At 41.0% G+C, this 284,355-nt stretch overlaps 3 protein-coding genes across 8 annotated transcripts; all 3 read right to left on the reverse strand.

Moving 5' to 3' along the window:
• Nucleotides 1-5,231: 5,231 nt before the first annotated feature.
• On the reverse strand, nt 5,232-26,717 carry tapt1a (transmembrane anterior posterior transformation 1a). 2 transcript variants are annotated; one of them, XM_079557278.1, is made up of 15 exons: nt 26,503-26,717; nt 23,950-24,080; nt 21,022-21,140; nt 20,208-20,243; nt 17,356-17,518; nt 17,036-17,171; nt 15,308-15,405; nt 15,146-15,215; nt 14,803-14,883; nt 14,608-14,717; nt 13,176-13,235; nt 13,018-13,086; nt 12,880-12,956; nt 8,730-8,902; nt 5,232-6,011 (listed from the first exon to the last, which is right to left on the reverse strand). In XM_079557278.1, exons 1-15 carry the CDS (start codon nt 26,696-26,698, stop codon nt 5,674-5,676), a joined length of 1,857 nt encoding a protein of 618 aa, XP_079413404.1. In that variant the 5' UTR covers nt 26,699-26,717; the 3' UTR covers nt 5,232-5,673. The 2 variants fall into 2 exon arrangements, with proteins under 2 accessions (XP_079413404.1, XP_079413405.1); XM_079557279.1 differs by lacking the exon at nt 20,208-20,243.
• Nucleotides 26,718-29,952: 3,235 nt separating this feature from the next.
• ldb2a (LIM domain binding 2a) lies at nt 29,953-171,754 on the reverse strand. Of its 5 annotated transcripts, none has more exons than XM_079557295.1 (10): nt 171,078-171,754; nt 136,506-136,608; nt 91,650-91,822; nt 74,061-74,183; nt 67,106-67,189; nt 56,709-56,832; nt 53,194-53,247; nt 51,003-51,139; nt 31,134-31,663; nt 29,953-31,101 (listed from the first exon to the last, which is right to left on the reverse strand). In XM_079557295.1, the coding sequence occupies exons 1-9, from the start codon at nt 171,207-171,209 to the stop codon at nt 31,433-31,435; spliced, it is 1,161 nt and encodes a 386-aa protein (XP_079413421.1). In that variant the 5' UTR covers nt 171,210-171,754; the 3' UTR covers nt 29,953-31,101; nt 31,134-31,432. The 5 variants fall into 5 exon arrangements, with proteins under 5 accessions (XP_079413421.1, XP_079413422.1, XP_079413420.1 ...); XM_079557296.1 differs by having other exon boundaries at nt 51,009-51,139; nt 171,078-171,753; XM_079557294.1 differs by having other exon boundaries at nt 51,009-51,149; nt 53,192-53,247; nt 171,078-171,751.
• A 66,470-nt stretch (nt 171,755-238,224) lies between these two features.
• qdpra (quinoid dihydropteridine reductase a) lies at nt 238,225-248,825 on the reverse strand. Its single transcript, XM_079557314.1, has 7 exons — nt 248,598-248,825; nt 248,403-248,495; nt 247,789-247,885; nt 246,495-246,635; nt 241,383-241,491; nt 239,266-239,349; nt 238,225-239,012 (listed from the first exon to the last, which is right to left on the reverse strand). The coding sequence occupies exons 1-7, from the start codon at nt 248,679-248,681 to the stop codon at nt 238,910-238,912; spliced, it is 711 nt and encodes a 236-aa protein (XP_079413440.1). The 5' UTR covers nt 248,682-248,825; the 3' UTR covers nt 238,225-238,909.
• Nucleotides 248,826-284,355: the final 35,530 nt, after the last annotated feature.

Raw genomic sequence — 284,355 nt, forward strand, 5'->3', positions numbered from 1 at the left:
TGCAGGTGTAGTAGCAAGTTACGATTTTTTAACTTATTAATTGTCTTGGAGAGTAAATACTACACTGACAGAAAAGGCGAAGGGAGAGAGGGATACTGTGCATCCAATTATACAATGGAAATATTTTTTTTCACTCAAACTTGGCTGTAAATACTGTTTAAAGTGACGTTAGCCCGCAGTTAGCTTTGCCCGTTAGCATGTTAGCTTCTTCTTCGTGATTCCATTAGTGTGAATTGCTTACTCCGGACCGGTGGCAGTCAAGTTGCAAACATGGTTTTCTGGCCAGAGACACCAGGGGGAGATGAAAGACCCTCCAATCATCCCATAAACACTTGTATGACCCCCACAGGGACTACGAAAAGGATTTATTAAGGTAAACACGTTACTTAGTACTGCTTTAAAGTTGTGGAACGTGAAGAATTGAGCAGAAATGTGTGAAGAAATATTTGAATGGATTTCACTCACAGTTTGAACTTTTACTCCTTATGTCATTGTTGAGAACAAAAATACTTTCAACGGCTATAACTTCATCAACTAAACTAAATGTAGTTCATTTCAGCTCTACCAAATGGTCATAATTAACCACATATCATTGAATAGGACACTGTTACATCCCCCACAAGTGCCATTGGTTATTCATTTGGTGTAAATTCACTTAATCTCACTGACTTCCAAACCAGTCATTACCTAACCCCCCCCCCAGCGAGAGTGTAACAGGTACAACTCTGTCCTCACGATCTTCGACTTCGGTTCAGACCCCAGGGCAGATGGGCTGCAGCTCGGGTATCCTTAACGGAGCGCTCTGATTGGCCGAGCAGCGGTCAGGTGGGCAGCCTACACTCTGGTACTGTACAAAGGGCTGTTGTATGGTATGGGGCAGATGGGGGACCCTGGCTTCTGTACACAGGGGCCCATTATTATGCGGGGCTTTGATCAGTCACTGCACAAGACCTCTGCTTTGGTAGCTGACCCGCTCTGATGGGACGTCCCGGTTTATACGTGACATTTATTTGTGAAGGGAAGATGAAATGACACACAGCTTTTTGTAAGCTGTGTGTGGTTCTGCAGTGTCTGGGGTTTTTGTTTTCTCTTTAAATCAGTCCTTGGACCAGGGGCGGACTGGGACTGAAAAACGGCCCTGGACTCTGGACCAGACTGGCCCAAACTAGCGTGATTGCAACACGTCCACAAATACATGTTTATCCCTTAACCGCGTGCATTTTCTCCAGTTCGGCTTTACCCAAATCTAAAAGCTACAGAGCAACAGTGTAATGCCTGATTTGAAAGCTAAGACTTACAAAAGCGATGGAAACTTTTTGTCACGTTGTCGCCACATTTTTGTCATGTTTTTGTTGCTTTTTCGTCACTTTTTTGTTGTGTATTCGTTGAGTTTTCGCCACTTTTGTGTCACTTTCGTATTGTGTTTTTGTGGCTTTTTTTCATTGCTTTTTTCCATTGCTTTGTTGTGTTTTCGTCTCTTTTTTCCGTTTTCATCTTCATCTTTTCGTCGCTATTTTGATTCTTTTCTTTTAAGCTTTTAGATTTAGGTAAAGCTCGGTTAAGGCGGGGGGGGGGTAAGAGGAGATAATGGAAAGGCCAGACCGGTGGCCCAAGAGCCAGTGGGCCTTCTGTGCTCTTCCAGAATGGACATATGGCCAGTCCGCCCCTGCCTTGGACTAACACTAAATTTTAAATATACCTTGAGTGAGAGCTTAACAGAAGGGTGAATGGAACTTGTGTTGATGTGAAGTGAACAGTTTTGTACATTGTATGTCAGCAGTGCCTCTTGGCAAAGATTTCCCTTCAGTCCATCTTGGCCGCCTGAGAAACGCACCAAGAGTGTTATAGTAGGACAGCAGTAGCCTTTGCAAACAACAATGTGTACAGAGGCGTACAGTATGATTAAAACAATGCCGTTTTCACATTGTCCATACATGATCCATATTTGCCCTCCAGCATAGAAGAAAGAAAAGGCCCCATCTGCTTAAGACAACATGATCCAGACAGACTGAACTCTCTCCTAATAATAACACTGGCGAGGACTTTCTCTCGTGGCCCCGATCTGTAGCCGTCTCCACAGTGCCTGTCTGGATGATAAGGAGCTTACGCGTCTAAGAATGTGTGGATATTCCGAGTTCTCTGGGACAGGTGAGTCAGAGCTGGCGTCTAAACCCGATGGGATTAACCGCGCACGCCCCATACAACGCAAACTTATCAGCGTCATTCGGCTATTGATACAGTTTTTGGCTGCAATTATCCTCACGCCCCGAAGACAAAACCAGAGCGGCGTTAGCAAACCAGTTTTAATTCATTCAAAACAAGAAAGAACAAAAAAAAGAATATTTACACAATGTTACTGCTTTGAAAGTAAATATGCTGTAAACCGTGAGAGAAAGCAGGCAGTGTGGACCCTCAAAGAGCACTTCTAATGTCACCCCCGCAGAACATATCGGATTCTGAAAATGCAACAAAATCATATATAGTTTTATATTATCTTTTCACATCAAAGGTTCCGAAAACAGAACCATCTCTCATATCAATAACTATAATTGCAAATCTGGTACAATTATTAACAACAATATTTACACAGTCTGACACTTAAACAATACAAAGAAAAAATAAATTAGATTTTAAATAACACAAATGTACCATTGAATATAATTAATGTGCTAATACAATACAGCACCAAAAGAAAATGTAATTTCACCTATAGAAGATGTCAATTTGTCACATGGCACAGTCGATTTAAAGTGATAGTCTGTAAGCTAAAATGTTTTACAAATTTAATATGTTGCTTATAATTGACCACCTGGGACTGAAATGAATCTAAGTAATATTCTACAATAATGTTATTTTTTTGTCTGAAGCCCCTCCCTTTGTGGATCTCAGCCACCACTTTGACCAATGAGACGAGCTTTCCAGCACAGGGAACAAGGAGGGTTTGAGTATCTGCCGATATCAGATATTAACCGATACCAAGAGACTTTCTTAAAAGCGGCAGCTGTGAGTGAAAAAAGTGAATGGTCTCTTTTCTCCAGTGTCACATCAAAAAGTCAAATCTTTTCTTGCAAATGAGCCAATCCAGCAGTGGCTGATTTTATTTTATGAAGTGATCCAATCATAATTTATGTCTCAGCTTTGATTAGTTGATGTTAGCATTAGGATGCTGCCGCTAGCATTAGCATACTGTTGCTAGCCAAGCCATGGCGATCAAAAATATGCTTTAAAATTAACTCAAATGCCCATATTCACTGACATTTAGTTGTGGTTCAGTATCGAATATTTGTAGCCTATACCCGATATTGTATTTTGTCCAGTATCGGCGCCAATATCCCATACCAGTATCGGATCGGTGCATCGCTGGCTTTCAGGCCCAATCAGGAGGGAAAGGTGAGGGAGCTTGACAGTTGCTTTAAAACTTCTCATTTTGCAATCTTTCAGACCATCACTAGAAATTCTGAATACAGAATGTTTCACCCTCAAAAGGATGTTCTCTCTTTTTTGTCTGAGCAAGCAAAAAACAAAAAAACAAAAAGGCAAATATCTTAAGGTTCAAGTGTGGAATTGTTAATTTATGCACTAAATTCCCAAATCAAAATTCTATGTTTCTATGTTCTATGTCGGTTTAACATAATCATTTTGCTGATTCAGTCCGATATTTCAATAACAATCGTATGTTGCATATGGAGTCTATCGTTGTGGCTTTGCTAAATATTTGGCGTTTTAGAACCCACGTAGGTCGGACTATGATGTGATGGTTGGCAAAGTGCTCTTGTAAACATTTTCTTCTTTTAAATATCAGGTATGATGTGTCGATCATATTAGAAAGGCAATCGTGAAGATAGATATATTGCTTCTATAGTAGTCTAAAGTTGTAAACACTGAATGGTGAAATGGTGGTGTGAGACAGTGTGGTCCTTCTTCAGTGCAGTCTGGCAGGTAAATCTAATGATGATGGAATACGAACACAGCCTCCGTAACAAAGGTTGCCAGAAGCTCCTGTTTTCTTATCACGTTCCACAAAAGCTGCGAGCGTTTATCTGTGAAATGGTCCTTTCTGTAAACAATATCTGCAACAGCTCAAAGCACTAAGCGGCTTTATCTGTTGGCTGCGCAAACCACCGAGGCTTCCTCACGACTCAAAATGTCATGTTCACAAAACCTGTGGTGAAAGCAGAGAATACCGCCTTATTTAAGCTTTTAATTTGTGGAGATGAATAAAGCTCATTGTGCGAATGCGCTCTTTTCTTCTCACAATAACAACTGGATACAGTTTTTACTGAATGCGATGGCACTTCTGTATAATCGCCAAAAACGTAGCATAGGGTGAATTGCTTAATATCTGTCCGATGAGAATCTTAACAGGCTAATATGTGGTTATCTAAGCTAGTACATCAAGCCAGCCATGTTTTCAGAGAATAAATTGACTTCTATCATAGACTTGCTGTGAATCTCCATTACACAGATCCAGAGCATTTGGCTTTTAATAACTTTGACTTGCAAATGCCAGTGCTCCTGCTATTGCGCTCACTCTTGTAAACAAGGGCTTTTAATCTTGCAGATGAGCTGAGATAGTTTCACTCTAAATGGCCTACAGTTTAAAACTACCGCTGTATCAAAATGTCTTTTAGTTTATGGTTAACATTTCTATAAATACTGGGTTAATCCACATGAAACGGCAACTGGCAAAATGCGGAAGTCATGTGATGCCAGTGATACCAAAGCTTTGGTTAGTTGCAATGGATTATCAAACTAAAGCATTTGGCAGAGGATGCCCTGTGCCAAATGGGCCAAAGCTTACCGCTACTAGCTACTCCTGACACCCATCTCGGTTTTTGTTCTCCATTTCTAGAACACGAGCCCAATACGACACAATCTTGCAGAAAAGTTGTCAGGTGGCACATTTTAATTGGCAGGAGCAGACGTTTTGCGGCCGCTTGACTAATAATGTTTCTGGTCCCGAGCGCATTTACGAACGGAAGAGCTTGTGTGCTCTCTCCATCTCACGCCACTCAAACATTGTGGCATATTTATGTTTCTAAACTTGAACTCTTTTTTTTTTTCTGTTTGGATTGGGGAAGTCGTGTTGTTCCACCAGTAAATTGAGAAGTAACTGAAGTGCATATAAGATGACATGAACAAAGGGTACACTAATCTGGGTACCATTTTTAAAACCAAAAATATATTAATAACAATTAGTTAATAAATGAATTAGCATGTCCTTTTTTTCCCCCAGTCCAGATATGTACGCATGACACTGCACTTCAGGCCAAGGGGCGAGAGCTGCCTTAACCAGGACCATGGCAAACGCTAAGTCCTATTATATATTAGCTGCTCACTTTTATGCATTGTCAGAAGGCTTAAGAGACAATAGGCAGATCTTTGTCTTGTGACGTAGCATAAAAGCTAACTGAAATGTACGAATGGTCCAATAAATTCACAGGAAAGCCCATTTAAGATAATGCTGGTCCAAATCCAAACTTTTGTCAACATTAACATTTCCACATCGTTCAATCCAAAACCCACACTTCTGTCCCAATGCGGTTAGTTCAAATTCGACAGCAGAATCGTCAAAATAAGTTAACAACATAGCAAATAATAAATACTGTTTGGATGCTGCTGGCTGGGCGTTCTTCCTGAGTGGTTTCACAGCTTGCATTAGTAAGTTTTAGTTCAATCAATGCGGCCGTCACAGTCGGTGTAGCGGTCCAACTCTAACAGCTCTTTCTTGGGAGTCCTGTGTTTGAGCTCGGAGTTGGCGCCCGGCTCACCCTCCTCCTCTTTGGACAGGGAGGGGATGGGCTGCTCGGGCTCCGGTGGTGGGGTGGTCGGCCGGTCCTGGGAGGTGGAGGCAGCGGAGGCGGTGGGGGCGGTGGCAGCGGCGGAGCACACCTCGATAGGGATGGGGGCGGAGGGGAACAGGACAGTCCTGGCGGTGGGCTGGGTGGAGATGGGGATGGGAGGCTGTGGGCGGCACGGCGTGGCTGGGATCCGCTCCTCCATGGATTCGGCTGAGGAGAGGAGACAAGACGAGGTTGACAATACAAAAAAGTCCCATATTGTGAATTTCTGCGACTTTATGGGAACATAGTTGGACAGTGTTGTCAACCTGTGACCCGGGGGCCGTCTCTGACACGCAAAACAATAACACCTGCCCCTCATCTTTCTATAAGCAGCAATTTCAGGATATCGATCAGCCAGTTCAAAGTCAAGCTGCTCAAACATTCCTGCCATTTGTCTAGTCTCCATTTCTGATGAGACCCACCACTCTTCTGTCATCCGCAAACTCGGCGAACATGGGTCAGCTGAGTAAAAAGAACAGGACTCAGCACACAACCTTGGAGGACTCCTATGTTCAGTGTGACGATTCTGGAGATGTTTCTACCAACGCATACTGACCGTGCTCTTTCAGAAGTAAAGTCCAGGAACTAGTAGCACAGTGGCCACCTGGGTGAACACAAACTATGCCTTTAAAGTCTGCACCACATCTTTACATTTGAAGGAAACACCAATCATGTTGCACATTGTTGCAGTGAATACAAAACTCGGTGAAACATGTTTAATCCTTAATATAACATGTTTTCCATATGGCTGTACTCATAACTCCTGTCTGTCCTCGGGATAAAAGATGGCGTACAGGCAGATGGTACGTCTACTGTTATGGGAGTGCACAGTGTTGTAAAGCCAGACAAATGACTGTGCTTTCACTGAGCAGCTGCGTAAATCTACAGTGCTGATCTGTGGTTAATGTGGAAGTTTATTAACAGCATTGGCAGGGTGTTCACTGTGGGGTTCTAATAAAGGCACTTCTGCACAGCATTGTCAATAGTCACACTTGTCATTTTTATGCTCACTACTGCCACCTCAAGGTCATACGTGTAACTGCAGGTTCTATATGAAGCTGCGCATCATGGCACTTCAGACCCGAATAACACGTTTTTGAGGCAGTTGTGGTGAATAGGTCTGTGCTCATTCTACACATTAAGACATTGCTGGCACATGTAGGGGGAGGGAATTACATAATTTCAATAACAGAGTTTGGATCTGACAAATAGCATGGAATAGCTTTGATCAGAAGCAGGTAGTAGCCTACTCAGCTACTTTTACTTAAATCACTTTTTGTAGTAATATTAATTCATACTATAGAGGTACTTGCAAATCTGTGAACACTTAACTACTATTTGAGTGTGTGTATATAAGTTATGTGGTTATCTTATTGTTATGTCTGCTACACTGTTCCATTTTATATTGTATTTTACTGTAGTATGTGATTTTTTAATTACTCTTTCTAGGTTGCCTTATGAGATCTGGCAGGGGGACTACTGGTGAAAACTAGCCTTTTGGCTAATTCGGGTACATTTACATTGTCCTAATGTGCATTAATGTACATTGTCCCACTTAAAACTAAATAAATAAATAAAATACTTGAGTAATAGTATTTTGGAGTGACAATACCTTACTTAAAAAAAAATATATATATATATCTTCTTTATAAGTGACAACAATTTGAGTTGGCATAAGAAATAATGTAAATTATGTCTGATGTGTCCATTATTTTGTGTTTTCATAGTTTGAATAGGTCACTACTGAAACACACGCCATTACACATTATCCCTCTTATTGTCCCCGTTATCATTCAACATTTGACATGACTAAAAAGCAATAAAACCACTGAAAATGACAATACCAATAGCCTTGCCCAATCTCAGAGCCTATTATTAGTTACTGTGCTGAAGCGTGTTGCCTTCAGCCGTATGGGCGCCTGTCTCTTTGTGAGGAGGAGGCAGGCTCATTTGAAATGGGCCTTGGTGCAGCTTTGATGTTTGATGCGACACGATACGGTGGCACACCATCGGAATCTCATGGTTTGCCTGTTCCTGCCTCAGTGCAGCGCGCTCCCACTGAGAACACAGCTGTGGGGATATGCATGACAAGAAAGCCCCTCTGCGCCTCTATGGATGTGCGGAATAGAATCGCTGCAGTGCTTGCGGAAATGTGAATGCGATTATACATGTAGCAACAGCAGTGCAAGGTTTTATAAAGCGGGAGTCTGCAAACAGGACCTCGGGAGATTCAAGTCTCTTTCCAAAGATTTCACCATGCACTTGAGTCAATATTGATTACTGTCTTGGCAAAATAACTTATGTATCAAGTCATATTTTTAGTTGCATCTTCTCTATAATAACACTCCAATAAATTATTACTTAAAGAGAAACTAAAGGCCAAAACACCTTTTTTTTCTGCTGATAAACTGTACATTTCATGATTTTTAGTAGTATTATCTGCTGCTCCCACTCATTACATGGCTTCATACATAGGCTTAAACCGTCTATAACAGTGTGTGTACTGCACAATACATCCCCAAGGCAGCAGGTGTGCGTGTCAGCTACTCAGCCACGCAGTGTGAGAATTTTCCGTGTTTATTTGACGTTGTTTGCGACGGTTCCCTTGGCGCCCCTCTCGCTTCCCCCCCATGGTCCACCAAGCCATAGAGGTCACTTGATGGGTGATTTGGCACGCAAACCTTTTTTTTTTCACTTTTAGGGCCTAAGAAATGCAGTGGTTGAAAGTTCAAAGTATAATATTTATCTTTGAAATGTAGTTCTCAACAAAATCTCAAAAAGTAACGCACAGATTTTTAAAAAACTCTACTGAAGTGCAGTACTGATGTCAGTTTACTGTCGATTCTAAAAGGCCACGGTTTCGGCCGCTGTGTGCGCTGTGATTACCCGTGGGAGTAGAGTAGGGCGCCTGCTCAGTTTGGCTTGAAGTCTCTTTAGTGCTTCCCGCTGTTTCAGTGGAAGGTTGCTCGTACAGCTTGTCCTCCATGTTGGCTCTCTTTATAAGAACGCAGGACTTCCCCAGCAGCATGATGCTGTTCAACACCTTGAGAGTCAGGAGCCTATAAAGACACAAAACAACAAGTTTAATGTATGATGCACAATTTAGGCTTTCTAAAATACTTCAAATGGAATGAAGGGACTTCTAAATCCAATATTATTATTTTAAGCTTCTCTCTTCCAAATAACTATTGTCTTTTTGCACCAAGCGTTTGAGAGAGTAACCTTTATCTGTTTGTATAGACGATAGCAAAGCTGACTGAGCTCAACAACAGGCATCCAAATGTTACATCTTGCTCCTCCTTTATTTCTAATATGCTCTAGTAATATATTCCCCTCATTATGCAAACCGTATATCACCCCATTTTAATTGCAAGACTCACATAACATTTTAATTTGTTCTGATGCAACTGGAACAAACCGGAATGATTATTTTTCATCAACATCACGCTGAAAGGAAATGGTAATGTGTTTTAAGTTACATAAGACAAATAATCCTCATCTCATCAGCATGTTTTCAGGGCTTTAGATATAAAAATCTTCTTTCTTGTGTCGTGCTTGTGGCATAAGAACAGATTGCAACTACCACATCTGCGAATCGCAAAAGGTGCGACAAGTGAGTTTTGCACACTGTTCCACAAGTTTTACCGTATCCTACGTTAATGCAGTACTAAGTAACTCATGTCCCTAGAGGCCATAAGCAGCACTGCAGGTGTCGCAGCATGTTGCGTTGAATTGTCCGTGGGAGTAAACACTATGGAAAAGACAAAGGGAGAGAGGGATATTGTACATCCAATTACACAACTGAGATCATTTTTATCAGCTTCTTCTTCATGATTCCATTAGTGTGCATTGGGGCCTCCGACCCGGTTGCAGCAAAGTTGCAATTACGGTTTTCTGGCCAGAGACACCAGGGGGAAATTCAAACTGTCAAAATGCTTAAAAAATACTTTTTGTTGCATAAACAATTGATGAACAATTAGCTGCAGCTGTTTTTGAACCATAAAAAATGCATTTGAGTGATGTCACACCCCCGACACATAGAAGTGTGTGGCCCATATTGTCATTGTCAAAAACACAAGACAATTTTCCTAAACCTACATTCTGCCTAATTCTTTCTCTAATGAGTGGTGGGACAAACGGCAACGTTTTATACAATGATTTTGTTTTATCACACTGTGATTGGTTAAATTCCCTTGTCAATAACTCTGATCATGACAGACGCTGACCAATACAGTACGAGGAGTGGGCGGGGCCTTTTGAAACAATATGATATGACATTGCCGTATCCATGTATCCATGTAGCGAAATCCCAATTAGATCCTTTCCCCTGCTCCTCACTGCTCCAGTACAGGATACTGATGCGCCTGTGACTTCTGCTTCAGCGGCGAGTGACGAGAAGCAGGCAGACACTTTTGGGTCTGTGGTCCACTGCTCGCTGTGTGGCGGGGTGTTATGGCGAGAGAGCGCGTCAACACTGCACACAGTCTATTTTTAAAATCACGGCGGCGCGAGGTACAGCCTGGAGATTGCACTGGAAAGATGACAAGTTTGTGTGCTCTGCCCCCCTCAGGGAAACTTCAAAGGTGCAAACCCAATGGAATATGGCAAATGAGTGTAGTTGTAGGGAGAAGGATACTGCTAATGCTTATGAGCGTGAAGCGAGGGGGGGCGGGGGGTGTTCAAGTGAAAAAAAGTAATAACATGACATTTAAAGCATGAATAAATAAAAGCCTGTCGTAATGAGAAATAATCTGATTGGAACTAAATCATTCAATGCATGTCATCAAATCATTTATTAAAGATGACAAATATATTTTGCATGCATGAGCTTTGATTTGACCAATGCAGAGCAAGTCCCTCACACCCCACATGCAGTAGCTTTGTAAGTATCACTCCTACTAAGTATTTCTCCCTTAAGTTTGTTAATTTACGTATTACGTATTTTCCGTCCATCTATTTTCTTCAGCTTTATATGGGGCCAGGTTGTGGAGGCAGCAGTCTCAGCAGAGATGCCCAGACTTCCCGATCCACGCACACCTCCTCCAGCTGTTCTGGGGGGACCCCGAGGCGACACCAGGCCAGCTCAGAGACATAGTCCTGGGCCTTCCACGAGGCCTCCTCCCAAAAGGACATACCTGGAAGGGAGGCGATCAAGAGGCATCCAGAACAGATGCCTGAGCCACCTCAGCTGGCTCCTTTAAAAAAATGAAGGAGCAGCGACTCTACTCCGAGCTCCTCCCGGGTAACTGAGCTCCTCACCCTACATCGAAGGTTGCGCCCAGCCACTCTGCGAAGGAAACTCATTTCGGCCACTTGTATCAGCGATCTTGTTCTTTCGATCATTACCCAAATCTCATGACCATAGGAGGGTGGGAACATAGATTGATCGGTAAATCGAGTGGTTTTCTCCGATTGGTTAATTTGCTTCTCCGCACCATCACTGTAGTTGTATGGTTTTGTATGACGCACATCAGAGGTTATTTATCCCTCTTCATTTGGATGCATAGCCAAACTTGATCAGACAAGCACAATATCTTACAGGGCAGAAGGTGGTCAAATTTAATACCTTTTAATGCCGTTTTTAATGCCCATATCTTATATATCTTTTAAGGCCACAAATGCAGAGAAAAAAACACATACTTCATTTATGAAGATGTGCAAACATTTCACTAAACAGAGGAATGAGAGGACCATAATTTTGATACATTCGATGAACTTATACAGTAAAACTTGATAAGCGATGTCAGATTTAATGCCAGTTTGAATCCAATTGTATGCTTTTCAATTACATTTAAGGCCTTGATTTTGGCGCAGTTCATTTAATGACTTTTACTGCTTTTTAATGCTCTACAGAAACCCTGGTCTCCCGGTCTCATGGTAAATACACTTTTCCTGCATAAGGCATCGAGTCTCCTGCCCATTTTTCATCTATTCTCTAGGACAGTGGTTCCCAACCTTTTTTGTCCCACGTACCCCTGAATCAAGGACAGTGCGTGTCATTAATCATATTACACTGGAACAAGCCAGGCTGGATTGTAGCCCTTTATTGTTCCGTGCTTGCATTTACAAACCCTTCCATTCACATCAGCGCACACAGATATATCTCTATATCATTTCATCTGTGGGACACTCCTGCATGCGCTTCCCACAATCCACGGCACCCCGACATATTTTGCAGTATCTGCACTTTAACCTTATGTCTTATGTGATAATGTGTCTCACATGAAAAGAGCTGTTTTAGTTCAGGAACAATGATAGGATAATACGGGTTATATTGGCCACAATAACATCGTTTAAAAGTCCTTATTTAATAATCCATATAAACTGCAGCTGCTTCATTCTAGTCCAGTGCCAGATTCCCTTGGATCCTCGTTTCAGCCATGGCTCCAGGCTGGTGAAGAAGCACCAATGGCCTAATTTGTACTATTTTGACTACTAGTAAATATATCTATTCCCAACATAAAACAATAAAATAAAATATAATAATTATCTGTATCTTGCAGAAAAGTGCAAAACAGACCAATGTCATGCTCTCTCCTCTGCCTGCTTCCTCCTCTCCATGTGCATATAACTCTTGCTCCTCCTCTCTCCTCTCAGGACAGGCACAAACATTATAGAAAGAGGCAAAATACCTAAATGCCTCCTTTTCAAGTCAAATTTCAAGGAAAACTTTGTTGACACCTTTTGAAACACCACGTGCACTGTTGTGTGCGCATTTGATGATGTATCTCATGGGCAAGTTTTAGCCAAATAAAAAAGTGTCGGCTCTCTAGAGCTGTTCGCTGCGTAATGCCACACCCCTTCAGACAAAATGCTTTATTACAAAATGAATCTTATATATTTTTTTATTCATGGCGAAACCCCCACAATATTTTTTCATAATTTAGCCCCATTTGGATTTGTCAAATAAATCATACATTTTCCCACGGCACCCCTGGACTTGTTATGAGGCACACCTGGGTTTCCCCCGGTTGAGAACCGCTGCTCTATATCATCTCTATTGATCCAATACTGTAATCATGAAGAAAATACTCACCCCAGATATAAAAGGAGCACACAGGTGTACGCCAGCGCTCCTTGCACTTTGACTGAACTCATGACCACCCGGATAAGCTGTGGGATCACAAATGTTACACAAAGTCCAGTGAGTAATCGCTCATGTGTTGTGTCCTACCAAAATGGCTGAGGGCAGGGGAATGAAGCCCATCCTGCGGGCCACTGTGTCGCTGTAGTCCGTATAGGCCTAAACACACGTGGGAAGAGAGAGAACAGAGTGATTACCCATAAGGCTGTGTGGGCTTATTGTGGTTTACGTAAAAGCCATTATCGTACATTTTTCTGCCGACTGCTGAGGAGCTCGAAGGCCAAGTCCGTTCGGTATTCGCTGTAAACCTGGGAAAAGACAAGAAAGGCGCCATGGAAACAAGTCTCTTACTGCTGTGTGTCGCTTTATTGGAAAAATCGGACTGTTCGTAAACTGTTCCATCATCGAAAATGTGTATTGTCAAAGAGTTCTTGCGAATGATGGGTGTTGGCTGGGTGTTACGGAGCAGTGGCACGAAAGCAGCATTTACCCAGCAGAGGGTAAATGCAATCACTCTGGAGCCTCACAGCGCTTTCTATGCAGCAGCCCATTTTACATCCATCAAGAAAAGTCCTGCATACTGTTTTGGCGTTATGGCCATCATCAGGCAAATGACTGAAGAGCTCTTTTGTCATTTGTCTGATGAAAGCCATAGCGCCAAAACATTGACTTAAATTCCTTAAAAAATTAAATATATTTTTGCAAGTTTTGGCAGTGTGTGGATTCTTCCTGATCAATGCTGGACAAACAAAAACTATCCTGGAGTGAGTTTTCAGTATTTTCTAATGAAGATCAGGAGCGTTTTTCGTCGTCTAAGTTGGTCGATAGCACTGTTGCAGCAAAGACAGTGCATTGATGTTTAGGCTCATCTAGGATACATTTTTTTTGTCCTAGACCAGTGCTTCTCAAACTTTTCAGCTCTACATGTGCTTCTCCGAGTCTGCGGCACCCCAGCCTACATATTGTTTTTGTTATATCTGTGCTATATCATGTCTTATGTGATCATGTGTCTCACAGGTGTTTAATACTATTGCATTGATAGGATGACACAGGTTGTTTAATAATCCATGTAAGGCTTTATTCTTAAGTGCCAGATTCGATTCCTTTAGGCTCCTTATTTTAGCCCAGGCTGGTGATGCCTAAACTGCACTGTTTTAACTTGGATTAGTAAAAAAAAAAAACCTAGCCTACTACCAACATAAATAAACATATCCTGCTTGAAGTCAATACAATGATTATCAGTTTGTTGCTGCACATGCAGAAAAGCGTAAAGCAGAAAGACCAATGTCAATCTCCTTCTCTTCTCTCTGCTGTCACAGCTCCAACTCCTCCTCACTCAGCACAGGCACAAATGTTATGGGGAGAGGCTAAACGTCGAAATACCTCCTTTTCAAGTCACATTTCAAGGAAGACATTATTGGCACGTTTGAATTTGTCATATAATATAAATCATACATTTTCCCATGGCTTCCCTAGACTTACCCCTGGCCTAAACGAAACTGCGACTGATGGGTTATTCTATTCTTCGCTTCTATCCCCTCCGCCAACAGTCACATGACCACAGTTGTGCATGCAATAACATGCCAGTCACCAACTACTTTGAGAAAAGCTGAGGCTTTGATAAAACTGAAAGTGCCTTATTATAACGTAGCTGGAGACGGAAGGCCAGAGGACACTCACCTCTGCGCTGATGTTATTGAATTTAGTGACAAAAGCGTGTTTAATAATGTCCACAGCCACTTCAGAGACGACCACCATCACAACCACGGGGATCAGCTTCCACAGGTGGCCTGAGACGACAGAGATGATTTAGCTTCACCCAACGTAACAATCATTTGCGTATAGTCAAGTGTGTGAAAAAAAAAAGAGTGCTACCAAGGTTCCACGCAAACTGCTCCATGTTCCTCAGAACCACGATGAGGAGTAAGATGTAGCTGGTGAACCTTTCTTTAATATCTGCACCAAAAGATGACAATTTAGATTTTAAAAAAACAGCATGATCAAATTACAAGTGTCTTACAAGTGTCTTACAAGTGTCTTACAAGTGTCTTTCAAGTGTCTTTCAAGTGTCTTTCAAGTGTCTTTCAAGTGTCTTTCAAGTGTCTTACAAGTGTCTTACAAGTGTCTTACAAGTGTCTTACAAGTGTCTTACAAGTGTCTTACAAGTGTCTTACAAGTGTCTTACAAGTGTCTTACAAGTGTCTTACAAGTGTCTTACCGCTGTTTGACATTTGGAATAAATTTTCCTTCCCAATTTTCTTGAAGACGTTTCCTTTAATCTCCACAAACTGCAAGGGAAAACGAAACAGTACAAACAACAAGTCAACAGCACAGTTCTACCCATGTACTTGTTCTTGTAAAAGTTGGCGTGGATACTGACGTTGTTGGACATCATGATGGTGAGCAGGGACTTGTTGTGGGAGTTGAAGGCCACGTTGAGTGTGGAGGCTTGCACCATGATGAGGATAGTGTGGAGAACTGCATGAGCGCTCAGGAAAAAGATGACAGACCTGGACTGTTACTCTGTGTTATACAAAGCACGTCGGAGGAGAGAATGGAGGCAGACAGCAGAGCACACAATGTACAGCAGTCAATGTAATGATATAAAGTTAATGATATAAAGGCCAAGTGTTTCAATAGACTATTCTGAACAGCACAATCAAGCTGTGATTAGTTATAGATAGTTATAGCGCCCGGTGTAGCATTTATAGGTGACATTAACATTGATGTACTCCTGAGTCCTCACACTAAACCTAGCTCAACCTCTGAGGAACAGCTCTCTAGTGATGAGTTACAAAGTATCATTACTTTTGGCAGATTAATGTCAGGATTAATATCAAATGGATACAAGTCTGGTAGTAAAAGAAAAGTGTGATTTTTATGGTAAACAAATAAAAAAATACAAGGATTTATGTATGCCTCTCTTTTTATTTTAAACCCCCCACCCTCATGCTTTAGTGGAATAAAAGAGTACTCTTCGAATGTACAGTCAAATAGTTTTAAAGCTACTCTACGCGACCCCGTTTTGCCGGGCCGGCATGGTTGCATTCCCACATTGCATCGCTAAATGCATCACACTCGCAAACAGCCTTCATCACATAATCAACATGAGCCGAGCATGCAACTGAAAGTTGGCATCGCCTGCTTCCCCTGACAGGTTGTCCCTGTGCTTTAACTTTATGTGATTTGTCATGACCACCTCAGAGGTTGTGAGTGTTCAACATTTGCCTAGTGGTCCCTTTAAGGTGATGTGAGGGCGAACCTGTGTGTGTCTACTTGGGACCGCTGTTGCCTATGCTCAATGGCATAGTAGCTTTGGGGCCCCAAGCTAAATATTCACAGAAGGCCCAATATATGTAAGGGATAATACCAGACAAGGTGTCCATTATTATTCTTTTGATTTAATTGAATACATATAAAATAAATGAAAATCCATCAATAGAAAGTTGTGATGAAGGCTGTTTTTTTTTTACTTTAAGCATGTAAAAAGCATAGTTAACATTTTATTGAATTTGCTAACTTTAATACAACAGAGGTGAAGTTATATATGACCTCTGCTGAGTGGGGCACAGTTGTTTGTATATTTTTCTGTATGTGGCCCTCAGTGAAAAAATGTTGGACTCCCCTGACCTAGACCATATTGTATAATTATATCAGGGCTGCTTTTACAATCAATACTAATACCATCATCAATCAGTGATTTAGCGCACAAACACAGGATTTGAAACCTGCATATCATTTCTGCTGAATTCAAGCTAACACTTCATAGCAATTAGCATAGCATAATCTGAGAAATTACCAACCAAACTTAAAATGTGCGTTCTGCTAACAACTTTCCACTCATGACACGCAACACCATATCATAATAATATTACAAGAAACTGGTTTGTTGCCAAATAATAAATGACGATGTGATAGAATCATAACTCTGCCCAAGACTTGCCCTGCTGGGTTGTGCCTTCCCTAATGGCCATCTGCGCCCCAGCCTATGCTTCAGTTCTGCTGTTTGGATCGACCAGGGGATAATTGTTTTGTTGCTGTAGTCAGACCTTTAATCGTCTAACCCCGGATCAGGTTATGGCAGAACTGCAGCCCATTGAAAGGATACGGACATAGAAAACTGCCATGATGAAGTGGGGGATCACTCCGATATTGTCCCTCTTGCGGGCTTTGGGTTCTGTGGCCGTCCAATACAGAGCATCCAGGATGTCCTGACCGAAGGACGAGAAGAGACGGTCTGCCACCTGCGGACAAGTTAACACGTCATTATTTTCATATACAACTCATCACTGTTTAGTCAGTCGTATTGGTGAATTGAGAATTAGACCCATCTATCTGTCCAGAATAGGAGCTGTGCAGAGTCTTAGCTCCTACCACATTCTCATACACACACTCCTTCCCTTTTCCGCTCCCCACAGCGGGGCGTACCTCGAGCATGTTGAAGATGAGGTAGAGCTTGATCACGGACTGGCCCCTGATGAGGTGGTAGATCATGGCGTAGTCCAGGTAGTGCATCATGGAGTAGCAGAGCACCAGGATGAGAGCTTTGAGCACGTCACACACCTGCGCGGGCTGCAGCAGGCGCGCGTCACTGCCGGACCAGAAGGCAAGAAGAAGAAACCCTTAATATGTTTCGACTGGGGCGGGTTTTGATTGTTTGTGATTAGAAGCGGGCCCATCTCCAAGCATCAAAAGCAATCACTGGACACTTTCATAAGGCATGGAGGTCTGGATGGAACATGAAAACACTTTGACGAAATGGAAAAATAAATATAATGAACACAAACAGCATTTCTCAACAGCATTTGATTAAGTACAATCCGCTATATCAATATGTGTGAGGCAGGAAAAGGGGATTGCAGAAGTGTCTCGAATGTGGCTGGATGGACAAGAACAATGTCGGCTAATGTGCTTAATCGACTGTCTGTTCCCTGAATGAAAGCCCAGCTGATCAACACTGAGTATCAGCATCTGGGGCTCATTACGCACTGACAAAGACACAGTGATTGGCCTCAAAATGGCTCTGCGTGCTTAGACTAAATAAGCCAAGCATTTAACCATTCATCGTGAAGGAGAAGAGTTTTATATGGTATAGTATATAGCTCTAAACTGGAACGTGAAATAGTGTCACTGCAGCTGAAGAAAATGTTTGAGTTTGGCACCCCATCTAGTGGTCATGTTAAAGGAATAGGCCACCGTTTTTCCATACTGAGATATGTTCTTACGTTAGCTTTGACGAGTTCTTTAGGACCTGTCTGATCTTCACCCGTGCCTTCAGTCACGTAAACACAACACAGACGGCGTTAGCATTTAGCCTCTCCCCCTCTCCACTATAGCTCCAAAACAGGTCAAGATAGAAGCTACCAAGCTCTTCCACGTTTTCCCTATTTAAATATGGTTACGTGAAGTGTTCCACTACAAAGTATAATTACACAAAATTAAACAATGTGGATTTTCTAAGCGGATAAAAGGGGGAACTATATTGTAAGGCGTAATAATACCAGGAGTAATTTGGCATCCGCACAGTAAAGTGAAGATTACTGCGCAGTAAAGTGAAGATTACTGCGCGGATTTCAAACTACTCCTGGTATTATTACGCCTTACATTATAGTTCCCCCTTTTATCCGCTTAGAAATTCCACATTGTTTAATTTTGTGTAATTATACTTTGTAGAGGAACACTTCACGTAACCATATTTAAATAGGGAAAACATGGAAGAACTTGGTAGCTTCTATCTTGAACTGTTTTGGAGCTATAGAGGAGAGAGGGAGAGGCTAAATGCTAACGCCGTCTGCGCTGTGTTTACGTGATTGAAGGCACGGGGGAAGATCAGACAGGTCCTAAAGAACTCGTCAAAGCTAAGGTAAGAACATATCTCAGTATGTAAAAACGGTGGCCTATTCCTTTAAGAATGACCACCTTTTTTCATTGGCAACATGAAAGAGATTTTGCCTTACAATTTTGCCTCTGTGCTGTAATGTCAAATGAAGATTGCCAGGTCAACACTCAGGAGCAAATTAACCACTTCACAAATAATAAATAAATATCCCTATCCCTCCCATTTAAAACAAAATATCTGCTGACTGTAAACAGTTAGCCTTGCCCGTTATCCTGTTAGCTTCTTCTTTGCGATTCTATTAGTTTATATTGTGCCTGGGACTCAGAGGCAGGGAAGTTGCAACAGAGACACCAGGGGAGATGAAAGATCCCAGAAAGATCCCATTAACACTTGTACTACCCCCAGAGGGTCTCGAGAGCCACTGCAGATCCAGGAGCACAGATTCACGGCCGTGTATCGGACCCGATCCAGCCATCAAATCTGATCCGATACTGATCTGATCCCTATTTTCTATGTACCATTTGTTTATATCGTCAGAATTTAGCTTATTGATGCTATTCCATGTAGTGTAAATCAGTTTGTGATTTAATACTTTACACATTCTTTTGGATTTAGTGAATCCTTGTTATAAGGGGGTAACATGATATTTGACAGTGATGGTATTTACGGCTCTTTATTGGGAGCCGAGTCTCTGTTCATTTCAAAGAGCCATTCAAAAGACTGGCTCTTTTTAATATACAATTTTTAATAACGGCAGCCAGATAACTCACAATATCTAAGATGGGATCGATAAAAGGCAAACTTTTTATCATCATCTAAAATTTCAATGGTACTGACATGTTTGTGAATAAAATCTTTTGCCACAACTAACAAAAAGAGGCTACAACTATAATCTGACAAATAATTTTTACTGCATTTAGCTTTGGCTTTAGAGCAAAAGGCGTTCAGTTGTCGCCTGCTCCATTGTTGGGCTGATTCTTGTGTTCATTTCGGGTAAAATTTAAAAAACGGTCCCGCTCTCCGTTCACCTTAAAGAGCCACTCGGTCATGAATGTCAGATCAGTAATATTTGAAATGAATGTTTAACGGGGTTGCGACAAGTTTTCGTTATCCAGTATAGATAGGCAGAACAAAATATATTCCTATATGCTATATTTCTGTCCAGATTTAAAAAAAAAAAAAAAAAAAAAATGAAGGAAAATGTGTAAAATGTGTTATTATGACACAACTTTCAAAAATTAAGATCAACTCACAATATGGGGGGGGAAAGAATGGGGACTGGACTTAAGCAAACTAACGGGGCATGCGAACAGTGCTGCCTTCGGTGGAAGAAAAATAAACAGATGAGAAGGAACAATGCAGCCTTGTGAATGGAGGGGAGCAGATGTTTGGCAGCACAATACTGGAGAATGAGGATGCTCTGGGTGCTGCTGACGCCTACCTGGTCCTGTGGCAGTAGGGGCACACATGTGTGCGGCTGCAGGAGGCCAAGGAGAGAACACACACAGTGGGCACAACAAGACTACACCTTCTTGAAATGACGCTAGAGCTAAATTAGAAGTAGTTGCTGAGACTAAAACCATGACTAAAATCTCCAGATGTTTTTTGTCGACGAATACAAAGTGAATAAAAATGAAAAGAAATGACTTAAAATTTTAAACTTTCAGTGACACACAGTTTGAAAGAGCCTCATAACATTCAAAGGAACAACTAATCTGAACACGTGGTACAAGCTAAATAAAGCAGCGTAAATATAATAATACAATGTGTTAAATAATATAAATGTAAAATGACTAAATTAGCTCTTTCTGGTCTATTATCCCTCTGTACACAACCACACAAAGCAGATACTTTTACCAATTTAACCTCTTAACCTCCGCCTTAACCGAGCGCATTTCCTCCAGTTCGTCTTTACCCAAATCGAAACGCTTCTTGATGGAGCTCACAGCCTATAGGTCAGTGTAACGCCTCATTTGAAAGCTAAGACCAACAAAACTGGTCGTAACCTTTTTTATTGCGTAGTTCCCGCATTTTTTAAGCGTTTTTTGTTTTTAGTTTTTTGTCACTGTCACTGTCACTGTTTTGTTGCATTTTATCCTCATTTTTGTCGCTATTTTTAAGAAGCCTTCAGACTTGGGTAATGCCAAACTTGGTTCAGGTGGGGGTTAAGAGATTAATAGAGCTCCAACTGCTACATTATTGCTGTACAGTACTTTAGCCAGTTTATGATTGACTCATTGCAAGACAGTAGTTACCTAAAGCCGCAGCAGGGCAGGGTGAGCAGGCGCAGGGCAGCCAGCAGCACCCTGAGGGGCAGAAGGGTGAAGGCGTACAGGAAGGCGTCCATGCACAGGAAGAAGCCAAACAGCATCAGCTAAGAAACAACACACACATAACGGTCATTGCATCAGCGAGGCAAGTCAACAAGACAAGTTCACATGCGAGACCAAGTATGAAATCAGATCTCACAGTTAACGGCTGGGACTGCGCATCGTTTCTCTTTTGCTGTGGCATGTTTTTTATTTTGATGACATTTACGTGTAGGGCAGCGGTAGCTCTGATGGTCGAGCTACCATCAAATCAGAGGGTTGACGGTTTGAACGCCGGCTGCGCAGGTGCAGACTGATACGGAGTCCTTGAGCAAGACACTTCTCCCTCCCTGCCTGTGTGAATGTGATGTGTGAGTGAGAGGTTGGCTTTTGTCTGGTTATATCAAGGCAGCATAGCGACATGATGCTAACTTCTAGGGTAACGACTGTTTCCTGTCTGTAGCCGTGTGTCTTGTTAAAAAAAAAAAATATTTCGACTGTACGAGGCAGAAAAACAAGTACCTATTGGATCACTTACATTTGAAAAAAATTCAATCAGTTTTAGCCTTGATGCGGCTAATGTTCATAATGAAGCTAAAAAAATGCTAAAACAGTACTAAGTAACTCATGCCCATAGAGGCCAAAAGCGTGACTGCGGGTGTCGTAGCATGTTGCGTTTTTTTTATTCATCAATTGTCCGTGAGAGTAAATACTACGCTGAAAAGACAAAGGGAGAGGGGAATACTGTACATTCAATTACACAATGGAGTGGGCTCCGACCCGGTGCAGGCAAAGCTGCAATTGTTGTTTTATGGCCAGAGACACCAGGGGGAGATGAAAGACCCCCTAATCATCCCATCAACACTTGTATTACCCCCAGAGAGACTACGAAAAGGATTTATTAAAGGTAAAGAAGTTACTTAGTATTGCTTTAAAGGGGCATTATGCAACTTTTTATGCAGAAAAGAAAGATATTAGTGTATAATGGAAAGTAAAGGTGGCATGCTGACCACTCCATTCTTTCTCCAGTTCTCGGTCAAAAAGGTCAAAAAAAGAGCACCAAGTGATGAAAAATGAAAAAGTGACAAAAGAGTGAGAAAAACGTGACAAAAAACTGACGAATAACTGATGAAAAACTGATGAAAAAGTGACAAGAAAATTACAAAAAAGTGTCAAAAAAAAGTGTCAAAAAGCAATGAAAAAGTGGCAATAATGTGAATGCACTCAATTAAGGCGGGGATTAAGAAGTTAAAATCACAATACGAAGCAAATACATAATAATAGGTGGAAAATTATTTACTACGTTTAATTATTGTCATATTTCATAACTTATAATGACTATAATCAAAATCTAAAATGATGCTTCACCACGGCACCAGCAGGGGGCGCATGGACTGGAGTCATTAGTCATTAGCAAAACATTAAATAATCAAATCAAGACAGATGGAGGGACAGACTTTCAAAACATGGAGAAAAAGAAGCCAGAACTTACCTGAATGTTGCGCCATATTGACCAATACATGTACGATCTTTCTAATTGCTGTACTTTCTCCATACCTATACATTACTACACATTCCCTATACCCTATACATTATTTTCTGTTCACAGCTCCATATGTCGGGGAGGGGATTGTCTGCTTGCAGTTGTTGGAGGCTGTTTGGCACATGTGTATTTGCTCTATATTGTCTTGTATTGCCGTTCAGGTTTGAGTTGTTTACTCAGGAAACAAAACGCCTACTTTTTTCTGCATTTCATTTCCGACAGGGTGCATTGTAGCGTCGCTGGAATGCACAGTTTGAACTACCCTAATGTATTTTATGAGTGGATTGTAGTTACTGACGGTAATTTGATGAATAATAATAGAGGAGAGCAACCAATTTCCTGCATGGAGGCAAAGGAGACACGTGTTTCAACACTGCCATCTAGTGAGCGTTCGGGGAATGACAAAAATACTACGAGCACATAAGCACATGGTTACGTTAAAGAACTCACTTTTAGACGGTTTTACCAGTAGCAGGACTTTGCCTTTAATATAGATCATAGTTAAATTACTAAATGTCAGGCAACCAAAATAAAGAACAGGCTTAAAGTTTTTTAAATTTATGCTTGATACACTTCTATTGCACTTTTTTACATTACACTAATATCTTTCTCTCTCCATTTATTTTAGTTTATCCCACCAATGTTTCCAGTTACTATTAAGGTGCATTATGGATTTTATTTGTGCATAATTGACCTTTTTGTGACCCAATGGCTGTATGAGTGGTCAGCACTGTGCATTTACTTTCCGTCACTGTGGTCTCTATGATGCTCCAGGATCGGATCAATCCACTGTGACAGTAAGTAAAGGTATTTCACATAAAAATTCTGTGTTAATAAAAAATATACGATTATGAACATTAAGAACAATGGTTTCTGCCATTTTTATGCTTGAGAGTAACAGTTTGAATGGCCTTCAATCGTCATATAGTCCTTTGCTCAATGTTGTTATCATGACAGGTCCAGTTATGTGATTCTTTTCGGGGTCATATAGGGGGAAAACAACATTTCTGCAATACCATCATAGGGGGAAGGCAATACAATATTATCAGATTTTAATATTGTTAAATCTTAAGCTTTTATGGAGCACAACAATGAGCAGGGACTTCAGGTTTGGAGAGTAAAGTCGAGGACACGTGTGCAGTTTCGCCTAACTGTCTTATTGTCAAGATTTACTCCGTTGTTCTATTGTTCCTTTAAATGTGTAACTTCTGGGGGTACACATAGGGAAATGTACTTTCATAACCAAATACCCTACCCCTCCTTTACGCTCCATATATTGAATACATGACAGTTAGACCGGTTAGACATGTATTATGTACATTTTCTTGTACCTTCTCCAGCTCTTTGGGAATCCGCATGCATGTGTACACCTTCTCCCGCTGCTCTGTGTACTTAGCCTCATTGTGCTCCAGGAAATAGCCGCTGGTGAGTTCTGTGCAAATGAAGCGCTTCAGCGACGGATCTAGAACGAGCAGTAACAACAGTCAGTCAGACAGGCAGACGGGGAGCTTTCCACAAGGCTTTTATCTGCAACAATCACGAGTAGCAACACAGTGGACTTTGAAGTGGGCGACTTTAGCAAAAAAATGTGAGCAGAGGTAAAGCAAAATGTTACAAAAGTGCAATATATATGGATTCCCTTTGCAGATGTTCAGATGTAACAGTAGCAACAACAAACACTGCTATGCTCAGGCATGTTTAGACTGCCCCCCATACTGTCTTAAAGAGGGGGTATTATGCTTTTTTTTCAATCACATAGCACCAGTCTATAGCACACTCCAATGATGAAGAAACCTTCTGTTAGTCTGTAAATGCAGTAAATTAGAAAAACTGCCTTGTATAAAATTGCTCTCTCAAAATGGCTGTAGTGAATGTCTTGAAATAGGCCTCTGTCTCTTTAAGAACCCCTGACCCTTTCTGACATACTGTCTGTGGCATCAGTGGGGAGGGGGTTCTGCTGAGGAGCAGTGGTTGGTTACTCGGCTGGTGACGAAAGCTCGGAGGCGTCTCCAGGAGGTGGGGGCGTTCCTAGGAGGACTCAGGCAAACCTATCCCTAAAATGGCCGCCATCAGAGTTTTTACAGATTACTCAGAAATACGTGAATGTGCCAAGGCAACACTTCAGGCATGTTTTTAATGAGGGAATGACATAATAACATGATGTAAAGCTTGAAAAAGTCGATTTTGCATAATACCCCCCCTTTAAACATTTTTCCACTTTACAGAAATAGAAAAATGTCAAACATCATTATACGAACCCCAACCCGGGCCGACTGTACGGTGTTCAACAACAAGCATGCCGAAACGTATACAGCTCTTAAAGCTTGCAAGACGAGGCATTGAAGTTAATTGGATTTGAGGACAAAAAAAAAAAAAAAAATGCTCCGAGTAGAGGTTAGTAGTAAATATAGCCCTTCTCCAAGCATGGGGTCAGAAAGACAGCAGCTGCCTCCTGAACAAGAGCTATTCACGGTGGGATTTACGTCGCCATAACCGCTACATCGGTGTTGAATCTTGAGATAAAACCGCCTTGTTTACTTTAAAGCTGGGGTACCTGATTTTTTGGTTTTGGCCCAAACCTGTTTCTAGCTCTCACAGTCCCTCCTGTGTATTCAAATTGCTCGAAGAATGTGATTCCAGACGCATTTCACACCCACATACAGCATTGAGTGGTGACGAAGTGAAGCAGTTTGTATCTATCTTCTTCTTTCATCCATCGCGCAGTAAAACTTTAGGGGAAGGCAATACAACAAGGTCTGTGTTTTACTGTGTTTACAACATACTCTGAGGTGACAAAAATAAATGTATGACAACACCAAAAAAATCAGGCAACCCCGGCTTTAATGTTGTTTTGACTCATTTCTCTTTGGAGGTCACTGCCTTTCACAAACAAAAAGGCGCATCTAGCATAATGTTTAATTTAATAACAAACGTTCTCAAAACCCTGTAGTGAATATGAGCCAGAGCAATTACCAATAGAAAAAATACAAATCTACAAATGTTGAACTCGGATGTTAACGTTAATGACAAAAGCCATTACCCCACTATATTTATCCATACCACAATCTTAATTACTACTACTACTACTGTAGGCCTAAGAAGAAAGAAGAACATAGGTATCATTTTTGTATCACTTTCAGAAATAGTTAGTATTAGTCTTATCTCATGACACATCTACTATGTGTGTTAACAAACGCCCTTTACCCTGGTCGTGGTTGTGGACACAACTCACGATAATTGCTCAAAGCAGGCAACTTTTATACTACTTTAAACTGGTAACAGGTTATTGAGCACAGGCTGTCACAAATGGCAGTAATGTACACACACAACTAAGCAGTCATGGGTTTCATGTCTCAAATAGCTGATGTAGTTTTCAGTACGTTTGACAGAGTCGCCAAACAGGTTTTGAGACGGAACAGAAAAGGACCTTCTTCACAGTGTTAACTTAGGGGAGTTTGTTTACATTATTGACGCATTCAACTCGTCAAACTTGTAATAAGGCACATGCTAACTTTAACTTTTGATAATAACACTTGCTGATCGAAATCCCCATGATATCACAGCACGCATGTCATGTCATGGGTCTTATACAGTTTATTTAGAGGTACTTTAAGTTAGCAGATCTTTAATAATCGTCTGATTTCTCTTTCATTAGCCAGTTAATGTAGCTAGCGTCGCGCTGTCACAGATCAGGCACAGCTGTTGGACCAAAACATGCTGAGAGATGTTTTTAACACATCATGCAAGAGTCTCACACAAGTCTGGTCTAGCAGCAGTAGATCGATCTCATTAAACCTGGATAATCATTATAAAGTGCACAGAGATGTAGCGTGAAAACATCTTTATGTTTCATTAGCTGATTAAGATGCGCGTCCATGCCATACCTTCGGACTGCTCCTGCTGCTGTTGCCCTCTGTCATCGCTAACGTCGTAAAAGCCTAACGTTTCTGGGTGCCCTGTCGTTAGATCCATCTCCCCGGACTTGTGTGAGTCATCCCACGGCTGAGTGTGTCTCCTTCTCAGGTCAGCGCTGTCTGCATCTTTCTCCTCTGACGGCTCGCTGGCCGTCATGTCCGCCATCTTTACTTTGGAGGCTGCCGCCGCGCTGCGTCATGCTTGCTACGTCAGCGTCACCATAGTGTTAAAACTACTTCAGAAATACATATAAAAATAATATTTGTTTTATTAATATAAAATTAAACATTCTTACATGCTTTAATATTATTATTATTATTATTATTATTATTATTATTATTATTATTATTATTATTATTATTAACAACAACAACAACAACAACAACAACAACAACAACAACAACAACAACAACAACAACAACAACAACAACAACAACAACAACAACAATAATAATAATAATAATAATAATAATAATAATAATAATAATAATAATAATAATAATAACATCGTTATCAATAAAGCTGAAATGTTGATCAAAAGCGCACCTGCCCCCCCCCCCACCCGTCTCCCATTATTTATCTGATGAAATGTGCTGGTGCTATTTTGATTTCAGCTTTGTATAAATTAAATGTATTTTCTTTCTCTTGTTCATTTTGTTTGATTTCTTTGTTTAAAACAATGTTGCAAGTGGTTTTGCCTCCCATCACCTCAGGGTCCAGACTATATATTTCTATGGTCCAGACTTACATGGCAGGGAAGACATTTTAATTCAATGTTTGCACATGCTTGATGAAGATTATTGTAATCTGTTTATATGTATCTTCCCCAGTGAGCGCATGGAGATAATTTTACTCCAATGAAAAAACTACAGAACTTGTCTTGTTTTATTTTTTTCCTGCCTTACCTCATTTGTCCACTTGATGGCAGCAAAGCTCCATCAGTTTGTACAGATCTTTCAAAGTTTCCCCAACAACAACAATGATGAGATTTAACTCAACTAGGCTATTTGCTGACAGTTGTCTATGCAACGAACCAAATCACATCAACCAGTAACCAAGTAAGTGGAAGTAAAAGCAACAAAGCCCAACATATGTTTCCATAATGGTTGAAAACCCATAATGGTCTTTGTCGCAGTGCATATGACATTAGTCAGTCCATTTCATCTACACATGTAGATCACATCACAATGATGTACTGGGTATAATCCACAACATACTGATTGGGGAGAAGAAAACAAATGAAGAATAGATACTGCTCTATTTTTATTTGTGTAACAAAAAAACAAAAAAACAAGTACAGTCAGGCTTTAATTTGCTCAAATAATGTCTCTAATAAGCACCCAAGGGGCCCGACCTCAGATCGACGTTTGGCAACCAATGATTTGGAGCAGTGGAGTGGGTCTGTAGCAGTGTATGTTCTCTGAATCCGTCCGTCATGAATGTGTAGTATTCAGTATTGATTTCTTTTGCTCTTTCTGATTGCTTTATATTTTGTAAAGCAATCAGTGTGGAATAGTATCAGGGCACAACATAATAAAACATATTCAAGAGGTCTGTAAACTTTCTGGACATAAATTAATTTAAAGGTTGAGTTGTCAATAAAACTAAATGTATGCCTTGCCTTTAGTTTAGTAGTGCTATTTTCAAACAGTGAGTGTCAGTGTGCCCTATTTTCCATTCATCCATCCATCCTCTATTCTCACAGTAAGCTTCGCATGCAGATATTAAACCCAAGTAAAGTTGTAAGCACGGTTTATTGGCACACATAATGGTAAAGCATACATACCAGACATCAGAGTTGACACTGAACACCTCTGCTGTATAATGTACAAATGGTGTCTAATAATACTAGCCTTGAACATATTTAAAAATGTGTTAGTTTCCTTACAAATGCACAAATAAATACCCAGGCTCCAATTGTAAAAAGATGTCCATTGTCTGTCCTCTCTGTCCATTTTGTTTCGTAAATAACAAAAGAGATAAGGGGAAATCATCAATATAGATAAAAGAACACAAACCAGGTATCCTCGAGCATTTCTGTTGGGTGGGCGGGACTTTTGTTACAGACAAAATAAAAATGGTTTGATTATAAGTGGCTTGGGTTTTGCACTTCAGAAATAAGTTAAATAAAAAATGCACTGTTTTAAAATACCTTAGTATTGACTTAAGAAAAGGGTAAAACCATTTATGAACTTGTTAACGAGACCTGTGTGTTTTATGGTTACGAGTTATCACCTGATTAGCTGCTAATATTTTCAAATCACGTTGTTCTGATTTAAAATTTCATGCTGATACCACGACCTATGGCACTGATATACAGTCGTACCCTTTCCGATTTACCGATCCGATACCGTTCTGTATTTCATAATGGCCCACAGATGCGAACCCCGGCTGTTTTTTTTACTGTATCCAGGCTAATGCTACGCTAACGGCTTAAAGTGGACATGTCTTTCATATGGGCCGTCAAAATAGAACTTAAAAAGAGCTTTAAAAATGTGAAACAGCTTCGGGTTTTAACCATGATGCAACTCAGGAAGTACAGGACAAAGCGCTGGAGCCATGCTAGCAACAGCCACATTTATTCCTTTAAATAAATAAAAAAGTCTCTTTGATGCCTTCATTAAGTCTTTAGAGTGAAAAGACTTTGACAGAATGGAGTAGTGTGGAGCTTTGTTTATCATGAGAAATGTGGTCTGTGTTTTCAAAGGCATTGCTGTTGTTTTTATTCACATGTTGGGAATTGACAGCTACACTGAGAGCAGGTATTGGTATCGGATCGGAGTAAATGCTATTGGAAATATAGGAAATATCTGTAGAAAATTTAGGAATATTTTACAATAACTACACCTTATTTAGCCTTAATAAACGATGCCTTAAAGTGCATATGACAGGTTTTAATGCTTTTCAAAGTATGACTTGTTTAGCTGAATAACATCTGTTGTGAGTAAATAATTATCATTTTCATTTCAGTGAAGCAGCAAATTCAATGAAGAAATGTTGGGCAGAAAAGTTAATTAACTTTTTAAGCTGCTGACAGGAAGGGCTGACATGGTTGGCACGGCAACAGTTCAAAATTGTTGTCCTCTCTCTATGTCACTTCCTGTCAGTGTCCAATAAGGAAGTGAAACCATAAACATCACAAAAATGGTCAAACTGAAGAAAAGTGGGTACGATCTTTAGCAAAATCTTATATATAATTCTGTTAACTGTGTTTTTAGCAAAAATCGTGTTGAATGTGTCATATGCACTTTAACACTCAATTCAACAATCAACAATTCAGTAGTAAAGTGTGATTAACACATAGCAACATGAGGTTAAATTTTGCTTTCAGAACTAGAGTGGATATAGAGGTGGGCACACACTTAATGCCTCTATATTAGTCAGTGACGAAACAAAACAAAAATAGGAATCCCAGATAAATTGATTTAAGACACACAGAGGAACGTCTTGGAAAAGGTGAATTAAAAAAATGAGTTTAGAGATGATGTTCCTGTCCATGCCACACAACAGAAATGCGACTCCTATACAAAACTACAGCTGCCATGGCGCCAACTGGTCCTCAGTGGACAATTCATTTCTTCCACTCTATTTACAAATAGCTACAAACCTCTTTAACAGTGTTCCCAAACTGATCATAAGCTTAAAAATTCAGACTTTTTCGGGAAAAATACAGATATCAAATGAAACAAAATCATGCAGGCGTTACTATCAGTTTGGGAATAGGTCATTTTTAAAGGGAACAAATTTTCAAAGGAGGAAGAAAATAGGCAAGGATCACGAAAATTACGACATGATTGGGGGGGGTTTGTAAAGAGAAAATAGCAGTAAGACCTCAACACAATCAAAGCGGTCGGCATGAAATCACGACGTGTGACCACGCGCCGCGTTAAAACAATCTGTAAAAGCTCATTCGAAAAAAGAGTCCATAGTCGGTCGGACCGGTTGTGCGGACTTTTATTTCCCTCCTTAATTGCAAATTGAAATAAGCAGCAAGAGGCGGCCGAAAGCAAACCCGCTGGATTCGCAATAAAAACAAAATAGCCTCAAATACAATCTCTCGTTTGATGAAAGTTTTCTTTTCGCTGTTCCAAACTGCCATTTGGACACTTTGAAAAAAGACTTCAACCGATCCAACATCGATCCAACAGTTAATTTGATCTTCAATTGTCCGATGAAGACTGGGACAAAAAAAAAAGTTGTTTTTCTTTTTTTTTCTTTTTTTTTACATAATGTAGCACACCGTATGCGTCCATGTCTTTGTGGGTATTGCTGTGCCGGATTCCTCGCCAAATTTCGTAGACTCCGGAGAAAAAGTGTCTTTTTTTTTGACACCGAAAAGGAATCTGTAAAAATCAATTGCATTCTGAATATGTCTCTTGTTTTGAGTATTTTGGGACATGATTACCTGCAAGTGCGCAATGTGGTGATTCCAGACTATACTGTTGTGTCCTTGGGCGAGATCCTTCACCAAAGCTAATGAAGCACAAAGTATTTGGAGAATCTAAAAGCTACAGAAGAGTAATTGTGAGCCGAAACGTCAGAATACAGGCAGTCTTTGCTTTTTTTTCCTACAATGCCGTTTTGTCGTGTTGTAAGCAACTCCCAAATCTTATTATGGATCATTTCGCCCAGAAACTCAAAGATTGGTGGTTCTTCTGATTTGAAGCACACGGTTATTAGACTATACCTTTCTGGCATGTGTTTGTGTGACTGAGAATGACCAAACTATACGGCAACTTTGAAGGTTCAAGCCAAAATACTCAAAACAAGGCAAACATTCCGAATCCACACATATCTCTTCATCTACCAAATATCCCTTGCGTCCGACGGGTCCAAAAAGTCACATTTCTCCAGTTTAGTCAGTGTTTTAATATGTTCCGGGGGGTGTGTGTGTTTTTTTTATTGGGTGGGCTGGGGTGCTGTGCTCTCGGGTTTGCTCTCCGGACCGCTGGGGGGCTTGGTGCTCCACGGGGGGTTGTTGGCGAGCGCGGGGGAGCTGTGGAAGTCGTCGTCCTCGTCCAGCCCGTTGGTGGCGTCGTACTGCGTGTTCTCCAGACGCGTGATCAGGCGCTCGTCCTCGTCGCCGAATTCCCCGCCCATCAGCGTGGGCTCGCCGACCACCATCACGTCCTGGGGGGGGGCGAGGAGACAGAGTTTAGACAATGGGAACGTTAGGCGCACATGATCAAACTTATTAGGAAACTGAGAAAGACTGAAATTATTTAGGATGCAGTGTTGTCGGAAGAAGTTCGTATTAAATTTTTCTCTGATTTGAACAGGTACATGTGGCATCTTAGGGAACATCCCATGAATGGCAACCGCCGTGGGGGAAAGCAAAGAGGAAAAAAGAACAACTCTTTCACCTGCTAAGCAGAACTAAGTAACTCATGCCCCTAGAGGCCATAAGCACCACTGCAGGTGTCGTAGCATGTTGTATGTTTTTTACTCATTCATTGTCTGTGAGTAAATACTACGCCTGACAGAAAAGACAAAGGGAAAGAGGGATATTGTACATCAAATTACACAATGGAGATCATTTTTTTCACTCAAACGTGGCTGTAAATACTACTGTTAAAGTGGTGCTCGCCCGCAGTTAGTTTTGCCTGTTGGCAGCAAAGTTGCAAGTGTGGTTTTCTGGCCAGAGACACCAGGGGGAGGTGAAAGACCCCCCAATCATCCCATTAACACTTGTATTACCCCCAGAGGGGCAACGAAAAGGATTTATTTAGGTAAACAAGTTACTTCGTACTGCTTTAACAAGTGTGTGTATTTTCTACCAAATAAAGATAGAGACAGAGTGCTAACCATAATGCTAACGTTGCATGAATGCTAACTGCTAGCTTTGAGTACCATCTCTTTACCATATCTTTAGAATTGCCCACATTATGGTCATGTTCGACGCACCAGGGGGGCAAAACAAAGGGAGGAAAAACTTTCTCTCATTTCTTTACCATTGCTTAAATAAATTTTAAATTATGAATATATCCTTATACTAAGTAAGGATACAGAGACATGGAGAGGAGGAAAATGGTTCAACAGCCCAGAAATACTAAAAAAAACGGACAATGCTAACCAGGAAGCTACGTTAGCGTCATACCACATAAGCTAACATTAGCAATGAGTGCCACTTTTCGCTTCTTCTGAATAATTTGCTTTGAAAAAATATCTGTATGAACCAGATTTTGGCTTGACTTTATTGGTGTGTGATGAATATGTTTAAAGTCTGCCAGAAAACGGCTAAAAAGAGTGAAAAATTGTGATTCCCATGAGAGTTTTTCTTCCCCCTCGACTCGACCACGCCCCCTTGTATGATACGTTGCTGTATCTATCTGCTGTGAAAAACACTCATAATGACCGGAGTTTGACTTGGCTTTCTTTGTGTATGCTAAATAGACTCACAGTACGCCAGAAAATGTCTGAAAAGAGAGAAAAAAAAAAAAAATCACTTCAATGCTACATGCTGCCGTCTGTATCTATGTTTACAATGGAAAACTGTGAGTGAGTCTGGTTGGCCGTGCTAGTGTTAAGAAAATCGGCATAAAACCCCACTGACAATTCATCATTTGTGTGGCAAGGTACTGTATATATTTTTGAAAGTAAACAAAACAAAAAAAGTCACGCTAAAGCTACATACCAAGCAAAAAACAATTGCATTATTACGATCACATTTATTTTCTGAACTAAATATCTAGCTTTCTCGGCCTAGCTTCACGCTAATTATTTACTTGCCCTTCCTTTTTAGTGAGCAAAGATTGGCCAATATTAGTCACCAAAATTAACCTTGTTATTAAACCCACTGTACCACTTAACACTTTTGAAAAGATATTTAGAATAACATTCATTGATTTTAGGCAGCTATAATTTGTGGTTTATTTTCAGATTCAAAACACCAGTCTCCCGCAATTTCTGTGCGCTATTGCAGCGAGTCAGACTCTTTCAACCTTTGCAATTTCCAAACATTACCTCACCGACTTTCACAACTTTCAGGCTCAAAAGTCTAAACTCCCGGCCATAAGCTATGAAGCCGCAACGCCATGATTGTGAAACTGCTGTGTGTTTAGCCTTGGGGCCATTGAAAAATTAAAATATTGCCCAAATGAGTGAGAAATCAGCAGCGGAGTAATCTGTTCCATCTAATTCCAGACCAAAGCGGCTTGTGCATATCAAGTGAACGCAACGCAGCCGGGCCCAAAGACCTTCGAACGCTCACTTACTCCAGATAAATGAATATTCATGCTGCTCACTGCTCATTATGCCGTCCTCAGAAAAAGAATAGAATTTAATCAAGCGGCTTTGAAGCACAGGGCAAAATATGAACATTTACCAGAGGAGGTCTGTAGGGCTTTACAGTTAATATTTTGTGTAGTTTTGACAATATTAAACAGCTGAAGAGTTTCTTAGTTTGGTGCTGTTCATTATTTTGTATTCTGTTTGTTACTATTGATCTACAACAGCGTTTTCAAAGTTTCCCATAACATCCAGTGTGTTACACATTACAAATCGCCTGTGTCCCTTTGTAGACTGTCCCCTCTCTCCCGACCAAAACAAACACAAACAATTGCTAACCTCAAAGATATTTATTAAAACTCTAGATTGGACATGACGCTCAGTTCTCTTGTGACTGGCCGGCGAGGCTAACACCCACAGCAACCAATGCAAAACAAGGAGCAACATTTTCATTGATTCAACGACAGAATGATGAGATACACTCATTGTTTGTGATTGGTTTATTACTTCTAAGTCCAGGTATCTCCGTCAGGATCAGGTCATTTCTCTGAAATGTCAGGTTTTTTAGTTGTGTTGTTTAGCCATATTAGCAATGTTTTCTACATTCATTCCCAGGGTTCAGTGGTTAGCATTCACTGTATCACTGCGCCATGTTCAATAAATATTGGTCATGTACTGTTAAAGGAATAGTTCACCGTTTTTCCATACTGAGATATGTTCTTACCTGAGCTTAAACGAGTTGATGTGTACCTGTCTGGTCTTTGTGCGTGCCCTCAGTCACGCAAAAAGACGAAAGATGTTGTTAGCATTTGGCCTCGCCCAATGTATTCCTATAGCTCCAAACGGGGTGAAGTTAGAAGCGACCAAGCTTCTCCACGAAGACCAGACAGGTACACATCAACTCGTCTAAGCTCAGGTAAGAACATATCTCAGTGTGTAAAAACGGTGAACTATTCCTTTAAAGGGATATTTCAGGATTTTTGACTTAGGGCCTCATTACCTAGTTACCCAGAGTGTTGCTGATTTCTGGAGATATTATTTTTGTAATTCATGCAGTTCTTTTATTTGAAGAGTTTCGTGTTGCGCTGGGCTAGTGCAAGGCTAGCGCATTTCTATGGTATCAGCTAGCCTGCATTAAAAACAGTCTGACACACTCCACCTGTTACCATAGAAATGCCCTAGCCTTGCACTAGCCTAGCGCCAAGAAACTCTTCCAATAAAAGAACGGAAAAAAAAGAAAGAAAAAAGAAATCAGCAACACTCTGGATAGCTAGGTAATGAATCCTGAAATATCCCTTTAAAAAGTACAGAAATACAGTTTTAAAATAGGAAACAAATGTTATGTTTGATATAAACAGAACTAAATTATTTGTGTCTGACACTTCAAATACAAATGCAATTAAAGTCTATGCATCCCATGCAACTGAAATAAATTAGAAAAACTGCAAAAATGTTCTAAAAAATGTCATAAGGTCAGTCACAACTATCAAAGAGTCATGAAATAACAAACAATAGATTAAAAAAAGGAACAAGATGGCGGCCAGAATTGCCATTTGTCCCAACATGTTACTATGGCAATGTCCTATCTAGAGTTTAATTAAAGATCTTTGGCTAACCTGCTTTGCACTCATCCCTTATTTTGTCGGCAATCAGCAAATACAGCATTTGTTTCAAGGCATATCATGCATAAATGTGCCTTAGAAAACATTATTTTTGGAGACTTCAGCATTGGAGCATTATAAAACAGTGTAAACAAGCTTTCACTTTTAGCTAACAAATCATTGGCACCCTGATGAACTCACTGAGGACGGATATGGACAATTATACGGTCCCCTTTGATGCAATAAAATCGAGGAATTACATATCGGAGAGCTGCAGTTGGATGGATAAAGGCTCAAAAAGTCGATTTAGCATGCGTGGTAAAGTGTGCTGGACCTACCTAAACTGTGCCATACCCCCATCAAATCTACTGGTCCAGTGAACCTCATAGCTAATCCCATGTGGGCAAATGCAACCTACAGACAGACAGTGAGCGCTGTTGGGCCCACCCCCAAATCAATACTCATCATGTCTGACATATTTCAGCCAGCTGGCCCCCCTTGCTCAGGGTCACGGTGGGGAAGCACTCTGATTTATCCATTATCGGTTGCTATCGGTGGTGTTCTGAAGTGAAGGAATCTCCGCATAAAGACCTACGGGCGAGTCTTATGTATTCTTCGTTAGCGCGTAAAATTCCGTGACCTCTGGCAACCGCAGTGGCTTTTGTTAAGCTTCGGTGTAATGTGGAGATGCACATCCGAATCGATAAAGCTTGGATTGTGGATTTGTAGCCAGCTGTATGGACCAAGGTTGAGGAGCAGCTCGGTGAATCTCAGCTTTCATATAAGACTTGTAAAAAGGTAAAATCCATTAAGCTCTTAACTCTTGTAAATGGAATACATTCTTGCAACCAATCTCGTTTTCAACCCGCTCGGTTTGCATACACCAGTCTATAAATAAGAAAGAAAGAATATAAATGAAAGGCCCTATACCAATTTATTTTTAGTTTACAAACGACAAAAGCGCATGCACTTTAAACTGTTGTGGGCTAAACTCACGACTAACTTTCCTCACGCATTTCTAACATCCCAATTATTTTACAGGGATGAGTTTAGCACGTTTCAGGAACCAATACTGTCGCAGTAATGTAAACAGCAATAACAAGCCGGCTGCATCTGTATCTGTTTAATTGGCAAACTGCGTAGCGGACATCGCACCACGGTCGATCAAGCTAATTCATAATCATTCGTAATGCTTTTAGAGATTACAGCATGTTCAATACATTTCACTAAAAAATGGCTTCGAGGAAAATCTAAATTGGCACCCATGATAACTAACTGCGTGACGAGGTATGTTTAAAATGGTGGGAATAAATGTTATTGTCTGAGTTTGAATATGATAATGTGTCGATCTAATTTAAATTAAGTGTATGTGAATGACGGCGTTAATAAACTCATGGTCACGCCTCCATCTACGTTTAAAATCCACCTTGTGCAAAAACGTCAATCTGTCCAGGGACTCCAGGTGGAGATTAGCATTTTTGTTTAAATAAAACATACAATATACTTATAGACAAAAACTATTTATTGCACAACTAGAAATAATGGGTACAAGACCTTTAAAGTGATTGTCTGGAAGTCTAAATGTATAACACATTTTTTTAAAAATGTGTAAAAAATCGACATCCTGGTCCCTCCTTCCCGGATCTCTGCAACTAATCAGAGTCTAGTATCCTCCCGCGTTGACCAATGAGACTGTGAACCAACCTGTCCGGTCCAATCAGCTGGGAGGGGGAGGAGCTTGATCGTTTACTTTTGAAAATTCTGTTCCTGCTCTGGTTAAACATTGATTGTTTGCTTTGAAATTTCATCACTCTGTCTCTCCTTTCCACTTTGCAATCTTACAGACTATCACTTTAATGGGGAAAAGATAATAATGAATTACAATAAAAAATAAACATATAAAAAAACATATACTGTATACTGCAAAAAATGTATATATAAATTGATCAAATACACATTACTGCAACTGTTTTACAAAAAAATAAACAAAAAAATGCACACCTAATCAAAATTGCAATTACTTTTCCCCCAACTCAGCCTCAGCCCCTTCTAATAAAAGACTAATGCGCGGAGACAAGAATGCTGAGTCCCTAACCACCCCATCCCAGTGAAAGCCCTTTTGTGGATATAAGGATGTTTTTTTCTCTCTCTCTCTTTACCTGAACAGAGGTGTACAGTTAGCAGGAGCACATGCTTGACTGACCATGTGAGTCAGACTGCTCCCCTGCACCAGAGCCAAGGCTCCAGCAGCAGTGGGACAGATAAGCCCACAGCAATCACACACACCATATACCTGTGTGCACGCTACAGGGACATGGGTACACGGGGCGCAGAGAGGACCATAGGCCACATTAATAATGGTCGTGACGGGCTTGCTCCGCAGTCATGCCAGGTCATATAACAAGCCCATATTTGCATGCTTGCACTTTTAAGTCTGTTGTCATTTTTGAAAGGACTTTCTGCACTGTTTCCAAAATGGTGTTGGTGGAAAAAAAATAATGAATGGGAAGCACGCATTTGTAGGAACAGCCTCAGAGCTAACGGCGTTTATATGAGTTCTATGAAGGCTACAATGGAACTAAATTGGGAAAATCATCATGACTAACTGAACTTTTGCACATTTTTATAAAGTTACCAAGCCTTATTGTTTAATGCTGTAAATCGAAGTGAGATAAAAGACCTCAAACTAATGGAAACGATCGTTTGTATAACTATATTATTGTGTACGGCCCTAATATGCAAACACAAATATAGGATCTTATTAAGAGTCAAATTTACTTTACACATTTACAAAGTTGGCCAGGTTTTGAAAATTCTGCGACAGTAAGCTAATATTTATCCACTCAACCCTCTGAAAAAAACATGCCTTTAAAGAGATAGGCTGTAAGTTTGAAAAGTGAGGAGAGACAGAGTGAAAGTAAGTGAGATAGTTTGAAAGTAAGTTCTTCTTGGTTTGCAAAATGAGAACAGGAACAGAATTTTCAGAAGTAAACAATCAAGCTCCTGCCCCTCTTCCTGATTGGACCTGACAGGCCGGTTCACAGGAAAGGCTTGTCTCATTGGTCAACGTGGGAGGATACTAGATCCTGATTAGTTGCTGAGATCCGGGAAGGGGGGACTTTACAAAAAATAATATATGTATCATCACTTAGTTAACATCAAAATGCAAGACTAGGTGGTCGATTTCGCACATTTTATGAAATGTGTAAAACATCTACATTTCCAGACTGTCACTTTAAATGTATGCCTATCTCTGTCTATCAGTTGTTTATTCCCATTAGTGTAATGTGTGAAACTGTCGGTATGGAAGCACAGCGCTCACAGTAAAAGTATGCATTCTTTTTTTTTTTTACTATTTATTTTCAATTATTTATTTTTTTCTTAACAATAAACAGAAAAAAACAGAAACAAAGAAGGAGAAAACCGTGGCAAAACAGATAAATAAATAGTTAAATCAATAGCGAAAAAATTAAAAATTAAATAAAATAAAATAATAAAATAATAAAAGTCTTAATTTGTGTCAGCAGTGTGAGTTTTGCAACCTCCTGTATAAGCAGATATTACACACATATAAGTTTCTACACATATACAGTATATACACACATTCCCACTATTTCTTTTTTTTTATATACATATACACGGGTACAGTATATCTGCACATAGATTATTATTATTTTGTCAAGGTTTAAGTTTAGCGCCCTATTCCTTTAGATTAGTTTTATATGAAACTCCAGTTGATTTCATGATTTTTACTTTATTTTTTATTTTACTTTATCTCTTTATTTTATATATTAATTTAGCTTAAACTACATCAATTATCTATATTATATTATATAGTATGAGTAAGTCTAAGTCATCATCATCATCATGTACATAAAAAATAAATAAAAAAAATCATGTATAGTTGTTGAAATGTGAAAACATGTAACTAATATGACTGAAATAAAAAAAATAAAAAAATAAGTCTCAAGTATAATTATTTTTTCTTAAGTTTTTTTTTTTTTTAAAGTTTTTTTTTGTACTTGCCAAAATGAACACTGCTAAGCATCACCAACCACGTTTAAATACTTGGATTCTATGCATTCTAGTAAGATCGAATGCATTGCCCAAAGACACAACAAAAGTACTCAATAAACCGACCACCTCTTGGCCAGCAACAGCTGCTCACGGAACTCGCACACAAAGTTACATCACGGCACTTTTATGATTGCAATTTCGATTCCAAATGATAGGTATTCATCCCAATCCGAGACGCTGCTTAATCACTCGCCGCATGTCAACATACAAACACACAAAGTCAACAAGGCACTCCACGCTCTCGCACGGCGTACATTAATTATGACTTGTATTCTTTTGATGGGGAGCGCCGTCGGGGGAAGCGTGTGCGTTTATTTGTCTGCATCATCCCTAAAATCTCCCCCGGCGACCACTTGTACACCCCACTATGCCTTAATCACGGTAATTAATTTAGGTGAGCTTTTCAGCTAAATGACAATATCCACACTGATTTGTCAATTTGCATCGCTAATTAAGTCATTAGCTAAAAACGCGCTGATTGCCAACAAGCCATGCATTTGCCATCTGTTTCTGCTAGGAGGGCCTGTCAACCTACCTCTGGCCAAAAAAAAGAAAAAAAAAAGAGCTGCATACATGCTAACAGCTGGTGGCTAGTCGGGGAGCGGGGAGAACGCTAATTGAGTGCTAATTAATAGTGTCTACTCATCTCGTTAAGAGTTAGCATTGGGGCTAGCCACGCTTTATTTGCTGCTTAGCGGAATCATTAGCATATTTTTTGCGGGGATTAGCAGTCAGATGTTTGGAGGCCATTTTTTTTGTACGGCGAGGGGCTCCCAGACAACAAGTGGAACGGAGGGAGGGGAAGAGTTGCTCCGTGCGGCGAAACTCAGACGAAGGAAAAGAAACAGTTGTGGGGGCTATACGACTAATGCAATGTATTTAAACGACAGAAAATGGGTATGTTTTTTTTTTTTTCCATCTAAGTCAATAGCATTATAATGTTCTGGCGAGTGGGAGTAAGTAGTGACCCTCATCCTGACTTGAGTAAAAGTAAAACGGTTAGTGGTCTAAATCTTCAGATGAGGCTTGCGTGGAGATAAATGTTAATGCTAGCCAACTTAAAGCAGTACTAAGTAACGTGCTTACCTTAATAAATCCTTTTCGTAGTCCCTGTGGGGGTAATACAAGTGTTAATGGGATGATTGGAGGGTCTTTCATCTCCCCCTGGTGTCTCTGGCCAGAAAACCATGTTTGCAACTTGACTGCCACCGGTCCAGATAATGTAATCACGAAGAAGAAGCTAACATGCTAACGGGCAAAGCTAACTGCGGGCTAACGTCACTTTAAACAGTATTTACAGCCAAGTTTGAGTGAAAAAAATTATTTCCATTGTATAATTGGATGCACAGTAACCCTCTCTCCCTTCGCCTTTCCTGTCAGCGTAGTATTTACTCTCCAAGACAATTAAAAAGTTAAAAAATCGTAACTTGCTACGACACCTGCAGTTGCGCTTATGGCCTCTAGGGGGAAGAGTTACTTAGTACTGCTTTAACAAAAATCTAAATTAGCATGCTATATCAAGGCTACCGTTATATTAGCATATTCTACTCTCAAATGAAAAGTGCTTCCCTGTCTACATGTTTATGATACATCTGACATTAACCTTCACTGTGTCAATATGCCATACTGACAGTTCTTCAGTATTACAGTACAAGTATCAGCAATTAATATAAAGTTATAATTGCCGTTATAATCTTCGTAGTTGCTCCTGGCTTTTATCCTTCCATTGCAAGAAAAATCAAGTTGTCCTCCACAGCATTATATAAAATTCATTCCTACATACATCAATTCCACACCCCATCCAAACCACTAGAGGTCACTGTTGCTCGGCGCGTGGCCCGTCTTGCTGCCCCCCCCCCCCCTCTCCCTCTCCCTCTTATCCAAAGTCCACTCCTTATTATCATTGGGCTCACGTCGCCTCAGCCACGAACCGACAACTTCTCAGACAAAGACAGGCAGACGCACAACATATGTAGCCGGCGTGTTCTCCCGCTCTTTAGGAAGGCACGTGAACGCAACATGGTGTGTGTGTGTGTGTATTGTGTGAGGGGGAACAGTGGTGGGGGCTGTGTTGATGCGTGGGAGAAGGGCGGGTGCGAATATAGATATTGGCGATAATGAGAGCTGGCATTGGGCCAAACTGCCTTCAATACAGCGGAAACAATGTCAGTCTGTTAAGGAGCATGCGTGTGGTACAGTATGCAGAGGGAGGAGAGGAGAAAACCGTGAAATCGGGGGTTGGGGTGAGGGGGGGGGGGGGGGGGGGTGTCTTGGCAGGTGCCAGGATAAGAGCGGTTCAGCTGAATTGACAGTTGGATGTGAAAGTTTCATGCTTTGAAGAGTCAGTCGTACGTCTTCCATTGCTTTACAGGCTGGTTCATTCAGGGACTAATTCTCAATATGTGGCCACAGACTGGAGCTTTCCTATCCCGGTGAGGAGGTCCGAGGTTCAATTCCTGGACTGAGAGGGGTCTTTCTGTGTGGAGACCAAACAGCTGCTTGCTCATGGTGAGTGACAGAAAAGATTATCAGCGGGTCTTGGAGAGAAGGAAGAGGAGGGAATCGACTGCAGAAGAACCCAAGGCCTTTAAAGCAGAATAATGAAGGAAACGGGATGAACTGACCGTTTTCAGTCGAGCGTTCTCCACCTGAGATCTACAGATTCTGACTTTTTTCAAAGATCATTCACTTGGCTGGTCGGTGCGATCCAATTGAAGGGGGATATTAGTAAGCAAGATCAATCTTTTCTAGATAGCAAACAGTAGCTCTACGAAGTTGCAATATGATTCCCACGTTAAAAACAGACCTGGAGCATCGTTGAGTCATATTTAAAACTATTTCAATGCGTCGCCGGACTTCTCCTAATCAAGGAGTGTTTCAAACCGCGCACAATCACAATGGCATTCGTAAACTTAGCGAGGAAGGGTCGAAACTTAAGGTAAAGTAAGTTACAGCCAGATCTTTAAGGACTTTCAATGTCATAATGGTGAAAACTAAACACATCACATCTACACTTGAGACTTGTTCAATACATCCATACATCCACCCTCTTCCGCTTTATCCGGGGCCGAGTCGCAGAGATGCAAAAATATAGAATAACCTACCTTAAAAAATCAGATGTGAAGACAACATACTGATCTCACTCACAACTTTTTTCACTGATTTTTAATGGGCTGGGTCTGTTAGAATCTAAAGCAATGGTCAAAGTCACTCAACAGCCTATTTTGGTAATCGGGCGGGTTTCGAAGACTATCTATAGTGCATTGTTAGTTGAAGATTTAACACCATTTTCCTTTGGAGTTGGACTTTTGTTTAAATTAGCAACCCAAGCGAATATTTCGGAGGGCGGAGTTTTTGTCACGTATTACGTAAAATGCTTCTAAAAAAGACGGTAAATACATCTAATTAGGCGGCTATCCCGAAAAGACATCGCTTGCTTCCCATTCACAAAAGCTCTCGTCAAACACTACACAGCATCGACGGCTTTTACATATTATATTAACAAAACCTATTAAAAATGCATGAATGTATAATGCATCCAGTGCTGACTAACAATTTGTCGTTATATTGAAATGACTAATGGATGGTAACAATCTGGTTTTGCAGATGACGGTACATTGTATGAGTACAGCGATGTTATTCAGAGCCATCTGCTCCATGAATGCGGTCGTACACAATGGCGCAAATCTATCGAGGATTTAAAAAAACAAATACAGATAATAAGGAGTATAATTGAAATTTTATAGAGGCCTGCTTCTCGTTCAAAAATGGTTGACGCCATGTTCTGAACTTTATGGAATTCTAAACTTGAATGTTCAGACACAACGTCATGTCCTTGTCGGGCGACCATGGATGTTTACTTGCTGTGTTTGCTTTTTGTATAGCAGATCATCAAAAGAGGAAAATTATAAGTACATGTTAATTGTTCTCAGTGGTACCGTATTTGAAAATAAACTTGTTTTATTCATCACTTATTGCAGGAGACTGTAAAAGCGGATTTTGCCTTTGGGTATTTTACATCGGCCGATATCTCCGTAAAAAGTGACAGAGACTTCCTATTTTGCTTTGGAAAGAGTCTATGCCCCCATACGGCGCCCCCAACTGTCACAGTTCAACACTGAAATACTTAGAAGGATCAAACGCAGTGACCAGGGTTTGTTTTTTAATATCATCAGCGCATATCGGTGTCGGCCAATCAAAATCCCCAATAAATGCATCGGCCTTAGAAAAACACATATCGGTCAACCTCTATTCGATATGTTTCTCTCTACTGTGATTGAAATTAGAGGGTGACCCGATATATTGGGGCGATATTTGGGGATTTTACAACAAGAAAATGGTAGAGACTAAAGTCGAGGCTTTAAAATGAGGTCTCCCACAGCTCTCTCGGCCTCAGGGGAGGTGAGAAAGATAAGATAAGATAAGATAAGATGATACTTTATTGATCTCACAGATGGAGAAATTGCATAAAATTGCATAAAACATCGCAATGAAAATTGGGTAGCTATTTTGATTTAGCTATCTTGTGCTAAACACAAGTTTCACTAAACCTCCGTCAATATGGACCTGATGTCATTTTGGAGGGCAGAATCTAGAGGATTCAAACGCTGAGTTAGTTTTAACATCCACTGGTGTATTTTTGATAGCCACGCAAAATGCCACGGCTAGCAACGATATGCTAATGCTAACGGCAACTAATGAAAGCTGGGACAGAAACAATGATTGGATCACCTAAAGCAGAGGTGTCCAAAGTGCGGCCCGGGGGCCAAATGCGGCCCTCAGACCAATTTATGGTGGCCCTCGGCCTCTTGCTGTATCGGTACACATCACCAGAGATGGACCTTTTTATTGAAATGTAATAATTCTATACAATTCTAACCGAACAACTAACATTTTATTGTGAGACAGAGCTGGCATGAAGGTTTTAAGCTTAAATAGAGGTAATGGGCACAATTTAAACCTCTGCTAGTCGAAGGTTTTGCGGCACAAACTATCTACGGCCCTTCACCCCGTGTATGCTTCAATATGAGGCCCCCCATGAAAAAAGTTTGGACACCCCTGACCTAAAGTAATAAAATAACATTGGCCAGTGCTGGAGCGGCCAAGTATTTGTTTTTACAGGATTATAGACCAGATATTTGGAAAAATTGGCCACAAATATCGGCCACAAATATCGGTCAAAAATATCGGCCGAGCAAAATATCGTCATTGGCCTTAGAAAAACCCATAATGGTCGGCCTCTAATTCAAATTGGAAAAAATACTACGCAAACCCATTTCATATCGGTCGGGCCCCAATATATATATATATATATATATATATATTATTGATATATATAATATATATATATAATATATATATATATATATATATATATATATATATATATATATATATATATATATATATATATATATATTACGGCCATCTTTCACCCTTCTCGTGAACCAAGAGATGGATTTAACGGTCATCAAAAATTGCCTTGAGGAGGCTCTCTGGATGAAGGGCGAAACAGTGGCAAATCTCAACTTCACAAAATTGTATCCCACATTTCTGTGTTTATGTGGCCAGTTTTGAGCTCTTGAAAACAGGCATGAATGAAACAAAACTCCAGCTGTGTTTATTGATGAAGAAACCAAAAAATAAAACTGTTAAAAGCTTCATAAAGCTTTAGCATAATATCCGAGAACAACTTTGAAACTGACAGCTCAAATGATAAATAATAGTCAATCATTCATTTGCCATCTTTGCATTGTTTAAGAAACAAGTCAGCCATTGGAAAGGCTTACGTGCATTAAACAAATCAACCTCATCAATCCGCAACATCGTCCGCCCAAATGAGACATGCAATGTTCGCATAACCTCTACCCATAATGCATTGCTGGCCTTAAATTCCCCCCCATCACCCTGAATGAATTTTGTTTACGAGGCTCGCATTAGTGCCAAGCAGCCAGCCTTTAACATGGACAAATTCCTGCTACGTTCCGTATCAGCGGACTTTCAGCTGTACCGGAGTGACCCCCCCCCCCTCCCCCCAGCCCCAGCGGTGCATTGTGGGTAAAGAATAATGTTACAGCGGAGGGTGCCGTTTGAGTAGGTTCATAATGAGTGGAGAAAGACAGAGGAGGGGAGTACTCAGGTGTTAAGAGGCTGTTTAACCCCGAACAGTGTCAAGTGCCTTGTTATGGAGACATGGGAACCACGTTAGAGATGCATTTATGTTACGGGAAAGATGAATGTAATTTGGAAGATAGCATGCAGGATGTATGACTCTGTAACCTTGCAAATTGTTTCAACAAACGGTAAATAAACATGGATTTATGAAGTATGAGCTAGTATCTTTTCTTGGTCCTACATCCTCTGGTGTATATATGCTTTCACATGGAATTGAAAGGCACTATACCTGCTTTTTTTTCTTGTAATGGGACAAAATGTGTATTTTCCTCCTAGTATATTAGTATATTGTAAACTCAGACATTTGAAGGGGAAACACTGTCATTAGTAAGTGTTACGGCCCTAGGCCTCGAGGTTCCCTCCTTTATGCATATTTTGTTTGTGTGGCCTAAAACCTGCTTTTCCTCCATGTAAATTTGCTGCTGTGGTCCTGGGCTGCGATTGGTGGAGCGCATTGGGGTCCTGGCCGCCTGATTGGGGGAGCAGCTCAACACCTGCGGGGAGCTCGTCAAAGCCACCTGTGTCAGCCACGCCTATAAAAGGACTCCACTGTGGCTCATTCGGGGGATGCTGGTCTCTGTGTGACCAGTACGCCATTTTGTATTTGTGTTTGTGTCCCTTCGGGTCATTAATGACTGTGTTTGTCCAGGGAACACTCGTGTGTGTAGGCTGCTGGCCTTTGTGGCCAGTAAGCTAATTTGTGTTCTGTGTCTCTATGTTGTTAATGTAACTTTTGTGTATTCAGAGACACTAGTTGTGTTTAGTTGTCACTTCTTGGGATGTTCACTAAAGTAGTGACGTGGAATCAAGTGACACTCTAGTCATGACTTTGTTTGGTTTTGTTTTGTTGGACCTGATTTTGTCTGTTTAGTTTGATTAGCTTTGTTTTGGTTAACCTTTTTGTAAACACTGTAAGCAGCCTTTGTTCTTATGGTTATTTTTGTCACTCCTTCGTTTACCTTTTACACTCCTTTTATTAAACTACAACTTTATTTTACCATTTGACATCTTGGTTTTTGTTGCGTCCTATACTAGCAGAGCCGGGTCGTAACAGTAAGCATTTAGATACATTTTATGAACTTGCAGGAACTACTCTTCTAGGATTTTTGTGACAGTGACCCTGAAAAGTGGTAGTGAAGAATTGGAATGCCGCAACATATTAGAAAAGTTAGGAATGAATTTAGACCAAAACTAACACTGTTATTTAGTGGCTTCGTCTTTCATTGTTTGAAATATAAAAAAATAATAATCAGGTATAGGGCCTTGTATACTCGTCACACTCAAATAAGTCAACTTTACTCAATAACATTATTATTCATGCACATTTATGCTACTGTTTTTAAGGCAAGGCACTGCAGGGGAAATCATAGATGTTTCATGCAGTGATCAATGCTGAGATATTTTGCTACTTTTCGACCATAACATCTTAAATAAACCAAACTTTCCAATCTTGAACTTAAGAACATTTTGAAGATTCTTTGCAGAAGGATTTAAAAATATATCTTTCCTGATTTATTGAATATTATATTATATAATATAAACCCAAAAATTCAAGGCAAAATTTGAATCTTTACACAATTGTGTTGGGCAAGTTATTCAAAATGTTTTATATATTCTAGTAAATACAGCTTTAAAAATGCAATATGTTTGTGTTTCATATTACTGTTAGTTTTTTTTTAGCTGAGTTACACTATTTTGAGTTACTTTTAGCAAGATATAAACTGAAAATAGTAATAAAGCCACCGAGCAAAAGTGCAGTCAAAGATTTCCTTCTCTTTCCCCCATTCTCTCGTGTTTAGTTTTGACGACATTAACTACAGTAACTACTACAGTTTCGTCCACAGGGCCATCAGGAAGCTGAACTCCCTGCCTTCCCTCCAACCCCTCTTCCCCCTCCCCCCGCTCCACAATCAAGGATGAGAGAAACATCATTTCAAACCATTCACACGGTTTGACAAATAAAAAAATCTTGAATCTTGAAATATTATATCTATTTTTCTTCCCCTGTTCCCCTGCAGGGTCTTGCCTTAATTCACACAAAACAATTGGGTGGAAAAAGACTGCATAACATAATCTAATAGACTTCAACATTACATTTATGAGCGCATTTTAGACCCGTTATTTGGCACAGGTTGTTAGTCCGATTCCCTTTACCTCATGTGTTTACACTGTGGCCATGGCAAAGATACAGATACTCGCCCTATATTTCAACGTTGTACATCCAAAGCAACACTTAGCCAACACTGCCAGTCACTTCTCCTCAATATTCATAAACATACTCTTAATATTTTCCATTTTGATCATTTCTAAAGCCATTTGCACCCCTCTTCATGTAATCCACCTTTCTCTCCATGTTCCTGCGCACAACTCCTGTGGGCTTTCTTTGTCTCACTGCACTCCACTCTCCTCCCGCTGCTGCCGGTAATTTTGTTTTTTCATTTGTGCAAATAAATTAAAGCTAATAACCACAATACTGTTACGGATTTTCTTTTTTCGCAACCTGGAGGAATATTCCATAAGTGAGCGTCCAAACTGTTTCAAGCTCCGCCGACCAACGCTGTGGGGAAATGGGGACTTTTTCTTAACCACCTGGCCAATTAAAAACAAGGGCCAAGACCGATTTCTTGCTAAATAATAACATTGGCTGTGACTACACGCATTTCCAGTAGTTCCTAATTATTCGCGACTGAAGAAAAATGAATTCAGATGACTTGTGTTGTTGTGAGATCAAATGTTCTCAACAGCATTGTACTAAACTCTTGGTGCAGACTACATTAAGCCATAAAGCTATAAACGTGTGCTCGCGGCTGAAGCTTTGAAATTCTTAACGTGGCGTATGGGCTTGTAAGAAAACAGGAGCCATTTTGGAGTTTTGGCCACCGCCTTTTGACATCAGGAAAGTGTTTTCAGCTCTCAAGAGGAAAATGGACTGAATAGGCAAGAATTAATACACAACATGGTTAAAAGCTAATCCTCTCCTCAGAAGTTTCTATCTGACATTTGTGTCGAAATTGAGTTATTCACATATTTTGGTTCCTGAACTCATTCTGTGCACAAGATTTCGGCGCACTTTTATGAGCACAACATATCACCCATGTCATGAGTCATCAGTCAAAACTTTAAAGTGCCTATGACAGGTTTTCATGCTTTTAAAAATATGATTTATTTAGATGGATAACAGCTGTTGTAAGTCATCGTTACTGTTTTATTTCAGTGAAGTGAATTTAATGAAGCTGTTTGCATCTGAAATTTAATATAGAAAAATATATACAGTATGGTCATGTTTGAAGCAATCAGAGAAAAAAAATAACTTTCTTCCATTTAAGTGAAGTTAAATTATACTGGATTAATCTCTGTAGAGAAATCTCTGTACAGAAATCTCTGTAGAGAAATTAGTTCTCTGCATTTGACCCATCCTCAGTGTCGCAACCTGTAGGAGCAGTGAGCTGCCAGCATGGGCCGGCGCTCGGGGACCCATCTCCATGATGTGGGGCCAGGCTGGTGGTCAGAAACACCTGGCTGGAGGATTCACCTATTGCACATGTTTTTTATAACCTACCACTAACCTACGCAGACACGGGGAGAACATCCAAACTCCACACAGAAAGGCCCCGTCCAGGTGGGAATCGAACCCGGGACGTTCGAGCTGTGAGGCACGAGCACTAACCGCTGCGCCACCGTGCCTCCATCATTGCTTTAACAAATGCTGAATAATAAATACAAATACTTATAAATACTATTAAAAAAAATGGACAATGCTAACCAGGAAGCTCGCAAAGCTAACGTTAGCTTCATGCTATGTTAGCTAACGAGTGCCGTTTTCTGCTTCCACTGAACAATTTGCTGTGAAAAAACATCCACATGGCCTCGATGCTGGCTGGACTTCATTGGTGTGTGATAAATATGTGTTTAGTCCGCCAGAAAATAATAATAAAAAAGGGTACAGAATTGTGACTCTCATGAGAGGTTTTCCTTAGCTCGGCTACACCCCCTTGTCTGATGTGTTGTCGTCTGTATCTATTGCTGGGTTGCAGGTTCTAGAAAATGATAATGTCATCGGACCCAGCGGGGGGCAGGAGCCAGTTTTTCCTATTCACAGCATTGCACTTTGACAAGTCGTAGCTAAAAAGAAAATATATGAATTAAAAAATATAACATTAATATCAGTCGCTGGGTCCATAATCTCTCTGTAAAAGACCAAAAATTTCCTCAAAAACAAAATAATTTTTCCTCTATATAATAGTATAGGCCTTTAGAATGCTGTGATGTCACCTGCAACCCAGCAATAGATACAGACGGCATCTCTGGAATCTCAATCTTAACTGAAAACAGTTAAGGGGAAAACAATTTTGAAAAAATGTAAATTTTCTCTAATTATTCAAAAACTAATGTAACAAATGCTGAAATATGAATATAGTTTCTACTAAATAATGATACAAAGACATGGGGAGGAGCAAAGTGGTTCAACAGCCCATAAATACATGAATAACAGAGAATGCTAACTTGATGCTAAATGTTAGCATCGGGCTAATGCTAACGGCTAGCTAGCGCTTGCTACAACTGCTGTTTTTTCACTTCTACTGAACAATCTGCTGTGAGAAAATATCCATATGGACCCGATTTACACTGGACTTTATTTGTGTGTGATAAATAAGTTGATATTCCACCAGAAAATGGCTAAAAAGAGGGAAAATTGTGTTTCTCTAACGATTCTATTTTCCCCCTCGGCGAAGCCACGCCCCCTTCTATGACGAGATGCCGTCTGTAGTTTGACTCATTTCCCATTGACATAACATGGTCGGCGTGGCAACAGTTTCAAATTGTTTGCCTCTATCTATGTCACTTCCTGTTAGTGTCCAATAAGGAAGTCAAACTATAAACAACAATTCTCCATATAATCTCCAACCAAAGAAAGCTGGGGAAACTTTTTTTTTTTTTTTTGGGGCAAAATCTTCAATATAGCAAAAATGTGTCTAATGTGTCATATGCCCGTGAACAACTACATTCGTGGTTCCCCTGTCAAAAACATACAGTATCTGGCACCAGCAGCATAAACTGCACCTTTTTTTTTTAGACTTCCTGCATTTTATTGCTTCATAAACCTATGACCCAGGAACTTGGAACTGTCCGCCACAATTTCAAAGTCCATAAATACCAAAAGACCCAGTGTTCTGTGCATAAAATGTGTTCTTCATGGCACCATTGATTTTCTAGCAAACTGTAAAACTAAATATTCAAATCCAACACAACCCTTAAAGACACATATTAGTTATAAAACAAACCAAAATGCCCGAAAGAATGTTTACAAGCCACGAATCTGCATGATACATCCAACCAGAACATTACGGCGTCTTTCGAGTGTAATTAAGCATGAAGGAGTTGATGCTTACAGGTACCTGGCTGGAGAGGCTGAAGTTGGTGGCAGGGCTGCGTTTCTTGCCCGCCGCGGTGCCCAGGCTGCTGTTGGCGCTGCTGGCCGAGTTCTTCCGTTTCCTCCTCTTGGTGGTGGTCTGTCGGGCAGGCTCAGCTTTGGCGCGACCAGCAAACACAAACAGAGGCAACGCCAACAGCATAATGCATACTGACAGGGTAAGGCTGTCTCATAAATGATAAGGTGTGGAGGGAGATGCCAGGGCTGGGTTTAAATGGAAATGAATATATAGATTGGCATGTGTGCTGTGCATATTTATAGTCTTGATTCGTCTGTTCTTACGCTTATTCATGTCTTAAGGTGAAACACTACAGGTGGATGGGGAAACCTTTTAAATGTAGAGATATCAAGTTCAAACTTTTGCGCTAGATTACTAACATAATTATGAGAAAAAAAATGCATTGCAAGTTTTTTGTCATTTTATGGCGACTAAATTGGAATAATGGATTGAGTCAGGTTTAAAGGTGCATTATGCAAGTTTTTATGTGGAAAAGGAAGGTGATAATTGTGCGTATTTAACCTTGTAGTGACCCAGCAGCAGTATGAGTGGTCAGCATGGCTCCTTTTCTTTCCATCACAGTGGCCTCTAGGACGCTCCAGGATCAATTGTTTGGAAGGTTTTCACTTTTGACGAACCTCTCCAGAAAACCTACAAAACAATGGATCCTGGACCGTTGAAGAGACCACTGTGATGGAAAGTAAAGGCACCATGCTGATCACTCATACAGCGGATGGGTCAACTACAAGCTTAAATACGCACAAATATCAACTTCTTTTTCGCATAAAAAGTTACATAATGCAGCTTTAAATTTATAGCTGTTTTTAATTGATTTCGCCTTATTTTATTCAATAAATCATGTTAGGAATTAGATATTAAAAAATCCCTTTGACAAAAACTTCAAAAATATTGTTAAGTGTTGCTGTAAGTCAGGGGTGTCCAAAGTGCGGCCCGGGGGCCAAATGCGGCCCTCAGACCAATTTTTGGCCCTCTGCCTTCTTGCTGAATCGGGACGCATCATCAGAGATAGTCCTTTTTATTTGAAATGTTATAATTCTACACAATTCTAACCAAACAACTAACCTTGTATTGTGAGACAGAGCTGGCATGAAGGTTTTGAGCATAAATAAAGGTGTGGGGCGCAGGTTAGTCAAAGGTTTTGCTGCACTAACCACCGATCTATGGCCCTTCACCCTGTGTACGCTTCAGTATGCGGCCCCCCATGAAAAAGGTTTGGACACCCCTGCTGTAAGTGCTACTGACGCGGAGACACTGTCGCACCAATGTGATAAAAGTGCATTGTGAGAAAATTGCTCTTGAAAGTACAATGTCCCATATAAATCTATGGAGAAACATTGAATCAGTGCCGTAATTAAACATGTTATTGTGACGATTAGTGGGTTTTGTTTGTTTCCAGGTGAAACTTTACACTGTAGTGTCTCCCCTTAATAGAATACATTCAGAAAACATTCGGGATGTTGACTCTTAATCACTCCTAAACCGATAAGATCTCACACCAAACAGCCCTGGCACACTTCACTTCATATTAGATAACATGCGAGCCCACAAACATGCATGCGAGTAGACAGGAGACATACAGGTACATGAAAAGGACATTTAGCGCATGCACACAGAAGCGAACTAATCTACAATGAGGCTTCCACGCTTTGTTCTGTTCAGAGGTGATAGCGCGGCGGCGTGTACATCTCCCCAGACATGCAGTAGTAAGAAAGAGCCCCTCATTTGCATAAACGCTCAACAATGGGCCTGACGCTCGTGTAAACATGCAAATGCTAATGTTTCAAATGTGTTCCTAGAAAACATTGGCACAAGGATTGGTTACGTAGCGATAGAGTGTACACTGAAAAGGTAAAAAAAAAAAAAAGGAATATTTGCGGTTAAAAATGACTTGGATTATAATCATATTTCTGTCAATGTATTTCAAAACTAAAGATATACTGTACATATATATATTTTTTGCTTATTTTAATTCTGAATCCAAGTCATTTAAAACTGCAAAGTGAATATGCAGATCATCCTTTTAGCGTGTGCGAGCAAGTCAGGAATACATTAGTAGAGCCATTATATCGCATGCAGTTGAGCGACGAAGAAGCGAGCGGCGGAATGCCTGCAGATGTGAGAGGGAAGATACCTTTTTTGTGATTCGTGGGGAATATTTCCGTTTTGAAGTTCTGTGGGTGTCCAGCTGAAACAAGCGTGTTTGTTTAGATATTTTGTTTTGTTTTATTTGTAGGCGATTGGCTGCACAGATACTGTTATAAACATTTGGTCCACACTTGTTTTGGAGCCTCACCAAAAGGAAACCCAAAAAAAAAACCTGTAAACCTGTAAGAAAAAAAACTAAACTTTGGACTAAATTAAAGCAACAACAAAAAAGTGACAAAATATTGATTTATACCTGAAATTTCATAAAAACTTCGCAACATTCTGAAAAAGTCATCTTTGGATCAAGTGAGTCACAGTTGTTTTTTGACACACTGGTCTCAAGAATGAACCTGTCTCATTGTTTAAAAGACTCATTTAAAGTGATAGTCTGTAAGTTTGCAAAGTGAGGAGAGATAAGAGTGAAATTTGAAAGTGAACAATCAAATTTGTCCTCCCTTTAACCAGAAAGCCTGTCCTGCTGTGTCCGAATGTCCACACTATTCCCTATATGGTCACTATATAGTGGTCACGCCATTTTGTAGGGTGTCCGAATGTCCAGAGAGAAAAAAACAGTGCACTCAAAATTTCCCACAATGCCTTTTGAAAAGTAGTGAGCAGCGGTGGTAACTAAACGGGTCAATATAGACCACAATGCATTGAGAGAGTCGGAGAAGAGCCTGACAGCGACAGGTCTTTGGACTAAACAACACAACTGAATGAAAACAATTGTTTCAGTCGCGTGTTGTGTATTTCTCGCACATAAATAACTTGAATATAAACGGTTACGGTAAAAAAATGCTAACGTTAGCTGCTTGCCTATAGCTCGAGCTGAATGACCGATAGCTTCCTCTCCAATGTAAAATCCATGTTAACTATAACGTATCTGACTCGTATTTATCCATAAATAGTAGAGGGCTTCTGTCCGAATCGCCAACAGAATCAGTGGACTATATAGTCTACTATATAGACTATATAGTCTACTATATAGTGCGGGCCTCTGTAGTGAATGAGGGGTTAGGGTCTAGGGTGGACATTCAGACACAGCCCTAGTTTGCAAAATGAGAAGAGCAGGAACAGAACTTCCAAAAGTAAACGGTTAAGCTCCTCCCACTCCCTCCTGATTGGACCTGACAGGCCAGTTCACAGGAAAGCTCTTCTAATTGGTCAAAGTTGGAGCCCGGGGATTCTGATTAGTTGCTGAAATCAGCAAAGGAAGGGACTTTAGAAATAATATTGTTATTTGATATTACTTATGTTACATCAAATTTCAAGCCCAGACAGTAATTTTACACAATCTACTACTTTTGTAAAACATTTCAACTTACAGACTATCACCTTAAATTAGCAGAGTTTGCTTTGTGACTTTGTGACTCCTTGTCACTTGTGACCCCTTAAGGGCTACCTGTGACTGATGTGTATTTTCGTGGACAAAAAAATGTTAATAAAAGTATCACCGTGTAGCCAGGCTCAAGAACACAGTGCAATATGACAACATGGAGAAACGCTTCAACATCCATAAGCTTACAAAGGCTAGACCACTGGGAAACTGGTTCAAAGATGTTTATCCAATTACAGCGTTACGCGCAATTCCTCGAGGTGGAATTATGTCATAAATGCAATCATTGTTATTGGAAAGATCTAAGCGGGTTAAATGGAGATCTTAGCGTTTTTATGTATGTGCATAATTTATGGATGTTTGACACCGCTGCATCTGCCAAACGTTTGCAGGAAAACACAACTCCTTTAATCTCAAGAGATGCAGGCAAACAGTGCTGTGATGGAATCGGAACAATGAAATATATTTTGTTGCTAATCACACCGAGGGAGATGTGTTATTCAACCAACAATTTCAAAACAAACGTGAAGTAAATCAAAGCCACTCAATAGGAGCTTTTTTTCTCCACTTATCCTGTTTTCTTATTTTTTTTTTTGGACTACTAAATTTGACAGACGTGTGTGCAAAAAAAAAGAAAAAAAGCATGACTATTGTTGGAGACATCTTTTCGGTTATCCGTGTGGTTTCCTCCGGAGCAGTGACGCACTCAAAAAATCACTTCCATTTCCAGCGAGAGGACTTATCGGAGCAGAAATGCACCCGCGCGGCTTCCTCCCTGGCTCAATCCCAAACTGTTTCCAAGCAGGAGAAGAATGGCAGGAAAAGGGGAATAACATGGGCAACAACGAGGAAAAATGGCAGTTCCGGCTAAACGGGGCAAAACATCAGGTCAAATGTTGCAAAAAATAAAGAGGCGGGGCATGGAGAGTGACCCTTCGGACAAGGGGCCTGGGAGAACATTGGATTACGGGGGATAAATGCCGACTTTGAGTTTTTAGTTGGAAAGTGAAATCTTAAGAGAAACTGTCAGACTAACCAAACATGTTATTTGTTTCATGTACCATTATAAAACAAAAGAAAAATGGCATAAAATTGCGCTATTCATTTCTTAAAATTTGTTTTTCTTCCAATAACTAGCATGTTCCATTGAGCTGAATTGGGCAGCCTGATTACACACACAGTCTGAAAACGTAAAACGTATGCAGGTCGGCGTCAAAGCCTTTCTGGCTAATTTTTAAAGTCATCTCGTCATGCCTCGCTAAGCATTGCTGTAATTTGTAGCAGCTCCGACGTGTCCAAAAAGAAGAAGAAGAAGGAGGAGGAGGAGGAGGAGGAGGGGGAAGAGGAGGAGGAGGGATCCTGCTCACAACGCCAATTTGTGGCTGGTACTTTTTTAGAAACCTCCCTTAAAATATCAATCATAAAAAAAAAAAAGCTGAGGAGCCCGTAAGAAGATTGGAGCGGCTTGAGATTCACAGCCAGGAATTCTGATTAATTTCACATACCTGACAGGCAAAACACATTTAAGGGATTAAGACGTATAATGGCAATTTGGGAACATAAATGATGCAATAAAAAACAGTCAGTGGGAAGAAAATATTCCGACTCCCGCAAACCGACGGACGACACTGGATTTAGAAGAACGTTAGCGAGTTTAAAAGGAAATTTGAACACTTGTACAATCTTGGCTGCTTATTTAGTCAATTATTTTTACGTTTGTGTACTGAAATAGAAGGTCACACCTACTATGAAAGAATCATGTTAAAATATATTTAGAATGGGTGAACAATTTGTGTCAGCCAAAACGGACATCTCAGTTTTGAAACAAATACAAGCCTAGATTTAAGTTTCATGCTAATCCCAATAGCTAATGGTATGCTAATTGCTATCGGGCCCAATCCACAAGACCGGTGTTTTCCAACCGGGGACTGAGGGTGCGGAAGCATATAGCACGGGTTAAATAGTAAGATGAAAATCAATAATGTAGATTGTTATTTAACCATTTTATTTCTTCACTCGACAATTTCAAATGGTCTGCATCTCTAACGTGAAAAATCGCCCACCATTTACCCCCAAAATTCTCTGATTTGTCCAAAATTTCCAAATGGTTGTCCACATTGGATTGGCTGAAATGAGAAGTGTTAGCACTAGCACTTGGTAGTTACCTGGTGGAGCGACCATCCTCTGCCATTTCTGGAACAGGCATGTTTTCAGACAGTCTCTGGGGCTGAGGTTGTAGGTCTTGTGTCGGGACATTAGCTCCTGCATGGGCTCCAGGATGACACACAACTGCAAACACACACACAACAAAAATGACATTAGCAAAACAATAGCCAGGTCCAGATGACTACTTTTTAAAAACCTTTGCTGCTGTGGGACATGCGTGGATGTCTATAACCTCGCAGTTTGACACCAGTTCCTGCCAGTACATAATGTCTTTCTTCACTGTACCTTCAGTGTTTGTTTGACTGAGCAAGTGCAGGTGGACAGTAGTGAGGATTTAACCTCCAACCTTTTGTATTGTTGGACAGGTGTCTGTGTTGACTAAGTTAGTGTCAAGAACAAAAAAACATAGGTGAGTTTAGACCGATTAATCTGACACAAGGGCTGTAGGAATAATTTCAATCAAATCAGAATTGAAAATCTGTACCGTGAGCCCAGAAAAAAATGCAATGTGAAATGTTTCCAATTTTGTTCTGCCCTACCTGGCACTGTCCCATCCCACTGTTCCCCTTATCAACATAAAGCAAATCATTGTCTATAAAAGCACTTGCTGTCTTTGCTGAACCAATTAATCTCCCCCAGAGTGACTTTGAGTGATTAACGGTGCAGTGAATCCACTCTTTTCAACAACACCCGTAATGGGAGCCTTTAAAAGCTGATGTATTATCAGGGAGACAAGACCACAGATAAAACAGGGGCAGCTGGATATAAGGATAGAGTTTGATGTGTTCGTTTGAACTGCACACACCAACGTAAATCATGCATAGTACGACACCATATAGCACGAAGAAACAAAATATCAAAGTACATGCACAGTGGATTGATAACTGACTAAGAATAAAAATGAAAAGGTATATCAGAATATATGCCACATGAATGATATCTTTGGCATTGTTTTTAGTAGTTTTTAGCAGTATTTTCTCAAACTTTAAGGGGCAAAAAGGAAGCAAGTCAAGATTGAATAAAAGGGGTCCCAGGCTTGACCCCTGGGGAACCCCACTGGTCATGGCCATTTGGTCATAGACACAGTTACTAATTCTAACAATATGATTTTTTTTTTGCGTGTGTCTACTTACATTCTGCGATCAATTGCTAACAAATCAAAAACATCAGCAACATTTCATCTCGCTGAACGTGAACCTGGATGCAATTACCGCGCACTCGCATTTACTATGGTGTATTGAATATTCACTAGCAACCACAGCTGCCAATATCTTGCTGTAAATTTGGCCTAATGTCTTTTCAATACCACATTGTACCCAGTATTTTTTTTTATTGATAGACAAACTCACTCAACAGTCTCTCATTCCCACACTTTTCCAGCTCTTTTCCCAACTCCAAGTCTGGTCTGGGCTCCACTTTAGAACTGTAAATCTCCAGAGAGGCGCGCAGAGACTAACCAGAGGCCAGCCTGTCATCTTCAATCCATCAGACTTAGCCCGACACCACATCACAACAATCCCATATGGAGAACATTACTGTAGGTTCCCAGCCTTGCTCTGCTGAAACCACCAGCTATAAACAACACTTGGATGGAGGAATGCTGGGATTGGGCACAAGGGTGATTGGCATTTTTATTGTCCGATCACAAGGCAGTGCTGAGATCAAAGACCAGGTAAACTGATCTTTCTTATCCCGAAATGGACACTACAGTCTTCTACAAGGCGATTAATGTCTTGTCACTGATTTATTCGCAAAAATAAAAGTAACGCATGCTTTTAGACAAGGTGAAAATGGTGTCTTTGGATGGAGAATTTTTAATGATGAAAAAGTAATATTAGGGCTGCAAACCCTGTGATTTTTCAGAGAAATATTGTGATTGCGATTTTCGATTTTTATATTTGATTCATTTAAAGCAGTACTAAGTAACTCTTTCCCCTAGAGGCCATTAGTGCAACTGCAGGTGTAGTAGCAAGTTACGATTTTTTAACTTATTAATTGTCTTGGAGAGTAAATACTGCGCTGACAGGAAAGGCGAAGGGAGAGAGGGTTACTGTGCATCCAATTATACAATGGAATTTTTTTTTTTTCTCTCAAACTTTGCTGTAAATACTGTTTAAAGTGACGTTAGCCCGCAGTTAGCTTTGCCCGTTAGCATGCTAGCTTCTTCTTCGTGATTTCATTAGTGTGTATTGCTTTCTCCGGACCGGTGGCAGTGAAGTTGCAAACATGGTTTTCTGGTCAGAGACACCAGGGGGAGATGAAAGACCCTCCAATCATCCCATAAACACTTGTATTACCCCTACAGGGACTACGAAAAGGATTTATTAAGGTGAACACGTTACTTAGTACTGCTTTAAATGCATAAACTGCTAAAACAACGAATGAAAGAAGTCGTGTTATTTTTAGACTGTCAATCAACATGTTCTTGCTCAAATTGAGTTTGGCTTCCACCTCTGGGGGACAGCCACGTGACTACACTACAATAAATTTGGGATGGAATCGCATAGCATCTATCTAAACACTTTAGAATCTGCTTTTTTGGTGACTCAAATGCAAGTGACAGAAAAAAGAAAAAAAAACTCAGCTTCTTGAGGTTAGGTTATTGCAGTAGTCAAAAGCAAGATTCGATATCAACAAACCTTGCAGCCCTATCAAATATTGCCAGCTAACAATTTTATTTGATCTTGCAAGGGGAATTTCCAAAGAGGACGGATAAAACTGCTAAATCAATGCAAGAATGAAGTACTTCAGAACATGTTCTTAGAGGTCTAAACTAAAGGGTAGCAGGTGTTGAACATCACAAGATTCCCATGGAGACAGGATCTGTTTCGTTTGCAGAGAATACTGTACTGTCTACAGATAACAGCAGTCTTTGTCATTTGCTCATCAATAAGAATTTGCCACTTCTTCACATATTATTCTTCACATATTATTTCTCTTATTTTGCTGGCAATGTAGCATCAAAATATTTGGAAGTTTGCTTGTCTTACAAGCTACATGTCGTGTATTATCTTGTACACATTGCCCACCTTAGCGCTGGAAAAACTTATATTTCATAATTTAGATTCTCTGACTATTTTACAAACTAACTTCAAACATTTATATCCTGAACTAAACAAAAACAATCTCGAGTTTAGTTGCAGCGCATCTTCCAAAAGTCATTAAGGTGTCTGTAAAGAAATGGCCCGCAGCGCTTGTTTCCTCGGATGCCTTAGATTTGAGACATTCACGACGAGCGCAGACAGAAAAGTTCCACTCCGCCAGGCTCACACAGAAAAACATGTAATCACAGCTGAGGCGGACGGCCCTATAGCTTGCTTCCTATATACTCCCACTCTCTCAAGTTTGTTGTTGGAAACGTCAGGAAGAAAATAGTTATTTTTCTAGAAAGTGCTTACAATTGGTGTTATTCATCTACACATAAACATGGGCTATTTTAGCCATAAAATACAAGAGGCAACTGGTTGAAATTCACTGTCTTCTATTTGTTTGTTTGCTGTTTTTTACAGTAAGAAGCTCAGACTAGAGTTGCTGCTCCTTAGTAGGAAATTTGTGTAATTAATAGGCTCTATTTACCTTTAATTACAGAGTCTCTCTTTCCGGGGAGTCCAAGGCCCAGCCATGTACATGTTTACTGGGCCCCTGGAGAAAACATGCTATAAGGTGAAAGCGCTAACTGCTGCGCTACCATGGCTTAGTAAAGGTTAAATTTGGTGCCCTGATGGTCCATTTGAAACAAGCTAAAAACAAAGCACTTGCTCGTGATGATCAAAAAAGTTTGGCGTAGCGGCATTGTCTTTTAAAACAACAGAGGAGCTGCTGTCATGATGTTTATCGGGGTAGACATGCGGAAGAGAGAAACTGACCAATTATGCAGGATTACGGGACATGTGTGAATGAACAAAACACCGCTCCAGGTATGTTTTTGATGAAGAAAAAGCATTACATAACATGGTTAAAACTCCAAAAAATGTCAGTTACAAATAAACAATGGCCCTTTGAAAGCTTGTTTGTGTCTTCTCCATAAAGCCCTTTTATTTTGTCATTTCATTCATCAATTTCATTTCTAATTGACTCAAAAAGTCAATGTAGCGTGAATTGCAAGCAGCAAAGAGAAAAGTAATCTTATGATCTGCTCCCTTTTACAAGCAAATGTTTCCACCACTTTGCTTTGTTTACTTTAATCCTAGCTACCGTACGACTTCATTTTATAGATACGGCCTGTTGCCTAGAACTTTGGAGCATATTGCCGTACGATATACAGCCTGTCAAACGTCCCCATTGTCTCCTCTGAGTGAGGTGCAGCGCAGCGGGCCGAGGCGGCGGCAGCATGTCGATGGGGAGGGGTTCTCAACAGGTGGGCCGCGGGTTTTTTTTTAACGCAAGGTCACACGAGATCATCTGAGACAAACAGTGATGGATTAACAGCCCTTTCCAGGAACCACTGCCAAACGTGCCCTTCAGGAAGTCGGTAAACCCACGCCTCCTGTCACTGCCACACTCCCGGCTGACCCAGAGGAACATGAGTGTCGGGGATGGGAATAGACGTTGGATTCCTGCTGATTTAGGATTGCTTCAGAAAAAATTCACGCAGTTAATGTGGCAAGAGCCATTTCAGATTGTAGATGTTGAATGACTGCTGCTGTATATGCACAGAAGACCTTTACTCATACTTTTAGCCTATGTCCGAATTTCCAACCGAGCCACGAACTCCTCATTTACTACATAGCGCCGCTTTATAACGCACTCATTTCATTGGCAATTTAGACATCCAGCTCACTAGTTTCTCCTCGCCGGCGTAGAGGAATTAGCGAGCGTGTCCAAATCGCCATCCGAAAAAGAGCACTACATCTATTATAAGTTCCCTAAACTTCAGTAATAATGGATTTCTGCAATAAAGACTGACCATATCCAAGAGATAGTTTAATGTTTATGGATAAAAATTATATGGACAAATCAGTTTTATTTTCCAAGAAAATGGAAACTTGGATTGCCATTTTGCCTGACAGGGGAAGCTATAAAGGTCATTTACCAACTCGAGCTAAAGGTTAGCAGCTAACGTTAGCGACATTTCTGCTTAACGGGTTTTATTTAACACATTTTTGGAATTTAGCTGTTGAGTGCCAACAATACAGACCATTTTTTATGATATGTGTAGCACAACAGGATATTCAATGTTATAGCTATGGACACATGCAATGCTATATCGTTTGAAAGGTGAGACTCTAAGCTCTCCATAGGTGTAAACAGTTTAATTCTACGTGCCTCGTTCCTGAGAAATCCACAGCTAAACAGAGGCTAGTTTGGATGAAAATCACAGTTTTTTGTTGTTGTTTTTTTGGAGAAAATAAGTGTTTTGTGCAACACTCTCCTTTCTGATTAACTCCTCTCTCCACTCTCCTCTGGCACTAACGTTATGGGAAGAGGCAAATGCCTAAATATATTTGTTTCAAGTCAACTTTCAACGACAACATTGTTGACACTTTTTGTGACACCCATGTGCTGCCACAGATCGATCGCTTCTCAGCCGTCTTTGGACCGATATTAACCATTTAAAAACTCAGAGAAACGTTAAAATCTCAACTGTTTCGATCTTTCCATGTGAAGCCGCTCTGCTTTGTCAAACACTATGCAACACCACACCCCCTCGGACTAAAAAAAAAACAAAGAAACCATATAAAATGTCCAGACTGTGACTCTTCACAAGTTTTTGATCGTCATCTATTTCACTTATGTTCATCACAGAGCTACCAATATCAAACATAAGGTGTATTAGAGTGTCTAGTTTTGTAATTAAAAAAAAAACTTAAAAAATATATTTTTTCCAGTTTTGGCATTCAACGTGTTAAGTGATTTATTCATGAAAAATATGCACAACACGATAAAAACAGCTGCTTTCAGTTTGCTTTCTATTTAATCCAAAGACCTGTCGCTTTCGGAGGTTTCCCGCCCACTCTCGCAAGGCATTGTGGTCCATATTGAGCAGCTAGGGACCATGGCTGCTCACTGCTTTCAGAATGTGTTGCATGAACTTTTGAGTGCACTTCTTTTTCCTCTCTGGACATCCGGACACCAGGACATCATGGCCTGGTCACAATATGGGGAATGGTGTGGACATTTGGACACAGCCACAGACAGGCATTGGCTTTCACACTGTACATAACCTTAATAATATATGAAAAGCAAACTGATGTAAACAATGCACAATATAAAGATGGATTCTTTCAAGGCCATGACAATTTTAGTAATTCGTCTTTCTCTTTTCACCGACAAACAGCGCCAACAAAACCAGACCGGGTCGGCATGTTCGTACAACCATCCATCCATTTCCCCCACCAACCACTACAGCCGCGACAGTAAATAACCCTATCCTCGGCGTAATGCATGTTTGGATACCACTGTTTTCACGGCTCAGACGGCTAACATCCAAGCGCCGCTAATCCCATGTACTCCTATGATCATCCCCCCCTCCCCGCCACTCTGTAATACCAGCCAACCAGCTCTGGCTCGCTGCCCCCGAAACAACCGTTATTTTCGGAATGAATAGTAGGAAGCCCGGAGCTCCAATGCACGGAAAAGGCTTAAATAGTCAGCCAAGGGGACAAAAAATATATACAAAAATACTGGTTGCAAAAGCAGTTGTGACCTCAGTTTTGGGAAAGTGGCAGAGAGGTAGGAGCTGAGAAAAAAAGACACTAACATTTGTGGTTGAAATAGGGGGGGGAAAGGGTGCATTTTTGCCATGACAACCGGTGATAACGGACACAAGGGAAGTATTATTTGCTGTCAGCGGCATTCAAACAGTGAGGACAAGACTACAGTAAAAATATCAACCCGGTGTTTGTCTAGCCAACAAAAGTCGGACGTAACTCAAAAATATAGTCTTCAGGAGTCGATGAGGAATTGGTGCTTTTTAGGAGAAAATAGTTTGCTTTTTTTATAGACAGAGAAAAGCACTATATAAAACCAACGCATTATCATTATTCTTACTAATGGAACTTTGATTGAATTGGATAACCAGCAGTACTAAAGCAATTTTGCGCAACATGTCAGGCTACATGTTATGTTTCATAGTCAACTAAAACACAAACATCCCAGCATCACCACAGGTAGCTCCCAGTCATCCACTGACACTGACAATGCTACTGTTATGGACCTATAATGACCTATAATGCCTTGAAACCTTAATGTTTGGCAAGATACAAGCAAAGCAACAACATCTCCATGGAGACGAGCAGGTGATGCCCCATATCCGGCAAAGTTACGAGTCCGGCCTGAGGCGAACGCACTGAACATGAATGAATGAAATACATATTTGACGTATTGGGCGAAATGTTCTGTACTGTGGCTTTAAAGCAGTACTAAGTAACGTGTTTACCTTAATAAATCCTTTTCGTAGTCCCTGTGGGGGTAATACAAGTGTTTATGGGATGATTGGAGTTTCATCTCCCCGTGGTGTCTCTGGACAGAAAACCATGTTTGCAACTTGACTGCCACCAGTCCGGAGAAAGCAATACACACTAATGGAATCACGAAGAAGAAGCTAACATGCTAACGGGCAAAGCTAACTGCGGGCTAACGTCACTTTAAACAGTATTTACAGCCAAGTTTGAGTGAAAAAAAATATTTCCATTGTATAATTGGATGCACAGTAACCCTCTCTCCCTTCGCCTTTCCTGTCAGCGTCGTATTTACTCTCCAAGACAATTAATAAGTTAAAAAATCGTAACTTGCTACGACACCTGCAGTTGCGCTTATGGCCTCTAGGGGGAAGAGTTACTTAGTATTGCTTTAAAGGCCATTTGAATGAAGCTCGTTGTGAGGTGGGCACTCTCTGGAAGAAGTTGGTAACATGTTTTGATCACAGGAATTTCCCAATACTTTATAGCATAGTGACTTAAGGTGAGACACACCTGGTGAAAACAAACAACAATGTTTTTTGACACAGTGGTAATGGTTGAGATTTTTAGCAAGTTTTATTCCATAACATCTTATGTTTAATGTCAGAGTAAGATCAAGATTTCCCCAAAACAACAGCACCGGCCGGTTTCCCAGGCTTATGCATTCACAAATATAGACACATTTAGTATCTGTGTGTGACATGACAGGCAATTCAGATGACGCTATAATCCAAATATGGTAATTTCCTTTCTGGGAGACAGCAACAGCTAAAGAGGAGAGAAGTATAAATGTGCATGTGCCTATGTTACAAAACTTTAGGGCCCGTTTTGTCAAAATGAGTTTTTTTTTACACTGTTGTAACAACGTCTTCATTTTAGTAGCTCCTACAGACGCCAAACCTTTCAGTTTTGTACTTTAAGAAGAACTAAGTAACTTGTTTACCTTAATAAATCCTTTTCGTAGTCGCTCTGGGGATAATACAAGTGTAAATGGGATGATTGTGGGGTCTTTCATCTCCCCCTGGTGTCTCAGGCCAGAAAACCACAACTGAAATTTTTCCTTCCACCAAGGCGGTAGCCCAATACAGTCTAATCATGAAAAAGAAGCTAATAGGCTAACGGGCAAAGCTTTGAGTGAAAAAAATTTTCTCCATTGTGTAATTGGATGTACATTGTCTTTTCTGTCAGTGTAGTATTTACTCTCACGGACAATTAATGAGTAAAAAACGCAACATGCTACAACACCTGCAGTGGCGCTTATGGCCTCAAGGGGCATGAGTTACTTAGTTCTGCTTTAATTTTATTTTTGATGGTTGTTTTTTGATATCTAATCTCTAGCCTGATTTATTGAGCTTTAAACCAAAAGAAACAAGGCAAAATTTTATGCTTTACTGATATTTTAACTTGACAATATATCCAAAATCCAATCTGATAAAACCGTTCTACCTAATATTTTAACAACATAAAACCATACATTAAAACTGGGCTCTATCCATACTTAAGATTTCGTTGCTGAAAATGCAAAAATGTAAAACATAAATTGACTGAAAACTTACAGTTACATTTTCATGTCGATAATCTACAGCAAAAGTTTCAAATAGATATTTCTAAACCTATTTTTCCCTATTCACCTGCAGTGTCTTGAATTATGAATTCAGCTGTAATTTAGCCTCAATCAAAAATCAATTCAGCACCAAATCATAATAGCAGTCATTGTGCTCGAAAAATCACACCCGAACTTCCATATTTCAACACAATCCACTCATTACCATATTTACCCGTCATATTATTTCAGTTGGGGCTGATAAAATTCCCCAAACCAGTTTCCCGATGTGGTTATTAGACGACCATTGTGTACAAACATGCCAGAATGTCTAGCCTTCTGTTTCCTCCACAAAAGCATTGACCACCGAACAGCCCCAACAGAGCCAGTGCGCAAACACAATCCTTAGCGTGTAATTACAAATACTCGAATTATGCGCTTTATCGTTCGGCGACAACACTTTCTTTCACAAAAAAAGGAAAAAAAAACGTTGTTAGTAGAAAACAAAACCAGGCAAGCTCCCTCCCTCCCTCTCTCTCTCTCTCCCCCGCTTCTTTCTTCACTCCGTCTTATAATAAGCAGCCGAGGTTCGCGCGCCATTTCACAATTATGAGTCTCTACAGGGAGCTTTCATTAATGTTATGCTAATTTTCTGTATCCAATTAATTCCAGTGCCGGTGCCGTCTCTTCCTCTCGCGCTCTCCTTCCCCCGGTTTGAGGAAATCGGAGCTGTCAGTCAAGTGCGGCGCAGCAAAACACAAACAAAAGCCCACGGAAATAAGGTGCTGAAGCTCGAGCGTGGGGTTATGGGGGAAATATTTATGTATAGGAGACATCCTATAAATGTATAGGAGACATTGCAAAAAAAGAATGCTTTGATGCTAAAAATAAGATTTGGCCAATTAGTAAGTAAGTAAATGATAACCATGCTGCTAATTTGTCATTTCAAAACACGGCAATCCCCATATTTGCCGACAAAGTGAGCTCCAAGATGCTGACATTTACGTATAAAGCTCACATTACCTGAAGGTATACAATAAAAGAAACGGATTAATAGCATCCAAATGTATTCCAGATAATCAAACCTTTAATCTCATTGTCTCTAAAATTGACTTTGCTTTGAAGCACAGCTCAGAGTCATTTTGACAATTAGCCATGCTGCTAATTCGTCATTTCAATGTGCTTCACTCCTCACTTTTACCAGCAGAGGGCGCCACAGCTCCTCCTAATGTCCACAGTCCTCCAAAACAAGACTTTGTATGGTATATGGTGCCCTTTATCCAGCATATTATTGTCAATACTGAGAAGTTGTCATCAAACTTTCTTCAGACTTCAGTCTCCAAATTGTACTTTTTTTTTTACAAGAAAGAATTGTCAAAACAAATTGAAACCCATTGCTGATATAGACAATGACAGCCCCAGATTGCGTTCCATGCAGACGTTAGGTTCTTACCCTGAGGTAGTTGAGGGTGAAGTTGGTCAGACCCATGCGCGTGATGTTTTTGGACAGCTGCTCCAGCACCTGAGGGTCTTGTGCCTACAGACAGCCACAAAAACAGAATGAAAAACAAATCTATTAGAATGAGCATTCAACATGGAATAGAAGTGAACTGAATTAACACAGCGGTTCCGTGCAGATAGTTAGGCTTAGTTGTTTGATACCCTTTAGTCTCTTTCCACATCGCTGATATTTTGTATACTTTTTAAAATCTAATCTGAGAAATCATTGTAATTGGTAATGTATATTGACAGCAGTGACAGCATTTTTTTTAATAGTTTCTTACACCATTAAATTAGAAATATGTGACGATTCAGGCCACATGCCCTTCATTAGACAGGTTTTTAGAGATCTTTTTAATGTACATATTATTCATATTATGCATTAGCATTCATGTGCATTGAATAAGTGAATAAATTATCCCTGACTTACACAATGAAAATGGGTCTATTGACTCAATGGCATCACTTTATTTACATTTAAATAAACAAGAAACCACAGTCCTGTTTCAAAAAGAATAAATCACCCACAAATCAATCTTATTTACAATTATAAAAACTATCATTAAAAGTAATATACAGTGTCTGTGTGAGAGTGTTTGGTTCAAGTGCGTAACATTGTAGTGCTGCCCTCTACTGTTCTGACTGAATCCTTGATCATTATTAGCTTCTATTGACTGTGACAGCAGTAAAGCACTGCTACATCATTAATATGCATGACATTGTTCATTAATATGCATGGCGTCCCCAAAAGTATCGATATCGTAATGAAAAGTCAGCCTTGTATCACCCCGCAAAATATCACGATATATCACAAAATCGATATATTGTCACACCCCTAATAAACATGGCGTATACACAACTCATCCTCAAGCATTTTATAAGCCCCATGTAGGTCTGCTCCATTCATTTCACGTCAGTGAGTTCAACATTTGAATTCAATATAAAGTGATTGAGATGATGATGTAACCATTCAATATATTTTTCGGATTGTAACACAGATGATATTAGAAAAATGATTTAAAGCAACATAAATGAAATCTTAAATGGACTTGGCCTGCCATAAGCAACTATACCTTTTACCGTCCATCAAAGTTATTTGAGCAAGTTGCTAAAAACTGCCCAAGCCATATAATTTCCAAGAGAAACAGTCAGTTTTGATGTATTAGTATCTTATTGGCTGCAAAGGACTTTCTTCTTGAGAGGCCAATAATGTAATTACCAGCCAATAACATAATAACTTATTGATGAAACTGTTAAAATCTATTATGTTGCTGGCTGTTATTATGCTATTGTCCGCGTTTACGTTAGCAGTTCCTATAAGATGTTAGGAATGACTTGGAACCACAGTTAACAAATGAAACTTTACTCACTCTGTCTTTTCAGTGTTTGAAAAACAAAACCAATGTATAGCCTTTAGTGGCTCAGTAGCTTCATCTACCAGTATCTGTGTGCAATGGTTGATTTGGTAAGTTTGGGCCTTTTGGTTAATCCAGGTTGTTTTTATTGTTAATGACAGAGATACAAATATTTTCTCATGGCGTTTAATACGAGAGTCCGTGTATTATTTACCACTCTCCTTGACAGTAAAGTAGTCTCTTGATGTATGTTTTTGTTATTAGAGTTTTAAAGACGAAAAAAGGACAGCTGACAGCTAACATAGCAAGCCTTCAGACCACATCAGGAGTAAGAAAATATATATACGTCGCCATAAATAACTTGAAATGTGAAGTTCCCCTCCAGCATTACAAAGTATAGAAAGTGTACGACAAACATTAAGGCTTCAGAAGATGACAGCTGATTAAAAACTTTTACAAAGCCACATTATATTCTCCAAACTTTGAGAATGAGCAGTCAATGCAGGGAAAAAAAGTGATATTGACAGAGCAAAAACATTGGCCAGTATAAGGAGCCCTGTATTCAGCAGCTCATGAAAAATGCATTACTCTATCTGCAGCAGGATCTGTGTAGAGAGAGAGAGTCAGGAGAGAAGTCAGGCGGATGATTGACAGCCACCCTCAGCCATTCAACATTATTGGCACCACAATAGAAATAGTTTTAGTCAGGTAAGCTTTGGCTAAATGTACGGTTTTAGCGCAATAAAGGTCAGAAATTATATATAATCGTCAATTTGAAAGTGAGGATGTGAGGGCTTTAAATATGTCCAGGAATGTCAATATTTGAGAAAAGACTGGAAAGTAGTGTTTATCAGACACCATAGGATACTTTGCCATTTACAGACTGTACCTTTAAATCAGTTGGGATGAATTCTGCAGTTTGTTCTGCACTCAAACTCACAGTGCCAGTGTTAGCATGCCATTAGCCAAAAATGGAGAATGTGTACTGCTATTTCCCACGGCTGCCAGTGGAGGGAGCTCCAAGCATCATACAAAATCTGTCCTCAGTATATGTCATGCTCAGCGAGTAATTTAAACGATAACACATGAAAAAAGGTGTGTTTATGGGCCTCAATTACGCATAAAATGTCCATATTAAACCATGTTAAAAGGATGTTCCGTGAAGAATTGCTAACTGTTACTTTTGTCCCAAATTATTTTACAGTAAAAAGCCTGAATAATGCATAGGCCCTTCAATTTTGATTCTCAAATATGCCAACTCCTCTCCTTTATGACTTAAATGAATCTCCAGAACTTCTTGTACTTCTCCGGAACTTTCCTCCCTTGCCGGCTGACGTGCCGCACTCATAATTGATTCATGCGTCATTCTGGGCTTTAACTTTGTAAACTTTGAGAAATAAGTGGGAATAAGACTGAACCAGATCGTTTTCCCCCAAGCCCCCCTCCACCACCACCACCACCACCACAACCCCCCAGAGGACCACCACCACCACCACCAGCCGCACTGTAGTCCGACTCGAGCTCACTTCAAACTCTGGGCTCTCCCCCGCTCCTTGCCTGCCTGTCTGCTCCATCACGTATGCAAGATCTCCCCCTGCGCCTCGACATACGCTTTCATTAGCCTCGGCAACGATCAAAAGAAGCCCATATCTTCCCCACAATTCGCTCTCCTTTCTCTCTCTAGGAATTAGCGTGAATGCCCACAGGGGCCAATTTATGGGCCAGTGAAATTCATATGAAGATTTGGACACAGAAAGAGGAGAGAGGGAAAAAGAAGGAGCCAGTTTGTTCACAAGAGGATGCTCCGAACACACCTTTGGTCTTTGGGGTAAATACAAATGTAGAAAAATGCGATGAAATCCAAAGTCAGTGAATGCAGCATTAATCATAGAGTGGCTTTGTTAACGTCAGTTTGAGCAGGTTGTAATGTAAGTACACAGTGCTTAGGAAGAAATTGATTTTTATTAATTTATCATTGTCCTTATTAAAGCGAGACACTGCAGGTGAAAAGGGAAAATGTATTTTGAGATACCAATTTTAAACTTTTGCTGTAGATTACTGACATTAATGAGGAAAAATGTATTGCAAGTAGGGCTGTCACGATAATTACTATATCGACTTATCGTCCAATAAATAACAGATAAACGATACATTTTGGGCTCGATATTTATCGTCTATACATTAATTAGCACTTCCCCCCTATTTTTTCTTTGTAAAACTTTGACTTCTAACTGATGCAAATTGAGTTACATTATATGTCATGTTTATTGCAGCTTATTTTAGGATATGATGATGCACTTTTAGAACAAAGGCTTACTGTCATTTTTATGCCTGAGCGTTCACAGTATCTTGTATCGACAGAGTCAATAATATTGTTTATCGCGATACTGTCCTGCCTCAATATATCGAACTTCAAATTTGTTATCGTTACATTGCAAGTCCTCTGTCATTTTATGTTTACATATAAATAATGGAACATAATGAATATCAAGCGTAAATGTAGTAAATAGTTTTATTTTGTTGATATGTTAGTTACAAATACTAGTTTCAGAGATTTTGGATATCTAGCCTTTGAATTAGCTACAATATAAGTGAGAAAAAGAAGCAAGAAGTCAAATTTTGAATTGGTCAAAGCTCAATAAATAAATCAGGCAAGGATTTGGATATTAATTAATCCTTCTGAAAAAGAAAAAGTCTTTCAAATCTTGTACAAGTAAGACTGGAAAGTTGGTCTGTAGGAGTACCCGTAACTAAAGTGGATATTGTTTCAAGAGAGTAAAGAAAAACGTATTTTGAGAAAACTAAAATAATGTATATTTCCCCTGTCTTTAGTTGCAGCCAAAGCAGTCTCACCGAAAGGAAAAGACTAATTTCTAATGAGTATGAGAAAACGCAATGTTATAGTTATAGCTAGCGGAAATAATAAACAAGCTTAGTTAGTTTGTGTTCTTTTTTTTTACTCTGACACTAAAATTTGAATGTTAAAGGGATATTTCAGGATTTTTGATCCAGAGTATTGCTGATTTCTGGATATTTTTTTTTTGTAATTCAAGCAGTTCTTATATTTGAAGAGTTACGTGGTGCTAAGCTAGTGCAAGGCTAGCGCATTTCTACGATGTCAGCTAGCCTGCATTAAAAACAGTCTGACCCGCTCCACAGAGCACCTGAGGCAAATCACTTATAATGCCAGACTAACCATATAAATGTCTGTGTCGATAAAGTAATTTTAACCATTTTGCACTTAAAATACCTTATGTTTGAACAGCATCAGCTTCGTGGCGGCGGAGCGGAGTGATCTGCTAGAAAATAGTCCCTCAAAATGCGATCATTCATGTGATGCAAGGTCAGTTATATTCCAAAAATTATTCTATCGACACAGACATTTATATGGTTAGTCTGGCGTTATAAGTGATTTGCCTCAGGTGCACTGTGGAGTGCGTAAGACTGGTTTTATTGCAGTGTAGCTGATACCATAGAAATGTGCTAGCCTAGCGCCACATAACTCTTCAAATATAAGAACTGCATGAATTACAAAAAAATATACATCCAGAAATCACCAACATTCTGGATAACTAGGAAATGAGGCCCTATGTCAAAAATCCTGAAATATCCCTTTAAGGGAGAAAACTTTGACCACTGCGTGAAAAATCAATTTTTTCACTTGCCGTGTCTCGTCTTTAATCGATCGAAGTAAAACAATACATGAAGCTGTATTTTATTTTATTCTGCCAATCTGCTGTTTTTTGGGAATATAAGAATTTGCACAAGAGATGCAGATTTCGCAAGTGCATGTAATGGAAAAAGAGCTCAGAGTAGAACTGCTGCTCCTCTAAACTGATAACAAGGCTAAGTTATACTTTCTCTTTAGGACTTCAGGAACTATGCGCCACCACAGGGCAGTGCAGCGCTTGGTTTAGATAAGTCTGGTAAGAGCGTGTGCACATTTGATGGCTCCCCGGTTTACCTACCACTTCAAACGATCTAAAGGCCACAAATTGTCTGCTGCTCTGGGAACTTTTCTGCGTATACCAAGAGGAGCTGGGGAAACAATAGATTCTGCAACCCTTCTATATGTAAATGCGGCTAGTTTAGAATAGGTTTTCAGTCGAAATGCGCTCCAAACAAATCCTGCATAAATTACAGCAATAATTAGAGCTACCACAACCTTGCATTTTAGCCTAATGATTTTAACTAAACAATGCGATGCGGCACAATGAGTATTTCCTCATTGTTAGCCTTTGTGCGACTTATAAAAATAGACTTACACAGCGCCACACTGCTAGATTAAACCAACTTTCTTTTCTTTCTAAAAAATCCCGGTCCCTGCAGAGCATACCGCCTGCTACTACAACTCAGAGAGCGTCGGCGCGCCCCACAGTTCAGCCACTGTTACACTTAGCGGAATTAAGCAGATTATTCATTCGACCTTGTTTTTTTTTTTCTCTCTTTTTTGTCTCTCTTTTCTCAGATGAGGGCCTGTGTTCGGTTTTATCCTGGGTGGCCTTTGAAGTCGGGCAAATAAATTGGTTTGCAGAAATCCCTCCAGACTGCTTTGTTGGCGTTTAAATTTCATACGCTCGTGAATGGCTCGCAAAGTGGCTTGGCAGAGTGCGGGGGACCCTTGTTAGCACCGGGGGCCAGAAGCCGGACCTTGGTTAATAAGATGTTATCACAATTGTTTCATTCCACCGGATCAATATGGAGTTTAATATGCTCTCGGTATGTTAACTTAACGGTGCGTCGTGTCCCATGGGGTAAAGTGAGTAAATAAGATCAAATACAGCGCTGCGTGTTAAGTCAGTCGCCCTTTTAGACTTCTTTAGTAGCTCACAATGGGTTGGATCACTTGCTTGAGTGAAAGTAGCACATGGACTCTTCTCGTCTCTTTCATTTGTGTTCTGTTATCCACACGCAGACAGATAACTCTCTTTAATCTCTCAACTGTACTCAAAGAACTTCCTCTCTCCTCACTGTCTCCCTCCTCCCTGGAAGGTAAGAGTCTTGGGATGTTCATGAGCTGCTTTGTCCCAAGGTAACAGATCAAATGCTAACTTTAGCTATGCTGCTAGCGCTGTTGCTGTGTTAGCCTGCTTGTATATTTGTGCATAGGGTTTTTTTTTTTCAGGTGATTTATCCATCAGACTCTACTCCGCTCTCTCACGCTACAACAAGTGGCGGAAACCATCATAAAATGCGGATTTGTTGTCACCGAAGAAAGGTAAAGCGGCGGACATGTGTCTTGTTAGCATTGTTAGCACAGTGACACTTAAAATATCCATATTGAATCATATTCCTCATGTAAAGTAGTGTCTTGACTATATTGGAACAAATGTATAATATGTCATTCTTGCTGACAGAGAAGGACACTGAACCTTTTGCCAGTTTTTGTTTCATGCGGTTAGTCCCAGATAACCAGTAATCGTGACAAAACATTGACATTTGGACAATTGAAAAAGCCTGTCGCCTCCTTATTTAAAAAAAAAAAATTTACAGTCCGGGGTAGAAGATTGTGCAGGTGTAAATGTGGCGTCGCTTGTTGATGATGTCACTCACGTGCATGGCCAGGATGCTGCGGGGGATGAGTTCTCTGTACTGTCGGATGGTAAAGTGCCACGTCTTGATTCTCATCAGATCGTCGAAGGCAAACTCCACTATCAATCGGCCCTCTGTACAAACCTGGACAGAAAACATCACCAAAAAATATACATCAGAGCCGTGTTGTTTTGTGGTCTCTTACACATACAATTTGCAATTAACTATTTTACCCATAGACTGTGAAAGACATGGATGTAGCATCGCTATTTACTGCTGAAGCCTTATAGGAAATAGGGGCAGGTTCCAGCAAATCCATGCGCTAGTGGACTTTCCATTGAAAGTTTTTCTCCTCCCTTTAAGTCACTGTCATTCTTACTTCCATGTGCTTGTCTTTACACGGGCAACATCGTCCTACTTTTTTTTCTTTTTCTTTTTGCCCTTATTCTAATTAACGGAACTGGCTCCAAAAAACATGCCAAACCGCTAGCATGAATGAGCTTTAGTTAGCCCGCGTTGAACACTGTGGGTAAGTCACCCTCACTTAGTCAATATATAATTCTAAAGTCTGGTTTTACCCCATACCTTAAAATATCACTTTGCCTTAAAGATAGTTTTATTAAATATAGAGTTGGTGCGGATTGCTTTTAAAATGCTTCTGCTTCTTTTAATCACTTTTAATCAATATCAGACAGATTTCTATTTAATTTATAGATTTTGGAAACTCAACATGCACTTTGTTATATAAATAATTTGTGGTAAAATATTGCAATTTGTTATAATGAAGAATCATAAATTTTATACTTTCATACTTTTGTGCATTGGAATATAATACATCATATACGTATCAAACCGGCCCTTGGTATTGTGATACTCGGATCAAAACAAAAGTGTATCGTCCAAGACTTAATGATGAGCTCATTTAAAAGGTTTTGCATATTTCTAACCTTTTAAATTTTGGGGGGAAAACAAAACAATTTGAACTGTCATAAAAATGTGGAGACAGAAGGGGTTTTAGTTGTCGAGCCTGTTAGAGCAGTAACTTAGTAACAAAACATTTCAATTTACTCCGAAAATGACACCACTAATTGTCCTATGAATTTGATATGCCAATTTTAACTTCTTCAACCTGAGTCTGGCAGGCGGCCGTCAGCTGATTGGGACAAAAACACCAAAATGCACAATTTCCATAAAGATCCCTGCAAGCAAAAAGGGTTTCTTCACCAGTCTGGAAGTTGTTCAAGGAGCAGTCGGCGCGGATAGGCCTATTATGCTCATGATATTTACTCCTCTGTCCTTGGGCTGCTGCGCCATTCCGGCTCTTTGGTAAAAAAAATGTGAAAATAAACGTAATCTGGAGAGGCGAGTGTTTACAGCGGAGACAAAAGAACTTTAGGTCAGAGAGAGTTGCCAATTAGGAATAGGAAGGAGAGAGAGGGAGAGAAAAAAAGAAAACATTACATTTTTTCCTGTTGGCCCCTTTAGCTGAATCCAAAGACCGAACGGGCCTTATTCGGTTGCCGTGACAACCGAAATAGAGAAAGAGATATGGAGAGGGAGAGAGAGAGTGGGAAAAAAAATCAGCTGATTAGTTGGCATGGCAACGGCAGAGATGTAATCCCAGCAGACACACTCTAATCAATGCCCCCAGCGCAGATGGTCTCCTGAGGATCAACAAGAAAGAGGCTAGCGGCCATACTGAACCCCCCCAAACTGGTCATGTGACCTACCCATTAATTCCACTATCGGCTAAAGACAAATATTCCACCCCAAAAAAGCCAACTGCACTGTGCCACAGAAGTACAGCAATGTGGAGTCCATGATTTCCAATCCGCAACTGAGAATTTTTAAAATATCACCACTTTTAAATTGAAAGTGCATAAGACTTTTAGAAAAACCTTTCAAGGTTTTGCCAGCAATATTATAATTATTATTATATATTTTTTTTTTTAATTTTATTTTATTAATTATTTATTATTCCTGATATTTCTGTCCTCCCATTTTTGGAAAAAATGCTATAAGTGGAAATTACAACATGTCAACTCGGAGATGATCAGTGTGTTCCGAGTTCAGTTACGAGATGAAGACAGCAATGGCGGCCCCCAGTGGAGAAGTGCAGCTAATGATAAAACAACCTTTTGGTCACAGCTGTCAATATAACATTATGTAGCATGCGCTGAATTATATCTAGAGTGGAGAAACGTTCATAGCGTTAGCATCTTATTAGCTAACTGTTGTAGCATTAGCTGTTTTGTTCAGCTGGAACGCACTGAGGTTGAAAGTCGTAATTTTCAAGTGGGAAAAATCACAGTTACCAGCTTCCTGGAAAGCAGCATAGAATGTGGGATCGTGATGTCATATCGCAAAGCATTATGGGATATACAGCAGATTTTTCCCCCGATAACAAGGCGAAGATTTAAATTAAATTACATGAGTTATTGTTCATATCACCACATTGTTTTCCTTTTTTTTTAGCTAATGCTAATCTATGTACAACGTTCCCACAAACTTGGTGAATTTACTTGGTAACAGTGAATTTATAACATTCCAAACATGGAACTCTCCCTCTTCGACTCTTTCCCCCTTTTTTTCCTCCAAATTTGTTCATAAAATTGTCACTTCCCTGGCGCAGCATTATGAACAATACTTAAAACAGGCAATTATTACATCAAACTCAAGCCAAAATTCAAAAAACATGAAAACCTGCCAAATGCACATTAACTGAACATCAATATGTCGTTGTTTCTGCCAATATGTAGATAACTTTGCCAATTGTAGCCACTGTTTACTCTATTCTTGTTTCATTTAGCTCGAGTTACAGAGCCTTACAAAATGGCAAAAAAAAAAAAATCAATTAAAGCAGGCTATTTATTATTTAACAATAATGATGCATTAATGATGAGACTTTGCAAGCTAACAAGTTTATGAAACACATAACCTCCAAAAGGGCCTGTCCGGGTTAAGTGTGGATTAAAACAAAGCAACGTTTGGAAATAATCCCATAATGCCGACTAATGGACAAGGAAAAAAAAAAAAAAAGACTTTATTTATTTATTTAGATTGTGAATCCAACAACTGTGTGTGAGATACAGTTAGAGAAGAATATTTAATCTCCGGATGTGATACTTTGTATGTACCTCAATAGAGTGAAAGGAGCCGTTTTCACCCAGGGGAGGAAGGTAGTTGCTCCCATCTACTATAGGCGAGGTCGGAGACATGTTTTGACACAACGGCAGCATGCACCCGATGGAACGGAGAGTTGAACTGTCCCCCTTTGGATAAATGCAGGCTAATCATTTTACACTGTGTGGTTGCGGTGCGGCAGGCGGGGGAATTTTACCATTTAAATTGCGCTGACTGCCAAGATCTTTGGTCATTGCATACCCTATATCTCACTCCCCCATGACACCATATTCATTCATAAGCAAAATTCCAAAGCACCAATGTTTTGACAAGTGTTGTGTACAAAAAAAGCTGGAGAATAACTATCTACAACAGCCAGAGATCATAAAATGAGCTACAGCTTCAATTATATCAATTAAAAAAATGGCTCAGCTAATAATTAGTCCCGTCACGCAGCATAGGCATTCATTCAGCTTAATAGGTCGTCAACACATACTCTAAGGTTTTATCATAAATGGGCTCTTTTCTTTAGCCTGCTTTTTTTTTCCCAAAAACCTTTGGGGAGACTGCATTTATAAGGCAGTCCCAATCACACAACATCGACTCGCATTAAGATTCCTGAGCCGTCCCATCCCTTGGTTTTCAGCGTTGAGGTAGATTTATGATGTTTACCAGTGTCCTCTGAAGCTGTCCAGGTGCTGCAGCCTACAGTCAAAACTCTATTGATTTCCATATCGGGCCAAGTTTATCCTGACTGTACTGTTCCCTCGCTGCTTTGTCCTGCTGCATACCAAACAAACGCAGGAGAACCTGTCGCCAGAAGAAGTCTTTTTGCGTGAGGGGGAGATTTGTGGAGATGAATGATTGATTAGTTTGATGACGACCAATACTTTGGCTCCGGTATAGTCAGTGATACTGAGAAACCAGTCTGCAAGGCCGTGGGAACCCAGGGTGCTGAGGGCGCTGCAGCACCCCCTGGTGGATAGTTTGAGAACTGCAGGCAAGATATACCCCTTAACTCCCACCTGAACCGAGCACATTTTCTCCAGCTTTACCCCAGTCCAAAAGCTTCTGGAAAAAAGGTGTGAAAATAGAAACAAAACTGAGACGAAAACAATGATGGAAATGTGACAAAATAGTGAGAAAACATTGACAAAAAAGTGACGAAAAAAATGACAAAAAAAATGACAAAAAAAAGAATAAAAAATGACAAAAAATGACAAAAAATGACCAAAAAAATGACAAAAAATAACCAAAAAATTACAAAAAAATTACAAAAAATGTGACAAAAATGTGACAAAAAAAGAACAAAAAATGACAAAAAAAACAAAAAAATGACTAAAAAATGACAAAAAATGAGTTGAATACCCCCCCCCCCCCCCCAAAAAAAAAAGATGGAAAAAAATCTGATGACGTGAGGAAAAAGATCCATTTAGATGAGTTTTGTAGATCTTAGCTTTCAAATGAGGTGTTACACTGGCCTACAGGATTTGGGTAAAGCTGAACTGGAGAAAATGCTCTCTCGGTTCAGGCGGGAGTTAAGAGGTTAATAAATAGGATTCATGCACAGAAATAGTATTTTGGGGGTAAATTTTGTCCCTCAGCACCCCCTAACTAAAATATCTTCCCACGGCTCTGCCAGTCTGAGTCTGAAGTGTGAAGAAAAACAACAGCAAAGCCTGTAAAAAGCCGGCAAAGCCCCAGAGCACATGGCTCATTATGCAGGATAAACAAAGTCCGTGTGCTGTGAAGTATGCTCCTCAATTTTGCCAGGGTTCTGCTTACACTCTAAAGACTAAAGCGAGGCAAAAGTACAGCCACACAAATGTTCAGTGTGAACAATAGATGTTTCAGTGACTTCAGAGCCAGGATTTACGCTGCTGTGAGCATCAGCCACAAGTGATGCACGGGTCAGCTTTTATTCTGACCCCTCTCCAACCCGACCCGATAGATACAGACGGCATCTCGTCATAGAAGGGGGCGTGGCTTCGCCAAGGGGAAAATAGAATCTTTAGAGAAACACAATTTTCACTCTTTTTGCCATTTTCTGGTGGAATATCAACTTATTTATCACACACAAATAAAGTCAAGTGTAAATCAGGCCCATATGGATATTTTCTCACAGATTGTTTAGTTCAAGTGAAAAAACGGCAGTTGTAGCTAGCGCGAGCTAACCGTTAGCATTAGCCCGATGCTAACATGTAGCATCAAGTTAGCATTCTCCGTTATTCATGTATTTATGGGCTGTTGAACCACTTTGCTCCTCCCCATGTCTTTGTATCATTATTTAGTAGAAACTATGTTCATATTTCAGCATTTGTTACAGTAGTTTTTGAATAATTAGAGAAAATATACATTTTTTCAAAATTGTTTTCCCCCTAACTGTTTTTAAAAATGACCATATATGGGCGATTCCAGAGATGCCGTCTGTATCTATGCAAACCAAACCCAAACCATTGAAAATCCAACCCGATCCCAATCAACCAGTAAAAATGAGTCTCAATTCGCCGACCCAAACGTGACCAGTGAGTTTACAGCGAAATGGCGCTTGTTGTTTTGTTTTGCTACTGCACCTTTGAAATCGCTTATGGATCCCGAGGCTTGACTTTTACCACGTCAAGGGGAAACTCTTTCTGTCAAACTAAATGGGAGTTTGGAAGTAAAGTGGAGCAGCCTTTACCCGATGCCACGAGAAGCCGCTCTCCTCAGGTTAGTAAGGAGCAGTCGCCTTGTTATTTTTGCTGTGCCTGTCGCGCATGTGATTGGGCAAAGTCATGCAAGAGCTGTGGGCGACATGAATACTCAACACAATGAGAAAACAAAACATGACAATGATACGTTTACCCCATAAAACTGGACATTCAACAAAACATAGCCTACTTTGAGAGGCTTTTATGGATAAGAATGCACTTTATTATTATTTCAAGGGAATATTTTAGTAGACTAATAGTATTTTGATTAGGCCAAATAACAAAAGAAAGTATTCAAATATACATTAATAAAGCCAGATATTAAAAGTTTTGCATCTAAAGTTATTATAAGTGCTTATTACGTTTTACAGTGGCGGTCACGAGCTGTTGATCTTGTGATATTGGGGTTCACGGCCAAAATATTTCGGGAACCCCTGCTATATAGTATTGTATTGTATATAGTATATGTATTGTGTAAGTATTCACTGATACAGATGCCAATATGCAAAAAGTCTGTGTTATCTACCTGAAACCAACAAAGACCCCTTGTTTGTTTGTTTTTCTGCCTTTTTATTTAATTACATTTATTTTGAATTTTCCTTTATTTATTTATTTCTTCACTATACTGTATATACTGTATTTTCCACATATGGTGGAATGATCCGGAATTTCAAAGCGGTTTATTAAACAGCATACAGCCCCTCGCCACATCGATTTAAGCGCGGGCTCATAAATCTTCCACCGAATGGGGGGAAGAAAAAAAAAAAGAAAAAAAAAAGAGCGGCAGGATCTGGAGCTCCAAAGAATAACGGGGAGGAACGCTCCACACACTGTTGAACATGGCAATCAATGAAGTGTGCGGGCCGGCCGCGGTCATTACATTGATTATCATAAAATATACTGTGCAACATTCAGGGCTGACAAAAAAAATCAATCAATCAATATAATATAATATAATATAATATATAATATAATAGCAAATCTAGAAAGATTAGCTAACTAGTAGTAGGTTATATACTCAGGCTTTATTGCCGCATGAACTAACGATGTAGCTATAGCTGTACAGGCGCTACAAATATTACTCAGTCAAATGAGTACTTAAGTGAAAGTACTAAAATATTTGCCAAAGAATCATTTTAAAAACACAAAAAATCGAGCCTGAATTGACATCCCGTACGACGTGGACAAACTTTCTTCCTTGTAGTGAATTGACGGAACATCTGCACAGCGCCCTCTACTGTTCTGGAGTGGGTATGATAAGGCTTTTAAAATGAGCTAAACACATAGCCCAGTAAACTTAATATTAAGTAAACATTTTGGCCAATTTATTTTCATTTTAGAGCCTTGATGCTTAGTCCTGACTCCATCTTGATCTTGACCTGGTCATACTTGGACGCTTGAATATTTAATGAGGTAGCACTTGGTGAGTAAAGTTTGAGAACCACTGTACTGTACATACTATTTATTATTTATGTTGCAGAAAATGCAGAATAGATATACCACTCATACAGAGGTTGGGAATTGAAGGTGTTTTTTGTTTTCTTCTTCTGTGGTATATCTATAATTGTATTGATTATGATTATGTTCATAGTCCAAAAAACAAACCAAAAAAAAAAAAACAGTCCAAACCATGACATCAGTAGCATTTTGTGACTGTACATACTCACAGGGATCTCCAGCCCTTTCCAGATCTGGCATGTGCTTTCTTCATAAAAAAAAAAGGAAAAAAAAGCACACTCCAGAACAACAGGTGGCGCTGTTCATATGTACTGCCATTTCCACCGACTAACAACAAGGAAGAAAGTTTGTTGCCGCAAAGAGAGTGAATTGAGGTTATTTTTTACATGTAAAAAACAAACAAACAAAAAGGGACTCGGGTAAAGGGAATCAGGTATCAGACCATCAAAGTTACCCCTTTGATGCCTTCACTTAGTCTTTAAAGGGGAAGGAAACACTTTGAGCGAACTGAGCAGCAGAGCGAGCAGCAGACAGGCTTCCTCTGCATAATTAGCCATGTGAGCTAAGCGTCTTTACAGGCCTTGCTGTTTCTTTTTTACTTCACAGGGACATTTTGAGAGGTAAATTTAAGAAGCAAAGGTATCAGGGAGAAAATAGAAAAGGAATAACCCACTGTGGAATGAAATTGACTTGAACCACGTCACCCACTGGCCCTCCGCGCTTCGCTCTCCGCTCCCCGTGCCAGCGCTCCACACAAGGCACCGGTAACAAGAGACCGACCTGGGATCAGACTCACGCAGGGGGTGGGCAGGACTGGGTGGGGGGGGCCCCGGGTGCCAGTGGGTGGATCGTTTGGTCAAATTGGCACCCCGCGTCACCTCGTCAACACGTCTGCGGAACCAGGGAGCGCCCGCACATGACGAGCAGCAGCTATAGCACCCCGGGGAGCGCGCACACACCGGCCCTTCACACTCTCACATGAGGCCATTAAAAGGTGTTACATATCGAATAGCTGGGGATTTTCTTGTTCAATTCAATGATGTTTCAAAAGCTTACCATGCGTTTTTGTTAAAGCGTGTGTTAGCTGTGTAGATGTGTAGATAAAATAATGAAAAAGCGAATGATCTGTTCAAATAACTTGTTTGATTTAGAATTTGTTTTAAATGGCAGCTCAGACGTGGAGTTTTGCTAATTATTGTTCATTTAGGAATCTAAATTAACCTTTTTTTTTTATGACAAACACTCAATATTTGGAAATTGATTTGCAAGTTTTATTTCGAAATCACTCCCTTCAAACTTGCTTGAGTTATTTACACTCGTGGTTCCTTGACTTGGAACCCACCGTCAACCTGAAGCCCCAACCCAAGTAAAGATAAAGTTACTTTGTTAACTTAATAAAAATATATATATTTATATCTCTGCCTGACCCTGTTATATTATATCATATTGACCATCAAAAACTTTCTGAGCAAAAGTGATTTTTCACTCAAAATGTTCAGACGCACTGAAAATGGATTCACCTCTGGGTCCCGCTCTACCCACTGAGAACCTCAAATTTACACAATTATTACTACTTATAATACTACAACTTGATTCTTCATCATGATTAGACATTATTTCACCATCTGTATCCTCTGCATCCTTTATGAATTAGCCCGTATCATGTACTGGAACTAATCTTTAGTGGCTTTCAAGCTTTTTGTTGAATAGGCACACATAGCCTAATGGTACTTTTAACTGCAAATTTAATCATTCTGTATGATTATAGCCTCGAAAAACAAAACAAAAATTCAGTGAGACTGAGCTGCATTAAGCCTCCAATTCTAAATAAAGGTGTGGGACACAGTTAAAACCTCTCTTATATGCACCCAGTTGAATGTTCACTGCATTGACCACCAGTTTGTGGCCCTTGAGGGAAAAACGTTTAAACACCGGTGCTTTATGTTGAGTTTGAGTCGGTATGAACTAAACTAAACGGAAATGCTAATGGAACAAGCAGGAATCCCACTTGAAATCAGACAAATTCACTTCTATTTTTAAAAGTATGTCTTTTTCACTTGGAATGATACAAAATAATCTGAATTGCTTGTTCCATTGGCAATAGGTTGTGTTCACGTGACAAAACAATCTAAAGAGCCTATAGTTTAAAAGTGAGGTGGAGGGCAGCTGAAAATGCCATAGTGGTAACCATGATAAATGTCAAAATGCAGATTTCTAGTCTTAGTTTGGTGCTAATTTCTCTGTAATTCCTGGGCCACGGTCTCTTCCAGCACATATGAATATATGAAAGTGGAGACAATATTCAAAAACATGTGCGAGATGTTGGCCAGTAGGAAGGACTTTCAGACATAAGAAAAATGTGTCAGGTTTGTGAATCCACTATCAAATAATGACCAGGGAAAACATTTGGGCTTTTTTTTTCTATTTATTTAAAAAATGTTTTCTCTCCCAAATCTGTATAGATACAGACGGCATCGCGTCATAGAAGGGGGCGTGGCCTCGAGGGAAACACAATTTTTCACTCTTTTTTGCCGTTTTCTGGCGAAAAACACAAACATATTTATCACAAAAAAAATAAAGTCTAAATTGGGTCCATATGGATGTTTTTTCACAGCAGATTGTTCAATAGAAGCAAAAAAACGGCAGTCGTAGATTGAGCTAGCTAGTGTTAGCATGAGCACGATGTTAGCATTCTCTGCTATTTATGTTTTTATTAGCTGTTGAAACTCTTTGCTCCTCTCCATGTCTTTGTATCTTTATTTACAAGAAAACTAAATTCATAATTCAGCGTTTGTTAAAGTAGTTTTTGAATAATTCGAGAAAGTTTACATTTTTGTCCAAATTGTCTTCCCCCTTAGCTGTTTTCAAACGTGACCAAATATGGGCGATTCCAGAGATGTCGTCTGTATCTATTCACCTTATAGGTAGCGTTCACGTGACATCACAACATTCTAAAGAGCCTAAAGTTTAACATTGAGGTGGAGGACAACTGATGGTAACTGTGCAAAATGCAAATTTGTATGTCTTTGTTTTTTGGCTCATATCTCAGTCATTACTGGAGGAATCCACCGTGAAACAAAAACTGTCACAAAGTTCATTATCTCCTCTGTCAGCACATATGAACTAACGTACAATTATTTTCTCCGAAAACGTCAAAAAGTGGTGACAACATGCGAAAACATGACCGTGATGTTGTCCAACAAAAAGGACTCTCAGACATAAAAATAATATCACAGGTTTGTGAATCCAATCACGATCAAATACTGAAGAGGAAAAACATTTGTCAATTTTTGTTTTGGAGATTTCTTACAAAAACTGCATTTCTCCCATAAAGATGTAATGGCCCTGCACCCCATCTGACATTATGACATCATCACATTCTGAATCGTGAACGCCACCTATTCCGGAAGTTCGCGTGGGCGCCGCCATGAATTGTGCCCGCCCCTTTTCTCCTATCAGTTAACATGGGACTGGAGAAGTCCAGATAAAATCAGTTACTGCACGAAAACAAAGCCGTTTTTCAGCCGCGCAGAGAAACGGTGCAGAGTTGACATGTTGGTGCAAATGAACATTGGACATTTTACACAAATCAATCGACTAAACATCAGATTTTAACAGCGAACTTTCCCCACGTTTTCCGTTTAAATGAACAGGCTCGACCGGAAGTGTCAGGACAACGGAAGTGCCGAGACAAAGCAAAAAGAGGCAAAGTGGGCGGGGCGGAATAAGGTGAACATGTTTGTTAAGTGGTGATGTCACAGCTCTACTTCCGGGTCCATTAGCCAAAAGTGCTGCACCTACTGCTATAAAAGTAATATTTACCAATATCGGTAAATCTGGGTTAGCTGAGAAAATGCTATGCTAACCCCGGAAGTAGTGACTTTAGTAAATATTCCTTTTTTTAGCAGTAGTTGCGGCATTTTTGGCTAATGAGTCTGAGAAAAAAGTAGGTTCAGTAACTCTCCGTTGAGTTTCAGAAATATTGATTTTATGTTTTCTCGCATATTTGCCGGTCTGCTAGGACTGGGAAGTGGATGTCGTGACGTCACACTAAACAAACGTATTGGCACCTATTCAAAGTGAAATAGAATTCTATAACATGAACCAATAAAATGTTTCATCTTATCCAAATTGTCAAACTTTTGGTTCAGTCTCTAATTAATTAAAGTAAATTTATGTCATTTCTTCCTTACGATGATTATTCTTTTTCCAGTGTCCAGGAATAAAACTCGGGAGCTTCTGGTATTGAGGTAACTGCCCTAAGTACTGCTGTCCTTATATCTTACATTTCAGATATTTCTTTTCCTGGTTTGACATTTTTTATTATGACGTCATCATTTAAGGCGAGACACTGCAGGTGAATAGGGAAAAAATGTATATTTACAGATATCAATTTGAAACGTTTGCTGTCGATCACTGGCATAAATGTGGGAAAAAAATGCATTGCACGTTTTCTGTCATTTTATCTTTTCATATAAGAACAAGGTGTTTTATGCCTAAAAATGCCCCAAATTTCCCATCTTTTCGGCGACGAAATCTGAATAATGGATAGAGCTACATTCAAATTTGGTTTCATTTTATTGATGAATGAGTTACCAAGACTTTTTCAGAGGGGATTTTGGATTTCTTGTTTAGTTTTAAAATAAACTGTTTTTTAGTGTAAAAATGTGTAAAAATGTAATTTTCGCCTTATTTTTTGACATTCAAAACTCAATAAATGGGGCTTAGGGATTAAATTTAAAAAATCCCTCTGAAAAAATCTTCCAAATATTGTTCAGTCCAAGGCTGGAAAATTTGAAGTCTTTAGGTCCTACTGACGTGGACATAGCGTCGCCACAATGACAGAAAAATATGTTTTGAGAAAAAGGCTGTTGAAATTGTGTTCTCCCATATGGGCAAACATTGAATCAGCGCAAAATTTAAACATGTTATTGTGAAGATTAGGCATATTTTCTGTTTCCGGGTGAACACTTATATGTTCAGAGACCAATTTGGCCCAAAACCTGAAAACTGAAACAATTGAGTTTTGCCTGTAGTGTCTCCCCTTAACTTAAAAAGTCAGTTGAACAGCGTGAAATCTTGTCGTACACTGTATGCACTTTACCGAAAGTCAAGCAGGAATATTGTCATAAATAAAATACTAAACACCAAACACCGTGCTCTCGCCGGTTTATTGAAATGATTATCTCTTCCAAAGCGACTTGCAGAGGTGATTGGACCAGCCTTGTTAATTGCCTTTAGTTTTTTTCCCCCCCTCCTTACGCAGCCCCTTCCTTTTCATTCCGCCAATTATCTCAAGTCGTTTATCATCTCCAAAAAGTAAACATCCAAAAAACTAGCAACTTTTGAGACCGCGCCGACTGACTGACAGAAAGCGGGTCGACGATGCCAGGCAGCCAATTTGGTTCTAGAATAAAAACACAAAAAAAAGAAACAAAATGAGGAGCTGCAACCGGGAGAAGAGAGAAGAAGAAGATGGAGAAGGAGAAGAAGAAGAAGAAGAAGAAGAAGAGAGATCCGTACAGGCAGGAGCAGGAGGGGAGGCTGCTGCTCGGGCTGGGGGATGATTTCTCTGGGGGATGAAGGATGCTGTGGAGGGTGCGGAGGAGCGGCGAGAGACGGGTGCGGTGGTGTGTGCGTGTGGAGGAGGGGGGGGGGGGGGGGGGAGATGAGAGAGGAGCTGAGGCTGGTGGGGTGGGGGTGGTGGAGAAAGGGGGTAGGGGGAGAAGAAGAGCCGGAGCTGATTGAGATTCGGCGAGTTTGAGAGCTCCAGGCTTTTTGCTCCTACACTCCTCCTCCTCCTCCTGCTGCTGCTGCTGCTGCTGCTGCTGCTGCTGCTGCGGAGGGAAAACACGCACTTATTGGAATTTTTTTTTTTTTCTCCTTTTAACCGTCTAATGAATTAATTCTTCTCGTCCAATTTAGGTGAAGATGAAAAGGGAGCGGCGCCGCGAGCGTCAAATTTAGCGTTTTGTTGACCGCGTCCGCACGCTTCATATTGGACACTTGTAATAAAGCATAATAGGATTTTTTTTTTTTTTTTGCCTGGTGTCTGAAGAGAAGGGGAGAGTGAGTGGTGTGTTGACAAAAGGCAATGTACATGTTTTTTCTCTGAGTGTTATCGGGAAACTTTGACACATTTACTCAAGTCATTTTAAGATTCATTTATTTATCAGGGACGATGCGATAGTTACAATCTGACGCCAGGCGTAAAGAGCTGAGAGCCAGTGCTAATTTTCAATTGTTGACTCTGGTTGGGCCGTTTCAACACAACTTACAAACACTTTTTTTACGACAAAAAAACTACTTCGATCACTTGTTGAACTCTTTTCAGTCTGACACCCTAAGTCTAAAAAAAACATTCATTAGTCTAATTGGGGTACATCTTTGGTTGGCTTTTGTTTTCAGCCAAGACATCACCCTATAGATCAAATCAAAACAATTTGTTTTGATTTCGGCCATATATGGTCGTGTTTGAAGCAGTTGAGGGGGAAAAACAAAGCTGAGAAAAATCTAAACTTTCTATAATTACTCCAAAACTACTCTGACAAACGCTGAATTATGAATTTCGCTTTCTATTCAATAAAGACATGGAGAGGAGCAAAGTGGCTCAAAAGCCCATAACTACATAAATACCGGAGAATGCTAACATGATGCTTCATTTTAGCATCATGCTACAAGCTAACGCTAGGTATGACTGCGTTTTTTCCGCTTCTACTGAACAAAAAATAGAGAAAAAACATCCACATGGGCCCGATTTAGACTTGACTTTATTAGTGCGTTATAAATAAGTTTATATTCTGCCAGAAAACGTTTGTAAAAGAGTGAAAGAATTGTACTTCCCAAAACTACTTCCTTCCCCCTCAGCGAGGCCACGCAAGACATGATGCCGACTGTATAGATAGATAGAGGTAAAGGTACACGGAAGTTTGACGCATTTTCCCTTGACAGTACATGGTTGGCATGATGGTAACAATTTAAAATAGTTTGCCTCTATCTATGTCACTTCCTGTCAGTGTCCAATAAGGAAGTGAAACTATAAACGTCACAAAAATGGTCAAACTAAAGAAAGCTGGGTACAAAAAAAAATCTTAAATATAATTGTGTTAACTATGTTTCAGAAAAAATGTTGACAAATGTGTCATATGCACTTTAAACCTAAATCAAATCAAGTTGTTTTGTGTTGCCCAATATCTCATGTTCTGATATTGGACCCCACATGGCAATTGATAATAAAAATAATAACAATAGATAATAACCACACTTTATGTAAAAGACATTTTGGTGGAATTGGGTTAACATACATCCTCTTAGAGCATCTTAGTTCATAGTATTGATAATGTTGAGAAACCTAAAGACATCAATCTGACACTACCGTAGACTGCTGGCTTGAATATGAGGGGATGTTGCACTGCATGTTTTTTTCTTCTCACTTAAAAGACCACTTTAGACAAAACGTTCATGAGGACCGTAAGCATAGCTATATTTAAAGGGACTATAGGGAGTTTAAAAATGTTAAAATTATGTATTTTCCTCCCCCTACATGTTCCAGCCATGTCCTAATGTGTGAATGAGCTCAGACCTGTTCACCACAAAAAAAATCTAAAATCTAAATCTAAAATCCTGCACTATCACTTAAAAAGGTGTCACTTCGGTCCGAATTGCCGTCATGCACGAGCTTAATATAGAAGGTGCAGTTACACATATGGCCTGAGAAGGGCAGTAGTGAGTATAAAATGGCCAACTTGCATTCAGCCCCTTTAAGATTCCAATGTTTTCCCCTTTAATAATCAATAATCTTCAATATTCAAGAACTATGCAATAGTTAATATACTGTTCTATTGTTCCATGTCCTACCCCATGTGTATTGTACTGTGTTACTTTGTACTGTCAAAAAATGAAGAAAAACAAAAAAAAGGAGTTGTTTTTTGTGTGTAATATATGCGATTTATAAAATATAAACAAAAAAACAACAACCAAATCCCCCTCTCCTAAACAGCGCCACTTCCATATTCCCACCTCTCTTTACCTGGGCCACAACACACGCAGCGCACACATACCCAATCATCTCCGGTGGCAGAGCGCACAAAGTGACGTGACCTCCGAGACCTCTGGTGCACGGAGCCATTCAAGCATGGAAATGTACCATACACCCCCTCACCCCCCCCCCCTCTCACCCCCTCCCAGCCGCCAGCATTTGTACCATCCGGGAGGCGGCTCCCACTGCTGAATACATCATGTGCCTGGCAACCATTGAAAGTTCCCCATCATTTGTACTAAGACCAGTGCATAAAAATGAATGAACGGCGAATTAAAACTAAATAAAATACTCAAATGAGCTGATACAAAGTGTAGAATATTTGCATCGTTTCGGTGATGTGGAGAAGAGACACCCCTTATACTTTTAACTGTGTCTTGTCAACTTTGGACCACTAGAGGTCCCCATGTACATGCAAGCTTCATTTTATACAGCATGCTATATGATGACAAAAATCAATGAGGGTTTGTTTGTATAGTATAAACTCCTATGACCTTAAAATGAAAAATAAAACAATCAGGAGAAGCTTATTGAATGTAAAAGTCTCTGAAAACGAGCACTTCATTGACAGAAATGTTCTAAAGCGCTTGTAAAATATAGGAATGCACAGACAGGCCTGTTGTAAGAGAAACAGACAGATTAAACCAATACATTAAATAGCTTAAAGCAACCGCATGTGATTTACCAGACTTTATATTAGATGCCCTTCCTGTTTGCAAAAGGACAACCAGTCATTTCTATAACTAAGGTTAAGGTGCACTTCAATTAAAATGTGTCCCCTGTATTCGACCCATCCTTCTTGTCAGTGTGTTATTTACTGTTGAACATTAAAACAAGGAAACGGTGATTAGGAAAAAAGATGATGCAGACTCATTCCAATAAATATAATCATAGCTGCGGTTATTTGTGAAGGTTTCCTATTCTATTTTAAACAACATAAAAAGATCATGATGAGGACATTATTGTTGTAGTATAATCACTATATTATTGTTATGGTGGCATTAGGTGGCACAATATCGTAAAAAAAAAAAAGGCACGATTCAAAATCACTGAGGTCTTCCATCTATAGAACACAAATGCATGGTCAGAAATTACTAAATCTATTAGTATTTTAGTTTAGGTTCTGATTTAGAAAGGTTTAAGTCTTGTTTTGACATAATTTAGAGATTGTATTTTTTTTTATTTTCTCTCTCTTTTTTATTGAACTTTATTGTATTTTACTTATTTATTGATAAGTTTAGATCATTATTATTATTATTTTACTTGGTTATGTGTGTGGTCATGATGTAGTAACATAGCAACAGCATGGCAGTTAGCATTCCATCACGGTAACAGCAGCAAATTGAGTGGACAGTCTGCGATGTCCCTCATTGATTTTTCCACTCAATGTTGAAGGTTCTAGGTTAAGATTTAAAAAATGCACACCTTTAATAGATAAAGACGGCATCTCTGGAATCGCCCATATATGGTCATTTTTGAAAACAGTTAAGGGGGAAAACAATTTTGAAAAAATGAAAATTTTCTCTAATTATTCAAAAACTACTGTAACAAATGCAAAGTGGTTCAACAGCCCATAAATACATGAATAACAGAGAATGCTAACTTGATGCTACATGTTAGCATCGGGCTAATGCTAATGGTTAGCTAGCGCTTGCTACAACTGCCGTTTTTTCACTTCTACTGAACAATCTGCTGTGAGAAAATATCCATATGGGCCCGAATTACACTGGACTTTATTCGTATGTGATAAATAAGTTGATATTCCACCAGAAAATGGCAAAAAGAGTGGAAAATTGTGTTTCTCTAAAGATTCTATTTTCCCCCTCGGCGAAGCCACGCCCCCTTCTATGACGAGATGCCGTCTGTATCTATTGATTGGCTAACTTTTGGTTCGGTTTCACGTGGTCTCATTTTTGATTGCAAGTAATAGTCGATCTTTTCATGTGCAGCACTTTGGAAACACCTGCTTGTTATATAGAAATAATAAACAAGTGTTCCCAAATGGAATAATCGGGTAGGGGGGCCCAGGTGAAACCTTCTTGCCCGGGGCCCCAGCAAGTCTGCCCTGCGATTCAACAAAACATTGCAAATTGCATAATGTTATCACAATATTCCAGTTTTTCGCCCCGAAATCATACCTGCAGACTCAATTTTTTCAATTAAGCCTGATAAAAACCGGCATTAAAACGGCCTCTGTACAAAGCACAAACACGGAGGCAATTAAAAAGGCGACGATGCTTTAACTTGACCTTTTCACTTGACCTTTAAACATCCTTTCCTTTATGTCGGCTCATGACGTACCTTTGTAAACATGGGCTTGCCGTGCTGGGTGACCATGGTGCACTGGTCGCAGTCCAGGGTGATGCAGGAGTTGTGGAAGGACTCTTTGGAGTGTTTGAGAATGTAATGCAGATCGCTGACTCCGCCCTCGAACACCGTGCTGAAGTAGCGAGGGATCAACGTCCGCCCGATCGCTGCGGGGGGGAGGGAGAGAGACGGTCAGGGATGACAGAATGGCAGACAGAAACACTTTTCAAAACTTTTCCGCAGCAGCAGCAGAACGATCAACCTCTCAATCTCCTCCTCTTCAACATGTATTTTCAATGTTGCCACTTCAGCCACATTGCTCGCTCCAGTCACGGTATATGTTGTGCCACAAGTTTAAAAAAAAAAATGTTTCAACACCATTTACAAGACGGCTTTACCAAACTTTAAATTCATCACCATGGGAGTCCTATCCAATAAAAATACAAACACACGTACATCAAATTAAATATGTTACACTGCAAAAAGTAAATATCAAGCATTGGCTTAACTGACTTGAATTGAGGAAATGTATCCTGTTTTTGTCGGTTTTCACTCATTTAGACACTTTTCCTGATCGGACCAAGTTTACTTTGCTTGTTTGAGGACATTTCAGACCAGTTCTAGGGTAATTCTTGCTTGAAATAAGAAAGTAAAATTGCCAATGAGATAAGATCAATTTTCTTACCCCCATTGGCAAAGAAAATGACCTGAAATAAGGACGAAATGTATTGAAACGAGTCAGAAACATCTCAGAACAAGTGAAATAATCTAGGACAAATGCCCAAGAACTTCTTAATTAGTCAAAACAACTAAAATTTGGATTATTATGCTCAAATTGAGATGTTTATACTGATCTAGTTAATCACTTTTTGCAGTGTAGCCTTTTTATAATTTCAATATTTTGAATGATGGCACAGAGAAATGGCTTTTTGATTTGAAGTGAGTTCTTGGGACAGACGGTGAAAACTTTGTACAACAGTTTTCTCTCCCTGCAATATGCTAACTATTTACCATATAAATCTACGATCACGCTACATGTTAAATATATAAAGGAAAATAATAAGGTAATGTTGTGCTTATTTTACATTGCTTTTAGGTGTTTTTTTAGCAACCGCTCAGAAAGACAACACTCGTCAGCTTAAACACTCTCTCTCAGGTGTTAAAAGTGGTGCAAAAAAAGTGACAGGCGAGGGTCATAAAGGAATCGTTCCATGCCTGAGGGAAGTATTCAGACCCCTCTGTTTATTCAGAAAAATAATAATAAAAAAGACTAAAAAAGCTAAAACAGGCAATGTAGATGTTTCCTCTTTTCACATTCCCCTTTCCTACTATACAAGCAACCAATATTAAAATACTACATTTCGCAACGTCTTCTTCCAACAAATATTTGTTTTTAACTACTATGGCTACAATTAAAGTGATAGTCTGAAGTTTGCAATGTGAGGAGGGTGAAATGTGAAAGTAAACTCCTCCCCTCTTGGACCAGAAAGCCCTTCTTGGTTTGCAAAATGAGGAGAGTAGGAACAGAATTTTCAAAAGTAAATGATCAAGCTCCTCCCCCTCCCTCCTGATTGGACCTGGCAGGCTGGTTCACAGGGAAAGCTTGTCTCATTGGTCAACGCGGGAGGATACTAGACTCTGATTAGCTGAAGAAATCTGGGAAGGAGGGACTTTAAAAAGAGTATATAGGTATAGGTATATTTGTACTTACTTTACATCAAAATGCAAAACCAGGTGGTCGATTTTGCACATTTAATTTTTTTTTAAAAACATATAGACTTCCAGACTATCACTTTAATTCCCTGGTACTACGATTTATGAAAAAAGAACAAGGGTATATGGGGACCTCTAGGGGTGCTTGAGCACTACATAGGGGGTACCTGGAATTACTTGGATATTAGTTTTATTATGCTTTTCAGAAAAGGGCTTCAATTTGAAAGTATTTGAGCTTGATTTTGAATAGAACGCACTCCTAAATACTGAATAATCTTTAGTTTAGTTGATCACTTTGTAATAATATTGGGAACCAGTGTTTTATACCTTACTGATTATGCTGTCATTGTGTCGATCTCTTCAGAAATTGCACTCTTAAACCAAGCACTTCCAAACAATTCAACTTTTAATCCCCCGAGTAGCACCTTTCCCACCAGAACTCTCCGAGTAGAGCCCGGTGTGAGTCAGACAGTTAAGAAGCATCTGTGGTAAGCCACCCATAGCGTCTTAGCGGCACCGTCCTCCCCTTTAAAGAGCCGTTCTGCCAGTACTTTTCCATCTATAGGCTCTGTCTCTCATTCTCGCAATTGCGCTGCTTCACACCGCTCATGCTACTATAGAGAGGCTGCTCGCGCTCCACGCCTCATGCCAGCAGTGAGGCAGACTGTATAGCACGGTATAGCGGCGGTGTGAGGGGCTGAGTGTGAAAGTTGTACACGCAGCAGGTAAGTGTTTGAGACTACTTCTAACCTGGTTATAATGAAACCAGAACATGCAGGTAGCAGCAAAACAAACACTATATCTGTGTGTTTTAGGCTGTATGTTTGTATTTTGGATGAACCTATACAGCAAAAACTAGTTGGACAATGTCATTATTTTCCAAGAAAGTTCGATTTATTGCCATTTGGAATCAAACTAGGGGGAAAAATAGGCTCAAGTAAGCACTTTTTCACCACGCTGGCGTTAAAACACCAGTGGAAAAGGCTTCTGTGCATGGACAACAACAACAAATAATACCCTCATGCATTTTTGAAAAACAAAATGCTAGCTTAAGTCTGGCGTCCGTTTAAATATTTCATCTGACCGCACAACTTGTACACACAGTCAAGCCACAGTGTCACAGAAAGGACATCGGCAATTTGAATAGGCTCTGGGAATACTTGCTCGTATTAAAAAAGTGGTAAACACTCATCGTAAATGCAATTTGTTCTTTAGGGATGTCTCTTGTAAATCCTGACAAGTGCCCTGACGGCAGCTCTAGTCGTAGTAGAACGAAAAGAAGCAATAGCAAAAGTATTTCTCTAATCACTACCAGCAGCGCTTTTTTTTTTGGAGTGACTGATATCTCACTTCACAAACTTATAATAATCTATGCAAATAGGAAAGGCTTTGTCTCATTGTAAAGTCGAGCGCCCTCTTCAGGTCACAGTGGGAATCAGCGCTAATCAAGATTTTACAAGCAGTCATTTTTAAAAACAATGCACTTAGAAAGTACTTCTTTGGACACATCTGGTTTTGAATACATTTACATTTTGAGGCCTTTATTTATCCAGGATAGTCCCACTGAGATTTCAGTACACAGTGGGGGAAAAAGTATTTGGCCGAAATCCAATAGAAAGTCTATGGGGAACTGACCTTTTTCCCCCACTGTATTTAGCGAATCCTGTACTCTTAGTGAAGACCCCATTGTGCATGTTTTATGTGAAACTGCAGCACCAAGAGGAAACCTACGCAAACACGGAGAACAAAGAAAGAGGCAATAATCCCGCCTGACCCGGGAATAGGCTCTGTTTTTTTGGCTCACTTCCTCTAGGCCAGTGTCGGGTTAAGGACTACCCACAATGTAATAAAATTAAAATGAAAAACGAAATGAAATGAAATGAAAAAAACTTCAAGAAACATCATGATTGGTGTGTTTCATATTTCATTTTATTATATTTATTTATCTATTTATTTGATAGGGACAATGCATATTAATGAACAGTTGCACATGAGCACTGTAAAATATGCCAGATTATAGCAGGGATGCTAGTTTCCATCTGTAGCCCCTAGGCAGGCAGCACATACACAATTTACAATTTACAATAGAGTTCGGGAATGTCCACAGTTACCATGGAGATCCGCCATCTTTGCAGCTGTTAGCATACATTTCCATAGACTAACATTAGCTAAAAACAGTATAAAAAGTGGAGAAAAAACCAGTGGAACGACTCCGTTAGCTGCTGAGATACTGCTTGTAAATACATCTAACACACTGTGGTCTCCGAGTGTTGTGTGAACAATAACTCCAGTATTTTAACTTTTAAAATCTGCAATGGCTGCTAATCCCATAATGCTTAGCGATATAACGTCACATTCCCGAACTCTATTAACAAAATGTGACAACAAATCACTATAAATGCAATAACAACTAAAAGTGTTCACAGGCCTGGTTTTCCTTTAGCCACACATATGCATATGTTCAGATAGTGGCGCTATTATAACATTAGCGTCAAACTAGCTATAGCCATTAGCTTCAAGGCTAAAACACTCAAATGTTTACATCCAGAGTAAAACATTTTTTAATATGTTTTCAGGGATTATCCAACACCTACATGGCTTCTGCCACGTACTGTTTAAATATTGATTTATTTCAGCAAGAAACTACTAACTCTACATGGGGGAAAAATAGGAGGAAACAGTCGCTAGCCTGGGAGGTTAGCGTCATCTGAACCATTCTGAGAGCCTATTGAAAAATGATGGCACAGTCAGAAATGTGTCTCTCATTCACCACCATTAATCGCTCAACATATTCATGGAAGCGCCAGTGTGGTTCGGCAGGAAGCTAATCCTGGGTCTCGCTACATTGTTTCACTTCATAAGCTAAACATTTCTTACTTGCTGTGCGTACAGTCAGCCCCGCCGGGACTCCCCTCTCTAATCCTGACAAGTGCCGCCGCTGCCCCGATCTGCACAGCCAGCTCTGTTGAGTAAGAAAACAAACCCAATCCCAAAGCCCGACTTCAGGATTACAGCGGCGGAGTGGAACAAGCGCGTGTTAAAACGTGCGTTACTCTGTTCGTCACATCTCCATCATTAGGGCAGACGGGGGCCATATTATCCAGGCGCACTCTGCCCTACGACTCAAGCCCAAATAATCCATCTTACGGTTAACACTTCACTGGCGGGAATTATGCTCCGAGAGGGAGAGACGGAGGGAGGGTGAGGGAGTAAAAGTTCATTTAGATGGAAAGGTCCCCGGAGACAAAGGCTCAAGAGGATGGAGTGAGAGGAACGGAGAGAGCAAAGTGTGAAATAAACACAAAATAGCACAGTGTAAAACCTCTGTATTAAATAAGATGACGTTTCGGTGACTTCCACAAGGCTACATTTCACTGAAGCAGTGCTGTTAGAAAAGCTATATAGGCAGGGTCGTGGGAAGATATTTTGGCTAGGGGGTGCTGAGGGACAAGATTGCCCCCCAAAACGCTATTTCTTTGCTTATTTCCTATTTATTCAACCCCTTAACTCCCACCTTAACAGAGCACATTTTCTCCAGATTGGCTTTACCCCAATCCAAAAGCTTCTGGAAAAAAGGTGTGAAAATAGCAACAAAACTGAGACGAAAACAATGATGGAAATGTGAAAAAAAAAAAAAAAAAAATGACCAAAAAAAATGACAAAAACTGACAAAAAAGACAAAAAAATGGACAAAAATAGACAAAAAAGACAAAAAAATGGACAAAAATAGACAAAAAAGACAAAAAAATGACAAAAAAATGACAAAAAAATGACAAAAATGACAAAAAAATGACAAAAAAATGACAAAAAATGACAAAAAAGACAAAAAAAATTGACAAAAATTGACAAAAAAGACAAAAATTGACAAAAATTACAAAAAATTGACAAAAAATTCTGAAAAAAAAAAGACAATAAATTTGCAAAAATGAGTTGAATACCCCCCTCAAAAAAATGGAAATAAATCTGATGACGTGAGGAAAAAGATCAATTTAGATGAGTTTTGTAGATCTTAGCTTTCAAATGAGTAACGCCTTTACCCAAATCCTGGCCTACAGGATTTGGGTAAAGCTGAACTGGAGAAAATGCTCTCGGTTCAGGCGGGAGTTAAGAGGTTAATATTGCTTGTAATGCATAGACGATCCACCAGGGGGTGCTGTAGCGCCCTCAGCACCCTGGGTTCCCACGGCCTTGTATATAGGAGACCCAGAGACATGGACTCAAAGCATTGCTTGAGTCTGACCGTTCAAATCAGGTTATAAGCTTCCACATCAAGAGGGATAAGTAACCTCACTACAAAAAGTAAATACCAGCATTGGCTTAAATGACTTGAATTGAGGAAATGAGAAAGTAAAACTGCCAATGGGATAAGACCAATCTTCTTACACCATTGGTAGAAGAATATGACCTGAAATAAAGACGAAATGTATTGAAAGCGTATTGAAGTGAAATAATCGAGGTCAACTAGTCAAAACAACTCAAATTTGGATCATTGTGCTCAAATAGAGCTAATCTAGTTCATTACTTATTGCAGTAGCTCTGCTGTGCATCACATTGATATGCAAACTAAACATATGGTGTCTGAGAGCTGGGGTCTCGTGTCTTTAATTATAACAACCTGGATATTTGAGTTTTTGTTATAGCTATATACCCACAGCAGTTTTAAGGGGACAATGGGGTGGTAGTAATATGTATAAAGAAAGAATTTGGATCACAACTTACATTTTCATTCTGTGGGGGCCTTTAAGTTGTATCTTATTCTATTTTGCCCACATTCAACAACTCCGAGAACTCACTTTATTCAAGACAAAGGTAATGTTTTGACACGTTTTAGGGATAAAAAAACAGGCGTCATTTTGCTGCCTAAAAACTATCATTTTCATGCTCCACTCCCAAATAGCTAAATTCTTAATGTATTTGCAACAATTCAAATGGAGGAATGAGGGGAACATTTATATTTGGACACAATGGGCAACGTTTGAGCAAATCTGTGTTTCCGATTACAGCAAAACCCGCAGATTAGTGCGTTTAGTTTTGCACCATATGGTTTGTGCTTGAGACGAGCTATCGCAGTGAAAACAGTGTCATTATTCTCCAAGATATTTACATTTAGAGCCTTGGAATCCAACGTAACGCTTTTTAACAACATTCAAGACCATCATCCTTTTTTTTTTAGCACAATTCATTTCATGACCTTTATTTAAGAGATCTAGTAATGTATTCACGCACGTACACATAAAAACAAAAGAACATTATCAACTCAAAATCAATTTCTAGTCATGTGCTCGATGTGTAGCCACTGTTGTGAAACTTTTGGTATTACAAACATCATAATAGACTCGCAGTTCACATAAAAAAAAGAAAAAAAGAACCACCCCCGGTCCCTCCATCGTTCCCCCCCTCCCATAATCCGCCCTCCTCCCCCATCCCCACCTTCCATTCCTCGGCCTATCTCTCTCTCTCTCTCCCCCATCTCCGGCTATAGGGGTCTACCTCGCTCCTCGCGCTGCCTGAAAAACAAAGTGTGCCGAGGAGTGGAGCTGACTGCTAATGCGGCCGGGAGAAAGATAGGGAACACGGGGTGGTGGCGGCGGCGGAGGAGGAGGGGAGGGTGTAGTGATGGTGGAGAGGGGTGGGGGGGCGAGCGGGGATGGGGGAAAGAAGGGGGCGAAATGAGCGAGAGAGGGAGATGAAAGAAGAGCGATGAGAGAGAGAGAGAGAGAGAGTAAAAATAAGGGGCTTGTCAGAGTTTGGGCGAAGGGCTGTGGCGGTTTGCGGGGGAGGTGAGGATTGGGGGGGGGGGGGGGGGGTAATAAGAGTCATGTGAGGAGACAGGTGAGGGGGTAGGATGGCGGTGGTTGTGGGGGGCGGGGGGGCTCTGGAAGTGTCATCTCCAGCGCAACTGTCCCATTATAAGTCAGGGTGCATCCGCGGCCTGACAATGTTACGGAGAGGCGCGTACAGTGGAGCCGGGAATGGTGGTGCAATTGGCTGGAGATCCTTCAAGAACACAGCCACAAAGGGCTTCTTGCTTTGAGCTGGGCAAGTTCATATGCAGTAATAGTAAGAAAGAGTAAAAGAGTTAATCTGTGTATAAGGGCTGCACGATATCAGGAAAAAATGGCAATATTGATCTGTCTTGGACATCGAGATAATATATTATATTATTATATTTTTGTGATATTTGCCTAAACCATTTCAACACTGGGCTTATGACAGATTTTAATGCTTTTGAAAATATGACTTATTTGGATGCATCAGTTGCATAATTATCATTTTACTTAATGATAATTAAGTAATTAAAAGTAATTAAATAGTAATTAAATAGTAATTAAATTAAAAGTTATTTTTATTTGAATTTTCAAGCAACTGACAGGAAGTGACATAGATATAGGTAAAGTTATGGTAAATGGTGTCAACTTATATAGCGCTTTTCCACCTACATTAGGCACTCAAAGCGCTTTACAGCAAGGATCCACTTACCCATTCATACTCCCATTCATACACCAATGTACGCAGACACTGGGGGCAATGTGGGTGAAGTGTCTTGCTCAAGGACACAACGACAATGTGCACTTCCATGAGGTGGGATTCGAACCCCCGACCTTCCGATCACGAGACGACCCTCTCTACCACCTGCGCCACTGTCGTTTGAGTCAGTGACTTAACGTGGTTGCATGGCAACCGTTTAAAATTGTTTACCTTCTTCTATGCCACTTCCTGTCGGTGTCCACTGTCCAAAAAGGAAGTGGAACTATAAACATCACAAAAATGGTCAAACTAAAGAAAACTTTAGCAAAATAATAAATATAGTTGTGTTCACTATGTTTTAGCAAAAACTGTGTCTAATGTGTCACGTGCACTTTAAGGTGCACGTGACACATTAGACACAAAATTTTCAGGGCATTTAAAAAATGAGCCATTTTATGCGTAAAAATGGCCAACATTGCCAACATTTTTGGCGACGACGTGTGAAAAATGTAGAATATTTTCGACAAATCGTCATAAACTAAACATTGTGAAGGGTGAGCTTGTTTTTTTTTACTTTGACATTAAAACTCAAATGGACAAGGAAACCAGCCAAGAATCTCATCACACTGCATGAAAAATCTGCCTTAAGCAAACATTGTAAATTGAGACTAAAATGCAGTTCAAACTCACTGCTCTAAATGAACAACAAGCTTGTGATTGAAGAGAAAAAATATACAATACAATATAGCCATGAAGGACACATCTTACTTGAGAAATAGGACTATAGCGATAAAGACTTTTGTTCAGACATCTGAAAAAGTGGACATTTGTGCAAAAAAGTTGCAGCGTTTAAGACAATGAAGTGTCCTTCGGCTGCCTTTATGCACAAAAGAGCAATGCTATGATATTTCCCTTTAAATAGACTGAGAGCTTGAAGGCCTTTTTGGGGTTTTTTTGCAATGGAAAAGTAATGTCAATTACACTAAAGCATAATCCTTCTGTCTATCTTCAAATATAAAGCCACTGAGTTTGATTTAATATGGAAAAAGTGACTCATAGTAAGTCGTCTTATGACCGAAAGGTTGGCCGCTCGAATAACAGCTCCCGCAGGTGCAGACTGTCATAGTGTCCTTGGGCAAGACACATCACCCACTGCTTGTGTGAGTGTGTGAATGCTGAGTGGTGAATAGTGGCGGTGGTTGGCGGGGCCGATGACACTCATTGCCGTCAGTCCGTCCCAGGGCAGCTGTGGTTATTAGAAGCTTGAAATTAAAAAACAGCAATAGCAGCAAACCACTTTGAGAAGCTTGTCAAGCTTGTAAAGTGCAATACAGGTGTAAAACACCATCAGTGTTTAGAGCATGGATAGGCGAACCTGGCAGGAGCGCCACCGTTGGCACTCGGACAGATTTTGATTGGCACTAGGAACTGATAATGAAGAAGACTGTCATGTTCACTGATCTTTTCTATTGCTCATTAACTTGTGTCAGTTGTATTACATTTACATCCGTCCTGCCTCAGGGAGAAGACTGCAGGGACTAGATCAGTGACAGGTCCAACTGACTGAAGGACAGCATCATCCACCACCAGAAAGTCTGGAGACTGAACTCTCCCCTTTCCTCAATCTGCTGCCCCGAATGTGTACATACATGTGTACTCTGAGTATAGTGGTAACTATTGTCTTAGAACTATAGGTTTAAAGCCTCTGTGCTTTAAATATAATTATTTCAGTTGAAATACATAATTTGAGGAGATCATGGATTTGAGCAGAAATCATCCTACTATGAGGCACAAAATCCAGGATGCAGGAATGTTCAGGTGTGTAGTTAACATTTTGCAGGGGGACGGCTCCCAGACCCTTCACTTTGTAAAAATAAAAGTATCAAATAAATAAGATCTTACACCTCAGACGAGTAATAAAACCAAACTTGGAACAAAATTCTGCAAATTTCGACTTCTTTTCCGACTTCACCCGCTTGTTTACTTTCTCATCCCTCCACACGTGCGCTCTCTCCTGATTGGCCGATGATCAGAGGGGGTCCACTCCACTGATACAGATTAGCTGGCAAGCGTTTGGGGGGCGAACACGACAGGCAGCATATGCCTCTCAAGTAATGTGTACCCAAACATGCAATTTACAAATAATTAACGCCGTGTTAATTAGCCGCATTAATTCATGCCACTTTGTCGGGATTGTTTCTCCGGCGGGCCCCAGGACTCCTGCCAGCAGCGGCAGTCACAGCCAGCGAGAGACGGTGAGAGCGTTTGTGTTGCGAGCGCGGGGATGAAAGAATGGCCGTTGGCTGGGGAACACACAGGAGCACAAAGCGGGCTAATTCAGGCTAACAACGCATCCACGCAAGCAGATAATCACTTTGGCTTCTTAGGGGGGGCAAGGGAAAAGTCTATGGAACACTGGGGAAACAATGTCAAATTTAAGCAGAAAAAAAACCTGTGAAGTTATTGTTTTTTGATTGCAATGATTATTAAAGCCACACAAAAAATGTTACCTCAAAATTGATTTGTCTCTTGCTTTTTGACCACAGATGTAGATAAAAATTTGCTTCATATGCATTAGCGCTCGTTCAAAATGCTTTATTTTGAAAACTCATTACAAAAACACAATAACAACACTCAACCTAAAGACATAGTCAACTTGAAAGGTGCACTATGCAACTTTTTATTTAGAAAAAAAAGATGATGATAGTGCACATTTGACCTTTCAGTGGCTCCTCTGATGCATCAGGATCAATTTCATTTCAGTTTTTTTAGGATTTCTGGTAGGTTTTCTTAATGGAATGTATACGCAACCAAGGAGATGGTTCAATCATGCAGCAATGAAAACCAAAAAACTATTTATCCTGGAGCGTCCTACAGGCCATCCGGATGATAAGTAAAGGCGCTATGCTAACCATCCAAGCATCCGCGGGGTCACTGAAAGGTCAAATACGTATTATTATAAACTTTTTCTTTTACATAAAAAGTTGCATTGTGCACCTTTAAAGTACTATCTGGACTAGCAGTTCTGTATAACGGCAAATTCCGTAAATCAGTGTAATAGACAGAATAAACATGTATCCCCCCCCTAAACCTTATTTATGAAAAGCTAACGTGCGATTTATTATTAGCTAGTGAGAGGTCAGACTGATTATTTAATACACTGGCTGTACAGAATACAAAGCAATAAAGAAGAACAGATTGCTCCCCAGTGTACAACAAGCAAACATCTGTAACACAATGGCTGTCACTGTGTAAAGGCTGAAAGCTATATATAGGATCATAAATAAGACACTTCACCCATATACGGATTACTCCATAGATTACTGTGCAGACTCGGAATGGACGTGGTGAGAGGGATGTTGCCTCGCTGTGGTCAATGAATGGAGCCAAGGCATGGATTATCCCAACACTTCTATAAATAATACACACACACCGCATACTAGACCATGACAAATCAAGATCGCAAAACCAAACAGTAATGCAAACAAACAAATAACCTGTCTTCATAGGTTCTTATTGTGTACACACTTTGCTAAATTGTAGTTTAGATCATAGAAATAAAAAGGAGAAGTTGCGTTTGATCCGAACGTATGGGGACAGGTAGCAAGCAGGCTACTCAGGGAAACTTTTCAGTGCCTGTTAGCCTATTCAATGTATTTTTCCTATAGCCATTAGCTTTAAGCCATCAGACATCCCAAATCATGACCAATCCAAATGTTTTGTCAACCCATCCACCACATACAGTAGGTGATGACAAAGGCTAGATAGAAATCATTTGTCATTGCACTGATACTTTAAGATGTTTCTACAGAAAAGAATTAGTGTATAAAAGTGGCCTCTAAGCTAAACGAAGCTAACAAACATGACAGACAGAAAACAGAAAGAAATACATAATGGGGCAAACTACAGGAATCTACTTAAATCACAGCAGCATCGTCTGTGTTGTTTTGTCTTGATTTTTGTGTCGTCTATTTCAATAGGACAGCGCATATAAACAAAGAGATAAGATAGAATACATGTAAACTAGTCACAGTACATCACTGCACAATTCACTCGGTCATAATTTTAAACTTTGTACCACAACTCCAATAAGATGATCACACAAAGCTCAATATCCCCACTCTGTGTCTACTACACAATATTCATTCAATGTGCAATTTACAAACAGATCCCAGTTGTAATTTGTACAACAATGTACCAATTATTACACACAACCACTCCTGTGTGTAACTTTGGTTTGACCATCTGCAGTTTTTCACTTGGGCTTTGAACTAATTATACATGGGGCATTCTCTCAGCCTTAAAGGGATATTTCAGGATTTTTGACATAGGGCCTCATTTCCTAGTTATCCAGAGTGTTGTTGATTTCTGGAGATTTTTTTTTTGGAATTCATGCATTCCTTATATTTGAAGAGTTTCGTGGCGCTAGGCTAGTGCAAGGCTAGCACATTTCTACGGTATCAGCTAGCCTGCATTAAAAACAGTCTGACACACTCCACAGTGCACCTGAGGCAAATCACTTATAATGCCGGACTAAATATATATAAATGTCTTACTGCATCAATACACACTACTGGGATCACAAAGAAGAAGCTAACTGCAGGCTAGTGCAACTTAAACAGTATTTACAGCCAAGTTTGAGTGAAAATATTTATCTCCATTGTGTAACTGGATGAACAATATCCCTCTCTCCCTTTGTCTTTTCTCTCAGCGTAGTATTTACTCTCACGGACAATTAATGAGTAAAAAAACGCAACATGCTACGACACCTGCAGTGGCGCTCATGGCCTCTAGGGGCATGAGTTACTTGGTACTGTTTAAAAGTACTGTGATCTGTTTAAAAGTACTGTGATACTGCTTTTTGATTGTATATTATATCATTATCGTATATATTTGCCTCAAGTGCACTGTGGAGTGTGTCAGACTGTTTTCAATGCAGGCTAGCTGATACTGTAGAAATGCGCTAGTCTTGCACGAGCCTAGCGCCACGAAACTCTTCAAATATAAGAACTGCATGAATTACAAAAAATATATATATATCTCCAGAAATCTACTACACTTTGGATAACTAGGAAATGAGGCCCTATGTCAAAAATCCTGAAATATCACTTTAATGGTACTTTGTCAGTTATCTTTATTTTTGCGGTGGAGGGAGTGTTGATCAAACAATCAAACAATAATCAGTGCATGACATGAAATCACATTCAACCCCAAATGTACCACTGAGCTTTCAGGATTTCTTTGTCAATCTCTTCGGTAGTGGGGGAAATCGTTGCAACCCTTGGCAGACACTCGGAGAAGAAGAAAACGAACCGAGTACCATCTGGCTTTACCACTTTGCCACAATCCCACTTAGTCGTTTATGGTTCACTGGCAAATGTTCGAGATGCAATATGTACTATCAGTCGCAGGCAAAGGCGTCGCTTTTTATCGATGGCATTATCTGTGAGGAGAAAGCGCTTAATCAAAACCGGAGTACTTGAAGGTGTCACGGCTGTCTGTCCCGCGCGCTGGAGATTCATAAGCACGCGCACTGTACAATCAGTCGAAAGAACAAATGTGAGATATAGAAATATAGAGAAAGCAAAGTTTCTCAGTGGGTGATTCTGCAGCAGAGGTAGCAGAGACGGCGCTCCGCAGTGCAGGAGAAGAACATGGAGATGAGAGAGAGAGAGAGAGAGAGAGAGAGGAGGGGATGTAAAACAAGTTCAGGGTGACACAAAATGTCCGCATAAAAATGTGTTTATGAGGTTTACTTTGTTTTAGAGGAGTACAGGAAAGAAGATGTGTCAGCAAAGAAGCGGGTTAGCAGTATGGCTGTGCAGGTAATCGAAGTTTAATCGAAATCGCGATGTCTACTTTGGTGAGTCTCAACAATCGTCAGGTTTACAGTTGGCAGAAGCAGCACCCAGTTTTGGAGACAAAAGAAGATTTTTGTTAAATGGTACTGGAGAAAAGTATAGGTTTGTATAAAAAGATAAGTCTACTTTCATTAATATTTTATTATTTTTATTTTTATTTTGAATGAATAAAATCAAATGACAAAAATGTGATCAATCAACATGAAAAAAATATATGCCATATCGTCCAAATAGCAGAAAAGAGCCTTTCTTTGAATAGTCCGATGTCTTATGAATATGCACATAGGCAAATGATATATAGTGACATAATATACAATACGAAAATCAGTATCACAGTACTTTAAAGCAGTACCAAGTAACTCATGCCCCTATAGGCCATAAGCGCCACTGCAGGTGTCGTAGCATGTTGCGATTTTTTACTCATTAATTGTCCGTGTCTCATTAATTTCACTCAAACTTGGCTGTAAATACTGTTTAAGTGGCGCTAGCCCACAGTTAGCTTTGCCCGTTAACCTGCTAGCTTCTTCTGCGTGATTCCATTTGTGTGTATTGCACCTCCAACCCGGAGGCAGTGAAGTTGCAATTGTGGTTTTCTGGCCAGAGACACCAGGGAGAGATGAAAGACCCCGCAATCATGCCATTAACACTTGTATTACCCCCAGAGGAACTACGGAAAGGATTTACTAAGGTAAACAAGTTACTTAGTACTGCTTTAAAGGTGCATTATGTAACTTTTCATTCAGCAAAAAGTTGACGTCAGTGTGTAGTTGACGTTTCAGTGACCTAGAGGCTGAATGGGCAGTTAGCGCCTTTATTTTCCATCATAGTGACCTCTATGATGCTCAAGGATCGATTGTTTTTTAGGGTCACTCGTATGTTTCATGAATGGAATGTATGCGTTGCCATGGAGATGATGAAACCCCAAAGAACAATTGAACCTGGAGCGTCATAGAGGCCACTGTGATGGAAAGTAAAGGCGCCATGCTAGCCACCCATCGACAGTGACCCAGTGACATCATAAAACATTAATAAGGCTACTGTGCTTTCTCAGTTAGCAGCACTTTCGACATATCTCACCAAAATCCTTCAGTATATTGTGAACTCGGAAATTGGTCTAAAAAAGGCCGAGCATCTATTTCATGAGCTTGCGTGCTAGTTTGTTAGCATTTCTGGTACACTAATAAACTGTGTAAAGTGCAGCAAAGCTCATCCATGTGAAGAATTTGGACGTGAGAGATGAGTAAGGAAAGTAAGAAAGGAGTTTGGACACGATTTCATTTCCTCAGGCCGTCTTTCATTGTTTGAAAACAATAAATCCGGTACAGGGTCTTTAACATTTGGTGTATACGTTTTGGGAAATACGCCACTTTCACATGCTTGTGCTTTCTTTTTTCATTTCATTCAGGGAGAACTGTTGCAATGCATGAATACTACTACTCGAACTGCAAAATGTTTAATAAGAAGTTGGAGATATTGTTTTTACTTGGGCTGCAGCAATAACGATATACTGAAGATGGATCCCGACGCTACATTTGAGAACCACTGGTCTAGAAAATACTGATTCTCCAAGTCTAGTAAACGTGTCAGGTCCTATATTATGCTTTATTCAGGCTTTAAAAACAGATTTTGGACATATTTGCCTCTGCGCTTTTGTAGTTTAACCTATGATTCATTATTGTGGCTTTTAAAATTGCTTTCAGCCACCTCGGCATTGACATTTCATGTATTATAACTTAAAATAATGTGCATGGACAGGATGCGAGAAAGGATACAAGTGAAAGCGTTCTGTAAAGCTTCCCAAAGTCCATTTCACATCATCTGGGCTCTTCTAAAAGCAGCCTGGCCTCTGCTCCTATAACCTGTACATAAAGTTACTCTACAAATCCTGGCCTTTAGTGGATTTGCGAACCGGACAGACTGCGCTATTGATTTCTGCTCCGCCCGTGTATAAACCACTCGCTTGCTTAGACTTACACTTTGGGCCGTAATCGATGAGTTAGGATAAAAATGCTATTGAAATTGATTATTACTCTTCAGCGTGAGCAAGTGCCGCGCGTGGATAAAAACGCGAGCTGACGTATCGATCTCTGCGGCCTAATCGATGGATGAGAAGAAAACGCTACAGTGTTTAGCAAACATACGTGTGCGTGACTTCGGGCTTTCACGCGGGGAAGCTAGTCCTCTCTTAGCATCGGAGGATCAGCAGAGGAGCAAACTGATCAAGCCGGTCAACTGTCAATCTGCGCAGGGCGGGAAAGAAGAGACGCAAGAAGAGTGTGGGACGGATATGGATGTTGTCATCTCTGCTGAAATGTTGTAAAACAAATCTCGCACTTTACAATAAACCATTGTTCCTTACTAAATAGATCATCAAGGGAAATGCAATGAAACTCTAGCATAGTGCATCTCATGACTCACGACGACTGACATTCATTTCACTCAGCTTGCATAAATTCATATCAGCTTCTTTGTTATAATTCGGTATTCCATTCATAATGTTCTCATGCAAACACCTTTCTTAAAGTGATAGTCTGTAAGTCTGCAATGTGAGGAGAGTGAAATTTGAAAGTAGACAAGCAAGTTCCTCCCCTCTTAAAACAGAAAGCCCTTTATTTTGCAAAATGAGGAATAAAAGAAATAGAATTTTCAATAGTAAACGATCAAGCTCCTCCCCCTTCCCCCTGATTGGACCTGACAGGCTGGTTCACAGGTAAAGCTCGTCTCATTGGTCAACATGGGAGGATGCTAGACTCTGATTAGTTGCTGAGATCCGGGAAGGAGGAGCTTTACAAAAAAAACCATCTATGTATCATTACTTGCTTTACTTTATCAAAATGCCAGACCAGGTGGATGATTTTGCACATTTTATACATTTTGTAATGCATGTAGACTTGCAGACTATCACTTTAAGGCCCAAGCTCACTGGAGAGAGCTGTGGAGCCGATGTTGTCTCCGCAACTCGGACCGATGCGTGCATACAAAGACCCTATCTCACCAGCCTGGACACTAAAGTTGGAGACTAGAGTCGCCGCTAGTCAGGGAGATGTCTACGATACGTCCCCTGGGAATAAGGTGAGTCTCCAGGTAGTCTCGGTGAAAATGAACAAGTCGATTTCAAACATATGTGTCGTCTTCAACCTGTGAGATGTTTCTGTGACGTCCCTGCAATGTCTCCAAGACCTGTTGGAAACCAAGGAGATCGCAAAGAGCGTCTACGAAAATAAGGAATGCCATTTGGGTCAAAAGCTTACGTTAAAAAATGTGTTTATGTGTGCGAGAAAAAGAAAGTGTTAATGCTTCCAGCACTACAGATGACTGATGAGATATGAACTGATTTGAAGGCCAATGTAAATAAGTAAGTTCTTAAAGCTTTTTATTCTTTGCATGTTTATTTTTTTTTTCATTTTTGCAAAGCCAAGTCTTGCCTATACAGTACCAAATTGGCTCGGCCTGGCCTTAGTCTTGTGTGTGTACCGAACTCCCCTGTAATCCATATAAGGTCATTTCCTTGCTGGGAGACATCCACAGCTAAAGACGGGAGAAATATAATGGCGTATATGTTACAAAAGTTTAGGGCCCATTTTCTCAAAAAGAGGTTTTCTTTACTCTCTCGCAACAACATTTCCACTTTAGCAGCTCCTGCAAATTCCAAACTTTCCAGCCTTGCGCTTGACAATATTTTGAAGGTTTTTCAGAGGGATTTTTTAAATATTTAATCACTAGCCTGGTTTATTGAGCTTTGAACTGCAAAAATAACAAGTAAAAATCTGAAGTTTTACAGATTTTTTTCCCACTCATAACAGGTTATTCAAAAACTAAACAAGATAGCCCCCAAAAACTAATCTTTGTAACTAATATATTACTTCTGTATCTATAAATAAATAATCTAAAGCAAAAGTTTCGAACGGATGTCTCTCAATGTAGTTATTTCTCCTATTCATCAGTAGCATAAATAAAAAAACAAAACTATAATAAAATGTGAGGAAGTACTAGCCCACTATCAAGCAACTCTGAAGAAAGCTGAAGACAGTCACAACATTGATTGAGACGAGCGCACTTTATCAGCTGCCGAAAGGGTTAAGCAACAGCATTTCTCATATGCAAACCATGCTGCTGAGCCGAAGTGAACACACACGCGCGCACACAGACACACAGACACACAGACACACACACACACACACACACACGCACACACGACCGAGGGAATCACTGCCCACTGCATGAAATATTCATCAGTCATAAAAGTTTCATCCAATCTCTCTCGCGCCCCTCTCGCTGTATTTCCTGTCGTTTTAGGCCCGGCCTGTTTTCCATTCGTGCGAGGTAAACATTCCCCCCCCCCCTCCGCCCTTTGGTGACAAAAACAATACGACTGTATGTAGTCCTCGCGCGCAATTGTCGAAACAGAAGGTACATCATTAGGACTCAGGTTTTCGGAATTCTAAATATACGGAAGGTGCGAGAGGGGGGTCCTGTTTCATATCAAAGTTGTTTTAATAATGGATACGAGGCGATATAAATATTCGAGTAGAGCTTCACTACTATTTTTGCTACTACTCCAACTACTACTACTACTACTACGACTCCGTAATATCTGTGTTGGTAGAGGAATGGTCTACACAGGTCGAGAGTATAGGGATGTCCTTATACAAAATATCCTTCCTAAACGAGATTTCCGGTCTCTTTATTGTGTTGAAAACATTGCATTGGTTCTTCTATCAGCATCAACATTTTCCCGAACAATCAAAGTCATCGATGTCCAGAGAGGTCTTACATTTCTTTTCTCCTTTTTTTTTTTTTTTTTCTAACTAGGGAGAAACCGGCGGGGCCAATCCACACACCGAAAGTTGAATCCAGATGCGTCTTTTGTCTCTTTGCTCGGAGCACATGTGCAGAACAGTTCTGGCTGAGTGGACCTCTATCGCCGCACTGTTCCTCTGAAATAACAAGGAGACTGAGGGAGACGAGATAAGGAGGACAGGGGTGTAACGAGGGAGAGGGCGAGAGGAAGGGGAGAGGGGGGGAGTGTGGAGAAAGAGAGAGAGAGAGAGAGAGAGAGACACCACCGCCACCACCGCCACCATCATCATCATCCAACCTGAAGATATGCTCCGAAAGGGATGACCGGGCAGAGGCGGTAGGCAGTAGGGAGCGGGCAGTAAAGGCTTTCCTTCAGTTCTGAATGAATGGAAGCGGATGACTCTCATACTGTACGAGCCCGGTGCAATTGTCGGACTGTTTGCCAGCGTCTAACACAAGTCCACCAGGCTCCGGCACAGTGGCTTTAAAGTAATGTATGGAAAGCTGGTGAAAAATCCCCCCCATTTCTGGACTCAGCCTCTGCTTGGAAAGAAAAGGGGAAGTCATTCGAAGCGTTTTCTTTAAGCGGAGTGTGCATTGTAGTGGAGGCGATTTGAGTGTTGAAATGATCGGAAAGAGTGCAGTCAAGGCGTTTCTGCCAACACAAGGGGGACAACGCCATATCCAGTATTTACACAAACATGAATGAAACAAAACACCATCCCGGGCACAATTTCCAGCTGTGGAGGTGACGATGTGTTGATATGTCATATGGAGCTTAGAAATAGACTTAAAAACATTATTTTGGGAGCCTCAGCTTTGATATTTAACGTTTTATAATGTGAAAATATGTCTCTGTAAGAATTCAATGGTAACAATGAAATGCAGGTGAAAGGGCTGGTGAAAATCTTGACTGGGGCTCCTCCTGCTGGCAGCTAGAGGAAAAAATTCCTTTAAAAAAAAAATAACTTCCAGGTTGGATACGGCGTGTGAGCAGCAAAATCGATCATGTTGGATTATGGGCTTTAAAAATGTGGTAGTTTTTGGGGTTTGAACAATGACACGAGTGTAATCAGGAAGTGCAGAACGAGGCGCCGACACTGTAGAAGAAGAAACCGATTTTTAACAGCTTTGTCCGAGGATTATCTCAACACTGCGTGAATGTTGTGAAACACTAAACACTCAACAACATTAAAACATGGTCTAAACCTCAAGCAAGTCCATTTTGCATGATATGTCCACTTTGCCGCGTGATCCAAGTGTTCTGTGCAATGAGTAACATAAAAAAAAGGGTGATTTCCATTCACGCATTTAATCATGAAATAACAAAGCAAAGGTGCCCGAGGGCCATTATGGGAACGAGAATATCACGAGACATTTTTTTTTCTAATGACATGCTGTGAGGTATCAAAAAGATTCAAATAAATCTTGTATTACCAGAATCACAGAAAGTAGCGAGTGGGGGAGGAAGGGCTGTCAGAAGCGTGTTTTTTTTTCCCCTTCTTCCTTTTCCCTGGAGGCCTGCCCTCATCCCCTCTTCACCTCCATCCATAATTCAACAGGGAACACCTTCTACGCCCCTCTCCACCACCACCACCTCTGCACCCCATCCTACCCCAACCCATCACCCCCAGGGCAACACTCCGCCGGGACCTAACCCCCTCCACACACACACACACACACACACACACATAAAACCATCCCTAAATACATGCCAGGACTCCGAGCCAAGAAGACATTTAAACCATTCTCCTCGCAGCGGGGGGTCATGTGATTGCCGACGAGACAACGCTTACACTGGATCGCGGGGAAAGATTAGCGCGCTAAACAACACGCGCGCTAACACCGGTTTTGTTTATGTGGCTCGCCCGGCGCGCGGATCAATGCTAATGACTGTCACGGGGGGGGTTTTTTGGGGGCGCACGCCGGGAAACACCGAGCTAATAGAAATCAGACGTGAAGGGACAGGATCTGAAGAGGGACATTAGCTGATTCGGGGGAAGGAGGTTAGATAGCAAGTAGCTCGTCAAGTGAGTTCATTTCAGACGTGCGCAAGAAGTGGAGCGAAGTTTCTGTTAATGTGAACAATAAAGCAAAGAGAAGATGAAATGATCTCCAGAAGTTACAGGTGAGACATTTCTCAAACGTTAACAAAAAGGTTCAGTTTTCAAAATAACATAAAAGGAAAAACGTCAACGGGTTTTAACGCTTTTATAGGTCGCCAGGAGTCTTTTAAGTGCACAGTAAACACTTTCAGGCCAACCATCGTAAATAACAAATTATCTTCTAAAAAAAATGGAAAATAAAAAAAAAAAATAAAATACAAATATTCCCAAGTCTAGTCTGATGGATTATTTCCCTTTCTTCCTTACAAAAATCTTCCAGAACTAAGATTTCTGGGCTGTTTAGCACACACTTCTCTTTGAAGGTGTATCCACAGATCTTCACAGGTCAAAAACTGTGAAGGTTATGTAAACGTGGATTTTTAAAACATCTTTATGATTATTACCACTTGTTGAAGCTTTTTCATTACATATTCCTCCAGAATCTGTTGGAATTGAAATGAGTCAATTTAGTCAAAGTTGCCTACTTCATCAGATTGGTCAAAAATGTTGGTAGCATACTGCTCATGACAGATAGAACTGCTGTAGAGGTCGACCAATACATTGGCCAGCCAATATATATCGGGCCGATATTTGGGTATTTTACAGATTTCTCCAGAACCAAATGTGATTTACAGGGGTTAGACACAAGTTAGCCATTTTATACTCACTACTGCCACCTCAGGTCATATGTGTAACTGCAGCTTCTATATTAAGCTCGTGCATGACGGCAATTCGGCTCCAAAGTAACACAGTTTTAGTGACAGTGCAGGATTTTAGAGGCAGTTGTGGTGAATAGGTCTGGGGCTCATTCGACACATTAGGACATTGTTGGAACATGTAGGGGGAGGAAAATACTTAATTTTCACATTTTTAAACTCTGTATAGTCCCTTTAATATGAGCTCTCCCACAACTTCCTAGGCCTCAGGGGAGCTGAGAAACATCGCGGTGAATATTTTATATATTTTTATTTTGCAGACTTTTGCTTATGATTTCAGAACCATACGCGATAGAGACTCACTGTTTATTGTTTTGGAATCAAACAAACTCCTTCAAGTACCTACTAAACATATATCAGCCCTATTCCCTGCTGGCACAGTTCAACACTGACACATTTTATGTTTTATGAGCATCATACACAGGATTACAGACAAGAAGATATTTGGAAAAATTATAGGCCGTGCATATCGGCATCAGCCAATAAAAAAAAAACAATATCAGCATCAGCCTCAGAAAATCTCACATTGGACGACACACTATTATCCTTTTTCTGACTCAATTCACGAAGTACCGTTCTCTTGGATCAACAGTTTGCTTTGTTCGAAAAAAAATCAAACCTTTTGTCGAAACCCGAACGAACGAAGGCAGACTCTAACACGCTGCACAGCAAAACACTACACAATGTTCAGTCAATGTGACAAATGTGCTCAAAAGAGTTGGAATGTCCCTCGTGTTTTGGCAAAGCGAGAGTCAAGTTTTGTGCAAACCATGATTTGTGCTCATGGTTTTGACAAAAGAGTCATGTTTTTCAAAAAGGTTCGGTAAGTAAGTTGCCGTTCGGAGCAGTCAGTGGGCTATTAGGGAATTAGGGAGTCAACATATTCAAGTAATTACACTTTTGTGACGAATTGCAAGATACCTCATGGCGCGCAAAATTGGACATGCACCAAAATGTAACTTCCAAGTCCCTGGTCTCAATGCACAACTTTAGTGAAAGCGCTAACAAGCTGGGAATCAAAACTGTCACTCAGCAAATGCAGGGGCTTCATTAAAACTCCGGCGTTACGTAATCCGTAAAGAAGTGCATATTTTCAGAATGTATTCATATGCAAAGATAGCCCCTTTCTGTACGCACAGTCCTTTGCAGTTTTTTGCGTAGAGGGGCATTATATTTTACCGCACCTCAGCAGAGTCCAGCCTGGAGCTATACTCTGTGAAGACACAATTTTCTTCTGTTCGAGTCCGCCGCTAAAATTAAGGTGCTTTGTATAAAAAACAAAAAAATCTGCCAATATGGTGAGATAAAGAGACTGATTCTATACAACCTCCTAAAGATATCCATATATCGATCTGCAAAATGATCTATTTAAATGAGCCCCTGTTCTAAAGTCTGAACCATGTGATGAGATTGAATTGGATCCCGAAAACTTTTTTTTTTTTCATGCATTTTTACACAGCTGTAACTGAACACAAGCATCAAAGCTTTTTGCACTACAAATAATTTGGCAAAACCTGTTTCCTTATATTATGGGATCTATGGGTCTATAACGGGAGCCAAATCATTGCGAGCAGTTCCATTTCAAAGAGCTGTTTTAAAAAGACTGCCTCACATTAAAGTTTTCTTTAAAGCCACATGGCAGAGCATTCCAAGTAAAAGGTTGCTACATCACAGGAGCCACTGACCCGTCGTTTTCAAGGCCTTTTGTTTGGCTTTCTGTTGACATGTTTGTGGTTTTGGCAGTTTTCCTGTTGATACATAGTCTTACATAGGGGGCGTGGCTTAGTGAGGGGCAAGGAAGTACGTTATCTTTTTACTCGTTTTCTGGGGGACTAGAAGCATATTCAGCACACACAAATATGGTATGTCAAAATCGGGTCATTTTGAATGTTTAGACAAAAGCAACAAAAAAAAAACGGCACTCTAAGCTAGCCTTTAACCGGTAGCGTGATGCTAACGTTAGAATTAAGGTTAGCACTGCGTGTTTTGTGTACAAATTTGGGCCGTTCAACAAATTTAGGTTGCCCCCTGAGGGAAATTCCCATCACACATCATTATCACAACAGTTCACATTCTACAAAAACTACATTGAAAAGGAGAAGCTAGCTCGCTCACAGTAAAAATGATGTTTTCCAATAAAACCTCTCTATTTAATTAATGGTGTAAAGAGAAGAGGCTTCAACTTGTACAGCTAATCATTTTTTTTCATACAAAAATCTTTCTTTGATGTTTGCCACTTGGCTGGTACTTCCTTTACTTGTGTTTCTTCGAGGTTTCATTCGGTAAAAGCTAATGAAAGATCTTTTCTACAAATGAGACTGACCGTCCCATCACTGTTCATCGGGCGCCATCGCTAAACAATAATACGATGTTACACAGAATGTTGTAACTAGATTTACTGCCATCGCCAACGTCTCTGGACAGAACTATTGAAGTATGAGAAAGCGGCCACATAAACATTTCATATCTTAAGTAAAGAGGTGCAGCCTTTTCATAGACTACTGAGACCCCACCTTACTGTATTATATATAAATATGGATTTCCATGTCAATAACTGGCTGCACACAAGCCAGTATTTTGTGTCTATAACTTTTCACATCGCGCTGGGTTGGGAGTGGACATTCGCCTGCCAGTGAATGCGGTGTGCCATGCATAACCAACGTCCCCTTCATTATTCATGCGGCATCTTTCTGTCTTCCTGACCTCTCCGGGATGTTGGGGTGTTAAAAGCGCGTGTTGCACTTTACTTGGTTATTATTTTATGATGCGCATGTTTGTCATCAGGACTTTGTGGCCCGCTTTTACAAATTCTCCTTCAGTGGACAAATCGGACGATGTGTACGGTAAGAGTCCTCGTGGGATGAGGATGCGCCGGGTTGTAGAGGGAAAGACATGACAGACAGAAAATGCATGTAAGGAAAAGTATATTAAAGCACAAAGCATGTATGGAATAGATGGTACGCAAGAAAAGGAAAGGGGGATGTTGAAAATCAATCAAAATTCATTTATGTGAAGTCAGTGGCATCAGGAGCTTTTTACCATCTGAAACAACAAACTGTAAGACACCTGCAGTCCATTCCGACCATATTAGTCCAGTGTTCAGGTCTCCGCACTGGCTTCCTTTTGTTCAGAGAATATACATTAAAACAACTCAAGTCTAGCACCAAAGTACATCCCTGACATGTTATAGCCATGTGAACCCTCGAGCCATGAGAGACTGAACAAGCAGAGACTGACTCTGTGGAGGAGGTGGGTGAGAGGAGGAGGTTACCACAGGTCCTTCACCCCCACGTACAATTCTACTGTATTACAATTGTGTTCTGATGTGATTCATCTATATTGAGTTCTTTGTTCCTTTTCAAAGTTATTTATTCATTGCACATCAGATGAAGCTTAAGCGTGAATTCAATCTGGAAGACGCACCTGCAGCAATCGCATCGCCCCCATCTCCAGCTGTTCCTCGACAATCATCCAATCATCGCTTCATCTCAAGCCGCACCTCCAGGACAGCCGGAGCGTGTTCCGGCGTCAGCCAATCATCGCCGAGGATCCCACCTCTTAAGCCCCCCCCCCATTCACTGCTAAGGCCGTTTCCCATCTGTGCTGCAACCCTCCTCCGCCCCTCCTCCGCCTCGCCTCTCCTCTGATCGTCATCATCTAAAGACGCTCCAATAAAACTTCTCTAATGCTTTATTCTTTTTTCCATAACTTCTTTGCACATTCCCCTTGCTCTTCTTTGCACATTTTCTATTTGCACCCCACTGTGTGTTCCTGAAAGGATTTCATCTGCACTCTTCTGTCATTTTGTGCGTGGCTCTACAAATGAACTTGAACTGAAAAAATGTTATCCTTGACTTCCGGTCGGCTCATGATCGCTGTCCGGCAGAGGAACGGTGACGCAGGAAGGAGCAGGAGGCGGAACGGTGTTTGTCACACTATTGTTTCAGTCTGGAGCAGGAAGCAGAGGGCCACAGAAACAGGAAGTGCAGGAACCGGCCCATCCTCACGGACAGCTGTGCCCTCCGATAACTGTCCCCCCCTTCCTGTTAGCCACACAAATGGTTCCCACCCTCGACCAGGCAACCTGCAACCAACATAAAAGCTGAGATAGAGACACTTTTCTCCCACCCAGTTCTCCGATTGGCCAGTCTTTTGACGAACGACGCAACAGTTTAACCACTAATTCTAAATTGAGTTGGTGCAGCTATGAATACTACTATGGTAACTATGGTAACCCTCAAAATACTGAATTCTCCACTTCATTTATGGTTAATATCTCTGTAATAGCGAGACCTATTCACATGAAACAAAAACTATCACAAAGTCCAACTCTCTCAGCACATTCTCTATGAACTAAGGTCACGTGACAATATTCAAACGGACTTTCAGCCAGGAATGTTGCCGTTTTGTGAATCCAGTCACTTCCAAATAATGATCAGGGTAAATATTTGGAGATTGTCTTGTCTGGAGATTTCTTTCCAAAACTGTGTCTCTCTCAATGAGCTCCATCGGCCCCTGCTTTATTAGTACATTTATTGTTTGAGTTTTCTGGTTCAACGCTGCAACATTCATGAGTTTGCCGTGAGCTGCCGTTGTCCTCCGAGTACCATAATTGCTAGAGAAATGCCCAACGTTAATGCCAGCAAAAGGTAAATTACCGTGATATTTTACAAAACCACTAGAGCTACATTTTGTCCGAGAACCAAATTAGCTTTCAGGAAAATGTTTTTGAGAAATTGCTTGCATACATCAAACGACCATTACTGACTCAATAGAACTACTTGAAGCCATTATACCTGATTTTTTGTCTCGTAGTGGAACACATTTTGTTTTGTCCTCCTTTACTGTATCGTAAACTCAGACGTTTGTGGGCAAAACTGTCCATCTAATTAATTACAAAGCACTTGTATCAATTTCATAAACTCTCAGGCTCTAGTTTTCCAGCATTTCTGTGACACTTGCCCTTAAAAAGTGGCCCTGCAAAACTCGTCCCTGTGAGAAATCGGGACCGGTGTGCAACATTAAAGACAAAAGATCATCACACAGATCATCCACACAATTTGAGACATAAAACAAAAGGATAATGGTCAGTGGTCACATGTCTGATTCCCCTTCAGCCATTTAAATACTATAAATGTGGTACAGTCTCTGATGTCTGCTGGGATGCGGTTCCAAACCTTGGTCCCTTTCACTGATAGCACCTGTGACTAAACACTGTGTGTCTATGAGGAACCACACAGTCGCCTCTGGTAGCGGCTCTGGTCACTCTACCACTTGTACTGGATATGAGAGAGTCCATGCAGAATCTCATAAACCGAACAAGCCATTTTAAAGGTCCTACATTTTTCAAAATTTAGAATATTATGTTTTTCAAGTATTAAGCAATGATGAAATGAAAATGTTTTTTATCACATATTTTGAAAGCTTTTTTATATAGAGACTCAATTGGTTTTAAAGTAGTCAGACTTGTCAGTGACCAGTTAGTCATGCAATATTCAATATGTGACAAGATCATACAATGAAGAAACATTTTAGCTGCATTTTCTGCAGTGATGTTCGGTTTGTCTTAAATTACGAAGATTAATATTTACAATTTTACACATATGTTTAACATGATTTCTAAAAGATAACGTTGAGTCTAAGATAACACCAAGATATTTAAATGTGTGCCCAATCTGTAGCTCCTCTCCTTTTATAAATACATTTGAGCTTGTTCTTGCTGTTGGGCGTTTTGAGAATATCATACACACAGTTTTCTTTGAATTCACTCATCAATGCAGCACATTGCTGAAGTCAATTTTTCTGAGACTTTGACATCAGATTTTGCATTGGTAAAAATGACTGCTTCATCTGCATAAAGCTGGGTATGGAAATGTGGACAAGTCATTAATATATAATAATGATAGAAAAGCTAGGAATGAGTTTGGACCATAACTAAAGCATTCCTCTTTTGGCCTTCAATTTCATGTTATGTATTTGCCAAAGAGTAGACATGATAGAAGCAATGATGCAATATGAACAGTAAACAGGATAAACTTGTCAATTTCCGCAGTGCAACAGTAACTTGCAGCAGAAGTGGATTAGGCAGCAGCACTGGCATGTACCTAAAGACACTGGCAGTTCAGCATTTGTAAAAAATTTAAATCCAGTACGCTCTTATTATGCAGCCCTTTTATTTCATTTTTGCCTGAGTAGGCGTCAATTATTCGCGATACTGAATCATGCTTTAGAGGGAAAATCGGTAGAAGCGCGGCACGCATTTGAAAAAAAAAAAAAAAAACACACCTCCCGTCTCTTTCTTGTGCGGTCAAACAGAAGCTAAACCTGCCGCGCGCTTCCGCCTGTCTCCCTGATAAAACGCGCTGCCAGCTCTCACCCGCCGGTTTGCATTTATTTGACTCCGACATAAAACAATAATAATAAGAAATATTGTTGCGAGCAGAAACAGGCGTATTCGCATTAATTCAGCGGTATTGAGTGGCGTGTCTGGGGAAAGGTTAATAAGGAGAAGTGAATGTCTACTGCTGAGATGACTGGGAGCTAGCTTTGATGCCGACTGGAGACTGAATGGTAATTGCGCCGGTTTAGCGGGGAAGAATGTGGGATTTAAATGATTTTGCACTCGGGAGTCGCGGAAGAAACAGGTGTCAACAGGAAATCTACCTCACTATAGCATTAAAAAAAAAAGGAAAAGAAAAAGAGCAGAGTGAAGGTAAATTATCCCTTGTGACTAAATTTACAGGATGTGAATGGAGGTCAACAGTCTGGATAGTATAACAAAGTACATTTCCCATTGGGATTTAAACATGGATATATAGAGAGTGTATATAGTGTATATATAGAGTCAAAAGGCACAACAGAGGCTGTGTGTGGCAACTACTGATTATAAAACACACAATTTAAATAGTGAAACGTATCTGAAAGCCTATTGCAATGTACTTTTTTTTTTTGACATGTTCTGGAAATATATATCTTCTACCGCATTGCACTTTATTATAGCAGTCTCTTTCTATGGGAGCAGAACGGGACCGGCCACTGGAGACCAGTTAGTTTAGGGAAAAGGCGCTTTGTGTATCAAGTGCCGAAACTGTAGACCCATTTAGAAGTGACCAGGAGGGGGGGGGGGGGGATTATAACATGTCTTCAGGGTAGTGTTCAGTGTTGTATTGAAAAAAAAAAAAAAAAAGACTTGAAAAAAAAAAAGCTTGTAGGTTCAATTTTGGTCTTGTTTTTGGAAATGCTACACAGACAAGAAATCATCTTCTTATGCAGTTTGCATGGAGGGGCATTTGGAATAAAAATGTAGCTTCAGTAGTTAATTTCAACGACTAACAACAATTGATCAATCACACTGTTAATTTGAGAAGACTTGTCTTTAATCAGAGACAATGATATGATTACAAATGCACTTTCCCCCGAACAAAGCAAATCAATGTAACCAAAATGTTCAAATTCAACACAAAAAGACAATATATGGATTCGTTTATTTATAGTACAAATAGCAGACGTTAACATGCATTTGAGGGGGGGGGGGGGGCGGTTAATGTAAAGCGAGAACTAATTTCTTCTACATTTTATCAACCGATAAATGGATTTAACTGCTGTAAAATGCTGTTTCAAAATTTCCAAACATGAGATGCATTGTTTTTTTTCTCAAAAGGAGTGCCCGAAACAGGAAACAGCTGTTAGCTTTGTCTAGCTAGCAATACAAGATTATCGCTTTTCTCACAGAACACAACACCGATCGGTAAAACAGATAAACTCTTGGTTAAATATGAGAAATATATGTGTTTTATTCATGCTCAAGTGTGCATTCTTCCCCATCCAATCATAGCGTAACCACACCAATCTTTCTGTGCTAAAAGACACAGTAAGTAACTCAAAATGACTAGAATAATAACATGAAAACAAACATTTAAATATCAATTTCAGATCTATTTTGAAGTGACCACACTTAGGCCACACTCTCCGTGTGCAATACGTGCACACACACACACAGAAGGCAAGCTGCAGCGGCGTACGATAAGGGGCTTATCACCAGCTGAAGACAGAAAACACGACTAAACTATTCACGCAAAGTCTTTTCAACCACTGTAGTGTACTCGCTGTATAGTGTCTGTGAACTCATCTGAAACCAAGAGTGGCTATCTCTCCCATCCAGCATTCGGACATTCCAGCAACAACCCTCCTTGTTTTGCTTTTGCAGTTTTGTCGCAATAAATAAACAAATGAATCAGTACAAATAATGTCAGTGCTTTAAAAGGCCAATCACAACAGATGGTGTTTTCCACATTATTAGGTAGTTTAATGCTCACTAACTTTTTCAGCTACATTACCTGCTGTTCATCGTTTTGTTTTCATTTGGGTGTGACACACTGTACAAAGATGTAGACCTCCCTTAACTGTTGCTGTGCGTCCATACTGTACCAATAGGTCACAACCTGGTCAGATTTCTTTTGGCCGCTCCCTCTTTAATGTTTTCAAACACAAAATCGACATTTTTGGTGTTCAACATTCAGCCCGGTTCTATCAGATCCTCAAAGCCAACACAAACGCTGCGGATCTCGATCAGAAGCTGTTTGATTGAAGAAGAAAAAGAGAATGAAAAAGTTTCAAAAGCCGGGGTCAAGGACATTCAACCCGGACACAATGCTTATCCAGAAGTAATTCAGTTATTATTTGTCTCCGTCGGGTCACAGAGATGCCACAAATTTCACCGTCTTTAAAACCTTTTCAGCTGTTTTTGAAACCGGTGCAAAACACAAATACGCAGTGGTCAAAAGAGGGGGGGAATTGAATTAAAGCAATCCATGGCAACAAAAGAAAAGGAAATCCAAAATAGGCTGCAGAGAAAAGGAGTGTCTTCTTCACACAGACAGGAGTTTGTCGTTGCATACAGAAGTTCATGAACCGTCATCTGCACTGGACGGTTTTGCATCTCAGCTGTACAAAGAGAGTCAAATCTGAGGCATTTTGCAGTTAAGTCAATTCGATATATGTTTCCTGGTAATTTACAGTCTGCCATGCGTCTTATTTCCAAATAAGATAACTCGATGAATAAACTTTTCACTTTCTTTCTTTTCATTTCTGCCCTAATACCATGCTATTAATGTGCTGTAAGCAAAGTGTTAATGGTTAAATCTGCCCATAACTGTGGCCATATTGGCAGAAAAAAAGAAAAAACTGGACTGAAGTTCGACCACTCCATCTCTGCGAGACGAGAAAGGCCAGAAATAGCTGCGCGAGCCCCCTACGGTTTGCCAAATGTCGACAAGTGGTGCGCACAAGCACAGTTTAATTGGCTGTTGAAACAATGAGCCAAAGTGGGTATCAAGACTTGGAGTGAGAGATTATTACGGGGCCCCGTGAAGTCTGTCATCTGTGAGAGTGCGCTATCTATATTTTTAAAATTCAATGGTTTATTGTTTCGGCACCGTTTTTATTCGTAAGACGGGCTGTTTCCAAGACCGTGTGCAATGTGTGTGCGCGTGTAGTTTTCAGTTTGTCAATATGGCGCTTTGGGAAAACTCCATCAGCCTAAATAATTCAGAGTCTTAAAGCATTAGGTTTTTTTGCAGGCATTTGCATCTTCATCACTTACAATTTAGTTCACTAGAAAACGCAATATTGATCTAAAACAGCTGAAACAAAATATCTATTACGTTCATTTCCTGATTATTCAAGAAAACTCACCATAAGCCCCTCCCACCCATGCCTCTTGGCTGTAGTGAAGCCATGGCGAGTGTTTTTACTCGGTGATGAAAGGAATAGGCCGAGGTGAGGAAAGCATTTCCTGGATACATAGGATCAGGTTTAGTTTTCTCTGACCTGCCACAGCAATGCTAACAGTAGATTCAAAGGTTACTCAAAGATGCGCTAGTGGCTCCAAGACCCACATTTTTAGCCTATCTTTTAATCTAATCTATTCATTTAATCCTAATATATAAAATATATATATGGGAGGTTGTGCCAGGCGTATTGTTTTAAATGTTGTAATCTGTAATCTTTGTGATACCTTTCAGTATGAAAAGCGCTTTATAAATATAGTTTGATTGATTGATTGATTGAAACACCATTCCAGGTATGTTTTTGATGTGAGAACATTGCAACATGCTTGAAAGCTCTTAAAAAGTCAATTCCGCTTAAACACATTTTTTGCTACATCATAGTTAACACAATTACATTTAGCTAAAAATCTGACCCAGTTTTCTTTAGTTTGACCTTGTTTTTTACAGTTCCACTTCCTTATTGGACACTGACAGGAAGTGACATAGATGGAGGCAAACAATTTTAAACTGTTTGGTCAATGGAAAATGAGTTTAGCTGCTTTGGAACTTCACCTCCATCAACGTCACATCCTGTCAGTAAGTTAAAGGGACTATACGGAGTTTAAAAATGTTAAAATGAAGTATTTTCATCCCCCTACATGTTCCAGCAATGTCCTAATGTGTAGAATGAGCTCAGACCTGTTCACCACAACTGCCTCTAAAATCATGAATCACTCAAAAAGGTGTTAATTCGGGTCCGAAGTGCCATCATGCACGAGCTTAATATAGAAGCTGCAGTTACACGTATGACCTGAGGTGGCAGTAGTGAGTATAAAATGCATCTAACTTGCATCCAGCCCCTTTAAACATCCAAATAAAAATAACTTTTCTGCCCAACATTTCTTCATTAATTTGCTGCTTCACTGAAATAAAATGATAATTATTACTATGTTCTAAGTAAGTCATATTTTCAAAAGCATTCGTGTTCACATTTAGGCCACATGATGCAAATCCTGGTGCAAATTTGCTGATCATGGCAAGAATTTATTAACTTTACTATAAACGCCATTGTACAAGACTTACGGTGCTGTAAAATGGACATTATTAGCTTGTAATTATCATGCCATCAAACCACATATAGTACTATACATACTGATTCATGATTGGCTATATTAACAGTCAGGACTAAAACCACAGCAAAAAGGTTTATGAGTGTTAGCAGACAAATCCAAATTAGTTACGCTCTGACTCAATGCTATTAACATAGGAAGAAATAATCTCACATAAAGGCCCTATATATATATTTCTGTTCACTAACAATAAAAGAGAGCGTGCAAACATTCTTCCCCAACTCATTTCTGACATCCCAGTTCTTCAAAGGGAGGAGTTCATAAGAATGTTTCACAGCATTAGGGGAGCAATGCACGACAATCTTTTTTTCCCCCCACAAACGTTTGCTTTTATAATATACCCATAGACAAAAAACAGTTCTATTCCACGGATAGAATTTATACGGGTGCTATTGTTTTAGGGCCTTCTTCTTCTTCTTCTTCTTTTGCAATTCATGGATTCATATTCCTCAGCATGTGCCAACTTATGTCCTCCTCACTCTGCGCTGTGTGTGTGTGTGTGTGTGTGTGTGTGTGTGTGTGTGTGTGTGTGTGTGTGTGTGTGTGTGTGTGTGTGTCCTCTTCCCGTTCGGCTTCCCGCCCAATACCTTACAATAGATGGCAGTGTGGAACTACCGGTGCGGGCTCGCCATCCGAAAAAATCTGTGTGTTTGGGAAAAAAAAAAAAAAAAAGTCTTCTTCCTCCTTTAAATCTATAATGTCTGTGAGGTTCCCAGGCTCCTTCCCTGTCAATCAACCTGGAGCTGCCTACATCTCAACACCGCAGCTGAGCCGGGCGCCTGTCAATCACCTTCAGCCCCCCCCCCCCCCCCCCCCCCCCCCTCCTCACCCTCCCTCCCTCTCTATCCTCCATCCCACTATGCCGCTTCCCCTTTCTACTCTCCTGCAGCTCGCGAGAAGAAGAAGAAAAAAAAAAAAGAGAGCCAAACAGATAGGCATTTGCCGACACCGCAGCGCCCCATACCTTCGCTCAGAAGAAACCCCCACCTTCCCTCCCTCCCTCCCTCGCCTCCTCCGCCCCCGCCCAATTCAATAACAAAGCCCCCCCTCCCTCCCTCCCCTTTCCTCCCTCTCTCTCCCCATCCTGTTACTGTCAATCTTTTATTCAGCAGAAAAGCCGGGGCGCGTCACAGCAGCTCCGTCTCCCTTTTTGCCTGATACCGCTGTAAACATGTTGGCGCTGGGTGTAAACATTGGATGATATGGAGGAGGAGGAGGAGGAGGAGGAGGAGGAGGAGAGTGTGTGGGGGTGGGGGGGGGTGGGGGGGGGACTTATAAAGCTTGCAAATGATGGGGCAAAAAAATAAAAATTGAGGCAACAGGCCGGGCGGGCGTTCATTTGCTTTACTAAACCAGGCGCTAAAGCAGGTGCTACTTAAAAGTGAGCACGGGATCCTTTCGTGGAGAGTTCAAGTCCCGCCCGATTTATCGCTAGAAACGGTTCATGGGAGACGACCGTCTCAACTGCGATCGTTTTGTTTCTACAAGATCTGTCCGTAAACCCCGACCCTAATTTAATAATTTTCCATGCAAGAGTGAAGTCAATTTGATGAAAAGGAGCAGGGAGACGGCAACCTACAATCACTTCACATCAGTCTGTTATTCTGTCTTTTTTTTTTTTTTTGGCAATACTTAATAATTACCATCAAGCGAGTTCCCGATATATTTTGGCGAATTTTGCAATGGGAGAAAGTTGAGCAGAATTTAAAGTTAAAAATAAATAAATAATGAATTGCCCACCCCTGGATTATTAAGCATTGGTCATCATTTTAGGGTTGGGACTAAGTTTGGCTATGAATGAAGCATCAATATTCATGGCTTATTTGCATGGTGGTTGATAACAATATAATGATCATATTTATAAGCATGTTATTGATGCTTATTAATACCTTATTAATACTTAACGAACACGCATGGAGGTACGGGGCACTTAGATGCGGGAAGGCTCGTTTTAAAAGAAGCCTATTCCCAACAGCCATCGAATCTCTAAACAACAGGCCCCGTTGAGCGTCCTCCATACTGTTTGTTCTCTGTTGTTCTGTCTGTTCTTTGTCAAACATGCACTGTGTACGTGAAAAAGAATTTCCCCCAAGGGACAATAAAGTCTAAAGTCTATAAAGTATAAAGCGTTACCAAAACTCCGTACACAGCTGTCAAATGTCCCGTCTTGGCCTCGGAAACTACCGTATTTTGCCCCTCTTTCCCGGCCGTCCTCCCGTATCTCTAGCCTCACCCATTTTAATAATAATAATAATGCATTGGTTTTATATAGCGCTTTTCTGGACACTCAAAGACGCTTAACATTGCACTATTCGTTCACTCCATACTTGGTGGTGGTAAGCCACTATTGTAGCCACAGCTGCCCTGGGGTAGACTGACGGAAGTGAGGCAACCAGTCTGCGCCATCGGCCCCTCCGACCACCACTCACTCACTCACTCATTCGCTAGGCTTCCTGGTGTTCCCAAACGGTCTTCCATCCAAGTACCGACCAGGCCCTTCCCTGCTTAGCTTCCAAGGTCTGACGGGATTGGGCAGAGCAAAGGCGATATGACCACATACATACACACTTTGTCCGGAAAAAAAAAAGGAATATGGTTTGTCTCCATATGATTTCAGGCGGAGCTTTTGGTGGAGCTGCAAAGATTACACCAGTATTAATTTCGTTGACTAAAATATTTAGTCTTAAGTGATATTATTGACGACTAAAATTGGACTAAAACTAAATTAAAAGGTTCTCATGAGACTAAAACTATGACTAAAATGTCCAGATATTTTAGTCGACTAAAATAAGACTAAATAAAAATGAAAGGGAGAGACTAAAATCCTCCAAACTTCTATTGACCGTCTGAAAGAGCCTCAGATCATGTAAATTCTCTGCCAAAGGATCAGCTCTGAGCTTTGTTCATGTGGGAGAAGCTCCATTAAGTCGAGGACCTTGATTAAATATGATTATAATGAATATTATCAATGCAAAGTCGACTAAATTAGTCTTAATTTTAGTCGACTAAATTGACATGCAATTTTAGTCGACTAAAACTAGACTAAAATTGAACAGTTTTTTTTACTAAATCTCGAAAAGACTAAAACTAAAATAAAATATGTTGTCAAAATTAACACTGGATTACACAAAGATTCGCAAGTGGGTTGAAACACAGGTATGTTTTTGATGAGTGGAAAACATTGTAACGCTCTAAAAAGCTCTAAAAAGGTCAATTCTTTTCAACATCCTCCTCCCATTAAAACTAGCACATAACATTTTACAGTGTGTCACAGATGCCACAGCAATTGCAAGAGCTACAGGAAAAGTTGCGTATGGTGCCGCCCTCCTCTGTTCCCGGTGGCGTCTCTCAGCGCATCTACACCTCGGGAAAACGATTCACCGCGGGATAAAAAAAAAACCTTGATCTGATTGTCGCCTGCACGTATGCATTATGTGCTTATGGTGTAAGTATAGAGACGTTGTGCATTATGAAATTGATGGGTTTGCGCCGTCCCCTTTTTCTCCCATGGACCTAAAGCAGCTCCTTGTTATTCTTTCACGCAGACCTTCAAGCTTAAAGACCATTAGCGCCGGTCATTTTTACAGAGGCAATTATTGCGTGCTGCAGTGCAAGAAGAAGACGAGGGGGAGAGGGGGAAAAAAAAAACGTCGGGTTGAATTGCGAGCATGTTTTGGAGCTCTTTTGCCCACTTTTCCCTCCATCTTTTTTTTTTTTTTTAACTCTCGAGCAAAATGAGGCTTGCACTTTCATTGCATCAGGGAAAAGAGCTTTCATCAGATGCTCGGAAGATTGCACGCGCATACAAGTAATAGGTAATAGGCCCCCGACGAAAATCCCGGGGAATAATTAATCTGACTAAGTGAAAATCCGCCGTACAAAGTCGTAATCAGGCAAGTTTGGGCGTAAACAAGGGGCTAACAAACGCGAGCGGAAGAGTGGAAACGCCGGGGCCCGGTGAAAGACATTAGAAAGATTAACTTTACCGAGGCAATATGGTCTGGTGGTAGGGGTTTAATAAGTTTTATTTCCAAAGACACTATAAAAGATTACGACGTGCCGGAGAGTAAAAAGGGTCTCTCTGCTCACATCATGTTTTATAAGGGGAAACTGTACAGGAGGAGAGGGCTACTGTCGGTGAACATGGACGGGATACACAGATTTACAAATGATGTGTCAAATGTAAACGTATAGATACATATGTCAGGCCATTTATGAATGCTATATTAGAAGTAAAGCACTTCATTTAAATGTTCTTTCTTTTTTTTTTTTAACAAAGATATTATGCTTTTTTTTCGTATTTGGGTGATAGTTTCAAGCACAAAACTCTACATTCCGTTAAAAAGCTTTATTGATCTGAAACAGCCTATTCAAACTGCATTAAACCATTTCTTGGCTTTGTGTATGAAGCGTGTTGAAAAATCACCTCTGTCCCTGTCAGACCCTCCTCCCCATCACTTCACTTCCCATCAAAAAACACACACCGCCGCTCCTCCGCGGATGTAGCTACTGTCGGACATCAGCGCTTGTGTTTTGTTTTTTTTTGTCTTAGCAAAGCTCTGGTGGACGTTTTTTCCTGATCCGACTCAAAGGAGGAGCAAGCTGTGCGACACTGCGGTAGAGTCTGTCGGGCGGGAGCTAAATAAATTGCATCCATTTAAATTACTGTAGTTGCAATGAGAGATTCAAAGACTACTCAAACGTGCATGTGGCAAAACACAAGTCTAGGTACGTTTTTAGCAAGGCAAAAATATCATAAAGAATTAGTCAATGTTTGGGTTTAAGCTCTAAAGGATTTTTTTTTAACTACCTACATTCAAAAGTTACCAAGTATGGTATCCACAGTAGCATTATGCAACTTTTTATGTGGAAAAAAAGGTGATATTTGTGCGTATTTGAGCTTGTAGTGACCGACAGGCTGTATGAGTGGTCAGCATGGCGCCTTTACTCTCCATCACGGTGGTCTCTACTATGCTCGGGATCAATTGTTTTGTAGGTTTTCTGGTGAGAGAGTCCATCCGCAGTGAAAACCTTCCAAACAATTGATCCTAGAGCGTCATAGAGACCACTGTGATGTAAAATAAAGGCGCCATGCGGACCTCTCATACAGCCTCTTTTCAAATATGCACAAATATCAACTTTTTTTGCCCCACATACAAACTTGCATGATTTAGGAAACTACCTGACCCTGAGTGTTGAATATCTATTGAAACCAACCAAACCATTAGCACGTGATACTGACTTTCATTTGATTCACTCATTTTCCCAACAAACAAACTCTAAATGCTTTGTAAACAGTCGAACCATAAATGAACACACTGGGATTCCCTGGATTACGCGGATGTTGCGCTGTAACAATCATTCTAATTAACTTGTTCCCAATTACGTCCTTAATGGCTCAGTCGTACAGTATGTTGTTCTGTTGTCATATTAATGCTCAAAGTGACATCTGCCAATGGTTTGTCTGTATTTGAGATCGGTCACCTTTGTTTCTCACGCTGCAACTTACACGAGAACTATTTCAATTTTAGAGTGAAGTCTAAACAGAACCAGGACTGGAACTGTTCGACAAAGCTGGATGAAATGTACAGCTAGGGATGAATGATGTGTGTGCGTGAATGAATGGTGGTGGTCAGATGTGTCGGTCTACACAAGGGGAAACTGTGACCACTGTGTGTGAAGTGAGGAACCACTCTCTGAAGCGCTTAGGGTGACTTGTGTCATGTGAAAAGCGCTATACAGATAAACTTCTATTTCATCCCATTCCAAATGAGTCTCCCTGGCCCCGATCAAGCTAGCCTTTGCCGTGTTTTGCAGTGCGACTTGTGTCTGGAAAACAGAACTAAGATGTTGTTAAATATTTATACAAAATGCCAGCAGAGGGCGCAATCCTTTCTCTTTTTCTCTGGTGACAAGGGAAGCGAAATCAAACTTAGAGAAATAATACATGCAACAAACGAACATGCTAATGCGCACGGGGAAGAGAGATTAGCATGTGGAAGAGTCAAGGCTGGTGTTTTAAGCGTGGAAGTTGGGGACAGACTAAATATGTGAGAAGGCTGAAAAATGTGCAAATGAAACAAAACACCCACTGCAGTATAGGCAATATGGTATAAAGATAGAACAATATAACATTCTTAAGCTAAAAATAGTACATTTCACATAATATAAGCCAGGGGTAGGCAAGACTAGGTGACGTGATTGTGTGGATTATTTATTATTATTTTCCCCTCATGGTCAATAGATGGTCCATATCCAAAGACCACTTTGTACAAATGTGTGTGCACTGTACAGTAGGTTCAGTGAGTCCTACCACAATACTTAATTGTTTTTAGAGTATACCTTTGATAAGTGGCCACGTTTCCCGGTGAGCCGTGGTGCTTTTGGGCCATCTGAGTAAAATAATTAATTAATAACAGACTCACAGTTGTGCTATTTCAGGCCTTCGAGACATAAATTAAGTAACACAAGTGTAATTGTCAGGTGAATCTATCATGACTAATGTCTCAAAATCAGAAAGAACTTTTGCATCGCACTTTTCATTTATTGTTTTTTTGTTTTGTTTTTTCAAGTTGGTGCAGTCCAATCCCCTGTGAGTAAAGAAGGGAGGGGAAAAAGGCAGGAATCGATCCTACAATCTTTGACTAAAAACAGTCGCCCTACGAGTTGAGCTAAAACTGTGTGAACATGTGGGCTGGTCCAAGTCCTTAAACTCAAATGCCGAAATAAGGCCCCAGCACACCCCTGGTCACAGTTGTGCTAGAGTGTAATCCTGGGCCTGACATTGGCCTGCCCCTGATACAGGCCCTTTAAACAAAGGTAAATCCAATGCATTATCATGAGGTGCCTATTCATCAGCATATCAGCGGGTTGATTATGCTAAATGACTAAACCCTGTCTTTTTCCTCAAAGCTGGACATGGTAATTGTTTCCGAGGTCACGCTGAGCCATAATTGTGGATATTTCAGGGCACGAGGGGGGATAAGGGGGGGCACTGTGAAATTGATATAAGGATATCTGTGCGATTGCTTGAAAGATTGTATGAAGTTGCTGCTGCGGTGAAAAGGAATGGGGGAAAATGCATGGGAATTTGTAATACAGCTTGTAATTCCTCCGAGGAGCTGTGAGCAGACACAAATAAGCCGACACATAAACAATTAGGGCTTTAATTTGTCCTTCTGTGAAATTGCAGCAGCGGAGAATGAGCGCACCGTTTCATCACTATAGAATCAGACTGAGATGAGTTTAGGATAGCGTGGCCTTTAAAGCCACACAGCGGAACATTTCAGGTCATAAGATCAATTTTTTTTTTATTTATTCTAATTTTGGGGTGAAAGGTTGCCCCATCAGATACTTTCCAGATAGAGGCTAGCACCCTCTGCTGGTGTTTTATATAACTACACTTCAGTACAAGTACAAGCGCAACACATTCAACACATCCTTGCAAATTGTTTTTTACTTATTTATAATAATCGGAAATGAGTATGACATCCGCGCAGTAATATCTTCACTTTACTGTGCAGAGGTTGAACTACTCCTGGTATTATTACGCCTTACAATATACACTTAGAAAATCCACATTGTTTAATTTTGTGTAACTATACTTCACGCAACCATATTTAAATAGGGAAAACGTGGAAGAACTTGTGCTGCGTTTGACTGAGGGCACGCATGAAGACCAGACAGGTACAAATGAACTCGTCTAAGCTAAGGTAAGAACATGCCTCAGTATGTAAAAAACGGTGGCCTGTTCCTTTAAGAATTTGAGGCAGTATTAACAAATCACTCGCTGACCACATGCACTGGCAGTCTGAGCCTACAGTCGGGTTAAAAATGAAGCACGTATCCTTAGCAGTCTGTGACATGAGTGTGATTCCCGGTTCCCAGATCTGGCCCCGCCAACCGACCAATCTGGTCTGGCGCTGGCAATTTCCCATCAATAAAAAGTAGCTTATTAGACTTATCAAAACGCATCTGCTAAAGCTACTACCGCTGCTTTCGCTAACATTCAACAACAGCTTATACTCTCACTGAGGAGACTCTGCTAGAAACAACAATTATTACAGAGAATCAGAACAGTTGCGACAAGAGCACTCAAGTATGTGCTTATGTTTACGCAAATAAAGCAAAGTGTGCTTACCGTCAGGTCATTAAAATAATTCAAATAGAACTGGAAAAGCCAGGGCTGAAATAACCAGTGCCAGTCATAGTGAGACTGTATCAAGTTTTAAAAGGGCTTAAAATTGTACGTTTAATCTTATTTGAACAATGATTGCAATGCATTGTTCATTAATTTATCCTAAAAATATGAATACGTTTGGTGGTTGCCAAATGACCAGCCCAGTGGCCTCCTGAAAGATCTGGCCCAGTGAAAAATGTAACTGAATAGCCCTGCTTTACAGTCTGATAAAGCCTGCAAGCCAAATAAACACGGTTTGGCTTCTGGTTTCCTCCAGAGTCTGCTTGGAACTTAGCGCACCTGAATACGAAGGGGTAAAGCTTTTGGTGACTCATCATCGCCATGGTGCTAAGCCTAGAGCTGGGATACCGTCTCCAGCTCTCCGAACCGCTGGGGATTTCGATTTTTACATTTGAAAAGCTCACAACAATCTCTCTTTCTCTCGCTCTCTTTCTCTCTCGCTCATCTCTTTCAGGCGTCTACACAAACTTTGGGAACATGCAAAGCTCCTCCGATGTTACTTTCACAGGCACATGTTCTTATCAGCACACGTGAGGTACCGGGTACGTGCGCCTCTCAGAAGGAGACACAGATATCACAGAGTCACTAACAGAATAAAGGCTGTCATTTAGCATACATGAGATTCACAATGTCAATAAACGTCAATGAGATAAATGCTGAGTATGTCCTCAGCATAAAACCAGCCAGACTATGTTTCCATCCTGCCTCTCCTCACCTGTTAGTCACTATCAAATGGTTTCTGATAAAAAACATTTTAAAAAGTGATGATGTTCTCTAGCAAAATCCATCAAAACAGTGTGAACAGACTGTGTAGATTTGGGAATGATGCCCTGCTAATGCCGTTAGATTAATAGGAAATACACTTGTTTTGATGAGAGGTCGACCGACATGGGTTTTTCTCAGGCCGATGCCGATATGCACCGCCAATATCAGCTGATATTTTTGGCCAAATGTCTCGAGTATAATCCTGTGCATGATGCTTCTAAACAGTAAAATGTGTCCGTCTTGCCTGTGACAGCAGGGGCGCTTCATTAGAGGCACACGATTCATTCAGGACAATCATGTTTAGTAGGTACTTCAGAGGGAGCACAATTGAAAGACAAAAATCATCATATTCCAAAACATCCATCCATTTTCTTCCGCTTTATCCGGGGCCGGGTCGCGGGGGCAGCAGTCTCAGCAGAGATGCCCAAACCTTCTGGTCCACACGCACCTCCTCCAGCTGTTCTGGGGGGACCCCGAGGCGACACCAGGCCAGCTCTGAGACATAGTCCCACCAGCGTGCCCTGGGCCTTCCACAAGGCCTTGTCCCACTAGGACATGCCTGGAACACCTCCTGCGGGAGGCGGCCAGGAGGCATCCAAAACAGATGCCCTAGCCACCTCAGCTGGCTCCTTTCGACGTGAAGGAGCAGCCACTCTACTCCGAGCTCCTCCCGGGTAATACTCCTCAATAGCTCCTCACCCGATCCCGGAGGGTGCGCCCAGCCACCCTGTGAAGGAAACTCATTTCGGCCGCTTGTATTCGCGATATTCCAAAACAAAAAACACCAAGTCTATCTCTCATGGTTCCAAAATTCTAAGCCAAAGGCTGCAACATAAAATATGGTGACGATACGAGGTATCACAGCTAAGCAACACATGCCTTGTATTGTTCTGGCTAATGGACGTTCACTGGAGAATAAAACAGATTAACTGCTGAGCTCTTCCCAATAGATGGTGGAAGACTTGTGGAGTGGAGGGAACAATGCCACTGCCACTGCAATTACAATTAATTATAAATGAAATATATAAACAATGACACGTTGAACAACCTAGTGACTTTAGTGTGTATAGTTACTGCCTCCCACCAACCATCAGACCAACTTTATTTCTGTCTAAATCCACCTTTACAGTGCCTCTTATCCACAGCATTACCGTCGGCACAAAGCAGATGTTTTGTTAAGTGTCTGAGCACAGATATGCCCAATCATTTGACTATTTTCCCCCGGCCCCGGGTTTACGTTTATTTCAAAAGCCACAATAGAAGGGCTGATGAAATTCTGCAAAAGGAGGTTGCCGGTAGTTACGTGTGATATCGCGCACTTGTTCAACAATCGCACTCCGAATGAAAACTATTGTTAAAAGAGGGAGAGATAGCAATTTTCTCACCGACACTGGCTGTGTAAAAGCAGAATAAAGCAGGGGACAATAAGCAGAGTTAAAGGGACAAATCTGCGCAGCGGGGAAAAAAAAAAAAGGTGTGTTTGACAAGTGAAGTTAGAATAGTGTTATACAATCACAAAAGTACAGCAAGAGATACGGTGACTAAGCCTAAAAAGACTGGCATAAATGGAGTGTCTGTTCGAATGCCTGTTTAAAAAAGAATGTGCCTTTGCCATTGAGAATCTTTGAAGCTATCGGCATGTCACATTGAATCGCTGATTGTACAGTATGTGTGGGAAATACAGCGCAAGTAATTACAGCAAACAAGGCCAGTGTATATAAACACATGAAGGAGCAACATCACTTTTGCCGAGTCCCCGCCCCCGCTGGGTGAAAACAAAAGAGGAATTAGCGTCACGGCAGATCATTTCTCCTTCTGGGGATAAATATAATATTCTAACCACAGGAAAATGAGCTATTTTATTTTTAACGGAAAAATGTGAGAGCTAGTTTATCCTTTGCGACGATCTGTCAAGGCTCATTATTGGGAAATAGCTCCACCCGGTGGCCGTGTATCGTGCCCTCTGTGACTTCTTTAATTGGTAGATATTTAGGTTTATTAAACATGCTCAGGCCTCGTTGATGATTCTTCTCTGGATTAACTTAATAGTAGTAGCTCGTATATCAGCTGTTGCATGAACCATTTATATTTTGCTCTTGTAATCTAGAAAATGTCATCGTCGGCATACATTTTATTTAATGTCAATTTAAAATGGTCAAAATAAAAGCTGATGCTGTGATGACATTATAAAGCAACAAGTGAAAAAGTTACACAAGCAAATGCCCCTGATTTAACAATCACAGTGGGGTTAGGCTGCTCAGAAAAAGCATAAATCGTCTTCTCTTTTAATTTCTGAAGCAACCATAGACATAAGAAATAGTCTCAACTCCTTCTGCTCACTCCTCCCCGTTTACATTAATGCTAATTGTTCAAGCGGGATTCCATGCTGGATTTACAGACTCCTCCTGCCCTGCTCCGATTGAACATGTTCCTAAAAGGGCATAAAGGCGGGATCTTCACTGTACACTCGGCCTGATGCTAACGGCCTGTCAATCAAAGTAAGGCCCTCATTAATATAAAATAATTCTAAAATGTACCTTGCGAAAACACGCCTGGTTTCTTTAACTGCACCTAACCCAGCGTTATCACAGGAGCAATATTTAGCTGTAGAAAGTTTAACATGATTGGAAACCAGGCTTTACAGTTGTTTAATGTAAAGAGCAATGCTTTCTAATGGAAAACAAGCTTTTTCTGCTGCCACTAGATGGCGGAACTGCAGCAACGACGGCCAATGGCGGCCCGCCTGCATGGTGGTCACAAAACAGTGGCTACCCGAGGCTATTGGAAGCAACAGATCATTTCTTCATATTTGATGAATAAATAAAACAGACGTAAATTCTGAGTGGACAAGAGCGTCTATTTCACCTAAAGGGGGCGGCAACATTCTCACGCAGACCACGTAGGAACAGTTAACTAACAGTTGAGATAAAAGTTGCCGATAATGCAGACCTGTTACAACGACTTACTTGAACAACCACAAAAAAGCTCTTTCAAGAAAACAAAGTGCATTTACGTTATTGGATTTGAAACCACACAAGCTAAACTCCTCAATCAATCAATTTGAATTATACGGAAATCTGACAAATGTTTTCACGCATTTCAGCCTACAGAACCCAACAAGCAAAGAGTTTCTTCACCAAAATAATCGATTTCCTTAGTAAGTATTGCACTATAATTTGTCTTGATGGATCTCTATGACACGTTGACTCGGCATCCATTTATCATCATTAGTGCAGCGGTTTCCCAAAATAACGTAGGCAGAGCATGGGAGTTTAGAAGCAGATGTACGCGCGTGAGCCATTTGTTCGCCCTGCGTGAGTCTTACTGTATCTCTTTGGTCCGTCTTCGAGGCAGAAGGAGAGCGTGAGGGTGGCATCTTCCTCGAAGAACTCGGTCGCGAATGCGTCCCACCACAAGTTGTCGCTTTCCTGTGGAATTGAAAAGAAATGCAAAATGAGACGAGGCTGCTAAAACGTGGCATTGTGATGTAAAACTTATATATAAAGCCACAGTGCAGAACATTCCAGGTTATACATGTTGTGATGTCACAAGAGAACGTATGACTCCAGACAGAGATGCACTGATCCAGCTTTTTTGCTTCTGATGCCGATGCTGGGGGTTTGAGAATCTGCCATGTGATGTTTTGAGATAGGAGTTATTACCAAAAAATGTCCACCCAAGTCCCTATAACCGTCACTCACTATAAGACTATAGACCTGTTCTACTATAGTGCGGGTCTCCCCAACCTTTTCGCTTGAAGACCTCCCTGCACATGCTGTAGTCGGGCCGCAACCCCCTATTCCCAAAACTATAAACACTACAAATGTAGAAAACAATGAAAGATAAAAATAATCGCAAAAAAAAAAAAAAAACACCTGCAATTGGAGTGTTTTATTCACCTGTACTCCTTTGTCAGTCATATTGGATGAGTTTTACTCATGACCTGACCCTTTGACCAGACAAAACTCTGAGCCTCTGCAATTCCAGGCACCCCTCAGGTTTGGAGCCACTGTAAGGACTATATAGTTAAGTGCAACGTTGCCTACTCACTGTGGCTGAAAAAGGAGTGAGCTAGTTGCATCTACAATATGTTAGCTAAACTCAGGGAAAAACATTCAAGAGACAGTGGAATAGTTAATTAGGGGCTATTAGGGGGTCGGCTCTGTCACGGTTCGGTTCACGGTGCAGGACACGCGGTGTGGTGCATCACCGTACAAGTACAATATAAAAAGGAATACGTTGGTTTAGAAATGAAATAGCTGAAACATTCATCATTAGACTGTAGGCCTATTTATAATCTCAGGATAAAATTGGCATGCTTTCAAAGCTGCTTTATAAAATGTAACTCTGGGCTCACAATTCAAAACAAATAAGAAAACAAAGTTGTAGCCCACGTAGCTGGATAAAAAAAATAAAAGCAGTGCAGTGCAGGCCATGCGCTCGTTGGGTAGTTTCATTTTCGCTTTCGTCACACTGAGGCTAAGGCACTTGGAGCAGCGCGTTGGATTTGAAGCTCATATTTGGGCTGTTCTTGGGACAACTTTCTGAGTGTACTTTTTTTTGAGGACAAAGCTTTTGAGACGGAATATGGCCAGAATTGGAACTGACTGACGCATTTGTCTGCAGTGCACTGGATCTATAATGAACCACAGGCACGGTCATCAGCAGGAGAAAGTTAAACAAAGACACGGCGTTTGGACACGCACACACCGGGTTTTCCTCAGACAGCAGTACCGCAATGCACAGCGGTCTATATTGACCTGTGGCCAATGCCCGCGGCCGTTGGGACGATCACGTGGGGGCCGCCCGCGGAGTTCTGGGAAATAAAAATGGCGGCGCCCTATGGAGTGAAAGCCCCGCCCACCCCGCGATTGCGGTTTATATTATAGATTTCACAGCATTTCATAAACTAAAATACAAACACTTGGCAACTCCAGTAGTTATTTTAATACTTTAGATGATCAAATCATAGTTTCTGTCCAAGCCTTGATTAGTTGCCGCTAGCATTAGCACACTGTTGCTAGCGGCAGCATTTTGCACGGTGATCAACAACAAAACAAACTCTGCGACTGAATTCTTCAAAAGGAGGTACAGCATGTCCATATTCACTTATATTTACTTAGTGAAAGTTGTGTTTTTAAAACAATGACAGCCAAAACAGGTATCGGTTCAGTATGAAATATTTGTAGCCGATACCCAATATTGTATTTTTTCCAGCATCGGCTCCAAAATCCAAAATGATCGGCACATCCCTACTTCAAACCACTCGCAAGACTCCGACGAGCTGCAAACAGTCTTTCGTTCACTAACTTTCACTAAACTTTCACCAGTAAAAACAAGCGTAATGAAATAAATGCTTGTATTTTAAAATTGTAAAATGCTATGGAGTATGGCTTTACAATTTATTATCCATGCAGTTCATAACTTGCTTTATTGCGCTCTATATGGACATTCCTTTGTTCCGATAAGACGACACGCAATATTATGATGGAGATTTTAATATGAGACAAACATGGCTTTTACATATGAAGTCGGCTTTGTGAGGCAAATCAGTTGTTTTGCTAGTTTTATCATTTTCTCATATAAACTATGAGTCCAATTCAAATGTGTCTTTTGTAAACACACAGACGCCTTATGACATTACTGCGGTGCAGCGGTTAGTGCTTTTGCCTCACAGCAAAAAAGTCCTACGTTGGATTCCCGGACTGTGCGGGCTTTTCTGTGTGGAGTTTGCATGTTTCTCTCTGTGTCTGGATGGGTTTCCTTTGAGTGCTCCGGTTTCCCCCTTCAACCCAAAAGATGCACAATAGTTTATTCCTCCAGCCAGGTGATTCTGACCCATAGCCTGGCTTCACATCTGGAGATGGCCCACTGCTCCTTACATGGTCACCCCAGCGGTATCAAAGGATGGGTCAAATGCAGAGGACACATTTCTCTACAGGACAATAATAAAGCAGAACTTAAAGTTGAATTTTTCCATCTTAAAATCGTTCACAGATTTCCTCCACTTTTGCAGTAGATTACTGATATGTAAGAGAAAAACGTCTACATTTTCAGTGACGAAACCTAAATAAGGCACAGAACCAGGTTTAAATGTATGATTTCATTGTGTTTCATTGTGTTATTAGCTACTATGATGTTTCTTGCTTAGTTTTTGAATAAGCTTTTCATAAATAAAAAAAATAATCTGATTTTGTTTTTCATTTTGCTGTGTTTTGTTACGGTTCAAAGCTCAATAAATCAGGTTAGTAATTAGAAATGTAAACATCTCTCCGAAAATCCCTTTTGTTGTTAATTTGTTAAGTATAAGATTGGAAAGTTTGGAGTCTGCAGGAGCCACTAAAGTTGCAAGAGTGTAAATAAAACGTCACTTTGAGAAAACAGGCCCTTAAGTTCTAAATAACGCCCAAGCTATGAGCACTGCTGACTCCCACAAAGGAAATGACCCATATTCAGTCATTCTTCAAAAAAAACAAAACAAGAGAAAGACACAAGTAAAACATGTGGTCATCAACAGCTGAAACACAATACGACCACTAACACTGCTCTCAATTATATTTCGCAGCACTACCATTCTCCCCCATGACGTTTCCCCCTCCGCCCGGTCTCTGTCTCTCCCTCTCTCTCGTCTGACTCTAATTCCCCGTGACATGACGCCGCAGATCGCCGGGTCTCATCGTACACGGGGGGGGGTGGAGGCGGCGCGGCACCACTCCCCACATGTTGACGATTAGCCCTGTCACCATCGCGCAGCGTCAAAGCCAATAACCAGCAACAAACCAGCGACCGGACGCCCCCTCGGGTCAGACCCACCACCCCCCCTCGAAAACGCAACCGGGCCAGGGTGAACCGGAGTGAACTCCAGCCCGCGGACTGCCACGGGGCGGGCCGCTGATTGGGTCCAAATGGTTTGCAAATGCGGGTCAAGGCGCGGAGTAGCCGAGCTGAGACGAGCTCAGGTGAGGTACTTTAGAGGGAAAGCAGTGGTGGAAAGCGATGAAGTACTTTGTGATCCTCAAGGGAAATGGAGAAGTACAAAGGTGTTAAAGAGGAGGTACTGTGCGTATACTATCATCTCAAACACTTTGTTGGCTAGAAAATCCAATATTGATCAAAAACAGAAAGACACAATATCCACTTTTTCAAGAGGTCCCCCCATGAGCTCCTCCCACCACCCCCTCTTCTAGCTCCCATTCGCTGTGCAGCTGTTTCACTAAAGAGAGAGAACAAATAACATACTGTAGTGGCTGTAGAGGAGCTATGGCAAGCGTTTTTGCTTTGTGATGAAAACATTCAGCTTAGCAAGAGATAGAGAGTTCAGCAAAGCATTTCCTGGAAACGTAGGACTGCGGAGTAAAGAATTACCACTGTTGAAGATTCAAAGATGATTCAAAGATGATTCAAAGATGCGCCATAAGCAGGCCATACTGCCTTTGCTATGCCCAATCCCGTCAGATCTTGGAAGCTAAGCAGGGAAGGGCCTGGTCGGTACTTGGATGGGAGACCGTTTGGTAACACCAGGAAGCCTGGGGTGAATGTGGTGTGTGAGTGAGTGGTTGGTGGTGGTCGGAGGGGCCGATGGCGCAGACTGGTTGCCTCGCTTCCGTCAGTTTACCCCAGGGCAGCTGTGGCTACAACAGTAGCTTATCACCACCGAGTATGGAGTGAATGAATAATGACGACAATGTAGCGCTTTGAGAAACTTGTTAATACAGGCTTGTAAAGCGCATTACAAGTGTAAGGCATTATTATTATTATTATTAGATTATGATTATAGATGTTATAGATAAAAAGTTGATTTTGCATAATACCACTTTACCTCTTTACAATGTCTGTTTTAAAGGGGCTGAAAGCAAGTTCGCCATTTTATACTCACTACTGCCACCTCTGGCCATATATGTAACTGCACCTTCTATATTAAGCTCGTGCATGACGGCAATTCGGGCCGAAGTGATACATTTTTGAGTGACCGTACAGGATTTTAGAGGCAGTTGTGGTGAACAGGTCTGAGCTCATTCTACACATTAGGACATGGCTGGAACATGTAGGTGGAGGAAAATACTTAATTTTAACATTTTTAAACTCCTTATAGTCCCTTTAATGTAGACCATGCACATATGAAAGTATAAACAATCATTGCTGGGAATAATGATGCACTGATATTATGAACTCTCCGAGGTGCTTGGTTTGCAATATCCCTATACATAATTTATTCACTCTCCACTTGGTGGTGGTAAGATGGTTTTAACTTCTTACCTACCGTCGCCGCCTTAAACACTTTAAAATATGAAAGGACTAGGAACTAAGTAACTCATGCCCCTAGAGGTCATAAGCGCCACTGCACGTGTCGTAGCATGTTGCGTTTTTTTTACTCATTAATTGTCCGTGAGAGTAAATACTACGCTGACAGAAAAGACAAAGACAGAGAGGGATATAGTACATCCAATTACACAATGAAATAATTTTTTCTCTCAAACTTGGCTGTAAACACTGCTAAAGTGGCTCTAGCAGGTTAGTTTTGTTAGCTTCTTCTTCGTGATTCCATTAGTGTGTACTGGGTCTCCGGGTCGGAGCATGGAAAGTTGCAATTGTGGTTTTCTGGCCAGAGACACCAGGGGGAGATGACAGACCCCACAATCACTCCATTAAGACTTGTATTACCCCCAGAGGGACTACGGGAAGGATTTATTAAGATAAACAATTTACTTTGTACTGGTTTAACCTAGCGCATTGTCTCCAGTTCTGCTTTACCCAAATCTAAAAGCTTCTGGCCTGGAGAGCAACAGTGTAATGCCTCATTTGAAAGAAAACTGATTGTTGCGTTGTTGGCGCGGTTTTGTTACATTTTTTAAGCATTTTGGTCTCTTTTTATGTCACTTGTGTGTTGTGCTACTGATGCTTTTCAGGTACGTTTTTGTCATTCTTTAGTTGCTGCTCTGTTGTTGTTTTTTGTTTGTTTGTTACTTTTTTGTCATGATTTTGTAGCTTGTTTTCCCCCTAACTATTTTGTGTGTTTTCATCACTCACTCTTTTGTCACTTTTTTGTTGTTTTTTCATCCAATTTTTTTTTGCTATTTTGACACTTTTTTCAAGAAGCCTTTAGATTTGGAGGAAAGTGCTCGGTTCAGGTGAGGGTTAAGAGATTAAATTAAATTAACCAGAGGTGGGAAGATTTTAAAAGTAGTGACCAAAATGAATACCGAAGTAAAAGTAAAAAAAAGTACTTGGCGAAAATGTTACTGTGAGAACTGAGTAGTTGTTTGAGCGCCCAAGTCTGATTTAAGTTTGAGCTGTGACACAAATTATGAGCAACAAAACTTGTAGTAATATGAAAATTCTTATAATTCCAAAGAAAATACCAAAAAGTACTGAATGACAAAACTGATCTAGTATGTACAAATAACTACTACCCGCCTCTGCTTTCAACCAAGATCGTCCAGCTGACTCCTGGCCAACCCTACTGTACATGCTTTAGTGAAAACCACTTCTGTGATATTCTTAATTTCAATGGATCTTTTCTGCATAAATAAAGGTTAAATAAAACTAACTGTAGCCACAGGTGCCCTGGGGTAGACAGTTGGAAGTGGCTGCCAATCTGTTCCGAGGACCTGTACATAAGCATGGCAGTAGAAGAGCGCCTCAGCGACAGGAAGTAATTATTTGTGTGGTGTGATTAAACATCGTTGAAAAGCGGTAGATGAAATGACAGCGTTCATTTTGCATCTTCGTTTAGAACCAACCTGCTGTGTATCTTTTGATTGAGACTCCGCAGATTAAAACGACTAAAACTAAACTAAAGGATTCATTCAGACCAACCGTTTCATACCGGCCACAATCCTGCGCTTCCCTCCCTGCGACGCTTGTGTGTGTGTGTCACTATTTGTTTTGATATAAAGATAAAACAAAGGCAGCGTTTCCAAGGTGGCAAAGCAATCACCCACGCCGCCTGTGCTCTGAAGTCTCTATCTGAGCGCTGCGATGCCAGTCATGCACAGCCCAGTGCCCCCCCCCCATCCCCCTGCCCACTGGGACCCCCTCCCCACACCCTCTCCCCCCCCCTTGTGAGGAGAGGAGCAGGTGTCGGCAGTCCGGCTCATTCGGAATATATCTGTTTTAGAGCGAGGGAATAGACAGAGAACAAACTGAATCGACACTTGTCACTGGTTAAGAATACAGAAAAGGTATAAACAGGGTGGCAGAGCATGTGGTAGAACACTGCGAGAAAGGAAACCATTCGGAACAGGCTGAATACAGAGTCTGCGAGCTTGCTAACGTGGTAGTTGTAAAAACTGTGGTCATGGATTTAAAGTAATGAAATGTGAGCACTGTTTCTATAGAATTAAACACACAATATTCTATCTTTTGAATGGTGAAAAGTCCTCAGCAAACACAACAGGAAAAGTCACCTGACTGAAGCCCCTCAGCTTTTATTGTGTTGGATGAATTACTCAAACCTATGTAAATGACACAAAACAACACTCCAGGTATGTTTTTGAAAATAAAAATGGTTAAAAGCCTCCAAGAAGTCAGCTAAAGCAACAAATTTGATACTGTGCTGCACAAAAACAATTGAACAATTCTACTATTCCATAAAGTGACTCCTCTTAAAGGTGCGCTGTGCAACTTTTTATGTAATAAAAAAAGTTGATATTGGTGCGTATTTGACCTGTGTGGGTAGTTATTTTAGCGCATTTGCTTTCAATCCCGGTGGATTATGATTATTCCGGAAAAAAAAAATTTTTTAGGGAGCATCGTACAGGCCATCACGATGGTAAGTAAAGGCGCTATGCTAACCGCCCAAGCATCTGCTGGGTCAAATACGTATTAATATCAACTTTTTTTTTTTACATAAAAGTTGTATAGTGCACCTTTAAGGGTAATAACTATAACATGCATACTACAACTACTACTATACTACTTTTGTGTGGATTTGATTTAGGACGAGCAACATAGCGTGAATAGATCTGGCCATTTGAAAAGATTTTTTGATTTTCATTTCCATTAGCACATTGCTGTTTTTGCAAAAACTCTTCCGGGTTGCACACTATAAGAATCGATTTTAACATTTAATGCCTTTCTTGAATATCCAGAAACGACATCTTTCACTATTTCATTAGAAAATGTACATTCAATTAAATTCCAAAGAAATGTTGTCTTTTTTCTCCCAATAGACTGTATGAAAACAAGACTTACACAAAAACAAAATCCGAAACCAAGGAGTTATGACTCACACTGAACTTTTGCACAGTTTTAACTTTTGACGGGTTTTTTGTTTGAAACCATTTTCGCAAAAATCGTGCAAATCTGCGAATGCTGCGATACGTTGTGGCTTCTTCCTTTATGGATATCGCGTCACCGGAATATTGCGATAACAATAACGTGGCGAGACGTCTGAAATGATTCCCGCTTTTACGTAGCTCTGACTCTGCTGGCAACATCTCCCCGTCTGTCCATATTTGCCCATTGCTGACAACCATCTAATGTGAACGAGTGCGACAGCGTCCAGGCCTATTGTTGTGTGTCCATTAGCTGCGCCTCAGATGATGCTCCCCTGTTTGTGTCTGTGTTCCAAAAAGAAAAAAAAAAAAATACTCCCGCCCCGACACCGCGCCAATCAGACCCAACAACGGGGCCGCGATTTCACGAGCTCCACAATGCACTTAGCTCCGCCGCCAAACAAAATAGCACTTGGCACTTTTATTACTCCGCTACAAATTCGCTAAATGAAATGCACATTTAGCCGAGCGCGCTAATAAAGCTAACTTTTCCATTATTTCTGCCGGGGAGTTCAGACGAGTCACTAGCCATTAATTCTGCACAAATGCTAGAGTATTTTGGGCGTTTATTTATTTTTTCTTTCTTTCTTTTTTCCCTCCCTTTCGCGTCCGGCCAAATAGAGAAAACGTGCTTGGATGAGGAGTGGAAGCGAAGCCAGCAGGTTTAAAGGCATAGTAAGTCGTGGACGGGAGCCAGGGAGACCATGCAGCTACAGCCTGGACGTTGGAGCGCGGCCATGGGAACAGAGTGTGCGGTGCCAACTACTACTGGGGTAAGTCCATCCAGAGTGCATGTGTGTGTGTGTGTGTGTGTGTGTGTGTGTGTGTGTGCGTGTGTGTGTGCTGTGAAGGAGTGCGTCTTAATCTTGTTAGAGAACAAAAGAAAATGGAAATAGATTTGTTTTAGTACAATTGCAAAAGGGAAAATGCACAGCTGTAAGGGATTGGCTTTGGAATATTAATCTGGATTACAGTCATTTTGCCAATAAATCAATAAACACTTTTGTCGGTTTACATCTGATCAAGTCCCCCATGATAAGAGTCGGCGTAGAAATAAAAAGGAGAGGCGGTGTTCAATCCTGCCGTGGCCTATGTGGACAGTTAGCAAGCCGGCCGGTCCGTTTCCAGAGTCCGTTAGCCTGTTCAATGTATGTATTTTTCCTACAGCTCTTAGCGTTTAGCTGCAAACAATCCAGGTCTTTTCAGCTGTTATCATCCCATCGACCACATTTAGGTGAGCTCAAAGCCTAGCTAGAAATTACTAATATTGAGATTATACTTTTGATAAGAATTAGCGTATTAAAAAAAAGGCATCTGTAGTATCTAAATGCTAAATCACATTCCGTTAGGTTCCTGCTTTATGTGCTATGATGCACTAAGCATCATCTTACAATATGTTAAAGATAGAAAAAGCCAAGAAAATATACAATTTCCATGAAACGGATATGTCATACCTTACTTTAATATAGTGCCTGGCTTCACCATTCTTGGATGGAGCGCTCTATTCAAACAGGGAAGGCATTGGCTAACAGTGTGCATAGGAACAGGCTCAGACAGCTAAAAGCGTTTTTGTGATTGCTATGAGAGTCAGTGGCAAGGTGGCAGAGTGGTTAGCGCTCTCGCCTCACAATATGAAAGTCTTGATTGGGTCCTACGTTAAAGGCACACTGCGTAATATTTTGGGCTATACTGTTGCCAACAATACAAAACATGCTACTTGTGACCAGCTCGACACAGAAAATGCTGTTTCTGCAGCGGGAAATCAAAGAATGGATTTGGATGAGGACCTAACCTATGACATCTACATGGCGACGAGCTGGAGACGCACCCACTCTTGGTAAAAGGAGTTTTTGTTTGCTTGTGCATCTATGGTATTTCTAAATGATGAAAATATCTGTCATAAAATAAATTATTGTATTCATTGTGTAAAATTTCTATGCGGTGTGGCTTTAATGAATAAAGCAAAGCAAGTTATTAGCCTAAAATACTCGTTAGTTCCTGAATTGTTGTTTTGTTTTTCATGTATATTTATGTTTTCCATTAAAATTGTCAAGCAGTGCATTTAGGGAATTCAATTTGACAAGAAAAAATTAAAAGAACAAAATGCTGTTTGAAAGAAGAAATAAATTGAGAGTCAAGGAATGGCTATAAGGTGAGCTATCAGGATGCAGACTCCAGAAACCAGGCACATCTGTTACATATAAACAGCTAATAAAAGTCATTTTTGGCAGAAAACCTCTCTGTTTAGCATTCCTTACATGCAGGATATGTGAGTAAAGATTGAAAAGGAGAGCAACTGAACTTGTGGATCTCGCAAAGCTAAAATTGTCACAAAAATATAAGGATTAACTATTCTGGGCAACTGGGGACTTTTCATTAGAACACGTGGAAATTTAAGACATATAGGCGTATTGATGAAAAGGAATTGATGAATTGTTTTTAGTTTTTTTTGTTTTTTGTTGACGATTTTTAGCACATAAGGTTTGGTAAATCGGACAGAAGAATTGACGTGTTTCACATGCATTTTTCCTCCCACCTTTCCTTGAAATGCTTATCAAATACAGTTGCATTTTCATGTTATTCCAATCTATTAGACCAACACTCAACCAAAGTGGGGTCCGGGGCCCCTTGGGGGTCCTCAGAGCCACTGCAGGTGGCCCCTAAAACTTGTCTACAAAACAGCACATTGAGAAACATTGATTTAGAAAGGAAATGTATATTGTATTTGTAAAAACGTTCTGCTTCAAATCAGCATTTTACTCATTGCTATTTGCTATATTTGAGTTTAAAGTAGTTCTAAGCAACGTGTTTACCTAAATGAATCCTTTCCGTAGTCTCTCTGGCGGTAATACAAGTGTTAATGGGATTATTGGGGGGATTTATCTCCCCCTGGTGACCCTGGCCAGAAAACTGCAATACTTCGCTGCCTCCGGGTCGGAGTCACCAATACACACTAATGGAATCTCAAAGAATTAGCTAACAGGCTAACGTGCGGACACAGATAGCTGCGAGCTAGCGCCACTTAAACAGTATTTGCAGCCAAGTTGGAGTGAAAAAAATTATCTCAATTGGATGAACAATATCCCTCTCTCCCTTTGTATTTTCTTTTTCAGTAGTATTTACTCTCACGGACAATTAATGAGTAAAAAAACGTAAGATGCACCAGTGGTGCTTATGGCCTCTAGGGCACGAGTTACTTAATACTACTTTAAGCCGTAAAACTTGACAAATCCTTTTCCAAAGAGTGATTTATCATTTCTGGGGGCTTTGTGGGATATTTTGTTCAATAAGGGGGACACGACACCCAGAACTTTGGGAACGCCTGAATGAGACTGATAATTCATAATATAAAACATACTTTCTGAAGTGATCAAGCTTTGTCAAGATCTACAATTCATGCCCAAAATATCGCATGCTAATTGTGCCAAACATTTTTAGACGCTAGTGACAAAAACGCACGGCATTTTCTTCAGCAAAGTCACTGAAATGTGGCTTAGCTCTAAGAGACTCACTTGGCTATTCCAAGACTCCGAGCCCGTGCCTTTCAGCCTGTCACTCACCCCTCTGCTTTCCCTTTCCGCCCGTGGATCCTGTGACGGACCACGCTGCGTATCCGTGTTTGTTGTCAGAAGCAACAAATGTGCTCGGATACGCCGGGGCTCCCGAGGTGAACTGGAGAACGGGGCCCCAGACATGACAGCCTTCCTAAGATAAGGACTTTTATTGATTCAAAAGAGATCGTGGCCTATCTAAAGGAGGATTTATCAAAGTGTCAATGGCCCCGCGCCGAACCACAAATCACCAGTGTTGACCGGCGGATGAGGATTTAGCGGATCTCCATGGGATTGGAGGGACAATGCGGGGGCGGTGGTCAATAAAAAGCGGCACAGCGAAGGGTTAAGTCCTTCAGATATGTCTATATGGATGAAGAGGATACAATGTGTTGGGGAAGACAAAGGGAGGTCGTGGAAAAGGCGATCTGCACTAGCAATTCCTCAAGATAGCCAGGGGTGTTTCTTCTCATGGGGGCATTGGCCACCTCTGGAATCTCGTTTACTTCAAATATATGAGCAAACATAAGGCGAAATAGCCCCAAAACAAGAACTTTTGGAGCAAATTTACCAGAATGCTGAAATTCTAGTGTTCGCAATAAAAAATGGTTCACACACAATCAGGCCTTGCTCACAATGGACGAGGACAAAATGGTGGCAATGTTCAGGTTTGATCAGCAAAAACTTCTCAGCAACAGACACAATATGATAAAGTAAAACAATAAAATAAAAGTGTGCACAAACCCTGATCAGTGTTTCCAAAAGTGTTGCCATTGTATACAGTATGGTGTCTGGTAAAATATCATAATCCCTGTTTTGTTTTGTTTTTTCGAGCGGTCAAGGCTTAACAAAGTTCGGAAACCCCTGGTAATGATTAAATTTGCCCAATATTAAAAACATTGGCAGATATCCAGTGGTGAAATTTGAGTTCAATTGAGTCCTGCCTGTGTTGCTTTAGCGCTAAAGCTAATGCCTCACTCCTCTCCTCAGCCCGCTGCTTTTGTTAGTGGGAGTTTGCAGCCGTAGCTTGCAGCCTCTTGTTGCAGAAAGCCTCCAACAGTGTAGGCGTGTCTGGGCCCTGACCTTGGCCCGCTCCCAGCCTCCGAACCCCCCACCCCTCCTCCTCCTCCCCGCTTCCCTCCCAAACATGGTCCACTGCCGGGGGAAAGCAAATTTGTCTGGCTAACACAATCCGCTCTGCGATGGGTATTATGTGGATGTGATCAGGCAACAGGCACATGCAAAGACAGTGTTTAGAGTCTTCTACCAAGGCTGAATAAAGCCAATGGGTTCCTTCAAATTTTGATTGTACTTGCACTTTACAAATAACGGCGGATCATTGGGGCTCGAGAAGAAACCCATTTTCTATTATGAGTCATTTATTGTATGGCAAGTATGAAAGGGGGGAGTGTGGAACCTTTTTGCCCCGGGGCCCCAGCAAGTTTCTCGACGGCCCTGCTCAGATTACTACTCCAACCACTATTACTTTACTACTGCTTTTAATATTACTACTGCAACAACTACAATAAATAATACCTCTGCTACTACTTCTACAGCTAAACTGCACTCATAAAACATAAAACTTTGGGAGCTTGTGCTTTAACTACTATTTATACATAGAAGCAACGTACATTTATGTGTAAAACTCACATTAATCTCACCTTTAATCTCAGACTCCAGCTGCCTCACGATCTACATGTGCTGTCCATACATCCATATAATCCAAATAAAGCAGTAGTTTCTTCTTCCATCATCGTCCCTGTTTCTCAAATGTCCTCCGGGTCAGACATCTCCCTGTGACATTTGTCTCTCACACTCTGTCTGAAAAACTTTTATGCATATATGTTTTTATAATGAAATACTAGCCCAAGATAAATGATAGACCTGTCACAGGCCTCTGGCGTTATGTAAATTGGGAGCATCTTAATTGATGCAAAAGTGCGTGCATTCAGTCGACCAATAAAGACCTAAACGACCAAAGTTGGCGGCCCTAATTAACTGTACAGGTAAGTGTTAGTCACAGTTAACTAATGAATTGTTCATGATGAAGGGTTAATTCATCATTTATTAAGGCTAAATAAGGTGTAGTTGTTATAAAGTGTTACTGATTTCTCTAATTAATTTCCATTTTTGCCTTTTTTTGGTCTTGATATGGTTATTGTGGAGTTGTTTTGACATGATCTGCTGAAACAAGAAATACAAAAATGAATAGCTTATTATTTTTGTTCAATACAAAATATTGAAATGGTTTAGAACAGTGTTTCCCAACCAGGAATACTGGGGCCCCTGGGAGTTCTTGAAACAAAGTGAAACCGAGTAGAATTTCAATTTTTTTTTTCCAAACAAAAGTTAGTTTTAATGATGTTTTTCAGTATAATGTTTGAGTATCTCGGCTTCATTTTCAACTAAATATTGAATAATTTATGTTGAGGTTATCAAATTGTTAAAATTTGGGTAGGATCCTTGAGTTATGGTTTACTTGGATTATGAAGTCATACCTCAAGGGGTGCATGGGACAAAAAGGGATGTTCACCACTGTTCTAGTAAAATATTGCAATAATATCGCAATATTCAAGATCGAAGCAACGTAATATGTTTTGTGTTTTTGTCACATTGTACAGGTCTAGGGCTGGGTGCTGTTACACTTTTTTCAATACCAGTACTTTAACAATACTTGGTTTTCAATACAGTTACCTGAATGTTACTTTTTTTCCGACAACTGTACAAAAATATTTGCCATCTAGAACCAGAAAACAGAAAAATAATGTGTGGCAGATCTGCAAATTTACAATATCGGGTTCATCTCCAGTGTTAAGAAATGTGGGGGAAATGGGGATTGTGTCAAAAATAAGGACAAATTTGTTTAATGGGGCAAAAGTAGGACAAGATTGGAGAGATCGTGTTACATCATGTTACAGTGGCCGCTGTCAGGAGGCCAACGCACCAAGAGAATGGCCCATTGGAAACTCACACAAGCTCAAAAAGTTGGCTTGATTGGTGAGGCTGTGTGTGCATGGTGTCCCTCTTTTGAAAGAAGTTGTTTACACTTTTAAAGATCTCATTTCGAAAGCCTAAATGAAACTGATTGCGCACTAGCCTTGCACACTTGCTTGACAACCTATAAACTTGCTGCGTACAGAGAAGGCATGCATACAGTATCCCCCACAGGCTTCCAGGCTGATCCCTCCTCCTGCACTGCCACTGTCCTGCTTTAGCGCCCCAGGCAAAGAACACCTCTCCTCCACGTCCCCTCTCTCGTTCTTCCAAATTCCAATTCTGTGCCTGTCACTACATGCAATGCTAAGTATTGTTCACCTGGCTTTTTACATTTTCATAAAAGAAGGGGAGGGAATAAAAAAAGTAGCATGCCCTGGTTTGATAACACCGAAGGAGCTTAAACTTTGTCGCACATGGATGGAGCCAAACAAGAAACGGTCAATATTAGCAAAAAAACACGGGAAGGAAATGTCAATATTATAATATGATAAGAATACAAAGAAATGCTTGAATGGCCAAAGTGGAATTACCCAGGAGAAATTAAAGAAGGAGGATTTGACTTAGACACGCTCCTATGACAAGAGTATCTACCAAGAAGCTAATTAGAAATATACTCAGTCAACACACAACCCCGCCTCCTGTCGGCGAAAAGGCAGAACTGCTCAAAATGACTTACATGTGTCGCTGCTTTAAACACATATTGATTGAGAAACTTATTTAAAAGCATTAACAGTCATTAATTTTGCCAAAATGAATGCTTTAAATGTCATGGAAAAGCAAGAGCTGAGTTTGTGAGTGTTGAAGCTGAAGCAGGGAGGGCAGGGAGGGGCGAGAGTTCAGCTTCATCCGCTAGACCTGGTTCCAGCGAATCAGCAGTGAACCATGAACTGATGAAGAGCCATCTCTCACCGTTTGAAAACAAAAGACTTGAATTCAAAGGTCGGCTGTCATAAGTGTGGTAACTGTACCCACTGTGGTAATGTAAAACAACCCAATGTCCAGGGATTAATGGAGAATTAGATTTATCTCCTTTTCGGTAAAAAAGATCTTTCTTGATTAATTGATTATTTCTTTTGTATGAAATATGTGACCATACCAGGTGACCATATGCTCGCATGTTCCCACTGCAAACTATATCAGATGGCCACAGACAGCCCTCTCAAGTGTGGCTTTTTAATCCAGTTAGCCATGTAAAATGAAGGCTTTTTAACCCCCCCGCCTGAACCAAGTGCATTTTCTCCAGTTTGGCTTTACCCAAATCTAATCTCTGCATTTTTAGTTAAGGGGAGACACTACAGGCAAAACTCAGTTTTTTCAGTTTTCAGGTTTTGGGCCAAATTGGTCTCTGAACATATAAGCTTTCACCCGGAAACAGAAAATATACCTAATCTTCACAATAACATGTTTAAATATTGCGCTGATTCAATGTTCCCCCATAGACTTATATGGGACAATGCAATTTCAAGGGCCTTTTACTCAAAACACATTTTTCTGTCATTGTGGCGACACTATGTCCACGTCAGTCGGACCTAAAGACTTCACATTTTCCAGCCTTGGACTGAACAATATTTGGAGGATTTTTTCAGAGGGATTTTTTATTATTTAATCCCTAAGCCCCATTTATTGAGTTTTAAATGTCAAAAAATAAGGCGAAAATTAAATTTTTACTAAATTTTCCACTAAAAAACTGCTTATTTTAAAACTAAACAAGAAATCCTAAATCCCCTCTGAAAAAGTCTTGGCAACTCATTCATCAATAAAATGAAACCATAAATTTGAATGTAGCTCTATCCATTATTCAGATTTCGGCGCCGAAAAGATGGGAAATTTGGGGCATTTTTAGGCATAAAACACCTTGTTCTTATATGAAAAGATAAAATGACAGAAAACTTGCCATGTATTTTTTTTCTCACATTTATGCCAGTGATCGACAGCAAAAGTTTCAAATTGATATCTGTAAATATAAATTTTTTCCCCTATTCACCTGCAGTGTCTCGCCTTAAGTGTTTTTGATGTGAGTTCGTCTCTTTTTTGTCACGTATTTTATTGCTTTTCCGTTGCTTCATTTTGTTGCTTTTTGTCATGTTCTGGTCACGTTTCTGTGGCTTTTTAATCGCTTCATTGCTTTGTTGACGTGTGTTCGGCATATTTTTGTTGCGTTTGCCAACCGACCAAGAACCAGCACCAGCCTGGTGGCAAAGGGGCTCATGTGTGATAGTCGCAAAGCAGTTAGATTTCTAGACCTTGGACAACCACAAAAATAGAATACCGAACTTGCTTTTTTTTGGATACTGACAGGGACAAACAAGCTACTTTTCACCCTAAAGAAAAACCCACAAGAAATTCTGAAGCTGCAAAAGTTCATTTTGGTCCACGGTCCTGCTCTTCTAAAGTCCGAGCAGCTGATCAGCAAAATGACGAAACAAGCTGAAACGCACGAGCAGTGTCTCCCCATGGAAGTCCACCGCTGGGATGTGAACACTACCACCGCCGTTTCTACAATGATGAAATTTCTGCAGCTTTTAGCCAAGAATGCATTACTGACTAACACTATCTTTGACCTAGCTGATGAACATAAAAGGGGCAACATTCGGGCTGCACGATTTTGTCACAAAAAAAAAGTAGAGAAATCTGGGATAAAATTGAGTCAAATATGAACTGCTAAAGCTGTACAGATAGTGTAGTTGATTTTTGGACGTCTAAACGGCGGAGTTAGCAGGATTTAAACAGAATAAGTCAATTAAGAATAATGTAGGGCTGAAAACCAAACATTAAATAATAAAACAGAGTAAATCTCATCCTGACGGGAAGGAAATGAGCTCCGCCTCTTTGTCATTAAGCCGTGGAACGGGGCAAGGACAAGGAGAAGAGACGCACAAACAGCCCATAGATCCTCTTTCACAATTAGACGCTGTTGAACCAAGGGCTTTGGTATATCGGCGCTTTGTACCCACACTCGTGTTCCTCTGAAGCAGATAGCGGAGCGACGAGGTAAATAACGAGCATACGAACGAGTGGAATGAATAGACTTGGAACCGTCAATGGAGCGCACATGTGTACTCTACGCTCGCGCAAGGCTAGAGACAAGGGCGTGGTATAGAAAAAAGTGTGCGATTGTACGTCTATGGGCGTTGGTTGAAAGACAATGGGTCAAAGGGCCACGTTGAGTGAATAAATGTGAAGTTTTTTGGGGGTTTTGTCTTATGTCAGGGGTCAAACCTGTCCCACGTGGTTCGACGAGAATAGGTTACGTTCATTATTTCTTTGGGATTGGTTTTACAAATTCCTTTCAACTTGCATCAATTCTCGACAAAATGTTTCAACTTTGCTCATTTGTGATAAGAGAGAAGACATTAACTCTTGGTCAGTTGTGGATAGTATTAACCATAAACCATAATTCTGCCCCGTCCTGGACTTCTATCAATGGCTTTCACACAGATCAGACAATTTATTCAAAGCTCCTTGAAGTGTTCGAACCGAATCTCGTAAAGGTCGCAAATCGAAGTCGAAGTAACTTGCAATAGCGGATGGATATTTATTTTCCCACAACGATCAGCCCTTGGAACAACAGGACATGCAAGCCCCCGGACCAGTGCCTTATCTGGGGCAGAGAGAACCAGAGCACGGCCTGGAAGGAACCAGTGGAAAGAGGCAGGAAAAAGGTGGGGGCATTGTGCGAGCATCCTGCTGCGGCGGACCAGGATCGGTCTTTTGAAACTGACATCCTTCCACCGCGTTGTGAGAAGAGGATGACATTACACGCGAAGACAATGGTTTTACGCTCAAAAAATATTTGCGAGAAAAGTGGTGTTCTATGTAGACTGAAAAGGGGGGTTTAGGGGTCCTCCCCCCCGGAAAATGATTCACAATATTACATCGTATTTTAGTTTTAGTTTAGATCTCTGCGTGTGCATCATATTTCACAAAATCAGAGCCTGTGACCTGTTTCATTGGTTTTCTAAAGTTGCATAGCCCTATACGATGAAGATACTGCACCAACTTCTTAATGTTGACAGAGAATCTTTTAACGAACTTCCTTAAAACTCCATAAATCTAACATCTCTTTCATTCCGTCCTTTTTGTACAGTCACAAAGCCGTGTGTTTTTCAAAAGGCCGTGTTCCAAGTCGATGCTAATGACCATAGTTTTCGCCGATATATATATATTTTTTCCCTTTTGACTCTCCGCCGTGCCATGTCCGAAGCTTTTAGACCTATTATTCTTCCTCTTTTATTCAGTGAGGAGGATGGTGTGGGCTGCAGAGTTAACTAACAGCTGCACAAACTAATTGGAATCCTTTTTACTGGCCGCCGCATTAAAGATGTTTGAATGTGCGCCTGAAGTTTTGTCTGCTGTCCATGAAGTCACAAAGGAGGACTTAATAAAAATGAGGCGGGTGCGAACAGCGGTTTCACAAAGTTTTTTGACCACTTTCAATTATTTCTGTTTGGACAAAATGAAACATTAAAAATAGAAGTACATATTTTACAAACAAGTAAGTAAAAAGCATATGTTTTTATGAGCGTAGTCAACAAATGCATCCATTTGATTGCTTGCATAGTCTTGTGCTGCTGTTTGTGAATCTTCATCATCAAAACAATGTCTGGCTTAAAGGAATAGGCCACCGTTTTTACATAGTGAGATATGTTCTTACCTAACCTTAGACGAGTTGATATATCCCCGTCTGGTCTTTGTCCGTGCGCTCTGTCACGCAAACGGAGCACATACGCAGCCTCTCCCACATCCCACATAGCTTCAAAAAAGCTCACGATAGAAGCTACCAAGCTCTTCCACGTGTTCCCTATTTAAATAAAGTTACCTGAAGTGTTTTCATGCGAAGTATATTTACACAGAAATGTAACATGTCGATTTTATAAGCAAATAAAAAGGGGTACTATATTGTGAGGCGTAATGATACAGGAGCAAAACGTCCGCGCAGTAACTCCTAAAGGTTATTGACGGAAGTGAGCGGGGGAAGTCTTTAGGAGTTACTGCGCGGACGTTGTGCTCCTCGTATCAATACACCTCATAATATAGTCCCCCTTTTTATCTGCTTATAAAATCGACATGTTACATTTCTGTGTAAATTTACTTCACATGAAAACACTTCATGTAACTTTATTTAAATAGGGAACACGTGGAAGAGCTTGGTAGCTTCTATCGTGAGCTTTTTTGGAGCTATATGACATGTGGGAGAGGCTGCTCTGTTTGTGTGACAGAGCGCACGGACAAAGACCAGACGGGTATATATTAACTCGGCTAAGGTTAGGTAAGAACATATCTCAGTATGTAAAAACGGTGGCCTATTCCTTTAAGACGACACTATTGATGGGTGAAAAATGAATTTTCTTTCTGATTAAACAACGTGTCAATGCTTCAGGTAGGTACTCCTGAACAAGAGCCCATCTCAAGTCTGGGAAATGGTACCAGTGTGGTATTGCAGACAGGGTGTGGTACTAAAAAAAAATGTCCAATACAATTCCCATCACTGGTGAGAACTGTCAACAGCCTCATGGGTTTTGTATAAATCCCTTGGGTTAAAGGAGTCTACTAAATTTAAACATTAAAGATTCTATTACTTTGCACTTAGCACCTCAGTAAAAACACGTTAATAGGATGAAATAAGCATTGTATTCAGGGATAATGAGGGACATACTATTTGATGTCTTGGGTGGAGTCAGGGTAAATTAGGATTAGTAATGACCATGCATTATATAGTATATAACACATTTTACATTTTGACCAGTCTGTTAGTAGTGGCTTAAATCTCAGGGGTTGTGATACAAGTGGATTCGAATGTAGATTTCCGGTAAATAAACTCCTAAGAAACCACTCGGTCCAAAACATATTTGAAACGCAATTTGAGGGATTATGATTTTTAAATTACCATGTCTTATTATTTATAAAATATGTGATTAGTTCAGTAGTTAATATATTAGTCCCTCAAAAAAATCCACCTCTAAACAAGATTACAGGGCTTTTCTATTTCCATCATATTTTACATGCGAGAGAAAAAAAATCTCATTTGCAATCCAGATGTGTAGATAAGCAGAACTCCTCGTGCGCCAATCCTCAGTCAAATAAACACTTTGGTGATGTTTTTAATCCCGTGGTGTGAACGTTGGCGCGCCGTGCCATCTTGACCTCCCCATCATAAGCCTATTCAAGTCCATCTGACACACTTCCACACAGACCCGGGAAGGAACAAGGGATTTGAGCCTTAATGAACACTCCACTTCCACCGGTTCACAAGCAGAGCCGCAGTACAGGGCCCCGACGCTCTATTTGAATAATGAGAATATAAGACTAAGCATGGGCAATGGGATCCAATGAGGGAGCTGTCAGTCATGAAGCTGGGTGGGTATAGGTTTGGAGGAGTTGGTTTTGCACAGCCCTGCAGATACAAAATGCATTTTTGATGATAACGGTTTCTCAAGACAAGTTTCAAGTTTGTCTAAATTGCCAACAACGTGACTGAAAGAATCATCATTGTTATTTAAGCACAACGGAATAGGGTTAGAGATTAGCCGCTCACAGGAAAAAAACACATGATTGTTCATATATTTAGGTATTTTTCAACTATACAATATATGGAGTAAAATAAATGCTTCTATTTGATTGTATTTGTTGGATGAAATATTACGAGGTGTGGCTTTAATACACAACTTTAAACTTAATCGAGAGTAATTGTTTAATTAATCTGAGTATCTGAATAACATCTGAGTTCTGTTAAAGGCAGCACAATCTGTACAAAAATAATAACAGATCTATATGAATGATAATCATGTTTCGTCGGTTGATCAAATTGAGAATAAGATAATCATTAATATATAATACCTGTATATAATGTTACCCACAATTTTCACAAAGATTGTATCGAATAAAGGAAAGGCGTTTGAGGAACCCCTTGAAAACAGGGGGCTACCATGAACCCCCCAATCACATCTTAACATGTACAAGTACCACTAGTATTCACTACAAGAGGTCACCACATGCTAAACCTCAGACCCTACGGCTAAAGCCAGAGAGCAATCAACTTAAAATGATCCAAAGTCCAAATAGAAGCACGATATTGAAGCGTCACAGGATCTATGAGATACTCCATAGATTGTATAGTATTTATTTACACAGCAAGTTGCCTTATTTCATTTTGGCCATCAAAACAAAACAAGCTCTCCCTGTGACAAAGCTGTTTCATTGACGTGCCTTTATATATACTGTATGTTTTTGCCTCTTAACAAAAGTGTCATTTCTGATTTTAAAAGATGGTGAAATAACTGTCAATTTGCAAGCTTAGTTAAAATGCAATGTGTGGCTCAAGGCTGTTCCCCATATGTTCCCATCCACTACACACTACCCATATGGCAAAGAATGAGCAGACTCTTGAAAGCTCTAAATACTTGCGACAGGGCATGGTATGAGACGGGTCTATTCTTCATAGAAACGTTTTTTTATAAGTAAGGACACCATCAGAATCTGACAATGTCCACTTCATCTTTAGTAGCGAGTAGCCACCATATACTCAATGTGTATGGGGCTTGTTCTGCTTTCTGATTGGGTATTTTTATGTAAATTTTATGTAAATGTTCAAGCAAAATGGTTATGTATTTTTGAAAGAATCTATAAATGTTAATGAAATACAATATTCCCCCAAAAAAATCCTTCTAACACTACTTTTAATGTTAGAATTAAAATATCAAAAACATCCTACATTCATGCACCCTGCACTTTCTCCGTCAGCTTTACTCTCCTCTCTATTCCACCTCTGCTGTTCCCTTCTGTTGCACTTTTCCTTACACTGTTATTTTGCCTGGCGTCTCCGCTGCCTCGCCGCTGAATATTAATGCCGTCTATGCTAATGGTCCTACGCCGGCTGAGGTCGAACAAGCTCCTCCTCTGCATGCTAATCCGGGGCGCCGCATTTGCATACGCTTAAGTGTCAAATTCCCCCACAAATCATCGCGGCGCGCCAGAGGCCACTGCCCTACCCAGCCAACTAACGCTAGCATAAAAACAACAGCGCGCCTGGCGTCAAGTCGGCATCAAAGCGTGTTTAAGATTGTCAAGGGGTCACCCGGGGGTCAGGCGGTGTAAAACGCGGGTAATGGGATAGCATTGCGGAGAGAGGAGGGATACAGGCGGGCAGGTGATTAGGCTGGAGGTGGATCGCAATGAGGTGGGAATGGAAGGAGTGCAAGTCATGATAAAAGAAGCCAGGTGAATGATTAGTTAAACGATAACTGGAGATAATGGGCAACCTTGTATAGTGCCATTTTAAATTAGTTTTACTTGTTTTATTTATATAATTTCATTACTACTCTATAACTTTTATTGCTACTTATAACTGCAATTAAGAGTGTTTATTTTGCAGCGGGTCTACTATTCATGGCGCTCATTTCAATAAGCTGTTCAAAGGACTGGTTCATTTTAAGGTTATGTTTAGCAGTCAGTTTGATAACTCGTTGAAGCTGACGAACTAATTGTCTAATTGTCGGACTGTCACATTATTGTCCAGTACAATAATCCAATTCCATAAGTGCACATGGTATGGCAGATTTACCATAGCAGTACTGTATAAAATATAAAGATGTTTTGTTATATAGTATGATTGTAGTTTTTCACTCACAAATGTACAAATCTTCATCTGTGAACTTCGCACGTGACACCTTGTGTACATATACATCTAAAGTTCAGCATTTTTCACTTCTAGACAACCCGATAAAAGATAACTACTAAATGGAATACGCCTGGATGACTGAGATCAGTTTACATTCGAACTTTAAGCTGCCAATCTGGATGGATTCACTGCTCAATCATCCCTTTATATTTCAGAGTTGATAAAAAACACATCTATTTTAGATGATGGATTGATTGAAATAAAATTTGCTATAGATTGTTAAGGAAGTAACAAAAGAAGCTCTCACTTACTGTGAGCAAACTTTTCCATTGACATCCCTGTATATAGTTTTGCCTCTTGACATAAAGTAAGAGCAACATTTTATTGTTGGTGAAATAACTGTCAATTTTTCAAACTTGCTGAAATACAATGTGTGTCTCAAGGCTCTTTCGCTATAGTTTCTACACTACATTGCATTTGCTATGACTGAATGAACAGACTCTTGAATGCTCTGAATACCTGTGACAGAACATGGTATGACAAGAGCTGTATAATGGTCTATCCTTCAAAAGATCTGTGTTTCTGTGTCAGCGTCAGCGTCCGACAATGTGAACGCTATAGTAGGTATCAAGAACACCAATACAAACTAAACGATTATATGATCGTGAAAATATTGTGCATATAATCTGCAGGAAACGTTTGAGACAAGCACAGCAGTAAGGCGGAGGGAGCTTATGTTTAATAGTAAGGATCCATACGGGTTTGTATCAGCTCACAGTCATCCATTCATGTTCTATTGTAACACATTCTTTAGGAGTTTTCACTGTAATACTTTTAATTTGAAGTAAAAATGTCAGCAGCTATGTAGGACCAATCAAAGCAACATGTAAAGTTTATGAGATGGTTTAGTAATACTTAATAGAAGTGACAGTAAGTATAACAATACAGTAAATAATGCAAGTAATATGTTTACCTTAAAATGTGTTAAAAGAAAACAGTCATGTGTCCAAAGTTTATAAAGCAAACGCCATATGACATGTATTGAAGTGTTAAGATTGAAAAGTAATAATGTAACATAGTGCTGTGTAGCGGTTTCTGGAAAACAAAAGCACGCATGATAATGTAAAGTATCGATACTTGGTATTAGAGCAAAAGTTATTCCAATAAGATACGATGTTTTGTTCCGGCCCTATTACACAGTACTAAAAAGAAAGATCAGCTTTCATTCTCTCAGTCGTCCAGTAAGTACTTATGTAAGACTTTTTTACCTTCTATTTGCATGCCACACTTTTGGGGCACAAAAGAAGAAGCTTCTTTAGATAGAAGCAAAACTTCCTGAACTCAATCTACTCAGTCTAGTTGACGATTGAAGCTTCAATATCTTTATATTGTCTATCTTCAGTCTCATGAGTTTCCAGTAACAAGAACAGCGGCAATAGAACCTTCAACCAAAGTCGTCTCACTCCTCCTTAACGTTAATGCGCATGGCATAAGCTGTAATCAGGGGAGTTAACTTCTCCCAGTGGCTGTTGTCGCACTACGGGCTCAGTCAGCCGCCATCCAGAGCTCGGAGTCACTTAGCCAGTGCTCTGAATGTTAAGCACACTCGGAGCATTCTCATCTTTAACAATGCCGGCTCTTTCACACTATTCCTTTTTACTCAGCCGATAATTCAGACAAGTTTACAGACCTTAAACTCTGACTAGCAACATGAGCCTGTTAAATGCTGAATTTCTTTCTGGGCTTGAATTTTTATTATTTCAGAAATTTGCATAAAAACTGTGCACGTAGGGGTGCTGTTTTATATATGCCGATAAAACAAATGAATTTCAATTAAATTCAATCAGCTTGGTCAATTCTATGACAAGTAAATGCAGAGAAATTTTCTCAATCTACTGATGCAAAAAGCTGATAGTTAACACAGCAATAGGTATGGCAAGTTTATTTGTATGGCACATTTCATGTACATGTGCAACTCAATGTGCCTCACAGCAACACCAGACACAATAAAAAATGCAATGAAAAGCATAAAAAACACAATAACATTACATTAAAATTACATTAAAAAACATTTTAAAAAAACATTTAAAAACATATATGTAACATATATGTATATTGAATATATTAAAATTCATTAAAATACAATCAATTGCCATAGGCAGCAGTAAAAAGGTGTCCTTTCAGCCTGGACTTAAACATAGCCAGGGTTGACGCCTGCCTCACGTCCTCACTGAGGCTGTTCCAGACTTTTGCTGCGTGAAACTGAAACGCAGCCTCACCGTGTTTGGTGGTGACTCTGGGAACCACCAGGAGAACCCTCCCTGAGGCTCTCAGGGCCCGAGGTGGTTCATACGGCTGTAACTTATCAGAGATGTACTTTGGTGTCCGACCGTGGAGGGACTTATGCACGAGCAGAGCTGTTTTAAATTCTATTCTCTGAACGACAGGAAGCCAGTGCAGAGACCGGAGCACTGGACTGATATGGTCGTATTTCCTGGTTCTGGTCAGGACTCAGATACATGTTCACAATAGGGAGCCAGCATTGGGAGGGAAGGGGAGAGTTCACCTTCCAGACAGCTTGGTGGATGAAGTCGTCATCCAGTTAGTTTGACCTATGTGAGTTTTTTATTTTGTTATAATTAGAGGGCAATTTCATGAACCGTTATAGCTGACAACAGTCTAAGTCGTTTGAGACAATGGCAACATTAAATTTATACTATATAATTTTTAATGAACAATTCCATTAATCTGTTTGGGTTTTATTTAGTTGTTATTCTTTCTTTTATTCTATTTGGCAGTATCGTGTGAAGAGCAAGCAATTTAGGCAATTCTGCGTCACGTATACATACAAAAAGTTGTATGAAATGTTCCAATAAGCGTTCAAGAATTAGCATTATCCATCAGATCTTGTATTCAAATGGGAACAACTTCAGCGCTTGTCGAGGTACACATGCGGACACAGCTATGGATTTAGCAGTGGCGCTAGCAGCAAACCTCGATGAAATATTCAGCAAAACATCCACGAGGACCATTCAGCTCTTTGCTTTTAATAGAATCCAGATCCCCCCCCCCTTTTTTTTTTCCCCCTGCAAACTTCCTGTTTTGAAACAATGTTGGCTTGACCCCGCGCTGATGCCTCCACAGCCCAGTGTCCTGGATTTTAAAGGACAATACGGCGCAAGGTATAGTCAGCAGGGGGGAAGGGCGACAACGAGACAGTGAAGTATTAGGACATCTCCAGGTTGTGTCATGATTCAGGAGAGAGGACTTGAAACTCAGAAGGAGACGCTGTACTCGACACTTTTCTTGCGCATTGTTTAGAGAGTAACTGATTCATATCGAAACATTTTGGTAGAAAGCACTGAATTAATGTTTAAGCTGACGTTTATGTTTTCCGCTGCCTCATGAATCATATCAGTAATGGCCGTATTTATTTGCGTTCAAGGGGAGACGCTGCAGGTAAAAGTCTTTTCAATTTTCAGATTATGGACCAGTTTAAACTTTCAACTGGAAACAAAGAATGACCTCATTTTCACAACCAGGTTTTAATTATTTTTTTTAACAACCGATTTGTGTGGGATGTTGTAACTTTAAGGTCCATTTACTCAAAAAGCTGTTTTTTTCCCCCCTCACATTTAGGGCGATGACATCAGCACTTAAAACAACACTTACAGTTACCAAATTCCCCCCGTCGTGTACTTGACCGGAGCTTGAAGTTTGTTTTTTCAAAAGGATTTGTTGATATCGAATTCTTGATTCATTGAGCTTTGAACCCCACAAAGAAAGGTGAACATTTTACACTTTTATTTTATTTCTTACACATAAAAAGCTTATTCAAGATATCAAAAATACTCGTTGACAAGAAAAAAAAGTGTATCTATCCAGGAATAACCGCTCTGAGATTAACAACCTCTCTTTCAGGAGAGTCCTAGCCCCAGAAGGGATCCTCTTGTACATATTTTTAGTGGTAGGGGAAAGCTGAGCACCCGGAGGACACCCAGGACCTTGTTGCTGTGAGACACGAGCGCTAACCACTGCACCACCGTGTCGCTCTTTATATCTAATATGTCAACACAAACAACCCATACATTTAAACCTATTATTCAGATTTTATCACCCAAAAAAAAAAAAAAAATATTCCTCATATTCAGGGTAGTAAATTACAGCAAAAATATATCTTTAAATTGCATTTCCTGCTCATCCTGTCTTTTTACTTTTCCTATTCAAGGATACAAAACATTCTTACCATTTTTTTCCTCCACACTCCCACCTCTACATGTTTCGGGACCAATTTCAAGAAAGTTAGAAAAGCTTTAGAAAACTACCAAGAAACATTTCTTTTTTGCTGTGACCTTGAGGCTCAACGGATCAAAGCACATATATTCGCAACATGACGATAGACTGTAGCTTCATAACGCCTTTCCCTATACATCTTTTTCAACACACACCTCTCTGTTTTTTTTTTTTGTTGTTATTTCGGCGTAAACTGACAAGCTACAGTTGCACATCCACCGAGATAATTACGGTATAATTTTGTTAAAAGCCGAGCCGCATCGCGCATCTGGATGCAAACAAACTGCGCGCATTTCAGCCGGCGCTATAAGATGCCATTTCCTTCTCATTAAATGCACCACCTGCAATCTAATGGAACAATAACCGTATCGCTAAAGAGAGGCTAGATTATAGGCTACGGCACAGTGAGGGGAATCAAGATGCGGCAGCCAAACACCAACCGAGAGAAAGCACATGATGCTATTATGTAATTATATCACTTAGTGCTAAGGAAAATGGATAGCTGTTTTTTTTTGGGGTTATTTATTTATTTTTACTTGAATGCCTTTCGTCTGTGGGGAGTACGGTCTTGCTAATCTTTAACAGAATAACGCAATCTGGAACCTGGCACCTGTATGAAAATCAAGATACATTTTTCTCACATTTCTCCACCATTACTTTAACAAAGACTGAATAATATATATATATATATATATTTTCCAAGTAAATAAATATACAGAGACACGGTGAGGAGCAAACTGGGTCAAAAGCCCCAAAATTATTTTTAAAAATGGACAATGCTAAACAGAAAGCTATGTTAGCTTCATGCTATACATGCTAACGTTAGCAACGAGTGCCGTTTTTCGCGTCTACGGAACAATTTGCTGTGAAAAAAACCTCCATATGGGCACATTTTAGGCTTGACTTTATTGGTGTGTGATGAGTATGTTCATAGTCCTTCAGAAAACGTCTAAAAAGAGTGAAAAATTGTGATTCCCATTAGAGCAGGGCAATATGGCCTAAAATCTATATCACGATATAAAAAAGAAATTTCACAATAACCATATATTTGACGATATAATTAACAATGGGCAAATCCAAGCCTAACGCCTATTAGGAGGATTAATTCAGTGATATTTTATTTTAAAAATGTTTAGCGCCATACTAGCTTCTCAAGCAGTTTACATTCTCCATTTCATTTTACTTTTTGAGCACCCTCGACTGTCCCTGTGTCCTACAGTCAGTGTTTATGCTGCTCTGATGGAGCTGAGCACAACATAATTTATATCGTGTCCACAACGATATTACAAATTACAACAATACCAAAACATTTGATTGCGATCACGATATACGATACGATATGGTCCACCCCTATTTCCCATGAGAGGTTTTCTCCCCCCTTGGCTAGGCCACGTCCCCTTGTATGGTACGTTGCCCTCTGTATAGCACATTGAGTTATGAAATATACTGCCCGCCTGTGCTCTGGTTTTGCTGAAGTTGGTCAGGACCTGAATGACCAGGTTATTCCATCAATGGAATACTTCTTTCCTGATGGCACGGGTATAATCCAAGATGACAATGCCAGGATTAATTTTATATGAGGGCAAGATACTTTACATTGCATTATTGACTGATTATTGTTAATCTGCGCCATCTGACCAACCCCAACAACTCACCGCTCACACGCCACATTCAAACAGGCGAAACGACCAACCGTCAACTCTCCAAATTTAAAGACGACACCTTTACCACCTGAGCCGCTTTCGTCTCAAAATCTAGATTCTTAGGAGTAAGGAGGAATCAGGAACTACAAATTAAAAGTACCAATGTTCATGTACTTTCATTAAGGGCGTCTCGTGTATGAGAGATATGCCATAAAGTCTGGGAGAATCCACTATAGCTCTACTATATAACCCTCCACATGGCTCTGGGTGTGTGTGCGAGCATGCGTGTGTGTGTGTGTGTGTGTGTGTGTGTGTGGGTGGGTGTGTGTGCGTGCGTGCGTGCGTGTGTGTGTGTGTGTGTGTGTGTGTGTGTGTGTGTGTGTATATGGAGTGCAGGGGGGGTGCAGTGGTGCTGGAGGAGTCCGGTCCACTGGGGCTTAGACCACTGCACATGAATAATGCATGAGCGCGGCCCGCTGCATCTCAGCAACATTTCCCTCGCTCTCCTCCCTCTCTCTCTCTCTCTCTCCCTCTCTCTCTCTCTCTCTCTCCCTCTCTCTCTCTCTCTCTCCCTCTCTCTCTTGCTCTCTCTCCTGCTCTCTCTCTTGCTCTCCCTCTCTCTCTCCCTCCCTCCCTCCCCCTCCCTCCCTCTCCCTCCCTCTCTCTCTCTCTCCCTCCCTCTCTTGCTCTCTCTCTCTCTCACCCTCTCTCTCTCTCTCTCTCTCGCTTTCTCGCTCTCTCTCTCTCTTGCTCTCTCTCTCTCCCTCTCTCTCTTGCTCTCTCTCTCTCTCTCCCTCTGTCCCTCCCTTGCTCTCTCTCTCTCTCTCTCCCTCTCTTGCTCTCTCTCTCCCTCTCTCCCTCTCTCTCTTGCTCTCTCTCTCTCCCTCTCTTGCTCTCTCCCTCCCTCTCTCCCTCTCTCCCTCTCTCCCTCTCTCTCTCTCTCTCTCTCTCTCTCTCTCTCTCTCTCCCCTCCGTCGCCGCTCGCCTCAAACTTGGGGAAGTCAGCAGCATCGGCGAGCGGCGACGCCAACTCAGCTGGAGCGGCCGGTCAAAATGAGATTCACCGAATAATGAGCTGCAATATTTATCAGACATGATTATGGGGAGGACTGACTGGACGTTTTGGACTTTGTTTATGGTGTGCTTTAGACACAGCAGCACGGTTTGAAACTACAATAACCTGGTTGGTGGGTAAATGCTGAAACTAGTGTGACTCCATACACTGCAAAAAGAAATAAGTCTTTTTTAGTGTCTTGCAAAAAGTGTAATTGTCATTGATTTGAGTTGGTAAATAAAAAAACAGCAACTGCCAATTAAAAAAAAGTTAAAACAACAGAACAAATAACTCATTCCACCAACTTCATACATTAAATCCCAATTTACATTAATTGAGATGTTTTTGTCTTATGTCGTTTTTTTTTTTTTTTTTTTAACTTATTAAGTCAAACTATAAAATAATAAAATAAAAATAATAATAATAATAATAAAATATAAATGGTCTTAGAAATTTTAACTTCTTTTTTGGAAAGGGCTTTTCAGAGAATTTAAAGCCACACCGCGTAGAATTTTACACAATAAATATTATTGAAATACAAGCATTTATTTTATAACTCCATCCAACTCCATTCTTTGATTAACAACTGCATTTTCTGTGTTGAGCTGGTCATTAGAAGCATGTTTTGTGTTGATGGCAAGAAAAGTCCAAAATGTTCCACAGTGTGCCTTTAAGTTCTTCATTCATTTGCTCTTCATTCACTCCACACACGGTGATTGCGAATGCACAGTAGTTACAGCTTCCCCTTTGGGTCGACTGACAGAAGCGTGGCCAAAAGACCCTCCAACATCATTCATCCTGGCCTAGTGTACATGTTTTAGTGGTCGGGGGGGAAACGCAGCCGTGAGGAGCACAAGCAAACGCCTGTGGTTTTTAATTTGAAACTGTAAAGCCGACTGAACAGACAACATTTTCAAAACAACACTTCTGTGAAGTGTAATACGTACACAAAGTCACTCAAAGTGCTTTACAAGGCGAGAAGAAAGTGTGTTAAAGTGCATACAATTACACGTGAAAAGGAAAACTGACTATCAATGACCTGAAACTCACCTAAAACCAAAGAGTGTAGACAAAATACGTGAAGTTGTAACTGTTTTCAGCCTGGATTCGAACATCGTCTCTAACCACAGTGATTGAAATAACAGGATTTCCCTCCTATTCCCTAAATACGCAGTTTCTTTCAAATGACCACATGACTAAACGCTCTGCCTGCGCGAAGATGTGCATTAATATTTAAAGGGGGACATGCTAATTCCGTGAGGGGGGCCAGTGTTCTCAAAGTGTCCGGGTCACCATCGCTCTGATCTGGATAAATATTGCATGATGGGAGTTAAACGGCGGCGTAGGAGCAACATCTCATCTTCATTGACCCTTGGCCCGCGCATTAGAGCGACCTAAACCGTCACTTTAGGTCTCAGCTGCAGGGGCCGCTTCCTGCAGACGCGTGAGGGAAATTGACTTCATCGATTGGAAATGGAGCGATACATGTCAGGATTGATCAGCTCCGCTATTAAGTGACAAGTAAGTGACGCTAACATGAGTTTTGACTGTCGAAAGCATCTGGGGGCAGAGTCTATTTACACAATGAATGGAAATACACGATTTTTGTTGTTGTTATTGTTGACAATGAACATCATAAGTACATTTACTTATTTATTTTCAATTGTGAATGCACCAAAAAACACTGCCGGATAACTGAACCATTGTACTTAAAGTTCATGGGCATTCAAAATACAAAAAACAGCCTAAAATCATGATAAGGGTTTGTGATTGGTAGTTGCTGGAGCTGCATGCATTGGCACGTTTGTTTTCTCTCATGGATTGTCGTTATTTATTCAATCTAAACCAACTCAGTAGCAATAAAAATGATTTAAAGCTGCACATGTGAAGAAATATCACAATCACATGCATGCACACGCATTACAGCAGCATACAGTTACAGCAGCACACAGTTACAGCAGCACATGTGATAGCCCAATTCCCACAGTGCAAGATATACTTTTCAATAAGCGCAGCCCTTTTTTTACTGCATACCAAAATGCATGACGTCTTTCCCCCTCTCATTATGTTCAACAGGAAGTTTTTATTCACAAACATTAGCTCCAAATCACAGCCAATGTACTTTTCGCCGACAAATATGAGCCTATTGTTGAGCCTTCCTCTCTAACAACACACCGGCATTTACGAAATCACATCCCTCTCGGACAATACCGGTAATATTCATCTCCATACTTCACCGAAAGCACAGACAGTGGCGTGTCAGCTACCAGATGAACTTGTTCTCCCCCCCTGTCCTGATGAGAGCGCAGCTGAAGGCGCATATGCTGCTACTATACCCCTCTCTGGGACAAGCACAGCAGGTCACCAGACTCGAAATACATTATTGGTGTAACTACGCTAACAAGCAAGCTGTCGAGAAGCTGAACTCTCTCCCTTCTCTCTCTGCTGCCCCCTGTTGTGTACCTTTTTGATATGGCTCTGCATGCATGTAAACTATTTGTGACTTTTTCCGTCTTTTCTCCATGTTGTGACACTTTTGATTGTCTCGACACCAAAATTTGCCTCCGCTGCCACCACAAGATGTCTGAATGTCTTTGCTAAGAGCTGCTAATAGGGCTGCCATGTTTTGGTGTTTTTTTGGTCATTCGATCGCAGGGCTTCACCCTCACCGTCTGCTTTTCTACGCTCGCAGATGAGTTCTCAATCGCCGTGACCAGTCATAAAAAGCGAAAGGAGAACCGAAAAAGTTTGGAACGCCAGGTTGAAGAAAATACAAATCTGATCTCGATCCAAAACGGAGGCGCTTGATGACGATCCGTCCCGCGTAAGCTAAACTAAACTGCTTCGCCGGATGCTTTCTGCTGACTTTTAAGCTTTTTTATGGAAATGGGAGTATGTAAAAATATGTAAAACTCGCCTCTACGCCATAATAGATGTAAAGTGGTCGGATGTATGCATATGGAAAACTTTGCGTAGTCCGCTGGCTTGTCTGTGCTCCGTCACCGCAGCAGACGCTTTGTCGCGCAAAAGGGTTCGGCGTTAACTTAGCAAACGAAAAAGAGCAAAGTCCACATTGTGTCGCGTGCCAAGCCGGCTGCAGAGACTGACGAGTCTCCGGCGAAGGCATGCAGCAGTTCTGGTTTGTGAACGCTCTTGTATAACCATGAGCGTACGGTAGGGCAGCACGTGGGTTTGGGGGGGCATCGATATGAGATCGATGTCCGAAAAATTTGAAATCCAGGAGCGTTAACGTTCGGGAGACGGTGTGTTTCGGAGCGTGGTCTTGGTCGACAGGGCGAGCAGGGTTCACACAATGCCACATGGAGACAGGAGGTTTTGTTGTTTGCAGAGAATACGAAGCTATATCAATAATTGCAACCTTAAAAGTGGCAATGTGGATTCGTTTTGCAGCCTTACACCCTAGATTTGACTAAAATCTTCTTATATTGTTGATATAACTTAACACATGAGTTGTAACAAGTTTTCCCTCACACAAATGTATCAACACAGTAGGTCTGTTGGTCTGTTGCACTGCCTTAGTGCCTGAAATAAATCGTACTTTCAAAAACATTGCAATTAGAAAAAACGACAACGCGTCAGTCATACATAATTTAAGTGTCTTCGAGTAATTATAAATCATTCTAAATTCTGAAACAATCAAGACTTGCTTTGTGACAAATGGCAACAGAGGTAAAAGTCAAATCTAACAAGCGCGTCCATGGAAACCCGTCGAGCCTGTTTTCTTCCTTTACAAATGTTACTCACACGGTTACGAGCCTGTGTAACTATTTTTCAAGTTTCGAGTTTGAACAAGGAAATGCTTACGGGTCATTAAAGTTCAAGTGGAGGTGCGTGATTTGAAATTCGTGCCACATTGCTCCTTCTTTCAGAAACCGCCAAAATGAGCAGGTTTATTACGATTGGAAATTGCAATTAACGTTAATGTAAAAAAAAAAATGAAGCTTCGTGATTCCCCGTGCATATTTTAAACAAGCCTGGAGGAGACTGGAATAAAGGCTCAGGTTTTGGTCATCATCTTTCCAGTAGAGGTGGATTCCTCTGTTGTTTTCATGAGCACATCACATCGCTTAAAACAACAGCAACTCCTTATTAACTGTGCCATGAGAAAAATAAAGACAGTTCAGTCGGTTCCATCGCTGCTACATTGATTGAAAGCGTCAAACCAACGCGTGCATCTCGCAACTTTTTCCACGCGAACTTTACAACACATTTTGGGGGGAAATCGTTGTCGCTGGTATCGCTTTATTGCGCTGATTGAGACGCGTCACGCACAGGAGTCGTGTGTGTCAAAGAGTTCCTATTCAAAACTCCGCGAACTTCATTCCGTTTGAAAACACAAGCCACGTGAGAGGAGGGGGGAATGAAAATGTGCGCAAAACAGGCGATGTATCTTTACGCGTTGGTCTTGTTTTTGTTTTTGCGTGTGTTGTGTTGTGTCGCCTCACCTCAGTGCGCGCCTGCAGCCGCTTGTTCATCTCGTAGATCCGGTACTCCGGCTGGACCATGTACGGCGAGTGTCTCCGGTAGAAAGGTCCGAACGGGGACGAGTAGAAGGGGTCGTGGTTCGAGTTAGACATGGCAGTAGTGGTGGAGGTGGAGATGGTCGCTGCTGCTGCTGCTGCTGCTGCCGCCGCTGCTGCTGCTGCCGGTGCTGCTGCTGCTGCTGCTGGGCGAGAGGAGATTTCAGCATCCAGAAGAAGCGGGCACGGCCGAAGCGGAGGAGCGCATGGGAAGGGGGGGCAACCCAAAAAAAAAAGAGCGTGTGCTTGGTCCGCGGGGTCGGTCTATAGGAGAGAGGGGGAGACTGAACAAGAAGAAGAAGAAGAAGAAGAAGGAGGAAAAAAAGGGGAGTTCTCGCGTGGAGAGGGAGAGCAGCAGTTGCCGAGGCTCAGCTGCACTGTGCCAGGCTGGCCCCTTCGCTCCGCCGCTATAGCGTGGAGCCCGGAGGAGGAGGGAGGGGAGGGGAGGGGAGAGCGGAGTGTGGAGTGTGGTGGTGGTGGTGGAGGAGGAGGAGGAGGGAGCGTTTCCTGTTCCCTGAAGACCCACGCTCGGTTGTTCGGCGCTCTCCTGCAAAGTTCAAGTCGAGACGAGAGAGTGTGCGTGTGTGTGTGTGCGGAAGAGTGCGCGTGGAAAGGTTGCTGCGCTGCGCTGCGTGTCTCTCTGTTGTCGGAGCGCGTGTGCATCCACGAGGCGTTTCGATAAAGGCTCGTGCGGTGTGTTCAGGTCTGCAGCGCCGTGTTATTGTGAGTCAAATTGGCGACATGTTGCTGGCTTAGAGTGATGCACTAATCCGAACATCTCCAGCCCCTTTCCAGGTAGAGCTGCCCAAAATGTTTCCCACATTTCTACACACGCGTGGCGAGGATGAGTTACATTGTGAAATTCACTTTCTTTTTGTTCTGGACACATTTCGGTTAATGGAGTAGTAAAGTATTTATTTATGTATAAGTCGTTTTCTCTAACTGTTGGATTAACTCCACCAACAATATTGTGATCGAAGCATTTTTGGATGCGTAAAAGTAGCTCACTGGGTGACAAAGATTGGAGACACTTGCACTAATTGGTTCAAAAAGTGGAATAAGTTAAGCCTAATGAAAGTGGACCACAAAACCAGTAATGATCAATAACGATGAATGAAACAGCCCAACATTTTGCTGTGTATTTCTCTGTTTAAAGCAGTACTAAGTAACGTGTTTACCTTAATAAATCCTTTCCGTAGTCCCTGTGGGGGTAATACAAGTGTTTATGGGATGATTGGAGGGTCTTTCATCTCCCCCTGGTGTCTCTGGACAGAAAACCATGTTTGCAACTTGACTGCCACCGGTGCGGAGAAAGCAATACACACTAATGGAATCACGAAGAAGAAGCTAACATGCTAACGGGCAAAGCTAACTGCAGGCTAACGTCACTTTAAACAGTATTTACAGCCAAGTTTGAGTGAAAAAAAATATTTCCGTTGTATAATTGGATGCACAGTAACCCTCTCTCCCTTCGCCTTTCCTGTCAGCGTAGTATTTACTCTCCAAGACAATTAATAAGTTAAAAAATCGTAACTTGCTACGAAACCTGCAGTTGCACTAATGGCCTCTAGGGGGAAGAGTTACTTAGTACTGCTTTAACTCTGGTCCATGTTGCTCTCAGTTTATTGCCTTAATGGTAAATGGTTTCAACTTATATATTAGGCACTCAAAGCGCTTTACAGCAAGGAGCCTCTCTCGTTCATACACCAGTGTACGCAGACACTGGAAGCAAGGTGGGTGAAGTGTCTTGCCCAAAGACGCAATGACAATGTACACCTTTAGGATCCGAACCCCCGACCTTCCGATCTTGAGACACTTGAGATAGTTTTTCCTATTAACAGCATTACACTTTCATAAGTCGTAGCTAAAAAGAAAATATATGAATTTAAAAAATGACCATTAATATGAGTCACTGGGTCCATGATCTCTCTGTACAAGACCAAACATTTCCTCAAAAACAAAATATATTAGCCTCTATATAATAGTATAGGCCTTTAAAATGCTGTGATGTCACCTGCAACCCAGCAATAGACAATTCAACTAAGGAGTTCAAAAGTTGAGAAAGGAGTCCGTTAGTCCAGAATGTAACATTTCAAACTCTCCTTTGGTTTATTTTTCATGGAAATGCGGCAGGAATTCCAGAAGTCACTGCAGCTCTGACACAATCCCAAGCTCGATGAAAAGAGCTAGGCTTTTAAATAGCCAATTGAAAAGAAAATATTTTGAGTTCTGAAAGCTACGTTTATTTTACCACTACTGTACCTGGTTGGTGCTACAGCCATAGTGCAACTTCATACGCACAGTATCACAAGCATATGCTAGGCGGCGAGGGCCAGGTCTATCATGAGGAGACTGAGCATCCAGCATGTGTTGAGAACCCAGTAGCTCCAGACTCATGCCAAACAGTTCATCAAAACCAAACTGCGCAACCGGATAAGGAAATAGGCTAATGATTTCTGCTCATGAATATAGCAAAAGGATATGAATTTATACCGTACAAGGCATGACAGTAACTTTTCTGCTCCCTGGCCACAATTTAATGCTTTTGCCTATTACCTTTTTGAAATAAGCCTTTTAATGGTTGTTCAGTTGATTCCAACTGTAACATCAAGCAAAAACTTGGTAACATCAGGCCAAGAACATGTTTCAATTTCTTAATGTGCTATTGTGCCTCCCCGTCGCCATATTGGATAAGCCATTTCTAATGCAAATAATGTCAAAATGAATCTGAATTGACGTTACAAAGCTACTAACTGCTCATCTATCAGCAGAGAGCATGAGAGGTGACAGGAATTACTAAAACAACAGGGCACTGCACAAAAAACAGCATAATCTTGAAACATAAAAATTGCTATATTATGGATTTTGCCAGAATGCTAATGAATGATTAGCTACTGTGATTAGCAAACAGGTCAAACATAATGCAATATAAAAAGTCCTCTGGAGACTGAAAGGTGCCGTGTAAATGTTTGAAACTTTCAGAGTGTATGGAGGTGCTCTGGTCAAATGGGCAATTTGGTTTAAATATGTAATTTCAAACTTTTAGGGATTGATATAGATCAGTTTTTGCCTATACTTTCTCTTTATGAAAGTGGTCTGTTATTTGCCAATATGACTGTGTGACATCACACACAACAATAAGCTACTATAATAAGCTGTTCCATTGAAACAAAGCAAAAAACAACAACACAATTTTATCTGAATCTCCTCAAAAACGTTTTTTACATCTAATCACAAAAATATATTATATACACATTTCTCCAAGCAAATTGAAGATATTTCTATATTTAAAATATTCCTTCATTGTGTATGGAAAAAGTAATATGATAATTAATGCCAGAAAAAGGGACTAGACGGAGTTTAAAAATATACACATTATGTACTTTCCAACCCCTACTTGCTCCAGCAATTCCTAATATGTAAAATGAGCCCAGACCTATTCACCACAACTGCCGCTAAAAGCCTGCACTGTCACTCAAAAAGGTATTAATTCATGTCCGAAGTGCCATCATGCACAAGCCTACGCCTACACGCATACGACCTGAGGTGGCAGTAGTGAGCATAAAATCACCACCACCAATGTACCGTCCTACACAAGCTTAATATAGAGACTGCAGTTACACGTAAGACCTGAGGTGGCAGTAGCGAGAATAAAATGTCAACTTCCATCTAGTCCCTTTAAGAAAATCCAGAGTAAATGTAATATTTATTTGTGAACAGATGTTTAAAAAGAGCATTGTCGTCGGCTCTATAGCAGGTTAAAATCAGAATATCCCATTATGATCAGCTGCGATGCGCCACTTCTCATGAACGGAATCAGAGCTTTTTATTATTAAACTCAGCTGGCCAAAGTGGCAAAGGAGAGTGAAATGGTTTTAAGCTAAAATAAAATCCACCAGTGTTTAGCTAATTGGCTAGTGTTACAGTCAAGCCCTAGTAACATCCTGGTATGAATCAAATGCACATTGCAACATATAAAAGCGATTTAGCAGCTGCAACAATTAGCATAGCATGTTTGGCTAACATGTGTGACTCACCCTAGAACAAAAACAAAAAGTGCACTTTGCTTTGCCTTCACCTTTTTCTGTGTACTTTCCTCTAAAATGGCGAAATATGTAGTTCGATATCATGTAAATCATTACTTTATTTTATTTTTTCCCCACCATGTGCTTTACCTGTGTCCAGGTCGGTTCAAAATATGGTGGTGGGTGTAGAGTAAAGCCAAGGCTACAGCACCTCCTACTGGGCACTCGTGGTACAAATAAAACAAACAACCTTAAATGAGATCAAATTAGAAGAATTACACAGAAAAATAAGCTGATTTATTCATTTATTTTCCCCCATCAAAAGGAAACTACATTTCGTACCCCCTACTAAGTGCTCTTGCAAACCCAGAGGTGCCTCTACCCTTGGATGGTAAACACTAGTAGGCATTGACATTTGTCCCATAGTGATTGACACAGCTGTAAAAGGATTTCGGTTTAGTCTGCTGAGATGAACTAGGACACACCAGGATTTGATTCTCGCCAATGTGCCGCATCTTATCAATTCATCTTCTTATGACCAGAGCTTTACAGTGGCAGCTTACGGCATTGTGGACTGTAGTTACATCACCACCATTTCACAGTGGGATAAGAAAAAGGTTCAAGCTGAGGAAAAAAAATGGTGCCGGAGCAACTTTTTCATGTGTGTGTTCTGAATGTCTCCTTCTGTTCTGAGTTACATTGTTTCAACTCTACAGCAACGGAAAGTGCCCAGCAAGCCGACAGCTCCTACTTTCTATTTCAGGCAGGAGCTAACAGCAAATCATTTACTTCGATAAGTTTGTTCATTTTCAGTCCAATCACAGTTGTTGCACATTCGTAACTCATCACTCAAATGCAGAAAGCTTTCTCCAATATAAGATGATATCCACTATTAGAAAGATTTGCCAAAATCCATGCACCTCCTCCCAAAATATAAAGTATCGCTGGGTTTCAGATGACATCCCCATACTCATCTCACAGCCTTGTCAGTCCTGGCAGCCTTCAATTTGTCAGAAGTTACTCTCTTTTTTAAATTAAGTAACAGTTAGTCAAAGCGCAATTTCACCTTGAGGAAAGGTGAAGAGAATCGTACATGCCAACAGAAGGGACACGCTAACCAAGGGAACATAATGATTAACAGTATTGATTTTACGGTTTATGCATGTATTGATGGACATTACAGATCTATTTATTTGAGACATGCAAAGGTATAAGGATAGGAGAATGTCAATTGAATGAATAAGATAAGATAAGATAAACCTTTATTAATCTCACAAAGGAGAAATTCACTTGTTACAGTCGGCGTTACTTCACAGTCTTATTGTACAGTCTGACAGCAGTGGGGATGAAGGCTTTGCAGTAGCGCTCCGTCCTGCACTGAGGGTGTCTCAGTCTGCCACTGAGAGAGCTGCACAGCTCTTCTACAGTCCCGTGCAGTGGGTGGGAGGTGTTGTCCATGATGGAGGTGAGCTTGGCTAACACCCTCCTGTCCCTCACCTCCTCCACAGAGTCCAGGGGGCAGCCCAGGACGGAGCTGGCCCTCCTGACCAGCTTGTTCAGTCTGTTCTTGTCCCACTCTGTGCTGCCTGGGGCCCAGCACACGGCAGCGTAGTGGAGAGCAGAGGCCACCACAGAGTCATAAAAAGTCCTGAGCAGAGGCCTGCTCACTCCAAACGACCTCAGTCTCCTCAGAATGATCTCTCACTTAGCATCTGTATCTGGTGTTGTTCAAGGTAGACCTCATTTTATCGAATTATCATACAGAAAAAAGAAGAGCCATTTCATAAACATTGTACACAAAATGTACATCTTTCCCGCTTTTAACAATTGTTTGTGTAGATGCCATCTTCACTTTAGCACCTACAGACACCAAATGTTCCAGTCTCATTCGAATGTTATGATGATTTTTTCAGAAGGACATCTCAATTTGGGCTGGGTTTACGGGAAAGCCCGATATCGATTCAAAAACCTTTATATACGCCTTCTTCCCATAATAATGCCATGTGACTTCTTGCATTTTTGTTTTGTTCAAGTCATGTTAAAGCAGTACTTGTTAACCTTGATAAATCCTTCCCATAGTCCCTCTGGGGGTAATACAAGTGTTAATGGGATGATTGGGGGGTCTTTCATCTCCCCCTGGTGTCTTTGGCCAGAAAACCACAATTGCACCTTTGCTGCCTCCGGGTTGGAGGCGCAATACACACTAATGGAATCACGAAGAAGAAGCTAACAGGCTAACGGGCAAAGCCAACTGCGCGCTAGCACCACTTAAACAGTATTTACAGCCAAGATGAAAGAGTGAAAACAATGATCTCCATTGTGTAATTGGATGTACAATATCCCTCTGTCCCTTTGTCTTTTCTGTCAGCGTAGTATTTACTCTCACGGACAATTAATGAGTAAAAAAACGCAACATGCTACGACACCTGCAGTGGCGTTTATGGCCTCTAAGGGCATGAGATACTTAGTATTGCTTTAAATAAAAAGTACACAAATAATGTTACTGCATTGGGTTCTATTCTTAATGTACATATTCATATTGATAGTGCACCAAGTTAGAGTGAGTTTCTACTATTTGCAGCATTAGTTCTTCTAATGTCATCCATATCCAAGTCAAATTGGTACTGCATGACATCCTTGGATCCTCGAATCAAATCGATTTTCGAAATCCGAATTACCCAGCACTGCTTTCAATATCAAATTTCTAGCTTGATTTATTGAGCTTTGCAAAAAAACATTGTGACACTTTAATTTTCATGGATTTTTTTCTACCTCAGTAATAACCATTCGAAAGCTAAACAAGACGTACAAAATCCCCCCTGAATATACTCCTTGTATCTCAAATGTGAAACAAACCCATACATTGAAACCTGGCTCTTTACATTATTCTGATTCTGTCGCCACAAATGCAGACAATTATGGCAATTTTACATTTTGAAAACATCCAAAAACTATTGCAGCCTCCACTCAACAGTGTGAGAGGCTGACCATGATATAACTGTATGTACCTCAAACACATCAGCGCAGTAGTACTCCGCTCCACACCAATGTCAGCAGAGACAGCATTAAACACACAAGGTGAAAGTGCTGAAAACTAACACCTTTTTCCATACAGGTTTAAACACCAACAATGCTGTGGTGTCAACTCTGGCAGTACTTTTAAGAGCCAGACCAAAGCTTGAACATGTTCTGCAACACATCCAATTAGCCGAGCCCCTGATTAGATTCACCCGGACCTAACCAGGTCTACCTTTTTCCATTGGGTTCATATAGTAGAATTAAAGATGGCGGCGCATCCGTGTGCTCTGGTTGTGACAGACGTTTGGAGTGTCATTTCATGAGCATGTATTGATTGTGTTGCCTCCAGTCAATGGCGCTAATGACACAGTGTTAGTACCTGCCGTAACGCTGTAAGAATGAGGAGTGATTTGCGATCAGGAGCGACGAGAGAAGGGGCCGTCTGCTGTCTCCGGACTGTAAATGTGGAAGTAAACATTTGGTAAGCTACCTGCTTCTGTCTGCAGCAGTCTGAGCTGTGTTCCAAACAAAGAGAAAGAAAAATCTATGTCCATGATATAATCTTATATTTGTGAAAAGATTATTGCTCTCCCTGGCGCAGACTGTTGTGTCATTGGGCAAGACATTTCACCCACCTTAACGTGTGAATGTGGTGTGTGAGTGAGTGAATGGGTGGAGGTTGGTCAGTCCACCCCAGGGCAGCTGTGGCTCCAACAGTTAGCTTAGCACCACCGAGCATAGAGTGGGGCTAAGTAGTGATTTGAGAAATCTGTCAACTCAAGCTTGGGAAGTGCAATACAATACAATTGTAATAGTATTTTCTGCTCACAGTACAGGTTATCATTTGTGGGTGGCTATAAGGTCCTACATATGTTACAATTATGCCAAACATGCAGTTTTAAGGAGAATACATTGAAATTGTATTTAGTGACAGAATACTGAATACTTGCCTGAAAATGTGTTTTGTAACGAATTCCGTTACTTTGTCCAATCAGAGTATTGTAATCTGAATACTAATGCTTCCATGTTGATTTGCATTATATTTATGCATAAATATGATATTAACATTGTGAAATGTGTAGGCTACGTTTGTTGGAATGCCAGTTTTATACTTATCTACCACTACTAAGGAATTGAAAAACTCTCTTAGCAAAAGCACAGGGGCAGCAGATTTTCTTATTTGTTTATTAGGATCCCCAGTAGCTGTAACCATGGGCCAGCTAATCTTCCTGAGGTCCTTCTGAGCAGATCACGTCACATGACTCACATGCATATTGTTTGTATGAACTGTGATATAAGGAGTTTTGAATCTTCATTTCATTTTGAGAGGAAAAAACAGGTCATCATTAAAAGTTCTTTCTTAATAATGTTGTGCAATATGAAGTTAAAATGAAATGCTGAGTACTTTGAAGTATTCCTTTGGTTTCAGGAAAGTAAATGGAAGTCAATATTTCATTTACATTGACATTGTCTAGGTTTGGGAGCCGGACCATGCCTCGACCTATCACACTTTGCACACCAACCACTCTTGCTTTCACCACATTCATATGCTGATTTTAAAATGGTCACCTTTGCCTTTGCCTGATTTAGTGGCTGATCTTCCAGGACGATCATGATATCCTTGGCCGTTGACATATAAACATGACATATAAACATACAAGCAGTAAGAAATGTGGTCACAATCCTTCAGAAACGTCCCTATGTTAATGACAATAAGTAGGAAAACAACGTGGCCTGAAATTGTCCAAACCCTATCAGCGCAGAGACGGCGCCTCCGTAAACGAAAGCCGGCGGAGTGGAACCCTGCACTGAAATCCATTAAGATTGAGATCAGTAAAATTAACAAGGTGACAGTTAATTAATGGGGCCGTACAAAGTGACTGCATTTGTCAAGCTGACCAGGACATGTGCTCATTTCATTATGATGACTTATAATTGGGCCACTATTAACAGACATTCTGTGACATCTAGAGGTATTTTTGAACACTTTTCTTTCTTTGAGGTTTTTTTTTTGTCCCCTAAATGAATGTGTCTCTATAAGTGTGACAAATGTTTTCGCAAAGCAGTCATCTGAACTATTGATAATCCACGACCATTAGTCACTATAGCAAAACTGTACAATTAGCTTGATTGCACGATGTGGCTACGCTAGTTCCGATGGCTGATGTAGTGCTTCCTGTTCCCTATTCAAATGTTCTTATTTTGCAGCGAATATCAACGGATCTACATACAGTAAAAACAATCTTACTATACTTGTCTATAGAAATAACTATGTTTAGTTTAATTATTCATAGCACATCAGACAGTTTTAATATGGGCTTGGATGTTGAATTTGACCAGCTTCTCCAAAACGCAAGAGAGCTGCGTACGCTTCAAAGACAATCGTGCAAAATGTGTAGAAGACTTGCGTTTTGTTCTTGTACTTTACTATATTGATCCAAATGTTTCGAGACTGTGTTCAGCGTTTTTCAGAACAAAAAGTGAGTCATCAAGCGCATGTAGAAAGTGTTTGGCGAGGTAGTGAGAAAGTGCTGAAGAGCTACTGGAGATCCCTGGTGTACATACTTTGAATTTCATTCCAATTGCCCCGAGTGTTTGAGAGAAATGCAATTTAAATTTCTCTGGGACTTGACAATAAACTTTATTGATCTTATCTTAACATTATCGCCTATAAATGAAACTAAACAAATTGTAAACAAAATATGACATGCATGCATATCTTAAAGGGACTACGCGGGGTTTAAAAATGTTAAAATTAAGTATTTTCCTCCCCCTACATGTTTCAGCCATGTCCTAATGTGTAGAATGAGCTCAGACCTGTTCACCACAACTGCCTCTAAAATCCAGCACTGTCACTCAAAAAGGTGACACTTCGGGTCCGAAGTGCCGTCATGCACAAGCTTAGCGGTAATACAGAAGCTGCAGTTACGCATACGACTTGAGGTGCCAGTAGTGAGCATAAAATTTGGGAAACACAATATCTTTCACTCTTTTTAGCCATTTTCAGGCGAAATATAAACTTATTTATCTCCTACAAATAAAGTCAAGTCTAAATCGGGTCCATTTGGATGTTTATTCACAGCTGATTGTTCAGTAGAAGTGAAAAAACGGCAGTCGTAGCTGGCACTAGCAAGTGTTAGCTAAGCATCATGTTAGCATTCTCCGTTATTTATGTATTTTTGGGCTGTTGAACCTCTTTGCTCCTCTCCATGTCTTTGTATCTTTATTTAGTAGAAAACTATATTCATAATTCAGCATTTGTTAAAGTAGTTTTTGAATAATTTGAGAAAGTTTAGATTTTTCTCTAAATTGTTTTCCCCCTTAAACTTGACCATGTATGGGCGATTCCAGAGATGCCGCCTGTATCTATACCATAACATAGTGTAGCTACTTTATTTGGATGTAATCACTTGAGCATATGAAAATGATGTTGCTGTAATGAAATGAAAAATGATTAAGAAAAAAGTGTCCTTTGAAATGTAGCTGAAGGACACACTTAACTCTCTACTACTCACTACTGCCACCTCAGTTCTTATGAGTAACTGCAATTTCTATATTAAGCTAGTGCACTGGTTCTCAACCTTTTGGAGCCGTGACCCCCATTATAACAGGTAAAGGGATTCATGACCCCCGCCCAGGTCACACCTTGAGAAATAGGAACATTAGCCTACATAATTCTTTACATTATATGCTAATGAAAATATGTATATTTTATCTAAATGATCTGGCGACCCCCCCAAATTTGTCTCGCGACCCCCTTGGGGGTCCCGACCCCCAGGTTGAGAACCACTAAGCTAGTGCATGACGGTTCTTCGGACCCGAAATTAACACCTTTTAGAGAGACAGTGAATGAAAAGGTCTGGGCTCATTCTACACATTAGCCAAACTACATGTTTTTTCATAGATATTTCAAAGACATAAAGTCTGGGAGCAAACATGATCTCAACGATTTCCCGGTGGGCGTGATTGACAGACGGCATCAACCAATCAGAGCAACGCTAGATACGTCGCAGCAACAAGTGTAAGCCTTTCCAAAAACGTCCTTTTTTACGAGGAACGCTTCGAACGCTGTTTCTTGCTCCAGTTTTAGGGATTAAATTTGTTTTTCAAATGATTTAAAAGACGAAAGAGCAGAAGAAAACATCGTATCACTCGCCACGCCGCCATCCCTATTGTTTTGGTAGAGTGTGGTGACGGCTTCCGCCTCTTGGGGGAATGAAGTCCCGCCTCTCGGTGCGTGATTGGACCGATGTGGGTAAAATCGTGAAATGATAGGCTGCGAGGAGCTGTCCAGACGGTTATTTGAACAGAGAGGAGGAGTGTCTGGCAGGCCAGGCAACATTAGGACATTGCTGGAACATGTAGGGGGATGAAAATACATAGTTTTAACATTTTTAAACTCTGTATAGTCCCTTTAAACATAGAGAGACCAACCACTAAGCCACAATCATACAGCAGTTTCCCAGTCAAGTATTTTTTTCTTTATCCATTTGAATGACACTAAATGGCGCAGGTCCGCGGCGCTCCTAAACCGTGACATGTTACAGCAGCGCATGTCACCAACATGTTCATTTTCCACAGCACATTCAAAGCCTCCTCTGGTCTCTTTTCCGGCAGAGGCGAATTTCCCCCCACCCACCCAATGCTCCTTTCCCTCCGCCGTGACAGATTAGGCCCCGGCTCGCCACGTAACCGCTCAGAAATCTAAAAATAAAAACAGCAAAACGTCTCACATTAACTGCCTGTATACTGGGAATAATGAAGAGCGTTTATGAAGTCGGACTTCTAATCCAACGCGAGCTGAATGCTGCAACGGCGGGCTGAATGGAGCGAGATAAAAGTTGTAATCCAAGCGCCTCAGGCATGGGGGTAATTAAAAAAAAAATAAAAAAAAAAAGTTTGAAAAATCTATTAATAAAGCTTTAATTAAAAACTACATTTTTAATATCTCAAGACCTTTTCAATTGACATTTCTAACAGGATTTGGTTGCTCGCCTAAAGCGCTTACCGCTGGAGTATGGCGGCAAACAGTACACAGCATTCAGCCATACGTTAATTGGAAAACACGGAGAGCGGCTTGTGTTTTGAATGAGGATAGAACAGCAGTTAATGTGGACAAAATATCGCTTACGTCATAAAAACCATGACAAGCTCCTGCAAAAACGAACAAAGAATGACTGTGCCTTCTGACATTAGTATGTTTCTATATTTACAACAGTCTTTTGTGTCTCAGCATCAGTATTTTACATGTTTGAATTTTGTCGGAAGTAGTGGAAATGACACGTTACAAAACAGGAAACAAGCTGTCTATTTCAGCTAATGGCAAAGCTAACAAATCAACAGTGCCTTGATGAACACACTCCAATTGCTCAGAATAGATACAGAATTGTCCATATATGGTCACGTTTGAAACAGTCAGAGGGGGACATTTCTCCACCATTACTTTAAAGGGGGGGGTATTATGCAAAATCGACTTTTTCAAGCTTTACATTATGTTATTATGTCATTCCCTCATTAAAAACATGCCTGAAGTGTTGCCTTGGCACATTCACATGTTTTTGAGTAATCTGTAAAAACTCTGATGGCAGCCATTTTAGGGATAGCTTTGCCTGAGTCCTCCTAGGAACGCCCCCACCTCCTGGAGACGCCTCCGAGCTTTCGTCACCGGATGGGGCGTGTCGGAAAGGGTCTGAGGCCTATTTCAAGACATTTGCTACAGCCATTTTGAGAGAGACATTTTATACAAGGCAGTTATTCTAATTTACTGCATTTACAGACCAACAGAAGTTTTGGTCATCATTGGAGTGTGCTATAGACTGGTGCTATGTGATTGAAAAAAGCATAATACCCCCTCTTTAACAAATGCTGAATTATGAATATATTTTGTCTATATTTTGTCCACTAACTAAAGAGATAGAGACATGAGGAGCAAGGTGGTTCAACAGCCATTGACAGTATACTTTGAAACCTTATTCTGTCAATGTCAACAGCCCATGAATACTTAAAAAACAGACCATGTTAACCAGGAAGCTAGCGAAGCTCTCGTTAGCTTCATGCTACGTTAGCTAACTAGCCGTTTTTTGCTTCAACTGAGCAATTTGCTGTGAAAAAAACATGCATATGGACCTGATTTTGGCTTGACATTATAGTTGTGTGATAAGTATGTTTATAGTCTGCCAGAAAACAGCTAAAAATTGTGAAAAAGTGTGAGGTTCTCTTCCCCTTGGCTAGGCCACGCCTCCTTGTATGACTCGATGCTGTCTGTATCTATGAGTCCAGTGATTAATTATGGGCTTTAAAAGAGGTGAATGACAAAAGTCAGGAAATGCTGATCAGAGCGCTCTAGCAAAAGAAGAAGCAACCACCAAAGTGAACAGGATCACTCATAGAACAGGATTACTGATAGAAGTGAAAGACCACTGCAAAGTTAGTTGCTGATGAGGGTGGTGTTGCTTGGTTAAAAACAAAACAAAAGTCAAATTTGCGAGATGTCCACAGCACAGAAGAAAAAAATCCTTAATTTAGATCTCGACCAACATGATGATTAATTTAGCACCTCACACAGCGTTGAGGTTAAATTATGCTTGATTAATCCCCATAGGGAAATACGTTCTCTGCATTTGACTCATCTTCAATGCCGCTAGTTGCGACCTGTAGGAGTAGTGAGCAGCCAGCACGGGCCAGCGCTCGGGGACCCATCTCCAGATGTGGAGGGGGTCAGAAACACCTGGCCGGAGGATTCATCTATTGCACATGTTTTTAGTTGTAGTGGAAAGACAGGAGAGCCTTGCAAATGCCACACAGAAAGCCCCTATCTGGGTTCGATTGCGATATATTCAAAGTAGTGAGCGATTTCTTCATGTCTCATCCGTATTACAATATATCGCAAATATATTTCAAAATGCCAGTCAATAACTGAAAGACCTTTATCCTTGTTCACGGTACTTTGTCCAGATACCAGCTTTACAGAACTTTTTTTTGTTCTTGTTGAGTACACAACCTAACTATGTTCCATTAATTCAGCGCGGGATGAAGACGGAAGGAGAGGTGCTTTTATTTGGCGAGCGGCGCGGCCGGGGAGAGACAAAACACTTGTGGATGAGAATGGATTTGGGTCAGGACACATATAGACACCGTGCTTCTGCCGGCTGGGTTTCCTCCGCACTGTTACCATGGAAACGCACCCTATCTCACTCGCCGCCATCCTGCCTTATACCTGCCTCTGCCTTTCGCCGCGGCGGTGCGCACAAACCAAACTCCCCGAGTCGTGCGTGCCACAGGTTTTGCACCTGAACGCACCGGAGTCTTATCCACTTTCACAGACCCGGGCGCCGCGTGTAAAGTTGCTGCCGTGGTTGTTATTGTTGTTGTGAGGTTTTGTAAATGGAACAAAGGAGACATGACTGAGAGCATGTGATATGATGAGACAGAGGGAGTAGTTAAATGATACTAAAAGCAGCATGGTTGTGATGGATAGGAAATGACAATAGGAGTGCTAAAAATAGTGGCTGCTGCAGAGGCACTGTCGGGAAGGAGCTGGTGAGAGATATTTTTGGTGATATTGATAAAGATGTTGTGTATGTTAGACTTTGATCACACACTGACTAACCTGAAGGATGGCAGTAACTAGTCTTTCACAAACTTTTAGGCTTCTCAAATTCACAGATGTACGTGTGGCAGATGCAAAGTGTTTTCAATGATCAACGTGTAGCCATGAGAGTTTATCGCGTGCCGCCGGTGCTGGTCCTTACAGTAAATATGTTAAGAGCGTAAGTAAGTGTGCCGTGGGGGTGATCGGAGTCATCATAGGCGCTGATTTGCAGCCACGCTTCCATCAGTCTACACCAGGGAAGAACCACCTGGTGAAGGCTGAGGAGTGAATAAGTATGGGCCACAGTCTTGTACATGAGGGTTGCATAAACAAGTGCACATGGTCAAAGCGGTTTGTGAATTACAAAACACAGGCGGCAAGCATCAGTCAGAAAATGTTTAGATTTATTGATATATACATGATACATGCACGGTTCAAAGCAAACATTGACAGCAACATTTACGCCAGTAGATTGTTTGTGTGGTATGTTGCCAAAATTCTTAATACATATTCATCATGTTTATCATGATTTAATAATGTATTACTTATGAAAACTGACCTTGATCATGCATTTGACAAAGCTGAACACATACAGTGCATAGAGGATCCAGCTCATACTATCAATATGAACAGAGAAGCCCTGCCTCACTGAAAGTATAGTCTCCTGATGTGATTTACATAAACCATGCATGCTACAAAATACCATTAAGAGCTACAAATGCGGCAACTGCAATTATTTCTGCTGAAACGTGAGCAGAGTGACCCTGTTATAAAGTCAGGGCTGTCACAGATAACCAGTTGCCGACACAGTGTTGTTGTGTTTTTTTGGGGGGGAAATATAAAGAAAAAAACAACAACCCAGTTGCTACAGGTATCTGTGACTTCACTTGGCAATGTGGGTGATGAGTGTGACGCACAAGGGCAAAAAGGCACAACAGGGTTTTCAAAGTTTTAGAAATTAAGTTAATATAAAAACGTTGGTGACTTTTTCATATAGTAAATGAAAAATGAAAAATTGTTGTTTTTACCTTTATTTCAGACTTTCAGTTCAATTGTGCAACATGAAACATAAAACATATAACACATAACTTAGATGTTAGAGGATACTTTTGCTTTGGCATTGTTTCAGTAAGATCTTGTATTGATGATGGGAGAGTGTGACCACTGCATAAAGTCCAACACATCCCAAAGATTGTCAACGAGGTTAAGATCGAGACTCTGTGGCGGCAATCCTTGTGTGATGTCCATGTTTCCTGAACCCCTCCTTTACAATATGAGCCCCATGAATCCTGGCATTGTCATCTTGGAATATGTCCATGCCATCAGGAAAGAAGAAATCCAATTGATGGAAAAACCTGGCCATTGTTCAACTGAACTCATTCTTTGGGAAAATAGTGTTGCTCAACTGCAGCAACCACAGATCATAACTGTTAAATATGACCCTCGAGCACATAGCCTCTGAGCATTCCCTCCCCTAGGATGATTTTGAGAAATACCACACACACAACAGATATCAAATGTGCCGTACAAATAAAATGCTCTTGCTCTTGACTTGTTGTGCGGAGCAAACTTGCCCTTGGAATTTTACAATGCATCTTTTTTGACATTTGTTTCTTTACAATGAAGGATGTATTGTGGATGTATGCATGTGCAACAAATTATCATAACAAAACCTAGAACACCCTGCTGTCATTTTTTTACTTATGTGCGTTATTTGTCATTACTGTACAATGAAGTTGTGTTAAGGTGTTAGTTCTGAGCGCGCCACCACTGAGGGCCAACCTGACCAGCATGTTGCCTTCAGTCTCCTCTGAAACAGTGCACCACCTGATGGGTTTGTCCCTGTTTCAGAGCATGGTGTCCTGCACTGGTCAGCTCGTCTACCTCCTCCTTCTTATGCCTCCTGTGCAGCTCCCTCCGCTCCACAACAGTCTTTCACCATCTTGCACCAACTTAGCAGTTAGTCTGTTTTATTCTTGGCTCTGTGTCTTGCCCGGATACCTCCTCCTTTGTCCCTTCCTTGTTTCCTGTAGTGCCTCTTGTGACACTTCCACTGTGGAATGAAGAAGAAAGAAGAAGAAATTTGTAAATACTGCACTTAGGTAGAGTTTTTTAGGATCTGTGCTTTACTCGAGTAGTATTTGTATGTTTTTACATTTACTCTATTCAATTTAAAAGATAAATTAACACGTTCTGCTCTGCTACATTTCTAATAAAGTCTCCAAAGTAAAAAGTTGAAATTGTGTGGGAAGGTAGTGGTCACTTTGCTCTGAGAAGCAGGGAAATGTCAGTGGAAATGCCCCCATGAGAAACGTGTTTTGTTCATTTTTAAAAGCCTAAGAATGCACACTCCGGAGCAGTAGATGGCGCTGTGCAGATGTACGCTCAATGCCACTGACTCGCAATGAGAGAAAAATACTTCAACTTTGGATACTTGAGTATTTTCTACAGCAAATACTTCAGTACTTAATCCTTTGACACTTTTACTTACATATTTGAATAATACTTGATAGACTATCTGTACTTTGACAATCTCTGATATTTCCAAACTTTCAGGGAGCAATACTGTCACGGTAATGTAAACAACATGCTAGCTGCTAACTGCTAGCTGATAAAAAGGCGTCTTTTTCCATTTCTTTCTTCATTATTCACAACTGTCTGCTTATACAATAGACTGCAGAACAAAACACTATCACTATTAGTAAAAAATGATCATGTTTAGGGCCTTGTACGTGTTGTGTAATTTAGTAATTTAGAGAATAGCATGGTTCCATTATAAGTTAGCATAAAACCACAACATGCTTTCAGTGCGAAATCCTGCGTTGTTTGACTAAACCCGCGCTGACTGTGAAGACCTCTCTAAACACCGGCAAACAACCCCCCCCCCCATTTAGTGCACACAACTGTTTTCCAAATATGGATGAAATATACCCCGGATGCCGGAGTAGCAACTTCTATGGTAGAATCTCATTAACATTGTAATAGCTTCCAGGCTCATTTGCATTTTGCCGTGAGTGATTTTTTTTCTCCCCTCTCTCTCTCCCTCTCCCTCTCTAGCTCTTCCCTCTCTCTCCTCCGCTGGATAAAATTATTTATAAAAAAAAAAAAAAAAAAAAGAAAGGACGGAGTCTAACTTTAAAGCACTACACTTTATTTCCATATTCAAGTTAAACAAATTGTAATTGAAAGGCACTTTTCAATTATGCTCTCTCCTCGTCGTCGCGGTGACAAACGAATCGCGCCGTCGTGTCAAGCAATTACGGCCAGTCGCATAAAAACTACAGACTCATATTTGCGCACGGGGATGACGAATTAGTGTAAATAGATTAATATGGCGAAGTGCGGGGCTTTTTTTTAGTTCTGTTTCCGTAATGTGAGGGAGGAAGGGGGGGGGGGGGGGGGGGAGAAAACGGCGGAGTCTGAAAAATCTTATTTGCTGCAGTGTTTTTGAACTAAACCGAAAAGCTTGCCCCGTGACTCAACCCCGCCGAGAGAGAGAGAGAGAGGGAGAGAGAGAGAGAAAGGGAGAGAGAGAGAGAGGGATGCGAGGGGGGTGCACAGAGCGGGATGCTGAAGCAAAGTAGAAGTTTGAGCAAATGGCTAAATGAGCTACGACTCTGTTTTTAGGAAACTGACTTTAACTGGCTGCATAGACTTCATGCTGATTTGACATGAATGAAAAAGCTCTATACTATTAAGGGCTAACAAAAATTCATGCGAAAAAAGAAAAATGCACAACTATTATCACATTATCAGGCGATGCAATTCTTATTGCAAAAAGCCACAATATGGCTAACACAGTCTCGAACAAATATGCAAGCCAGATTGAAAATGTGTAAAAGTTCAAGTTTTTTCTCAAACCAGATTGATAAAAAAAAATAATAATAACCTTTTTTTCCAACTAATTTTGAAAAAAAAAGAAAAAAAATGTTTTTAGCTTTGTTGTCTGACAGTGTTTTGTATTTGGGTCTGTTTTCTGTAAATGCACAGGATTTTAAAGCCATCCGGTGCAACATTTCGCTATAGAGTAAAACACAACCATTTATTTCATTTGCAGCGTGTCACTTTACTGTGAGCTATCTCGTCTCTCCTCAGTTTGTAGAGAGCGGGACACCACCAGTTTGTCACCATGGAGATGTCGCGGCTTTGCTTTCACTGTATGTAGCCAAACACGAGGTTTAAATACATTAGGTCCTCATTCAACTGCTTTGCAATGAGTATTATCTGTGTCTCGCTGATCATTAAGAACATGTGTGATAAATAAGTTTGTATATACAGCAATGGCATAGCAACAGGCAATGCGGTTTTACAAGAACAAAAATACAATTTTGTGTTTTGTTCACAATAGTGGTTGAAAATAGAATTAAAAAGGAGAGGCGACCTTCGATCTTAATGTATGTCGACGGTTAGCAAGACGGTGAATCCGAGAAAGTTTTCAGCGTTGATTTGCCTGATCAGTATATTTTTTCGACAGCCATTAGCATTTAGCCAAGTGTTTCAGCTGTTGGTGATGTCAAAGCATCATGAAATATTGATAAATATACGATCTGAGATCTGAGATTTTACTTTAGATAAGAATTAGCATACAAACATGGCCTTTGAGTTCAATGCTAAATGCATAATTAAATTAAGGCAAGTTTCTGCTTTTTGTGGGGTTGAATACACACCCAATTCCTAAACATCATCTTACGTTAATGACGGTGAAACAACATAAATTATATAAACGGACAAGTTATACCTTGGCATACTTTAATATAGGGCCTGGCTTCACCATTCATTTGTATGGGGATAGAATTCTCAATACAAAAAGGTCCGGGAAGCCGTTTGCTAACAGACGTATGCGCTGGTAGGAATAGGCTCGCACAGCTAACCGCGTTTCAGGGATTTGTGTGGGTATTCACGCTTTCTCTAATGCAACTACAGCCCCACATTGACTTGACTTGGGTTTTTTTGAGGGGGGGGTGGCACAAACCAGTGACCCCCTGCACAGCGAGGAGAGATACAACAATTATTGACAGGGGAGTCATCAACTGACCAGAGAAACCATATAGTACGCAGCTCCAATCTTTTTTACCGGGGTAAAGCATAACAGCAGCAGAAGCCACACAGCAGCGGCGAGCGAAGAGTTAATATTTCCAACCAGTGCTGCCTCTGCCTCACAAACGCACATACACAAGCACACGCACACACACATAAGCACACACACCCACAAGCTCACACAGACAAGCGCGCACACACACACTCCCGCAAACTCACACAGACAAGCACGCACACACACACGCTCCCGCAAACTCACACAGACAAGCGCACACACACGCACCCACAAACTCACACAGACAAGCGCACACACACGCACCCACAAACTCACACAGACAAGCGCACACACACGCACCCACAAACTCACACAGACAAGCGCACACACACGCACCCACAAACTCACACAGACAAGCGCGCACACACACACTCCCGCAAACTCACACAGACAAGCACACACACACACACGCTCCCGCAAACTCACACAGACAAGCGCACACACACGCACCCACAAACTCACACAGACAAGCACACACACACACACACACACACAAACTCGCTCGTATCCCCACAACCCATCACCCCTGATCACACTCAGCCTCAGCGCACACACCACCACCACCCGCCCCCCCTTCATTCTCCATCTCTACCCACCTCACCCCCCCATCCTCCCCCTTCCTCCCCCCTCAGGTCAGTTAATAAGCGAGCCCGAGCCAGTGTGTGTGTGTGTGTGTGTGTGTGTGTGTGTGCGCCTGCCTCTCTACCCTCGCTCTCTCTCTCTCGGCTCGGCTGTCTGGAGGACATGCAGAGCAGAGCAGTGTCTCCCGGGAATTGGCTCATGCAGAAATGCCTTATCCGCCCAGAGAATGGAATTTTTACCCTCGCAATGTAGGGGCTCCCAGCAGGACGCCGCACCCCCCCCCCCCCCACCCCCCCCCCCCACCCCATCGCCACAACCTTGGACAGACAGACGAACAGACAGACAGACCGACAGATGTGGACATACATCGTACAAAAGTCCAGAGAGATTTCAAGTTTGTGTGACAAAAAAAAGTGACAGGGCACACACACGATTAAAGTCATATTAGTTTATTTTTGTTTTTATATAGATTTTTGCCCAGCTCCACACGCTGATGACATAACGTGGTGCTCGACTGAGATTTTTTAAGTTCAGGCATCTTCCCTTAATTGCTAATAGCTATTGTTTTAGTAAATGGTAAAATGGTTGCAAAATGCTCATGTTTATGGAGCACTTTTCTACCTACATTAGCTTTACGTCAAGGAACCACTCACCAATCACACTCTCATTCAAGGTGGGTGAAGCGTCTTGCCCAAGGACACAACGGCAGTGTGCCCCCACATGATTCGAACCGCCGACACTGCGACCCACTCTGCTCTCTACTCTCTGCACCACTGTCGCCCCATAGGGCTTCTTTGTCGTCTGTGCCAGCCCGGGATAAGGGTTTTGTATGTACCTACTGTATGGGTCTTCTCGTACATTGGTTACGTACAAAATCTAAACGTATGAAGCCTGAGTGCTAAGTCGTAATACTGTCCTATTCAACAGATCACGTTACTGCAATATTTATATGAGTGAAAAAACAATAGAAGTCCAACAATGAAATGTTGAAATCGTCTATTTTCATCCACATTGCTTAAGAGAAGTATCCCGATTTTTGGTTCAAATTTGTGGGTATAATGTTCATCGCAATAAGGTAAGTATGACATTTTTCTTTTGCATTTGAAGAGGTTCATTTGGCTTTGGAAAAAAGAAAGTACGCTTGCTCTTACATGAGCAGCATTTTTCATCATCAGATCAGTTTTAGTGCCCTAAAAAAAGTCACTTGTTCTCAATCAAATTTACACAACTTTCCTTTCAAAAGTGACTTCTGTAGCGTACAGTAGCATCCAAAACACTTCTGATTTTTAAAAATGTATCAAAATTGAGTTATATTTTTTTGTAAATTCATTTGTTCATTACTTTGTTAAACTTGAAGTTCTTTTGTTCTTTTTTCTTTCCTTACTAGCAGTCGTTTAGTCGTTGCTTGGTGTTAGTTATTGCTACTTTCTTTTACCAACATTGCCAACTTTAGCGAAGCTGTGTTTTGTTCCATTTGCCATTCTATAACTTTAAAGGCATATTGAATGTAGTCAATATGTAAAATTAATTATTTATTGTCATTTTAACAAATATTTCTCGAATGACTGGTGATGTCAGGCTTGCATTTTCATATAAAAAGTATGTTTGGATTCATGGTGAAGTGCATATATGACAGGTTAAGTGTTAATTCATCGTTTATTGAGGCTGAATAAGGATTTGTTATTATAAAGTGTTACCAAGGCAATTCCAAGTTGACAGAACAAAGAAAAAAAAAAAAAGTTTTGTGTTTGTGGCATTAGAGAGAGTTCAAACAGGACTCACTAATTTCTCATTAATACAGTTGCGCGGCAACAGTTGTGGATATTCTCTCTCTTGGTACGGTATGTCACTTCCTGTAACAAACATCTCACAAAAATGTCAAACCAGGTGAAAGTAAGTTACATTTTGAGGAAAATCGAGTTGTCCAAAATGTCACATGCACGCCAAAATGCTTGAAAATGCATGCCGCATTTGAATGTTTACACACATTCCAACTTAACTTTACTTTATTTTTTTGCATCCCTGGGAATTTTCTCCGTCCAAATTAGTCCTGAATTTTGCACAGGTAAACATGACATATCAATCCCGCGCGCGCAAACACCACTGTGCATGGCTCTCATGGGTGCATTTCCACTGACATCTCCCTCCTTCTCAAAGCAAAGTGACCACTACCTTCCAACACGAGGGAGAGGGGAAAAAAACAGCTCTTTTCCCTGAATCATCAAGAAGCCATCATTAACTTAATAGCGACACGGTCTTGGGGGAGATGCACTGATAGTCTTTGCGGCACAAAACCTTCATTTGGCGGCATGTAAACACTCCTCTCTCTCTTTTTTTTCCCCGATACAACATCAGCGCCACTAATGAGTTGCCCCGTAGATTTTTTTTTCTCCCCCTTTTTTTGCGAGTCTCTCTTTCTCCCTCTCTCTTTTTCTCTCTCACTTTTGCTTCAAACTTCAAGTGTGGAGAAAGTCACCCCACCACTGCACAGCACAGCGCACCACACACACACACACACACACACACACACACACACACACACACACACACACACACACACACACACACACACACCACACAAGGCAGGAATACAGTTAACAAGCGCATACACCAGCCGCCCCCCTCCTCGCTCCTCCATCCCCATCCTATTCAGCTTTTTATTCCTCCTCGAAACCACAGCTCCATCTATTGGCGCGAGCTCGGCACATGGCTGCAAAAACCCAGTCCGACGCTCTTATCAACACGTAAAGCCTGGCATGTTAGGTAGAAACACTGAAGCTAAATCGATGAAAATTTAGCTTAAGCCCCTATTATAAATCTGACACCTTCTCAAATGCTCCGTTCTACCTGCTGACGTCATGGGGGGGAGTTAAAAAAAAAACTAGATTGAGCTTATTGCGGTCAGTTTTAATTTGTCCAATCCAAGCATATTTTAAGAACACATTTTAAAAATTAAAAGAAATGCTCCATTATTCATCATCAAAGAAAGAAAAAGTCATCATAAAACTGATCAGAAACAACACCATATACCGCAGTGAAAGAAATGATCAGTGTCTTTACTTGAAATAATCTAGAAAACAAGATGCTTTGAAAGAGACAAGCTAATGGCTAATCATTTACAAGTGTTAAAAACTCACCCATTTCCAATAGTGTTCAATTAAACATTATTATTGCTGAATACTTGCATTTTTCAATTATATTTTAATTACTCGATTCCAGTTTTCACTACATTACACTAAAGCTGCCGTCAGCTGTGTCGTTTTTAATTGTTTTTGTCAGAATGTGTCAGTAGTGAGCCCTGCTCTTCTCCGCCTCCTCCCCTCACCTGACTCTTCCCCATCACCCACGCCCCTCACGCCCTTCCACCATTGTCCACACGCTGCTCTGACTGCATTCAATGAGATGCGGAAATTACATTGATCTTGTGTGAAACATTTATCAGCATAAGATATGTAGCAAAGCAAAACATTTTCGACTTATTGTTATTTGCTTAACTGCAACTTTCATGCAAGTTTCTTTTAGAACTAATATAATATATTAGTTCTATGGAAGTATTATATATTATATAATACTTCCATAGATAACTTTACAGTTTAAGTTTTCAAGGCAGAGCTTTTTCCCCAGAACCCTTCAACGACTCACAGCCTCCCGGTTCCTGCTTTTTAATCATAAGGAGGAAAAAGACCTGACGGCTCCCTGTAGATATTGGATGATTAAACAAACAACATGGACATGTCATGAGGATTTCAGCTGCATCAGAACAAGTCGCTCAGATGTTTGTCATTTCACGATCTTTTGTAAACTTCTGCCATAATGCTAAACTCTAGCTGTATTAGCTGCTAAATGTTGCGGCTTCTGCTGCTTCAAACATTTGTGTTTACATGGGGAGGGGCAGGTGGGGGTGTGGTGGGGGGTGTCCCGAGGGAGGTGCGCCGCTTTGTCTGCTTCTGTGGCACAAAGTTTGCTCGCTGTTTGCAAAGGTGGTGCATCTAGTGATGCAATATGGGAATGCAACCATGCCGGTCCGGCAAAAGGGAGTAGCTGATAGTAGCATTCTGGTTGACTGATACAATTCCAGGAAATTGATTGCTTTAAAAATACAAGGTAAAGATAACTGTTCAGGAACACTTTCTTTATTGCCTTAAAAAAATCTCAATATGAGAACCTACAAAAAAATAAGCAGCTCACCTCACCTCAGGCCTGACTTTACTGGGAGCGGGGACGTCTCCAGCTTGTCTGGAGATTGACTAAAGGCAGCCAAATGTGAGATTTTAATTGGTCAGGTCCTCATCCAAATCCAATTTTTTACCTGGTTAAATAAAGGTTAAATAAAATAAATAAATAAAATTCTTTGATTACCCATGACAAAAACAGTATATTCTGAGTTGAGCTGGTCATCAGGAGCATGTTTTGTACTGACAATAGTAAATGTTACACAGTGTGCCTTTAAATTATATTGTCATGGAAATTTACATGTTCTTAGCTCTTTCTTTTCATTTAGATTAGAATTTTTTGTACTATAAAGATCTGTTAACATTTTAGTCATAATTAGCCATTTTTTAAATTATTATTATCTAGTTTAGCACAAATATTACTTTGACTAAAGTTGTGACAAAATTTTTAAGTGGATGAAATTCCCACTGGTTCTGATTGATCCTATCTCCTCCAGTATAAAGCTTGCCGATTTCACACTTACACCTGTGTTCAGAAATCATAGATGAATTACTTGGATGCACAGACGCTAACAAGTACTTTTAACAATTTGAACAAAGCACAATCATGGAAATTTACTCATAACATATACTTAATACCGCAATAGACGTATGCTTGTGACTTTAATTAGTATCCATATACATTACTACGGAGTGTGTCACAAATCCCAGAATACTTACAGCTCTTAAGGTCGTTAGTATGTGACCTTTCACATATGACTGCAGCGGCTGCAGATGAGAGGCTTCTGGGCTGTCCGTCACAATGTGGTTGTGAATTTGCAGAGATTTCGGAAGCAGTGTGGCAGAGGTCTGATGAATCACTTTGCGCAGACATAGCCAGGATGATTCATGTCTCCAACATGCTTCTATTTACTGCCGAGGAAAACAATGTTCTCTTTCCCCTGGACCTGCATGTGAAAAAGAAAAATACAGTGTACGAGTGGGGTTTGGATGATGCAAAAACAGCAAATAAAAATAGTCCAGGCCTGCTCATTAGTCATGCATCTAAGCTTCGGCCGTGTTTTTGTGACTAGTTTGAGATCATGCTTGCTCGCTAGCAGCATCGGATCAGGGGTCGGCAACCAGTTTTTAATTAGGCTTATTCTGACTGTGAGGACTGAGCCAACTCTTAACCAAGACAAAACCCGGACTAAATCAAGTCTAAACAAGGATTTACTCCAGATTAGGACAAAAACAACAACCAAACTTCACTAAGACATCACCAGAACTTTTCCTGATCATCTTCGACAAGCTAGCCAAAGAGTCGCAAGAGCGCGAGTCGCAGATGCCTAAACTGGACCGTCAAAAAGACAGGTTAATTCAAGTTAATTCAACCTGGTAGACTAATTTCAGCATCACCAACCTCCAGCCAATGATCGCTTCTGTGAGGGCCACACCTCAGCCATCAGCGTAAAAGAGCCGCACCTCTGTAGCAGCCAATCATCATCCTCTGCGAATGGTTCGTTCGCTTCCCAGCTGTGCTGCAACCCGCCTCCGCCCCATCTCCGCCTCTTCCATCCAGGGCTTCTACCTGCTGCAGCTTCACGGGTCTTCCATACCACCACCAGTGTCCAGGCTCCGGGAAAGACATCCCTAACTCCAAGCAGTTCATCCATACTGACTTTCATACATCAATGTCTACCGCCGGGGTCTGATCACCAAAACTAATATACATGTCAATAAATCTTCCTAATCGCTGCTTTTGTCTGTTTGAGTCTATCCAGGTTGAATTGAACATCTCCACATGAATGGCTGGATGTAACTAAACAAACACAGGGAATAATATCAAATAGCAGATCAGTTGAGCTATGTTATGCAGCAGAAAAAGGCATAGCAGTTGTGGCTTGTTTTCTGTCATTGTTCCACAAAGTTTTGTTTACCCGTTTCAAAGAGTACAGACTCTTCGTTGTAACGATGCTGGATTGTCACGAGATCTCAATTTTCCCTCTCATGAAAACCCATCTCGAAAGACTCTGACAAGCTGGCAACGCCATGCTCACATGCACCAGTGGATCGGACAATTCGGACCAATCGCGCGGCAGTTTGGTCGTGAGTCGGTAGGTTTTAGATTCACCAACAACAACAAGAAGCAGTTTTATCGATACAAAAATGGCCAAACGGTGCCAACGGAAAGACACCAGATGTGCTGCAATAGACTTGCACGCATAACGCAGGCATTTAAAACAAAAACAGCATATTTAATCGCTCTTTGTTGTAGTTTTGATGAAATGTACGCTTTAATCCAATCAGCAGAAAATACTCGAATAAAAGTCTGACCACATCCCAAACGATTTAAACCAAAGCCTTTCCAGATTGAGATTAATGTGCTGATGTTACTAGCAATGTGAATCTCGTATTCGCCGGGTTAATACAAAAGTTGAAGTGAACTTACACTAGCCATAATAGAATCTATACAAATTTGTGATAGTGGACCAAGCATTTCTATCTCATTTTCTTTCAATAATCCAGTGAATGATTGTCTGTACATCTCTGCACCATGAGTTGACCCTGTCTAAACCCACGTGTTGATGACTTCCATTCACACTAATTGCAATACACATGGAAATAACAAGAGAAAAACGGCATGCTGTTTCACTATCTAACATTCGCGCATCAGCAACACGAATCTCTGCTCTGGACAATTTTATCCTTATGAAAGGTGGCTCGTGAGCGCATGGGCCTAATTGCAAATGAGCTTCTGCAAACTTGACTTTATCCCTCCCTCCCCCCCTGCAAACTAACCAGAACTTCTGAAGAACCTGAAGTGAAACGAAACCGCCAAAAAAAACAAAAAACATGCAGCATTCTACGCGCGCAATCTGCATGAAATGATGAAACGTTAGCGCTATGGCGGCTTGCATTCAAGCTACTGTTCCCGAGTAATAACATGCTGACACTTTCGGGTATACAGCCATACTTTATGCTTTGTAAACATTATTCCGTATTTCCAACAGGTTGTCAGGCAGGCAGAAGCGCCGAGGTTATCATTCTAATTATTCCAACCCTTGGTCGTAAAAAAAAAAGAAGAAAAAAAAAGAAAGTAAAAAGTAAATAAAATACCCAAGCGTCTCGAATTCACAGCGCTTTGGATTTTTCTCCTTTTCAAAAGTCTCACTACACTTGCTCGTTTTCAGCTGCCTGCTTGCTTGCCTGCCTTTGCCGCCTCCACATTCTACCAACCCCCCCCCCCCCCCCACCCCCCACCCTCGCTCTCTCTCCCCCCTCATCACCACAACCGCCTTCCCTCCTCTCCTTCCTCCTCCCCCTCCTCCCGCTTTCCTCTCGCTCATCTCCGCGCGCTCTGCTGCAGATGTTTTGGATATGTTTTCTTATAGAGGCGAGGCATGCGCTAACTGCCAAGTGCCCCTAGCTTGTCCTCAGAGCTGGCTGGTCGGGCCGCGTGGACGTGGATATATAGCCGATATGACGTTGGATGCATTCTGGGAACAGGAAAAAAAAAAAAAAGAGGGAAAAGAAAATCGTATATAGCCAACATTCCAGCAGGGTCAAAGAGAGGTTATGCCCGGTGGCTTTGCGCGTAGCCGGCTTTCTAATTACATGCATTACGAGTGGTTAAGGAAAGTACACGACGTATGGATGCACAAGCTACATAAATAGTTAGTGTACGGTTAACATTTACTTTAGGCAAGACAATGCAATAAATTATCCCTTTTTGCGTAGCACAGTATGGTTGAAATTTGGAAAATATAGATGCTTGCGGCAAAACTCCACAGACTGTGTGTAGCTACTGTGCAATGTAGCCGTCACTTAAGGCCAGACTGACAAGCTATTAGTGAGAAAGACTTGGACGCTATATTTTGAAAAAGTTTCTTTAAAAATATGCACTTAAATTGTCAGAAAATCATGCTTACTGCTGCCTGCATTCATGATGAGACAATCATTGCGGCATTATAATTATTATTATCTAGAACCTACCATGAATACTTCGTCTACATGGTCAAAATAAAAAGGGTCCATCTATCAAAATCAACTTTTTGGAGATTTCAACTATGTCCTTTTCAAAAACATGCATGTAGTGTTGTTTTGTTTCATAAGTGCATGTTTCAGTTTAGCATGTTTAATCTGTCTCCATGCTCAAAACGCGAGCACGCACTCCGGTAAGCGCCATGCTGAGGAATCCATAAAGATATCTGAATGTCCACACTATGCCTTGAATGGTGCACTATAATGTGGCCACGCCATTTTGCAGTGGTGTCTGAATGTTTAGGGAGAGAAAAAAAAAAACAGTGCACTCGAAATTTCCCACAATCCATCATGAAAAGTAGTGAGCAGTGATGGTCACTGGACAGGTAAATATAGACCATAATGCACTGTGAGAGTTAGAGGAGGAACAGCCGACAGTGACAGGGCTTTGAACCAAACACAACAAGAAAGAGCGAAAACAGCTGTTTCTGTTGTGTGTGTGTGTTACTTATTGAATGTACCACTTAGATATAAGTCATTACGATGTAAAGCCGCTAACGTTAGCTGACTAGCTTTAGCGTGAGCTGTTAAATGCTCGATAGCTTCCTCTCTTGGGCAAAAAGGTAATAATTCAAGCTGTTTCGTTCTTTCACATAAATTCATGTTAGATAAAACGTATCTGTGCAATAAACGGGCGACATTAGTTTTAAAGTCCAGACATCTTCACCAAAGTTGTTCGGATCCTGATCAAGCTCTCCTCCCTGCGCAGATTAGCATGTTTGCCGCACACTCTTGATGTTACTACGTTCAATTAGAAAAGCCTTTTAACTAACATAACTACATGATATAATATCTTAAGGGAATAGTTCACCGTATTTCCATACTGAGATATGTTCTGACCTGAGCTTAGACGAGTTGACACGTACCTGCCTGGTCTTTGTGCGTGCCCTCAGTCACGCAAAAAGACCAACGATGCTGTTAGCATTTGGCCTCTCCCAATGTACTCCTATAGCTCCAAACAGGGGTAAAGTTGGAAGCTACCACGCTCCTCCATGTGCACGCACAAAGACCAGACAGGTACGTATCAACTTGTCTAAGCTCAGGTAAGAACACATCTCAGTATGGAAGAACTGAGAATTATTCCTTTAAGTCAAAGATGTATTTTTTACAACATACATTATTATTCAGTTAGACTACAGAAGTATCAGGGCTAAGGGGTCAGACCTATATTCCCCGGGTCCGATGTTCCCCCACTTATATGGAACAAAGGACCTGGGGAACATGGAGACTTTTTAATGCGCACCCATCTTCCCTGGGTCCAATGTTCCCCTCTCAATAGAAGTGGGGGGCACATCAAACCCGGGGAACATAGGTACGCACCCAGGCCTAAGGTTCCTAAAAGTAGTTTCAAAAGCCTGAATAAATTCTAATATAGGATATTCATGAACAAAATGTCTTGAAAATGCTTTTAAGACTTGATATGAGGTGTACAAAACGCCAGCTCTTTCATTTGTAAGCACGGGGCCAACTGCTTATACCAAGAAACAAAAGGTGCTAAGTTTTAGCATTGCAGCACTGCAAAGTGATTGTACGGAGGGAGATGAACTAAAACACTACTCCAACTATGTTTTTGATGACCCATAAAAACACAGTGTTTAAGCTAGCTCTCTTGAGGAGCTAGCTATCACTTGTAGTAGCCTAAGTAGCAGCACCGTTATTACAACATAACACTAACAGCTAGATTCTTTCATTATATGTTGCCAATAGTGCACCATGCATATTTCAGAAGTGCAAACACTATAGCATGGTAAAAAAAAAGAAAAACAAATGAATTGAAACAATAATTTGAGCATAGCACGGGGCATTCAGTTTCAGAAGGTCTTTTACCCAAAGCAAAAACATTTGATTATTTTGTTTTTGTGACCTCTGTTAGAGTGTCCATCCATGTTGCCCGGTCACACAGCGAGATTTTGCTGTGGTTTCTGCCGCAAACATTTACTAAAGGGATTTGAGTTGAGTTTGAGTTTTGGCTGAACCCGGGAGCTCATTAACCATCCCTCTCCGTGGCAGGGCATCACAAACAAGTCGGCGAGAAAACGTCTTCTCGCTGGCACCAAAAAAAAATAAAAAATAAAATAGGGAATGATGTTTTTCCAAACTTAGATTTTCTATCCCGCATTGTGCTATTATTGCAAAAGAAGATTGGTGACAATTATAGTGAGAGCAGATCATTGGCTCATTTAGCGGATACGAGTTGGAATGTGTCCAGGTATATTTAATCCAAGTGTTAAATGGGCCCTGATGGGGGATAGGATTACACAATAGAGAGAAATAGTTAGTGTTGTTATGACAAGGGATGTTGATGTCCTGCCAAATATAGTAGAGGGTGACAGAGGTGGCAGTGACTCAGTTAGTTTGTTTGCCCAACAACCAAAAGACTGACGGTTCAATCCAAGCAGTTGGTACTATGCAGTCATTCCGGTGCTGCTTGACTTTTAGGCGGGATAACAAATGGAGAATGAACCGAGTATCACGTCGCCACCTTCCTTATTTCAACTCCTCTTAGCATATCTTTCTTTCTTTTTTGTATAGATATGGTTTTGTTTTCGGCAACAGCAGTGGCACAGCAGTAAAAGAACATGTGGCAGAATAAGAAAGCAAACCTATATGAAAGGATGCCACACTAAGAAGTATTTTCCATGGTACGGAGTGGTACGGTTCGGTTAACAATGGTTTGTGGCTGTTTTTGAAAAATCAAAACATGGTTCACGGTACCTGTTCTCGGCCACCTTGTTATGTTCTCGTTGTATTTACATCCCAATAATCATCAATAGGCAGATTGCACCGGTGCAACCTATTTTGGTCTCACACAAGGTTGATCGATATCGAATCACAATCGAGATTTTAAGTACTGCAATAACTTAAACTCAAGAGGTTGAGGTTTATCTTTTCTTCTGTCTCTCTCATTTTAAGGATAGATGTTAACTGATCAGAATTGTGGAACATTGATAAGAGATAACAGATAAAAGGTCTGAGTTTCCATAAAGTATGTAAGTAAGTAAGCAAGAGCTTTATTGTCATTGTACAAGCATACAACGAAATAGTGTTTAGGTGTCCGCCACTGTGTGTTAACCTGACCCGTACGACCTTGGAGGACGGGGAAGCTGTAGCACTCGGATGAAACCTGGCTGTCTGCCCCGGGATCCTCTGAAATGGTGCACTGCCTCCTGGGTTTGTCCCTGTTTCAGAGCGTGGTGTCCTGCACTGGTCAGCTCCACCTCCTCCTTCCTCTTCCTCCCTCCAGAAGAGGGCAATTTGAGTAAAAATATGTTGTTTGACAGTCTAAAAGTAACGTGACTGCCTTTGCTCATCGTTTATGCGTTTAAATGTATTAAATATAAAAATCGCAAATTGAATCATTATTGCAATATTTGGCCGAAAAATTGGAATTTTATATTTTTGTTGTCAAAATCGTGCAGCCCTATTGCACGCGTAAAACTGCATTTGGTTGTTCTGACAGCCCCGACAATTTTGAGTGCACTATTTGACTGGCTTTTACAGAAGCAGTCCCTTGTGTGCGAGTTGGAAGTTTGTATGAGGCATGACGGTAAGAAGCTGCTGCCGACCACACGGCGCTGGGCCATCCAAACACAACATCCACGGCTTCTTTCGTTGGCTTCGGCGCAGCGGGGAAAGACACGCTGTCGTGGCACAAAGTACGCCGACGTATTATTTGGATGATGTTTCACTTGCACAAAAGGAAACGGATGAAAACTTTATTGTAGACTCTGAAAAAAGTACTTCCACATGCAACCGTTTTGGTGGACTTTTATTAGCAGAAATGTTCATGTCAAACCCTGGCACTCAACAACTGGAACTCAAGTGACCATACCCTTCTAAAGTATGTTGGCTGGCCATATTTTCATTATACTGCCCTAGGGTTACAGGAATTTTCACATCCAGTTCAAGTTCAATCTTGCGTAGGGCGCCTAATTCGCAAGGCCCTGCCCCGCCCACTCCTCGTGCAGTGTTGGTCACTGTTTGTCATGATGTGAGTTAGAGACAGGCGAATCTAACAGATCAGAGTGTGGCAAAGCAAAATCATCATATACAACTTTGCCTTCTCTCCCACCACTCATTAGAAAGAGAGAATCAAAATGAGGAAAGTTGTGTTATGTTTTGGAGCCTCACATTCCTAGTATGGGTCGGGGGTGTGACATCGCTCCAATGCATGCTTTATGGTTCAAAAACATAATTAAGGAGTAACTAATAGTTCACTGATCATTTATTCAACAAAACTATAATTTATTTATTTATATTTCATTATAAAGTTCATTACATGTTGTTTATTTCATTTAAAGTGATATTCTGGTCTTGCATGTTGATGTAAAGTAAGCAATATATATCCATCAGAGTCCAATATTCTCCCGCGTTGACCAATGAGACGAGCTTTTCCTGTGAATCAGCCTGTCAGATCCAATCAGGGGGGAGGGGGAGGAGCATAACTGTTTACTTTTGAAAAATCTGTTCCTGCTCTCCTCATTTTGCAAACTAATGGTGCATTTCAGGCAACTGGTAACTGCTGTTTTTCCCACTTGAAAATGGCGACTTATGAGCTCAGAGCGTCCCAGCTGAATAAACTCGTATAAATAAAACGGCTAATGCTACAACACCTAGCTAATGAGATGCTAAAGCTACATGAATGTTTATAATATAATTTGAAAAAAATGCTACATAACATTATAGTGTAGAATGTTTTATCATTAGCTGCACTCCTCCACTGGGGACGCCATTACTGTCTTTTTTCACATCCGAACTCAGTGCAGTCTGGACATCTCCGAGTTTACAAATTGTAATTACCAGTTCGAGTTAAGTTCCAAGGAATTTTTCTTAATTTGAGGTCAGAAATGAACAAGTAACCAGTTGCCTAAGAGCTTTCTGGTTAAAGAGGGGAGGAATGTTAATGTTTACTTTCAGACTTCACTCTATCTCATCTCACTTTGCAAACGTACACTTTAATTGAAAATTCCCCAAATTTCCAAGGACATTCTCCGCCTTTTTAAAACCCTATCCTGCCCTAGGCCCGTACTCACTTCACCGGCCTCACCTGTGATATTTTGCAATAGTGTCTCTCTGTAATCGCGAGCCAGTGGCGCAGAATGGCAGTCACATCTCAGAAGTAGCTTTTCACTGTCAGTGATTCGCAGATGAATGAATGAATCAAGGACTAATTTCAAGTCTTGTTTTGTGTGTGTGCATTATGAGCAAACACAGCTGTCAAACAAAAGCTACACCAGCCAACATCTGCACGATTCATCTGCTCCTGATCAACAGCCGCAAACACGCCACATCCAACCGAACCCCCCCCTTTTCAACCCTGTCCTTCATCAACATGCCTTCTATTTTCTATCAATCAGCGCTTGCCTCGCGTCTGCCTATATGCTGCTGCACAGAGCGCCGTGTTCCGCGGAGGCTGAGAAGAGGAGAGACCAAACTTGATGTTGAGGAGGGAAAAGAAAGAAAAATAGCTGGCTGCCGCGCTCGGGCTCCCCTCCCCCATCCGGTAGGCATGGCAGCAGCCTTACACACCGAACCATCAAACCGACACGCGCGCACACACCGAGCCCGGCTTGTTCGCGGACACACAAACTCCCGGAGACGCGCACACACACTCCCATCTCTCCTCTACCTGATGCGAGCGAATATTCCAGCAAGCATGCACAATGAATCTTTCCAACCGCGTTTCAAGCCCAGAATACAAGTTAGGGATCCATGTATTGGCACATCGGAGTGCAACTAAATTAACTAAAGTCAATTAGGAACTTTTGCTATCTCTGATTTTGAGCTTTTTTCCCCCCACACACACGTTTTTTTCCCCATGGCAGAAAAGAGAAAAATGCTGAAAGGTGAATCACAACTTGAGTGATTGCAGTTTGCAATTTACAAAATGTTGAAATTATTTGGGTAATATAATGTTTTATGGTGTCAATAACACACAAGCTCTGTAATGCATATGTACTATACTATGTTCTTCCAGACGAATATAAGCTGTCGCCTGCAGCAATCACTATTTCAGAACATGTTTTTAGAGGGCTAAACTATAGGGTGAGCAGACACAGCAAGATCGTATCAAAGCTTGGTTTTGCCTGATTGAAAAGTTAGCCGTGTAAAATAAAAGTTTCAGTTTTGTTCTTGAAGAAACTGTAATCTTTGTGAATTGTGACCAAATTCCAATTAACTGAGCAGCACATGTTTTTTTTGTGTTTAGTTTTCTCAAGTACTAAGACACAGTTTTTGCTAAAACATAGTTATTTTATTTCATAATCATATTTCAGATTTGGCAAAAAAAATCTTTAGTGACATTTTTTGTGATGTTCATTGTTTCACTTCCTTATTAGACACTGACAGGAAGTGACAGATAGAGGCAAATGATTTTAAATTGTTACCGTGCCAACCATGTTAAGTCCATAGGGGACCTTTACCTCCATATAGATACAGAAGGCATCGCATCATAGAAGGCGTTGTGACTTCGCACAGGAGGAAAATAGAAACACAATTTTTAGCCATTTTTGGTGGAATATGAACTTATTTACCACACATAAATAAAGTGTAAATCGGGCCTATATGGATATTTTCTCACAGCAGATTGTTCAGTAGAAGTGAAGAAATGGCAGTCATAGCTAGCAGTAGCTAGTCATTAGCATGATGCTTCATGTCAGCATTCTAATGCTAGCTAGCGCTAGCTATGACTGCCATTTATTCACTTCTACTGAACAATCTGCTGTGAATAAACATCCACATGGACCCAAGTTAGACTTTACTTAATTTGTATCTGATAATTAACATTATATTTCGCCAGAAATACGCCCCCTTCTATGACGTGATGTATCTCTATGTCGCTTCCTGTCAGCAGCTTAAAAATTCAATTACTGCTTCACTGAAATAGAATGATAATTATTACTTAAAACTGATGTTATCAGTCATAAGTTATCGTATTTTCTAAAGCATAAAAATCTGCCATATGCACTGTAACTTCTATATTTGACAGGAAAATAACATTGTTTTCCTCCATTATAACTACAGTATGAACTTTTGCATTGTTTGATATCTATATTAATGTTTTGGCATATGACAATGACGACATAAGGGCATTTGAAAATAACTGAATCCACGTCAAGTAACTAACTACTCTATCTCACACCTTCACCTTGGTATTACATTGGCGTACATGTCTACAAAGTCAGGCTGATAGAGCAGCCTCTACTCGAGAATGAAACGGTTCAAAATGACAACAACAATATAGCAACCACTATAACATCAAACATGCAAAATACCACGCGGAGGGTAGTTTGTGCATGGAACTGAACAAGAATATACAACATTGTCAAAAGCTGAAAAAAAGTACATTTCGTATAATACAGCCCATATAAAGCTTACCATCAATGTTTGCAAATTTTGTAAATTAAAAAATGGATTGCAGCTCATCTAACATACCGCACATGCATTTGTACAGAAGCAATTAAACATAATGCAGTGTCCATTTATCAAAGGAACATATACCATGGGAGGCGGTAGATTTATAAAGCTATTTTGCAAAGTGTGACAACAGTGTAATAAATGGCTGCGAGACTCGGTTAATCAGGGAGCATCAGGATAACACGCGAAGAATGCCTGCTTCGGATATATCTGTGGAAAGATGACTAATATTAAAGCCATATAGTGTAACCGCCTAGAAAAGAAAGGGAAGCCAAGCATTTTTTAAAAACTACATGGGCGTTTTTATTTGGTGAAAAATACCTGAAAAAACATGTAATCTTATAGACCTTATAAATAGATGTTGTGGCGCACTAAAGTAGCACTATGGCGTATAAATGCTTTCTTTTTGGCATTATTAACATTTCAAAACGTTACGTACACATTTCTAACACAACTTCTAACAGGGATGAGCTTACAGGCCCGTTTCACAACTTGCAGGGTCACTTTTCAGAGTCACTGTCACAGAAATGTTGGAAAACTCACCCGCAAGTTCATGAAATTGATACAAGTGCACGACAGTTAAATGCACAGTATTATTCTCCACAATTATCTGACTTTACAATATATTGGAGGAGTAAAAAAAAAAAAATCCAGTATAGGGCCTTTAAGGGACTGAAGCCAGTGTGTTATTGAGTTTAATTGAATGGATCATGTTAATTCTAAAGGTTTTTTGCACCCAAAATGACTTCTATTAATTAAGTCTAACCAAGTATAAATGAAACTTAAAGCAGTGCTATTCTCAGAGTAAACTGGATATAAACAAAACAGATCAAAACAGTTTCAAGCAAGAGACTGTCTGAGAACTCATATCGTATCCACAAAAATGGGCAGAAGAATCACATTAAGGTATTTCAGTCCAAATTGTGCAGCCCGATAGAAGCCCATATACCACAGCTGTACCTGTACCGCAGTTTGAGAAGCACTGGTATTTCTAAATATGTCAACAGTTGTTCCATGCACAATAATCCAGTCCGTATTGCTCTGTGAATGAGGATTAGCCTATAAACACGCGCACTAACATCTGTTGAATACGGAGTGAGTGCATCTTTGTTGTGGATCTTTGGCCCTTCTTAATCCCAGGTTTGGTGGATTTTCTTCTCGAGAGTATAAACCTGCTCCAGGTGATTTAAATTCCTACCACAGCTGCAAGCGCACAGGTCAGGTATGGCCGATTACTCCAGGCTCCACATGCAACGTCCATGCTACCTCAAACGTTATGAGGTAATTACTCAACCTACAGTAGCAATGTGTTATCTAACATTATTCAAATCAATAACATTTTAATATTATGAGTTTAATTCAAAGTTGTATAACACACAAAACAAGTTGAATGATTTATTTGCTTTTTTCATACAAAATTTAAACTTTTTGCATGAAAAAAGCAACAAATCTGCTTTTGGACGCTTCAGCACTGATATCTTATAACTCAAAGTTATTTCTGTTGCCTTCTGTAGGCAGCAGTGATATAAAACCACTGTGTAACATTTCACCCGATACATAGAATAAAATGCAAGCATTTTATTTTCTTACAGATATTTTTATAGTTAAAAAAAATACATGTGTTTGCTCTCCTCAACCTGACTGTACTTTAGCAGAGACATCCAGCTCGTCTCCATGGAGATGTCGACTAAAGGCAGCCAATTATGAGATTTAAAAAATAGAATAGGTTAGGTCTGCATGCAAATACATTCTTTAAATTACCGAATACAAAAGATGTGTTATGTTCTCTGTTGAGCGGTTAGCGCTTTCTGTGTGGCGTTTGCATGTTCTCCCCACATTAATGCAAGCTTTCGACGTCAGCTAACAGCACATAAACCATTGGAGCCATAGTAAGTGCAGTGTGAGAGCAAACAATCAAAACGACTGAGTACTTTTGATGGTGTATGGCAGCCTCAGTTAATTGGCCCGGGGGCCAGATCCGGCCGCCGAACAATCTGGTCAGGCAAATTCCCATAATAAAGAAATAGTCTAATAAGAGGCTTACTGCTAACAGCAGCTTATACACTGAGGAGGCTCTGCTCCTGCTAAAAACATAATTATTACAGAGAAAGAATTCTTGTTACCTTTGCAGTGCTTCCATTTAGCCTTTAGAGGTGAGTAAGAACTCTTTTATGCATTTCAAGCAGCCATGTGCTTCTGGTGCTTAGTGTCAGTCCTTCAAAAGAACACAACAGAACTGGAAAGGCCTATTGATGAAAGTTATAATACTGTGTCTGCTGCTGCTTTCTGTGTTTTTTATAGGGGATTCAAAGGCTAGAAAATACTTTTGTTTATGTTCACTGCATGCTGACCAGTGTTGGTCATTCATTGATCCATCCCGAAAATATGAAAACGATGTGTGTATTTTTGTGTGCGTGATTTTGAACATTTGCTCTGCACTTCTGGATTTGACTTCTTACGTACCAAAATTTAGGAAGTACAAATTGAAGCAGTTCAGCAGGAGAAGAAGAAGAAGAAAGGAACAAAGTAAACCTGCCCGAATGAAGTAAAAAGTACTACTACAGGTCTGTTTTTCTGTGAGGGAACAACTTTATAACATGGTTAAAAGTGAAGAAAAAAAGTAGATTTTAAATTGTATACATCCCCTTTGAAGTTTTGTTCTTTACTTCAAGCTGACAGTAGTGGAAAAGACCTTTATGTGCTGTGCATCTACTTATAAAACCTTTGTTGTGAACTAGCAGGACAGGTGTTGTTTACATAACCAGTATTTCACGCTGAAAGTATTGTACGAAAGTTAGGAATTGAGTTTAAACCATAACTGGATGTTCCAAAAGCCTACGGTGATCTGAATCCTAATCACAAAGCACCGTATAAAGTCGTCAATGGACATCCTATTATCCAATTTTGTGATCATTTTCACGCGTCCACGGCCGACTGGACACCACTGTTGCTTTTTCTTTTCCCTTCCCTTCTCTTTTCTTTTTTTTTTTCTTTTCTTTTCCCTTCTGTCCTCTAAAGCCACTGTCCCTGCACCTTTCAGCTTCAATACCTGCATTTCGTACCGCACTATAATGACCATCTTCCCAGAGCCGATCGATAGCGGCCACAAAATGAAGACTATAGGCGCACCACTCTTGGCTTCTGATTATTGGACTTTGCATAGAGTCCGATGTTTTTTTTTTATTTTTTTTTTGTGGACCGTAGTCTCTACAGCGGCCAGGTGCACCATGGGATATCTGTTTGAATTGCGGCCCAAAGCTTCTGGCAAGTCCAATCAATAGTAAGGCCAGGGATGGATTGTCTCAAAAGAAAACTTGTTATTTCGTATTTTTAAAGATTTTTTTTTCCCCCCTTAAATCCCTGTACCCCAAACAGAAAATCCTGGGGAAGGAGTTAACTTCAAGGTTTTTTTTTTTTCAAGACAGTAGGTTCAGTTTCTAATGAGCTTTATAGAGCTGTGCAAAAATGCGAGCGAACAGACCTCCTACCAACTACGAATCCCGGAATTGATGCAAATTTTTCAGACGGCGGATTTATTATTCAGAAACAAAAGTGGATAAAAGAAAAAAGTGAACGGAAAACCCCTGCTCTTCGTTGTTGGAGAGATGATGGAGAAAGAGAGTGAAAGATCCCAGGCCCCCCATTTTTTTCTTCTTCTTCTTCTCCTCCCCTTTCTCTATTTTTCGTTTTTATTTAAGCAATGGCATCCTGTGTTCTTGGATGTGTGGTCGCCATGGCAACTGTAACTTGGTGACCTCGTTATTTCTGCCTAATCCCGCGCTGAAATTATGGTTGCTCCACCCTTTTGCCTGGCTGCCCTGATAACATAATCATTGCAAATGAGGCAGGGGAGCGCAGCCCCGACGAGAGGAGCGAGGAGGAAGAGGAGGAGGAGGAGGAGAAAGGCGCACACAAGGCTTTATACATTCATCAGCGTGTGCGCGTTTACTGTAAGGTGCTGGCATGGTTTGAGATTGCACGGCGGCGTATCGGACTGGTACTCATGTCTGCTTGTACTAATATGTTCTTTGTGTTACGCAATGTTTCAGAGATGCCTGTTTTTGTAATATCTTTGTAATCGACTTTATAGAGCTTTTTACCATGTTACAAAGTTGTTCTCTCATTAAAAACATACCTGGAGTTCATTTTCCGGCCACTCGCGCATCTTTGAGCATTCTTCCCAAGAGGCTATTCAGCTCCAGTACCACTTTAAATTACAGCCTGCAAGTTCCATGTGAAGGTACTTAAACATATACAGGTGAAAGTCGGAAAATTTGAATATCTTTAAGAAGTGCATTCATTTCTGTTTTTCAAATTAAACTGTGAAACTAATATATAGACTCATTGCATGCAAAGTGAAATATGTTTAGCCTTTATTTGTTATAATTTAGATTATTATTGCTCAGCTTGAAAAAAACACAAATTAAAAATCTCAAAAAATTAGAATTTTTGAAAATGGACTGTAAGCCATAGCAAATAAAGGCTTGAAATAATGTCATTTTGCATGTAATGAGTCTATATCATATAGTCTCACATTTTAAGTTGAATCACAGAAATAAATGAACTTTTGAATGATTTTCTAATATTCCGAGTTTCACTTGTAAGTATAGGTAATTACATAAAAAAGTGCAAGGTTTAATAATGTTATACAAAGAGTAATAAAGGTGTGCAATATGTAGGTGTATGTGCAACAAAGGGGTACGTAGCGTCTCCCTTTTGATTACAGCCCAAGTTCATGTGTAGTTACTCATTAGATACGGTGTCACCTGCAACTACACATACCCCCTTGTTCCACTCTGTACCCCCTTGTTCCACTTTGTACCCCCTTGTTCCACTTTGTACCCCCTTGTTCCACTTTGTACCCCCTTGTTCCACTTTGTACCCCTTCGTTCCACTTTGACTACGTTTGTTACACTTTGTCTATATTTCTTCCACTTTGTCTATGTTTATTACACTTTGTCTTTATTTCTTACACTTTGTCTATGTTTATTACACTTTGTCTATGCTTGCTACACTTTGTCTATGTTTGTTACACTTTGTTTATATTTGTTACACTTTGTCTATGTTACACTTTGCCTATGTTTATTACACTTTGTCTATGCTTGCTACACTTTGTGTATGTTTGCTACACTTTGTCTATATTTGTTACACTTTGTCTATGTTTGCTACACTTTGTCTATGTTTATTACACTTTGTCTATGCTTGCTACACTTTGTGTATGTTTGCTACACTTTGTCTATGTTTATTACACTTTGTCTATGCTTGCTACACTTTGTGTATGTTTGCTACACTTTGTGTATGTTTGCTACACTTTGTCTACGTTTGCTACACTTTGTTTATGTTTGCTACACTTTGTCTATGTTTGCTATACTTTGTCTATGTTTGCTACACTTTGTGTAAGTTTGTTACACTTTGTCTACGTTTGTTACACTTTGTCTATGTTTGCTACACTTTGTGTAAGTTTGTTACACTTTGTCTACGTTTGTTACACTTTGTGTAGGTTTGTTACACTTTGTGTAAGTTTGTTACACTTTGTCTATGTTTGCTACACTTTGTGTAGGTTTGTTACACTTTGTCTACGTTTGCTACACTTTGTCTATATTTGTTACACTTTGTGTTTATTTTTGTTACATTTTGTGTATGTTTGTTGCACTTTGTGTGTTTGTTGCACTTTGTCTACGTTTGTTACACTTTGTCTATGTTTCTTACACTTTGTCTATATTTGTTGCACTTTGTCTATGTTTGTTACACTTTGTGCAGGTTTGTTAAACTTTGTGTATGTTTGTTACACTCTGTGTATGTTTGTTGCCCTTTGTGTATGTTTGTTACACTTTGTGTATGTTTGTTACACTCTGTGTATGTTTGTTACACTTTGTCTATGTCTGTTGCACTTTGTTACACTTTGTCTATGTCTGTTGCACTTTGTTACACTTTGTCTATGTCTGTTGCACTTTGTTACACTTTGTCTATGTTTGTCACACTTTGTTCCCCTTGTTCCACGTTTTATCCAGTTGTTACACTTTGTAGACTAAACCTTGCACTGCAATGTGTAATTACATGTGTAATTACTTTCTTGTTCCCTGTACCTACATGTGGAACTCGTGGGCTGAAATCTTAAGTGTTACCAAAGCTCGTCCTGAAGTCCGACATATCCAGAAAATGCTTTTTCTTACCTCTTGATCTCCCCTCACAGCAAACAGACTTGCCATAGCTTCACTACAGCCACACAGTTCTGTTTACTTTATTGAAACAGCTGCACAGTGAAGGGGAGCAAGAGCATGGGGTGGGAGGAGCTTAGAGAGAGATCGCTTGAATAAGTGAAACTACTGGATTTTCTTAAGCTGTTTCTGATCAATATATTTTCTAACACAATCAAAGAACATTTTCTTTATTTGTATTTCTTTCTATAATCTCTCCATTTACTGATCTCAGCAATTTATCAGAATCCCCAGTGCCATCACTTCGAAGAATGAGACGAGGTTTCCCGTGAACCGGACTGTCAGGTCCAATCAAGAGGGAAGCGGAGGGAGCTTGATCGTTTACTTTTGAAAGTTCTTTCTCTCTTCATTTTGCAAACTAGGAGTGGCTTTCAGATCCAATCAGGAAAGAACAGGGGAAATTGATTGGTTCCTTTAAAAATTCCCCCTCATTTTGCTAATTTACAGACTATCACTTTAAGGAGTAGCTTGTATATTAACATGGCATAAATTATAGACATTGTGCATCTACAGAAAAAGGCGCTTCTTACAAAAAAGTTGCTCAGTGTTTTTCAGCATTCAGGATGACGTGACACGGTAATTAAAAAAGTACTTAGCCGTAATGGCCATCGAGCGCCTGATAAACTGTATTGATTTCAGATTCTTGATACAGTCCACCCTAGTAAACAACACAAACGTCTCCCAATATGTCCTATTATTGCCGCCACTTCTATAGCCACCACATTTGTGCATAAACATCTAAATTATTGATCCCACTGTTGGATGAGATTTACTTATTGCACGGGGCACGCGGGGAGGCTGGGAAAATGTGATGGATTTCTTCAAATAAACATGCAAACTAATAAGAATCCCACAGTCATGCCTTTTCAATAATTCAGCAAATTTGCATGTGATTATTGGCATATCTCATTACGCCAGACCAGGACGCACTCATATATTCCAAAACTGTGGTCGTTAGGTATGCGCGCATAAATTAACATGAATAATAAAGCAAGTGAGGCAAGGGCGCATTTTGTACGTCTTTCATTTGGGGGCACAAAAGAACATGTCCTTGTGTGTGGCCACGCATGTCCTCACCGGAGTGGGCAGGAGATAAAAATAGCTCAAAGAAAATAAATAAGGTTTCCGTGTTGAAGCTTGGTATCGTTTTGTAAGGCTATTCATTCGAAAGGTCATCGCATGGTTAAAATAACACACGATTAGTTGAGCATACTCCGATGTAGACTTCGAGTGCTTGATTAAAGCTTTTTTAAGCTTTTTTCAAATTCAGGTTATTTTTGTGCAGTCATCGAGGTTCAAAACTACACACCAAGAAAATGAGCCACTGCCACTTCCTCTGTGAAGTTGTGAATACATAAGGTGTACGGCCAATATCTTTTTCATGTCATGTTGTGTAACTGAGTTTTTGTTTGGAATATTAATCAAATGTTTACCTACTCACCAACCTACCAACTATGAAAGAAAAAGTCAAGTGTTTTGGGAAGGAATTTCAATATTTCAACCAGAATGAATCGAACAAAGCACGTGTCAAATTTCCAAGAGTGAAATGTATGAATATATAGACGTGCAAAGCATATTAAAAGGGTAGATGTGTCAATGTCAATCCATATCAAAGCTGATATTAAAAATGACCTTAAAGCTGCCCTCAGCTATACTCCCGGAATCATCAGTAGGTATCAGTGGTGAACCCTGCTTTGCTTCCCAGAAGATGCTGTAGAGCAGAGGGAGCTGCGCTGGAGGAAGGGGAAGGAGGAGGTGAAGCTGACCAGTGCAGGACACCACGCTCTGAAACAAGGACAAACCCAGGAGGCGCTGCAACGTTTCAGAGGATCAGAGGAGACTGAAGGCAGCCAGGTTTCCTCCAGGTTTCCTCCAGGTTTCCTCCAGGTGCTACGGTTTCCACTACCTTCAAATACCTGCTGGTCAGGTTGACCTACAGTGGCGGCGTGGCTCAGTCGCAGCAACTCAACACTATGACAAATAAAGCACTTACTTACCTAGTTACTAGTTTACAGTGCAGAGCTTTAATTTCCTGTAACCCTTGATACATACACTTCCCGGTGTGTGCTTTATAAAAGAAAAAAAAGACCTAACAGCTCAGGTCAGGGGTGTGTCGGGGTGAGGCGGGGGAGGTGTTTTCAAAGTGGGGCATTGAGCGACGTAATGTAGGAATGCAACCATTCCGGGCCAGCAAAATGGAATAGCTGAGGGCAGCTTAAAGTCATAATCATTTAATTTGCTCAAGATCAAAGTGAGATTGAGTCCGTCCGTCTATTGTCATTCTTACAGGGCGAGACACTTCCTTCTGTTGGAAAACGATCAAATTCCTTTGTCTCTCCAAGTACAGGATTTATAAGTGTTGCGGCGGGTACTGTTAACACCTCACTGTGAAGGTTTCCCCGCTCCACAACAGGCATGCACAACAGTGTCCCTGTGTCCCCCCCAATGGGAAACTCAGTGGGACCATCTTGGTTGAATAAAGAAAACCTAAATAAAAGTAAAAGGTTTCAATCTGTTTTAGGAAGAGCTTCAGGCAAACAGATCTGGAAATCTCTCATGGAAATATTGTGTTGATGCATGCAATAGCCTTGTTATTGGACATTTTCAAACAAAGTGTTGTTTATACAAAATTCTATGTTACAAAAATGTGAAATATCTTTGTAAATATATCTTAACGCAGAGTCAAGTTACCCAAATACACAATATTGGATTTTCAGCCATAGCACTATTGGAATTTTCGGTCAGTGAGTTCACATTCTTTCCAAGCAGATAGTGATGTGACTGACATATTGATGACAGAATCCAAACTTTTGAATGCCTCTTTAACCAGCACAGTTCGAATGGATCTTAATTGTGCAAAGAACCAAATCTTTTTCTATGCAAATAGACACAGATGAAACTGAATGAATACAGGAAAAAAACCAAACAGCAGAGCAGGCAATACAAGTTTGGAGACATTTGCTCTAAAATGACTTGGCACAGCAGTTGCAGCCTGTTTTCTTCCTTATTTTTTGGCCCAAATTTCATTCACATGCGCCTATTTCAAAGGGTAAAACATACCCTGAATTAATCAGCTATCAAACTCACTATTTAAATCAGATCAATACAAAATTGTAGCCCGTCTTTTCAAACGCCTCTTTGAAATGAACTGATCTCAAAGACCCATAAAGAGCAACAGTCATTTCTAGACACTATTGAAGAGGCTCAATGCTGTCAAAAAGACAAACATATATGGTCAAACCCTTTGATTTTCCTCCCCTATTGTAGCGCCTCTAGCCACAAATCCCATCACTACTGGCACAAAGTCATGCGGTGCCATGTCATCCCAACCTTAAGTTGCGATGTTTATATGGGCCACCGTCACTCCAGTCGGTCTCCATGTTCTCTACAGCGAGCGCCCCATTGTTGCGCCCCCCCACCCCCCACCCCACAACAGTGGCTGCTTTGTCGGACCACAATACATTGCACAGGGCTTGCATCAGCCGCACACACCGGCAGAGTTAGGCTGACCATTCGGGACAGCAGCAGGCATACCTTCAACCATAACTCACACACAGGTGAGACGAGGGTGGTGGGCTCAGCAAGGGAATAGGAACCAAAATTAGACTGAACTTCACAATCTGATGAGGATTTTTCTGGTTTTGTACAACCTCTTTTTAATGGAGTTCATTCACTAAAGTTCGACTTTGCCCAAATCTAAAAGCTTCTCAACTGGAGCTTACAGCCTCATTTGAAAACTGAGACCTACAGAACTCATCTAAGCTTCTTCCTTGTTATGATTGTCATTTTTGGTTGCTTATTTGACATGTTTTGGTCCCATTTTTGTTGCTTGATCACGGATAGATTACACAAAAAACACAAAAAGGCTTAGCTTTCAAATGAAGCGTTACACTGGCCTATAGGCTGTAAGCTCCAGTCGAGAATCTTTAAAATTTGGGTAAAACTGAAGAAAATGTGCTTGGTTATGGTGGATGTTTTTAACAATATACAGTATATATATAGAATATATAAGAGTTTTTATATATATATATATATATATATATATATATATATATATATATATTAAAAAAAAAACTCTTCCTCACTCAAAAGAGACCGCCCGCGGAGGGTGAGGAAGAGTTTTTTTTATATATATATATATATATATATATATATATACTGTATATATATATACATATATACATATATAGTAATTGTATGCTCTTGGTTGATTTAAAACAGATTCACGTGACTGTATACATTTCCGACCTTCAAATTTTAAAGCCACCAAAACTAATTTGCTTATCGGTTCAGCAACACAATGTGCCCAAATAATGATCAGCTGACGATCTGAACATCCTGAATGGCCAGGTTATTCTATCAATGGATTTTCAAGATGACAATGCCAGGATCTATCGGGCTCCCATTGATAAAGAGTGAATCAGGGAGCATGAGATGTTATTTTCACACATGGATTGTCCACCACAGAATCCAAATCTTAACCCCATGTAGAATCCTCGGGATGTGCTGGAGAGGGCTTTGCGTAGTGGTCATTATCATCAATCAAGATCTTGAAAAATATGAAAAAATGTAATGCCATAAAATAAAAGCCAAAGATGGTGCAAAGATATACAGTATATCCACACGAAGACAAAACCCTTATAGTTTCAGAAACTTTCTTTGTAAGCAAGAAGCCAGCTTAGTAAATGTGTGCGTCCAGATGGGTTAAAGGGATATTTCAGGATTTTTGACATAGGGCCGCATTTCCTAGTTATCCAGGGTGTTGCTAACCTGGCTAATGCCAGACTGTTGTGTGCGCTCGAATCATTTCGAACTGCACAGCAGCCTGGGGACCATGGCCGAAATTTTCGCATGGATTTGGGAACCAATCACAGAACGAGGAGGGACGGCAAGACGATGACGAGGTATTCGATATACGTAAGCTTGTAGTTTATTTACGGATTTAAAAAAAAGTGTATTTACGGATCAAACATGACAGCAGGAGACGCGACGCTATTTTTCGATCAAGCTTTAGGCCGTATTCTCAATAGTTTAGCTCGAAAGTTTACAGCGGTTACGTCATACGTCATCGGATACGATGATACGATTGGCTGTTTCTACGTGCAGACGCATGACAGACATTCGTAACGCCCAATAAACGGCTATGGACGATCGTAAAACACACCTCTCGAGAGAAAATGAATTGGTGGTCCCCAGACTAAATATCACTTGTGATTTTAGTCTGGCGTTAGCCAGGCTAGGGTGTTGCTATATTTCTGGAGATATTTTTTTTGTAATTCATGCTTATGTTTGAAGAGTTACGCGGCGCTAGGCTAGCCCTAGGCTAGCGCATTTCTACGGTATCAGCTAGCCTGCATTAAAAACAGTCTGACCCGCTCCACAGAGCACCTGAGGCAAATCACTTATAACGCCAGACTAACAATATAAATGTTTGTGTCGATAGAATAATTTTAACCATTTTGCATTTAAAATAACTTATATTTGAGCAGCATCCGCTTCGTGGTTGTATAAGCTACGCGGTGGTGGAGTGATCTGCTAGAAAATAGTCCCTCGAAATGCGATCATTCATGTGATGCAAGGTCAGTTATATTCCAAAAATGATTCTATCGACACAGACATTTATATGGTTAGTCTGGCGTTATCAGTGATTTGCCTCAGGTGCTCTGTGGAGAGCGGGTCAGACTGTTTTTAATGCAGGCTAGCTGACACCATAGAAATGCGCTAGCCTAGCACTAGCATCGCGCCACGAAACTCTTCAAATATAAGAACATGCATGAATTCCAAAAAAATATATATCCAGAAATCAGCAACACTCTGCATAACAAGGAAAAGAGGCCCTATGTCAAAAATCCTGAAATATCCCTTTAACACAGGTCTGTAAAAACAGCAAATTCATCTGCCAGGCCTGTGTGAGGCGCTGTCACGCCAACACAGATAATAGAACAAGATGTAGAGGGCGCATGCTCAGTAAACTTTTATGGAATGTAAACAGTGAAAATGAAATTGATTCAAGGATTTACGATCTACAGAAGAGACGAGGAGGCGAGTTTATTCTTCAGACGTAACGGGACTAAAGCAGAAAAACCTGTCAGTGACTTTTACTGTCAGTCCAAAAACACAGACTGACTCGGCCGTGTTTTTCTACTTGTCACCTGTGGCTTTTGGACTGCAGTAGAGCAAAGAGGAGCGGAGTAAAACCATCATAGATCCATGAGCAAAACTCACTATAAGGTCAGTAGATTATGGATAACAGACACCACTCTGGTGCTGTGATGTCATCACTTTAGTAAAAGTTGCAGAGACGTCGTATCAACAGAGCCACGTAAACGGCGTTTTGAGATCTTTCCAGTCTGGGACCAGTTTGGAAAATGCCGGGCTCGTATGGACGATACACTGGATTGATAAAATATCTTTGTGTTTAATCCTCAGCTTGACTTCATGTGGAAAGGGTCACCTTTTTTTTTTTTTTACTTTTGGTCAAGCAGTGTATTTCACCCTTTGGTTGTCCACTATCTGTCACATAGCTCTGATTAACTTGTTTTTTCGCATTGGAAAGAGCTCAGTCAGAGCTTTAAAATGAGTCCTCCTACAACGTCCTAGGCCTCAGGGAGCGGAGAAACATCGGTCTGTTTCTGCACCCATTTTATCCTATGTTTTTTTGCTTATAATGTGGGAACCATAAGAGACCTACTGTTTTTTGTTTTGGAATCTGCTGATTTTTGACAAGCTCCATCAGTAGTGCCTACTAAACATGGATGTTCTGAATAAATCAGCCCCATGTCCCTCATACAGCGCCCCCTACTGTCACAGTTTAACACTGACATGTTTAGAAGGATCATACAAAGGATTATAGACCAGACATTTTTAAAAATATCAGCGGTGCATATCGGCATCAGCCAAAAACATATCGCTAATAGATATATTTTTAATATATTTCTATGATTGAAACCTTTGCGATAATAATATATGTTTAACTATAAGCTATTAAAGAGATAAAAAAAAAGGCGACCAGGAGGCTTCCTAAACAGATGCCCTAGCCATCTTAGCTGGCTAGGGCAGAGACATAAAATAAAATAACTTAAAATATCGGCCTATATATCAGCTATAGGTCATGCCAATCCCCGGAACCCCAAAAATCCCTATCTGTCGGGCCCTTGTATGCTTTGTTGTTTGTAGATAAATACACTATTGCGGCTCTTTCAGACTTTCTTTTGGTATAAAAATAGATAAGTGGCTCTTTTGATGTCGAAGGTTGCAGACCCTTGCCCTATACTCTCCAAAAAACAAAATTAAAAGCATGTGCAATGTGGCCAGGACTCCCTGAGGAAAGATGTTTTGAAATCTCAGAGAGACAGTCCTGGGCAAATTAAGATTTAATAAGAAGAATATATCAGGAATATATTAAAGCACATTAAATAGCAACTTTTTAACATAACGTTTACACATCAAAACGCCTAATGTTTCTGTTTATTACCTTCACTACATAGGTTACATACACCTTCATTAGCATATAAGTATACACACATACATGTCCCTTTATAATGTAAAAATGAAAAAAAATCCCACATGGACCTTGAGATTTCTCTTCCCATCATCCAGCATCAAAAAACCGACCCCCTCGTGACTATAGCGCACCTTTCTCGCAACCCCCACTCTCCCAAGTTTCTTTTTTTTTTTTTCTCCTTTTTTTTTTATTATTATTGAACCTAACCTAGCCTTGCGATGGGAATGAAAAGCAGATGTGTAGTAGGCTGGAGGTACGGTCGCTGTGGGTGGATGGAGGGGGTGGAGGGGGTTGTGGGGAGTTGTAAGTAAGAACCCAACACGCACCCCCTTCCAGAAGACAAAAAAGCCCTGTCCAAACCGCACGAAACAATGGGACAGATGTGAACAGATGTGCTTACAGTAAAGAGCCGTAATCCGCCGGGTCGCTCCCAAGAGGCTTATCTCGACGCTTGTATGGAGAAGGAAAAAAAAAAAAAGGAAAAAAAAATGGTCGGTCACATCGTTTGTCCCACCCCCACGCCTACTACACTCGCAACCGCTGCCTCCTCTGACCTGGATTTGACTTGATGCGATATCCGCCTACATTCGCGCTCAGACTAGCTGCCGGGGAAATAACTTTCTTACACATAAACGTTTAGCTAATGACAAACAGAAGCGTGTGTTTGTCATAAGTGTAATTAGTAGGTAATTATTTAAAATGTTAGTTTTTTTAAAAGTGCGGGTGACATATTATGGGGAGTTAGCGTCGGATAAGATAGAAGAATGGCTGTTTTCTTCATCACACCTTCTCTATTGTTTGTAGAAATCTTATTTGAGCTTTTAAACATTTGACAACAGATGTTGCTTCTTTCACACAGTATTGAGGAATCCTTTGGTAATTTCTTCAACTGTGGCTGTGAAACTGTATTCCCTGAATGTTCTTTACTATAGATAGAACCCGAAGATGTCCTTTACATTATTGAAGTCCATATACAGTACCATAACCGTAACCGAGCCATTCTGTGCTCCAACTGTGTTTATTATGACGCCATTGATTTGTTGGAACGCCATTAATAAAAAAAAGTGTTTTATGTGTTTATACAGGCCGCAAGGATACAAATACAGATGGTATATATGGCATCACGTCATAGAGGAAGGAAGTATGTTTTGGGAAACACAACTTTTCACTCTTTCTAGCCATTTTCTGGCTGACTATTTATGTTTATCACATAAAGCTAAAGCCAAGTCTAAATCGGGTCCATATGGATGTTTTTTCAGCTGATTGTTCAGTAGATGCGACAAACCAGCAGTCGTAGCTAGCGTTAGCATGATGCTAACATGAAGCATCATGTTTATTATTTATGTATTTATGGGGAGGCTGAACCACTTAGCTCCTCTCTTTGTATTTTTATTGGGAAGAAAACTATATTTATAATTCAGCATTTGTTAAAGTAGTTTTGGATATGAAAGAATGTAAAATGATTTCCCCCCGCTCATATATGGTCATGAACATGACCATATATGAGCAATTACATAGAAACTGTTGATAATATATTATTTTCCACTGTTACTATACTATACCGTACTATATTTAGCTCACACAAATTAAGTCAAGTCCAAATCAGGCCCTAACAACTGTTTTGAGGCTACAGATTGTCCACTAGAAACGAAAAACAGGCACGCAAAGCTAACCGTTAGCATGTAGCATGAAGCTGACGCACTCTATTTATCTATTAATGGTCTGCTCTATTTAGTAGAAAAGTACATCCATGTTTCAGCATTTGTCAAAACTATTTATGGCAATTCAAAGACGCCGCCTGTGTCTACAGAGTGCAATTCCCCCTGCTGCCTGTGGAGGGTGCTCCATGCAACATGTAAGAACCCAAAAAGAGCAGTCTTTCCAAAGCACACACATTCATTAGCATTATAGAACGTAAAATAACAATGCAGAATTTAATGATCCACGTTAAATAGTGATTCTGTAGAGAACGCCTTAGTTTTTATTGTGTACAGCACATCGGTCAACTTTGGTTGCTTAGAAATGAAACTTGATTGGTTGAGTGACTGATATTATGTCATCATTTTTGGATTTATTACAGAGCCTCAAACCATCCCAGTTCTATATTCATTGACTATATTCATCCAAAAGGCTTTCAGAAAGCTGAACTCTCTCCTTCCCTCCCTCTGCTGCCACTAATTGTTTAGACACACACGTTTTTGTTAGTGCTTTGTATATAGTATCTACTGCGCAGTCTCGATACATGTGGTGGAATGAAATAGTATAGTAATAATGTAAACACTGTACTGTTTTGTCTCATGCATGATAGTGAGACATCAGAACAGAGTAGAAGTCATTGTAATTTAATGCAGGCACATGGGAATTCTGCATTTCTCTGGAGAAATAATAATAGAATAATAATAGGATGTACAAAAACATTTAATGCTCGTGCTAGTCAGGGGGGGGGGGGGGGGGGGGGGGGGGGGGGGGGAAGTGATTTTATGGCATTCTAGCAAATTATTTCGATATTGAATTATGGAGACAAATATGGAGACAGACGGAGAGATGCGTGTTTGAAACGGTTAGCTGGGGTTCAAAACGGACATATTTCTAACCCTCCCGAATCTTCACAAACAGAAACTCGCTGGCACTGCTAGCTCCTGATCAAGTAAAGGGCTTTATGATTAGGTACACCGCGCACAAAGCTCTCCCCCCCCCCCCCCCACCCCCCCCCTCTCCTCTCAAAGTTCTGCTTTTACAAGATACTGAAGGGCATAACTATTTTTACTCCATTACAAAAAACCAAAACAACAGAAACAGAACAGGAATAGAGAAGGGAAGACGGTCTAAGTGGAGCCTCGGCACACTCTTCATCTCATGGATTTCCTTGAACAGAAAATTCACATCAAAATTTAAACAAAAATACAAAGAATAGAATCCTCTCCCAAACTCTTCACTTCATTCCAGGCGATAATGTGCGAAAACGACAAGACGACGTAGGACGGCGAAATGTGGTCGTCGGCAACACAAAATCCTTCTCTGAAACACTTTGCCGTAACTAGAAAATTGTTTTTAGTTCAACAAAATACTAGTTCATTTTTCTTGACATTTCCCCATCTTTGCGGCGGCGTCATGAATATGTAAGAGAGCGCGCTCGGCACAGCGGGTCTAATGACGCCGCCACTGAAACCATACGCGCAACATGACGAGGAACACAACTAGTCAAATAACAACAACACTATTGGGACAGCGTACACCCACAGTACAACACCTTTTTTTCTATCCTTTGACGTCAAATTCGTATCATGTCACAGCTTACATAGTGTCAAGGATACTTCAGAACACTGTGCGGCGAGATATATATATAAAAAGTATATGTCCGTGACAGGCAAAATCTACAAAATGAGCCGGCGGTGGCAGCTTGTTATACTGTCAAAAAAAAAAAAAGCGGCCATTGCGACAGGCGCGTAAAAAAAAAAAAAGATTCTGTGTTTTTTCGCCACAACTTTCACTCATTAAATCCAGGCTTAATCATTTTACAAAAGGATGATTAAGAGCATTCATTAATTTATGCATATTTAGATTTTTAGGCTTCATATGAAGGAAAAAAAAAAAAAAGATAAAGCTGGTTTCCGATTGGGAAGAAATACATTGTCTGTCCGCGGTGACCCCGCTGTGCCAGTCTGCAGGGCGATTTAATTAAATCACAAACTTATCACTCAGCCTTTATTATGCTGCCACTCGCTGGGATACGGTGGGGAAATAGTGCCATCTATAGGTCGAGGAAGGTGCGAGCAGAAGTAGTCCATAAGGTGTGGGGATCATGTCACTGTGAGATGTGACTAACAAAACAAAATGTCCTTTTTTTGTTTTTGTTTTTCAATTTGAAGATGGCAGGATTTTGTTTTTTGGGGTTTTTATTATCATTTACGTTTTGGCATGTGTGTTCCTGAGCTTACATGTGTATCATTGTGTATAATGTGTATACCAATTCAATGCCTGAAATAGCCTCATAAACAGCATGTCAGAGAAAATTCTATTGTTTGTGAGTATAACTAAGTACACAGGAAAAATGAAAATATCCCATGGTTGTTATTATTAGTATGGTATTAATTCTACAGTATTTGAACATTGTGAAACAACAGACATGCAATTACAGCCTTTTTATTCAACCATCACAATCGTAATTCAAAACACTGAAAGTAAAGACTGTGCAATGATAAGAAATGGTTTATATATTAAACTTAAATGGTCAACTGAAGACTTCTAAGGGGAGACGCTTCAGGCAAAAGTCAAATATTTCAATTTTCAGGTTTTGAGCTAAAGTGGTCTCTTAAAGGGACTATAAGGAGTTTAAAAATGTTAAAATTATGTATTTTCCTCCCCCTACATGTTCCAGCCATGTCCTAATGTGTAGAATGAGCTCAGATCTGTTCACCACAGCTGCCTCTAAAATCCTGCTCTGTCACTCAAAAATGTGTCACTTCGGCCCAAATTGCCGTCATGCACGAGCTTAATATAGAAGGTGCAGTTACACATATGGCCTGAGGTGGCAGTAGTGAGTATAAAATGGCGAACTTGCATCCAGCCCCTTTAACATACCAGTATACGCTTTCACCTGGAAACAAAAAATAAATAATAAATAAATAAATTTCACTGATTCAATGTTTCTCCGTAGATTAATGTGGGAAATTGTCATTTCAAGGGCCATTTTCTCAGAATGTATTTTTCTCACATTGACGCGAAGATTTGAAGGTTTTTCAAGAGGGATTTTTTAATATCTAATTCAAAGCCTGATTGATTGAGTTTTGAATGTCTTTTGAATTAAAACTTTTAAAGATTTTTCAACTTATTTTAGAAAAAGGTGGCTTCCCCTCTTCAGGTCGGTGGGGAGTCCTTACCTCAAGTGGAGGAGTTCAAGTATCTCGGGGTCGTGTTCACGAGTGAGGGACGGATGGAGCGTGAGATCGACAGACGGATCGGTGCGACGTCAGCAGTGATGCGGTCGCTGTATCGGTCTGTCGTGGTGAAGAGGGAGCTGAGTCGGGGGGCAAAGCTCTCGATTTACCGATCGATCTACGTTCCCACCCTCACCTATGGTCATGAGATATTTGTAACTATGTCAATGACATCAATTTAAACCTAGTTCGATCAATTATTCAGATTTCATCTGCAAAAACTTTTTTTTAGGCATAAAACACCTTATTTTTACATGAAAACATACAATGACAAAAAACTTGCAATACATTATTTTCTCATATTCATGCCAGTAATCTACAGCAAAACTTTCACATTTAAAATGTTCCCCTATTCACCTGTAGTGTCTCACCTTAAATTTGCAATGCCACAAAAATGTGACGTCCCAACTGTGGTACGGCTCTCACAGCATTCTGAAGAGCCTATTATAGTTTCATATTAATGTGGAGGACAGACAAGAATTAAGTTTGGAATCCAATGCTTAATTAAAATGCTAATGTAATGGGGCTTGTTGACGTGAAACAAAAACTGGCTGCTCCAACAGTCTTTTTTCTCACGCTATTGGCAGCATTATTCTGAATGAATGGATCCATATTTTATTCAGGCCATGATCCAATCTGCCAAGAGTGAGCCAGTTGTAGGCTCGATACATTTCAACAGGAGTAACACTTCAAATCCCACCCCTTTTTTTGTACTTTTATCCCAATAACCGATTCGGCTTGCTTTTGATGATTGTTTGAGTTTCCTAAATCTATGTTCTCAATCAACATCTGGTTTACAACACACAACAACAGAAGCTCATCTACTTTCTTCAGATACATACCGAGAGAATACAGCTTCTTTATACTTATACCTAAGGATCATATGGTTCAACAATGTTTCATGTTTGGATGTTTCGTTCATAATGTGAATCCATAGTGTGTGTTGTAGGCCCTCAAAAAACACCATTACATTTTTACTGTTAAATCCCGACCAGGAAAAAACAATCCTACATTTGAGCCGTCTTCTATATACGAGACAATCGCTTGCTTTGGAATTCCAGCGGCGTCTGAAACTACCAACACATGAGACTGTCCTCCGTCCGTGCTCCTGTCTCTGAACCGCCGTCTGACTCTCCCCCCTCCCCTCCCCTCACCACACACTTGTTGTTTTAGATTCCCCCGGCTTACGAAAACATGGCTCCCTATGAGAACTCTCCGAAACGCGGCCGTCAGGAAGTCAGGAGGCTGTTCCCTGGGTTTTGGGTGACTGTCTCTCACGCAAACGTATGTGGTGGAGGTGGTGGCGGTCAGGTTACCCGCGGATAACTGCTACCAGCTGTGGTCAGTCGTATGTTCACGTACGTGCCCCCACGTCGCTGCTCGGGGGTTTTCAATGGATTCCACATGCCAGCAGCTAACACCCCCGCGCGCCCGTATAGTATACCAGACATGACCTCTGCCGCCACCTCCAGAGTACACTCTAAGGACACACATTCTAAAGGCATGTGGTCATTCAGATGTTGTACGAATGCTGCCTTGTTGTATAAACTTTCACTTGGAAACAAATTATTGCTTAATCTTCGCAATGAGGGACTTAATCCCAATTTTAAGTCACAATTTCTTCATAGATTCATATTGGGTGTTGTAACTTCAAAGCCTGTTTCCGAAGAATTCATTTCTCTCACAGTGTGACGGCGACATCCGCACTTCAAATGTCGCCTGTGAGTAAACATGTTGGTTAATGTTTCATGTCCGGGTTTGAGTGAGGCACGGTATGCAAATGTTGCGAGGTTACCTTTGTTATTTGGTTTTGTGGCAAAAGGATTAGATTTAATGAATTCTGTGTTTGTGTTGCAATGGGAAAAACCCAGTTTAGCCCAGACTGGAAAGAAAAGACATCATTGAGCCGTCTTCTGTGACCTTTATTCTCCTTCAGAGAAATCTATAAACCCATGCAGATGTACACACATTAAAAAATCTAATTGTCAAAAAAATCAAGGGAAAAAAAATATAATAAGGGATTAAGGGAACAGGTGAGTAAATGTACCCACAACTCTTATGACCAAGCAACATACAGCATGATGGGGAAAGTTGTGCAGTGTGGCTTTAAGTGTAGCTGTTAAACAAGAGCGGCATTTCTCAACGTCACAATACTTTTGTTAAGTGATATCAATGTCAGTGTCAACTTTATTTACAGTATATAGCACACTTAAAAACGGCTACATCTGCCCAAATCGCTGTACAACAAACATTATACAGTGCAATGAATGAGTAGAAACAGTTGAGATACAGTTGAGATAAAATAACACGTAAGACCTGCTCCGCTTGTGTTGAAGGCCAGAGCATAAAGATGGGTTATTGTGACATTTAAGGAAAGGCTGTTCCAGAGTTCCCTGAGCCACTATGGCAAAAGCCGAAGCCGCTGTGATGAAGAGAGAGCTGGTGATGATGTCATCACTCTACTTCTGGGTCCAACGGAATTTAATTTATTTAATTTATTCTTTTCATTTATTTTAATTGTTCTAAAGCGCATATGACAGGTTTTAATGCTTTTGAAAATATGACTTATTTAGATGAATAACATATGTTGTCTGTAAATAATGATCATTTTATTTCAGTGAAGCAGCAATTTTAACATGGTTGGCACGGTAACAGTTTGAAATGGTTGTCACTTCCTGTCAGTTTCTAATCAGGACGTGAAAATATAAGCATCACAAAAATGCTCAAACTAAAGAAATCAGGCTTTTTTCCCCCTTTTTTTAAAGCAAAATCTAGCAAAATATGTTTTAGCTAAAATTGTGTCTAATGCACTTTGAGGTAGTAAAGTTAAATTATTCAATTAAATTATTATTGATATTATTATAATTATTCAATTCAATTAATTTTTATATCTATGCTTGAAGCTTACAATGCTCTTTAAACATCTGATCACACAGAAATATTACTTTTACTCTGGATTTTCTTCAGCAATGCTTTTCTGACATAAATTATCAAATTATTATTTCCACTCACAATAAAGGCTAATTTTTTAGATATAACCATATAATTATCTTCACTGGAGAAAACCTTACATGCATTATTACAATTAAATGCAAAACAGTTTTTGGCCTATTTGTTGTTATTTCACAAGGATATTCAGAAAAAGTTGCTTCTTTTTAGCTTGGTCATGTGTGATGTCACGCTTAACAGCCCTCGACTCTGTGCATGATGTTTTTAGATAATTTCCTGTTGGCCGGTGTAGAATAAAAACGTCTGAATGTAAATTAAAATAAGATAAGCTTTAAAAAAAGAAGAAGAAAACTTAAATAAACGTCCACCCGAGTGTGTTTCATAAAGATTTGTTCAGATTGTGGTGCTATGCTAACATTTGTTGTCGTCAAATTAGCATTAGCCTTTCATTCCAAGAAGAATTTACATCCTGAGTAACCTTTTTAATGTTGTTAATACCATGTTTTCTGCCACGTACTGTTTTAAATATGTATATATTTATTCATAATTTAACAAGACACAGCTAACTCTCCATAAGAATAAAACACAGACAGAAAACAGTTGTTTGCACAGTGTCGCTATGCAACAATACGTGCATCGTATAGAGCTCCACAGTCCCACCCACTCCCGGTCAAAAAATATCATGTATTTTTAGTCAACAACTTGGCATCGGCACAGTAAAGTGAAGATTGCTGCACGGATTTCGAACTACTCCTGGTATTATTACGCCTTACAATGTAGTTCCCCTTTTATCCGCTTAGAAAATCCACATTGTTTAATTTTGTGTAATTATTCTTTGTAGTGTAACACTTCACGTAACCATATTTAAATAGGGAAAACGTGGAAGAGCTTGGTAGCTTCTATCTTGACCTGTTTTGGAGCTATAGTGGAGAGGGGGAGAGGCTAAATGCTAACGCCGTCTGCGCTGTGTTTACGTGACTGAAGGCACGGGGGAAGACCAGACAGGTCCTAAAGAAATCGTCAAAGCTAAGGTAAGAACATATCTCAGTATGTAGAAACGGTGGCCTATTCCTTTAAGAGTTTGACATCACGGCGCCGGCAAATCAGCTATGTGCTAACTCACGGACGTGAAACATACAAGGTAAAATTGAAGATTTGTAAAAAAATGTTGTAAACTGCAAAATTCTAAAAGTAATTTCGTCATGTTTTCAAATCATCATATAGCTAGGCATTATGGGATTAGCAGCAATTGTAAACTATTGGAGATTTTAAAAGTTAAAATACTGGAGTTATTGTTCACATTAAAACACTTGGACACCACGGTGAGTTAGATGTATTTACCAGCAGATACTCAGCAGCAAACAGAGCTTTTTTTCTCCACTTTTTAGCTAATGTTAGTCAATGGAAATGTATGCTAACAGCTGCAAAGATGGCGGATCTCCATGGTAACTGTGGAACTTCCCGAACTCTATTGTTTGTTTCTTTCTTGTAAAATACCCTCGCAAGTTCGCAATGCTAAAAATGCATGGGATTTTTTGTGTCGGACCCGGACACGTGACCGGGAGTGGGTGGGACTGTGGAGCTCTATATCTTGTCCAACTGCTGTTTTCAGAGACCACACAAATATACACATTATATCATTGTGGATGCAAACATCATAATCACCATCCAGCATCACATTGTTTCTATAATGCAACTTTCTATAATGCATCTCCTCCACCCACACATCTCTCTCTTTCTCACACCCACAGCCCTACGCACCATCGTTTATACACCCACATCCTAGACAAAACAACACTCCACCACCAATCCACGTGCATGCACCCATCCGTAGCAGGCAGCGCCGTCGTGTTGGGGGTGGGGGTGGATGGAACCCTGCGTGTATGACTTTAATCAGGAAATTCACCTCCAGCGGATTCATGTTCAAGCAGCGGTGGACGCTTGCACCTCCACGCGCCGCGCCATACATCACCCGGACAGCGCGCAGTTGAAAAGCCTCACGCCGCTGTCAATAAAGCTAATGCTATCACAGCTCCTCCCTCAGCTATGTAATCTACTATATTCAACCCCGCGTGCTAGGGCTGGATAAAAGGCGCTAACAGCTATACGGAAAGATAAAACAACAAAAATACACAGGCGTCGGACGGAATAAACAGCTTTGCAGCAAAAAAAAAAAACGAGGAGACGGGTTGTTTTAAAAGCTGGTGGAACCGGGGTGATAAGGAAATAGTAGTTGTAGGAGGGGAGTTATCAGCAGGAGGTCACCAAAGTTTGACCTTAGACTTAATATAGAACAACAGGCAGCACACCACTGAAATGTATGGGAATGCATAGTTATTTTGCATGAATTATTCACTTTAGTCTTGGATTTAGAAAAGACGATTAATGACTTGTCATCTACTCGTTCTGCGAAAAGATTTGGCCATTAGCTGCCTTTGAATGTACAGCAGAAAAAAAGGGGAGAGAGTTTGAAATGCATATGCACCCAGGAGCTCTACCGCTAATCCCTTCTGTGCAGATAAGGTAGCGGGTATAGTTATTAGCCTGGCTAGCTGTCTGACCGACTCATTTCTCAGAATGTATTGTGAAAAAGTCAAATACTAAGCCTCTATGAAGCAACAGACAAACGTAAGGGAGACTGTGGCAGGCTGTCACACGGGTTGGTTGTCAGATTGCTTTGTATAGCCAAACTAGGGGGCGCTGTGACTTGATATATGAATTGAATTGTATAGTACTGAAAAAGTTTAACATCAAGATTTTCCTGATGTCACATGTTTTCATTCACTCAGAAAACATTGAAATAAGGTGAGGATTTGTCTGTTGTCTCTCATCTACTTGGCCAAGTACCTGTGTTTAAACGATAATTGAGCTTTCAAACTGAAGCCATGTGAGCTTAAGTCTAGCCTCTTGTCAGGTGATCAGATGGGGCTGGTTGTCACAGGCAGGGGTTGATCGTCACATGAGTCTAAATGGTGGAGAATTGTGTCTATTGTTTCTATAGTGACATTTATTTTATCATTGGTGTTTGTTGAGCAATTATGTGACTGCATGGGGTGATTTCCGGCATTGTTCAGCTTATTGTGGAGAATTTTGAAGGAAACAACAAAAACAATTGGGTCAAAATAGTGGGAGAAAAACACTTCTGGTATTGATTGATGACTATTTTAAAACGGATTTTATTGTAAATTCAAGTTAACACAAAAAACACTGTGAATAACTACAGGAACAACCACCCCCACTCACGGTGACAACCAGCCCTGCACATGGAGTTCATTGTCACGGTCGATTTTTCTGTCTCTGATGATCAATAACTACTTAATGCAATAAGATATATATTAAAAAAGGAAGAGAACATTTAAACGATTTGATTATTTCCAATGGCTTTAAAAAGAAGCATTTGTGACATGTGTTGGAAAATGACAGTTCTGCCAGTTCCGCAGCGACCAACAGCATGCAGTTACGCACATTGCTCGAGAAGAGAAAGAGGCTGGTCGTGAGGGCTCCTTAACATTGGGATGAAGATGCCACAGTTGAAATGGTTATTATTAACTTTAAACCACTTTCGCATAGTGTTTTTTTCTTTGCCGTGTTGTTGTTAGCACCACGCTAAGGAGCGCTAGTAGGCTAGTCTTGAACTTATCGGAGTCCATCCAAGACACAGAACCTGAGCCTTCTCTTGCAAAGATGATCTACTCAAGCAATGGAGAAGCTTCAATGAAATGTTTTAAAAGCCTAAAGTCTCCACAGTCATGTTTATGCTATTGTGTCGCTGACTGTAGCATTAGCTGCGATCTCCGTCCTGACTCAAGTCTAGGGTGACCAGATTTACCAACTTAAAAACTGGGACATGATTCGCGGACAGTGCCGCAGCAGTTCCAAATCTTGACCGTCTTTGTCCACGCTGTATGGTCGATCTGTTAACATCTCATGACATGCACCAGTCAAGGAGATACTAGAATTTGGATTTTTAATCAGTTTATGAGACTCTAATGGGCCAAAAACATTCATTTTCATATAAAATGTCTGAGTGTATTGGGGGGAAAAAAACGGGACAACTGGGACAGACGCAAAGGAAAACTTGGACAAATCAGTGGTTCTGGAGAAATCTATCAGGAAGTGGGACAAAGGACTCAAAATGGGACTGTGGCGGGTAAGCTGGGACATCTGGTCACCCTACTCTAGTCAAAATCAACTGTGCATGCAAATTGTACCGCATACAGCATTATAAACATTTAACAGTGTCCAAAAATCGTAAAAGCGTGCACTATATGATATGGCCCAGCCCTAATGTAGCCTTTGTGTGACTCTGTGAATCATTGTATTGACCAACAAGCCCCTCCCGTAGTTGACTGGAGATGGTGTTTAGAACCGGTGTGGGCAAAATGTTTGACGCAACGGCGACACTGGGATTTTAAACTTGCTGGGGGGGGGGGGGGGGGGGGGGGGGTTGGGCCGGTCGTGCTTAGGGGCATTTCAAATAAACTGCCATCACCTAAATGCATACATTTTTATAAGGATATTGGTGTTGTCTTCACCCTTATTACCCAATATGTTTAGAGCTTGGTCCTGTCTATGGGCCTGATGGATGCGTGCCATTCTAGTGCTTGAACTTTTGACCCCAACCTTTTTATGACTATGCAGTGATCTCCCACCACCGAGCTAAACATTCAATCTGTTACATAGGTTTCCTCGTCACACTCTATTGTATGGGCCTTGTGACCTTGTTTGCCTCCTCCTCTTGTTTACCGGAATCGAACGCGACAGGACACAGACGCTCTCAAATGAAATCTCCAATTCCTTACCCCCCTCGCGCCTGTCACCGTCGGGAGCTCAGATGTTTGGAAAAACATACTTGTGCTCGGCTAAATTCTCTTTAGCGCTCCACCACACCTGTGACACTCCTCATAGGCTTTAATAACCACACAATAGCATCTGTGTCACTCGGGTTGACAACTTATCTGGCCCCGGACAACATTCTCTCGACACGCCGGTAATCTTTGATCAGCCTCTGCGCGATAAACATTGACTAACCCCCCCCTGCGTCCCCAACGGGCAATCCACTCTGGGAGGTAATGCATGCATGTCTGATCGGCCGGGGGGGACGCTCCGTTCTCCCGCACATAAGCAAAGAACACAGAGATGAATTGCCACGCCACGCGGAATAAATACATATCAGCTACATAAGGGCTGGGGAGCGCTTTACTCTTTCCTATTAATCCAAGGCGGCCATGGTGATTTATAGCGCCGTTGCTTGTCAACAGCCATATAGTCCCTAGGAACCACGGGGGATTTTTTTTTTTTTTTTAAGGCAAAGGCCAACCAGTATTTATGTGCAAGTGAATATATGGCCGGCTTGGCTTGCAAAATGACCACTAAGAAGAATTGTTGGATAAAAATAAATAAATAAATAAAACATCTCTATTGGTCATACTCCAAGTTTTAAATGGATGCCTTCCCGGATGAAGGTGTGCCTTTGCCAAGGTGAAGGGTCGGTCGGAGTAATCAGATTGGACCTAAAGTGACAATGGGCTAAATGTGGCTGTGTGCCGTGTCCGGTGTTTGTATGGCACTGGCTGGGTATTGTGATCCAGGCTGTTTGGACAATATAAGCTTAGACTCAAGGAAGAGGAGAGGGTGGTGGTGGTGGTGCAACATCTCCATCTAGTGGATAGAAGCTTGGTTCATGAGAGCAGGCAAGGGAGATCTGGAATTGTGGTACAGAGAAGAGTGATACAATTGACACAAAAAAAAAGTCCCGACAAATAAGGAAGTCACACACTGTCATATTTGGTTGGACCACCTTTAGCTTTGATGGCATTTGACGTGGCAGTGTTTCAAGAAAGCGTCTGCAATATCAAAAGAACCAGTGTTTTATTCATTTTTCACCAAAATCTTGTATTGATGATGGGAGAGCGTGACCACTGTGCAAAAACTTTCTCCAGCACATCCCAACGATTTTCAATAGGTTTCTGAATCTCGGCCTGCCCAACTGCAGCAATCCCAGATCATAAACAGTGAAGGTGGCCACTTTGTTTGGGTCAGGCAGTGTAGCTAAGCCATGGAAGTTTTTTTTTTTTTTTCATTAAAGGAATAGGCCACCGTTTTTACATACTGAGATATGCTCTTACCTCACTTTAGCCGAGTCTGGTCTTTGTCCGTGCGCTCTGCCAGGCAAACGGAGCACATACGCAGCCTCTCCCACATGTCACATAGCTCCAAAAAAGCTCACGATAGAAGCTACCAAGCTCTTCCACGTGTTCCCTATTTAAATAAAGTTACGTGAAGTGTTTTCATGCGAAGTATATTTACACAGAAATGTAACGTGTCGATTTTATAAGAAAATAAAAAGGGGGACTATATTGTGAGGCGTAATGATACGAGGAGCAAAACGTCCGCGCAGTAACTCCTAAAGGTTATTGACGGAAGTGAGCGGGGGAAGCGTATGTGCTCCGTTTGCCTGGCAGAGCGCACGGACAAAGACCAGACGGGGATATATTAACTCGGCTAAAGTGAGGTAAGAGCATATCTCAGTATGTAAAAACGGTGGCCTATTCCTTTAAGTAGGGAGATTTTTGATCAGGTTTGTTTAGTCAGCTCACAAAAAGCAATGTTGTAAATATGTATTATTGCAAAACCTGTATGAGCCACTGAGCTTACAGTTCATTGTCTGCGCTCCCCTAGTTACAAAGCTAATCAGCTATGTGCTAATTACCGTCCATTGTGCAGATATTTTACAAGAAAGAAAATACTCTGGAAAATATGTCTTTTATAACTTTTTCAATATTTTATAATTTTTCAGTTTAAAACATTCTACACAAATCTTCAATTCCACTGTGTGTGTTATATGTCTGATTAGCTAGCTAGCAGATTTTCCTTTCTTTCTTTTTTTGAAATTGAAAATAAATGGGACATTCAACATCCGGAAGAGGATTAATTATAAGAGTAACAGAATATCAAATGTCCATGGTTTACATCTGGTAGAGCTGACAAGTTAAAGCCATGCACTGCATAAGATTTTATGCAATAAATAATGTTGAAATACAAGCATTTATTTAATTACAGATATTTTCATAATTGAAAAATACCTTACAAGTGCACAAACAAACATGAGCGTCTGCTGTGAGCTCTCCTAAGACACGACTGTAACTTTACCGGGAGTGGGTACATCTCCATGGAGATGTTGACTAAATGTCAAATGACATTTAAAGAGGTTAGGTCTTCATCTGAGTCCAGTCTTTGATTACTCACTGCAGAAATAGCATTTTCTGTGTCGAGCTGGTCATTAGGAGCCTGTTTTGTACCAACAGTATAGTCCAAAATGTTACGCAGTGTGCCTTTAAAGCAGTACTAAGTAACTTTTCCCCCTAGAGGCCATTAGTGCAACTGCAGGTGTAGTAGCAAGTTACGATTTTTTAACGTATTAATTGCCTTGGAGAGTAAATACTACACTGACAGGAAATGCGAAGGGACAGAGGGCTACTGTACATCCAATTATACAATGGAAATATTTTTTTTCACTCAAACTTGGCTGTAAATACTATTTAAAGTGACATTAGCCCGCAGTTAGCTTTGCCCGTTAGCATGTTAGCTTCTTCTTCGTGATTCCATTAGTGTGTATTGCTTTCTCCGCACCGGTGGCAGTCAAGTCGCAAACATGGTTTTCTGGCCAGAGACACCAGGGGGAGATGACAGACCCTCCAATCATCCCATAAACACTTGTATTACCCCCACAGGGACTACGAAAAGGATTTATTAAGGTAAACACGTTACTTAGTACTGCTTTAACTGAACTGAATATTATTCATACAATATTATGCTGGTTCAAAGATAGTCCTGAGATAAGTATTTACAATGGTTTTATGTATGTGCGAATAAACCAATTTTTATTTTTCTTATGTAAAATAGTTGAGTGAATATTAAAGGCTACATGCCCGATTCTTTTGATAACATTATGAAAGAGGAAGCCACAAAATCAGAATGTTACGTTGTGGTCCAAACACATTCCTAACTTTCCCAATTCTACACAGGGAAGAGTTTATCCCTATTTAAAGTGCATATGACACATAGACACAATGTTAGCTAAAACATTGTTAACACAATTATATTTAAGATTTTGCTAAAAAAAATCATAATAAAAAAAATACAACCCAATAATGTTTTGTTTGACACTTTTTGTGATGTTTATAGTTTCACTTCCTTATTGGACGCTGACAGGAAGTGACATAGATAGAGGCAAACAATTTGTCGTGCCGACCACTTTATGTCAATGGGATATGAATCAAACTGCTCTATCTGTGTCACTTCCTGTCAGCAGCTTAAAAATTAAAATACAAAACACATTTTCTGCAGAACATTATTACAATTTCTGCTTCACTGAATAAAGCGGCTAATTATGAATAACAACAGATGTTATCCATCTAAATAAGTCATTCAAAAGCATTAAAACCTGTCACGTGAACTTTAACAATTTGCTGAAGCTGATTGAAAATATGAAATACAACCATTGCAATAAGTTTAGGAAAACTGTCAGATTTAGTCAATGAACTGAAGCACTTATTAGCTAAATTAGATTTTTAGCAAATGTGCATTATTACTGTACATTATAGCCTCAAATGATTTACCCCTGTAACCTTCCGTAATATCTCATGCAGGTTTAGCTGAAATGATTCTGCATTCTGCGTTTGTTTATGTAATTTTCTACAAGTGCTCAGTGGTCTAAGTGGATCTTCTTTACTTTTCAAAACAATACACATTCTTGACATTGAAGCAACGCGTCTGAAGAATCCAGCCAGACGGCACTATCAGAAGACCTGACCATCAACGTCTTAACTATTACACTATCAAACTCAAGTGCCTCTTCTGCCCAAGTCAAGAGTTCTCAAAGAAAACCATTAAACGGACCTCGGGGCGAAAACAGGTTTTGCCAACTTCTCTCTCCAGGGTCAAGAATGAACTCAATCGCACAAACAAGACAGTTATTTTTTATTTATTTATTTCCTCGTAAATTTGACACAGTTACACTATATAAAAAGCCACAAAGGACGCGGCGGACACAAGGACACTTGGATTTGAAGGGGACGAACGCACACTTTCAGGCTACTCCACTTCTTTTTTTTTGTCCGTTTGAGAGAAGACAGCGGCGTTTCGCGAAGGTTGTGCGGTTACGGGGGACCTTTGATGTACGAAACACTGTTGAGAAAGTTATTTTGTCCAAGGAAAACACAGACACGTGGGCATCCAACGTGACCAGCAGCTTACACACTAGCAACAGGTCTTTTGATTTACACATTATGCAAACAGCTAAGATTTGCATTACAGATTTTCCCTCAATCGATAGGCAGAGATGGTGAGCAACCAAGTAACCAAGCAAAATGTCTGCTGTGGGTGACAAATATATTCAAAGGAAACTATGTGCAAACCATTCATTGTTACGAAAGAGTCACGTTTTGGAGAAATGGCTGTTTGTTACTCAGTGAAAGATTGATAACTGTAAACTTATAGGCCATAATTGGTTTCTCGTGGGATTATCAAAATACCGATACCAATTTGAGCAGGTAACAGTACAGTCATTTCATCATTCGCAATCCACAACATGTGATGCTACTTGGCCATGAATGTCCAAAGCAAAAAAATAATGAAATAGGTCAGTTACTTTCAGGAAGGCCTTGATCTTTACGACAAGGAACATAGAGGTAAAAACTAAAGCAACTCCTGTTATTCTATGTTGAAAATCGCAATATATAATGTACACAATAAAGGTACAGAGACAGGAATCAGTACAGGCTGTCACGTTTTCACCCAATTGTTTGAGAATAGTGACAACAAAGGCCGTAAAACTCCTCGACCATCAACAGGATCGGGTCTCGTAGGCCATTGTAAAGAACTGCTACAGCGCAAGGATTTAAAAGCACCTTGTATTTTCAACTGAAACTGTTAAATGTTAAGAAAAATAGGACTCTGTAAAACTCGTCTAGCTGAAAATAAATCATCAGGTGTATTGGGATTCATGAAGAAAAATAAGACAATATATATGAGTATAAGACATGATTCAAAGTTGTTTTTGTTGTATCCTCTGTGGGAGCTTCCGATAGCGACAGGAACTGAAGGGACGATATTGCGCCACTAGATGGTGCTGTGTATTTGCCCGTAAAACCAGAACGCTCTCCTCTCCCCTCCCTGTGCTCCTGTCTGAGCCTCTCTCTCTCTGCCTCGCTCCCTCCCGCCGTGGTTCTACTTCATTGGCGATGCCTGAGTTTCACCTGCCGCGGTGACAAGCTCCATGAGGCTTCCCGAGGCCGGACGGTCCACTCCCGTCGCCCAGCTGAAGAACAATCTGAGACAAACGGGAGAGGAAAGACAGTTGAGTTACAGCTGTGTCAGTGAAATGGTAGGTATACGGTACACTTGATTGACATAGTTAGCTGCAAATATTTGAGATCTAAAGCGAGAATGTGATTTTCTATGAGCTCACAGTGGTAGTGTTAATGGAAAAAAAAAACATATTGATCCGTCTTTCAAAAGCGAAAACAAGGATGGTGGAGCAAGCGGGGCGAGTATTAGTTTCACTTCTCATCCATTCGACTCACTCGGCGATGTACTCCAGCGGCGTCCAGGAGCTGTGGTCCGCGTTTGGCATGAACTTCCTGTTCATCGGCGTATCCAAGGTGACCCTGCAAGATGAAGTCAAAAGGGAGGGCGGGAGGGGCTTAAATACTGCACTGTAGACTGGATTTGTGACCGCAGAGCCGTTTCATTACTCAAATCTAGGGCTGGGTACAGCTACATTTTTATCAATATCAGTACTTTAACGATACTTAGTCTTCAATATCAGTGCCTGAACCGATAAACTAGAAATACTACAATGTTTGTCATCTAGAGCCAGAAAATTATGTGTGGCAGATCTGCACAATTACATTTTCAGGTTAATCTCCAATGTCAAGGTGTGTGAAAAATGGGGAATCATTAAAAGGAAAAAAAATGTCCTTGATATTGTTGCAAAAATAGATGTCTGCATGCATTGTTAAGTTCATAAACAATCACTGGACCCATTCGGAGCAGTTCCATGTGCAAAAAACGTTTATTACGACACCATAAAAGCTGGGGTACCTGATTTTTTTGTGTTGTGGATTACATTTATTTATCTTTGGGGTGGCCGCCCCTGCTTCACCTTCAATACTTTTTTGCCATACCAGACAGGTATTTTCTTTCTTACGTACAACAAAAATGTCTAAAAAGGGAGTAATGTGCCCAATAGTGTGACGATGATAATTTGGCAAAACATTGTGCAGCCTTAGAAAAAAAAGAAGAAAAAAAAAAGACCTTTTCTGTTTTATAATTTACATAAACATGATTTATAAAGCGATTATGAACAGTAGGTTTGTGTTCATGTCACAACACTGGAGAGAAAATCAAACCCATCTTTATAACTCAGTAACGCCAAACAACTAAACCGAGATGACACTGTTCCGAAACGTGGAGGGTTAACACATGATGGCAGTGCATGGTGTACAGCGAGGACGGCAGCAGAAAATGCAAGTCATGGGCTAATGCTGAACAGATGTGACAGGCGCCTCAATGAGAGAGAGAGAGCTGCTGGTAAACACGGCCAAACAGAGCTACATACTCCCCGCAAAAATTGCCTTCTCATCGTGACACTGCAGAAACCGGGGGTAAATCCAATATGCGCACACGTAATGCAAAATGGGCCTTGTGCGTCATACGCCGGAATATATTCTGTAGATTAACTTGTAGGAGACTTCTCAGCACTAATCTTGTCAAACTTTTCTTCACATTGCACTACGAATGGCTCGATGTTGGCCACGTCTGTTTACAGCCCAGTCCGAAAACCTCCCCTTGGGATGTGTTTCAGTTGCATGATGTTTTTCAATTACTGTGAAGACTTAAGACTTACAATACAAAAAAAAAAAAAGGATATTCTTTTTTTTAATGCTTAACTGCTATGCCAATGTCTCCAGATATCATCACTTTGGACCCATGGCTCATTTTATTTATTGATATTTAACCAATAAGAGGAGGACATAAGATGCTTCCTTTACACCGTTTACACCGACAATTCCCACTGCCGCCTGCAGAGGGTAAAACCCAAATGAGGTGTGTCCTTTGCACATCACTCCGTCATTTTAAGAAATAAACCTTTAAAAAAAAAAAGATCATAGCGAAGGTGCCCGGAAGTAGGTTTATAATCCACATTTCTGCACGGTCTGTCCACTTTGAAATATATTTGGAAATGAGCTTTTTAAAAAAAATTAAATAGAAGAACATCTTACAGTCGGCAGCTCAAACCCTAGCCCTTGCCAGTCAGTCACAATGCTGCAAAGACATTAGGTTTATTAACAGGATTTTGTACCATTATGAGAGCTAAGACAAACTTTTCGGGCTCCACCTCTCAGTCTTTCTGCCGACTAAACGAGGAGTGAGTAACTGCCAGAAAGCGTTCAATGCTGTACAGCAAATAAAACCTAAAACACCAAAGGCATTTCATCGGTTCACCTTTGTAATTTGCCTTCATGAGCACCAGTGGAAAAACTCTTAAATTGTGTTCACAAGTCATTATCTACAGTCCACAACTATTACTGAAACTATAAGAGATCTTAGGACTTCAACACATTGCTTTTATTAAACAATCGGTCGTAATTTGTACAGTGCATCGGTAATGTTTAAAATGAAGATGTGTAGTACTTACGGTAGAATGGCTACAGCTGCGGCTTCTGACGGCATCCCACTGTTTTTGGCTGCAAGGCTCTGACACAGCTGATGGACAGCAGCTTTGGCCATGCCATACCCCATCATACCTGGGAAAAAAAAAAAAAAGTTTTAGATGTTGAGATGAGGGGACTTTCACAACATGGAGAAGAAGAAAACTCTTTTCTTCCCAGTCTGAATGCTGTTCTTCTGTGGATAATGCAAAACGAGACGAAAGATGGAAAGGAGTCACTGTTCTGACGTCAGGAAATAATCTCTATGTGAAGACAACACTGTAAGGATTGAGAGGCTGGGCAGGTTTTTCAATTGGCCTGGAGTTCCCTCTGCAGGCAGCAGTGGGAATGACAAGTTCATGAATTGGAATGCCAGTCAGAAGCAATTTTGGGTGCACAATTGATTCAGTGATGGATTATGAGCTTTAAAAACGTGAAGGACTGTTTTGTTAATGCAAGAAACACAGATTGGAGTGCTTCAGCAGTAAAAGAAGAACCAAATGATATGGACGACTCAAAACAGTGACAACGGCGTGAGTTTCGTCATACAATAAAACACACATAAAATGGTGACAAGCTCATAAAAGTCAATTTTACATGATAAACATACTCCTGATTGTCTCCATTCAAAGGACAAACAGCGCTCATTCTAAATCATGATTTGTAACAATGTTCCAAACTTTCCATCGACATCCAGTCCCATTTCCGGTCACAATCATTCAGAATTGAATGACTTAGCTGCCAAATGACAGTGTCACCATTCTCTTAGTAAGGATTAAACAACGAGGAGCCGTGCATTAGACAGTTATAATGCACGACGCGGAGTCAAGAACACCACTCCGCGTAGTGCATTATAACCGTCTAATGCATGGCTCCTCGTTGTTTAATCCGCTTATACCATGGTCCAACAAACGTAACATTTATAATAAATATTTGTTTCATTTACTAAAGTCACTAAATATGCCAGACCATCGGGACTATTTTCTGTGGGTTATTAGCCGGTCACTGAAGGCTCGTCTCAGAGAGAGTAATTCTCCGCAGCTATTACGAGGATCTCAGTCAGACGCAACGAAACAACATAAGCACAGAATCACAACACAACAGGACTAACCCGGCACTTTTCCGTGGAAGTAAACACCGATGTGCGGCACTCACGGGCAGGAGTTATTTCACTTTTACGCTGTTCAACCTGAAGCTTGCTAGCTAGCTCAACGAGCTCAACTGTTTATGGAAACAGCTGCGGTGGAGTCGCTCACACCTGGGCCACACGAACTGAAACTTTTATGTTTGACTTTACTAATCCAGACAAATATGTTTAAATGCTGGGATAATTTTATGTATGCCTGAAAATCATGAATAGTGCCTTAACCATTTTCAATAGAAATGGACAGCTCATATTTTATTAACAGTAGCTAACCTAGCTGCTCACTCTCCTCTACTTCCCATTTATAAAACATTTTGTTTTGGCCAAAAATGTTGAAATTAAACAAAATCCATCATACGTTCCTGTCAGTCACTAATTACGTGTTTATCTGATTCAGCTGTGTCATGCGTTGCTATGGCGATGCCCACAGTGGAGTGATATCCCAGTGATTTAACTACCGGACTACGTGTGCGGTTATACGAAAATAATGCACGCTTGTTAGCCCCCACCAGCCAATCAGAATCGAGTATTCACCCAGACCATGGTATAATATTCATTAATTTATGTGCTTATGTTTAAAGAGATCCAACACAATCCAGTCGTATACTAACTTTATTAACAAAATCATTTAGAACAGCGTGCTATGCTAGCCCACCTGATCCACCATGCTGCATGATTCAACTGACTTTTGAACCCAAATGAGGTCAGAGCGTTGCAGTCTTTTTATTAATGCGTAATCCTTTAAGCTGCAGTGCACTCAGCTCTACCTATTACTACACCCGCCTGAACGATGGCCTTAACAGCTCTTGTGCATCTGGAATCACTACTCTCCTCTTAAAACATCTACCGGAGGAATTCCAAGCATCTGTTTCCCTGTTCCTAAACCAATCCCATGACAAGCACGCCAAATTGTCCTACAAACAAGTGACCAATAGGAACAAGGGGAGGTGGCAGGGCTTTTCCTACACGCGCTCAACAAATCAGGATTTACAAAAAAAAAAAAAAAAAAAAAAGGTGGTGAAGATTTGGTCTAGACTGGGAGGCGTCTGGAATCACCCAAAGCCCTTATTAGCAAAGAAAATTATACAAAAAGAAATGGTTCGAATGATTACTTTACTCATTTGGGCATGACATCTGCAGTTATTGGCTACTTTCGAGGTTAGAATGAGGTCAGGCGAGGATCAATGCAAAAATCAATACATCACAATGTTGACGTTGAAGCGCCATTCATTCTAATACATTATAATGGCCGTCCCAGAGGCTGTGCACGGCTCCAATGATTAGATGTTAAATTACACATGATGTGAACACTAAAGACGTCCTGATGGAAACCTGTTCCAATAACTCTGTATGTAGAGGATCTGCTTTAGGTCAAATAATTGAACAATAATCATGTAGGACACAGCATCAAAAGCTTTCTTAAATCTTAAATCTTAAATCGTCTTCAGATCTTTTTCAAAAAAGCGGCCTGACGCAGAGACAGAGCATTCCATAGTCTGGGGCAACAGACTATAAGACCCGAGGGGACCCATCTTTTCTTAGTCTTAGGGACTAGTACAAGCAGTCTTAGGGACTAGTACAAGCAGGTTCTGGCCAGTGGACCGAAGAGTGCGGCCAGAGGAGAACGGGCTCAAAAAGGTCCAGGATGTACTGTGGGGCCTGACCGTTAAAGGCTCTGAAAGTCGGCACTAAAATCTGAAAATCAATCCGGAATTTTACAGGGAGCCAATGGAGAGCCGACAAGGCTGGAGTGATATGAGGCCTTCAAGGGCACCTGTTAAAAGTCTAGCAGCAGAATTTTGAACAATTTGCAGTTTGTTCAGAGCAGTCTTATGCAGACAGGTAAAGACAGAGTTGCAAATGTCAAGTCTTGCTGATATGAAAGCATGAATCATCATTTCCAGGTCCTTTTTGAATTTTAAAAGATGTTCCTGAGATGATTAAAGACATTTCGGATGAGCTGTTTTAAGAGCGTCTCCAACGTCATGCCCTTGTCAAACACAACCCCCAGGTTCTGAGGCTGGATTTGACAGAAGAGCCAAGAGAGCAAAGGGGCTGTTTGACCAGCGGGATCTTGTGGTCGAGATCAAAGATTAGCGTTTCAGTCTTTTTCTGAATTTATCTGCAAGCAGTTAGTGGCCAGTCTTTGATGGAGGACACACACACACACACTAAGACAATGGAACTCGTCATCATTAAAAGAACAATACAAGTGGACATCGTCTACATAGATATTATATGATACATCCTTGAAACAACCGATAATTTGACCAAGTGGCAAACAAAATAGGACCCAAGACTGACCCTTGTGCCACACCGCAGGACAAAATGGTCACATCTGACGGTACAATGTTTACGCTAACGTTAAAAAGGTGTGTATACTTGAAACAAAATCTGGCACATGTGGATCAGAATCTTAGTCAGGAACACATCGAGGAAGAACGGTCAACCACACTTCTACTGAGTGTACTGTTTCGTACATTATTTCGGGACAGTTGCGTTTCCTCAAAATCCATGAAAAACTGCTCATAGCTCAGCAGCAGCAGAAGAAAAATACAACTAAAATAGACAAGACAAAATGAATGAAACAAAATACAGTTCGACATCGTTTTGTCGAACGTAAATTTACTCTCCAGCGCGCGCTTTGAGGTCTGAGGGCCAGCTCCAGCTTGTGGTTCCTAGGACGAACCGTAAAACCAGAGGGGACAGAGCGTTCTCCGTTGTCGGCCCTAAGCTGTGGAACGCTCTGCCCCTTCACGTCCGAACGGCCCCCACCCTGGAGTGTTTTAAATCTCGTCTTACAACACACTTTTATTCTCGGGCTTTTAACACCGCGTGAGTTGTGTGGTCCTCTGTGTCTTTTATTTTCTTTTATTGTTTGAATTTTCTTTTATTGTTTTAACAAATTTTATTAAATTTCTTTTATTATTGCATCTTATTTATATTTTAAACCATTTTATCGTTTTAGCTGAATGTATAGTTTGGTTTCACTTGATTTTATTATATTTATTTATTTTGTATTCCTATATTGCCGATTTTATGTGCAGCACTTTGGAAACACTTGTTTATAAAATGTGCTATATAAATAAAGTGGATTGGATTGATTGGATCGTTTTGATGAGGGAACGTGAAAACATGGTTAAACGCTCAACATAAAGTTTATTTTGTGTGATACGTTGCTGTATTTGAAGGAAAAGACAACAAATTGCCACAAACAATTTCTCTTAAAAAGTTCTGATAAACTGCCAATAAAACTCAGCAAGAGATCATTTAGTAAAGGATATACACTGGCTTGTTTGATCAATGGGTATTTCTCTCCACTTCTTGCTCTTCTTTTTAGTAAATTGTATTGTTTGAAAAATCATTCATGTCCTACTATCACAGAACAGTACGAGGAGAACAATGGATAGCTGCTGCCGTCCGCACTTTTAGTTAAAAAGAGAGCCTGTCCATGTGGATGAGGTGTGGGGCCGTAAATGGCTGAGTCATGCCTCTGTAAGCCCGGGCCAAAAGCGCTTTGAGGCCCACTGCTGAGACAGGGATTGCATTGATTTAAATCTAATCACATGTTCAGGTGGACTGGGGGTGGACTGGGGAAGAGCTAGTTGGTTGGTTATCACATGGGGTCTATAACCCACCCATAGAATCTGGTCACATGGGGGTGGGTGGGGAGGAGTCTCAAGAATACGGTAATGGCATTGCGAGTCCATGGGTGATCGTTCCCATCCCTTGTTATTTATTCCACAAATCCATTTTATCTACTTATTCCCTCACGATGCTATGCTCTCCCCTTCCCCTTTCAAAACCCTTCGATTACTACCTTTATTTGGATTGGCAGCTTGGACAACAAAACTCTCTCTGCAAATTAAGTCTGCCAAAAGTCAAAGCTTGTGCGGGAAAGTGAAGTGACGTCGGGTCAGTCGGGGTCGGCGTAATGTGGAGAGTAAACACAAACCTCCAGTCCCCGAGAGTGCGGCTTTCGCTCCGGCCAGAGTCAGCAGTCCTCCAGGTTTGAGATGCAGCGCGGCGAGGTGACTGGAGATGGTGGACGTCCACACACTCTGCTTCCACATCAGGTCGGAGTTCTTGTATAAATCTGGGGAATACGAAACCGTTTCATTAATAGCTGTGAAGCAGTCTTGACCTAATGGTACATTTTTTATTATCTACACTAGAGGTCTCAGGGTGGGGCTGATTATGTGATTTGGATTATATTACAATGTTTAAGGCCTAGTTCATGGTGTTGAAAAAAATCCTAATACATTCCTCTTGAAAAAAAAGAAGAAAAAAAAAAAAGCATGAGATACTAGCAAAACCGAGACACTCAAATATTTTATCAAGTAAGTAAAGTAAGTTATTTGTTCAAGTGGTATAGATACAGACGGCATCTCTGGAATCGCCCATATATGGTCATTTTTGAAAACAGTTAAGGGGGAAAACAATTTTGAAAAAATGTACATTTTCTCTAATTATTCAAAAACTACTGTAACAAATGCTGAATTATGAATATAGTTTTCTACTAAATAATGATACAAAGACATGGGGAGGAGCAAAGTGGTTCAACAGCCCATAAATACATGAATAACGGAGAATGTTAACTTGATGCTACATGTTAGCATCGGGCTAATGCTAACGGTTAGCTAGCGCTTGCTACAACTGCCGTTTTTTCACTTCTATTGAACAATCTGCTGTGAGAAAATATCCTTATGGGCCCGATTTACACTTGACTTTATTTGTATGTGATAAATAAGTTGATATTCCACCAGAAAATGGCAAAAAAGAGGGAAAATTGTGTTTCTCTAAAGATTCCATTTTTCCCCCTTGGTGAAGCCACGCCCCCTTCTATGACGAGATGCCGTCTGTATCTATCAGTACCGACAGCGTAGGATTATGGCGTTGGTCTGCAGCAATGAAACAATTTCTTTCAATTCCTTTTAGGTGATTAATTTACTGCTTTGTGTGCTGAATTAAACATTAGCACACAAACATGAATAATATCTTTAAAAGGTTTGTCAAAACAATTTGAATAATGCATTCTTGTGTTAAATGATAGTCAGCTGTCGGTAATATATAGATTTTTAAGAAGTCGCACGTAACGCCTTTGCAGAAACGCAAAGAACAAAATAATGAATAATGAATAATTAAGCCGGCTGTACCAACCCGAGCAGCGGTTTTGCGAGATAAAAATAAAAATTAGGTTCTAAATGTCATCTGATAATGGCGACAGTAAACAATGTTGAAAGGCTGACCTTTGGAGCTGCAGTTTCCTCCTGCCCATCCTCCAGCCACACACAAGATGGCATCTACCTTCTGTTCCCCCAGCAACGCAGACACTTCTGTCGTCACCTGCAACGCCAGATGTTATCACATTTTAATAAACGGCCACTCAACTACAGGGTACAGAAACATCAGCGCAAGAGAGACATTCAGCAGATTGTAGAGGTTGAGGCATAGACGCTGTGTTTTCATTTTAGCAGTTTGCAATGTACTGTAGTAAGTGATATCTTGGGAGACTTTCACAACAACGAGCAAGCAGCATTTTTTGCAAACAAGTATGTACATCTCATCTAAGGTGCTCCTCAAAAAGAGAATAAAATTTGAATAAAAATAAATAAATAATTACATTGTAATTATGTTGCAAACATTTCACCAACACTTTTACTATGTGTTAAAACCGGTGCAAGGCAAAGTTTATCTCTGTGTGCCCACTTCTGCAGCTTACACTTTGTCCTTGTGCAAGATTAAATTAAGGCAATCAAAGCTATAAAGGCTATACATCATGCAATGTGCTTCATTCATTTCCACGCACGCACACCAGCTGTCATATAAAAGAGAGATGAAAATAATACATAATAAATCTCACCTGTCCAGCCTGTTCAGTGAAAGATTCACTCATTTTGACGATGACATTCTCGTCTGCCTCCTCGTTAGACGCCATATCGATGCTGGCAACCCACTGCAATATAAAATAAACAAACAGTGACAGTGACAGAGAGAAAAGTGACATGTTAGCATAGCAGCCCGGTTAGCATGAGGGGGCTTTAGCCGCTGCACGTACCCAGCCTTTGGACCTGAAATGCTGCACGATCCTGGAGCCCAGAGCCCCTCTCCCTCCGTAGACGATGACCCGGTGAGCAGCCATGTTGTAGCGGGGATTAGCAGCAGGTTAAGCGGGGAGAGAGTGAGTGGAGGCTGGGGGAGAGAGGAGCACAGGCTAAATACATGGAAGAGGGGGCGGACACATGGGCGGGCGGTGTCGACACGGATTGAGCAACAGGTCCATGGAACTAATGCTGCGTTCACGGGTACTTAGTAATTCCACCTATGTTGTAGACTGTAGAGCATGTATGGAGCTCAGTGAATGTTTTAATTAAAGGCAGGCTGCCAACTCCTTTTTATGTATACTTTTGGCATTAACCTTTTACGTTTTTTTTTTTTACTTTTAATTTGACGTGCTTGCAAAACAAAAGTGACATGATAAACCGCTGAACATCCAGGGGGAGGACATTGAGGAGGTGGACAGTTTCAAGTACCTGGGTGTTCACCTCAACAATAAACTGGACTGGTCCCACAACACCAACTCCCTGTACAAGAAGGGCCAAAGTCGCCTCCACCTTCTGAGGAGACTGAGGTCCTTCGGAGTGAGCAGGCCTCTGCTCAGGACTTTTTATGACTCTGTGGTCGCCTCTGCTCTCCACTACGCTGCCGTGTGCTGGGCCCCGGGCAGCACAGAGCGGGACAAGAACAGACTGAACAAGCTGGTCAGGAGGGCCAGCTCCATCCTGGGCTGCCCCCTGGACTCTGTGGAGGAGGTGAGGGACAGGAGAGTGTTAGCCAAGCTCACCCCCATCATGGACAACACCTCCCACCTACTGCACGGGACTGTAGAAGAGCTGAGCAGCTCTCTCAGTGGCAGACTGAGATACCCTCAGTGCAGGACGGAGCGCTACCGCAAAGCCTTCATCCCCACTGCTGTCAGACTGTACAACAAGACTGTAAAGTAACATGTGTTTTAACCCCCCTTGCAAAACTATGTGCAATAATCTATGTATCAGCTGCACTTTATTCCTTGTACCAGCATCACTTATTGACCACCTGCACTAGGACTGTAACTTTACACCCCGATATTTTACTTATATAACCTGTTCTAATTTTTATCCAGGTGGGTGTATTGCACCTGATTTCCTATTTGAAACTGTGCGTACTGTAAATGTGATATGCAAATGAGTTTACTGCGAGTGCACAGGCTGCGAACAACTGCTGCTGCTGCTCTGCTTCCTGACTGCTTTTGAGGCCATTATATATAGTCATGATGGATAAATGACAGATATGACCAAATATGTTATTATTACTTATTATTATTACAGAGGCCATACCGCCTTTGCTCTGCCCAATCCCGTCAGACCTTGGAAGCTAAGCAGGGAAGGGCCTGGCAGGACTTGGATGTGAGACCGTTTAGTAACACCAGGAAGCCTAGCGAATGTAGTCCGTGATTGAGTGAGTGGTGGTGGTCGGAGGGGCCGATGGCGCAGACTGGTTGCCTCGGTTCCGTCAGTTAACCCCAGGTCAGCTGTGGCTACAATAGTAGCTTACCACCACAGAGTATGGAGTGAACGAATAGTGCAATGTATAGCGTCTTTGGGTTCCAGAAAAGCACTATATAAAACCAATGCATCATTATTATTATTATTATTATTATTATTATTATTATTATTATTATTATTATTATTATTATTATTATTATTATTATTATAGCAAATCAGCCTTCTTATCTAAGGTACTGTGCACAGGGCACAGTCATGGAAAACTTTCACAAAAAGTAACCAGCACTGCTGAATGCGTGTCTGAAGATTATGAGGATTTGATCATGGACTGAAACGGAAAAGGGCACCGCTGAAACACGCGCACACTCGGCTCGCTCCGGGATGTTTGATGGACAGCTGCAGTGAACCGCTCCAGTTCAACGTTATACGGATGAGAGCCAAGGAAAAAAAGGTTGTTTTCTGTAGGTGGAACCCCGCACACCATCAAAACAACCCAATTATTATCTTATCTTTGTAAGTGAGCCAGATGCAAACATTTTGAAAATATTACAAACACCACATTAATTAGGCCTGCTTCTCCAACATTGTAATTTCTTGTGCAGTTTGACTTAAAATTTTGCGCATCGTGGCAAAATTGCCTTTGTCTCCATATTCATCGGGACTCATGCACTAAGTTTGCGCTGCTGCCTTTTTTTGGAAACGCAAATATCAACATCTTTTTGCTCTACTTTAGTTCACTCTCCCATGTTTGTACGTGTTAAGTCTGGTCAGGTGATGGATTGCAGGTTTTTAAAGCAGAACTAAGTGCCTCAAGTCCCAGAGGCCATAAGCGCCACTGCAGGTGTCGTAGCATGTTGTGTTTTTTTACTCATTGTCTGTGAGAGTAAATACTAAAAGGGAGCGAGAGATATTGTACATCCAATTACACAATGGAGATCTTTTTTTTTTTTTTTTAACTCAAGCTTGGCTGTAAATACTGTTTAAGTGGCGCTAGTCTGCAGTTAGCTTTGCCCGTTAGCCTGTCAGCTTCTTCTTCGTCATTCCATTAGTGTGTATTGCAACTCCGACCCGGTGCAGGGAAGTTGCAAGGGTGATTTTCTGGCCAGAGACACCGGGGGAGATGAAAGACCCCGCAGATCATCCCATCAACTTACCCCAGAGGGACTACGAAAATGATTTATTATGGTAAACATGTTGCTTAGTTCTGCTTTAATCTCTGTGGAGGACAGTTTTGTGTTCCCTCTGCAATGAAATAAAAATAGGCTACTGGAAATACAAATTGAAGCGCTTCAGCAACAGAGAAACTATAAGTGAACAGGATTACACAAAAATGCGTGAATACTACTCCTTTGTTTCCTTTGAAGTCTCTCTGCCCAATTTTGTTTTTCTAGACGTAGAATAATAATCATTGACTACTTTTAGAAGTCTGTATTCTAAAAGCAGGCATTGTGGGAAAAAAAGAAAAGAAAAGTGAACCCAATAACAAAAGCATTTTTAGCGTAAATCACTAGAAGGCTATAAAATCTCCACTTTGCTTCCTGAACGTCGTAATGCTTATGAACCCATCACTGCCATGAAATTGGATGTTGGTAATGTGTTGTGCATATAGTTTATATTTTATTCACTCACTCCCCTTTCAGTGTTGTTGGCTAAAGAAAAAGAAAATACTGCGCAGGTAGTAGCGATGTTAAAGGGGGGGGAGGGGGTATTATGCAAAATCGACTTTTTCAAGCTTTACATCATGTTATTATGTCATTCCCTTATTAAAAACATGCCTGAAGTGTTGCCTTGGCACATTCACGTATTTTTGAGTAATCTGTAAAAACTCTGATGGCGGCCATTTTAGGGATAGGTTTGCCTGAGTCCTCCTAGGAACGCCCCCACCTCCTGGAGACGCCTCCGAGCTTTCGTCACCAGCCGAGTAACCAACCACTGCTCCTCAGCAGAGCCCCCTCCCCACTGATGCCACAGACAGCGTGTGGAGGGGGCGTGTCGGAAAGGGTCAGAGGTTCTTAAAGAGACAGAGGCCTATTTCAAGCCATTTGCTACCGCCATTTTGAAAGAGCAATTTTATACAAGGCAGTGATTCTAATTTACTGCATCTACAGACCAACAGGAAGTTTGGTCATCATTGTAGTGTGCTATAGACTGGTGCTATGTGATTAAAAAAAGCATAATACCCCCTCTTTAAAGGGGGGGTATTATGCAAAATCGACTTTTTCAAGCTTTACATCATGTTATTAAGTCATTCCCTCATTAAAAACATGCCTGAAGTGTTGCCTTAGCACATTCACGTATTTTCGAGTAATCTGTAAAAACTCTGATGGCAGCCATTTTAGGGATAAAACGCCTGATTCCTTCAGGAAACGCCTCCGACCTCCAGGATACGCCTCCAACCTTTCGTCACCAGCCGAGTAACCAACCACTGCTCCTCAGCAGAACCCCCTCCCCGCAGTGTCTAGCCCTAAGATGTAAACAGAGTCATCATGGAGGATTAGCTTCATGTGTTGTGAACCGGAGCCACAGCAGACTTTTACAAAGACACACATCAGTGTTTCTGTTACCGAAACACCCAGGATTAAAACCGGTGACAAGAACACTTATTTCAGTGTCTGGTTCTGCGCTGGGCCTTGATGATGCACAGAGCCTCCGGAGAAAGCTAATGCTAGGCTAAACCTCGAGTCATCACGTGAAAACGAGAAATATGCACAAATAAAGTCAATAAAACCACCACACACATAAAGAACCGTTTAACAATGATCACACACTGAGCCTGGCTTGTTGATTTGGAAGTTTATTGCTCACATTTCATCTACAGTGAGTCGTAGCCGAGTGGTTTTCTCCCGGAGCTAACAAGCTAGCTGCGACAAGCTAACGGGAAAATTCACTGAATACAAGCAGCATATTATGCATTGAAAACGTCACTAAAACAGGCAACTGCTTGAAGCAGCCTTTATGATGATCACACACGGAGCCTGGCTTGTTGATTTTGTAGTTTACTGCTCACATTTCATCTACAGTGAGTCGTAGCCGAGTGGTTTCTCCCGGAGCTAAGGCACTTGTTGCCCCCTCGAAATCACCAGGGAGAATCAGTCGGCTTTTCAAAGTTTATTTCAAGCTCAAATATTACAGAAAAGAAAAGGGTAAACATAGGTCCCCTGTGAACAAAGAATAAAATAGTTTAGCGTACTATGGATTAAGTTAAAATGGACAAACAGATAAAACGACACTTACACGTCCCAGATGTAACAAGGCTTAGGCCACGGCCCGACTACTGCGCCACAGCTTCTGCCCTGAGGCTGTGGGCCTAGCTCTTTTAAACTAGCGTAAACAGGTCACGTGATGGACGCGCTTCCGGTTGCAATTATAAAAAGACAGTGTTTAATTTAGCGAAAAGATGAATACTGTTATTTACAGTGAACCATTTACCAACAATAAGAAAGCGCTTAAATATTTTGTCGAAAATGGGCTAGCAACACCCTCCCCCACTAAAAATAATGTTAAACCAACATTCCCTTAATCCTACTGGGGGGTCTTACTTGACTTAAACCATAAATTGTAGCAAATAAACAATTTGAACCACAACAATACTTCACAAAAGAGTCCAGGCTAAATGAATAGTGTCCGTTATCCAAGAGTCCTTTGGCACGGCGGTACACACAGGTTTAACGGTCCATTTCCGTATTTGGGTAGATAGTCCGTTGAAGCATTGGTGGGCCCCAGAATCTTCAGAATTGACTCAAGGAAAATACCTTCTACCCAAGATTTTGTAGCAGCATAGCAAACCAACTTAACAAATAGCATGTACTACTTAAACAATAATTAAAGTACATTTACTACAATTGCACATATCTCTATTGCACACAAGCCACATACTTTAAAGTGCAAAGTGCAACTCAATTAGCAGGTACATAAAGTGCATGTTACTACTGCATTACGACTGGGAATTAAAAAGGATATAGGTTGGCCGAGGTGCTGAAGAAGCCGCCTTGGACCCTCGCTGGTTTGGACACACCGACAGGACAGGTCTGCACTTCCCGGACCGTGGGCTCACCAAGCTGGTCGTAGGTGTACACGCGCCTGGGCCGTCTGGTTCTGACAGGTCTTGCAGGTCCCTCAGAGGAATCCGAGGAGGATGCCTCTCGCTCAGATGAATCCGCTTCCCGTACTGGCTCTGGCTCCGGCTCAGGGTCAACCTCTGGGATCAGGATCACCACTTCAGCTCTCTCCTCAGCAGGTGCAGCTCCCTGTTCCGGCTGTCTTGGAGTGGGGACTCTCGGTTGGAACTCTCTGGCAGTTGGATTGAGCGGCTGAAAAACGGGTTGGGGTGGCATGACGAGATGGTAGTCTTCCTCACTAGAGCTCTCTGTACCTGCAGGCTGGATGTTGCACTTAACACTTGTCCCTCTTCCTGGCGACGTTCTGGTTCTCCTGCTTCTCCTTTTAGGGTTGGGGACGACAGGCGCTGGTTCAACCAGGTAAGGACAAGGTAAGAGTAAGTTTCTGTGCAGCACACGTCTTCTCCCTACAGCATTCAGAGGCTCAACCACATAGACAGGGCTTCCAGGGCCTTTGCTCTCCCTCACCACATGGACAGTGTCCTCCCAGTGACTGCGGAGCTTCCCCGGACCACCTCGAGGCGTGAGATTTCTCACCAATACATGGTCACCCGGGTTCAGCGTGGAGCTCCAGGCGCGCTGATTGTAATAATCTTGGCCCTTTTTTGCAGACTTCCTCATGTTCGTCAGGGCAATGGCATAGGCTTCCTGCATTGCCTCTCTCCACTTCTCCGCATAGCCAGCAGGGGTCTGTTTCTCTGCGTCACCGAGCTTCTTGGGAAACAAGAGGTCAACTGGGAGGGTTGGTTCACGTCCAAAAAGCAAGAAGAAAGGGGAGTACCCTGTCGCCTCGTGGATGGTGGAGTTGTAGGCATGAACTACTTTGTTGAGGTGCTCCTTCCATCTGGCCTTTTGTGTCTCCTCCAGTGTCCGCAGCATACTCAACAGAGTCCTGTTAAAACGTTCGGCAGGGTTAGCTTGGGGGTGGTAAGGTGTAGTGCGAGAGTGTTGAATACCACCATATTCCTGGAGCTTCCGAAACAGCTGGTTCTCAAACTCTCTTCCTTGGTCGTGGTGGATCCTGGATGGAAACCCAAAGCGTGGGATAAATTCGTCAAACAGCTTTCTGGCAGCAGTTTTCCCAGCCTTGTCTTTGGTTGCGTAGGCCTGAGCGTATTTAGTGAAATGGTCCACTAAAACCAGGATATACTCTTCCCCTCCGTTGCTTTTCTCCAGATGTAAAAAGTCTATTGAGACCATCTCGAATGGTGCAGAAGTTTCAATGCTTTGAAGTGGTGTCCTTGTGACTCTGTTGGGCCTTTTGTTTTTGATGCAGCTGCAGACACGTGTAACGTAGTGCTCCATCTCCTGCCTCATTTTTGGCCAAAAGAAGCGCTCTCGGGCCAGGGCCACCATCCGGTCAGCACCCAAGTGTCCCATCTCCTCATGGAGGTACTTGTACACCAGGGGCTTCAAGGGCTCTGGCACCACCAGTTGCAGCCTGTTGTTGGTCTTCCTCCACAGGAGTCCATCTTCACCCAGCTGCAGCTTTGGCCATTCTCTCAGGAGAACCCGGACTTGCTCACTCTCTGCAGCTTTGTCTCTGTACTTCAGGTAAGTGTTTTCTCTTTTCAGGTTGGAGACCCTCTGGATGGCTGGATCTGCATTCTGCTGGGCCTGGATGTCTTGGATGGAGAAGGGCTGAAGGGGTGGTACAGCACTGCCATCTGGTGGTAGGACATCCACATTACAGGTGACAGCAGAAATCCAGTTGATCTCACCTGTTTGGCTGCTTTTGACTGCTTTACAGATGCTGTCCATGACCTCCGGCTCACACTCTTCCGTGCACTCCTGCATGATGGTTTTGATGGGCTTAGGTCTGCGAGAGAGAAAGTCAGCATCTGCGTTAGCTGTTCCAGGTCTGTACTTGAGTGTAAATCTATAGTCTGCCAGCTCTGCAACCCAGCGGTGACCCGTGGCGTTGAGTTTTGCCGACTTGGTAACGTAAGTGAGTGGGTTATTGTCACTGTAGATTGAGAAGTGTGGCGCGTGGAACAGGTAGTCACGGAAACGCTCTGTGATGGCCCATTTCAGTGCGAGGAATTCCAGTTTTCCTGAGTGCAGCTTGTAGTTCTTCTCTGCAGGCGTCAGGGTTCTGGATCCGTAGCCAATGACTCTCAGTGCGCCATCTTGTCGCTGGTACAGCACAGCACCGAGCCCTTGCTCTGAGGCGTCAACATGGAGAATGAAAGGCTGCTCGAGGTCTGGATATGCCATAACAGGTGGATTTGTAAGTTGGTTCACAAGCGTCTCTAAAACTGCTCTGTGTATTTCTGTCCACTGAACCGGAAAGGAGGGTGGGAGCTGAGCACCTGAATGTTTTGTCCCCTTTTTGTGGCAGTGTTTTGGCTCACCTTTGGGCTTTGCCAGCAGCTCATACAGTGGCTTTGCAGTCCTGGAGAAGTCCTGGATGTAAGCTCTGTAGTAGCTCAAGAATCCCAGGAGCTTTCTCACCTCTCTCACTGTAGCTGGGGTCTGGTACGTGAGCGCCTTTACTGCCTCCACCTCTCTTGGGTTCATCCTGTATCCTTCTGCAGAGATCACACGACCAACATACGTTACTTGTGGCTTAAACAACTCACATTTTTCGGCTCTCAGCTTCATCCCACAGGCTCTCTGTCGCCGCAGGACTTGTCTGACGTTTTCCACATGTTGGTCAAATGTGCGGCTGAAAACAAGGACATCATCCAGATAGGGCACACAGACTTCATCCCTCAGATCTCCCAGGCATCCCTCCATGTGGCGTTGAAAAGCAGCCGGGGCATTTGAGAGGCCAAATGGGATCCTGGTCCACTCATAGAGTCCCCATGGTGTAATAAAGGCTGTGTATGGTCTGCTCTTCTCGCTCATGAAGCCTTGGTGGTATGCTTTGCCCTGGTCCAGGACGGTGAACCAGGAGTTTCCACCCAGGTTTTCCAGGATTTCTTGGATCCTGGGGATGGGATGACGGTCTGGCCAGGTCTTCTCATTCAGCAGCCTGTAATCAATGCATAACCGGAGAGTGCCGTCCTTTTTCCTGACGCAGACTACCGGTGAAGAGTAAGAGGAATAGGACTTTTGAACCCAACCTCTACTCAACAAATCCTGAATGTGAGCCTTGACTTCCTGATACAGGTGTCGGGGTATGGCATTGTATGTTCTCTGGACAGGAACAGAGTCTTTCAAATTAATGTCCATTTGCAAACCAGTGACACAACCAGCATCCCACTCATCTCTGGCAAACACGTCACCCTCCTCCACCAGCATCTGACGAACTCTATGCTGCTGCTCTGCCGAGAGGTGACTCAGATCTACAGGCGGGACCCAGGGCTCCCTCTGTGGTGCTTGACTGGGCTGCTCCGGTGAGGATGTGGCACTGCCCTCTGGTGACTTGGGCTCTAGTGGATAAACAGCATCAACACTGTGTAACCAGCCAAGCGTTGTGCGGCCACAAAGAGTAATATCACAGTCTGTTGTGTTTTCAACAGTTACCTTAATCCTCGTATTCTCTTGATGTTGAATGAGCTGCTCTCTTACTTTGAGTCCTGTGGGCCACGGTGTCTCCGGGTTAGGCTCCAACACGACGTGAGTTCCACAGAGCAAACCTTGCTGTAGGTAGTTGCATTGCACTTGGATGGCGTTCCTCTTTGGGACAGTAACTGGCATTCTTCCCAGACGAGCAATGTGGGGGTTGTTTTCAGGTGAAGGCTTCTGTAAAACAGTTAGAACAGCCCTCGCAGTTTCCTGACCCACATCAAGCGCTGAACAAAATCTCCTTACCATGTGACCAGAAGGAAAACAGCTTCCAAGACCCTCATTTGCCAAAGCCAGCTCCTCAATTACATTAAATCCAATAATAGGACGTTCCAGATCTGTAGAGGCAACTAAGATGGGAACAACTACTGGTTCATCACTCATCCCAGCAACAGCATCCTGTGACAGTGCAAACTTCACTTCAATCCAGCCCTGGTATGGAATCTTTGTCCCATTTGCTGCGGACAGATCCAGCCCTCCTTCTTCCAGTAACTCTTCCACAGGCCTCACAGTAACATGGGGTAAGTGTCTCTGCTTCCACTCATCCCCAATAATGGACACTTGTGAGCCAGTGTCCCACAGCACTTTGGTGTCAACATTGTTCATTGTGGCTCGAACAAGGCACCTCCTCCCCACCAGCTTAGCAGTTTGATGTTGTTTACCAGTGAGGGGCGCTGTGGTGCAGAATATGTCTGTGTTCTTACCAAGATGTACGCTGGTTTCGATCTTGTTGGTGGAGGCTGTGGTGTTCCTAGGCGCTCTGCGGCAACCAATGGCCCAGTGGTCTATGCTCCCACACTTGTAGCAGTGGTCGCATTTCCCCCCTGGATTGGTCCGCTGGCACTGGTGACACTGCCGGTTGGGGCGTGTCCTTGGTGGTGGTCTGTTGTAGCTGTGGCTGGCTTGTCCCCATGGTGGTAGTTGTCCGGGTGGCTGGTGCAGGCTTGACAGCTGAGTGGTGAGATTCTGAATGGCTTCACAGATTGCTTTGTTCCCCTGGTCTACTTTCTCCATCAATGCGTCATGTTTTTCAAACTTTTGCTTTTTATGACTGGTAGAGTTACTGTCATAACTGCTGCTCTCTGAATCAGTGAAATGTGGATCATTACTCACCGCTAACACCTTGGCTCTGGATTTGCTTGACAGCTTGCCCTTCCTCTCCATCTCCAGGTTGTAGGCGGCGGTCATTTTCTCCAGCAGAACTTCATCAGTTACTTTTGGATTTTGCAAATATGGCTTTAAGTCAATACGGATGGTGTTATCTTGGAGTCCGGTAAGTATGGTTTGCAAAAACTGATTTTGGATGAGCTCTGGGCTGTACTTCAAGCCAGTGTCTGCCCTTTCTGAGGCAAAGAGTATCTGTTGCCTCAAGTCCATAGCTCGAACTAAAAACTGGACTGGAGTCTCTCCGTGATCTTGTGCAGCACGAGTTAAGGAGTGGTACAGCTCATTAGCATCTTTTTCAACAAAATGAGTCCGCAATATTTGTTTCAGAGCTTGCAATGACAAATCATCTCTACTTTCCAGATAACTTCGCAGTTTTGTTCCTGGAATAATAGCTTGAAGGACTGCATCAATAATTTCGCATTCATCATATCCCTTCTTTAATGCTTTTGTAATTTGTCTTTCTAAACTTGCATATCCCAGCTTATCCGTTTGATTATGTTCACCAATTTGTCCATTAATTTTAAAGTCTTTTCTATACATTGGGTGAACAACAGTTTGAGTTCTTTCAGTCAAATTATTAACGGCAGTAAGCGTGGTGGCAGAGGTGCGTGGTCTTACCACATGTTCCGTGTTGCTGGGCGCAGTACCAGCTGTGTCCGCCAGAGGGCGGCGTGGCGACGTGGGACCAGACGTAGACAGCGTTTTTCTCAGTTCATCAATTCTGTCATTTATTTTCAATAACAATGACATTCCTCCATCTTCAAGCGACGTGACATCCTCACACTCCAAATGCTGCAGAATTAGCCTTCTCAATTTGCGAGGTGAGTTTTTATCTTCATCTTCAACATTTATTTCAAGTGTAGTGCATATTTTAAGGAGTTCCGAAGCAGGTAAGGCAATTAGCTTTCCCTCGATTTCTTCCAGCATATTTTCCCATTCAGACACTTGTTCGTTAAAGTCTGGCATGGTTGGAAAGTCTTTTACCTTGGATTTGATCGTGACTTGCGGTGGGTTGTGTCGTCTTCCTTGACCTCGCTTCCGTTAGCATTAGCTCCGTGATAGCTTCGTGTTGGCGTCTCTCGTAGCGTATTCCACTCACGAATATAGTCCACACACGCGCTCCGGTAGCCACAATCCACGGTAGCGATCCAGGTCATCCACAAACTTAATCCAACCGGGCAGAAACACCAAGATTTTGTTGCCCCCTCGAAATCACCAGGGAGAATCAGTCGGCTTTTCAAAGTTTATTTCGAACTCAAATAGTACAGAAAAGAAAAGGGTAAACATAGGTCCCCTGTGAATAAAGAATAAAATAGTTTTTAGCGTACTATGGATTAAGTTAAAATAGATACAGATAAAACGACACTTACACGTCCCAGATGTGACAAGGCTTAGGCCACGGCCCGACTACTGCGCCACAGCTTCTGCCCTGAGGCTGTGGGCCTAGCTCTTTTAAACTAGCGTAAACAGGTCACGTGATGGACGCGCTTCCGGTTGCAATTATAAAAAGACAGTGTTTAATTTAGCGAAAAGATGAATACTGTTATTTACAGTGAACCATTTACCAACAATAAGAAAGCGCTTAAATACTTTGTCGAAAATGGGCTAGCAACACACTATTAGCCGCGACAAGCTAACAACCTTCACCTTCACAACATTCATTGAAAACAGGCAGCATATTATGCACAAATAACGTCAATAAAGCAGCAACTACTTGAAGCAGCCTTTACGATGATCACACAATGAGCCTGGCTTTACACATTTGTGGTTTATTGCAGACTTTTCATCAACAATGAGCTGTAGTCGATTATAACAAGCTAACGGGTAACCTCGAAAAACCATTGTCCACCTGCGGAGATAATGTCCGTCTTTTGAATCGTATGGGCTCCTGCAGATCCTGGTGTCGTCCATGGGGGTATAGTTAGAGATCCATAGGGCATGGCAGATGCAAAGAGAGAGAGCCTCCAAACAGCAGTTATTTTTCAGGCAAGAGCCCCTTCCAAGCGTCCGGTGTGGAAGGTTCGTCTCCAAATAATATCCTGTGTGGCCATTGTTCACAAAGTGATAAACAGTAGCTCCTTTCCAACAATAAAAATTAAAATGCACCGATCGTAGTTTCAATACAGTTGAGACAACGAGCGCAGTGTTGTTGTGATGCCACAGACAGCGTGTGTAGGGGCGTGTCGGAAAGGGTCAGAGGTTCTTAAAGAGACAGAGGCCTATTTCAAGTCATTTGCTACCGCCATTTTGAAAGAGCAATTTTATACAAGGCAGTTGTTCTAATTTACTGCATTTACAGACCAACAGAAGGTTTCGTCATCATTGTAGTGTGCTATAGACTGGTGCTATGTGGCTGAAAAAAGCATAATACCCCCTCTTTAAGATTAAACAGTTTAACAATTACCACAGTTATTACAGCTCACGGTGCGTTAATCCGTGGCAGTTTAAATAATCCAATGTGCAGAGAGCAAAGCATCCATTTTTCATGATAAATACATAACATTGCCAAAGGAAGAGTCCCAAAATAACCATGTGCAACTGCGTTTGTTATGTCTTGGTAAAAACTAAAGTGAACATTTTTTTCATCTTTTTTGTGAATATTTAGACAATATGCAATATTTTTACTCACAATAATCGTGACTCAAACATTTAGAATCGTGACATCCCAATCGGGTTTTCTACAGGGCTTTGGTGTGTAAGACAGAAAAATCAAATTGTGTAAATTCAACATGAACATCAATGCAGATGAGTTGTCCTGACAGCGGTATACGTAGTAGTGGGGTTGAAGGGCCTGAAAGTAGTGCTGCTTCCAAACACAGAAGGTACCTCAGTCAGTCTGCTGCAGAGGGACTTGTTCAGCTCCTTAGCAGTCCAGTGCAGGGCCAGGGCCCAGATGTCAGTTCAAGTGCATTCTAGAGCAGACTACTCCCAGTTCATTCACTCAAACCCGACTCTCAGCAGTGCATCATTGAGTCCTACAGTGCAAGACACCTCACCCGCCTTGCCTCTCATGTGTACACTGGTGTTTCAGAGCCTCTTTCCTTTTTTTCTGAAATTACATCAGTGCAATGTGAGTTCTTATTCCCGCCACTAGGGGCTGCTGTAACTCTGCGCTCACTTCTGATGTTGTTCTACACTCCCATTATTTCTGTGCAGCGCCAAAGCCTAGCGCCAACGATACATCCAGCGCTCCCCTCATGAATAATACAAGTGTTCCGGCCTTGGCTCCCCCCCTGTCTGTCAGAGTGTCCCAGAGTACTCCGATCTGTCACCCTCACCTCCACACGACACGAGCTCCTGCCACAACGACTGACTGCTGCTTTGTCTATTGGCATGTTTGCTCCATGCAAAAAGCTTACAACAAGTCCCGCCGGGTAAACAATTATTACGACGTCTCCTTCTGAACTGTTATGTGTCTTTGGGCAAAATAATATTTTTGGGGAGTTTTACTCAATTCTGCGGCTTGGGGATTTGCAAAGCTGCAATACACAGCCTGTATTTTATGCTGAGTTACCGTTCTTAAAATTGAAGTATGTATACTAACTAGGGATGCATGTTGGCTTATTTTTCTTTAACCGATAGTCGGCGCTTTTCACGGTTGATAATCGGTTAACTGTTCCCTGGACTGAAATCTAGCCCTTTGCCACAAACAACATGCACATAACACCTTGAGTCACCTCATTCATTTGTTCATGTGCGCTTTAAATTGAGGACATAACGTGATCACATGTGCGTTTATATCACCGTGACTATGATGTATCGTGTAATTTCTTCATTAGCTTTTGCGCTCCTCGTGTTTATGGGCAGATAAAGGCGGCCTTTTTCTCGATCTCACTTCCTTTGTGTGAACCGACAGAGCCTCGGTGATCCATGCTACGTCTCCATTTGTGAAGACTTGTTTCTTGAACATCCCTTTTGTTTGTCTGTGGGACATTACGCCGCCTCATCACTGTACGTTAAACATGTATCCCTCCGCCGTCGTCACTACTGTACACAAGGCTTTAAGTTTTACACAGGCCTGTCGTATTTTTGTTTCTACTCTGCAACGTTTCAGACTTTTTTATTTTCTAATGCCATGAAGATAATTCTACCGTGCTATGTTAAAATGGATCAGCCTGAACCTTGGGCCGCAGCAGTGGAAGGACAGGTAAGTGTGCACTGATGTGCAAAACAGGAGTTGCCTCACAGGGCTGCATCGAACAATAAGGCAATAAAACAGAGCAGTAAATATGACAATGTAAAGTTCAGGCAAATTAAGTATCCAGGCAAACATAATGTCCAAATAAGCATCGGCAGCAGACTCTCCAGCATGGCAAGGAAAAACTCAAAAACCCAGGGGGAGAAAAGAGAAACCTTGGGGAGAACCACAGAAGGAGAGATCCACTCCCATGGACGGACATAGGATATAGAGACCCAGGGCCGATGGGAGTTCCTCAGCAGACGGGCCAAGATCGCAGATCGTCCAGTACTTGGAGTCCAATTCCAGTAGGCAGGGTTCCACCGTTCAGCCCGGTTCCTCTGTTCGATCTAGACAGGCTCTCCCGAGGGGGAGGGGGACAGGAGACACCATGTGAATAGTAATGAACAGACTATCAAAGAAATATTGTATCATAATAAGACAAAGTCTGCAGTAAGAAGAACAAGAGGATAGCACTCAGTGGACCGTACTTCCCACAGTTTCTCCTAAGGCAGCTTTATTTCAGGCTGTGGGTTAGAGCTTTACCAAACTGACCTGATCATGAGCTAATTCAAAGTGGTACGTTTTGAGCCTAGTCTTAAATGTAGGGACTCTGTCTGCTTCTTTAACGTGGGCTGGGAGTTTATTCCATGAAACTGGATCTTGGTAGCTAAAGGCTCTGCCTCCTACAGTGATTTTGCAGATTTGAAGAATCACTAGTTGCCCTGAGTTTTGAGAGCGGAGAGCTCTGGTTGGCTGATATGGAACAAAGCGTCTTGGAGATAGAGCGGAGCCAAACCCTTTATGGATTTAAATGTGAGGAGAAGGATTTTAAATTTGATTCTAAACTCAACAGGAAGCCAGTGGAGAGACTTTAGCACAGGTGTAACGTGTTCTCTTCTCTTTGTCCACGTAAACAATCTTGCAGCTGCATTTTGAACTAATTGAGAACATCTCAGGGAACTTTTCGGACAGAAGAAGCTGGAGACGCCGAATGTCAGTCAGTGTCCGCTGATTAGGAGAGACATTTTGTAAAAAGGCTATAATAACGTGAGTTCATGTTAACCGGGCAAAGGGCTCTTAACCGTAATTATAATTGTAGTAGCAGTTAACAATCGGTAATCGGTTAACAATGAACATCCCTAACCATTCATTTTGCATTCGTTCACAATTTAAGCAACAACAGATCAAACTTTCAAGACATACAGATGTTTGATTCAAACTTATTACAGCTCATGCTATTTAATTGGGCAGTAGAGCCACATTGAGTGGTGGGAAACAGTGTGAATACTTCTTTCGATGCTTTACACAACTTTATCTCACAACATGCTAGCCCATTTCTGGCTTGTCTTCCAGCTAAAAATAACAACCAAAAAACATTATTTTCAGGCTGGGAAGACGTGCAGAAGTTGCATGGCTGACCGAGCTCACTATCCCCGGCTCGAGTCTGGAGAAACGGACAGTAATTATGTCCCAGCGTGCGCGCATGGAGGCCCCATGGTTTTTCTGCCGCTGCACAAACACAGAATTAGAGTCCACTGTGTCTGTCAGCACTGTGTGGTGAAAGGAAGGGTGTAATGGATACTGCAGGACCAGGACTAAACCCGCAGGTCTGATAACTGCTCCGTGATTGAAAGGTTGGCAGAGGTGAAGCAGGCGGCGTGCGGATCCCAAGAAGGGGAAAGGCAAAGGGAAACTTGACGAGAGACAGATGTTTTAACAGCAGGTGTTGTTCTGTATTGGTAAACTGTCGTCAAAGGCAGTGGCAGGTTGGTGGTCGGTGATACCAATGATTTTACTTTCGATCCATTGCCAGGTAAAACTGAGGCAATAGTAACGCGATGTTGAACCAACACTGCTTCACCAATACACTGAAGTTCAGAAAATTACCAAAATCACCACTCTTCTCTGCTTGAAATAAGTGAAAATGAGTATACACAAGTAGAGGTACTTGTGCTCACTCATTTTAGAAATTAAAACTAAAAGAGAAGAGATAGGTTTCCCATCTTCATCCGGATTTAAATCAGTTTTGTTTGTTTATTTCTTTGTTCTCCCTTCACCATATGTTGCATTAGAAGTATTGTGCGGGAGTCGATCGTTCCTTCCAAAGGGTCATTTGATTGTCATTATAACAAACTGCAATACTTTGCCCTGAGTGAGTTGAGTAAGAAAGCACCAGTTTAGTTTCCGAAAGTGAATGTAAAACTGACAATGAATAAAACATTTTGAAAAGTGCAAATGGCAGAGACATTTAAAAAGTATGTGACTTTTGTTTAAACCAATCAGCACCACCCAACATTACCAACAAGTCAAAAACATTTCTATTAGCTTTTCTCCAGAACAGCATTGACTACAAAAAAGTATTGCAATCTAAGGCTTAAAGGAATAGGCCACCGTTTTTATATACTAAGATATGTTCTTACCTCACTTTAGTCGAGTTACCTCACTTTAGTCGAGGCGACAGTGGCACAGATGGTAGAGAGGGTCGTCTCATGATCGGAAGGTCAGGGGTTCGAATCCCACCTCCTGAAAGTGCACATTGTCGTTGTGTCCTTGGGCAAGACACTTCACCCACATTGCCCCCAGTGTCTGCGCACATTGGTGTATGAATGAGAGTATGAATGGGTGAGTGGATCCTTGCTGTAAAGCGCTTTGAGTGCCTAATGTAGGTGGAAAAGCGCTATATAAGTTGAGACCATTTACCATTTACCATATCCCCGTCTGGTCATTGTCCGCGCGCTCTGTCACGCAAACGGAGCACATACGCAGCCTCTCCCATATGTGACATAGCTCCGAAAAAGCTCACGATAGAAGCTACCAAGCTCTTCCACGTGTTCCCTATTTAAATAAAGTTACGTGAAGTGTTTTCATGCGAAGTATATTTACACAGAAATGTAACGTGTCGATTTTATAAGCAAATAAAAAGGGGGACTTTATTGTGAGGCGTAATGATACGAGGAGTAAAACGTCCGCGTAGTAACTCCTAAAGACTTCCCCCGCTCACTTCCGTCAATAACCTTTAGGAGTTACTGCGCGGACCTTTTACTCCTCGTATCATTACGCCTCACAATAAAGTCCCCCTTTTTATTTGCTTATAAAATCGACACGTTACATTTCTGTGTAAATATACTTCGCATGAAAACACTTCACGTAACTTTATTTAAATAGGGAACACGTGGAAGAGCTTGGTAGCTTCTATCGTGAGCTTTTTCGGAGCTATGTCACATATGGGAGAGGCTGCGTATGTGCTCCGTTTGCGTGACAGAGCGCGCGGACAATGACCAGACGGGGATATATTAACTCGACTAAAGTGAGGTAAGAACATATCTTAGTATATAAAAACAGTGGCCTATTCCTTTAAAGGCTGACGTTTTATATTACGCTTCACCGAAAAAGGAAAATAATAGTGAATGGAGTCTGTTTAGTCCTGGTTCAATAACCTGCTCAAGTCCACCAAGTAACGGGATTAAAATGAGAAAAGGTAGCGATTCATTATGGATTTTTTCATGTGAAAAACAAAGTGTTTCATTTCTGTGTATTTGATCTTTCAGTCACCCAGTGGTCAGCATGGTGCCTTTACTTTCCATCACAGTGACCTCTATGACGCTCCAGGATCAATTGGTTTTTAGAGTTCTGAAAGTTTTCATTGCTGACCTGTCACCAGAGAACCTACAAAACAATTGATCCTGGAGTGTCATAGAAAAGCGTGATGAAAAGAAAAGGCGCCATACTAAATACTTATACAGCCATTGGGTCAATTACACACAAATATCAAGTTTGTTTATAGCATAAAAAGTTCCATAATGCATCTTTAAGATACAATATGATGGGATATGTACATTGGTGTGTTTCCTCAGGAACTGAGTAAATGGCATCAGTGTCAAGCGTAAAGCAGTTTAAATGAAGGCACACCAGAGGTTGCTATGGCATCCAAAGTTGCTATAAACAGAATAGATTATTACAACAAAGCTTGAAATAACAGGATGTCAATAACAGGATACAAATTAACACTTGTATATGCTGGTAATTTTCTCTATTTTACAGCAGTGACCTTACTTCTTCATCAAATCTTTTGTGGAATTGATAAAATGGAAAATAACATCAAATAACATCAAAAGTTCTATAGGATACATTAACCTTGTTTTGCATTTGGCAAAGTTTTTAATATAACCTAAAATAATGTTTATAAAATACCCCAAGTTTTGAACACAGAGGGTGCACTACCATTCAACATTTCTGAGCTAACGTTTCTCTAATTTATTGGTCGAGGGGTCTCTGGTTTGCCGTATGTCTCCTGCTGTCTTGTTTTACTGCTGTCTACTAGATTGGAACATTGATTTTATTTTACAAACGTATAGGTTGCCTTCACGTTCTAGAAACTGATGATGTCATAATCTCAGGTGGAGGGCAGGGGCCAATACAACCCTATGGGAGTAATACAGTTTTGTAAGAAATCTCCAAACAGGAAATTGATGAATGTTGTACCTCATCAGTATCTGATGGCGATTGGATTTACAAACCTGTCGTATTATTTATATGGCAGAAAGGTCTGGCCAACATCACGGTCATAGTTTTGAATATTGTCACCACTTTAGGACACCTTTCAAAGAAAATAATTGGGCGTGTTCCAAAGAGGGAGCTGAGTCGGGAGGCAAGGCTCTCGATTTACCGATCGATCAACGCACCCACCCTCTCCTGAAAGGACAAGATCGCGGATACAAGCGGCCAAAATTAGCTTCCTTTGCAGGGTGGCTGGGTGAGGAGCTCAGTTACCCGGGAGGAGCTCAGAGTAGAGTCGCTGCTCCTTCAAAGAGCCAGCTGAGTTGGCTTGGGCATCTGTTCCGGATGCCTCCTGGCCGCTTCCTGGTGGTGTTCCAGGATGGATGGGATGGTGACGCCATGGTGACGTGAAAACAGGAAGTGACCTCCCTCTCTCCTGGTGCAGCTGAATTGTTTGCCTTTTTCAGTGAATTGTTTGCCTTTTTCAGCGAACCACATTGTTTTTCTGGATACTTTTGTATGTCTTTACCGTGTTTTTGTGGAGGTTTGGTGGATTTGTTTACTTTGAGAGTCCAAAATGGTCCTGAAGAAAGCAGCTTTTTGAAGGTAAACAAACTGCTAGCTTATCAGCTAAACCCATTTGAGATCTACAAACATCTTCTTCTGAGACACTGAACAGTGAAGAGGCACCAAGAGCCCCCACACCTGCAGCTCGGAGGAGGCGTCACAAGAGGAGCTACAGGAAACAACAAAAGGGACCAACAAAGAGATGGTGATAGACTGTGGAGGGAGCTGTGCAGGAGGAAGAGGAAGGACGAGGTGGAGCTGACCAGTGCAGGACACCACGCTCTGAGACAGGGACAAGCCCAGGAGGCGGTGCACCGTTTCAGATGATCAGAGGAGACAGAGGGCAGCTACAGTTTCTCCATCCTCCAAGGTCATGCGGGTGGAGTGGCTGAAGGACAACGAGATCATCGACCCGGCCGAGGACAGGAACTTCTACATCACCGTGGACACAACCTGATCATCAAGCAGGCGCGTCTGTCCCACACGGCCAACTACACCTGTGTGGCCAAGAACATCGTGGCCAAGCGCAAGAGCTCCACCGCCGTGGTCATCGTCTACGGATTTCCCATCAACCAGTGCTCCTCCTGTGACCAAAACAGTGAAGATGGAGGCCGCGACACAACGATCTTTCACCAAAGAAAAAAAAAAAAGAGTGGTGCGCACTGAATGGGTGCTGCTGCCGGATGCTCTCTCATCGAATGCAATTTCTCCATCTGTGAGATCAATAAAGTACCATCCTATCCTATGGATGGGATGGGGATGGATGGATGGATGGATGGATGGATGGATGGATGGATGGATTGATGGATTTTATACATGCTGATGGAGAAGACCCTGACCTTTTTGTTCCATGTAGATTCTCCCAGTAATGACAGAGATATTAACCAAAGCAAACATGCTTATATGCACTGGGAAGTTTGGTGAAAGCTCAGAAATGCCATGGAGACGTCCGTGTGACATTTATAGGAGTGTGGGACGGCATTTTGAGTGCGAAGGAGAGAGAGACCAAACAAGCGCAGAAGTCACTTTTCCATGACATTAATTAAACAGAGATTCTAACCTGGAACAAATCACTGCGCTCATGAATCCACGAGACATGCTGTAGTCCAGCATTGATAAGCCCTGGACTGTGGTGATGGCCCTTAGCTAGGAGGAATCGTTTAGCCACAGTGACAGGATTCAGTGAGGGAGAGTCCACTTGTCACTACATAGCTTGGATAGCTTAATAACTTTTCCAATACACACAGATGATTTCCGTTTCATAGCTCTGTAATTTGAGCTATAGGTGTACTGCCGTTTTGCAGAACGCCTCAAATTTCACACACGGCGTTCCAAATTGCAGCTGAAACTCCTTCTTTTCCACATGTCTGTCGCAGTATATAGGGAACTGTGCACAAGAAGTGACATTTCTGCTAGTCCCCGAGCGTCACCTCCTGCTGTCAGCGCTGGCTGCTGCTAAATTAGATCAACAACAAACTTCGATAATGGCACTGTCAGAAGTAACTGCGAGTTGTTTACTCCCGGAATACTTTTTAATGAGAGAAGAGTTGCTTTCAGTAGTTTCGAAAGTAGTAAAGACACAAAAACAAGAATAATAGACCAAGGGCCTCTTCCGGATTCTGTGTACTTTATGTACCACGTAATGGGCAGAAGAAGTCTGAAGGAGTCCGCTGTAATAAACAAAAGGTTGTTTATTATGTCGAGTGGGTAACCTAAACGCAGAATGAAAATACAGTGACTGTTTACATGTAGCCATGTAAAGGTAGTCACTGTAGTCAGGGTTCAGGTCAATATTCGGGTTTCTGAAACATTTTGAAATGACCCGTTTACATGTGTGAGCCGACAGAGCTTTTACAATGTATACAGGGTCATTGTAATCAATTGGGAACATCCCGATCAAAACCGCGATACACGGAGAACATCATGACACAAATATACTTTCCACCATCAATATTAACGCCTTTCACCACTCATCCAGTTCCTCCTCACTACAATAGTGTGGTGCTGTCATAGATATAATATTCAAGAGATTATTCATTAGCCCCGTTCATAGTAATGATCCTGTTCGCTGTGCAATTCATATGGCTGCTCAATCTCCTGCTCAGCCTGTGCCTTAAAAGGGCAAAAAGGCAGGAAGCCCCAGGCTGACCAACTATGAGCCTCCACCAATGGCCACTGGCTGCTCTGATTCGAGACCAGGACACTAGGGGCCGCCATTGCTTCGCCATTGCTGTAGTACCTCCATACAGCCTCTATTCTCCCATTGGAAAGCATTGAACTTCAGACACGTTAAAAGCAACTTTAAAGCCTGGTTTCTAATTTTCCTAAACTTTCTGCTAGATATTCCTCCTGTGATAATGCTGGGTTAGTAACAATTAAAGAAACCAGGCTGGTTTTCATACGATTTTTTTTTAGAAATCTCGTACTAATGAGGGCCGGACTTTGATTGCCTCTAATACCATTAGCATTAGAGCTAATGCAGCATTAGAGCTAATGGCACGGGCGCGGTTACAACTGAACAGTGAAGATCCCGCCCTTATGTCCTTTTTAGGAACATGCTGCGTCACAGCAGGGTAGGAGGAGTCTGTATACTGTAAATTCTCTAATACTGGCCTGTATTCCATTACCGGCCGGGTCTCTAACAGTGGCCGGGTTCGTAGCTGGCGGAGGCAAATAAACGCCGGTCTCTAAAACAGGCCGAAACTATAGCGGTAGAAATATTCCCCAAGTTAGGAATTTGACTCATACTAGTAAATGCTAACTCACATGCAGTGTAAACAAACAAGTGTAAACAAACGGGAACCCAGGCCGATGGGGAACGCTGCGGAGGAGCTGATCCAAGCGTAACTTTGACACAGATTTAGCCACTTTTCAAACCTTCTGTGACTATATTTGGAAACAGGGCAAGCAACAAATGTTGTGTGACCCTCCAGGATTTCAATAAAGTCACCAAGGCGTTTTCAAAGCATGTCCAGCTGCTCCGTGTGCAGGTAAGTCCCACGCCTCCAAATAACTCCTCCGATCGGCGCGAGCGTCTCGTCTTCTCTCAAGTCTTTTATGATCGGTCGCAAACACAAACGCTCCGTCTAAACTCACCTTTTACACCAGATAACAACAAATAATCCAAGTCCGTGGTAAAAATGAAAGTAGAGATATCTGACAATGATGTGAACGTTCTGCTAATAGCAGCAAAATGCTTCCTGTTGTTCCTTCAAAATAAAAGTCGTCAATGTTCCAGCCGCTGGAAGAGTGTTTGAAATGGTAATAAATGAACAAACCTAATATTATAGGTTCAAATGGACACAAATCTCATTTTCTTTATTTTCCTGATAACTCAAATAGAAATAAAGGCTTGTCTCAAATTTTGGCCTGGTTCCAATAAAGGCCTGGTCCTCGATGCACTTGAGTAAATAAAGGCCCCGGCCTATATTACAGAATTTATATCTGCCATGATTTCCCCCTCAAACGTAGTCAGTGTGGCAAAACAGGGAGGTGAGAGGAGTTGTCTATTCTTTTTAATGGTCTATGGCCTCCACAGAGCTCCAGAGCCTGTAGATCAGGGGTGCCCAAAGTGGGGCGACTTACTTTTGCGCTGCGTGTGGTTAATACTAACTCTCTTCCATTCATTCTCAAAGGTAAATATGGATGCAGTACACTTTTTGACCACCAGCGTCAAATTGGGGGCGCTGTTTCACTCCTTTCACAAAGTGAAGGAAACACTGGTGTGGTGTCTTGGTATTTATCAATTACAGAGCGTTGTAGCATCAACTTTCACAGTTTTTCCATTTTTTATTGCAAAGGTTGTTGACGTCAACAACAGTATATGTTAAAAAGTGACTTATAAAAGAATTGATGCTGAACTGACACTTTCAAAGTAATCTAATGTGGCATTTGTTTTCAGTTAACAAATGAGGTAAAGTTACTGTAGGTGCTGTAGATACAGGTGTTTTTTGTTTTTTTTGCACTAAAATGTTACAATGGTTGATTTTTTTTTCTTTCTTTCCATTCTTTTGCCATAGTTACCATTTGTTTTAATATAGCGTGTTATTTACATGGATAGAAACAAATGCAAATGTAGGCTATCGAAAAAATCTAATAAAGTAACTTTATAATTTGCAGTTATATGTGATTTTCGTGCTTGACATCGCCGTGTTTGGCCCGCGACTCAGAGGCACTTTTTCATTTTGGCCCTCGGAGACAAAAAGTTTGGGCACCCCTGCTGTAGATCATAGATTTAGGCTTCAACTTTTTAGAGCTGATGTACAAAAAACAGCATGGTTAAAAATATTTCACCTACCACAGCATTGTCACATGATCAAACTCTTCGGAGCACGGCTTTTAAGCAGTGCTGGAGGTGTAAAGTCACCATTAGAATCCATTTTTTTTATTTTTTTTTATTGAACAGAATTACAGTAAGAAGAAAAGTGCAACAGAAAAGTGTTTGTGAAGGCTCTCATTCATCCAGAGAGTATCCATCATAAAAGAGGTTAAATCATCAACTGGACTGGGCTTAGGTTAAGTTGAGGACGTTTCGCTTCTAGTCAACAGAAGCTTCTTCTTAGCTCTTAGGCCATAAAAGACACTTATTACCCACACTGGAGTGGTCTAGTATAGCCTGGGTCTTATTTAGACCACTCCAGTTTGGGTAAGAAGTGTCCTAAAGAGCTAAGAAGACGCTTCTGTGACTGGGAGCGAAACGTCCTCAACTTAACCGATTTAACCTTTAGTACAACGGGAAAAAGTATAAACATGCCAGCATGCTTCTTGTGTATTTCTGGAAGGCTGCGCACCAGACAAGTACTTCATGTCCTCAAAAGACCAAGATTCCGTGCGGATAGAACATGCACAGAACACACACTAATGTTACTTTCGATGGGGATATTCCGATACGCGTTTACATGATCGAGTAACATAGGAGTAACCCTGGGGTCATATTCAGGTTTTGGCCGGTGTTTACACGGACGTGGTCAACTGGGTTATTGCTAATAATCTATTATTAACACAGTCTTAACAGGATGAACTTTAGGGTAAGATGAAAAATTGTAATTGCTGCGGTTTGTAAATGTGAAGATGTATACCTTTCATTTTGCTGGCGTGACCGTGTCTTTTGTTGTAGCCTGCATTTATAAAATCCGCCCACTCACGGCAGTTCAGCCACTTAATTTTTTCGAACAACCAACAATCCAGCATGCAGTGCACGGTTGGAAACAAGATTACACTGTAAATGGCTTGATGAAACTTTAGTGCATATTGTTTTTGTCAAATCTCACAAGACAGAAAATAATCTGTGCTGAAAGGATCATATGGCTGCAACTAAATTCAGGGTTAAAAAAAAGCTGGTGTCTTCCTGCGTCAGCTTTTATTTACTATAAGGTAACTTAAAGGAGCATTGTGAAACGTTTAAGTGAAAAACAAAGGTGATATTTGTTCGTATTTGACCTTGTAGGGACCCAGCGGCTGTACGAGTGGTCAGCATGGCACCTTTACTTTCAGGTCTCATAAAAAGTTGCATAATGCATCTTTAATATATGCAATTTCTAGATCTACACTCCTTTTTCCTTTACTTTGAAACCTTGATTCAATAAAATATCAAACCATTAGTCTAAATGATTACAATTGCTATATTTGAGAAATTTCTTATCTTTTAGGAAGAACAAATTTCTGGTATTGTTCGGATTGTAGCATACATAATTACCTGTTTTTTTTTTCATTCGGGGATTAGGATACGACTTTTTGACCGCTTTGATTGTGCAATGTTTATAATTGTTTGTGTAAAATTTTGTTTTCAAGACATAATTATTCTCGTACTTGCAAGTCACAAAGCAGAGGTTTTGTCCCCCTCCTTTTATCAGAGGGTTGAGGCTTTCGACTTTCTTCGGGAAATATTTATATTGCCTTTTTTTGGGTTGGCAGACTGTAAAACAAACATTTGTATGTGTACTTTTCTCTATATTCTAAGCAACTTTCTGTGCGAAAAGTTAGCCGTCTGTCATTTTGGAGGAAAAGGTCAGTTAACATTTGGGTAGCATTTTGAAGATAGGCAATAAAGAAAAGAGACGGCTGGTTTCCCCAGACGAGCTCCCACATTTCACAGCTGGCTGCAAAAGTGTTTTAAATAGTGCCATTGATTGTGACTTTTAGAATAAAATAGTATGAATATTTTTTCAACTTTCAATTTGATGATACATTCTTGTAGGATTTTCTATACGATAGGATCCCTATAGCATAAAATCCTATGGGATTCTTATAAGAACCTTTAGAAAATCCTAAAGCTTCTTTATGTTATAGGATTATAATATCACCTAATAGATTCTTATAGGATTCCTGTCAAATTTATAGGATTTTCTATAGCATTTTCTATAGGATTTATATAGGACTCTTATAGGATTCCTAGGGTTTTCTAAATGGTAAATGGTCTCACCATATATAGCACTTTTTTCAGAATTAGAATCAGAATTGTATTTATTGCCAAATCTAGTTTGCCATCACAAACTAGATTTTTTTCTCTGTACAATCGTGCAACATAAAACATATAACACAGAATTTAGATAAAAATAAGCTATGAAAACTTTAAAACTATAAGACAATACAAGGGCATGCATAAAGAAGATCAACATAAATAGATAATCAAAAACAAGATGTGATAGGACAACAACAAATTGACATATCAACAGCGGTATTGTATTCACAGATGTGCAGGTGTATTAAGTGATAGCAGCAGATATGAGTGTGGACATACCACATAGTGCAATAGAGCGGTGCAAATGGCTGGAACAGGTTAGTATGTTTATAAGTCTGAAGAAGAAGATGTAGAAGAAGAAGAAGATCAAGATGATGAAAATGATGATGAACCACCATGCACCAACCTCTGACCACCACCACACTGCAAAAATAAATTAACTAGATCAGTATAAACATCTCAATTTGACCATAATAATCCAAATTTTAGTTGTTTTGACTAGTTAAGCAGTTCTTGGGCATTTGTCCTCGATTATTTCACTTGTTCTGAGATTTATCTGACTCGTTTCGATACATTTCGTCCTTATTTCAGGTAATTTTCTTTGCCAATGGGGTAAGAAGATTGGTCTTATCTCATTGGCAATTTTACTTTGTTATTTCAAGCGAGATTTACCTTAGAACTGGTCTGAAATGTCCTCAAACAAGCAAAGCAAACTTGGTCCAATCAGGAAAAGTGTCTAAATGAGTGAAAACCGCTCAAAACAAGATACATTTCCTCAGTTCAAGTCATTTAAGCCAACGCTTGATATTTACTTTTTTGTAGTGCATGCATTCACGCACACACATCCTTCATCCTGGCCTATTGTACATGTAGAGGCAAGGTGTGTGAAGTGTCTTTCCCAAGTACACAACAACAGTGTGCACCTTCAGGAGCTGAGATTCGAACCCCCGACTTTCCGATAATGAGGCTCTACCAACTGCGCCACCGTTGCCCCTTTCTATAAAGCACGATTCTTCTGGATTTTCTACAGGATTTCTGTACGATCTTCTCTGATCTTACTCTATAGGATACTGATGGGATTGTTACAGGATTCTTATGATGTTCTATAGGACTTTATTTGATAGGATTCCTTATGAAGAATGTGCACAACTGGAAATCCCCAAAATTATAATATGTGTTAGAACTGAAGCAAATAAAAAGTCGGGTGAGCAAACTCAGTTTGGATTTTTCCTGCTTTTCGTTGTCTTTTGATCGAACACACTGGTTTAGAATTTGTGGATGTGCGTGTCAGTCCCTACCAACAAATAATAAGGTCTACTCGGTCAAAAACAGCTGCATTTGCTTGAATTAAAAGCCTATGTTTTGCTGCATTAAGCTTCTTCAAGGATTTTGTAGAAGACTGAAGAGGTTAGAGGTGCATACGAAGATGAAAGACAAGTGTGAGTAATGTTCTGTGAGTGCGACAGAGACACGCACCCACTGGCACTGGAGAGACCCCTCCCCCCGCCCCGTGTGTTCGATTCAACTGAAGAGGTCGTTACTCATACGACAGACGTGCTGAGGAAAATACAACTCTACAAGACAAAGAATGCTTTCATTTTGTGTTCATCTCTGTTTTCTTTCAGTAAATGTCTTATTCGAGATACAATAATGATTTACTCTGTGACTTATACTTGAGGAGCCTCTTGAGAAAACGGTGCTTTTAAAGGTGTGCTCAGACGTCTGTGATATTTATGTGAAGGAGCGAGAAAATAAGCTGGTTAATATAACAGTGCCAAAAGCATTAGCACTGACATCAATCTGGAAACATTGAATCGTTTGGGTAGAGGTCGCACGTTTGGATAAAGAACACAAATCCATTCAATGTTCGACTTCTCAGATTACGTTTTCCGAGTAACGAGTAAAGAAACGTGCTAGTTTTGCATCTGCGGGTAATAAAGTACTAGTTTCTTTTTCAAATCAGTAACGCTTTAGTGTGATCCTGATCTTTCCCTCGGCTGCTGTGTCTCTCGCGCATGCACACTGTGTCCTCCCAAACGTCACATGAAGTCAGCAACATGGCAGAGTTTGTACCGAGCGCGTTCACACTGTGGAAGTACTTACATCATTTTGAATTTACTGATGAAAAGGACAATACAGCACTGGTGGCGAAGCTATAGAGGAAAACCACGATGAAGCTAACCTTCGCCTTCCGAACAGCAACATTCTTCCAATGAAAGCAACACACTCGCAGCTGGTTCTGCGGTTGAGGAAAGCTGTACAGTCTTTATCAAGTTGAGTATGTTGTATATTTTTACCAATTCAGTGCACTTTGTAAAGCGTAAGAGCTCCGTTACAGGTGTTCTTTTTGTTGATAAAACGGCGCAGTTTCTGAAAAAGCGACATTTTTATACATCTACTATAGGCCTGTAGTTCGTGCTCATTATTGCTGCTTTTTGCTGTAATTCGTCCACATACAATATAAAGCTCAGAAGCGAATTGATTGTGTTAGTCTTGAATACATTTACTGGTTTAGTGATTTGGAGTGAGATCAAGAGTTTGGCATGTTCTTTAGGCTATAGTTATCTGAACTGTTTATGTAAGGGATAATGTATAGAACGCTGGTCATTATCGGGAAAATAAGTACCGACAGGTTCGCCCTGAAGGTACTTATTTTCTATACATTATCCCGCTTATTATACGGCCATTTGCCAACTGAACACACACAACATAAACTTCATACACTTTTATGAAGGCTGAAAGGTTTATTTAATGACTTCCGCGGCAAATAGTACTACGCATGTGCGGAGTGTTATGAAAGCACGAACTCCGTTGCCATTGGCAGCGGTCATTATTTTTTTCAGAGGTCCTCTATCAGAAAATAATGACCGGTAGAACGTTGAAAAATCCCATTCAAATGGAGCGTTCCACATTGTGAAGAGCCGTATAATAAGTGACGTTTATATACAAGACTCCTATTTAGTTGCATCGTGTTTTTGCATACTGTACGCCTAGTCAGCCTGTGTTTTTTTTCTTCATCAGGCATTTTTTGGCTGATGCGTCTTATACTCCGGAGCGACTTATAGTCCGGAAAGTACGGTAGTATCTTTTTTGCTTGAACCAATTTTGCTTTGGTTCTGAACGGTGGAGGTTGGAGCAGTTCAAAATGGGTTTTCATGTGTTAGTGAACTCACAAATACCATAAGAATTCAGCTTGCTGGCAAGGTAAGCTAGAAAAGCCCATGACCAGACGCAAACCCAGGTAACGCTATAATTTACTCAATTGTAACATTGACCAAAGCACCTGCGTAAAGAGATCAAGCGTGTGGATGGGTCAGTGTTGTCCAGTACTGGTTGATGGTGGCGAATTTGTAGCCTGGTACAAACGGGCTTGCAAAGTACATGTTTGTCTATTAGCTGCGATGCACTTTCCCTTATTTCATTTGTTGTCTCAAGTTTAGTCCAGATTTTCTTGATACCTGATCTTGAAGGCACTTGGGAAAAAATGTTTTGTATCTTGTTGCTTGCACGTGCGTGAACAAACAATAATCACTTTCATTTGGTTGCATCCATTTACTCCAAATCATACTGCATTACTGTCTCCCAATGCCTTTGACTTCTTACCTTTACTCAACAAACTCTTCAATAACAGAATGACTTACCGTCCACCGTCTGCCATCCCTTTATTGCTGCTGTGAAAGACGAACTGGCATCGCTCTCACAAAAGCCAATAGTTCTATGGAGCCTCGTGTAATAAACTTCAAATTTAATATGTTAGTCATCTAGGTCAGCGGGGTGAGTTTGATTTACGTCACATCACTCGTCTGTCAGATGTTTCCCCCTGTTCTCTACACTGTGACAAAGTAATATCATTCCTGCACCAACATCACCGATACAAACAAGGAATAGGGGAAACTTCAATATAGATTTGTTTTTGTCATAGCGAGGAGACAAAACACCACATGTGTCTTCTGTAATTTTTCCCACCGGGGGGAACAAGGTGAGCTGGGAACCAATTCAAAAGCGATGGAGCGAACAGGTCTGTATTTCCAAAACTAATATAGCTCCAAGCCAATATCGGTCGCATTTCTCAACAGCTTTTAAACCTCCACCCATTGGGATTTTACTGTTACTGAGTTGCTGTATATTGAGTGTCATCAGACTCACGTGTTCATTTGCTACTGATCGCTGTCGCTATGGGAATGGAAGCTGAAGTGAGAGAGAGAAGGTGTTAGTCAATTGTCACCTCTCTGAGTCGTAATGCAACACGTTTTTTTTTTTTCAACGCAACTGGTTCAATAGACGCCCTTTTACTGCCACTAAGTACAAAAGTGTTACCATATTGTGAGGACAACAGTGCGCCTTTGCATCATATGTGCAAGGCCGACTGTTTCAAGGGCAGGGTGTTTTCAATATGTGCGAGCAGGTTTGTACTACCCTAGCTTCATGACATGTGAAATAGAGGTAATGTCATGTATAAGTAATGCTGAAGAAACTAAAGTCGCATGGATTTGAAGAAAATATGACTGCATAAATGATATCAAATTTGCTGTTGAAATCACAGCTATGAAAACGGAAAGTAAAAAGCCTTTTATTTTTTCAATGGCACTAGGAGTTACTGTATGTTGTGAACGTATGTTGTGAAATAATCTGCTCCACGGAGGTGAATGAAAGTGTGAATTTTGATTTGAAGGTCTGAACTTTGTCTTTTAACCCACATGGAAGCAGATGTTAGTCCACACAACCAAATCTTTTCCGAACCAAAGAGCATATTGTTTGTTCTGCACCACAGTCTGTGGGAGCATTTTTATGTGGGATTTAAGATAAAAACCAAAACAGTCTAAACCACACAGTCCAAGAACACCTTTTCCAAATGCTGTATTCTTACTACTACAGCATTGTTGTCTATTAGGCATGGGAATGTTTATGTTTTGAGTTTTATGACATGTTAGTAATGCCTGGCCAGCCAGACTATACACACTTCTACATTTATTTATAAAGTATTCTGGTGGTCAGTTATCTCTGCTAAATTAAGAAGTTGTGTTTCTAAACACAGATTATGGCGTAACCTTTTCCGCCTAGGAGAGAGGCAATGTGCGATCTTGCTGCTCCCCAGACCTGGTGGATTAGTGGGCTGTATGTGGGCAGGGCAATTAGGGCAGTTAGTTTTTGGCAAAATGACATTTCAATATCCAATTTTGACCTGACATTTAGAAGTTTAATCGGGCAAATGACAAATCAGAATGTTAATTTGTGATCCAGTACTCACTAATTATTCAATATTTAGTTGCACTTGAGACATAGTCATAACCAGGAAAATTCTGTGGTGTGGCTTTAAAGCTACTCCTACACCTTATCTTTACTCACAGTGCACAGTTGATTTCAAGAAAACACTAACCCTCCACAAGACTTTGATGTTTTGTTCATAAAAATCCTCATCCATCTCCTATGTATTCCTGCATGTATTCACCGAGCGTTTCTCCTTGCAGACACAGAATGGATGTCTTCTCTCCAATAAGCCACAGAAAGCCCCAGCATTGAAAACCATCCCAAAAAAAATCAATGCGTGAAATATTGTTTCATCACACCCCAATGACAAGACGATTGCCTGCATCAAGCAGCCATGAGCCCAAGGTGAATGCATCTTTCATTTAGAATTTATTACGTTATGTCCCAGCCACCATCCCCACAGTTGTGAATAAAAAGCTGTAAAATCTCTCTGTCGAATCCGTTCACGCTCCGCTACAATGGGGACCGGATTGTTTGGAGTCTTCTTGCTTTTGAAGGTAAACGCTGTAACATTTAGTATACAGTGGCACAGAACGGCTCACGATCCAGTTTGCGAGTAGTAGTTAAAGTGTCAAATAGACATGGAAGCACAGGAACGAATGGATGTACCCTGGTCAAAAGTGAATACAATGAACAACAAAATACAAAATAGGGTCAGGGATAGAGAAATAGAGATGTCAAATTAGCGGCCCGCGGTCCAGATCCGGGCCGGAAAAGAGTTTATTCCGGCTCCCAGACATTCTTCCATATGGGCTGTGTTCGAATGTCCACCCCAGTTCCTAACCCCTCTTTCACTGTATACTGTAGTAGACTGATTCTATTGGCAATTCGGACATGGAGCCCAGTACACTCTTGTCTCGGGCGGTGCAGCGCGCAGTTCGTTAGACTCTGGGAACTACGTATTTTTGTGATAAAGACCAACCAGATTCAAGAGACAGTGGAATATTTATGGAGAAATATCAGTCAGATACGTTTTTTGACCCATTTGACTCCATCTATGTGGGCAATGTGAATAAATGACGATGCAGAGCTGCACACTTCTCCTTGGAGCATTTCATTTAGCGCTGAGCTTGACCATCAATTGTGGAATCGGAGCATATAGACAGGTGCCAGGTCAGCCGTGAGGAGCAGAGAGCGGAGACTCATGATGTATGAGAAGCATTGGGATATTGATTGTTCAGATCTTATGAAGTCACCACATGTGATTGTTCTGCATTACAGCTTTGGCCCAGTTTCGTCCTGCTGTAGACCTGATATGGCCCCGGCTTAGTCCTGGGTTGGTTTTTGTTTAGCTCTTCTGCAATGTATTACCATAATGTTCGGACTATTGAGCACACCTGAATAAAAGCCACACCAACTGTATGTTTCCCGGTGCTCGAAGCTGCTCTAAGTGTTTCAGGGTACTCAAAATAGCGACGAAAACGAGGATGAAAATACAACAAAAAAGTAGTGGCAAATATGAGATGGGAAAAAAAAAACATAATGGCAACAACGCGAGGAAAACGATCAGTTTTCTAGGTCTTTGCTTTCAAATGAGGCGTTACACTGTCTGTAAACTCCAGTAAAGAAGCTTTTGGATTTGGGTAAAGCCAAACTGGACCCCAGAAAGAGTAGTCTTTGCTTTGGTAAAGATTAATGGGGAGAAAGAAAGAAAGGAAGGAAGGAAGGAAGGAAGGAAGGAAGGAAGGAAGGAAGGAAGGAAGGAAGAAAGAAAGAAAGAAAGAAAGAAAGAAAGAAAGAAAGAAAGAAAGAAAGAAAGAAAGAAAGAAAGAAAGAAAGAAAGAAAGAAAGAAAGAAAGAAAGAAAGAAAGAAAGAAAGAAAGAAAGAAAGAAAGAAAGAAAGAAAGAAAGAAAGAAAGAATAACCCTGGAACATGTACACTACTAAGGACATTGAAACATCTTATTGTGAACAACAGGATAAGGACAACTGAACTCTTCCCCTTAGGAGGATTTTATGCTTCAGTTTTCACAGCAGGGAAACTTCCAAACTGAGAAAAGCTTTTGGATGAAAGGGGAAATATCCATTTGTGGGGGGGAAAAAAAACACTGTCAAAATGACTACTTTGATATGAAAGCCTGATGTTCACACTGCTATACACTGGCTCTAGTATACACCTACTTTTCCATCATGCCCCATAACCTGAATTTGACCTTATCACTTTTCCAGTTCTTCCAAATCTCATGCCGGATTTCATTACGCGCACTGTAACTAATGCCCCCAACCGCTTCAAACCAAGCAGTTTCCTTCCATCTTGACTTCTCTATCCTCTACCCGGGGTGCCACTATTTGATGCCTTTCAGACACAAATCCTCCAAAGATTTTTTTTCTTTCTCCCTCCCATTCATCCCCTCATAGCTGCTGCCGGCCCCAGGACCACCACTTTGTCCGCATCCCAATCCTCTGCTGGTTTGTCAGACGAGAGTTTTTGCACGGGGAAAAAACAAAAAAGTGTGAGCGTTAATGTGGTTTGGTGCTGGAGAGTTGGGAGAGGGGAGAGAGGGAGGTATAAGCGCAGAAAGACAGAGAGGGATGGGATGGCTTCGCTGCTCCCGCGGTTGGCACAGTACATTAAGTGCAGACAAGTCATTATGTCACTGAGGCGGCCCTGAGCTCGCTGCCCGCTAATGGTTTCGCTCATCCGGAAGTGTTGCAATAAGGCTGGCGTTCACAAAGGTGTTTTCATTTGACAGATAGATGGCGAGATAGACGGACGAGAACGACAGTCACTTTTACTGTCGCAGTGCAACAAATAAACCGTGTGTAAATCCGTGATCGTTCGACTCTTGACACCAAGGAAACGATGTGGCTTTCCGTGTCCCACAAGGACCAAAATAAAGAGCTAAGCCGAGTCGAGAACAGGACCTAACTATAATTAAAACAGTTCTAATTGGACCAAGCCAAAGGAGGCCAAAAAAAAACGAATGAAGATGGTGTTAATCTCTTCACTCCGACATGAACCGAGCATATTTTTGTCTGAAAGTTTCTGGAATAAAGCATAAGAAGAGTGGCAAAAACGATCAACAAAAGAGCAACAGAAGAGCGACCAAAAACACAATAAACAAGAGACAAAAGAGTGACGAAAAAATGCAGTGAAAAAGCCACAAAACACGACCAAACACACAATAATAAAAATCTACAAACAAAAACCAGTCTGCGCCATCGGCCCCTCCGACCACCACCAACCACTCACTCACACACACTACATTCGCTAGGCTTCCTGGTGTCCCCAAACGGTCTCCCACCCGTTTACCGACCTGGTCCTTCCCTGCTTAGCTCCCAAGGTCTGACGGGATCGGGCAGAGCAAAGGCGGTATGGCAAAAAAGCGGGGAAAAAGACAAAAACACTTCAAAAACACAGCGACAATGCAACACTAAAGTTACAACCAGTTTTACAGGTCATAGCTTTCAAATGAGGCGTCACTCTGGCTTCAGGCTGAAAGCTCAAATCGAGAAGCTTTTAGAGTTGGATAAAGCTGAACCGGAGAAGGTGCACTTGGTTAAGAGGTTAAACAAAGACTAGGTCGCCATGGAAACCCACAGGTCCAGGTGCAGAAAGCTCTCACAATAATGTTTCATATTTCATTGTTTTTATGTTGCAGCTTTGGGTTGCGAGGCCAGACCTGTCCTGTAGGCACGGATAATTGGAGATATTTTCATTATTGCTTAAGTGATGCTGTTAATGTGTTTTCGGAGCGGAGAGAGCTGCGCAGAGAGAAGCTGACCAGTGCAGGACACCACGCTCAGAAACGGTGAAACAGGGACAAACCCAGGAGGCGCTGCACCGTTTCAGAGGATCAGAGGAGCACAGATGGAAGCCAGCCAGGTTTCCTCCGGGTGCTTACGGTTCTTCCTACCTCCAAAGACATGCTGGTCAGGTTGGCCCACCATGACGGCACTCTCAGTCACAGCGGCTCAGGACAAACCCAACACCTGAACGCCATTTTGTTGTACAACCGTTTCTTTGTTTTAGCATGTCAAGACACGGTTTAACCCAAGTTTAGTCCAAAGTGAATACCCCTTGATGTCCTGATTGGATCTTGGTCAAGTCTTGGTTCGGTGTCACCCTGTGTGAACTAACCAGTCGTCACGGTAACTTGAATGGAGAGGCAAAAAAGCGCTGACACTTCTTAAACATAAATTTCTGATGTATTTCCGCAAAAATCCGTCTCTTATTTAGTCTTTGGTCTCATCCGTTCTCGAGACATTTTTGCGGAATCTTTATTGAAACCATACACTTGAGGATGTACCAAGCAGGCTAATAATGAGTAAACAAAAGAAGCCTATTTACCAAAGGATCACTGGCTAAAGAATCATTTCCTGCAGCCACTAGATGTCCCCACGAGCTTGTACTGTGACCGTACCTCCCCCTGTGCCATTCCTTTTTTATGCTCTCCCTGCCAGCCTGCTTTATATGACCATAAACATGAATTTTATCACAGTCTTGATTCATAGCCCTATAATGGCGATGCAAATGATCCGATTAAAGCAGAGATTAGGCA

Source organism: Gobius niger (assembly GCF_951799975.1).
Source record: "Gobius niger genome assembly, chromosome: 5".
Taxonomy (NCBI): Eukaryota; Metazoa; Chordata; class Actinopteri; order Gobiiformes; family Gobiidae; genus Gobius; species Gobius niger.

Coding starts and splice junctions, on each gene's coding strand:
- tapt1a (XM_079557278.1), bottom strand. CDS start 26,698: ATGGCGGACATGACGGCCAGCGAGCCGTCAGAGGAGAAAGATGCAGAC. Junction 13,087..13,175: donor TCAGCAGTCGGCAGAAAAAT/GTACGATAATGG, acceptor ACGTGTGTTTAG/GCCTATACGGACTACAGCGA. Junction 8,903..12,879: donor GTGCTCCTTTTATATCTGGG/GTGAGTATTTTC, acceptor GTGTCTTTATAG/GCTCCTGACTCTCAAGGTGT.
- ldb2a (XM_079557292.1), bottom strand. CDS start 171,209: ATGTCTAACTCGAACCACGACCCCTTCTACTCGTCCCCGTTCGGACCT. Junction 74,184..91,649: donor GCAAGCCCATGTTTACAAAG/GTACGTCATGAG, acceptor TTTTCTGTCCAG/GTTTGTACAGAGGGCCGATT. Junction 51,150..53,191: donor CCACGAATCACAAAAAAGGT/ATCTTCCCTCTC, acceptor GTGTTTGCTGGT/CGCGCCAAAGCTGAGCCTGC.
- qdpra (XM_079557314.1), bottom strand. CDS start 248,681: ATGGCTGCTCACCGGGTCATCGTCTACGGAGGGAGAGGGGCTCTGGGC. Junction 248,496..248,597: donor ATTTCAGGTCCAAAGGCTGG/GTACGTGCAGCG, acceptor TTTATATTGCAG/TGGGTTGCCAGCATCGATAT. Junction 241,492..246,494: donor CGCACTCTCGGGGACTGGAG/GTTTGTGTTTAC, acceptor TTTTTTTCCCAG/GTATGATGGGGTATGGCATG.